Source organism: Gymnodraco acuticeps, unplaced genomic scaffold (assembly GCF_902827175.1).
Source record: "Gymnodraco acuticeps unplaced genomic scaffold, fGymAcu1.1, whole genome shotgun sequence".
Lineage (NCBI taxonomy): Eukaryota > Metazoa > Chordata > Actinopteri > Perciformes > Bathydraconidae > Gymnodraco > Gymnodraco acuticeps.
In genome coordinates this window covers 1596-289953 of record NW_022990165.1, presented here as the reverse complement: position 1 = coordinate 289953, position 288358 = coordinate 1596, and the positions used below count along the sequence as shown (strand labels likewise).

Sequence of the window (288358 nt, the reverse complement as noted above, 5' to 3'; positions counted from 1 at the left end):
ACAGCACTTAAGTAAAGTTTGATCTATAGTATTTAACAAGAGTTGTTAAAAATGCTATTTTTGAGTGCTAGCTTTTGAGTGTTTCCCTTCCCGAGGGAGTTTCTCTCACACAACCCCTCTTGCCTGAAACGCCTCCATTGGACTCATTTGTTTACTTCCATGATATAGTAGCATCACCATGTAACACTCCCGCTTCTATTAGCTAGCATTCCAACGCATTGTATGTGAAATGGTAAGGGGAGGGACGTCTCTAAGCAGTTGACCAATCACAACAGAGCTGGACAGCTAATCAATCAGAGCAGACTGGGCTCTGGTTTCAGACAGAGGGTGAAAAGAGGTGCTGCAGCACAGGCAGTATGAGAGAAATAAAGAGCTTTTTGAACATTAAGCATGTCACAGTAGATACAGATATGAACCAAAACATTTGCATAATATGTCATCTTAAATAAATGTATTATGTTAATATAAATAAACCACTCTTGGAACATCCACGTTTTTTTATTTGACTTTTAAGATATACTTGGTGCTCACAAGAGAGCAAGACTATAAACATATGATGATCTAATAGAATATGAGACATTGCTGAATAATATACTACCCAATAAAAGGGTTTATAAAGGATTGAAATTAGCGAAGTAAAATGCAACGTACACATACAGGAGATGCAACCTGGGAAAATGAGCAGAAGAGATTATGGAGATAGATTTCACTGAATTATCGATATCTCCATATTGATTTGCGCTGGGAACCGTGAATTCCTTCTGTCTGTCCTTTGTGTACAGTTCATCTGGTTATTGGCTTGTGCCATGGATATTACCCCATGCACGCAACAGGAGGAGACACAATGTTCTTGTACGCATTCTTGGACCCTGAATAGATATGATATTGTTTTAATGATACAGAAGAGTCTATTAGTCTTTCGAAACAATGACTTCTTTAACAACACCCAATGCTAGCTGGGAATGTTTTATGTTGAAAAAAAGAAACAAAGGCATCATAAAACGCTGCATATGCAGTCAAGAGACTAGAGAGTGCATTTGTTTTTTTAAGCAGAAAGAACAGCGGATTCAAGTGGCAACATAAAAAGGTATATATAACAATATAAGAGTGACGGGCTATTTAAACATTGTGAAGCGATGGGGCTTTCTTTTCTACTTGTGCTGAAATTGATCCTGAACCGGTCATTGTCGTTCATGTCCTTACCAGGAAAAGCTTATAACACTAAATAATATTTCAGAAATACAATACATAACCGTTACAGACTATACCATTTACAATCACAGCATAAGTATTGGAAAATAAAACTCAATTCATCATATCCTAGATGATATAGGGTCAACCAGCTCAGTCAAAGCATCTGCACCTGATGTACATTCCTCCAATTTCAAGCTATTTTTCCAAACACTCTAGGAAGCCATCTCCTCTCAGCTAAAATCAATCAATCTGGGACAATTGCAAGCCGCAGAAGGAGCATACCTTAAAGCCCTCTTTCCCATTTCAAGACGGACATTGGCAACAAATAGCAAGAGAATCTCTTGAGGAAATGTCACAGAAAAAGGGACATTTACACATGGAGAGAGCAAGTTAGAAATGGCTTTATAAATGAGGATATGCCAGTGATTAGGGATGTAAAATCAAGTACAACCAACCCAAGCATATAGGAGCAATGTTGACTTAGGGCCTTAACATTTTTATCTTACAATGTTTAATTGCTGGTAATGTGCCATTAAAAGCGAGGTGGATTTGTGTGACACCAACTAAAAGTAATTGTTCTTGTTTTTAGAAGTATCCGCTTTGACCTCCAGTGCTGATTCCAGTTACTACCATCTTCTGACGTGGTGTTCTGCCTTTTTATTTTCCTCTCTCATCGCTTTGATCTTCCATCGTTATTAGAGCTTCTTTGAGGCCATGGTGGTTAGAAAGGAGGCACTTTAGTTATTCCACGGAAATAGGATATTTTGAGGTGTTTCACTTTCATGTTGCTTTGTGCTCATTAACTCCTGGAAGAGCACTGTACCGCTCTTCTCGCTAAAGTAAGACAGAAGAAAGCGTTTCAATTCAGCCAGAGTCATGGCATCTTTATTGATACGCATACCTTTGAACGGTCTCGGCTTTATTATGCAGAAGACTCCTTGGATGATTTCAGATCCCTTCAAGAGAACATGCTATTAGCGTTACCATGTGAGTGAGTGTGTGTCTTACTGTTCTGGCCTGTGATAGACGGTGGTTGGTCAGGTGTAGTGGTTAAAGATGTGTTTAGCGTGCTATAAGCTTCTTGACTAACTTTTCATAACTTAAAATAAACTCTGGTATTAAAGTGTTTGCATTTTAGTTTAAGAGCTACAGCAGCTAGGTCTGCATTTCTTGGTGTCAAGTTGATTTGTATCTTGACCTGCCATGTTGTGGGAGTCCGTGTTGGCAGAATAAGTTCAACCCCAGGATTTACAGGTTAGTTGTGATGATATATGACCATACCTGCAGTTAATTCTCAAACATATGTTCCTAACTAACCTAAGACCTGGTACAGAGCGTACCAGGTCTTAGGTTAGTTAGGAACATATGTTTGAGAATTAACCTGTAAATCCTGGGGTTGAAGTTATTCTGCCAACACGGACTCCCACAACATGGCCTATTGGAGGTCCGTAAGCCTAATACCTCATTAGGCAATGCAACCTATTGAGCTCAAGAGCTGATGAGCACAAGCCCTGAAGACAGTGAAACACCTCCACAGCCTCTTTCACAGGGTAACTGGACTGAAGCATCAAGTGAAGTTTGCAATCTGACACACTATGACTGATATTGAGTATAACCTCCACATTTCTTTTTTGGAGGTTATACTCAAAATAAGTTGAAATGAACTTTAGCACTATTGATCAGTGCAAGTTATGTCACACACCACATTAGAAAATGTCTCAACAGGAATATGCATACAGCAGGAGGTCAAATAAAATACGACTTCTTAAAAAAAACGAAAATAGGACTACCTTAAGTGGGAGTTACATTTCTTTAAGTAGTCATTATAATACAGTATTAATGTTAAAGTAGGTAGTTTTGGAGAAACCAGCTCGAGTGCGCTAGAATTTGAAAATACACCGCCGGAAAAAATCTGCCACTTCCTTACAGAGCCCCTCCTCCAACACACACGAACGCGCACATGACCAATGAGGGCACGAGATAAGTTTGTGCACAGATGGAAGGCTGACAGGCAGGTAGACCATCCAGTTACTTTAGCCCGGCCGGCTCAGATGATTGGTCGTGCTTTTTACAGTAGGCCTACTACGGCTTCCACAGATGACTTTTTTATGGATTTTTTGTCAAAGCACTTCAGATATTCATTGCTATCGGGATGTTAAGAGCATTCCATGGAATATAACAAGTGTATCTCGAGCCGGTTTCTCAAACGTACCTACCCCACCTTTAAGTTGACAAGGCATTAAAACCTGACTTTGAATGAAAGAGTTAAGTACAACAACATTGATCTATCCCCACAATTCGTTCGCAGCATTTCACATTTTAAAATATATAACATAAATGTGTTCACTTGATTGAAACTTGGAGAACTGGCAGAACAATATGACCTTTATTCAACCACACTGTGTTGTATTGATTTTGTGTTCGTAATGTATTTAAATAGTTTGACTTGATCATTCTGACACACGCTTAATGAATTAATGGATGTAGCTAGTGTTCTAATGGCTTGGCAGGCACTACTCAACATTAATACTGTATTATAGTGACTACTTAAGGTAGTCCTATTTTTGTAGAAGTCGTATTTGATTTGAAGATTCATGTTGAGCACTTAGGACTTTCTGACGTCTTCTAACGTGGTGTGTGACATAACTTGAACTGAGAAATAGTGCTTCAGTTCATTTCTGACTGTACTTTACTTTTCGGCCAGGCCCTGGTGGACGGTACTCAGGAAGACAGTCAGAATGCAAACTTCACTTGTTGCTTCAGTCCAGTTACCCTGTGAAAGAGGCTGTGGAGGTGTTTCACTGTCTTCAGGGCAAGTGCTCATCAGCTCTTGAGCTCTATGGGCTGCATTGCTTAAGGAGGTATTTGACTTAAGGACCTCCAACAGGCCATGTTGTGGGAGTCCGTGTTGGCAGAATAACTTCAACCCCAGGATTTACAGGTTAGTCGTGAATATATAGTGATGTCACTATGTCGTGGAAGTAAACAAAGCAACAATCGAGGTGTTTCGGGCAGGGGGGGAGTCTGTGGGAGAAAAACTCCCTTTAGCGTGAACTTTGGGATATTAGCCTTTGCAGACCATTGACATGCAAAAAAAGAAGATAAAACACCCCCCAAAAGCATAACAGGGCCTCTTTAAAGCTAACCCCGGATGTGTTTGTTCTCCTTGCCTGCACTTGCAAGATAGCAAGTTGTTTTCTTACTGTGTGTCTGCTAGAAACAAGCAAGGTCCTCTGTTAGTTTGTTTGTGTAGGTTAAACACAAAGACTGCGATGTTGTAAATACAAAGCAGCTTCTCTTCAGTCACTGAAGTAAAGACCTACATAAGTCCTCCTCTCCTCTGGTCTGCGAAATACAATGATGCAGCATGAAGGATACAAACAGATACTCAGTAGCCTACTTTCTCTCAGTCTTGCTCAGAAGCCTATACTTGTCAGTTGTCACTCTCTCTGATGCTAGCTGTATTTCTGCTAGGCCTACATATTTATTGAAAATCTATGCGCCGTGCCGCGGCCCGGCTGCAAACACAACGATTTTTTTCTCTCACATAAAAATATTATTTTCGATCCTCTGAGTCAATCTGCCAGCGGTTTGTTACTTAGTTATTTTCCAACTGTTGACAATATGTCTGACTCTGCTGGTTTCTTTCTTTCTTTGTCAATGTATTTCCCTCAATAGAAGCTGATTGCGAACATTTTCACACATAACACTGTGGGGGCATTCTCAGAGTGTGAGCAGATATTTTTAGGGGCACCAGAGGGAGTTAAGGCAGTCAAGTAACAAATGACAAGCAAGTGGGTAACCTGGATTTTCTGAGACACAAAAATAACCCTGCAAATCCCCCGGGAGTATAAAGATTCCTGGCCCATAACGGACTTTCTACTTATTTTTGGAAACAGGATATCACACAGACAAGGTCCTTTCTGATGTCTATATTCCTCTCTTTTTTACTATAACTCTACTCTAGAGTCCCGCTGTCACACAGACGTAGCTGCTCACTTCAACACACATTAAGACGTTCTGTTTCGTACTACTCTACGCTGTGCCTCCACTATCGGCACGGTGCCTTGCGTGGGCACCCTATGGTGGGCACAGAGAGTGAGTGGTCACATTACACTGCGGTTACATCACATTCCTTCAGTCTCCTAAGCAACCAGGTACTGTAACAACAAAAGCAACACAACTACGTCCCCGTTATGTCATCCTCCGGTTGTCACGCAATTTTCAAGGTTCCACACGACACAGGCTGTGCATAGACGTGGATGTGTTTGGTGCAGTCAGTGCTCTTACTCTGGAACAATGAAAACAGCAGAGACAGGGCAGTGGGAGGTGTGAGGTTGTTGCTTCTGAGAGCAAACAAATATGAGTTTGGAAAGAGGTGTGTCTTGTTTTTCCCTGAAAGAATATGTCAAAGTGACTAAGCTTAAGCCCAAACTCTGATAGAAAAAAAGAGCCTTGATGCAGGTGGGCAGCCCATTGCTTTTTTCCAGAAGCACAAGAAAAGAGAGTGGTCACTGCCTTGGCCCACAGATATTATGCTACAGTTATGTAAAAAAAAAACATGGAGAGAAAAGAAGAAAGGAGACAAACCCAATGAAGAGGGTGTGATGTTTATGATGAATGACTATCACAGAAACATTTCCACTTAGTCCTTTTCAGTGTGTTCAGGCAGACAAAAGCATGCCTTGATTATTTAAAGTCAATGTCAATGTGCTAAGTCAATACAGTGTTTTTTTTAAACTGTTGCCTAGCAGTAGTTTTCATCTTTAAAGATATTTTATCCAGGGTTATACCAATGTTTAAACACAGCTAGCTAGCATGTCCATTGCTAGCTAGCTTACAGTTTATGCTGTACAGTTGGAACATTAGCAGGTTTGGTTGAATCATCAGACTACACAGCCAGTTCATTGGTGAGAGGTTGACTTTTTTCTTCTTAGTGTTGCCCATGAACACATCATTTTAATCATATTTCCTTGGTCATTACAACGTAAACCTTTTTAAAGTATTTCTGGTATATTACAATTTGTGATTATTTTTTAGATTTAGCTGCCATACCGTTCTACTTTAGTCCATACCACAGTGGGTCTGACCTATCAGCATCCTCTACAGGTGTGTGTGTGACGCGACAGGGAGAGCAGCATTAAAGAGGTTAACGTAGATGCTGCAATAGCATCAGTTATATCAGAATCTTCTTTGAACAAAGAGCAAAGAATGGCACTGAAGTATTTTCTCGTTGGAAAATATGAATGTTTGCTCTTCTCCCAACGACTTCTGTATTAGTTTAATTTACAGATGGATCATCCAATCACCTGCAAACTATTTATTTGAAAGTGAAATTTGTAATGACGGCTTCTCAAGATGGTCAAAAAACGTCCATCTGGAGCGTTAGATTAATCATGCTTATCAGTTATGATAATATAGTTCACACTGACAGCATGAAATATGAGCAGTCGGGTGATGACCAGATTATCTAACACTTTAATCCTAGGTGAAACTGAAAGTGTAAGCACTATCATCAATGATGCATTATTAAGTTTGTTTAGCCTTCGTGTTTATTTGTTATTAAAATCAGGTCTTCTTTTGACACATTTGACTTATCTTCGTTGATGATGCCATGTTCTCAGATCTTAACAGATACAACTATGCGAGCACTACTGTATGTTACGGCCAACAGAAAAAAGGGGTTGGTTGTTTCCTGGAATTATAAAGGCTTGGATTTGTCACACAAACGTCCTTCAGGTGTAACCATTGGCAGCATTTTGCACAGTGCCATAAAACTGATTAGTACAAATCTGGCTCGTGCTTGATGGACATTACCTCCATGCCCTACGGAGCTGCCTGTCCGTCACTGCCAACACTTTTTTCCTCTTGTTTTGGATTACATTTGAAAGATTGACATTCTGTGCTCTGGAGAAAAAATACTATTAACAGACACACAACAGCCTCTCATAGCTTTTTTTACGCCACCAAGCCTAAGGACATATTATTGTTAATTGGATTCGGTACTTGCTGTGTTGAAAACAATTTACACATAGTCACCAATGGTGACTGTTTAGCATCATTTGGAAATAGTCATTATCTTCTGTCTTTGCCCAGAATAATGATTGTTGGCAAAACTCACATTTTGCAGACATCAAACAAAGAATCTTGCTGCACCGAGTTTTAAAACAAATCATCTTACACGTTATTCAAGAGCTGGGTCTAAATGTAAAATCTGATTTAAAATAGAGACAGGAGCACAGCAGCGCTTCATTTCCTCTTTGTTCTCGTTGTCCCCTCTTCCTTTAACCCTGGTGACTCTTTAAAGCCATCGATGAATATTCCAGCCGCCAGCAGGGCCTCTTCATTTGGTGATTCAGCCTGTAAGTAGCTTATATAAAAGTCCAATATTTATGTATATGTACATAATCATAGTGCAAGTGACAGACAGAGCAGACCCAGGAGCAGGAAACATTGAAAATGAGTATGAAAAGTAGCAGAGGCAATGGAATATGTTTTACATAAATTAACACCCTGTGAATTATGTCAGCATTGTATCTGGGCAGGACTGTTCTTCTGTGTGTGGTGTGTGTGTGTGTGTGTGTGTGTGTGTGTGTGTGTGTGTGTGTGTGTGTGTGTGTGTGTGTGTGTGTGTGTGTGTGTGTGTGTGTGTGTGTGTGTTGCCCACCAGTGATAATACTGCAGAGTAAGATAAATGACCTCATATTTTCATGTCTCTCCGGTGCTCAGTCGAAACAACAGAATCATCATCTATAAAGATATAAATGCAATATGTACTGAACAATGTATTGTAAGTGCTGTTAACCTCATTGTGATGTTACAATAATGTTTTATTTTACGGGCAAATGTAATAACTTTAAGCAGGAAACACACAAGTAAAATCAGACATTATAAACATGCAGATATTTTTTGAAAACTAGTCCTTCTAGTCGAGGATCCCAAGGGAATTATTGGAAACAATCCTGGGGTGAACATGCATTTGTGTACCAAATTTCATGGTAATCAGCCCAATAGTTGTCGAGATATTGTACTCAAAACTACAAATATTAACCTCATGGTGGAGCTAGAAGAAAAGTTAGGGGATCCCCAAAGTCAGTAGAATGTATCGTCCAGGGATGGTGATCTGTACCAAATAGCAATCCATATTGCAGAAAATAAGCTCTGTGGAAAAAACATGTTCAAGATATTTACATATTTTGTTTAACACGACAGTCTCGACATGTTAACACTACTTTTATAACACTTGAAGGAGAAATAATAAAGGTAAATATCTACCGTAATGCTATGAACTACAGCTAAGCTAAGCTAACTTAAAGGCTGACTCGTGTTCTGCATGATGATGTCAAGTAGTCTCCTTTACTCACTTAACTAGTTAGCAACTGCCATTATTGAGACGCCAAAAACCTTCAGACCAGTGGGATACAGACGTGTTTTATGTGGTAGAACAAAAAATGAGACATGTATAAACCACAGACATTATTCTCGGAATCCAACAAAAAAGACTTAGAGTCGAGGGAACCAGGAAGTGCTTAAATGCTAACTAATTTGTAGGTTTAGGACTCATTCCTGGTCAACTCTATAGCTGTTGAAATACTAAATACTTAGCTAAAGTTGTGAAGGACCAATCATGAGACAGAATTGCCATCCTTAGAGCCATGTATGCAAGAATAAATAACAAGGAAAAGTCCAGAACCCACATTGAAAATAGATTCTAAGGTGTTGATCATAAACACTCTCACCCACGGGCCTGTGCGATGATCCCCATTTAGAACACTTTGACATGATTCATAACTGAATCATCTGAGGTTTATTCATTTATGCTAAACCCGCCCCTTTGTGAAATTGGTGAGAACAATCATTAACAGTGTCAACGTGAGAACACCTGACACACACTGTGCAACCATCAAGATCAAGGAAACAGTAAAGCCCTAAATGAATGTGCCGTCCTCATGCAGCTGATAAACAAAGAAAGGAAAGGAAATAAAGCATGGTATTCTGTGCCGTTTCAAATCCAATCCTGCTTTGAAGGCCAGCTTGAAAACATAGCCTTTAAATCAAGCAGCTATTCACCTTTTGAGGTAAAAACCAATGCCATGGTTTCACAACAGTGAAAATATCCGGCATATTTCTATCGCAGGAATCCTTTTCATCCTTTATATGGAAGAGCGAAACATCTGGTTGATTTGTTTTATGGTCTGTTCTTTTGTCGGCTGATTGGCAGAGCTGCTTTTAAAAGGAACGTGTTAGTGAAAGAATATTGTGTTTTGTAAAGGGTGTTGTATTCAGTGTTGGTAAATGGGATTGCTTTTAAAATCTGTAATTCTAAGATTCTGTCAAAGAGGATGCTCAGACCCAAAGAAAAGCACAGAGTGTACATGACCCGACTACAAAGGCATTAATCTGATTCATAGACTGTCCTCACAACATTAATAAATAGTTTGCTAAAATGCTTAAACAAAGACCTTTTGTGAATTTACGCAACTTCTGTAACCTGCTCCTAATATCTGCTTGAGAATAGTATTAGGGATGGCCTGATTCAAATTTTCAAAATTCCCAAAACTACAAAATTGGTTTGCTGCCGATACCAATCCAATATATATATTTTTTTTTCTCTACAGAAAATGAAAAGTATGAATGCACTTTTTTTAACCTATCTAGGTTAAAAAAAGTGCATTCATACTTTTCATTTTCTTTTTTTGTATTTAAATAATATATGTTTCATATTTTGTGCTCAAAATATGAAACATATATTATTTAAATACAAATCCAACAACCTGAATCGTTATGCGATACGGCTGCTTCTTTAAAGATATATATATATATATATATATATATTTCCGCATAGACACTTTTAACAGTATTTTTGCTTAGTCAGCACCTTTGAAATATTCAAAATGACACTGAAGTGCAATTTTGTTGTTTAATTCAGAGATTTTCAAAGAATATCCATACATATACTTAGTTTTCGATCAGTAAATCAGCAACTAGCATTATATTGTGGGTAATGTAGGTACCAACTTTTTACATGGAGGAATAAACAAGACTACATTTCTTGTTCTCCTGCATTTATTTGACACTTTTTTGATAACTTTCCAACAATAAAAAAGGAGTGCAATGCTAGGCAGTGAGTACTCTTTCAACCATCTACTTTAAAAAAGAAAAAGCACCACTGACAGATCAAAAACAGTCATATGAATCAATTGGAGTGGCTTTGGTAGGCAGTGAAAGGCAATGCAATGTGCTATTATGTTTGGAGAACTTTCTACTCACATCCCAGGAGACTCTTTCTTACTGGCTATTATCTGTGCTGAGAGATGACGGTTAGAAACATCTGTAATGAAGCTTTATTATACAGCATTTACATATAAATAGTCAGAAACATTTTTTTTAAAGATATACTTAATAATCAGCTCCTTTTCTTGAAATTGCAAATCTGAGGCAACACTTTGCAAATGCATCTTTTTTGTGTAAAAGGTTTTAGTGACATTATAATAACTGTGTTGCATTGAGTGTCTACAGTGCAATGTTGTTCTTTGAAACCAGATCTGCATGGAGTAATGCACGGGTATGATTCCCCAGATTCAACAGGATTATTCACAACGTTGAACAAGTGTTACTAACAGCCACAGTTTCAGCTGCGAGTCCCCTTTTGCTTCTGCAAGTTAATTCATTCAAGAGAGAAAAACACTTCCTCTGTTCAATCGAATGCTACCAATGTTCTCGGTCTGATTGCGTCAGTGACAGCCCCCCCCCCCCTCCCACCTCCAGCACAAACGTATACACACACCCTTTCTTCTGACACGTTGCGGGAGTTATTCCAGAACTGTCCTCAAGGTCAGTTGGAACTAAGCAAACTCTAATTCAATGAAAAGTACACTTAACGGTTGTGTGTTAGGAATCATCCATGATGACGGTTGAAGCTCGTTGGACCTGTGATGCGTTCAATGAAACAAAAAGTATAAGGTCTAATATATTGGCCAGTGAGTGTCCAACTAAATAAAACAAATGGGCCATTTCCTCGACAGAATATAGTCCCTGGCATACTCACTTAACAGTGCATCGTGTTTCAGGAAAAGAGCAGCGCTCATCAGTGAGTGGACAATAAAATACAATAGCTCTAAGCATCAGGAGCTCGCTGGGATCCAATTTAAAGGTGTGGAGGGGGACATGATTAATCACGGCAAAAATGCAGAAAAACAAACCCAGACCCAGAAGACACTGTACAAGAACAGCGGCTATGTGTTTGATGATTAGCACGTAGGCTACCCCATGATTGACTTTCTTAAATTAGCTCTTTTGGACATACGGACACATTTGGAGATAAAGTCAGAAAACCAGTAAGATCAATGTGACCTATTGATCCTTCCCATATGCTTCAGCAGAGACAGTGGCTGACAGACTTTAGCATGGAGCTCATTATCATCAGGCTTGTCTGAGAAATAATGACTTGGATCAGAGATCTGAATGACAACAGCATGAGTCAGTATTCAGCATCGACCTTCGTGTTTCATGGCTACAAGTTATCAGCCTTCCCTGTTTTGCTCAGCTGTGAAAGACCAGAGGATAAACCCGTCTGCTTTTCAGTACCACGTCGCTGTCCACTCCTAATCCACTCCAGGCTTTCTTTAAGGACAATAACAAGCCTGACTTCATACAACAATTGTGATAAAAGCATGATTTGACACTCCTTATTTCTAATAAAAGGAGAAAGGAGAGAATTATCCTCTATTTTCTTCCCCCAGTTGAATTATCTATCCTTAGTCTCAAGTGTTTGTAGCTCCAACAGAGTAATATTGCCCTCACATTATTATTATTTTTAATCACACAAGTGATGTGGAGGTGGAATGGCAGTGGTCCACCGCTGTGCTGCAGTCTGTAATATCTCATCTGGGTAAATAAGTTGGAAATTCTGCACAGAAAGTAATTCTCCCTTACAGGATCAATTATAAACAGCTTATGTGAGCCCTAGTTTTCCCAGTAGTGCCACCAGCAGGTTGACATTATGTTTTCCTGCAACTTTTATACATTTGTAACGGATTTCCGTGGTCCCCAAAGAATGAGCCTACTGACTAGTGCCTCTAGTCTGGCCAACCCTAGCAACTATTCAACTCAATGTATTCTTAATTATGTTACGGAGGAAATAAAATTCTCCCGGATAACACATAAACCAAAACAAAGCAAAAACACATCATACTTTATGTTAAAGCAACAAAACCTGGTTGGTTAAGATCATGGTTTGGATTTAAATAGGCCAACTCTTATTATGCACGTTTTTTTCTTATGAAATCAATTAGCAAGCCTTGTCTTCCATATTGTTCTACTCCTGCATTTATCTAGCCTGATCAAGGTTTGTATTTTCACGGCAGAAACTCCACTGAAGGGTTCAACAGCTCACAATCACCTTAGATTAGTCGGAAAAAGGATTTTGCAGTAGTCTAGAAGAGTGTTTTTGTATTTCTATTATCAAATTGTCAGGCTTACTATTAATATTATATTAATATTAACATTACATTCAAATGATAGTCAGTGGGAGTGATACACTGCCATTTCAGCTGTGATGTCTTCATTAAACTCTATCCGGAGTGCTCTTACCTCTCCCGTATGCAATCATATAAAAACCTCACCGTTCAGATATTCAGTACTTCTACATTTGATTGTAACCTTTTCTGATATGGAGAAAGGATGAGCAATCTATATTTAGTCTGTTTGTATTTCCAAGACAACATTTTCCAACAGCACTATGAGCACCTCCTTTCCTTCAAATGTGAACCTATTGTTTTACAGGAGGCATTAGATAACCACCAAGTTTCTTTGAAAAAACAATATGTATTGTGCAGTTTATTCCCGTGTTGTTGGTTGCCGGTCAGCTTTGCAACCTTTTGAAGATGGCTATTCTGAGATGTTCTATTATAAGACTGTTTCTTTATTTCTCAGTTGGAACATGCAGTTATTAAACAAGGCCAAAGGAAGACTGGTCGACAGATGTAGGCTACTTTTGCTGACTGCTTCCCCCCAGCACTGAGCTGAAGTTGCAGGCTGCCTGCGGCCATGGCATGGCTCTGTGTGATGCTGATGTTGCCAACGCGCGTCTCCTTTAAGGAGATGTATGCATCATCAGCTGCAAATGAATTGTGCGTACGATAAATAAACACAGCAGATGAGGATTTGTATCAACATTTCTAACATATCTTTGTTCAAAACAATCCTGCGATGAGCAAAACGTGGTTGTTAGACATGCAGTTTGCCCTGTATCTACAGCACACATCGCATTGTATAAGGAGGATAACTCACGTGTTCACGATTATCGATCCATAAATGCCATCGCTTATGAGTGTAGGAGGCGCGCCCCAAAATAAGCTCTGATTCCCGGGTTCCAAAGCTCGGTAATAGCCGCTGCTCCCGCTGGGCTCCGGTGGAAGGGATAAGCACGCCTCCTGTAGCTGCTACTGAGCAGGATTGAGCATCACACCGCACACCGTGGAGCCCCACTACTGTGGGATGGTGATGTCGCGGGAATAGGAGCGTCAGTCTCTCCTTTTAAACGAGAACATACATGGCTCCTGCTTCTTGACTCACCCCGTGTTTTAGAGTCAAGGCAACGCTTTCTCTCAGCAACTTGCAGTAAAGATTATGTAATATTCTGAGTTAGATACACATTCTCTAGGAATTTCAATTTGCCCAGCAGATACAGAGTACTCACACAGTTGTTGTACAGGAGAGGGAATTATAACACACTGGAGGGAGGGTATTCATAGCACAGGCTAAATGGAAACAACAGCTTTAATTTAATGCCACATGGTTGCCTATATTACATGCACACACTTCACACCTTCTGTTGAACATACTGGGAAGAAAAAGTGTCTGTATTTTGCTAATTGGCAAACTTGAAGTGTTAAAGGAGTAGAATATAGACTATTTTTAACTATGCTTACTATATATCTGATTTTTACTGCCTTGCTTGACCCTAATTAGGGCAATGCCAAGAATGAGACAGTGTTTCTTCATTTATAAGTCATAATTCAATAAACTCTTTATTTAATTTGGTTAAAATGTTTGCAAATAGTATTTTCTTTACTGATGGACTCAGAGGGGGATTACGGCGAGTGACACTTCTGGTGTGCCCTGTAGTTTGAAATAAAAGCCACACAAGTGCCCCAGTGATGGAAAAGATGTAATGAAGTGCCCTCTAGACTAGAGGGCCCTTCAATTGAAGAAAATGAGATGCAGTATAATATAGGCTGTCCTGCTGCATATGGAAGAAATACTGTGATGCTCCAAATGCTAGTCAGTCCACTTCTTCATGGGACATTTATTAATGGAGAGGATATTGTCTAAGGGGGATCGTCATATTGAAACAGATACGGGACAAACACAAACTGTTAATAATGACAAAGAGCCCAAAAACATCTTCATTTATAGTCTAAATAAATGTTGCCCACAGAGCAATTGAACATACAATACAGTACATACAGAACAATCTTGGAAATTGTCATTTTAGATGTTTTTTCATGCTAAAATATCAGAAAATGCTGTTTTCAGCCTCTAAAATGTTGAGATGTCCGGCTTTTCTCTGTTTTATATCGTGATGAAGTGAATATCTTTTGGATTTTTGTAAAATCGTGGACTGGGAAGGACACTTCACTGTTTTCTGCCATTTTTTAAACCAAACGATTAGATTAATATATCTCATAAATCAATAATGAAGTAATCCTTTGTTTTAGCCCTACATACAATTGCATTTAACACTGCAGGTTACTGTACTGTTTGTAATCATATTGCACTGATCCCTAGGGCATTTGTTCCACATACTGCTCTACCCAATATGACCTTTATTTCCACTGCCTAGATGGCATAAAATATTATTTCAACCAATAAAGACTATCCCAAAGCCTGCTGGGAAAAGGGGACATTTTGGGCGCAGGATATGAGCTTGGTCAGAGTTACCAGCCTGTCGTAAAAACTCCTGCTCAGCTCATATAATCTTATCTGTCTGCTTAAAAGTACTTAGACTTACAGCTGCACAAGCTGGCCAACTCGGACTGATATACTGAATATTATGATAATCTTAAGGACTGTGCAGCTTCATAAACCTTTATGTGTAAGAAATACCATCTTTACTGAAATTGGGAGTAAAATATCTCAATGTGAGCACCCCAGTGGCGTGCTGTCACTGTTAACTCAGGGGCACTCAGGAGCAGGAGTGATGTCAGCGATAGATTCAAGATGGATACTCACCAAGGGTTTTGCCTTTGGGAGACGGCTCTTATCACACCGTTTCACGACTCTCCCTTTGTAAGGATGTGGTGCTATTCTTGTGCATTAAGCTCCAGATAGCTGCGTCATCTGAGAATTTGATGACACTTCTATCTGGGTTCAAGCTTTTGCAGTTGTGTGTATAGCTCGAGCAGGACAAGGAAGCTAGCACTCTTTTAAATCACATGTATGATGACCATTTTTTATTTAAAGAGGACATATTATACTAATGTTCAACTTTCACATTTTTTTGCCTCTACTGTGACATGTTTCCATTCATGTTGGCAAAGAGGAATAACAAAAGACAACAACAAGGGGGGATGACAAATGACAAAAATTAAAACAATAGGAAAGAAGGTTCCAGCTATGATCTCACAAAAACAGTTTTCAACATTTATTTTCATTTAGTAAACTCGTAAAAGCTGTGAACTGTTCCAAGAAATTCTGACATTTTAGGAAGTTCCCTTATTCTATTTATTGCTTGGTGTGATATGTAAAGATCAATACCAATTTCCTATAAGTACAGAGTTGGAGTCATTAGGAGGTGATTAGTTAAAAGGGCCCATTATACTAATTTACAGGTTCATATATATACACTGAACAAAAATATAAATGCAACACTTTTGTTTTTGCTCCCATTTTTCATGAGATGAACTCAAAGATCTAAAATATTTTCTATATACACAAAATAACCATTTCTCTCAAATATTGTTCTCAAATCTGAAAAAATCTGTGATAGTGAGCACTTCTCCTTTGCCGAGATAATCCATCCCACCTCACAGGTGTGGCATATCAAGATGCTGATTAGACAGCATGATTATTGCACAGGTGTGCCTTAGGCTGGCCACAATAAAAGGCCACTCTGAAACGTGCAGTTTTGCTTTATTGGGGGGGTCTGGGGGGGTCCGAAAACCAGTCAGTATCTGGTGTGACCACCATTTGCCTCACGCAGTGCAACACATCTCCTTCGCATAGAGTTGATCAGGTTGTTGATTGTGGCCTGTGGAATGTTGGTCCACTCCTCTTCAATGGCTGTGCCAAGTTTCTGGATATTGGCAGGAACTGGAACACGCTGTCGTATACGCTGATCCAGAGCATCCCAAACATGCTCAATGGGTGACATGTCCGGTGAGTATGCTGGCCATGCAAGAACTGGGATGTTTTCAGCCTCCAGGAATTGTGTACAGATCCTTGCAACATGGGGCCGTGCATTATCATGCTGCAACATGAGGTGATGGTCGTGGATGAATGGCACAACAATGGGCCTCAGGATCTCGTCACGGTATCTCTGTGCATTCACAATGCCATCAATAAAATGCACCTGTGTTCGTCGTCCATAACATACGCCTGCCCATACCATAACCCCACCACCACCATGGGCCACTCGATTCACAACATTGACATCAGAGAACCGCTCACCCACACGACGCCACACACGCTGTCTGCCATCTGCCCTGAACAGTGAAAACCGGGATTCATCCGTGAAGAGAACACCTCTCCAACGTGCCAGACGCCATCGAATGTGAGCATTTGCCCACTCAAGTCGGTTACGACGACGAACCGGAGTCAGGTCGAGACCCCGATGAGGACGACGAGCATGCAGATGAGCTTCCCTGAGACGGTTTCTGACAGTTTGTGCAGAAATTCTTTGGTTATGCAAACCGATTGTTGCAGCTGCTGTCCGAGTGGCTGATCTCTGGTGTGGTTACACGTGGTCTGCGGTTGTGAGGCCGGTTGGATGTACTGCCAAACGCCTTTGGAGACGGCTTATGGTGGAGAAATGAACATTCAATTCACGGGCAACAGCTCTGGTGGACATTCCTGCTGTCAGCATGCCAATTGCACGCTCCCTCAAAACTTGCGACATCTGTGGCATTGTGCTGTGTGATAAAACTGAACATTTTAGGGTGGCCTTTTATTGTGGCCAGCCTAAGGCACACCTGTGCAATAATCATGCTGTCTAATCTGCATCTTGATATGCCACACCTGTGAGGTGGGATGGATTATCTCGGCAAAGGAGAAGTGCTCACTATCACAGATCTTTTCAGATTTGTGAACAATATTTGAGAGAAATGGTTATTTTGTGTATAGAAAATGTTTTAGATCTTTGAGTTCATCTCATGGAAAATGGGAGCAAAAACAAAAGTGTTGCATTTATATTTTTGTTCAGTGTAGTTTACAATCTAAATTCTTTACCTCGCTGTGCCCAAAGATATTGCAGTCCATAGAGGGTCCTCTTATTATAGGTGGCGATTTCAACTCTGTGACCCTATAGTGCAGTGGTTCTCAAATGGGGGTACGCGGACCCCTAGGGGTACGTTGGAGTACTGCAGGGGGGTACGTGAGATTTATTTTATGTTAATGAAAAAAATAAATAATAATAAATAGATAAATATACCAATTTTAGGAAAAGTAACAAAGTTTGAGCAGTGAGGGTTTTATATTAATAGACTAGAGTTACACATATTTCAAAACACGAAGTGTAATAACTAGGGCCGGGACTTTAACGCGTTAATTAAGATTAATTAATTACACAAAAATTAACGCGTTAAAAAAATTAACGCATTTTAATCGCACTTATTTTTGCACCGCGGAACGTTTCTCACTGGATGAGTTTCAGGCGTACCGATTATACTGGAGCACCAACTAACGTTCATAACTTCAGACAACAACAAACCACAGTGAACAACAGTGGGAAATGTTGTTTTAAAAAACGGACGGATGGAAGCGTCGATAAGAGCACGGTTGTGTGCAAATTATGCAAAACGGAATTCGCATATCACCGCAGCACATCAAGCCTCAAGTCTCACCTCAATGCAAAACATATAGCAGCTAGCGTGGAAGCTAGCATGGACGTTAGCCTCTTTTATCGCGTTCACACCAAAAAGAGCCGGTACTAAAATGAGTTCATGAGAACCTTTTTACCCTCACGAAAGTCCCTGCTAGAGAGCAGAGAGCTGCAAGAGAGCAGGGACTTTCGTACGGCTCTCTTGTGAGAAAAGAGCTATATTTCTGATTGGCTGGGCGGATTGCAAACCACGCCCCGTAAAACTCCCAAAAAGTTTTGTGAAGCCGCCATTTTATTATCCTCGCATTAGCATTATTAGCATTAGCCCAGCGCAGAAACGCAGAGAGACTAACTTATGGCAACACAAAATAAAACATGGGAGTGGTGGAGATGAGGAGGTGTCGGCGTTCTGGCGATTTACTCGGAAGGCTGCTGGGACTCCCAGCAGCTTCTACTGAAGCCAGTCCCCAACTCCGGGGACTTCCGGCCGGGGACTTTGGGCGGCAGTATACGCCGTGAAGTGGTTTGCGGCCTGCCAGTAAACCCAAAGCAGAAGAAGAAGAAGTGACGTCAGTGGCTTCATTTGCCTAATCCTCCCCCAGGTTCAAAGAGTTCTCATGAACTAAGTTCTCATGAACCTTTGTGGGAAAAGTACTGCGGTGTGAATGCGCCTAATGGTATACTAAAATCCATGTGAAAAAAATTGCTTCTCACTGTTCTTAGGTCAAATATTTATATGTGATTAAAAATGCGATTAATTTCGATTAATTAATTACAAAGCCTCTAATTAATTAGATTAATTTTTTTAATCGAGTCCCGGCCCTAGTAATAACTGCAGTTTGCCTCCCTGTCAGAATGACAAAGATCCTCAGTGAAGCACAAGCTCATGTTTCTCACTAAATTGTAAGTACAACTTATTAAAAAGATCAGTTAAATGCAACTAATGTCGTCTTAGTGTTATTGCATGATATTAAAATTGGTTGACCATACATTTAGTGATGGATTGTAAACATTTGAAATGTAGCATTTAAGTGTTTCTCAGTTACAAGGTTATTGTTTTAATAAATCAGACTCTGATGGTGCATGGCGGTACTGTACCTCTTTATATAGGCTTTTTTTCCCTAACAAATTGTTTTTGCGCTGATCAGGGGGTACTTGGCTCAATTTTTTTTTTCAAAGGTGGTACATTATTGAAAAAGGTTTGAGAATCCCTGCTATAGTGGGTCGATCCAGCCACCCTAGGGTTAGGGTTAGGTTTATCCCTTCAGATAAAAACATTTCCGCCGCCTTGAGGGACTTCCAATCCGAGTTCGGTATTACAGATGTGTGGCGCCTAGTGCACCCAGATGCTCGAGAGTACTCTTTCTATTCCGGTGCGCATAACTCCTACTCAAGGATAGATTACATAATGATGTCTTCAAATTTGATCCAGAATGTTATTGAGATCAAAATGCATAGTATATTATTAAGTGATCATGCTGCGGTATCTGTCACATTTTTCCCTCCAACCAACCCTTGCAAATCCAAACAGTGGCGACTTAATACATCTCTACTCAAAAATGAAAAATGTACACTGTTCATTAAAGACCACATTTTAGATTTCTTTGAGATCAATCTAAATTCTGTACCAAGCGTCACCACAGTCTGGGAGGCTTTTAAAGCAACATGCAGGGGCTGGTTAATTAGTTTCTCCAAGGCAGAGAATAAAAAGCGCAGAGAGGTGAAATCCCAATTAAACTTTTAAACTCAAGACTCTAGAAGAGCAGCATATGCTAGACCCATCCAATTTAGATCTAAGGAACTCACTTCTCACCGCTAGGACTAATTTGCAGAAACTTGTACATGAGGAGACAGCTTTTGTTCTTTTCGTTTACGAAGAACATACTTTGAATCCGGAGACAAAGCAGGGAAAATGTTAGCTCGTAGATTGAAACAAATAGAAAACAGACAGATTATTCCAGCGATCAGAGATGAGCATGACAGGATACAGTGTGATGCAGCCAAAGTCAATGAATCTTTCAAGAATTATTATTCTAAATTATATAGCACAAAAAATAACTTGAATGAAGAAGCCTTAGATAGCTTTTTTCGGAGGTTTTAACCTCCCTAGCGTCAGCTTGGCTGACAGATTTGCTATGGAGGCACCTGTTTACCAAAATGAAATAGAAAACGCAATCATGAAGATGGCATTAGGAAAAACTCCAGGGGACGACGGTTTTGAAACAGAGTTCTATAAATGTAGAGAACAGCTTTCACCATATTTACTGTTGTTATTCAATGAAATATTAGAATCTGAAGCCATGCCTCCATCCATGAGCAGGGCCATTATTTCATTGTTGCCTAAACCGGGCAAAGATCCTTCTCTGATGGGTAACCACCGCCCTTTAAGCCTTTTAAACTGTGACTACAAGATTCTAGCCAAGATACTGGCACTCCGTTTGGAGAAGGTGGTTCCATCTATAGTGCATCTAGACCAAGTAGGGTTCATTCCAGGCCGCCAGTCCTCAAATAACATGAGGAGGGTTTTTCAGATTATCCTAGAAACAAGCTCCAGCAATTTGCCAATGATTGCAGCATCACTAGATGCTGAGAAAGCTTTTGACCAAATAGAATGGGCATATCTATTTTACACGCTCAAAAAATGTGGCTTTGGGCCCAAGTTGATTAGCTGGGTAAAGGCTTTGTATAGCGCTCCCTTCTCTTCTGTTAGAACTAATGGATTAATCTCAAAACCTTTCCCCTTACACCGTGGTGTGAGGCAAGGGTGTCCTGTTAGTCCCCTACTTTTTATTATGGCTCTAGAACCATTAGCCTGTACAATTCGCTCTAATGGTGACATACATTGTGTGAACATTCATGGACACGATTTCAAATTAAATATGTACTGTACAGTGCCCTGAGATTTGTTACTAACTGTAAAGCACTTACTCATCACTGTACCCTGTATGCCAAGGCAGGTCTCCCTTCACTAACTGTATGGAGGCTCAGTCATTGGTACATGTTCATTTACAAAGCCATGTTGGGTAAACTACCTTTTTATATCTGCTCTCTGATCTCTCGACGAATTGAAAGTACATATTGCCTGAGATCTCATGATGTTGTTTTATTAAATGTGCCAAGTGCTAGGACTGTCTTAAGAAAGCTTTTAGTTGTGCAGCTCCACTAAATTGGAACAGTCTGCAAACATGTTTAAAACTGAGCACTTTGGTTCCCCTGCATCATTTTAAAACTCAGCTGGGTGACATGCTGTTTGATACTCATGGTACCTGTCTCTGTAAATAGAGTTTGTAAACTGTACCCTGTACATTATGTTGTATGTCATCCTTATTGTTGTTCTGTTGTTTTTATGTTACATGTGTAACTAATGTCCTGCAGGTCACCCTTGAAAAGAGATCTTTTGATCTCAAGGGGCTTTCACCTGGTTAAATAAAGGCTACAAACTCTGACGATATACTTCTTACTTTGAGCAAGCCAGCACTCTCTATACCCGCAGTTCTTGATATGATACATTTATTTGGCAGCTTCTCTGGATATAAGATAAATTGGAACAAGAGTGAAGCAATCCCACTTAACTCATATACATATAAGCACAACCTAATGAACACCCCCTTTATTTGGAAAACAAATGGAATGAAGTATTTGGGAATTAACATCGTCTCTCCTATCTCTAAAATCTTTAGCCTTAACAGCCCTGCTATTTTCCAGTCCATTAAGGAGGACATCAACAGATGGATGGCCATACCACTTTCTCTATGGGGCAGAGCAGAAACCTTGAAAATGAATGTTCTCCCAAGGCTTTCTCATATTATCTCCTCTATCCCTCTTGAATTCCCACTAAAATGGTTTAAAGATATCAAATCCCTATTCACTCAGAATCGCACATAATAAGTTGATCATTCCAAGATCAATGGGAGGTTTGGGAGTCCCGAATGTATTCCAGTATTATCTGTCCTTCAACGCAAAGTATCCATTGTCGTGGACGAACAAAAGTGCCTCTCCGGTAGGCAGTTGGCAATGGCTGGAGCAATCCATCATGTCTGTAAACCAAAACATATCTCTGGCATCAATGTGGTACTGCCCAAAACCACCACCCTCAATGGATAATACCATCATCCGCTTTTCATGCTCTATTATAAAGCAACTGCACAGGAGACTCAACATAGAGGGGCTCTCTTTACCATCTTGCCCCATTTGGAGTAACCCCAGTCTTTCTGCAGGAGGAGGCACTTTAAGTAATAATATCTGGCAGAAGGCTGGTATTACTACAATTGGACAGATATATAGAGACCAAACCCTTCCATTTCAACAACTCAAAAATCAGTATGGTCTCTCAGACTCATCTTTTCTATCATATGCACAAATAGCATCTATTATTATTACAAAATGTAAGGAGGGAGCCATGCCTGCTTCATGTATGGAAGAGGACCAGCGCCTCAAGAAAGCAATCATATCATCAGGTGTGGTCTCTAATATTTATAAATTATTATCTAGGGCTGCCCCGAATACCTATTCTCCTATCCAACTGTCCTGGGAGCATGCCTTGAATATCTCTCTGTCTGCTTTGCAATGGAACTCCATTTGGAGGTCAGCTATGTTCTCTTCTAAATGTGTAAGATTCAGGATCATACAGTTCAAAATTCTCAATAGAGCTTACATCACCCCTGTTACAAAATCCAAGATGGACAATAAACACAGAGACTTATGCTGGCATGAATATGGCAAGCGAGGTGCATTGTTGCACCTACTCTGGGAATGCCCAGCGGTAAAAAAACGTTGGTCAGAAGTAATATCCTTAATGTCTGAATCTTTAAAAGTTAATTTCCCTGCATGTCCCACTGCATGCCTACTGGGTCTCAAGCCAGATGGCAATGTTGCAAGGACTGCCGATCGGCTCTGGACATTGGGCTGTTTAGCCACAAAAAGACTCATCCTACTAAACTGGAAGGAACGCAAACCAGCCTGCTTTACTAGGGACTCATGGCTGAGGGAGTATCTGGACCTACTGAATATGGAGCGTGCAGCTTCTCTGCTAGGGGATTTTGAGGGGATACAGGAGGATTGCGGTTCACTGTCCGCAGCTCTCCTATCTGACCCTGTCAATATGGCATCTCCTGTGTAATGTATAATGTGTTGTGTATGTAATGTCCTGTGTATGTCACAATCAGCTGTCTTAGGAAGTCATTCCTTCATCCTTCAACAGCTGACACTAGCCACGTCGCCACAACACTATGAAAAAAACAAACAGACGCAACACAAGGGGAAACGCCACTTAAGCCTAGCGGGGAAATCTCTTTACAAAAGCGTAACAAGCAGCAACATTTTACCTTCTGATTGGCACACAAAACCTGACGACACTAAAGCTTCCTGAAACCCAAAGAACATGATGTGTCCCCCAAATAGCAGCGCCAAGCCAGCACACAGCTGGACCACATCAACTAATCAGCTGCTCAAATGACGCCATGTGCTCTGAGCACTACACAAACTTTTAAAAATAACCTGTAGGACGAGCCCCCATTTGTTGCGACCTGGCTCAGAAGGCCACAACAAAAAGGAGACACAACTAGTGATGTTACGTATTGCGCCGAGGCTTCGGAGCGTGTGTCGAGTAATCCCTGAAGCTTTTTGTGAGCCTTGTATCGAGGCTTGTAACGTTTTGGGCCAGTGACGTCACCGATGACAAACGAATCCTCGCTGCCTGTCGATACCACGATGCTTCAGAAAGCGATTCAGATCGGTTGAACCGTTGAACCACAACGCTCATATTACCCATGGATGTATAATAAGAACGATATTACCCCTCCTGTACCCGGGCCCGGTGCTAACACGATGTAATTAAGAGAGCTCAGACCGTCACTTATATAGAGGTCGGAACATGTCAAAAGTATAAATAAATAAAAGCATAAATAAATGTAGGAATAAAAAAATGTATAAATACAGGACTAAATATATTGCAGTGTTTTCAGAAAGGTTTAGCGTGTGTGCTGTGGCTCAGTCTGAAAGCAGTTGACTCATGACCGCAGGGTTCCTGTTTCAACGACTGGCCAATACATCTTTTTTGTTGTTTATAAAAGCTACAGCTAAATGAGATAATGTAGTTAATAAATGTATTCTTTGATATGGTTTAGCCTTTCTCAGGCTACAACATGGTTAAGTTTATGAATATTATTAAGGAATATAAATCCCTCTTTGAAATGTTTAGCAGCCTCCTTAGGCTTTTCAATCACAATCATTAAACTGGAATAAATACAATATTGTTAACATGAAAATATGATTTTATGTTCGTTGTTTAGAGTTATTCTAAAGCTTTACTCAATGGGAACTCGGTATGAGATAGAGCACACTGCTGAGATGTCCAATCTGCCTGTTTTACACACTTTGACCAACAGGGGGGTTTGTGTTCAAATGAAGCCCATGATGAAGCCTCATGAGATGAACCCTTTTGCGAACCAATTGGCTGGAAAGCTTCAAAGCTTCATAAGGCTTCATCTCGCCATCACTAGACACAACATGTCAACGGGTAGACAAATGTGTTTATTTGCACAAACAAGTCAAATTAAATACTGTGTATACTCATCAGAGCCGGGTGCCTGCAGGAGAAAGCAGAGAGAGCACATGGAGCAGAGAGGCTCTAAATAGCTGCAGGACACCAGACCCAGGTGCCCTGAGTCACTGCAATCAATGCAATCACTGGAGCCAATGCAGCACATACAGAACAGCCACACCCTCTCGATGCACCCACAGGGGCATCACAGTCACATATGCAATTGAAGTAAGTACTAATAGTTTTTATGCAGAATCGCACCTTTCAGATCGTTTATATGTTAGATTGATATATTCATTAGTAAAGTGACTGTTAAAATGTGGCTCATAGGCTAAAACATTTCACTTGTATTGATAACATGTTGTTGTTTGGGGATGTCAGTTTAACTGAATACCGATGCTTTCATATTTAGTGCAATGACATACTGACTGCGCAAAAACGCTATATGCTGCTCTGGAAATGTCAAGAATTAGCATTATATTAAGAAATTGCTTCTTTTAGAGCATATGTGCAGCTTTCTGTTGCTCCCAGATTAAAATGTGATGCAAAGACATTTACCTGGTTTAGTTTGAAAATCCAGAGAGTCCTGAATATAAATGATTCAGCTTACGAGAATCTCAATGAATACTCGTCTGTCATCCATTAAATAACATTCTTGTGGGTGTTCCTTATATAACATAACCTACATTTTTTATGTTGGGATTTCTTCACTGCATTTCATTCATTCTCCCATGAGGGACTGACATCAATCCTGCACACAGTGGGCAGAAGAGAAGGTAAAACACGTTTTTAAAACATCGTTTTGAGCTTATGGTTAAAAACAAAATAGCAAACAAGGATCTTCAGGTTAACAAATATTTGACAGGTGAAAGCAATTGGTATAGATTTAAGCCTGAACTAAATATGTTTTATTTATTGTAATGTTCGATTGTTGATTTTTTTTTCAACCATAATAAGCGGTTATGAGAAGTAAATTATTAATAATGGATAACTCCGCTGCAGCCTGTTTTTTTTGTATGCAATGCAACCCCACATTAGTTTAATCTTAAATAGATTGAATTTGAAAATAACCATTTATGTTAAGGGAAATAACATTTCAATCTTATTAATGCAGAAGTATGGCATGTTGATGCAAGTTTATAGCTGAATACCAACCTTTCATCTTTTTGGAAAAATATACAACATTTTTATTTTCTGGTCCTTGACATGTGTTTTCATACAGTACGGCCAATATCCATAATTAAATATCAGGAAGCATGCCCTCTTAAATGTCTTATATGTGACATATTTAAACATAACACATTACTTTTAAATCTCTGGCAATCATTGAAGAAACATGTTGTGTTCATTTTAAATAAGAACTTCTCTTGTTAAGCCCGAGCCTGTTTTTCAGGTCTCAGGCTCGAAAATGACATTCCCAGAACAAATGACCATATCTTCCCTTCTAAAAAGGGTTAAATTAATAATCTTTTTTCTCAAAGCAAGGTTACATCTGTGAGTTGGATGTAGAAGTGTCAGAATCAATATAGATGTTTATATTTTAAAGTAAATTCAGATTGAACACAGTAAAAAAATGTAAATGATTGTGTCCGTCCAAAAAAAAAAATTACTTATAGTGAAAACCACCCTTGAATGATGGGATGGTAGACTAAAAGCTTTAGGAATCCAAACTACAACATATAATAAGTACCCTGTATTAAGATTGAAATTTGACCTTTTTAGAGAGATTTAGCAAAAAAAAACACTTCTGGGGTGGATTTTCCATTTCTCTGGCCTCCCTTGCTCGATTTTGCTGATTGACATCTCTTTCTAACCATCAGAGCCAATGGAATCGAGGGGAACTCCCACATACTCCTTATTTGGTGTGTGTGTGTGTGTGTGTGTGTGTGTGTGTGTGTGTGTGTGTGTGTGTGTGTGTGTGTGTGTGTGTGTGTGTGTGTGTGTGTGTGTGTGTGTGTGTGTGTGTGTGTGTGTGTGTGTGTGTGTGTGTGTGTGTGTGTGTGTGTGTGTGTGTGTGTGTGTGTGTGTGTGTGTGTGTGTGTGTGTGTGTGTGTGTGTGTGTGTGTGTGTGTGTGTGTGTGTGTGTGTGTGTGTGTGTGTGTGTGTGTGTGTGTGTGGTGTGTGTGTGTGTGTGTGTGTGTGTGTGTGTGTGTGTGTGTGTGTGTGTGTGTGTGTGTGTGTGTGTGTGTGTGTGGTGTGTGTGTGTGTGTGTGTGTGTGTGTGTGTGTGTGTGTGTGTGTGTGTGTGTGTGTGCATGCGTGCGTGCATGCAGGGGCGGATCTAGACAAATATTCATGGTGTGGCAAGAGGGTGGCAGGAGAATTTCAGGGGTGGCATCCCCTGGCAGAAGTATATGCTGATTTAATCGCAGACATATCAATCAATGTTAACTTGGAAAGCCACAATATTAATATGTTAACTCAATAACATTAGGTGACATTATTGTGGCACATCAGTAAAGCCTTACATATAAATATAAGGTGGCACACATCATTTAATGAATTTTAAATGAACAATACCAGGGGTACCAAATGTATGCAGACTGCTGCAATAAGTACATTAATTAACTGTCTCATCGATGTTTGTCTGTATGAATATGATAATATTAACAATCATATTATTCCTATCAGCTGTCAATCACTGTTATAATTCACATATTCAGTGTTATTATTAAATAAACTATATTTTTTGGAGGAGATAATGATGAATGTTCCTCAAGATGCTTGCTCACCCTCCTTCAAATTTGAAAGACAAGTAATTACTATCATATATCAAAAGAATCAAAAGAACAGTTCAGCGCCCCACAACTTCATTGCAAACAGTTACAACCTTGACTTTACATCAGAAAGAACAAACATTAAAGAAGTGACTAACTGCATCAAAACGTGTATTCAGCTAAAACATAAACATCGCTGCAGTTATTATCCAGTGGAAAGTCCTTACCTACTGGCCTAGTTAAATCAAAGTGGTTACTTTTTTTTGGCTGGGCAGTGTAGTTTTACACATCGTCTTATTTTTGGGGGCAGAACCCCACAAAGAAGAAAAATATTATACACAAGTAAGGTCATCATCTTAACAGTTTATTATTCTCATCGACTCATCCGTGAGCAGAGCATCAAGTTGGCATGCCTATAACAGCTGAATGTGGCGATTACCATCTTGTTCAGCAAAACGCCTCACAAACTTATTAAGATTTAAAGCTATGGTGCGTTTTGATTCAATGCTGAGTACAGCCAAACTTGACAGACTCTTCTCTGTCATTGTAGACCGCAAACAGTGGCGGCTCCAGAGTATTTGTGTTGGGTAATCTATGGTAGGGCTAACCCATACAGTGGTGGGGCTCAAGTCAGTATTTGCAATGTAATTACATACACGCTCCCCTTGACTATGAAACGCCACGCGTGAGGTTTAGATTATTTCCCTGTCTCAATCCAAATTGAACTGTATGAAATAAAAAGGCACATTTGTCTTAAATAAAAAGTGCGACCTGGAGCCAATCCTGCAATTTCCCCACAGGTGAAAGAGTTGACATGCTGAAAACCCAACCCCTGCAGGGGGGGTCTGGGGGGATACTCCCCCAGGAGATTTTTTGAAATACTAACATAAAATACACATTCTGGTACTCTTTTGAGAAAAAAAAAAAAAAAATCTATTACTAAACGACATATTTAAAAAAATGAATGGTATTTTAGTTTTTTGTTACTTTGTTCTGAAAGCTGAACCTGCTGCTCCTCACAGAGAGAAGAGGGAAGAGGCTGTGTGAATTACTTTACATTGTGGATAAGGGTGGATAGCCCCCATTGTTCTGTGTGTCAAAATGAAAGACAGCACACACACCTATCAATCATCAAACCGTGGGGTCTTATTTCATTACGTGTTGATTTCTATCAACACGTAATGTTGCATCGATGTATCGGGACTTCCTGCAACAAAACCACGCCGTTATCGTGATTCTGATTGGCCAGAAGACATTATCAAAGATGTTCTATTGAGAAGACGATCACTATGTGACAAAAGTTTTCAAAACCGTTTCTAGTCTTCGGTATTTCCAGACAAGTGGCTACTGAAATCAATCTTACTAACTGCTGTCTGTGCAATTTACACTGACCGCAAATACCTCATTCCTTCCGTCTACTTGGATCCAAAATGCTTCTCGTTTTGCGCTGTCCCCCATTCAAATGAAATCGCCACCAATCAAATTTCCACGCTCGTTCCAGGGCCGGGGGAGGGGTTACAAGGCTCGCGTCTTGTGCTGCATCTTGTGCATCTTGTGCTGCACTCGGACATTAGAGATTTTCCCTCATAAATGTCCGATGAGCCACAACTTTTTTTTCAAAACAAAGCTGCCAACTGGGGTGGCAGCTGGGATGGCAAGGCATTTTTCTGAGGTGGCAGCTGCCACCCTGTGCCCCCCTGTAGAACCGCCACTGTGTGTGAGACTGACGCATAGCCAAAACCGGAAGCTGCGATAACTCTGGTGGCTACCATTAGCAGCTAATTTTTACTCTCCGATTTTTACATAAAAATGGAATTATGGATTATAAATAATTTTTTTCAAATCCACAGAAACATTATCAACCTATGGATTAACCGATTCAGCCGCGTTTTTTCTCGTTTTAATGCCATTGAACAAGTATTTTGATCAGATTGACAGCTACGGTGAGACGATCTCCCGTAAAAGCTCCGCAAAGGTACGTGTTGTGATGTCTGTGTTTGCTTCCCCTGTCGCGAGTTCGGATCACTCAGTGATGATACCCTACCTAAATAATCTGTGGAACCTCAGCTTTAATCGGATATCTTGTATGTGCAGCTATGATAAGTAATAAGGGTATCTTTATCTAGAGTTCTGTGCCAAAGGGCGTTAGCATTTTTTGCTCAGGGGTCATTTAGATGCTTCTTATGAGACTTGTGTTTTGTTTTGGTAAAAATGGTTTGTATTGTCAGTTAGCTGAGATTCTTCCCGTTAATCTGGTACAACACATTAATAGGTTCTTAAATATTAAGATGCCCTGAGACACAGTGTCGTGAAAAAAATAAAGCCCCCGCCGATGGGGGCTTTGGGGCTTAACAGGTTAACCAGGTCAGGACACATGTAATGTCCATATTTGCATAGTTTTGCATCCTCACAGTAAAGGTGCAAAGTCTTCTTTTAGATGTTCTTTCACTCATAATTAAATATTAATCCGATGTCAAATCCTTCACATCACCTAGGTCCTAGGCGACCTCAATGCTCCTCAATGTGTGACACACTAAGGTGCTGTTTACACGAGAACGCAAACGGTTGTATCCGCTACTTTTCTCTATATAGCCCGTTCGTTCACACGAGGCCGTAACGGAAACGCGGAAACGGACCCCGCAAACGATAACGGGTCCCAAGGTGGATAGATCTGCAACCAGAACGCTCTGAGGGGCAAAATGGCTCCGTGTGTACGCCCTGACAATCATTTCCTGATAATGATGAAGCCATAGCCCCACCTTTGCAAACCTCTGCTGCTCACTGCTATAGCATGGTCAGTAGCTACTGTCAGCGCTACTGCTACTGACCATGCGTTACGGCTGCTGCCTTCCGGGTCGTCTTAACTGTGTTGATCTGTGTGATCTGTAAATGAGCTGTGCGGTTGCCCTGACGTCATTGGCTGCCATCTACTGGTCCGCCCCCTGAAGATTGTGATTGGAGCACGGCGGGCCCGACGCACTCCAATCGCAGCGCACAGCCGGCGCGCACCTGCTGGAGATGACTACAAAGCCTGGACAATTATCACTCTGGAGGCTCTGTTGAGTGAACAGACGCCTCTCGCTACTTGCTCTTCGTTCTGTGGTTGTGTGGTCTGTGTTTGGTAGTGTGATATGATTAGATGTGACTAAATGTGACGAGAGCATCTTAGCCTCTACGTTGACTGTAGTTGTTTAGTTTAGCTGTGTTTTCTTACAGTCTCCTTTTCTTTAGTTTGTACCACTGCAATAGTGAGGGTTCTCCTGTTTAGTTATGTATATACCTTTGTGTTTAATGCCCCGGCCACACAAGGACGAAAACGGCTAAACGCATAGGATTAACGCAAACGCAATCGCAAAAAAGCTTCCGTCCACACGCAATAGTCATCCGTATAGTGTCTGTCCACACGAGACAGCTCCGTTTAGCTCCAACCGCTGGAGAAGCTGCAGTACATATGCAGGAGCCTCTACGTGGCGCTGTAACTTCCTCCACAAAAGCAGCGAAGAAGCATGGTTGTCATGGTTGCCCTTCTGTTTATTCTCCGCGGTGGGGGCCGAGGGAACCTGGCAGAGTTTTTCGCCAGTCAACGTGTATTAAAGTTTAAATCTTCCGACAAAATTATAAAAGTGCCGGTCAAAGGTCTTATTTGTTATTTATTGAGCTTTAAAACAAATGAATAACGACTCTATATAATATAATAATAATATACACGGAGCCTCTCTTTTTCCTCCCTCTCTTCGGACAGCGCCAGTGTCTGTTTCATGCAGCAGCTGATCCAGTAATGAGTGACCCGGCCGACAGTAAAAATAAACATATTGTAGCGACCCTGCATAGGATGTCCAGGGTGTCACTCAGGCATCCCCCGTCTCTCTGCCAATCATAGAGCTGCACAGTGATGCTGGTTGAGGTGCGGGGCTGTGGTTGGGGGAGCGGACGGGGGAGGGCGGGGAGTTGTGACGTAGACACTGCTATATATATATGTGTAGGGGTAGGAGTTAGGTTAGTGTGAGGTAGAACCCACAAAGTGTACATGTACCTGTGATCATCTGTAAAGAACAAGAGTTATTAAAGCCTAATAACGAGAAGCCTGTTTCCGACTCACCTTGTGAACATGGACCTCCGCAGCGGGTATTACCAAGTCCCTCTTGCCCCAGAGGCCAGACCAAAAACTGTTTTCTGCACCGGCCGGGGACTATGGCAGTTCAAGGTCCTCAGTTTTGGGCTGTGTAATGCCCCGGCCACCTTTGTGCGATTGATGGACAGGGTGCTGTCTGGGATTCCCCGCCTGGTTTACCTGGACGACATCCTGGTGCATGGCAGCTCGTTTGAGGCGGCCCTGGGATCTCTGAGAGTGGTGCTGGAGAGGATCAGAGCCGCTGGTTTGAAGCTACATCCAGATAAGTGTCATTTCCTGCAGAGAGAGGTCACTTTCCTGGGCCACAAAGTGGGGGGGGAGGGCATCGGCACCCTGCACGAGAAAGTGCAGGCGGTCACAGGCTGGCCAAATCCTCGCAACCAGAAACAGCTGAAGAGTTTCCTGGGCCTGGCCTCGTACTACAGGAAGTTTGTATGGGGTTTTGCTTGCACTGCCGCACCCCTGTTCCAGCTGCTGCAGAAGGACAGGGATTTCCTGTGGTCTGAGCAATGTCAAGCAGCGTTTGACGGCCTTCGGCGTGCCTTGAGTGAATCCCCGGTTCTCGCCCCAGCCAACCCCAGGCTGCCGTTCACCCTGGACACAGACGCTAGCGGCGTTGGGGTAGGCGGCGTGCTCTCCCAGACTACACCAGAGGGGGAGCGGGTGGTGGCATACTTCAACCGGGCGTTCAACAAAGCGGAGCGACGATACTGCGTCACCCGCAGGGAACTTTTGGCAGTGGTGCTGTCCATCAGGCACTTTAAGTACTACCTGTGCGGGCAGGCGTTCACGGTGAGGACGGATCACTCTGCATTGCAGTGGCTCATGACGTTCAAAGAGCCAGAAGGGCAGGTCGCCAGGTGGCTAGAAGAGCTCCAAGCTTTCGACTTCAGGGTGGAGCACCGGGCTGGGGTGCGCCACGCAAATGCAGACGCTCTCTCCCGCCGCCCGTGTGCCGCCGGCGGATGCCACTACTGCGAGAAGAGAGAGACTTGTGAAAAGGAGCTGCTGGAGGAGGACATCGTCTGTGCGGCAGCGCAGCAAGTGGAAGAGGTTATCTGCCGGGAGCTCCAGACAGTGGATGTGACAGAGTGGAAGCAACAGCAAGAGCGGGACGCCGTTCTACAGCCTGTACTGCAGTGGGTTGAGTCGCAGCAGCGGCCACCGTGGGAGGAAGTGGCAGTGCTCTCCAAAGCAACCAAGGGGCTGTGGTCTCAGTTTGAGACTCTACGTCTGTGTCAGGGCGTACTACAGCGGGCGTGGAAGGAGCCAGCAACGGGGGAGAAGAGGTGGCAAGTGGTGGTCCCGAGGGGTCTGCAAGAGGTCGTACTCAAGGCCATGCATGGAACGGCAGGCTCTGGGCACTTTGGCGTCACTAAGACTCTCCGGCGCCTTCGTCAGGGCTGCTACTGGGGGCAGTGCAGGAGGGATGTCGAAGACTTCTGTTGCCGCTGTGATCCGTGTATGGCGCGGAAGGGCACCCCTGGTCGTTCCCATGCTCCGCTGCAACAGTTTCCCGTCGGGGCCCTGATGGAGAGAGTAGCGGTTGATGTGGTGGGGCCTCTACCCTTGTCAAACAGGGGTAACCGCTACGTTCTCACGGCCATAGACTACTTCACAAAGTGGCCGGAGGCGTATGCTCTCCCTGATCAAGAAGCAGAGACAGTCGCAGATGCCTTGGTGGCCGGCATATTCAGCCGTTTTGGAGTGCCGGAGACCCTGCACAGTGACCAGGGGAGAAATTTCGAGTCCCGGGTGTTCGCCTCCATGTGCTCACAACTGGGCATGCACAAAACACGCACCTCCCCCTTGCGACCACAGAGCGACGGACTAGTCGAGAGATTCCATCGCACCATGGGACAGCAGCTGGCCATCCTCACGTCTCAGCATCAGCGCGACTGGGACGAGCATCTGCCCCTTGTGCTCATGGCATGTCGGTCTGCAGTCCAGGAGTCCTCAGCCTGTTCGCCTGCCCTCCTCATGTTGGAGAGAGAGCTTCGAACCCCTGCTGTGTTGGCGTTTGGTCGGCCACCAGATTCCCTAGACACGCCTCCAGGTCCTGAGTACGCCAGGAGACTTAAGGACCGCCTTGATTCCGCTCACGCCTTTGCCCGCGATCAGCAGAAAAGTGCTGCGGTGAGACAGAAGCGGAACTACGACACCAGGACCAGAGGGCAGCATTTCCGGGCCGGGGAGCTGGTTTGGGTCTACAGCCCACAACGAAAGAAAGGCCGGTGCCCAAAACTGGACAGTCAGTGGGTTGGTCCCTGCAGAGTACTGGAGAGGGTGGGGGAAGTGGTCTACAGGGTGCAGCTGCCACCAAAGGGGAGAAAAGTGGTGCTCCACAGAGACAGGTTGGCTCCGTACAGAGGAGTCGCTTCCCCACAAACCCAAGGAACATCGGGGCCCACAGCCGTCCCCTCGACATCCCCACTCAGGCCCCCCGGCGAACAGAGCAGCAGTCCCCCATCAGGGACTGAGAGTCCCCCCATTTTTTCACCGCCTGGGCCAGATCCGGCAACCCCGGTCCTCCTGACCCCAGTTCCCCTGCCGAGAAGGCAGACACGACCCCCGGGTCGCTTCAGAGACTTTGTGTGGTAGTACAGTTATAGTGAGACCCCTCAGTTCCTGTAGAGGGCAAGAAAGCGCCCTGGTCTCACTGGAAGGGATGGTAGTCCACCCAGACCTTCCTAGTCAAAGTACAGTGTGTAGATGTAGTGTTGTGCTGTGTTTATTTGTTCCTCGTGGGCGAGGAACTTTGTAGTGGGGGGGTAGTGTAGCGACCCTGCATAGGATGTCCAGGGTGTCACTCAGGCATCCCCCGTCTCTCTGCCAATCATAGAGCTGCACAGTGATGCTGGTTGAGGTGCGGGCCTGTGGTTGGGGGAGCGGACGGGGGAGGGCGGGGAGTTGTGACGTAGACACTGCTATATATATATGTGTAGGGGTAGGGGTTAGGTTAGTGTGAGGTAGAACCCACAAAGTGTACATGTACCTGTGATCATCTGTAAAGAACAAGAGTTATTAAAGCCTAATAACGAGAAGCCTGTTTCCGACTCACCTTGTGAACGTTACAATATTTATAACTAGTTTAGGTAGTTTGAGAGGTGTCTCCGTCCTGTCAGATTATACTTCACTCGCGTTTATGTCCATATCGAGAGAAAGATCAATAATCTGAATTCAGTGTGCAGTTTACTTTGACGCAGGGGTGAGCAGCAGAGGTGGGGAGAGGCGGGGCTATTGCCTCATCATTATCAGAAAATGATCGTATAGGGCGTACACACGGAGCCGTTGGACCCCCCAGAGCGTTGCGTATGCCGTTCTATCCAACTTGGGACCCGTTATCGTTTCCGCAGTCGTTTAGTGCCGTATTCGGTCGTCCTCATGTGGCCGAACGGTCTATATGACACTAAACAGTAACGCAAACGACCGTTTTCGTCCTCGTGTGGCCGGGGCATAAGTAGGCTCACTTATTAGAGTCCTCCCTTTGTTTGGTTGCCCATTTAAACTTGCGCGCTTGTGGCCACTTTTGGTTGTTATTTAAACCGGTGTTTTGTGGCACTTTGTTTGTTTCAGCCTGCTTGTCTGCCATTTTGTCTACCTGTTATACATTAAAACTATTTATAATTATACCAATTCCAACTGGTGTGTGTTGCAATTCCTCATCCCTGGTGAGGACGTAACACCATGCTACAGATGTTAGTGCAAAATCTACAGCTCCTCTACCACAACCATCAGCAACAAGTGGACATGGAGAATTACATGAACTACATGTTGCTAAATCCACCGCGGGGCATAAACAGAAGGGCAATCATGCTCGGGGGTCTTCTTCGCTGCTTTTGGTGTATTTTGTGGCGAAAGTACAGCGCCACTTACAGGCCCGGCATATGTACTACAGCGTCTCCAGCGCTCCCGAGCGGTCTCGTATGAACGGAAGACTTTGATATCTTATTCGTTTTGTTTGCGTTTCGTATGCATTTGCGTTTGCAAAGTGCTTTGAATGCCTTAAAATAAACTTTAAAACTATTTAATCAGGCTTATGAGAGGACACTTGGTAAGAGTGGATTTTGTAAAACAAAATCGTCTTTGTCATTAATTGTTTTGCAGATATTTTCTGGAATTTATCCACCAAAAATCTCCTTTTAGTTTTTTTAATGTTTGCACTCAAGTGAATATAAATCAAGCTAGTGTTGAATTACTCATTATAAGAATGGCTTTTATCTGTTTCTGGAAATGAATTCTTCTATTATTTCCTTATTTTGGTAATAAATACTTAAAGAGCAACTTGCAGATTAGACACACCAGTGAATACATGTGTAGGAAAATTATGTACACACTACATTTTCCAAAAAATATACAGAAATATACACTACAGTGACATCTGGCGTCGTTTTTGTAAGACATTTTTACTTCCGCATAAAAATAGCCTCCCCCACGTGACCTCCCGTGTGTGACGTAACATGGGGAGAGCGGCCGGTCTAACGTATGAATAAACATGGATCACAATGCTAGTTTTGACACAGAAGAGGTTGAAAATACATATTCGAATGCATATGATTATAATTATGAGCCTGCGGCGTCCAAGAGACCAGGAGCAGCCAAGGATTAGAAGAAATAACGGCCATCAGCGAGAAATGGAGCTCTGTTGTGAGGAGAACCAGTGGAGAACAGGACAGCTGTCTTGGTGAGTGACCGGTGTTTCGGATTAACTGGTTTCCCGATCAACTGGTTTACAGAGGTGGGGCACAGTTTAACTTGGCTGGATCACGGTTTAACCTGGGCGGATCCCATTTTTCCCTGGGCGGATCGCAGTTTACCTGAGAGGATCACAGTTTACCACAGCTGAAGACTTCTCCACGCTGCTTTCAAACTGTGAGTAAACAACGTACGCTTCACTTGGAGGCTGTCTGAAGGTGAACACAGGTCTCAGATGGACTTGGTATCACATTAAGAACGATATTCAGTAATTAGTCTGGCAACAATAGCTGGTTTAAATGATTTATTGGAGTTCGCAATGTTTTGAACAGACATCCTGTTACGATTATTGTGTTATGTCACGTTTTCTATGTCTTGGTTTGGGTGTTTTGCTGTTCTCCCTGTCATGTTTTCCTCTGGGTATATTGTCTGGTCCTTTTCCTTGTGTTTTTCCTCCCGTCGTTAGTTTCCCTGGTGTGTCTAGTTGTCTGATTGTTTTCACCTGTGGCCCTTGTGTTTCTCCTCCCCTGCCCGGCTGTGTCTCGTCTTGTGATTACCCCTCCCTGTATTTAGTCTTGTCTCTTCCTGTGTTCAGTGTCGGTTCGTCTTGTGATTTGGCTTGTCCTCGGTGAGTGTTGTGTTCTGTCTTTGTTAGTATAGCCTTGAAATAAAGGAATTTTCACGTTAATCTGCATTTGGGTCCTACCTGCTTCACACATCGTAACATTACGAACCGACCACGATATGGGCCCAGCAGATCCGTTTGAGCAGGAACTAGTGGATTATACCTTTTCTTTGTCTGACTGTGCTCAGCGATGGATAGGAGCGGTCAGGGTTCAGCAGCGAGATGCTGCTCTGGCAGATGCAGTCCACCTTACGCTGAGGAATCAAGATTTGGTTAAATTCTTACCGGCCTGGCTTTTGGATTACCTCACGGTTTGTTTTCCCGATCCTGATAGACCCAGGTCTCCAGATTCCCTTTTTGATACCACACGCATCGGGGTGTGGTCCGTCTGGCGTCAGCCCCTGCTTCTCACCCAGTGTTTGCTACAGTCCAGGAGCCATTCGCTGGTACTCGTCTGGCTTTTGGAGGTCCACGGAGCCTCCAAACGGCTCCTAAGAGGAGTCGCAAGGCCAGGTTAGCAGCACGAGCCCAAAAGGCCATGGTTCCAGAACCAGTTCAGCCCCCAGCAGCCATGGTTACAGATCCAGTTCTGGCCCCAGCAGCCATGGTCCTTGCTCCAGAACCGGTCCCGGCAGCCATGGATTCGGCTCCAGAGCCGGCCCATACAGCCATGTTTCCGGCTCCAGAACCGGACCTTACAGCCATGTTTCCGGCTCCAGAACCGGACCTTACAGCCATGTTTCCGGCTTCAGAACCGGACCTTACAGCCATGATTCTGGCTTCAATTCCGGCTCCAGAGCCGGCCCATTTAGCCATGTTTCCGGCTCCAGAACCGGACCTTACAGCCATATTTCCGGCTCCAGAACCGGACCATTCAGCCATGTTTCCGGCTCCAGAACCGGACCTTACAGCCATGTTTCCGGCTCCAGAACCGGACCTTACAGCCATGATTCTGGCTTCAATTCCGGCCCCCGCAGCCATGGTTCGAGACCCAGCTCTGGCCCCAGCTGCCACAGTCCCATCTCAAGTTTCCTCTCGAGTCCCCTCTCCAGTTTCTTCTCAAGTCCCCTCTCCAGTTCCCTCCCGAGTCCCCTCTCCAGTTTCCTCTCAAGTTCCTTCTCAAGTCCCCTCTCCAGTTTCCTCTTAAGTTCCTTCTCGAGTCTCCTCTCGAGTCACCTCTCAAGTCCCCTCTCGAGTCACCTCTCGAGTTCCATCTCTAGTCCCTTCTCGAGTCACCTCTCGAGTTCCATCTCTAGTCCCTTCTCGAGTCACCTCTCGAGTTCCATCTCTAGTCCCTTCTCAAGTCCCTCCTCTAGTCACTTCTCTAGTCCCCTCTCTGGTCCCTTCCCGAGTCCCTTCTCTAGTCCCATCTCTAGTCCCTACTCAAGTCCCTCCTCTAGTCAATTCCCTAGTCCCTCCTCTAGTCACTTCTTGAGTCCCCTCTCCAGTTCCCTCTCGAGTTCCCTCTCAAGGTCCCTCCTCTAGTCCCTCCTTTAGTCCCTCCTCTAGTCCCTCCTCTAGTCCCTCCTTTAGTCCCTGCTCTAGTCCCTCCTTTAGTCCCTCCTCTAGTCCCTCCTCGAGTCCCCTCTCTAGTTCCCCTCTCGAGTCCCCTCTCTAGTTCCCCTCTCGAGTCCCCGCTCTAGTTCCCCTCTCGAGTCTCCTCTTGAGTCCCCTCTCGAGTTCCCCCTTGGTTCCCCTCTCGAGTCTCCTCTCGAGTCACGTCTCAAATCCCTACCCAATGTCCTGGTCCGTTGGAGGTTCCGCTGGGGGTCCTGCCAACTCCATGTCCTGTCCCGTTGGAGGCCCCGTCGACTACTCCTCTGCCGGGGGTCCTACCAATCGTATGTCTGTCCCGTTGGAGGTCCCGCCGTCTACTCTCCTGCCGGGGGTCCTGCCAGCTCCTTGTCCTGTCTTGTTGGAGGTCCCGCCGTCTACACTCCTGCCGGGGGTCCTGCCAACCCTTTGTCCTGTGCCGTTGGAGGCCCCGCCGACTACTCTCCTGCCGGGGGTCCTGCCAACCCTTTGTCCTGTCCCCTTGGAGGTCCTGCCGTCTACTCTCCTGCCGGGGGTCCTGCCAGCTCCTTGTCCTGTCTCGTTGGAGGTCCCGCCGTCTACTCTCCTGCCAGGGGTCCTGCCAACCCTATGTGCTGTCCCGTTGGAGGCCCCGCCGACTGCTCTCCTGCCGGGGGTCCTGCCAATCCCGTGTCCTGGTCCTCTTCCGTGGGGGATCCTGCAGAGGCCTGTCCCACCAGCTCCGACACCGGGTTCTGCCCGGCCTCCGGCGCTGTCCCGTCAGCGCCTTCCTGCCCGGCCTCCGGAGCTGTCTGGTCTTCGCCCTCGAGCCCGGCCCTCTGAGAGCCCGGCCCTCTGAGAGCCGCAGTCTTCACCCTCGATCCCGGCCCCCTGAGAGCCATGGCCTTCGCCCTCGAGCCCGGCCCCCTGACTTTCCCGGCCGCGGCCCTCGCCCTCATGCTCGGCCCCCTGAGTTCGCCCGTGGTGGCCTTCGCCCCTCCATAACCCCCACCTTGGACTCTGTCTTGCCCCCGGGCAGTCCGCCCGAGTCCCCCTTCTCGGCTTCTGCCTTGCCCCCAGGCCGTCCGCCCGAGATCCCTTCCGGGTCCTCCGCGGTGCTCTTGGGTTGTCAGCCCAGACCCGTCCTCCGGACCCCCCTCCACCCACCCTGGTGGCCCTAGTTTTGTGGTCAACTGGTACATAAATCTTTTGGTATATTTGACCGATTAAAGGTTCTGGACAAATGTTTTGAACCAGATGAAGAGGAGATTGAACCAGAATTAGAGGACGATGTCTCAGAAATGGAAGACAACAGCGATCCAGACTATGAGCCTGACCAACAGTCAACAGACCAGGAAGAGTACCAATCCTTATGGTGATAAAATGGTTTGATTGTTCACTCCAAAGTTTTCTTTCCTATGTTATTTTTTCACAGTCAGCAGTTCCCTTCAATATGACTATAATTACCCTCTAAATGCTCCATTCAAATGCTTGATTAGAGGAACGTTTTCTCTCATTTGCATTCTTGTAGCGCTGCCTTTATTAGTTGTTTCATGAATAGGAACTAAACATATTCTGAATGCTGCAATGATTACACTCTATAAAAAGTGTGCTTGTTTTGAACTTTAATCAGGCGAAATCTTTTGTGATGATGAATTTTCCCCCTGTGAAGTGACTCATTTGTATTTAAATGAAGTTTCTAACTGAAGTGACCCCAGTTCTGCCTAACAGGCCATCAGCAACCCACACCCCCCCCCCGGAAATTTCCACTGGAGTTGTTGTCTAGTTTCTCACTCTTCTAAGAATACGCCACTGACGGACATTAGAATGCCTAACATTAAGCATGATACGCCCTGCTGTTTGTTGACAGTGGGGAATAGGAGCTGACTAATGGCAGGAATGCATGATGGAGAGCGGAAAAGTACCGGAGGCCGCAGACAACTGCCCCCACTACACCCCTCCCCCCTGCTGACCAGTTAAGCACTCTCCACTATATGTGTCTCCAGGGTCAGTTTTATACAAGGCCAGCCTCAGTTTCAGGCTACCACTGAATAACATGTAACGTTTAACTGGAAAGGGTTATTATCTGTCATAGATTCATAATGGGACTTCATATTTGGGGGGGATTGCATTTACTGTTATTCATCAAGGATAACATTCAAAACTTTTTCTTTCCAAATTCAAGAATATTTGATATACAAATGGCCCTTTGGGGGTTGAACGTATCAAAAGTGAAAGTGCTCATTATACAATGCTGAAAATGGCCCTTGGGACTGATATTTAGGAACGCATCACTGAGTCTTATTCTCTCCCGAAAGAAGCTCTGATATCAAAACTCAGGGAATCTGCTGATCCTGGGTATACATTTGATAGCATTTTTCCTTTTTCCCTTTTTTAATGCTTCTGAATACCTCACTGCTGAAATAAATGAGGTCAGGGATTACTGTGGTGCAAAGAAGTGAATCAATGGGCAGCCCAACCTCGCTTAATGAAGAAATGGATGCAATGACTTTTAAAAAGTTACAGAAGAATGCTTGATGGAGAGCGGAAAAGTACCGGGGGCCGCCGACAACTGCCCCCACTACACCCCTCCCCCCCCTGCTGACCAGTTGAGCACTCTCCACTAGATGTGTCTCAAATAAAGAAAAGCCATGTTTTCTGATTTTCTTTACTTTACTGCCCTCAATTTCCTGTGGACCAACACAGCTTAATCCAGGTAATAACTCTAGTGATGACTAAGGCCTCTACCAGCAGGAGCTCCTTTATTTGACTGACACATGTTGGCCTCTTGTTCTCTTTCAGAGGACACATCTGCTCGAGGGAAGACATGTTTTTCTGTGCTGAGACAAATTATTCAGTTGCAGACTCAAATGTATTAAAATCTGGTCTGGTAGCACCTGGATATAAAAGATGCTGATATTTTGTGCAGGTGTCCAGCTCTAAATACGGTGAGTTTAAACAGAACATGTTGTAGCTGATATATTACAACATTACTAAAAAGCCAAACACCTGACATTTGAAAACAATATGACTAATAATTGTTTTGATATTGTAGCGGGCATCAGGATATTATCTGCTATGAGCTGGCAAAAACTGAAATTAACTGTGGTATTTTGAGGTGCAGATTCACTCAATATTGCTTCCAGTTTGTTATTGCCTCCCACATGCAAGAACAAAAGGTGTAAACTCCTGTTTTGATGGAGAGGCAGGATAGGCTGGCTTTATAAGGACAATCCGCACTGTACTGCCGCTGCTGCTTATGTAACGGGAGATTTGACCCGGACACTGTGTTCCCTGACAAAGGCATTTCTATTCAAAAACCTGAGGTGGCACGCTTCCAGCGAAACATTCACTGAGGGGGAACTTCTGCCCATCAGGAGAGGAGACAGTAAACAAGGAGCAGAGGGCACTTGGCTGTTATAACCAGTGTTGTGCTAGTTACTGAAAACCAGTAACTAGTTACCATTATTAGTTACTTCATTTCAAAAGTAACTCCGTTACTTTACTAGTTACTTACGCCAAAAAGTAATGCGTTAGTGTGAAAAGTAACGTTTTAGTTACTTAAAAAAATTGCTCCCATTAATGCCCTTATAGCCTTCCTTTCAGTACTGTTATTGCATTGGAGAATAATACAATCTGTTGATCAACTTGACATGCCTTATATGCAATCTGGATTGCATCGATATTAGCTGGCTTTCCATTTCTGTATATTCTTTCTCCAGGTAGTTGGAAAAAGTGTTCCGTCCCATATGCCGTGTGCGGCCCGGACATGCTATCATGCTAACTAGCTCCCTGAAAACTGCGGTCAAGCCAGCCGTCTTTCACTTTTGCGTGGTCAAACCAGCCGCCCCTGTATTTCGAGTGCGCGATTAGTTACAGGTTTACGGTAATGCAATAAAACAACCCTGGGAAGCTGGACGTTTCGTATGTGCAGGAACACTTCCGGTGAGGATTTCAAAGTAAAGGATGGCATGTGGGTCATTTATATTATCTGCGATTGAGGAACAGGGTAATTTATGAGAATAATGTTAGGACTTATTGCTTCATACACTTGTTGCACAAATACTATGAACTACTTTTACTGTGTACTTCTTGAGAATGGCAAAAGTCCCTCCAGAGAACAAGAATGAGCATTTTTGTCAACTTTAATGTGGTCTAAAAAACATTTATTCCATAAGTAGTTTATGAAACTGCCATGTTCGTACTTAATACTTCTAGGACTACTTGCACAAATAATATGAACTACTTTTACTGTGTACTTTTTGAGTAATTTGAGTTTCAAAGTCCTCTCCAGAGAACAAGAATGAGCATTTGTGTCAAATTTAATGTGGGATAAAACACATTTCTTCCATGAGTAGTTTATGAAACTGCCATGTTTGTACTTAGTACTTTTAGGACTACTTGCAAAAATAATATGAACTAATTTTACTGTGTACTTTTTGAGTAATTTGAGTTTCAAAGTCCTCTCCAGAGAACAAGAATGAGCATTTTTGTCAACTTTAATGTGGTCTAAAAAACATTTCTTCCATAAGTAGTTTATGAAACTGCCATGTTTGTACTTAATACTTTTAGGACTACTTGCACAAATAATATGAACTACTTTTACTGTGTATTTTTGGAGTAATTTGAGTTTCAAAGTCCTCTCCAGAGAACAAGAATGAGCATTTGTGTCAATTTTAATGTGGGATAAAACACATTTCTTCCATAAGTAGTTTATGAAACTGCCATGTTTGTACTTAATACTTCTAGGACTACTTGCAAAAATAATATGAACTACTTTTACTGTGTACTTTTTGAGTAATTTGAGTTTCAAAGTCCTCTCCAGAGAACAAGAATGAGCATTTTTGTCAACTTTAATGTGGTCTAAAAAACATTTCTTCCATAAGTAGTTTATGAAACTGCCATGTTTGTACTTAATACTTCTAGGACTACTTGCACAAATAATATGAACTAATTTTACTGTGTACTTTTTCAGTAATTTGAGTTTCAAAGTCCCCTCCAGAGAACAAGAATGAGCATTTGTGTCAACTTTAATGTGGTCTAAAAACATTTCTTCCATAGACATATGACACTGCCATGTTCTTCTGCCCTAGTTGCAATTCCAATTGCTTGCCCTGGCTTCTTGGAGTTGGTCCTGATTCATCCCCAGGCACTGCTCATGGAACCATCTTTCACAGGTGTCACACTGTATCTGTAAAATGAAATGAGTGACCATCAAATCTGATACATCTTGTCATCGGAAATGATGAAGTATTGAAGTGCAATAGAGAATAATTTTGACAAAATTAGATTCATGTCAACTTTATTACATGTATCTATAGTCTGTAGCATACTCACCTCAAACACCAGTTTAATATCTGAAAATAACTATATTATGTCTACATTTTCAGTTTTTCAAATAAAAATGTTTTTTAGGTAGTTATAGGTAGAAGATTTATAGTTCTGGGAAAACCCCATGTTGCATCACTATAATGTAGTTACCTTTTGGTATTCTTAATTGGTCAGTTACTGTATGTATTGCATACGAGCTGCTTCTCCCTGCTTCCCATATTTTGATAGTGACTTACAGGATGTTGGTGTGTGAAAGAGGACAACAGCAGATAACACACACAAACCTCTTTCCAAGTGGTCCGTTTTACATTAGGAGTGTTGCCTCAAGGTATAACTTGGTTTTCAGGCCTGATCTGGTGGACATGTACCGTCAGTCTCCCAGCAGCGTAGAGTGAGGTGGAGGAACCGCGGGGTGCGCTAATTCAGTGCCCCATATTGCTATTTTCCAAGCTAATGTAGCTTTGTCATATTTGTCAACGCTGCATTGAGGCTATTGTCATCATGTGGGTGGACTTAGACTCAAACCTGGGGTGAAGTTACACTTTAATTGAATATGTTGCTATTAGACATGATTAGAATTGTCAGTATCCCTATTCCACTACTCATCACATTTTATATTCTCTCTGTTCATTATATGTGTAAACAATGTATATACATTACCATTTATCTGAGAGAAGTTGTCTTGACTGTTTTGTTAGTAAATCAATTTATATCGGTTCCACAGTCATTTTGAATAAAGTTAATGTGTGTGGGCTGCAGCTGGGGCGACGCACGAGGTTGCCGTAAAAAAATTATTCGGCATGCGCCGAAAAGTAGAAATCGAAGCATGGCCCTGCAGCGTTTTCGCTGGACTGCCTGATCTGGATAGACCCAGTGACTCAACAGTTTTATAAATACATCTAATATCATAAATTGAATTTGATTAGAATATGATGAAGCCCTATTATAACTACACTACGACAAATACTCACCCAATCTGTAGTGGGAGGCCCAGATCCTGGGGGCTTTGAGGCAGAGCACATTGCACAGTTGTTCTCCATGTGAAACACTGCAGGAAAAGAAAATATGTTATTTAGACATACTGTATATGTATACAGTTAACAGTTGATTGGCAGCAGAAGTGCAGTCAAATTCTATGCAGCTGTTCAGCTGTAAATTATAGCTTATGAACTCTAAATGGATCATGAATGGGATCATTAACACAGGTTTAATATGTTTTTAAGGATGGATGTTTTAAAAAGAAGACTATGTACACAGTGTGAACAGAACAACATATAAGCAGACATACATAAACAATCCGTAATATTCTAAACATTACTAGGCAATGACCTGTATGCAACACATTTAAAAATGCAGGAATTTATATTTGTCACTGTTTCACTCTAAGCCCTGTTTTGTGTTCCATATTTCACCCATGCCTCCTGCCACTCTGCCTGTAAGCTTTCAATAAACCACCTATAAACTGTTCCTGGATGCCTGGTACAATCTATTCGTTTCCTCTTCCCTGCTCTCCTGACACAAACCGTGACAGTTTAAGTGTCAGTATTTACATTCCTTATTGCAGCAGGAAAAAAATTATTCTTCAACTGTTAATGTCTCAATGGAGTGTGTGTGAGAGAAATATAAGTTATGGGTTCAACTGAGATATGTATGGAATATTTGGTTTGGGCCCTGTGCTTAAAATCAATGATGCTGTCGGCTATAAATGCTGTAGTGTGTGGACTCAAAGGCAATTTTACAGGCTGTAGTTATTGTAGATTTGTTTGATTGCATTGGATTAATAGAAGTTCATCATTTCCATAACAACTAACTAAGAACCATAACATAAAGCAGGACAAATGACTTACAAACCTGAACCATTGAGTATTGAAAGTGCAAACTTTCTCCTCTCACAAGCCATCTCCTTTTTGGATGTCCCAAAGGACATAATTGGTAATGCAGGAAAGGCCTCCATCACTGCTCTTGCCATCTACACACCAACACACAGAATCACACTTCTCATCTGCGCTACATTGTTTTTGCCAGTAAAATTACAACATTGAATTGATATTTCAATAAAAATGATCAAACTATTAATAACTAATAGTTGTAATGAGGTAATTAACACAACTTGAAGAATGTACATGACAAACTACATGGGTTGTGTCAACAACCAGCCCTCTTATCACTTTTACACAATTCCCCTAAAAAATAAACTGAAAATTGATAATTCAGAAACTAATGACTTATTTTTTAACATCATTGACTATTTTATACTTTAAACTTGTATAATAATCAAGACACTGAAATAAATATAAGAATATATATGTAGCAGAAGCATACATATTACATATAGTAGTTAAAGTAAAAAACTACGTTACCATGGTAACAATGACCCCACAGCTACTGCCATCACGTTGAACTGGATGGTGCATGGTTGCTCCTCTCCATTTGACAGTCCCCCAGTCCTCCTTGCCATAGCAGGTCCTCCTCATCTTGAAGTATTCCCTTTGTAAAACACATTGTGGAATAGTCTCTAATGTAACTCCCAACAGACACATGTAGAATACAAATCTTTAAATATTGTGTAAAATAAAAACACTCCATCCCAACAGTATGGACACTGGAAAATATTGTAGGTTACCTTGCTTACTGAGCTACTTCATTTAGAATTGTGTACACAGATACTAAGGGCGGGATAAGGAAATATCATTTAAAAAACAGCTGAGACCACCGCTTCAGTGGTGTGGGTTTGGGAACTTCTGTTAACATACTTATGTTTACTTAAACACAAAGCACTAAATATAATTCTAAGATCACTTTATATCTAATTTGCTGACTTACCGTACTCTTTTCGCAGCATTTTCCGAGTCTGCTTTCTCTTTGGAATTTGCCGCTGGATCCACCAAAAATACTGATCTTATAGCAGGAAATAAGTACTAAAAAAAAGGGATGTTATTTCAAAACAGCATTAAACATATATACATATTTAAATGAAAGGGATTTCTGAATGAAAACAATCACTAACCAGCAACTTCCAGTGTGTTCTTTCAATATTTACAAAGGCGATCACGGCTTGATAATCATTAAAGTGGATCTATAACAGCAATAAAAATACTTTTTTTTAAGTTTTCGTAGGAATATGATGCCTTATTTTATTAAAAATAAATCATGGTGTTTGAATTTGTATATTAAATTACAAAATAGAAAACCCAAAGTACTATAACACAGCCTCGCCTACTGATTTCAAATGTGTGCTCTAAAATCATATTTATAAATGACTATTATCATTATTATAAGCAAGACAATAAATGGCAAAGATATGTAGAAAATAAACGTATTTGAGATACGTTCATAAGAAACGTAACGTGGGAGAAAATATGTTGCTAGAAGATATGTAGAAAGTAAACGTATTTGAGATACGTTGATAGGCAAGGCAAGGCAAGTTTATTTATATAGCACTTTTCAACACAAGGCAATTCAAAGTGCTTTACAAAAATGAAAGACATTAAGAAAATGGCATTAAAAATCAGTCATTTAAAAGAAAAGCTAATACAATAAACATTAAAAGAAAAAATACATGGATAAAAGTTACAGTGCAGTTTAAGATATGAATAGTTCAATTAAAAGCAGCGACAAAAAGAAAAGTCTTCAGCCTGGATTTAAAAGTAGTCAGAGTTGCAGCGGACCTGCAGGTTTCTGGGAGTTTGTTCCAGATATTTGGAGCATAATAACAGAACGCTGCTTTACCGTGTTTAGTTCTGACTCTGGGGACAGAAAGCTGAAGATATTCAATAGAAACGTAACGTGGGAGAAAATGTGTTTCTAGAAGATATTTAGAAAATAAACGTATTTGAGATACGTTCACAACGAACGTAACGTGGGAGAAAATACGTTTCTAGCTAAACGTAATTGAGAATGCAGTTTAGTTCTGTGGGAACGTACTTTTTAGGAGACAGGGTTGAGCAGTCAAACATGGTGGTGGAAATAATACATTCTCTAGGAGTGACTTTGCCATTGGATTACTGAAAAAAATTACAGTAAAAGTAGTTCATATTATTTTTGCAAGTAGTCCTAGAAGTATTAAGTACAAACATGGCAGTTTCATAAACTACTTATGGAAGAAATGTTTTTTAGACCACATTAAAGTTGACACAAATGCTCATTCTTGTTCTCTGGAGAGGACTTTGAAACTCAAATTACTCAAAAAGTACACAGTAAAAGTAGTTCATATTATTTTTGCAAGTAGTCCTAGAAGTATTAAGTACAAACATGGCAGTTTCATAAACTACTTATGGAAGAAATGTGTTTTATCCCACATTAAAGTTGACACAAATGCTCATTCTTGTTCTCTGGAGAGGACTTTGAATCTCATATTACTCAAAAAGTACACAGTAAAAGTAGTTCATATTATTTTTGCAAGTAGTCCTAGAAGTATTAAGTACAAACATGGCAGTTTCATAAACTACTTATGGAAGAAATGTTTTTTAGACCACATTAAAGTTGACACAAATGCTCATGCTTGTTCTCTGGAGAGGACTTTGAAACTCAAATTACTCAAAAAGTACACAGTAAAAGTAGTTCATATTATTTTTGCAAGTAGTCCTAGAAGTATTAAGTACAAACATGGCAGTTTCATAAACTACTTATGGAAGAAATGTGTTTTATCCCACATTAAAGTTGACACAAATGCTCATTCTTGTTCTCTGGAGAGGACTTTGAATCTCATATTACTCAAAAAGTACACAGTAAAAGTAGTTCATATTATTTTTGCAAGTAGTCCTAGAAGTATTAAGTACAAACATGGCAGTTTCATAAACTACTTATGGAAGAAATGTTTTTTAGACCACATTAAAGTTGACACAAATGCTCATGCTTGTTCTCTGGAGAGGACTTTGAAACTCAAATTACTCAAAAAGTACACAGTAAAAGTAGTTCATATTATTTTTGCAAGTAGTACTAGAAGTACTAAGTACAAACATGGCAGTTTCATAAACTACTTATGGAAGAAATGTTTTTTAGACCACATTCAATTTGACGAAAATGCTCATTCTTGTTCTCTGGAGAAAACTTTTGCCATTCTCAAAAAGTACACAGTAAAAGTAGTTCATAGTATTTGTGCAACAAGTTTATGAAGCAATAAGTCCTAAAATTATTCTCATAAATTACCCTGTTCCTCAATCGCAAATAATATAAATGAACCACATGCCATCCTTTACTTTGAAATCCTCACCGGAAGTGTTCCTCGGTGGGATTTTCTGTAGCTTTAAAGTGGTCGAATATATAATACTGCCCATACGAAACGTCCAGCTTCCCAGGGTTGTTTTTATTGCATTACCGTAAACCTGTAACTAATCGCGCACTCGAAATACAGGGGCGGCTGGTTTGACCACGCAAAAGTGAAAGACGGCTGGCTTGACCGCAGTCCCTGAAAGCGGGTGACTCCACTGTAGCAATAGCCTGCATGTGTTCTACAACATACCGTGCAATGGCTTTATCGACCCTGGCTAGCAGTCCCTTGGTTAAAATCCAGCCGCTGTTGCTTAGGTGGAGATGGAGTGGCGTTGGATGAGTCTGGGTCTGTGCCGGTCTTAGTTACTAGCTTCGTCCCAGCATGTTGTTTTTGCAGATGTTTTAAGAGATTTGAATTACTGGTTTGGGCAGTAGATAGGATCTTTGACCCGCCAAGACACAACTTACATTTAACTAAAACGTTATTTTCTTTGTGCTCGACAAAAGTGAAATAGTGAGAATATCTCCAGGTGGAGAAACTAGACTTGAGCTCCGCCGCCGCCATGATAGTCTTGTTAGTAAACAACACAAACACGCCCACAGCCCGTCTCCGCATGTGACACAGGAAGTATCTAAGTACATTTACTCACTCATCTCTGTTCGCCTGGCTGTTGACTATATACAAAAAAATAACGGAGTAACGCACCATGTAGTAACGGTAACTGAGTTACTGAATTAAAAAAGTAATGCGTTAGAGTACTAGTTACCAGTGTTGTGCTAGTTACTGAAAATCAGTACTAGTTACCATTACTAGTTACTTCATGTCAAAAGTAACTCAGTTACTTTAGTAGTTACTTACACCCAAAAGTAATGCGTTACTGTGAAAGGTAACGTTTTCGTTACTTGCAAAAAGGGCTCCCATTAATGCCCTTATAGCCTTCATTTCAGTACTGTTATTGCATTGGAGAATAATACAATCTGTTGATCAACTTGACATGCCTTATATACAATCTGGATTGCATCGATATTAGCTGGCTTTCCATTTGTGTATATTCTTTCTCCAGGTAGTTGGAAAAAGTTTTCCGTCCCATATGCCGTGTGCTGCCCGGACATGCTATCATGCTAACTAGCTCCCTGAAAGCGGGTGACTCCACTGTAGCAATAGCCTGCATGTGTTCTACAACATACCGTGCAATGGCTTTATCGACTTTTCCCTGGATAACAGTCCAGTCCAGTTTAACCAAAGGGTTAAAATCAAGCCGCTGTTGCTTAGGTGGAGGTGGAGTGGCGTCGGCTGAGTCTCTGTGGTCTTAGCTACTAGCTTCGTCCCAGCATGTTGTTTTTGCAGATGTTTTAAGAGATTTGAATTGCTGGTTTGGGCAGTAGATAGGCTCTTTGACCCGCCAAGACACAACTTACATTTAACTAAAACGTTCTTTTATTTGTGCTCGACAAAAGTGAAATAGTGAGAATATCTCCAGGTGGAGAAACTATACTTGAGCTCCGCCGCCGCCATGATAGTCTTGTTAGTAAACAACACAAACACGCCCACAGCCCGTCTCCGCATATGACACAAGAAGTATCTAAGTACATTTACTCAAGTACTGTACTTAAGTACAGTTCTCATCTCTGTTCGCCTGGCTGTTGACTATATAAAAAAACTAACACAGTAACGGAGTAACGCACCATGTAGTAACGGTAACTGAGTTACTGAATTTAAAAAGTAATGCGTTAGAGTACTAGTTACTGCCAAAAATACAGTTACAGTAACGCGTTACTTTGTACCGCGTTAGTCCTAACACTGGTTATAACACCCTCATAGGGATGGAAGTTTATAATCAACTTTAAACAGGATTACCTGCTAAATCTGTTAGCCAAAGTGACTCCTGAATAAGCCCATTACAACTTTATTCAATTGAATGAGGATCTTCAAAAGGCCTTTACAAACTTTATTTGAACAGCAGAAGTCGCTCCATTGATTGATAGCAAATTGACCTATTCAGTCTAGATTTGATAATCCATTCATGAATTAATCTAAACTTAGTATCAAATGCAATGTAAGTAAATAAAAGAGAAAATAAATATCAATAAGTGTCGTATGTAAGTCAATGGAACAATGTGAACTTAGAAGAAGAAGAAACCAAGATATTTAGTATCAAAACATATTTTATTTATAGGAAAACCTGCCCTTCATTAAGCATATTCAGGCAATGAAAACACATACTGTAGTTTAAAAAAGCAGAAATAAAGTCTGAGCTAACAGAAGATGCTCCGTTTTGGTTTATTTTAATACAGTTAAGCTCACACACACTATTTTATGAATATAGGTTCACCTACTGAATTTAAAAAGAACAAATTAACCAAAGACAGTGAGAACCATAAAGCAGGTTCAGGCATAGGCGTTTAGACTCACACAAAGTGTTAGCCTACAGAAAGTTCAGTTTACAAAGAAGAAATACAATCTGCTCCTTTAACAACAAACACAGATGCTCTTTTAGTTTCTAGTAACATTGTAATACTTCTACTCAAACTGCAATTTATTGTGTGGGCCCTTAAGGGAGTACATTTTTCCTAGTTTGGTGTTAAAGAAAATTATCTGTGAGTATTGAGTAAACAGGAACATATTGTATTGTGTGATGTGACATTCATTGAGCTGGTTATTTTTTACTCCAAGTAGAAACGGAAAGAGTTTCCCGTGATCACCCCCTGCACTTCCTATTGGCCAGTGTGGAACGTAAATAACCAAGCCCGCACTCCTATTGGCTGGAGCTCCTGGAGCTCCTCCTCTGTTTTTGATAAGAGGTCCGCGGCGGTCAGTGTGTTAGCATAACATCGACGTTGTGGACACTTTATAGCAACAAGAGTTTGGACCATTCAAAGCAATAATGAAGTTCGTAAGGTTTATAATGAAAAACGCCGCCTTGGCCAGTGTGCCCAAACACATCGAGCATTTCTCTAAATTCTCTCCTTCACCGCTCTCTATGAAGCAGTTTCTGGATTTCGGTGAGTATTGATAAGCGATCAGTTGTGGGATATAGCCTAACTGACAAGGGGGAGCAGTGGGCAAAGGGGTTGCTCTATTTAACATGATCAGAAATGTGCTGGGATTCAGATACAGACTATAATGCATGTTTGTGTGAACTAGCATCTGCAGCAGCACAGTGCTCATAGTGCTGAGTGTTTCATCAGATCTGTAGCCAGCCCTGGCACCACTGTTTGGGCCCTGTTAGGGACATTCCTGCTAATTATTACTAACCTTTATATATACAGTCTATGTTACTAACATACATATTTAAAAAAAAACTTCAGCAGATTGCAAAATAACTATCATTAACATTTTGCAGAGAAATTAAGTACTATACCTTACAATACAAATTGCATCAAAATCCCTATAAGCATCCTAAATATTTATTTTAATGTATTCACTTCTGTCAAGTCAGTGTTATTTGAAAAGTCGGATTAAATCATCACTATATTAGGAAACTAATGATCTTTTTTTTTTTAAAAGTGCATATTTTTCATATAGTCAATGAAATGTCAGAATATTGTGAAAAAGGACCAATCAAGAGCAAAAACATATCATTTTTAAATGTATTACCATATGTGTTAAACAAAAGCATAAGCAGCTGGAAAGGGGATTTTTGGCACATAAATTATTCAAATAGTTATTCATTCAGTGTTCTGCCATCAACTATTTAGAAAATGGTGTCAGCTCTTAAAATTGTTCACTCTACTTTGCTTCAGGTTCCATCAACGCATGTGAGAAGACTTCCTTTGTGTTTTTGAGGCAGGAGCTCCCTGTAAGACTCTCAAACATCATGAAGGAAATTAACCTGTTGCCTGACAGACTGCTCACAACTCCATCTGTACAGACAGTGCAGAGCTGGTAAGTCAAACTAGGAAAACTGCTTCTTGTGTTTTTATGATCCAAGTTACGCAACCCTTCAACTGTGACACTTATTATTCCAAAACAAAGGAATAACATGAGACTCTTTCTGCATCTTTTGTAACTCTTTAAAACTTTATTTGCTACCAGAAGTCCCCCCCCTGACTTGTGAGACGTTTACAGTCACAGCTGTTGACCGTTAATGTCTAAATAGTTGAACAGTTTGCCAACTTGAAGTCCTTCCAACTGTGTACAGAGGGAAGGCTCTCAGCTGTGAACTTTACCCTACTCTCTCCTCACATGTCACGTGACTTTGTTTTCAGGTTCTGCTTTTCTTCCCTCTGAAAGGAGTCAGCTAAGGCGAAAACAGACTTGCCTTTTTAACTATGAGCTAATAAGATTCCAGCAGACTCACTCAACTGTTTTAAAACATATGCTTATGTGTGTGTGTGAACATCTTTATTTATTATTTTTTCCCAGGTACATCCAGAGTTTATTAGAAATCCTTGAATTTCTAGACAAGAGTCCTGATGACCACAAAGTTCTTGGAGAGTAAGTTCCTAAAAAAAATTCTTGAATTGTGTTCCAGTGACTAGTCAACATATCAATAAATTAATAATCTGCCACTATTTTGTATATTCTATTAATAATCTAGGTATTTTATTATTATTTATCTTGAAAATGTCACAAAATTGCTGTTTTTCGCCTTCAAATATGGAGATATTCTGCTGTTTTTCTGTTTTATATTATTAAAGTTAGTATTTTGGGTGTTTTGACTGACAAAACATGCCAATCAAAGTCAAACTTTATTTAATATCTGACCTCTTATAGACCTATAATTACTTGAGGCAATAATCAGTAGAATTTTCTAAAGTGAAACAAATGTTATAGAATAATTCATTTTAAAATGTTTATTAATTAAGATGAAATGCTTATTAACTATGCACATATCCAGTTTGCATAATTGTTTTTAGGGCTTGAGCTAATTGTAATTTTAATTATTTATTGACATTTTATAGACCAATAATACATCGAAACAATAATTTACAGAGTTATCGATAATATAAATAATCATAAATTGCAGCCCTTATCTGATCCTTCGCTTTTTTTGTATTAATAAAGCCATACGTTATTGAAGTTATTTTAGGATGCTTGTTTATGTCAAAAATGTTAAAAATACAATTGTGATTTTTTTTTTAATGATCTTATTACGCGTATTTCCCACTCACTTCTTTGTTGTGCTTCCTCCCCAGGTTTGTTGACACCTTGGTCTCCATCAGGAACAGGCACAACGACGTGGTGCCCACCATGGCTCAGGGGATCCTAGAGTACAAAGAGGCCTTCTCCCATGACACAGTCACCAACTTGAACACTGAATACTTCCTGGACCGCTTCTACATGAGCCGCATCTCCATCCGCATGCTCATCAACCAGCACAGTGAGTAGGCTTTCACATTTCCCAGGATTTTGAAAACTTAATCTAATTTGTTTTTATACCAGTTTTGTGTCTGAAATTTATATTTTAGTACCAGTGTGAGGTTACTATAAAACTCACTGTGAGCTCTGTCACTCTCTTGACAGTCAGAGGGAAAAATAAGTCTTTACCCTGAAAAAACATGCAGTCCGCTTTATTGCTACGCTAAAGCTTACAGATTTCCCTTCAGTCACTAATAACAATTTTAAAAAAAAATTATTGTAGTGATTCCCATTTTTTTTATTCATATCAATAAATCATATCATCATAAAGGACTCCTTTTACAGCAGATTGCCCGCTCCAGAATGATGACAATATGTTTGTTTTTGCGAGTCCTGTGGAATAAAGATTGCTGAGGGATATCATGTTCTGATAGTGTAATCTCTCTCAACACCAGCTACACGCAGGGGAAACCATGAAGCTTTAATGAATCTACTGTAGAGGCTCATATCGGTTTTATGAGTTGTTTTGGTTTTATTACTTACTTAGTATTTATTGTGTTATCACATGACCTTTAAAAATGTTGGGTATGATCTGTAATGGGACGCAAATACCACAATTCCGATCAAAAGTCTGGTTTGTTTTGTTGATTTAAATGTAGGAAAATGTTTTTCTATAAAGAGTTTCAAACACAAGGATTTTAGTATATAACATATTATATTCCAAGGGATCTATTTTAAAAGGATTAAAGAAATGGAATATAATGTAATTTCTGCTTTATGTCTTTAACTTGTTTTTCTTTCCTGCAGCTCTTATTTTTGATGGTACCCTCAACCCTATCCACCCAACTACCATTGGGTGCATCGACCCTCACTGTGAAGTCGGAGATGTAGTCCAGGGTAATTATGCCTTAATATTGGAAAACACATTTGAAAAAATCCATCGATTTTATATTGTTATAACAATTTCTAAATGTATCATCATCCCTTTTTTCAGATGCATTCCATAGTGCCAAGATGCTGTGTGAGCAGTACTACCTCCGCTCCCCCGACCTGATCCTGCAGGAGATGTGCAGTAAGCTTACATTAATTACATCTGGCAGTTTCACTACAAACCAAGATCCACTCTTAATGCAGACACCTCAAAGGCCACAAGTCCTTGTTCTTAAAGAGATTTAAAGAAAGAACAAATAGAGCCGTGTCCTCTGTTTGTACACACAGACTGAGTGTTTGTTGGCAAATGAATATACGGCCTGATGGACCTGAGAGGCCCCTCATTATAGCATGGAAGCTAAAGTAAAGGCTAAATGAGCCCCGGCTCACTGCATCAGACAATATTGACACACGGTCCCTTTTTGTCATTATCTTCTTGAAAAGATAATAGCTTGGCAGAATAGTTGCCACAAATGGAAAACATTGAGAGGATAATGGATTTTAAATGAAGTGGGAAGACTTATAAACACTTTTTTGTTTGTTTTCCGTGCAGGCAAGAAGAAGAACCATCCGACGAGCATCGTATACGTGCCCTCTCACCTTTATCACATGCTGTTTGAGCTCTTTAAGGTGCGACACACTCTTAGATAAGAATGATATCCAATGGGAAGTTGATTTGAATACCACTTTAAGATATATGTTATAAAATTTCCTTTTTGTAGAATGCCATGAGAGCCACTATTGAGACCCATGACGACAGCAACAACCTCCCACCCATCAAAGTCCTGGTGTCCCTTGGAGACGAGGACATGTCAATCAAGGTAGGGTTGCAAATTACAATACAGCTTCTAATATACTGTCTTCTATGTGTGAAATGTTCATATCATTCCTGATAGCAGGTGGATTGTAAGTCGCTTTGGATAAAAGCGTCAGCTAAATGCAATGTAATGTAATGTAATGTAATGTAATGTAATGTAATGTAATGATTAGAACTTTACATTTGTCTTGGGTGTGTTGTTATGTTTGTAAGCTCTGTGTGAACCAGCACATTTTTAACAAGTTAAATTGAGCCTGTTAAGATGAAAAGCTCTCACTAAGCTAATCAGTTAAATATTACATTAATATATATAATAATAATAATTAATTAAACAGCTTCTTGAAAAAATAATTGTTTGCTGTTTTTGTATGGAAAATTACTTTGTAATAATAGTTGGAGTTTATAATTTTGGAGATTATTTTATTGATTGCTTAACTAATCGCTGCCGTTTTAATCTCCATTTTAATTTGATTTTACACACTTTTTACAAAGTTCTTTGAGGGTTAAACAGGAGGGATAAAGCATGCATTTGTTTGGTTCGCAATCTCCTTTCAATGCACCCTTATTGTCTGCACTCAGATTTCTATTCTATACTTTCTCCAATGTGCCTCCTCTAGCTGTGACCTCTTGCACATTTACCATGATGATATGTGCAGTGGACGAACAGAAGGCCACTTAGCTTCAAGTGTTAAGTGGAGGGCATGTGTTGGTGGCAGGCGGGCCCTCGTCTGCCGCATCACCTATCTTTAAAATGTCTCCGTCAGCTCTGTTCAAGGACCTCATGTCACCCTGTCCCTCCTTTATCTGCCTGTCTCATCACTCTGTATCTGCCCCCCCACTCTGTATCTGCCCCCGTCTGCAGGTCAGCGACAAGGGTGGCGGTGTCCCCTTTCGCAAGATGGAGAACCTTTTTAGCTACATGTACTCCACCGCTCCTGCTCCACAGATAGGAGAGCGCACACGGCCCCCACTGGTAAGGAGATAATAGAGATATATTGACTCAATTACACTCCTACATTTATTGGAAAACACTTCTTTTTTTTTTATGGTTGTTGGGTTCTTTAATCATCCCATTCTCTCTTATTAAAGGTGGGGTAGGTAAGTTTGAGAAACCGGCTCGAGATACACTTTTTGTTATATTCCATGGAATGCTCTTAACATCTTTGACAAAAAATCCATAAAAATGTTTTCATCTGTGGAAGCCATGGCGCTGTAAAAAGCACGACCAATCATCTGAGCCGGCCCGGCTAAAGTAACTGGATGGCCTACCTGCCTGTCAGCCTTCCACCTGTGCACAAACTTATCTCGTGCCCTCATTGGTCATGTGCGCGTCCGTGTGTGTTGGAGGAGGGGCTCTGTAAGGAAGTGGCAGATTTTTTCCGGTTGTGTATTTTCAAATTCTAGCACTCGAGCTGGTTTCTCCAAAAATACCTACATCACCTTTAATGTCTAGTGGGAATTTCTTCAAATTTGGCAAAAATCAGATTCACTTGGACTCAATGATGAACTGGATGAATTTGGTGGATGAAGGACAAAGTCAATTTGACCTTGCAAATCATATATTATGACAATTATACTCAAGATAATAGTAGGAGGAAATGATGTAATATCATTTTGTACAGGCATATAATGAACTGCAACTTGAGGCATTTATTCCTTTCTAAATACTTTTACAGGTGTAAAGTTGCTGCTTATGCACCAAAAAGCCTACACACATTGAAATGCTCATTTGGCCTTTTCTTTAAACTCTCTTCCCTATTTAAAGATTGAAATCCTGGCATCATTTTGATTCTCCCAAACCGAGTGACTTCTAAAGCAAACTTGACAAAAGACCCGTTTGTTCTGCAGTGATAGAAGGATGCTGCTGCTTGCACTGTGACAGGGAACAAATCCTTCTCAAACCCTTCATCCCCCTCCTCTCTCTCTCTCTGTCTGTGTGCAGGCTGGCTTTGGCTACGGTCTGCCCATCTCTCGTCTCTACGCCAAGTACTTCCAGGGGGACCTGCAGCTCTACTCCATGGAGGGCCACGGCACGGAGGCTGTCATCTACTTGAAGGTGAGCCAGACGCGGTGATCATGCATGAAACTGCGACAGGACGTCAACAGTGTGAAAGTCTGCAGCACAGAGACAAAAACTGCCCTGTGGCACAAGCGCCAAACTCTGCAGACCTGTCGAGCCAGGTATGACAGGATATTTGTAATTACATGTTGTCTTCCTGTCCCTCCAGGCGCTGTCCACTGACTCCATCGAGAGGCTGCCGGTGTACAACAAAACCGCTCTGAAGAACTACAAAGTGAGCCAGGAGGCGGACGACTGGTGCATACCCAGTAAAGAGCCTCTAGATCTGAGCAGATTTAAAGTTCCCAAGTGAAAATGTCCCTCAAGCTCACATGTAGTACCATGAAGCCTTCTTCATATTCCCATGGCAACATTTTCCTGCTAAGAGGGTCCTCGCCAGACTAAAGGCGGCAGACTACCCTTTTATCTTTGGTTTTTGAAGTAGCATGACATCCTGAAATGATGTCATTTTTTTGGGTTCATAGGAAAATATAAACCAATGCATCATAGATCAGGTGCAGGTAGAGACATAAGAAGCACTTGTGACTAAAAACTGTTGGAATAAAAGTGGAGCGACGTAAAGGAGGCTTCAAATATTCCAGTTTAGGACAAAACAAGTGCTGCATGTTTATCACAGCAGGTGTTCGAGGAGCAAGATAAGGAAGTTAAACAGGGCGGACCTGTTGTTGAACAATGTAAGAGATCTATATCCTGTAGGAAATGTCACCCATGCCTTAAAGTAGCTATTTCACCCAAAGGTTCATTTTATTTAAATAACTTAAGTATTTAAAATAATACTTATGCCGCACCGTGGTACATTTATCGTAATAGAGAGAGTCTGTAGATTTGACAAAATGTATGACTCTGAAAGTGTTTATTCTGCTTATGCACGTGTATTTGTTTGGAGCTTTTGACCTGTAAAGGTTAAGTGACAGTTTTGCGTTAACTGATAAGATACACGGTTATCTTACCATCAGTTTTCTGGACCAGACCAACTCTCTTCTGTGCAATAATTAACATGTTTTACATATGAGAAAGTACAGCACTATAGGGCCCAAGTTCTATTTAATATAGCTTTTACCGCAGACTTGCTTTTTGTTTGGAGTTGTAATGCTTTTAGCTGAGTTCCATAGAGGCTGGTGTTATTAAACCCCAGAAGGCAATGCATGGGCTCTCTACCAGTCTGTGTTCCAATAACGCAAGGCTAGTCTCAGATTGTTCATCACACTGTGCCATGTGAGGAAAGAAATGTGTTTTGAAAATATGTTATTTTGTATTAAATGAATCCTAATTATACTATAATTTAAAGGTTATTATATTTTATTATAGGCTACACGACTGAAATGATTGTACATAGTGTGAATAAGTCCAGATAATAAAAAGACAACTTAAATACAACATGCTTCTCCTGTGTTATTCAATACTGCATACTGAGTGTGAGACTAGACTGTTAATTAGCTCTAAAGAGGGGATTGATTGTATCAGTCAGTGGAGTCCCTGTGGTCTTCTCTCGCAGCTGTGTTAGAAGAAAGGGAGAGCAAAGTGTGGAGTAAGGCTGTGAATCTGGTGATAAAGAAGGTATACAGGGGTTATTAAAATGTCTTATATTGTAAGCAAAGTGATATGTTGGAATTTTTGTAATCAAATTTGAGCAGAACATGTAATATGGATAACACACCGGCATGTGCATATCATATAAGTTAACTTAGCCTTTGAATTATGTTCACTTTTTGGACACTTCTGTTCAGGTCAAATTGATCCAGGACGATTGCTTTTTTCTGCTTTCATTACAGTGGGACGTTCATTTAGTTGAGTCTTAACATCTGACAATATAGCACTAATTGTGTGCAATCTAAGGATATCATTTATATTTGCCTGTCAGTATAAACAATTTGATTCCTTGCAAGATTCTTAAGGTAAAATAAATGAAGTGAATATTTCTTTTTTGTGCTTTTATAAGTACTCAAAGACACCTTGCAATGAAAACAACGTTTCAAACAAACATACATATATACATGAAAACACATGCTTTATTAATTGATAATTCATGATTTTATTCATATTTACAAGCAAGTCTCAAAGGGGGTATCCTGTTAAAAGAATATTTTAATGTGAGTTTCAGTATTTTAACAGGTAATACATCTAGGGAAATTTGGGATGCAGTGGTTGTGGTTGTTTTCTTGTCTTTTTTATATTTTCACATAAGTATAGTTTCAGAATCCTTCCACCACTGACCAATGGCATGTACTTAAAGGGAATAATCAAATTTAACATGAGAAGGATCAGCAATAAACTGTATTTGGTTTAAACTTTTAGTTAACTGTTTCATTTATACTTCTTAAATTTAGTGCCCTTTTCCACCCAAACATTTGAGAGTTATATACACACACTATTTCAAGTAGTTTTGACTAGAGCATACCAATGACATACTCAATTTCTCTGGGGATACCCTTCTGTTTTTGTTGATTAATAAAATATCCGTCATGTGGCACGTGTACGTCAAGTGAGGATAATTTTACAGTCAGTCTTATGTTTTTACAGGCCAATAAGCTGTCAACAACTGCTCTAAATACAGCCGTACATGTTAACCTCTATGCTACTACAGCTACATCGAGGAGTGGAAAGAATCCAGCAGTGCCCTTCTCCGTATCTCATACAAATAAAAAAGGCTGATTACCTCTCCATAGCAACAGGAACAACTACTACAGTACAGTGACAGGAACATCATGTTCAAATCTGCATGTTCGTGTGAACTGTACAAAAATATGTTTCATACACAAGGTGGGCAAAGGAACAAATTCAAAGCAATGTTGGTGTCACATCAGTCAGATATCTGGGGGATACTTGTGGAAAATAAAAGTTATGATTTAATATAAAAATCAGTCAGATGTTATGGACAAACTAGGTGTTAAGCAAGCGCACAAAGAAGTTGAGACGGGTTGGCTCAAACAAACTAATAAATGGTTACATTTAGGATCAGTTTAAATAGTGGCTATAGGCTAATGAATTAACAAATACAAAATAGGCTAAATTTAAAGGATTATTAGCAAATGGTACTGGATAAGCAGGTGAAAAGGTTATCTAACGTTGTTGAGTTAACAGTAGAAATAGTTATCTAACTATAACAGATAATTAGCTTAAAATATAAGATGAACAGTTCAAAAAGTTAGGTAAAAGTGTGGGATTAACGCTAAAATGATTAGCTTACAGTGTTAGAAAAACAGTTCAAATAGTTGGCTAAAGGTAAAGGACCAACAGTTGATATTCTAAGCTAGACAGTTAACATGTACTGTATAGAAACACATTTGAAATATACTTCTAAGCTTAATTGATAAATGGTTGAAGAAGCTAAAAGCAATGCATTGTATTATTTGTAATGTAACAAAATGTTGAAATCTCCTAAAAAGTTTCTGTTATCCAGAGACCTTATTTCAGGTATTTAACCTCCCAAAATAAAATGGGATCAGTTAACATTGCTAGCCCATTTGCTGAGATGTGGGACTAAGTAGTAGCCTAGTAGCAGGTCACCAATGGAAGCTTGACCACATGTCTGTAAATTGATAGTTCAATTGTGAAATGTAATTTCCATAGAAGACATTTGAACATAACGGGGTGGTGTCGATAAGACGTTCTAACATTTATGTAAGGAGCAGTGGGTGTAGGCCTACGTTGGACAAAACATCTTGGAAACCACCACAATTCAAATAAGAACAGCCAACAGGTTACCTACTCTGATGTATGAGGACAGACAGCTCAGTGGAATCCCTTAAAGGTGGTGAAGAGTTTATCGCCGGCCACTAGAGGGCAGCGTCTCACTGCTGTCGCTGACCGGATATGCCGTGCTCTGACCCGGTAGTGCCGAGAGGCCATTTTAGTTCGAACATTGTTCCTTCACTCCACCTCGAGTTGAGACGTTCATCCACTCATTCATGTAGGATTGTTTCCACCATTGTTTGGTGTGTCTATACTTTGTGTCGTTGTATATATATGTGTTGTGTTGGTGATGACATGCATGGATGTAGTACTTTGTCAGCTTATCTTGCTGCATTGCTCTGTTTCAGGGTGTCGTCATCCTTGTCAATAAACTATCGAAACTGACATTAAGGAGTGTGTTTCTTCATGACGACACCATGGTCGTTGTTGGATGCCCTGCCCCCGGCTGTGAGTTTGAATCCGATGACTTGTCTGAAGCACTCGTCATTGCTCTATTGACGATTCATGGATTTAGCCACCAGCACGCAGCGCCTGTCATGGCCGCGCCAGCCCAGGCCCCAGCCCCTCACGGCCCGAGACTCGATCGGCCCAAAGTTGATGTGGGCATGTCGATAGAGGTATGGAACGTGTTAATCCGCCGTTGGAACGTATTCCACGCCGGCTCAGGCATAGGGAATGCCCAGGCCCCCTTCCAGCTGTACTCGTCAGCTAAATGCAATGTAATGTAATGTAATGTTTCAGTGCGTTGGGCCTGTACTTGGAGACAGCCTGTTGAAAGCCGTCCCCGACGCCGCTTCCGGACCCTTGCCAGACCTAATCACCGTCATGCGTTCCCTAGCTGTCATCCCAGTCACTACATGCGTCCTGCGCACCGAGCTACTTCAGTTACGCCAGGAACGTGACGAGACATTCCGCGCATTCGCTGCCAGAGTGCGGGGTAAAGCAGAGACATGCGCATATAATGCGGTATGCGAGTGTGGTAAGGACGTGGACTATACCCACCACATTATCCGTGATGTTCTGCTCAATGGCATTTATGACTCGGACATACGCCGCGAGACGCTGGGGACACCTGACGTCCTGGTCAAGCCAGTTAACGACGTAATTGCACTCGTCGAGAACAAAGAGATGGCCCGTAACGCTCTCCCGTCGTCCTCCCTATCAGCCATGTCGTCAATCCGGCGCCTGAAGACGACTCAACAGACAAGCCCCGCCCCGAGCCCTGTTGACGGGGCTAAACGTGCCTCGTGCCCGGAATGTAAGAGCGTCTTTAACGTCTTCACGGAGGGGCCTCGCGGGTGGAATCCTAAGCCTCACCAGGTGTGCATCGGCTGCTACAGGGCCCGCCGACGACAGAGGCGTCAACAGCCGTCATCCGACAGTCAACAGGCCGCCATGGGGTCGGAGCTGGTCTCCCAGGTCTTGTCGGTGCGAGCTGGAAACCGCCCTGGCCGACGTCACGGGAGCCTGCACCTATCAGACTCGAGCACCACATCTTCTCCAAGGGCGAATGGAGACGAGCCAGGCTGAGAGACCACCCCCGAGCATTAATCACCATCTCGATGGACATGCCAGTCGGGGCTGAGGGATGGCACCAGCAACCGGGGCTCGGCCGACGGAGCTCGGATATCCGCCGTCGCGAACACTGGCGCGCAGTCGGACCTTTGGTCTCTGCAGGAGTTCCTGGCCTGCGGTTTGGCGCGGGACAACCTGCGACCCGTCAGCCTCAGCCTGTTGGCCGCCAACCGCTCTCCTATAGCCATCGAGGGAGCGTTCTTCGCTAGGCTATCGACGACCTGCAGCGGGGGGTGTGTTACATCCTGCCGTTCCATGGTATACGTGAGCACCTAAATCCGGGCCATGTACCTCTCCTACGAGTCGTTGCTCAACCTCGGCCTCTTGCCCGTGAACTTCCCGTCGGACGACGTTGCAGGGGGGCCCAAGGACAGGCGTAGCCCTGACACGGCTGACACGCCAGACCAGCCCTGTCGTTGTATATATTTGTGTTGTGTTGGTGATGACATGCATGGATGTAGTACTTTGTCAGCTTATCTTGCTGCATTGTTCTGTTTCAGGGTGTCATCATCCTTGTCAATAAACTACCGAAACTGACATTGAGGAGTGTGTTTCTTCAGGTGGGGTATTTAATTTTGGAGAAGCCAGCCCGAGTGCGCTAGAATTTGAAAGTACACAACCGGAAAAAATCTGCCTCTTCCTTCAGACTTCCTTACAGAGCCCCTCCTCCAACACACACAAACGTGCACATGACCAATGAGGGCACGCAATAAGTTTGTGCACAGATGGAAGGCTGACAGGCAGGTAGGCCATCCAGTTATTTTAGCCGGGCCGGCTAAAATGATTGGTCGTGCTTTTTACAGCGCCATGGCTTCCACAGATGAAATTATTTTATGTATTTATTGTTAAAGCATTTAATATATTCATTGCTATCGGGATGTTAAGAGCATTCCATGGAATATAACAAAAAGTGTTTCTGAAATAAATTACATACCCCACCTTTAATGACCTATGGCCTGGTGCCCCTTGTTACTGATACCAAATATCACAACCTACCAACAAACTAACTGCCATGCCAAGAATCTTCAAGAAGAGTTGGTTATGATTTCACAAATTATACTGAGTGTTTAATTTTGCTGCAAATATCTGTATTGAAGCATGTGTTTGATTTCCCCTTTACTCCTATTTCTATCAGTCTTCCTGTCTTGAAATCTTTGCTGAAGCTCTGAATAACTATCTTATTCTTTTTAAAGTAAAGAGAACTAGATCATTTTAATGACTTTGGTCAAGTTGGTTTGCGGTAACCTTATTAAAGTGGTCTACTTGGCAGAGAGAACCACTTTTCTAGGTGGACTAATGAGGGAAATTTTCTGTTTATGAGCTGTGTGGGTGCATATAAGGTAAGACGGAAATAGCATTTGGATTTAAAAGCATACTGTGTGATAAGAATTCAGAGATCAAAGGAAAGATCATTAAAAGTAAATATTGTTAGTCTCATACCGAATGTAAAATCAGACTTTTGCATAATTCTAAAGACAATACACATGTTACTAGCAACTTTGACCACTTTGAGCTGACCATACAGAATAAAAACTGCCAACGCCGTTTTAATTTCATGTCTTTATTTGCAACTTGTCCAACAAAAGTAACACCTAAACTAAGTGAGAAAGATGCTGTTAAACGAAAGTATGCAAATTCCCCTGTCTGTGCTTTTACTGAATTTAAGGCTGAGTTCTCATCATGCTGATAAGTAACTACTAACTATGAAGATTATGTTATGAGTCAAATTTTTGCTAACATTTGCATATGATAAAATACTTGGAAGATGTCCAGTATTTAACGAGGCTAGTCAACCAAAATGCATCATTTAAATAATGTATTAGCACTTTCACAGTCTATACCCTGTGAGCTGCTCTACACATGCCCTGGTTAGAACAGGCTGTCAGATAAATTCAAGGTTAGGGGATGATTAGCTAAATGTAATACTGCGGAGAGAAACCTAATATATACCCCGAATGTAGGCCACAGATTATCCAGGACTAAATGAAAAAAAAGACGTCAGTTCTTTTCATGTAGTTGCTCTTTTTCACATGGCCTGGCTGCTGAAAATGAGGATGTAATGTTATAATATATTTATAATTTCACTGTCTTGTTATCTATATATTCATGTTGTCCTATTTGATAATTTTTTCTTGCTATCTTGTTATTCCTTCTACGCATGTTGGAGGAGCCATCTAGTGGTCACACTTTGCATTTGCCACTGGTGAGTTTATTGCTTTTTTGTTCAGATGGTTGCTATTAACATGTGTTTGCTATCCCCTTGTGTCAACAAAAGGGGAAACAGGGAAGGCTGTTAGTGTAGCTACACATGGGTTGTAAGCTCAGCTCTATTTAAACGTGTATAAACAGTCTATGTTTTTAACATTGTACTATGAAATAGCTGTTTAAATGTATGTTTTTTACTGTCAGAAAAGTGCTTTAGATCTTTCTTCTTTTCTAAAGTGTTTATCTTATCCTAACTCATCCGTTCCTCTGAGCACTCCTTTAATTGTGTTGTATTTTTTTTCACCAGGCATTGTAACATAAATGACAAATAATCATCGAAACATGCAGATATTAAAACACAATTGTTCTGTGATTATACAATGAGTAAGCACAAACTATTGTGCAACTGTGTTTTCCTCCCAGATGGTTGTCTTAGCTGTGGCTGTGTTTGTAGCCTTGTCATCTTGTGCAATTGTCTGCTCGGGGAACACACATTCAGTGAGCATGAGCAGCTTTGTTCACGGGCTAGAAGGCAGATGGAACTTAAAACTCATACATTATGCAACAACCTGTTCTTATTATTTTTTCCCAGTTGTTATTTAGCACAGACATAACTGTGCTGAGCTTTTGTCATACTGAACTTTCATAAAGAGAATAGAACATTACATTATATTTAGGGCTGTCAGTCGATTACAAATATTTAATCGCGATTAATCGCATGATTGTCCATAGTTAATCGCGATTAATCGCACATTTTTGATCTGTTCTAAATGTACCTTAGAGGAATATTTTGTAATACTCTTATCAACATATGAGTGGACAAATATGCTTTATGCTAATGTTTATTATCATTTGAACAATGACAAATATTCTCATGAATATTAAACACAACAACCTCTGAACATTACAAATATTCGCCTCAATTCAACCTGGAACCTCTCTCATACAATAATACAATACAAATGGTGTGTGTGTGTGTGTGTGTGTGTGTGCGCGTGTGTATGTATGTATGTGTGTGTGTGTGTGTGTGTGTTTGTGTGTGTGTGTGTGTGTGTGTGTGTGTGTGTGTGTGTGTGTGTGTGTGTGTGTGTGTGTGTGTGTGTGTGTGTGTGTGTGTGTGTGTGTGTGTGTGTGTGTGTGTGTGTGTGTGTTGGATCGTTGGAGCTATGTGCAACTCAAGGCATATGCTCGAACGGGAGCTGCCTGGACGCTGCAATTATGTTGCGCACACTATCCGTGCTGAGTGTGCTGACTTTTCGTACAACGTATGGAGTCAGATTTGGGTCAATATTCTCGCGCGTAAAACAAGCTACTCACGAGCGGAAAATGTGCTTTTACACGCGCATAAAATGACCCTCGTGCGCAGATTAAACCCCCGCGAGCGGCTCTGCGCTCGCTCGCGAGAGAGATAGCCCTCTTGCTTGCTCGCGGGAGTGTCAGCCTCGCGGAGTCTGTCTACGCGCGCGTGAAAGGTTTCTGGCACTTTGGGGCGGAGCCACTGGACTTTGATTGACAGCTGCCAGGAAACCCGGGGTTGCCAGGTTTGATAAATGCCTGAACTACCAAGAGCCGAGCAGTGACGGCAGCAAAATCTAGGTGCGTACAGCAGACAGTAGCTAGCAGTTTTCGACGGACACAGACCACTGAAAAATATATTGTTTTATATCAAATTAATGTATATTACATTGCATTTAGCTGACGCTTGTATCCAAAGCGACTTACAATAAGTACATTCGACCAGGAAGACACAACCTTGAAGAAAACAGAATCATATATATATATATATGTATATATATATATATATATATATATATATATTAGCTGTACACTTTACGAATATAATAGTTTTTTATGGACAACTTTACCATTCAATCTCGTCCAACTGATTTTGCTGCCGTCACTGCTCGGCTCTTGGCAGTTCAGGCATTTATCAAACCTGGCGCAGTTGTGGCAAAATGTTTTCATTTAAACAGCTCCTTGTATCCGTTAGCGCAGCTAGTAACAATGCACGTAAGGTCTCTCTCTCGCTCGCTCGGGCCACACATACACACACCCTCCCGGTCCTCCCAATAGCCAGTCGGTGCCTGCCGGTGAGCGTGGAAGTGTGGTCTGCCACAAGCGGGCAGCAGGAGCGGGGCTGTCAGCATCAGCTTGTAGATGGTATTTTAAACTCGATGCGCTCTGAAACTACGGGGCGGCCGAGGAAAAAAAATACACATGCGTTAATCGCGTTAAAATAATTAGTGGCGTTAAAAAATGTTTGCGTTATTAACGCGTTAAATTGACAGCCCTAATTATATTATATTAAAGCCGTGTGCACAAAGTCAGTGACAGACATTTTTTCACACAGAGTTCTATTTTTTTTTTAATCCAAACTGAGCTGCAGTTTTGGAGCATGGCAATCAACCCATGGCTGTTCAACTGTGTTCAAGGTAATATGATATAGTCCGTTTAAATAGGGATTAACCCTCCTATTACTTTGGTGTTCGCGGTCAAATTTGACCGGTCCTGTTTTAACTGCTGTTACATTAACACAAAAACCATTAATCAACACCAAATTTCATTTAACACCCTTTCAAACTGTAAATATTGTATCAGACTACTGGTATACATGAAAAACTGCAGTAAATATACAAAGAATAGACACTGAACATGTATTGCGTGTGCCAGGTGTGATCCATGTGGGAGGATGGGCACATAAGAGCGGGAAATGTGGAAATTGTTCTGTGTGTGTGTGTGTGTTTGTGTGTGCCAGACGATTCACATGGGGGGATTGGGCACATAAGGGGGGGGACACATCTAGAGTATGTGTGTGTGTGTGGGGGGGGTGTGTTTGTGTGTGTGTGAGTGTGTGTGTGTGTGTGTGTGTGTGTGTGTGTGTGTGTGTGTGTGTGTGTGTGTGTGTGTGTGTGTGTGTGTGTGTGTGTGTGTGTGTGTGTGTGTGTGTGGCCTAGCATTACTATACTTATGGGGACCTAAATCTGTTTACACAGTCACGTGTGGGGACTCGCCTCCCTTATGGGGACAAATTGGAGGTCCCCATGAGGGGAATCATTAATTTTAGGGTGAAGACTTGGTTAGGTTTAGGTTTAGGTTTAGGTTTAGGATTAGGGTTAGGGTAAGGGTTAGGGTTAGGCATGTGTTGGTTATGGTTAAGGTTAGGATAAGTCTCCAGGAAATGCATGTAAGTCAATGTAATGTCCCCTGAAGTGATGTATACATGGTATGCGTGTGTGTGTGTGTGTGCCAAGTGTGATTCACATGGGGGGGATTGGGCACATAAGGGGGGGAACACATCTAGAGTATGTGTGTGTGTGTGTGTGTGTGTGTGTGTGTGTGTGTGTGTGTGTGTGTGTGTGTGTGTGTATGTGTGTTTTATCTGATCTGGATGGTTACTAATTGCTTTTCTTTATGACCGGGAACACCATGGGTGTTACAAAGTTGACTAAGTCATCCAAAATTCAATGAAAGTGGTGATCAGCAAATGTATATGTTCAAATGTCTACTGTGAAGGATATCATAAAGCCTTAATGCAATTGAATCTAAAACTAAAAAGCTATGATTGATGAAAGTAGTAAATCAGTCAGATTTGACCCGAAGACAACAGGAGGGTTAATCAACCTGCAGAAATTAAATAAAACCTTTTGGTAATTAGGTAATCTTTCAAGGTCCTTTTTAGGAAATTAAATAAAAAAATATATTGTGTCTTGTGTGCCAGAACACTTAAGACATTTTTGCATATTTTAGATAACTGGGATTGGTAATTTATTGGCGAAACATTTCCGAAACGATTGCATGAATAGAGAAAACAATTGTCCAATTTGGCAATAATAGACATTGTTGTTGCAAAGTTGAGTGGATGGATGATTTGCAAATGTAATTGATTTATGAGGCACATTAGGCTTCACACTTACACAACACCTCGGGCCCAGGGCTATAGCAAAAACTATGAAAATTCTGTAAACAAATAGACCAAAAGTGTTTGAAAAGTCACTAAGAAAATCAATTTTTCCATTTAATATGATTCATTTTTATACTGTATATGCTTGCCAAGGTTATTTCTAGACATTATGTCCTTTTAAAGATTATTATAATAAATATATTATACTTCTAAAGCAATGAAAACACACTTTTTAAAGAAACCTGTCAGTTATAGACTTTACAGTATAAGCTGCACCATCTGAATCACTCATTGTTATGTTAATTTTAAAATATTAAAAGTGTGCCAGAATGTGCTGACTTTTTTAATGACGTTGCAAAATGTAAATCTTTGCTAAAATTACACGCAGAAATGGAGAATGTAATTTGTGAAGAAACAACATTTCAGAAGCAGCAGCAGCAGCAGAATGCTCTGACTCAGGTAGCCTCTTTATATTCATTACTCACTGTCTATCTCCATACGCACATCATCTACTGAATGTCTAATTTTATTCAATCACAGATACAAAACATAGCTCAGGAAGACGATCAGTCAATAAAATAACGTTCTTTAGATAAAAATAATGATTTGTACGGCAACCTGCTGTATTCATTCCGTCAGAGTTACAGTCAATACAATCTAAACTTACTATAAGCTAAAATCTCTTCTTTACATTACATTACATTACATTGCATTGCATTTAGCTGACGCTTTTATCCAAAGCGACTTACAATAAGTACATTCGACCAGGAAGACACAACCTTGAAGAAAACAGAATCATATAAGTACATCAGGTTTCATAGAGCCAAACATTTCAAGTGCTACTCAACTGGCTTTAGGTAAGCCAGTCCTTTATTAGTATAAAAGTGCTTCGTTAATAGTTCTAACGCTCGAAGTGGAGTCGAAAGAGATGAGTTTTCAGTTTGCGCCGGAAGATGTGCAAGCTATCTGCCGTCCTGATGTCAATGGGGAGCTCATTCCACCATCTTGGAGCCAGGACAGCAAACCCACGTGTTTTCGCCGATGGGAACTTGGGTCCCCCTCGCAGCGAGGACGCAACGAGTCGTTTGGCTGATGCAGAGCGTAGTGCACGCGCTGGGGTGTACGGTTTAACCATGTCCTGGATGTAGGAAGGGCCAGATCCACTCGCAGCATGGTAAGCAAGTACCAGTGTCTTGAAGTGGATTCTAGCAGTTACCGGAAGCCAGTGAAGGGAGCGGAGGAGCGGAGTGGTGTGGGAGAATTTAGGAAGGTTGAAGACCAGACGAGCCGCTGCATTCTGGATGAGCTGCAGAGGTCGGATGGCACATGCAGGTAGACCAGCCAGGAGGGAGTTGCAGTAGTCTAGGCGTGAGATGACGAGAGCCTGGACCAGAACCTGAGTCGCTTTCTGAGTCAGCTGGGGACGTATCTTCCTGATGTTGTAAAGCGTGTATCTGCAGCAACGGGTTGTAGCAGCGATGTTTGCAGTGAAGGACAGGTTGTTATCTAGGGTCACACCCAGATTCCTTGCAGTCTGAGTCGGGGAAACAACTGAGGTGCCGATGTTGATTGTTAGGTCAAGAGTGGGACAATCTTTTCCCGGGAGGAAGAGCAGCTCAGTCTTGTCAAGGTTGAGCTTGAGGTGGTGAGCAGACATCCACTGAGAGATGTCAGCTAGACAAGCAGAGATGCGTGCAACGACCTGGGTCTCTGAGCGGGGAAAGGACAGAATTAATTGGGTGTCATCAGCGTAGCAGTGGTAAGAGAAACCATGCGGGCTAATGACTGATCCGAGCGAGTTTGTGTACAGGGAGAAGAGGAGGGGACCAAGAACAGAGCCCTGAGGCACCCCCGTAGTTAATTGACAAGGGTCGGACTCAGACCCTCTCCAAGTCACCCTGTAGGGCAGGGGTGGCCAACCCGCGGCTCTCGAGCCGCATGCGGCTCTTTGCCTAGTTTCATGCGGCTCTTCAGTTCATATCGAATTTTATATGTGTGAATTTGGGGGAGAGACACTGACTCCTGACTAGTGTTGCACGGTGTACCGATACTTGAAAGGTACCGCGATACCCTGCCGTTAAAAACGTTACGATTCCTCCGTTTCATTAGTATCGGTACTTTAAGAATGACGGGGGAAAGTACTCCGGTGAGAAAGCGCCGTTTTAATAAGAGCCGTGTGTGTTCAACGCTCTGCTTCCACTCCCTGCACTGCAGCCGTGCCTGCAGTCCCGCCCCTCTCAAGCACGCTCTAAGTCCCTCCCCTCTCTCAAGCACGCTCTAAGTGCCTCCCCTCTCTCGTGCACGCGCTAGCTGCCAGAGCATGTGAGAAAACGAGAAGCATGGTTGCAAGTGGGAGTGCAACTGCCGCTGCGCCTCGGCTTGTTGACAAAAAAGACGCCAGAAGCAAAATGTGGAAGTATTTTAGCTATATCTCTGACAGTGAGGGCAAGCCTACGGACACCACGAGGCCTGTCTGTAAGACATTTATTAATTTTATTTAATACGAATTCTTGTCATTTATTTTATTTATTGTTCTCATTGTTTAAAATTTTGTGTTATGGTTCTGGTGTGAAATAAAGCACAATAATTACATTTAAGACTGTTTCCCTTTTTTTAAGAAAAGTATCGAAAAAGAATCGGAATCGCAATTCTTGACTTGGTATCGAAACCAAAATGTTGGTATCGTGACAACACTACTCCTGACAGTTAAACCTGATATTTAGTAGGTCTGTTAAGTATTGAATGCTGATAATTCTGACGTAATTTGGCCGGTCAAAGTTGTTTAGGCTCGGATAAAATCGCTCCGTTACTTTCGTCCCGTGTTATGTATGTTGATGACAGCGCGTATAATTTTGATGTGGCCCAAGAGCCAATCACAGTAATACCTGCGATGCAGTGAACCAATCACCTTTGAGGGGGGGGAAACCTATCGTTGATTAAACATTATCCAGTGTTTCCCCTACCATTGTTTTGGAGGGGCGCTGCGCCCCGCCAACGGAGCCCCGCCTCCCCCCCTGATATTCAAGGTGTTTTAAAAAATATATATATATCATTTTATTTTTAAATATATATATAGCACCAAATTGCAAATAATCTATAACTACTGTCACTTTTCACATTGAACATGTGCTCTTTTATTAAATAAACTAAACGCTTTCATTTTAAGTTGTGAGTTTAGTGTTTTTGACCCTAAGAAACACTGATGCATTAATCAATAACAATAATCCACAGCTCCTCTCTCTGCTCCAGAGGATTTAAAAAATATATATCCCAATGCCACAAAAACGCATCAGTGACGTGGTTGAAATCTTGTCTCCAGAAAACAAAAAACGGAAACAAGCGGTATCAGTGACTGTGTGTTTGATGTGGCTCTTTGCAGTAACATAGAAAAAATGTGGCTCTTAACCTCTGACTGGTTGGCCACCCCTGCTGTAGGGTCTTTCAGGTATGAGGTGAGGAGGGAAAGTGCAGAGCCTGAAACTCCAAGTTTTTGGAGAGTGCGAAGGAGGATCTGATGATTCACCGTGTCGAATGCAGCAGACAGGTCCAACAGGATGATGACAGAGGAGAGGGATGCAGTTTTGGCAGTGTGCAGTTCCTCCGTGACAGCAATGAGAGCAGTTTCTGTGGAGTGACCTGCCTTGAAACCAGACTGGTGCGGATCCAGAAGGTTTTCAAGCTGGAACAAACGTCTTACTTATTATTGAAGTGATGACGACAAAGGCAACCTGCCTTTCTCTTAGGAAGACCTGACCCCTGCTTCCTATACACAGTCCTGAACCAGGCCTGTTGTGCCACCAACACCACCAACAAGAACAAGATGTGTGAATGCCAAGTCAAATGTAGAGGTAGCTAGATTGTCTGTATAGCTACATTTATAACGTTCTTATTTCCTTCCAATGGCTGGTACTTCTTCTTTCCCAAAGGTAAGAGTCCCCAGTTGTCTTGGCACCCACTCCCCACTGTGGCATGCAGGGTTTCAGCCAAACAGAAGGGTCGCTGGAAGAACTGCTGCACTTTCCGTTCCACTATAAGATAAGATAAGGTAAGATAAGAACTACATTATTGATTCCAATTTGGGAAATGTTTGCGTTGCAGCAGCATAAAAAGACAAGGCAGAGAAATTAAAAGAGTAGAAATAAAGGGAGGTATGTCCATATGTTCCTTTTTGTCAGGACAAAAACATATACATACAACATATTCAAGTCGGAATGTTGTACTCATTTTTCTCCAAATTATATTCTATGTAGGATCCAGATAAAATATAAATGCAAATGCTTTTAAATAAGCAAATTACAAGCCCACACCTAACCAAATTCATTTTCAGAAAATACCTTTATATGCCAGCCATGCCCCTGATAAATATACAAATGCAAAATCAATCCATCAAACCATCCAAGTTATTCAACCCTATATTTTTAGAGAAGGCATGTGCAGTGCCTGTGTTTTACACAAGGTGGCACACTGACATCAGTGTAAGCCTGATGGCAGTGTGTTAATGGTGTTCAGCTTCTTGTACAGTTGTTTTAAAAGAGGAGAACAGGCCTCATCAGAGTGAACATGGGCAGGTCAAATGAACTGATCCCTGAAAGTGTAATTGTTAGTAGTTAGCAGGCTATTTTGCTGCAGTTTCACTGTATCTAATCCATACCTTTCATTCATATCACACTGATGAGACCTTATTTTTCCTTTTATGGTAACAGAGGGAATCCTAAAAGTGAGGCCAAAACATTACGTATTTTTCTCCCTGTGTTTTACAACTTAGAGGTGGCGCGTCATCGCTGAAATATGTATCAGAAACAGTGGGGCTGTTGTCTTTAGAAATATTTCACCAGTCTGACCAACACCTCTCCACAGGAGGGGCGTGGTTAGGAAGAGGCGGCTGCAATCCTATTGGTGGATGGTCGGCCGGGACGACAGGAGAGAAACTCCAGGAAAACGGACGGAGCTCGCGCACGATGTAACGGGAAAGGTTACATGTTTTAGTTAAGAGGAAACTTTGCATGGACATAAGGAATATTTCGGAATAACTTGTTATTTCTAACAGAAAAGCTGGGTCTATAAGGAAATATCCAGCATTTTATTCCTCTATTTGAAGCGACAGGGTATTTTTTAAATAGTTTTTGACCTTACTAAAACATGACTGAATTACAATTTGACGAATGAAAATGCGAATTGAGCACACAGCTGTCCACTGAGGAGAGGAGGGGCTCAGAGAAGCTCGCCAATGCATACCTCTTGTCGGCACTTCAAAGCAAGTTATTAAAACGTTTTTCTTTCGCGAGCTTCAATTCGAAAATAAGGTATCAACATGGCAGAGCACGAGAGCCTGGAGTTTGGAAAAGCAGATTTTGTGCTTTTGGACAACGTGTCTCTGGAAGAATTCATGACTAACTTAAAACTCAGGTAAGCAAACCGCACTGCGGTCATTAACCTTTGTAAATCCACACATGCCGAGGAAAATAGTTTGAACTAAAGAAAACACGTTCAGGTGAGGACAAACATAGCTTGTAGCGTAATTTTAGCCCAACATGTGTCTAGTTGTTACATTATAGCCGCTCAACAGGTGCAACTTGGCTCATTCAGAGTGTAGTATTCTCTTATATTGTTCGGCATAATATATATGACTGAACACATCCTGACAAACAAGCTAGCCTGCCATTTATGCTAATGTTGTTGTCACTGCACCTGTCACGATACTGCAGTCTTTTGCATTACAATCGTTGGAGTAATGCCACTGCATTCATTTGATGTCTTCTTTCGATCAAACCGGTAATATTCTTGCTGTGTGAGGCTCCACCCAAACAACAACAACACACACACACACACACACACACACACACACACACACACACACACACACACACACACACACACACACACACACACACACACACACACACACACGCACACACGCACACACACACACACACGCACACACACAGGTTTCCATCAGCTGTGTTGTCAGTGGCTCAGTGTCAGGTATGCATTGTGAATGAAGAGAGCTGTTGTGGGTTAACATGGACTGTGGCTTCACTTTCACCATCTCGGTTCCTCACCTCTGCCATCTGTAATGAAAGTGCAAAAATGATCCCTGATGGCAGTTTGAGAGAGCCTAGAATGGTTGTGTGGAAAGTCGTGGTACAGTAGATGTCCAAAAGAACATTATAAGTGTAGCTTTCCACAATAGGAAACACATTTGCAATGAGAGAACGTTTTGTCTTTCTGTTTGACAGCAAAGTAAAATGTGATTTAAAAGTAACTAGTTAATGTGTGATATTAACATCAATAAAAGAAAGGTATTGTACACATTTGGCAGAAGATATCCTGTCAAAAACACATTTACGGAGATGCGTAGAAAACTAACCTGAATCTTATTACATCTCTCTAATCTAGGAGCCAAAGATATTTTAGGAATTGAGCTGCTTTGCGGGAATTGAGTACTATTTTTCTCTGAGCTATGTGGTGAGTTTATAATTACATGGCTTCACCCCAAAATATTCTGGTATATAGATCATCACAAATTGGAATGGTTGATATATTTTTGATATGTTTTAGTTTGCTAAACTTGTCTCAAAAGCCTGGAAAAGGGCAGGATGGACTATTGACTAAATCATCTTTTTTATATTTTCAAGCTACTTTATCAGTATATCTATTAGATGAAATCAGACTTGATTCCTGGAGGGGAAATGAACATGTAACCACAGTACAAGAAAGAGTGATAAGACACAGATAAAGAGCTATAATAAATGACATTCAAGAGCTATGTACATGACAATACCAAGGCCTTAACAGGACTTGAACAGTGTGTGTGGAGCTTAGAAGTTGTGGTATGAATCTTATTGTGGACATGATGTTATTCTTTATTATATTTGTATTAGATCTGCTATAGCTTTTTGGTGCAGTGTATTGTGAGCCAATGCAGGCTGGGCATACTGTAGGTGAATGCATGACACACTTAGTTGATAACATGGATTTTGAAGCCAGTCCCAGTACAACATTCTCGACCCACTGCCAGCAGTGACTTGTAGAATAAATATTTATAGGATTTTAAGGATGCAGGTTTCTCTTTATTGGTTTGTATACTGAATGGTTTCCCTTCTATGGCCAATACAGTGAGCCACAAGGCTTACATCACTTTTCAAGAAGGATCTCCACACCAACATTTTTGTGATTCTCTTTCTGCCATCAGGGTGATAAATGTAGACGCTATCCATCACCTTGTTTCAAGCCAGTTCCTTCTGCACTGTGGTCATTGCAAGTCTTTTCTTGATACCCTTTAGTTGCAGCCCCGGTGTTTCTCCTGGCTCCAGATAGTTTCTGTCCTCTTTTCAAAAATGGTCATACTTTATTTGCATCAAGCTTGTTCGTCATAGTCCCTTTGCTAATGTTTGAGTGTTTAATTAATGCTTAGTAATGTAGAACATCTAGGTCAACAGCAAGGTCTGCCCGTAGGGACATTTGGAAGAGTATATTATGTCCTAAAATGCCAATACACAACAGAAAGGAGGGCTAAGTGTGAATTGGTTCTTGTTTTTGTAAGAACAGATAGTACTTTGTTGACAGTAGGGCTGCTTGTCTTACAGTACAATACATGACATATATTTTGTGTTTTGGATTGTTGATTAGAAAAAAATACATTTTATTAATAAAATAAATAGATAGCCCATTTTCAATCCATCAATATATAGAAAGTTATCAGAAGATTATTTGATAATACAAATGATATTAAGTTGTTCCCCTACACTTCTATGCACACATCTATTTAAATGCAGTGTTTCCCCATTAGCGGCGGCACAGCTAAAAATCATTAATTTAAACATTTTTTCAATTAAAATAATAATAAGTAATAAGTCCATTTTAGATTGTTTGTTATGTGGATTTGTGTTACTGTATGTTCAATAAAGGTGTATTTTGCTAAATCTTGAGACATTGCCACTGTATGTACTAGGCCTCAAGAGCCTTTCTTGTGCTGGCAGACGCGTAGAAACATATTGGCGGGGCGCACTTTGCACGCGCACACACTAAAGAATTCAACGCGCTCCACGCTCACATTTTGCTGGGTGCCTTAGCACCGCTGCTATGACTCCATCCTAGGGGGAACACTGAACTGTATCAATATGAAGCAGAACATGTCTAAGAGAAAAGAGTTCCAGGTGTGTCTATGTGTCATAGAGGATAAGGCAGTTCTGGTTAACAGTGTTTTTGAGAAAAAAGAGATGAGTTTCTGTGGTGGGCACGGGAGCTCTGGCAGCCAAGCAAGAAGACCTGAGACCTAGCAGACAGCATGAGGCCCCTTCTCCCATCTCTCTCCCATTTTCTGCATGTTTGTTTTTCTCTTCAGCTAGACAGCTCTGTGCGGACATGGCGTGTGCAGATGCAGTTGAGGGTGTGACCAGCCAGGAGTGCTTCCTGTTTGCTCCTTTGTGGGAGTGGGCCACTTGAAGGAGAGGTCCACAGAGCATGAGGCATCTAATGGTCTCCATTTGTCCTGGTGCAGTTATACAAAACAAGTGAGCTGGCTGGAGCACATCTGCACATCTCTCCTGGGTGTATTTTACGCTAAATGGGGGAACTGAGCCTTACAGTTAACTACCTGGCCTAATTAAAGAGACTTTTTACACACAAAAGTTCTGCTTAACAATATAAATGTATATGATTTGTTTACATTACCGAAGGAGTGGCAGACCGGGGTGGTGGTTCCCCTTTTTAAAAAGGGGGATCAGAGGGTGTGTGCCAATTACAGAGGCATCACACTACTCAGCCTCCCCGGGAAAGTTTACTCTAAGGTACTCGAAAGGAGGGTCAGGCCGATTGTCGAACCTCAGATTGAGGAGGAACAATGCGGATTCCGTCCTGGTCGTGGAACGACGGATCAGCTTTTTACTCTCGCAAGGATCCTGTAGGGGGCCTGGGAGTACGCTTATCCGGTCTACATGTGTTTTGTAGACTTGGAGAAGGCGTATGACCGAGTTCCCAGGGAGTTACTGTGGGAGGTGCTGCGGGAGTATGGGGTGAGGGGGTCTCTACTCAGGGCCATCCAATCTCTGTACTCCCAAAGCGAGAGCTGTGTCCGGGTCCTCGGCAGTAAGTCGGACCCATTTCCTGTTTGTAATATACATGGCTCGGATTTCGAGGCGTAGTCGTGGGGGAGGGGGTCTGCAGTTCGGTGGACTAAGGATTGCACCACTGCTTTTTGCAGATGATGTGGTTCTAATGGCTTCATCGGTCTGCGACCTTCAGCACTCACTGGATCGGTTCGCAACCGAGTGTGAAGCGGCTGGGATGAGGATCAGCACCTCCAAATCTGAGGCCATGGTTCTCAGCAGGAAACCGATGGACTGTCCACTCCAAGTAGGGAATGAGTCCTTACCCCAAGTGAAGGAGTTCAAGTATCTCGGGGTCTTGTTCTCGAGTGAGGGAACAATGGAGCGTGAGATGGGCCGGAGAATCGGAGCAGCGGGAGCGGTACTGCAGTCGCTTTACCGCACCGTTGTGACGAAAAGGGAGCTGAGCCAGAAGGCAAAGCTCTCTATCTACCGGGCCATTTTCGTTCCTACCCTCACCTATGGTCATGAAGGATGGGTCATGACCGAAAGAACGAGATCGTGGATACAAGTGGCCGAGATGGGTTTTCTCCGCAGGGTGGCTGGTGTCTCCCTTAGGGATAAGGTGAGAAGTTCGGTCATCAGGGAGGGACTCGGAGTTGAGCCGCTCCTCCTTCACGTCGAAAAGAGCCAGTTGAGGTGGTTCGGGCACCTAGTTAGGATGCCACCTGGGCACCTCCCTAGGGAGGTGTTCCAGGCACGTCCAGCTGGGAAGAGACCAAGGGGTAGACCTAGGACCAGGTGGAGGGATTATATCTCTTCACTGGCCTGGGAGCGCCTTGGGATCCCCCAGTCAGAGCTGGTTGATGTCGCCAGGTAAAAGAAAGTTTGGGGCTCTCTGCTGGAACTGCTACCCCCGCAACCCGACCACTGATACGCGGGAGAAGATGGATGGATGGATGGATGATTTGTTTAACAAGTATAATAGATAAATAATAAACCCTCATTGGATTTGGATATTGAAAAGCAGAACTTCCAAAGTAAAGTATTTTCATTTGATGTGGATCAAAGGCTGAGCTTTGGTTAGCAGCTATTCATCATGTAGTGACTCCCATTGCCTGAGTTTGATTAGCAACCGACTAAATGATATTGTTGTGCAGGGGATTTCTACTTGTGCCATTAAGTGCTTGCCACGTTGAGAATGTAATCAAGTTCCCAAATGGAGCATGGTTTGGAAAGGTTTGCTGGTTTCCCTAGTTAACATTGACTTTGTTTGACTTGAGGTTGAACTGTGTGGCCTGTTCCCTGCAATGTAGCCTCCCAATCTCTAAATAGAGCCCAGCCGATGCCCAGTCTCTTTATAAAGATGTCTGGTAGGATAAAAGTTCAAGCCACATTCCTGTAGGGTCTTGGGAATTTGCCTGAATTGACCAGTCGCAGATAATAATGTTTGGGCTGAAACGGTGCAGAACAGTCCATTGAACCAAAGAGTATTTATGGAGGGCAATAAGGTGATTCAAAATGACGGGAATGGTTTAGAGACTGAAGTCAATTATAGTATCAAAATTCATGTTTTAAAGGTGATTGCTCTCTTGGTTCTCTAAATTGATTTGTAATTGATTCCCAGGGGGATGCCACAAGCCAGACATGGCATCAGAGGAGTTTCGCTAAAAATAGTTCTTGCAGGATGGATGCAAAGAGGGCTTCAGCCACGATCTCCTAATACTAACGGCCCGTCCACACTACAACTTAAAAAAAAGCTTGGAGCTGGGCGTGTCTGAAGCTCGACCAACAACCAATCACATGAATCTCCCGCCCCTGACACACAAGCAGCGGTTTGATTGGCTAGAGCTTGTACTGGCATATGATTTGATTGGTTGACGCTTCCACCGAAAGCTTCAGAAGCTTCAAAAGTTGAACATTGCTCAACTTTTGCAGCCTGAAACGCCAGGAAAGCTCCGCTCTGCTTCCCACAATGCAGTTCGGCGAAAAGTGACGTCACCCCATTCAAAGTGAATGGGCAGACGCGTTGGAAACCGTTTTTGAAGCTGTCGAAGCTGTAGTGTGGATGAGCCGTAACAGCAGTGAGTGAAGGAAGCTCTCTGCTAACTGTATGTGTGATGGTACACCAAGCTTACAGTATGTGTGCCAGGCACAGTTTAAGGCACAGCTAAATGTCTCCATAAGGCAGCGTTGTTTTGACTGTCCCTTGGAATCCAGAATTCCTAATGAACGTCTAATATTCCTGAAAAAACTGACAAGCACTAGACAACATTTTGACATGTTAAAGTGAAGATGAATAAGAATTGGTAAACACATAAATGTTGAGGGTCTGAGCTTCACAGGTCTGGATGTTTGTTTCAGTCTTGTTGACATATATGATGGGAGGGGCTACTGTCCCATAGCAAAAGACAATAACATCCCAAATATGTGCACTATTTGAAAATTATTTTAGCACACAACAAAGTCTGAATTGCCCAGATGTAGTAAGCACCATTATAAAAAATATTCAACCAGAGGCTAAGAATTATTTGCTCAGGCACCCTCTTGTTTTTCCAGTGAGCTACAGATAGAGATTTCAAGATGAATATCTATAGAATATCATGTTTGAATAAGTGATAACATATTCTGAAAGCTCCTGTTTGTTTGACTGTATGAACTGCGCAGAGTGATTTGACCTTTGAACCCATCTATGGGGAGTTAAAGAGGACTTTGAACAGGAAGTCTCCAATAATATGGAGCAGACCAACGGAGCAGGAAAGCTGGCATTTCCCCTCGCCTTTGCTCCTCACATTTCATTGTTTCCTGCCACTGCTCTTCATACAGTAGGCGAGTTGGGAACCCTATGGGCAGACATGTTCTTCAGAGTTATATAACTCACAATTCAGGCCTTCAGATGTAAAGTTGTCACTCTATTTCTGGTGTTTCCTGGATTTGGCGATCAAATTACAGTCATTATTCTCATCTGCGGTTTTAGGGAACAATGGTTCTCCTGTTTTAACTGGTTAACTTGAAGAGGTGTGGTACAGAAACTCTTTTCCCTCTTTTTCCTGCAGTATAATCAGAGGGATCAAAGTACCCATGTGGCTCAGGTAGAGCTTGTCAGGCAGAGAAACCAAAGGTCAAGGGTCAGACTTTGTACTCTGAGATAGGGCTGCTCAATTATGGCAAAAATCATAATCTCGATTATTTGGGTCAATAATTTATATCACGATTATTAAAAACGATTATCCATTTACTTTGAAAACATCCATAACAAACAGTTAATTACCCTGAACTTTAAGTATAATTCAACTGAAAAACCAATAAAAAAAGAAAATATATATATAGGCTAATAAAAAAAATAAAATAGTTTTAATAAGATTACGTTGTTTTCGTCATCGTTGCAAGCCAACATCGTAATTGCGATTAAATTACAATGAATTGAGCAGCCCTACTCTGAGATATGGCTCAATCGATAAGTCATGTCTTTCTTTTCTGTTTAGTACATTTGGTACTAAACACTTTTATGTCATAGGATCCTTTTAAAGTTTTAGCATTTGCCATCAAAGCCTTTTTTGCCTAGGGTTCTCTCCTTAGTTTCATCTCACATACTGTATTTGTATCTATCTGTTCATTCCTCACCGATAAAACCATGGGGAGAAGTTCTGAAATACTCTTACCCTGCAGCAAAGATGGAAATGGGTGATACTGTGCAGCAAATGCCTCTAAGAATATTTAATCCCAACCCGCTTATTAAAGTTTTTTCCTCTTAGCGGTGGTCAGGACTGGAAGAGAAATATTTATAGATGATCACTAAGATAGACAGTGTTCACTCTAAGCTTCCTGCTCATTTGCCCAGTAGCTCTTTTTCTTGGATAGCAGAGTATAATATCAATTACAATCATAGGCTTAGGGACAGCATCTGGCCAATTGTGCAAGTAAAATATGCTTCTTTCATAACGTACTACTCGAAACTTCAAGAGAACTCTTTATGCTAGTGTTTCTTCAGTTCCTTAATCTGTCACTCCCAGGAGATTCTGTGCTTATCACAGAAAAAGAGTCTCCCCTGAACTGGCGGATTCATAGAAGGCTTTTTGAGAAATGCCTTGTGGGCGCGCTCCCCTGCAATCCACCAGTGAAAAGTCCAGTCTCGCCACAAGAATTTCCACACAACCGTCTGTAATCTGAAACACATTACCATCCTTACATAAACAGAGGTTGTGCTTGTGTAGCTTCAATACCCTCTAAAATAAGTCCGGCAGCTCCCATAGACGTCTCATTAGTGGACTGCCTGAGCTGGCAGGCAGTGTCAGGACCAAGCCGTTTAGCAGAAACTCCAGTTATTCTTCTTCTTTTGGTGCCTTTGTGTTTCTTGACTTTTTATTTTGGCTCATATTAATTTGAGCAGATTACTGAATTGTATTCCTGCTTCCCCATATTAGTTTAAGAGCACATACACAATGTGTTAATGGACCTTGTGATGAGACTGTACCTTTGCTAATTCAATATTTGTTTATTTAGGCTAAATTCTTATACATCTGATTTTGTTAAGACAACATAGATTGTTGCAAGTTTGCCATATTTTATTAAAGGCTTAGTGCCCTGATAATACACATCAACATCTGCGTACAGGTGTTGTGTAGTATCACTGCATTTGTGCAATAATCCTATGTAAGTCTTTTTATGGTTCCAGAAATATCAGTTAACTGTGGTTTGGGATGAAGTTGAAGTTTTGAAATCAAAATAAATCTGATGGTGTGGCGTTATGGAACTGAGTTCACCGGAACACTGCTGCAGACTAGGGGCTCCAGGCCCAAAGTGGATTCATCTTCACCCATGCTGTTGTTACTGTGTCCATAGAACATTTAGTACTGTTAGGTGACACATGTAAAGCTGTCTCATGATTTAACAAGAAACCGCATTCTTTGTTTGCGACATTACCCCAGACACAACTTCCCAGGAGCATTGTTCTCCTGCACACACACGCACACACACACACACACACACACACACACACACACACACACACACACACACACACACACACACACACACACACACACACACACACACACACACACACACACACACACACACACACACACACACACACACACACACACACACACGCGCACACGCACAATATGTTCATGTGGCACTCATATCTCCTAGCAATGAGTGTTTCGTTTTTAGTCCGCCTGCATGAAATCATGTGTGGGAATACCTCATGACGCATGGGACTCAGAAGGCTGACAAGTGTGCGAGAGCAAAGGGATGTTTTCTTTGTGTATCCTGGGCTGTGATGTCACTGCTTGCTCCAGTGTTGCATTGTGCTCTTGTCCACCTGTTGGAACTGTGCCCTGAGCCGCGGTGGGGGTGGAGCAGCTTACTCACTTTCACAGCCAGCGCCTTACATCACTACGCACACGCACACACACTGGGCTATATCATTCACTGACACCATCAGGAGCACCATTGTTCCCTTTTAACCATCTTCAGGCATGGGCAAAAGTAACTAAGTGCAATTACAATTTGTAGGTACTTCTACTTTACTTACCTTATTTCAATTTCATGCTTCTTTATACTTCTACTCTACCACATTTCTGAGATAAATGTTGTACTTTCCACTCCATTACGTTTACCTGACAGCTAAAGTTAGCTTATTTTGTTATTATTTGTACTTAAAAAAATTATAATCTTATACAATCCTTCACAAAACCCCTTACAAATAAAGTGTTTTCTTTCAGTTTGATAAATTGTTAGCGGTTCCAGCGTAGGGTGGTCTTAATATAAATATATATATATATATATATATATTTTATATATTCCTCCTTCAGGTGTTCAAATCAAAGTGTCTTAAATTGCCAGTGTAAGCCTATGTAAAATAGCATTTCCTGCATATTAAAAATCTTATATATGATAATTGACTTACTTTACCCAAAATAGCTATTTACTGTTACCTAATTTGACCTATGGGTATTAAAACATCCCGTTGTTTTCTATCCCTTTCCACTCTGTGTTCCATTCTTTGTCCATCTGTCTGTTTTTCTCTTCTTCCCTGCCCTTCTTTTAGCCCTGATTAAAAACATAGTGCCTTCCTGAAATAGCATGTTGAGTAATGTTCCTTTGGATAGGTTTGTCTTTATTTCTCTCTCGCTCTCTGTTTCTCCAGTTATTCCCTTTTTACATGAGCCACTGCTGGTCCGTGTGTAAAAGCGTAAACAAGTTCTGCTTCAGGCTATCAGCCAGGCCTCAAAACCCCACCACTCCTCCCTTCCTTCAACCAGAGAGATATTTTTATTGAATTTTGGAAATGTAATCAGATCGAAATTGTCTCTGGAAATGCGTGTTTCAGTAACAGCTTGGTGGCAGCACTGTCTGTGTGTCTGTGTGTAAAGGGGTGGGGTGGAAGACTGCCATCCCAGTTAGCAAAGAAAGGAGGGTCAGCCACCTGATCTGCAGCCAGGCTGTTTACACATGGCTCTCATTTCCCATAAGTACCTAGACCGGCCATCCTCATGGGAACATCCTGTAGTGTGAATGGTGAACACATGCTGCTCAGTTCTATTCAAGCATGGACTTGTGACTAAGTCTTTGAGTGTGCTTGCTGCAGAGGATTGCTGCACAGTGCAAGTGCAGATGTAACCTTAGCTTTTCTTTCACCATTAATGGCTGCAATCTTTTTTTTAAACCATATAGATGAAGGATACATCTCCCCTTCCTCACACCATACAAAAGTGATGCCTAACTATTCCAGGTCTCAGAAGTTTTTTTTTTTACAAAGCTATCTCTGCAAGGATGAATCATAATTAAGACGTTTTCAAGTTCTGGTTAGATATTAAAATGAACAAACACACTATGGTTCAAATAATAATTAGTGACAACACCATTAGTTATTAGACAATAGAGGATTATTCATGTCTCTGTAATCAGGAAATAACATATTCAGAATTGTTTTAACTTTAGTGTGAGCACAGCAATATGTCTTACATCATGTTACATAATCTGCCTCCATGCTCCATCCTCAGTGCAGAGCAGCTGTGTCGGTAGCAGGGAAACTACCCCTTCTGATTTTGGAAGGAGATTGATGTGGGCCTGAGGGAGGGTGGATGTGTTGACGGGCTGCGTCTCCTACGAACAGTCTGGGAGCTGCTGTTTAGCACTAAGCAGGCTTTACAAAGCAGCGGAAAATCCCCCAATGCAGAGCCCAGATGTCTGATGGCTGCAGACCGTGAAGGAGGCCTCTGTCACACTGTACAGTGCATACATGAGTGGAGGAGAGCAACCGTTTTGACTTATTTCTGGTGGGGCCTCAAAATAGAAACAAGAGTGATATGTCGACGACAAAAGCCCAGAGGGATGTTAAACCTCAGCTTTGTTCATACAGCATCGTTACTAGCCTCTCAGGAGCAATAGTGGTCATAAAGAGTTGAAGAATGGATGCAATGACAAGCCAAGTTTACCCATTATTCAGCAAGACTTCATCTTAATGTCCTTCATGACGAGCGTGTCACAGCTGCTACTGCTCACCTTCACAGGCAAATCAGTGGGCTTCACTAGAATAACTAACTTCTCGTTGTTTTAAGAATATCTGCATACGAAATACGCCAAAGTTTCTCTACTTCAGGCACCTAGAATGTATTTATATAAAACAATCTAACAAGAAAATCATTTATGATTAAACTGTTCACAAGTCATACATCATGTAATGACATTTTTAGGAACCTCGGATTTAAGACAATAGTGAGCTTCTAGTATTGTGTCAACAGTCTGTGTGTTTCCCTTTCCTGTGGTCTGAACATAACAATGCCCCCCTGCCTGCACAAGGTGAGTTACATGAGGGAAGGTCCCAGTTTGGAGCTGAAGAGTTTCACTGGCCTGCAAAGAGCTCTGACCTCAACCCCATCCAGCTTAATGATAAAACACAACATTGACTGTCTTCTCTGATATTTTTTTGTCAGAATGGGAGAAAATCCCTGCCGATCAATACAATTATATATATATATATATATATATATATATATGGGTGTTATGTACACAGAGGCGTGTGGTGCAGTGGGTTGTGTGTTGGTGTTCGGATCAGGGGGTCGGGTAGGGCTGCTCAATTAAAATATATATATTTCTTTGATTTGTTTTTCGATTGAATTATACTTAAAGTTCAGGGTAATCAACTGTTAAAAACATACTACATGTTTTTTTTTCAATAAATTGATGTTTTCAAAGTAAATGGATAATCGTTTTTAATAATCGTGATATCAATTATTGACCCAAATAATCAAGATTATGATTTTTGCCATAATCGAGCAGCCCTAGTCACAGGTTCAAACCCCACTGCAGTCAGCATGTCGTTGTGTCCCTGAGACACTTCACCCCTAAGTGCTCCTGTGGGGGTTGCCCTCAGTACTGAGTATGTTAGTCGCTTTGGATAAAAGCGTCTAACAAGTGACATGTAATGTCATTTTTGGTTTGGCTATGTTATATAGGCCATAATGTTTTTTAGACTTCGTTAACAGCCATGTTCAGTGTGCTTTGGCACTGTGTATTCCAATTGTCTGACTTTTAGAATTTTAAAACGTATTATTGCATCTGCCAAAATACCTAATCCAGTATTTTCTGGCTTCTACTAATCTTTCCCATCCTCAGTGAGTTTATTTGCTGTGACTATAAACTCTTAATCCCTTTAGGATAGAGTGGTGAATAATTAAATTACTCCAGAAAGATGGGTTAAAAAGACAAGTTATTCATTATAAAATAATCTTTCATCTGCTGCAAGGCGTGTAATGCACAGTATTTCCTTCAAATGTTATTATAACATTAGAAAAAGAATAAAGCATATTTCAGTCCTGCAGATGAGATGAATAAAAGCACAGAAAAAAATGGCATCTAATTAATCTGCTAGTTATTAGATATATGTTTTGTCTTTAAAATACCATAGAATTGCTATAAAAACACATTTAGTTATTCTGGACGCCTAGGTGGAGTCATGTTTATTTGACCACCTCTCAGAAATCAAATAATGCTTTTTTTCATATATTTTGAAGACAAGTTAAAAATGCTCCCATATCTAAAGTCGAAAGCAGTCAATATTTTGCTTTAAAAGTTAATATAACTACATTTGAAATAATAAAAATGCTTAATGATCTGCTTGCTATGTTGCAGCACTAAAACATTTTTTGTAAATGTTTCATGAGCTTTTCAAAACAACACTTAAGAAAGACTACAGATGAGATGTCCTTTACCCAGCAGCAGCAGCCATGTGGATAAGCCCTCCTGCACATTGCTGTCAATCTCAACAAGAGCAGTGATGGTAATAAACTCTGAGATAAAAGTAGAACAGACACAGATTAACTCCCTTTATAATTCCTACATTGACCCTAAAGTTGAAACCTATAAAGATGAAAACACGTGCCGGCTGGATACGGGCCACATATTGCTCCATATAACACATACTGATACACAGCTTGTATGGGACTGTGTTTAAGTCCAGATACACTTTCTCTGTTGCCATGAATTTCTGCTTTGAATTCAACTTTACTAGCAGAAGCTAACATGTGTCGTATGTTTTTACGAGGGTTCATCGAGCAGCACTTCACTTCATTTAGAATTGCTCAGCATAAGTAAGTGAAACATTTTGGTGTTAGAGACAGACAATTATGTTAAATGTCGTAATTACACCAGCGTGTCCAGCCTCAGGGTAGAGATGTTGTGAGCATTATTTGAATCACACTTACCTCTATTCTTTTCTGAAGTTTATTTTCAGTCGGGTATAGGGGAGAGATTGTTGGTGAGAAAATGTCATAAATGGCTCCCGCTCCTCCCTCAGTTAACCATAAAAAAGACCCACCCAAACAAGATTGGAGACAGTGGTTGTGCTCGGCTTTGCTCTGTAATTCACTTCTATGGGGAGTGTGTTGTGTGTGCGTGTGTGTGCGTGTGTGTGCGTGTGTGTGGCATTAGCGTTCCTCTGGTGTTTTTGGGGCAGAAAAAGTTCCTTGGTAAAACCTTTTTCCACTGTGTTTTTGTGTATGGCAAGTCTTTGGAGTCACTTTTGAACATGTTTGCACGGTCAGAGGTTGGTCGAGATAATAACAGCACTGACAACTTTTAGGAATATAAACAACTCAAGAGTATCAAGAAAAAACAAACAAATCTTAGAGTATAATACTTAAAAGCGTTATTCCCAAACATGGACACAGCTCCCCAGACTCCATTAGCAGCTTCATTTCGATACACTGCAACTAGTTCCTATTGGTCAGTCACACCAGGAGCAGATAAGCAGGCTAGTTGTCTGTCATGCTCAAATCTCCCATGAGCAAGTATGCTAACATTAGCTGGTTGACCTGATGTATTTGATGCTCTTATGTTGGCTTTTTAACTATTGCAAAATATAAAAGTGCAAACTTTGTTCAGTTTCTAAAGGCTTACATGTAGGCAGCTCTGAGCATAGACTTGAGTCATTAAAAGATCACAAACAATCAAACTCAATCCTCAGTTTAACAACAAATAAACTGAGTATGAATGATCAACCATGTGCAGGATTTTCTGTTTTGTTTTCAGAGCCAGAAGTTCTGGAAAACATGAATGGGTTCATTTTTGGGAAATTCCAGTGGACTGTCTTAAACCTCAAACAACGAACAAGCTTTGTTTCTGTTGTAGTATGCCAAGTGCAGAATCTAACAAGCTGCACATAAATAGTCTCATGATCATTTCACACCAGCAGGTCCCTCAGTGGGAGTCAGACTATACATAACATCAATCAATATCTGATGTTTCTCTCCCCTTGTCTCTACACGCCTCCTCTCTCTGTTTCTGTCTCGTTTCCTGGCATCTTTTGGGATGGGTCCTTTCGGAAATAGATCACTGGGCTGCCGGTCAGATCAGTTCGGACCCACCCCTCCCCTCACAGCTGGACAGACAGAAAGATGAAGGAGGGGGGGGTGATGAAGTAAGAGTTGTGCTGTTATACCTCAAAGGATTAATAGACTGGTAAACCTTCCCTCTAGTTTGATGTACTTTCAAACTGAAATGTACTTCTCAATCTTCATCTAACATGAAGCTTCAAATTACCCAATTTATTCTGAAGGTCAAAAAAGAACCAAAAGTGTTACTACATTGAAATCTGATTCAGTCTCCATGCAACTATAAATAGTGTTTTCTAGGAGACTGCTATGACCCATACAGTCCTCTAATCCTGCGTCTATTAAATCCGCTAAATGAGAGTGGAGCAGATGGATCAGCCAACGCTCAATCTCAGTTGACACGCACAAACTGATTGATTTGTCTCTTTTCTCCTCGACGTGGAACCATTTTAGTCTCAAAAATGATGCGATTGTAAATGTAGAGGTGGGGGTAAAACTCCCGGGCACCTCTAGATCTAGATTGTCAGTGATTTGATGATTTAATGTCTGCCTGTGTTTTTCTAAGCTGTGCAGCTTCACAGAGAATCCACACTGTGGTATAGTCTGATGTGGTTTGTTTGTCTAGTGTGTAATGTTTTGTTATTGGGTGGAAAAAATGAAAATTACAATACCAGACTGACACTCCCAAGGATAATATTTGTTCAAAAAACCCTTGACGTGTATTTGAATGATGTAATGTTCCTGAACTTCTTGTCCTTTTTGAAACAATTTAGCAACATTGCCTAACTTCAAATAAGTGATAGTTTTTGCACATTTGTGATAGGCTAAGGCTAATCCATAGAAATGAGTCTCTACCTGTCACCTTGTTCAGGGGTGTTTATTAAATCAGCGTGCATGAATTAAAATGTTTACTTTACTTTTTGAACTCATGGGGCTGCAGAGTTTGACATCAAATGCAAGCCTTAACATAAATAAACATATTTTAAACACACAGATTTTGTACAAGGGCAACAATACTCCCTTGAGACTGGTTTGCTTTATAATGGTATATTAACGTTGTTAGACATTTTATACCGGTAATGTACAGATAAGAAGAGTTCAACCAATGTCACTTGTCATTATTCATCAATAAAGATCCGGATATACAGATGGGTGACACATCTCAATCAAATCCCACAATGGTGAAATACAATCACATATTTGGTATTAACAGTATAGCGGAATGTTTACGTCTCCTTTTATCGCTAAACATGAGTGGATTATTTTAATATCTTGCATTTAAACAATATTATTAGGTGTTTATGAGCTTTCCTTTCGTCTGGTTTGGAACCATATCAATTCCCAAGATGAAAAATACCTCCAGATGTTTTCATTTTGTACAGACGCCATCTATACATACAGTACGCAGCTCGGACTCCACATACACCCCCCTCCCTTTATCTCAACCATTGTTGAAGATCCCCCAGCAGCTATTGTACGTTGAGTGGGCAGCTCTCCGTGTTGGCCCATGCAGGGGGCGACGTCTGAGACAAAGACCTCCGATTGACATTTGAACAATGGAGCGAGCACACAGCAGCCTCTTGACTGGGGGGGGGGGGCACAATGGCTTTTTCTGTGGCATCAGGATCCGAAGAGCCAGCTAGTTAGCTTAGCTTTTACATTTTCATTATCAATGAATCCAACAAATCTTTTCAGAGACAAGTAAGAACTGTCCATCCCAGTACGACAAAATCCAAGTGAATGTCTTCTTTAGTCAGTCCTTAACCCAAAGCTTTTTAGGATGATACGATATAAAACGGAGTAAATCAGGAGAACGGCATTTTCAGTTTCTTTTGCTTGCAAATTGACTGACGTTTTTTTTGTTGAATATTATTATTTCTCTGTCGATAACAGAAAGTGGCATTATTTACACAAAAGCCTCTTATTCTGCATCTTTATTCTACCGTCTTCATATCAGGTCATTGTCAGCCAGCCGTGCCAGTTTGTGCATGGCCTGACATACAGTAAGATTACTGACATGCAGTATGAACACATAAGGATGAGCTAATGCAGCATGTGTAGTGTGGTAAAGCATTGTTGTACCTAGCTGCAACATGAGTCGTGTTATCCCACCCTATAGCGTTGCTCAGTATTTCACTTGTAAATTCGATGACAATATTGAGCACTAATTTATTTGACGTTGCCATGCTCAACAATTGGTTACTGTTTTTTTGTTCCCACTAAAATGCACTATTAACATACCTTTTTAAAAGTTCAGTGCGGATATGATTTATACAAAATGATTGAAAAATGCAAGGTTTAGAAACACTGATAAACAAGAAGAATGTCATGGACATCCATCAACAGCCAGTTGGATGTATGTTAAGGTTAAAAGCTGAGTAATAATGTTCTCATCATTCAGCGCTTGATTTGTAATTCTACCAGTGACTCAGCAATTTCATTCAAATATATGGTAACTCAATATCTGGCAAATCGTTTTAGCAATTATGAGCTTGATTGATTTTTCATCTGGCAATCGCTTCAAACCCACAATCACAAACACTTTGCGTGGGCCTGTTAGGACCGTTTTGGAATAATCTGCGTTTGGCTCTGTTTGCAAGGCAGCGGCAGAGGTTTGGCAGCTGTGAAGAAAGAGGCCATTCTTCTGTTGAGAGTAACTGGGCTCCTAGTTCTCTTTGGAGAGGAAGGAAGTCAGGCAGGCGGGCCTGAGGCTGGGGGAGAGAGACAGAGATCAAAAGATTGTGTGATTTAGAGAGATGGGCACAGAAAGTGAGATAGAGCTACTCTGTACCTTTTTGAAAAAGATGTCCATGTCAGAAAAATACAACCATATCAATAGTTGTAATGACTATGGAAGTTTATTTATATAGCCCTCGTCACACAAACCAACCTGCATTCTGCACACATGCAGGCAGGGGTCATTTGTTATAGCATCCTTAACAATAGGCATTCATCTGCTGCTGTAATAAACGACACTCCTCTGGTTACAGTCTTTGCACAATATATTGGAACCTGGCTGCAGGGTTTATCCTCCATTCAGTCGTCATCAGGTCCAGCACTGCTGTTTGGTAATCAGGTGTTGCTCACAGTTTAAAATGCATCTTAGCAATGTTGGATTGGGTTGAAGTCCAAACAGGAAAACACGTCTTATAGAACTGGCTTTGTGCATGGAGGACATTGTCATTTGAAACCGGAAAGGGACAACAAACTCATTCTGTTGACATAAAGTTGGAAGCTCACTATTGTTTAGATCTCATTGTATGTTGCAGCACTAACACAATTGAAGGAGGAAGAGTTCAGGAGCAGAGAGTTGATGTTGTCCCTCAATACAGCATCGGTGTCAGATATATTGACTCCCTTATTGACGGTGTTAGAGGTTTTGAAAAAGGCTTTGAGCTTGTAACATGCAAACTGTCAGATTGTAACATGCAAACTGAAAGATTGTAACATGCAAACTGAAAGATTGTAACATGCAAACTGAAAGATTGTAACATGCAAACTGAAAGATTGTAACATGCAAACTGAAAGATTGTAACATGCAAACTGAAAGATTGTAACATGCAAAATTGTGCCGTTGGACAGATTGAAAACATCAACTCACAATATATATGGCTTATTTACCGATGTAAATGTCAGATACATTTATTTAAAGTGGCAAATGTTAAGCTGGTTATACAGTTATTGAAATACAATTTGACTTGTGATTCAATTCCTTTTAGGAAGTTGCTGCATAATGAGTGTCATTGTGAGTTGAAGTGACGGGCCGTCCCAGTCAGCGTGATGTTGCTTTGTATCGGAATGATTTTTAATGCAATTGACATTTTTTATTAGAATTTCCTTTTTTCAAATAGTTTCTGGTAATTGCTTGATGCTGGATTCTACAAAAGTATTGACTGATGCTAAACGTTTTAAAGCAGTAGTTTTGTAAATAAAAAGCATTTTATTCCTTCTCTGGCAGAGTTTGATTATAAATTCATCCCAAAATAGAAATGCTTATAAATGAAGACGGTAAACTCAATGGGTAAATTCGCCTGCTTAAACACAAACACAAGACAAGTAGAAGGACATTGAACATTTGATAAAACCACTAAAAAGCCCCGTTGTGTTCCCTCAGGTTTGAGAAGGGGAGGATCTACACCTACATCGGGGAGGTGGTGGTGTCCGTCAACCCTTACCGTGCCATGAACATCTACGGCCGCGACATGGTGGAGCAGTATAAGGGCCGCGAGCTGTACGAGAGGCCCCCCCACCTGTTCGCCATCGCTGACGCTGCTTACAAGGCCATGAAGAGGAGGAACAAAGACACTTGTATTGTCATCTCAGGTAACACAGAAAGCCCCCCTGCATGGGCCACACCAAGAGAACAAAGATGTTTTACTCTCTCTACATTTCACAAGAAACGACAAGTCAGGGAACGCATTTCTTCTGAGAACTTTATTTTACAAAATATAAAAAACCACTGTAATCCTCCTTTATTTCCTCTTATACTCCGGTGTTATCTCTCCTGACCGATGTTCTGGAGCAAATGTCCTGAACATATTCATATAACCTCTGACCTTTGTTAAGTTAATAAAAGTAATGAATACAAAAGATGTTCTTATGTGGATATAAGCTGTGCTGGAGAAGCCATGCAGAGGATGAAGCACCACTTAGTGGTCAGAAGGGGGAACTGAGCATCTTAAAACCATAGTGTCATGAATCCATACCCAGACAAAAATATAGTTTGGTCTATTAACTCACTTGAAAATAAAAGTGGTGTTGTATACTGAAACATGTTTGTGCAACACAGTATCGTTTTTAAAGTATGACACAACAAATCAGGCTTTGGGCATGGGTCTTTTCAGGTTTATTATTCATTCATTTATAAAGCAAACTGCCTAAAAATGACTACTGAAATAAAAATGGATGCTTTTAAAGACACACTGCACTGTGTATTGTTTTCATTGCAGGGGAAAGTGGAGCCGGAAAGACAGAAGCCAGCAAGTACATAATGCAATACATTGCTGCTATCACCAATCCCAATCAGAGGGCTGAAGTTGAAAGGTGAGTTGCTGCTGCTATTGACCCGGTTAAGTCGCACTGAAAAGACCGTACACAGGCTTGGTTTGTGGAATGGGGAGTGGGTACGGAGGAGTTTTTCTTTGAATTCTTCAAATGGAGTTGTTATGCATGGTTAACCACACAAACAGTCATACAAATCAAAGAATACATTGGATAATACATTGGATAATAACAAATAAAAAGTCATTTCAAACCTGTCTCAAAATCCACCAAAGAATGTTCAGCAATAATCCTCTTCCTCAAATTAGAGTTTCTAGCTGCAGCAAAAGGTCTATTTTAGTACGTACATAGAAAGAGCTTCATATCTCATTCTTAATTATCTATATTCTAGGTCACATTTCTTATCTTGAATGTATGGTTGATAGAAGCAAGTCATATTCCACAAATGATTACTGCCACATATCAAAGTCTCAGCTATTAAACCATATGATCCATAACTGACAGCCCACACAAAGTTAAGGTCAGGCATAAAGTGTCATCTGGGTATCATTTGGGTCACAGGCCAGCCAGTCTTTATGTGACAGGAGCAATATGTGTTATGTTATGTATGTTTTTATTCTTAACAGTATTGCAATATCCATTTCACTGTATAATATATTTTAAACAATAAAAAACCTCTATTAAATGTTCTATACTCTTACCAGCTAAGTCTAAACTTTACAGCTATTCGGACAAAAGCAATACAGTGTTATCGAGGTTCAAGAGAGTTTTTAGATTAGATCATATAGTTTCAATGGTATCATTAGCCTTCAACCTGGTAAATAAAAAGCCAGACATTTCTGAGCAAAAAATGCCTCTTTGAAAAGAGGTTTTTAACAAAATGACAGATTTTAGATATTCGTTTGAAATGATGAATTGATTCTCCTGCAAGAATGTAGCACCGGGTCAAGTCCTACATTGTGTACATGGAGGCAGATCAATCAGTCTTTCTAACTTCTACTGACTATAGGGTTGCCAACCGTCCCGTATTAGCCGGGACGCCCCGTATTTGAGCCCAAAGGGGCGTGTCCCGTATGGGACTTTGTTTGTCCCGGACTCCCGTGTAAAGGGAAAAATAAAAAATATGTTTCTATTTGCGCGCAATGCAGTGTGTCTGGCTGCGTGCCTGTGTGTTTGTGTGCTTTATGCAAAGGACCGCTCAGTTGACAGGGCAGGCACTGTGTGTGTGTGTGTGTGTGTGTGTGTGTGTGTGTGTGTGTGTGTGTGTGTGTGTGTGTGTGTGTGTGTGTGTGTGTGTGTGTGTGTGTGTGTGTGTGTGTGTGTGTTGTGTGTGTGTGTGTGGTGTGTGTGTGTGTGTGTGTGTGTGTGTGTGTGTGTGTGTGTGTGTGTGTGTGTGTGTGTGTGTGTGTGTGTGTGTGTGTGTGTGTGTGTGTGTGTGTGTGTGTGTGTGTGTGTGTGTGTGTGTGTGTGTTGTGTGTGTGTGTGTGTGTGGTGTGTGTGTGTGTGTGTGTGTGTGTGTGTGTGTGTGTGTGTGTGTGTGTGTGTGTGTGTGTGTGTGTGTCAGCTGATTGATGGGATAATGGTTGGTTGAAGGATAACATGAAGTCTAATAATGATGTACCGTGCATGTTCACATCATGTATACTTTGCATTACTTAATACCATTTTTCAAATATTTATTTTTTAACATTTTGGACAAAATAGCCAATTGTACATCGAGGTGCCCAGATGTCCCTAGTGCCCACCTATCTGATTTGAACATGCTGATGTACAATGTGATGTAGTAGCCTAATGCAGGTGTAAGACCATTGTGTTTGTGTTATAGGTATGCATAGTTTTCTATGCATTTTGAGGGTTTTGGGGGGTTTGACCCCCCAAAACATTTTCGAACCCTAGGGGCTGGCTCCCCCAAAAGAATTAAATAACATAACCCTAACCTGACCCTAACCCTAAAACCGAAATAAAGTAACAAAAAAAAGTAACTAAATCCGCCAGAAACCCGAAAATCTTCGCGCGCGCGTTTTTCCATTTCTGGAAGTTGGCAACCCTAACTGACTACTCCCAGTGTATTGTTATCTTTGTGAGTTAGCTATCAGCTAAGATTGTTGCTCGTCCCTCTCAGTTATTAGTGGGTCTCAGGGGAAAGCTTTTCCACGGTTTGCTAGTGGAAACACATTTAAAAACTCTAGCTGCACCTGGTCAAATATCACATACTGACACATCTGTCTGAATTTATACATGTAGTTTTCTGTTTTAATAACTCTGTACATGGTGATATATTTGTAACCTGCATTATTCTATTTGTTGTCCACTTGAGGGCAGCAGAACCAGCTATTAACACAACAATGGCACATCATTCACACTTATCACTTTATTGTCCACCAATTACATGAAATGGAAATGTGTCTTTGGCCCTGGCATATAAGGCCACACATACCATAAACAAACACACAGTAGGGAACATACAAAGTGCAACACAATTATGCATTTCAAAAGTGGAGGTGACCATGTGGCAGTTATGCAATTAAGTCACATTAGTGCCTATGCTTTCCAGCAATATTTAAAAATAAATGAGTAAATGTACATGACAAAATGATGGTCTTGGTTTTCGTAAATGTGCTTAGGGATAGGTTTCGATCAGATGTGAATGTGGAAGGATCATCATGTTATAAAGTTGATATTGTTAACAAGCTGTTTCCTATTAACTTATCTTAGATGTACTAAGAAGGTTTAAAGTAAAAGGCTGTAATGAAACATGTGGGTTCGCTCATTTATCCCCAGCCGACGTCTTAACCTGTTCTATCGTCCTGCCTTACACAGGGTGAAAAACATGCTGCTTAAATCCAACTGTGTCTTGGAGGCCTTCGGGAACGCCAAGACCAGCCGCAACGACAACTCCAGCCGCTTCGGCAAATACATGGACATCAACTTCGACTTCAAGGGAGACCCCATCGGAGGCCACATCAACAACTACCTTCTGGAAAAGGTATTGGAGTAGACATAGCTCTAATTGAAAGTGTCATAATCCCAACAAATGGGAATAACTGGCTTGTGTGATGCTCCGGGTGGCTTTAAAACGGCTGTTATGTAATGCTCCACTTTTTCCACAGTCCAGGGTCATTTTCCAACAGGAAGGAGAGAGGAGCTTTCATTCATTCTACCAGGTACATATGTAAAGAGCATTTGTACAGTACTGTATGTGTGTTAGTCATGCAACTGAACTCACAACCAGGAATATGAATCCATGAGTCATCAAGGGGCCTTTTGTACCTACATGTAGGAGCTCAATGAATTGAAAATGAATAAGCCATATTTATTGGATGTACAGTCATTACATTCAAATAACATGGACATGCCAATGACTTTAATAAATAATATTTGAGTTAAAATGTCATAAATGACAGTTGGTAGAAGTTTGCATAATGGCCGTTCAATGATTCAGAAACTCAAGAAGGGGGCTGTGTGTATGTTGTCAGTAATAATGTATGTTTTGTCCCCCCCCCTAGCTGCTCAAAGGAGCTCCAGATTCCCTGTTACGTTCTATTCACATCAAAAAGGACGCGACAGCCTACAACTACATCAAAGTTGGAGGCCAAATCAAGGTACTTCTTAAAGTTGAACTTACATTCTAACAAAAGTACAAGTAGCAAAGAATGAAAACCAGAGAACAAAAGTCTGAGAGCGTCAGTGTGAGTTAGTTTTCAGTGATATGGATGCAATCAAACACACCACTTACTGTACACACAGATGTGTTTCCTCACCACAGTTTACAGATTGTATTAAACAAAACAGTACAAAAGTCATGTATTGCATGTAAAGAGAGCATTGCCGTAATCACTGTTACTGTACAGAGGAGTGTTTTTGATGTAGACCTCAGCTTCGTGCCACAGTCTTTGCATGAGTTAATGAGTTGGAACAAATCCACTTGACAGCAACAAAACAACAGCCTGACGCAATGGAATACAACTCAACCAAACAGCTGAGGTAGCGGTTTATACACTGTGTGCCTCAGCGGCTCCTATTTTATAGCCAAACATCACAGCGGAGCAGCAGTTTCTAATGTCATTAACTGTGGGGAAATGACATCCCTGCTAGTTTGAAAGGGACAGGAACAGACTGGCTCCGGGACAAAACACTTTGATCCATGTTTATATTTGTTTAAGCAAATACATTTTTTAAAAGACAAAATGTTCTTAATTTGAAATCTTACTTGACATTACAATGATAAATCCAATCAACTTTAACACTGTTTACTTTCAGTATTTTGTTTGAATCCAACATTTCCCGTTCTCTCTCTCTAGTCTTCTATCAATGATGGCGCTGATTTCAAAGCTGTGGCTGATGCCATGAAAGTGATCGGTTTCACAGGGGATGAGATTCAGACTGTTTACAAGATCCTGGCCACCATCCTACATCTGGTAATACCCGATAATATCAAAATCCCCGCTCAAGTCTCACGCCAGCTGAGTCCCAATATGGGAGATACTGTGTATAGATTTGAGAGAAATGAGAGCCATATTGGCAAAGTGGGCCAGTATGCTTACCAGGATAGTAAGTGTATGGATTTGAAATAGCACACATTTGTTTACTCTTTTGTTTGTTTTTGACACTGGGTACTATTTCCAATGCAAAAGCAGCTCATTAAAAAAAAAGAAGATACATATATACGGTCTATAAGGGTCTATAATTTCCTGAGAATTTCCTAGGCTATTTCTGGTATACAGCTATATTATTTCGTACTGGAAACTAGAAGGAAACTATTGGAGTATTATTAGTCATTTTGACTTTATAAACAGTTTTCAAAGGAATTCATTTGAATAAGTGATATGTAGAAAACAGTGAACAGACATTATTTGTTCAATTGATTTGCCTGCAGTAAAAAAAATGCAGCAGCTAAACAGGTGTTCACTGTATAAAATACTCTCTTGTTTACTTTAGTTTTTATAATTTATTTGCAATTTTAACTATCTAAAGAATTTCCGCCGTTATCCTTTTCCAGGAACCTTCCTTTTTGTGAAATGTCCCTATTCTCTTGTTTTGCCTTGAGAAGATGGATACCCCTCTTGTATCTGTATCTTTTCTAAACTGGAACAGAAGCACCTAGCCTGACATCATTTGTACACAGACAACAATGTCAAAGTTACACATCTGCTATTATGGAGATTCACAAATGGCTACAGCCAGTCATGCCGTTTCCCAGCTACATGCTAAGCTTAGCTAATCACTGCCTCATATTTAGTGACATACATTAAACTGGTATCAATCTGTTCATCAAACTCTGTGGCAAGAACGCACATTTGTGTTTTCCACAATGATGAACTATACCTTATGCACTGCCGAATAATCCATGCATTGTGTCTTCTCTTCTAGGGCAACCTGACATTCGGGGTGGACGGAGATGTGACTTTGATAGAGAACACAAAGCTGGTGGCTGTGTTTAGCGACCTGCTGTCCACCAAAGAAGAAAACGTGGAGAAGGCCATGCTCTACCGTACCGTGGCCACGGGCCGGGACGTCATTGAGAAGCAGCACACGATGCAGGAGGCCAGCTACGGACGGGACGCTTTAGCCAAGGTAACTGTTTGATAGTTAATTACATGTTGTTGGTCTGTTGTCCAGCAGTACTGCACACAACACTTTCTCTGTATTTGGCCGTACACAAAGAGGGAAAAACACAACCAGCTGATGGCGAGGGGTTGTGACATTTCACCAAGCGCTTGGCGATAGTTTCATTGCAATTCACACTAATTCACACAAGCGTGAGTCACAATGTTGTGACTCCAGACAGAGGCTGGAGACTGTGGAGGAGGAAATGTATGTAGGCAGTTTCTAAACCAGCACTGTGGGCTGTGAACAAAAGTCTGACTCACATTATGACACACTCAATGACCCATCTGTGCTGTAATCCTCTCTGCCCTTGAGCAATGCACTTGTTCACCAGCCAATTAGTCTAATGACCCTGTTTTCATATTGTGTCGTCTTTAGGCCATGTACGAGCGACTGTTCTGCTGGATAGTGGGACGAATCAATGACATCATCGAGGTGAAAAACTACGACGCCAGAGTCCACGGGAAGAACACCGTCATCGGGGTGCTGGACATCTACGGGTTTGAGATTTTCCAGAACAACAGGTTAGCATGAGACACACTATTCCACCAAAACAATAAGAATCAAAACATCTGCATCCTTTCTCACAGAATGTTACGTTTGTCTGTATTTATTAGATTTTCTTGGTTGTAACAAAGACAACAAAGATCGCGTTTCTCCATATATAATTAGAAATGTATTCTGATGCATGCATAACATTCAATCCCCTCTATTTCTTTAGCTTTGAACAGTTCTGCATCAACTACTGTAATGAAAAGCTGCAGCAACTGTTCATCCAGCTGGTGCTAAAGCAGGAACAGGAAGAGTATCAACGAGAAGGCATCCCATGGAAACATGTAAGGGGGATTTTTCTTTTTCTTTTGTTATGCTTAGTTGCATCATTTTGCATTTCCAATGCCAAATATTTAAAGGACACAGAGCGGTGGAGTGGAGGGACATTTTGTTAGCCGACCTGGACATTTGCTTCACAAGGGCTTCCTCATCAAAAAGCAATGGGATTTTTTCATTGGATTGAAGAATATTTCAGAAGATCAGAACATTTGTGAGCGGTGTTTTACTGATAGCTTGTGTTTATCAAATGTATTAAACAGGCGTTTAACCCTAACATGTTAACAAAACTGTTGACCTCAAGACGAGATAAACCGATGAGGTAAAATGCTAACTCATTTTTGGGTTTTAGGAATCCTTCCTTCACCACTTTATTGTCTTATTCTTTCCAAAAAGCTTTGACTTCAGGAGATTAGTTTCACTGCTTCTTTTATTACCTTGTCAAAGTGTACAGCCTGCAGTATATTTCTGTCACTTTGACACAGTGTGACTTTTATTCTCCTGTCTTCTGTTGTCAGATTGATTACTTCAATAATCAGATCATAGTGGACTTGGTGGAGCAGCAGCATAAGGGCATCTTCTCTGTGCTGGACGAGGCCTGTATGAATGTGGGCAAAGTCACAGACGAGGTTTTCCTCCAGGGACTCAACGGCAAGCTGGCCAAACACGCCCACTACACCAGCCGCAAGGTAGGAATCACTACAACATGACCTATCCTTTAGATATACTAATAGAGAGGACTTGACTTGAGCTAAACAGTCTCTGATGCTTAGCTAAAGCTCAAATGCTTCTTAGCCTTCTTACCTTGTTATAATGGGTTTTTAAATGTTTTCTTTATTTGTATCTGCATCACACAACATATTCATTTCTTCATATTCCCTTTAACATTCACCATGTACACTTAACCACTTTACAATACTTCTGACACTGAAGACAGACACATCTAGAAAACCCCAGTGTTTCAATTGGAGCTGCAGCAATATGTCAATTCATTTGTCCTTTGGTGGAAAATAAATGAGGAACTATGTCAGTAATAAATCAGCCGTTTAGTAATTTACTATCCAAATAACCCAAATAAGGTTTTAGTTCCTCAGATGTGAGAATTAATTTAATTCTTGACAACAATATAAACACATTTCATCTGAAACATCACCCATCTATTTTATTTGCAGCCCTAGTCGCACATATCATATTTGTTAAGTCTCTTACAGTCAAAGTTGTGATTCACAGTTGAATTTATCACACATTCATGGCCATCATTTGCAAATATAATGAAACAAGCAAAACAATAAAATGAACAAAAGCCTTATTACAGACTTCAATCAGTATATCATATTCTGCTGGTGCAGGATGTGTCTGTAGTCATTTGAGAACACCAGAGGGCAGATTACAACGTGCAGTAAGTAACCATTAGAGCCTGAACATGATCCTGTTAGTTTAATAATCAGGAAGGCTTACAGTCTAATTCACTCTAATAAGTAAGCTAGACAAAACATAAGCCAATTTACTCTACCCAGCTTCTGTCTGGGATCAGATGCCTCGGATAAGGGGAAAGTCACCGATCTGGGGTCAGTGTATTTCAGTCTCTCGGCAGATGTTAAACATGTAAATAGGTCATAAGTAGACTTTAAAACCCAAGTTTTAAAATGACTGCTGTTTCCTGTACAACCACAAGGGGGCATCATCTGTCAGAGAGAGAGAGAGTGAGTCTGACTCGACACTTTGCGATGATGTGATGTCACTTCCAGCCAATGGGAGTGTGTGGAGCTGCTGTGTTTATAACGGACGTTGTAGTGAGAAAGGGAATGTATTTACTCATTTACGAGGATAACCAAGCAGAGAGCTGGGGAAAAGAGAAGGAGATGGTATGCAGTGAAAAGTTACAAATACTTAAAGCAACAGGCCACAGAGTGAGGCTTCCAGGAAAAGTACACGATCCCATGCAAAATTAAAGAGGCCCTATTATGCTTTTTGGGGTATCCCTTTCCTGTAGTGTGTTATTTAGGTTGTTGTGCATGTAAATGGTCTGCAAAGGCTCAAATCCCCAAATCCCCCCCGCCTGCCTGAAACACCTTAATTGGACTCCTTTGTTTACTTCTGCAACATAGTGACATCACTATGTAACAATCGCACTTCTATTGGATAATACTCCAACACATTGTAGAAAAAAGCAGCCTGGGCTCTGGTTTCAGACAGAGGGTGAAAAGAGGTGCTGCAGCACAGGCAGTATGAGAAAAGTAAAGGGCTTTTTGAACATTAAAGCATGGAGACATGTCAGTAGATGCACACAAAAAAAGAGTTTGCTCAATGACAATGAACCTGTGAATAAAGCAAGTTTGAGTGGAGAGGAGGAAGACAGATTGTAAATGTGCTGCAGGGTTTATTGATCCATAAGGTTCCCTTTCACTTCTATCATCTGCGTGCCGTTATGTTCCTTGCAGCCCCCCCCCCCCCCCCCCAATCTGCCCTGCTCCCCTTGAGTCTAAAACACTTCTGGCTTTTAGCTTGAAACTTACAGTGTTCCAGCTGCTACTTCCTGAAACCAATATCAGTTTGAATCAATATTAACCCAAGACCCTTTTTCCCTGTACTGTCTGGAGTCCTGTTGCCAGGCAACATTAACATAATGGACTTTTTTGTCAAGAAGTAGTGTGGATTATTGGGGGCTTTAGTGGATCTCCAGGGTTTTTTGGGGGGTGGAACAGACGGTGTATTACCATTTTAAATAAACAGTCAGGGTTAATTGCGCTGAAGCTTAAGTGCAACGTTTACGTTGTCATTGTTTCAACAGACAGAGAAATCTCTTATAGGCACTCAATAAAGGTAATACAGGGTTTATAACACAGTCATGTGGTTGTAAGCAGCTATAAGAACATCTTTTAACATAAAATGATGCACAGTATTTGTCCGCCTTTCGACCTTCTCCGAAGTCACAAACAATTTGGATAACCTTTCTACAATATCATTATTTGTGGTTTTACTTACACTAGTTTTTATTACAAAATACTAAAAGTAATAAAATATGTGTTGCATGAGAGAAACTATTATTTATGTGTTTTGTTATGAACTACAGGGGAACTGAGTTTTTCAGAAAACCTGAAACGATACTGTTGACTTTCATCATGAGAAACAGAGTTACAGCTAACAATGCAGAGTATACATGATCATATCATACATACATATCATCCCATCATTTGCTTTCCTTATTTGATTGGAATATAAAGAATCCTATCATCAGTGGCACACTGGATTCAAACCATTAACACAAAGGAGCCACATGGGTTGAATGAAACCTTCGACTTGAGCTTTTTTCTTTTTCTTTATTTCTTTATTTTCTCCTTCAACTCCTTTTTTTGTCTGAAGACCTTTGAATATTGTATTGAGATATTGATTGATATTAAGGTAATTCATTTAGATTGAAACAGTGTAGCAAGAGGACCGTCTTGTCTAATTAGACATCGTGTTATCAACAACACCTAGTGGTCATCATATTATCTGCAGTCGTTTTACCTACCCTATCATTTTATTTGTGTGCGCTCCTCTTGAGATCTAATGAAGGATCTCATTTGTGTAACTTGGTTTCGTTTTTAATCATATATTCTATATATTTTGATAGGACTTCTTTCATTTCAGGAGTGCATTGAAGCCTTGAGATTTTGTGAAGTACTTTCAGCCAAGGCCAAAAAAATGTTAGTCACAATGAATTGCTACGGCAACAAGAAACCTGTAACCTGTCAAGTATAGGCTAGCTCAAATGAACGTTAACTGGGTCCCTTCTGCCTCAAAGATTTGTCTTTAGAGAACATCATTAAGACCACTATAACACAGTAACAGTATAAAGCGTCTGTAATCCGCATTTTTATATTGACAGTCAAACAAAGTACGATTATATGCAATGGGGTCGCTGGTAATCTCATCAGAGTTAATTATCAGCTGATAATTGTGTCTTTTAGCTCTTTGTTTTGGTTTCACGTCACGTAGCTTAACTGTTTTGGTTCTTTCTTGCTGCTCTGAACAGCAACACAATTCCAGATATCATCTGTTCTATTTACAGCTTGTTTTGGCTGCCCTTAAGGGGGCAACATATTCATATAAATATAAAAGATTCTTGTAGGACCTAGTAAGCTAGGGATTGGCAGAGAAGGGAAGGGAGATTAAAAAAGTATTGAGTGATGGAATCACTTTTTTTAATGGGATTTGTTTATTTTGCAGTATATCAGTCTTATCCTTTAATCGAAGATTAGCCGTAGCATCAACGTATGTTCGAGCTGACTGTAAAATCTTAAAAATAAATGATTAGATGGTTGTAATGTATTTGCTCATGTTCTTTTTATTTGACTCTGCCTTCCTGGCGTCCGTCATCCCGAACACTCTTCATGTTTATATTGCTTTATTCAATATTGCAGATGGGCTTTAAACTTTATTTGTGATCATTTAATGACACAGAAGTTTCTTTTATATCAGCAATCTCAGCAGCTTCATTTCCTGCCCTTTATTTCTCTCTCTTAAGATGTTCCTGTTTCACATACCCTGCCTAGTAGCTCTCTGTTATCTTTGCCTCCTTTTTCCACTTTGTATCTGACTCCAAATAAACGTTTCTAAAGCGTCTAAGCATGTGGCATGTACAGGTGCAGAATTAGAAAGTCTGTGCTCGTGTTCGCTCAGCCTCCTGCCACACATGCTGCATGTAGGGGGGTTTGCACTCAGTGGTTAAGCTTTTAAGAGCTGTGTGTTGGCAATGCTAATTACCAACATATTCTGTTCATTAAATCCTGGAAGGCACGAGGTCAGCAGTAGCAGCAAAGCCTGGAAGGAGGCAGTAGATAAAGGCCAAAGCAGTAACGTGCTAAGATGGATAAGTGTTATGTTAGTTTTACTCCTAAGCAATGGCTAAATGTAATGTGTTATTAACCCAATGTACTGTACTTAAAGGGGCCCTGTTATACATGTTGGGGGTTCCCCTCTCCTGTAGTGTGTTGCATGTAAATGGTCTGCAAAGGCTAAAGTCCTCCAGAGGGAGTTTATCTCTTTTTACAACTTGTTATTGCTGCTTTTACTTTAAGTAAATCTCTGAGTACTTCGTCCACCAATGCCCATACAATAAGGGTGTAGCTCGATATTTAGTGTGTTAATATCCTGACAGCTGCCTCTTTGTGAATCCATCTCCTCATCTGTCGCCTGGATTGTTCCTGTGGTAACTGCTGTGATTCTGATTCTGGTTATGAGACTGTCAGACGCTGCTCATCAGGAGGTCTGGCTCTAGCCCTCAGGCTGTAGATGGCTGTTTACTCCAGGGAATGGGGAGCAGGAGGGCACAGGTGACAAACAGGGTTTTTGGAGAAGCGATTACAGAGTCAGATATATGTTGGAGTGTCTAAATAATACAATATACAACCATTTGATCCACCAGTGAGAAGTCTACAAAGTAACATGTTTGGTTCTGTCTGGAGGGACAGCTGAAGTGTCAGAGACAGTTTTGTGTGTCCTGTAAAGCTGTCTTCACACATTGGAAATTAGAATTTGAGTGGTACACTAAACAGTCAAATACAAGGCCTAGTTCATGGTGTAATAAAGCGATGCAGGGAAGATATATTTTGTTAGGCTAGTCCGTACATTTGCTTCACGGTGATTCTCTTAAAGAAGACATATTAAGCTCATTTTCAGGTCGATATTTATGTTTTGTGCCTCTACTGTGAAATGTTTACATGCTTCAATGTTCAGTGCTTTATTGTTTATCATACTCCAAGTGATGCAGCACCTCTTTTCACCCTCTGTCTGAAACCAGAGCCCAGTCTGCTCTGATTGGTTAGCTGGCCAGCCCTGTGATTGGTCAACCCCTTAGAGATCAGATAAGCGAGTTGGAACGCTAGCTAATAGAAGCGCTAGCTAGAACATTTAAGAGCAAAGAAACCAATACAACACAATACAGGAAAGCCCAAAGAACACAATAGGGCCTCTTTAATGAAAAGCCGATGGGACTTTTCAGATAGATTTTGGATTATTGTAGAAAATGTGACAAACAAGACATTTTGTTCAGCAATATAATGTTCACAAATCAACACTTCTGTTGTGATTTTTTAAAAGAACTACACCATTGTTCTAGTTTTTCAGTTGAGAAACCCTCTAGACAAAATAACCAGATAGATTTTTCCCTAATCCAATACATAAATGACCTAACAAATGATTCTTTTTTTTAAAGATTTATTTGGGCAACCAGTGCTTTTATTGTGGAGACAGAATTGAAACGGAGAGACAGAGAGGACGACATGCGGCACATGATCCCAGGCTGGATTCAAACCTAGGTCCTCTGCTTGGGCCCCAAGCCCCAGTACATGGGCCCCAAGCCCCAGTACATGGGCCCCAAGCCCCAGTACATGGGCCCCAAGCCCCAGTACATGGGCCGCCAGCTCATCCAATTTCTTCAGAAATGTTTTTAGAGATTTGGCGGTTTCAATGCAAACAACCTCCACAATTGCTAATATGAAGTGTTCCTGTCCCCTGGTTTCTGTGCTCTCTTTGCTGGTGTTAATATTCAGACAACTATTGTTAAAAAACGTCAGACCACTGTACAGCTTCCAGTGGACTGATCCGCTGATCCCCTCACCTCAATTTCAGAATCTCGCAAGTTTACCTTTGAATCCCATCATATCTACTTTTTATTCAGATATTTGTTCTTTAAACATTTGAATCAGGATGTTCATACGGTATTTGAAGTGGAGGTTACACCTGGCTGCCACTGTCGTGTTCTGCTTCTCAGCCAACAAAGGCGATTTGACATTGAACTGTGGGTATTTTAGCCTTCAGTTACTTACAAATGTTTGAAGGTTTTTGATTCAATAAGTGAGTTGTGTACTTGGCCACTGCTGCAGCTTTTGTAGAACTTCATGGCCACACATGTCCTGAACACGCAGCTATTGCTTGAACAAAAGAATAATCAAAGCAGAGTGTGTCCTGTGCTTCAATTATAGTAAAAGTGGCTGTGGAAGCCTGTTTTTTATCTGCAAATGTCATCTTAAGACAGGTCACAGTACTGAAAACTGAAGGTGAAAATGCACAGAAGTATGTTATCATCACCTCTTGTCACTTTAACACCGGGTGCTGCTACACTGTGTACCTGAGACAGTCAGCTCATCATGTTCCTGTTCATTTCTCTCTTCAGTCTCTCGCCTTCTCACCTCTCTTCTCCCTCTCTTCACAATTTTCTTCCCGATTGTTCTGTGCAAATCTCTAAATCATATGTTCCTATCTCCATCCTACCTGCTCGGTCTTGCCTTTGTCTTTATTATATTCATTAAAACTAACACCCTTGCCCTTGTTTTGTAACTACATATTCTACTCAAGCCAATTCCCTTTTTCCAAATGTGTCACCTTACCCTTTTTCTGACTTAGTCTAGTGTCAGTGTGTCATTGTGCCTTAAATGTATTTCTACTTCCTTAATTATTCTGTTGATTTGACTTTCAGTAATGTGAAGCTATGAAAATAGTCCAACTGAGTTTTTCAAAGTCAACGATGATGTCTTGTTTGTCAGCCATAAAATATAGGATATTCAGTAGGGCTGTCCCGAATACCATTTTTCGGGCTCCGGATATTCGGTAGTAATCAGCAGCGAATATTCGAATATTCGGTGCGGAGAGATTTTTTTTTTTTTTTTAATACATTTTTTGCGGAGAGATTTTTTTTTTTTTTTTTAATACATTTAATAAAAAAATTTCAAAAAAATGTCATAACACGCTCCGAGACACCTGACAACACGCTGTTAAGCAGAAGCGCAGAAAGAGCATACTATTACGATTTATATTTATTTATTGTCTCAGTACTCGCATACATTAAAACTAAATGTGTCCTCTGCATGTAACCCAGCCGCAGTGCAGCGCCTGGGGACCAAATCTGGTTCCAAATTCCGTCTATAACGTTTTACAACCTGAAGATACAAAACACATATTTCTGTTAACAACAATACTTTTAATAACATAGCCGTAACAGTAGGCCTAACAGTGTAATACTTGTTACCGATACAGTAAACAGTATTTAAATAAATGAATAACGAAAAATAAATGAACGAACTGTATGCGAATAATTGCCTTAGCCCCAGATGTTCCCACATTGCTCCTATTATTTTCACTATTCGGATCAAATTGAAAAACTAATATAAAAAAACAATTCGGTTGCTTGCTTGCAACTATTTTCCAAGCAAAGTAAGTGCACGATTTTATCATGTGTAACGTTACTGTTTAAACGGCGGATAAAGCAGCTTCATCATTGCAACTTGACAACAGCTAAGCTAAGCTAGGCTAGTACTTACAGCATCCGGTGACTTTTCAGAGTTATATCCGAATATCCGAATAATGAAATTGAAACCCGAATAGTTGGCCAACGAACGAATATTCGAATAGTCGAATATTCGGGTACAGCCCTAATATTCAGTTAAATATGATATTAAACAGAGAAGAGCAGGACATCTCCAAGTATGACTAAGAAAGGCATTTACTGCCATATTTCTTGAATGATTAGTTGAAAATGTAATCGATTATCTATCTATCTATCTATCTATCTATCTATCTATCTATCTATCTATCTATCTATCTATCTATCTATCTATCTATCTATCTATCTATAGGATTTAAGAGAGTCTAAAACATTACTTGATTTGTCCACCAAACAGCCAGAAACCAAGAGATATTTAATAACAATGATTAAAAAAACTGAAAAAGCAACTTATTTAAGAGGCTGGTTACAAATCAAGTTCTGGCTTGTTTAAATTAATAAAGAACATGTTTATTGACATTCTTTTTAGGGCCGGGACTCGATTAAAAAAATTAATCTAATTAATTAGAGGCTTTGTAATTAATTAATCGAAATTAATCGCATTTTTAATCGCATATAAATATTTGACCTAAGAACAGTGAGAAGCAATTTTTTTCACATGGATTTTAGTATACCATTAGGCGCATTCACACCGCAGTACTTTTCCCACAAAGGTTCATGAGAACTTAGTTCATGAGAACAAATGAAGCCGCTGACGTCACTTCTTCTTCTTCTGCTTTGGGTTTACTGGCAGGCCGCAAACCACTTCACGGCGTATACTGCCGCCCAAAGTCCCCGGCCGGAAGTCCCCGGAGTTGGGGACTGGCTTCAGTAGAAGCTGCTGGGAGTCCCAGCAGCCTTCCGAGTAAATCGCCAGAACGCCGACACCTCCTCATCTCCACCGCTCCCATGTTTTATTTTGTGTTGCCATAAGTTAGTCTCTCTGCGTTTCTGCGCTGGGCTAATGCTAATAATGCTAATGCGAGGATAATAAAATGGCGGCTTCACCAAACTTTTTGGGAGTTTTACGGGGCGTGGTTTGCAATCCGCCCAGCCAATCAGAAATATAGCTCTTTTCTCACAAGAGAGCCGTACGAAAGTCCCTGCTCTCTAGCAGCTCTCTGCTCTCTAGCAGGGACTTTCGTGGGGGTAAAAAGGTTCTCATGAACTCATTTTAGTACCGGCTCTTTTTGGTGTGAACGCGATAAAAGAGGCTAACGTCCACGCTAGCTTCCACGCTAGCTGCTATATGTTTTGCATTGAGGTGATACTTGAGGCTTGATGTGCTGCGGTGATATGCGAATTCCTTTTTGCATAATTTGCACACAACCGTGCTCTTATCGACGCTTCCATCCGTCCGTTTTTTAAAACAACATTTCCCACTGTTGTTCACTGTGGTTTGTTGTTGTCTGAAGTCATGAACGTTAGTTGGTGCTCCAGTATAATCGGTACGCCTGAAACTCATCCAGTGAGAAACGTTCCGCGGTGCAAAAATAAGTGCGATTAAAATGCGTCAATTTTTTTAACGCGTTAATTTTTGTGTAATTAATTAATCTTAATTAACGCGTTAAAGTCCCGGCCCTAATTCTTTTACATTTCTGAGATTAATAAACATGAACCAGTCAAATCTGGAATACATGTGTCCATGCTGTGTACTATAATATCTGTGAGGAATACATTCTCTCATATAAATAAGCTTGATAAATATTGGTATACGTTTATCGATCAATTATTGATCCTGAATTGTATTGCAATTGTCGTACAAGTGTCTCTGTCTGTTGGCACATCCTTATTTCCCTCCCTTTCTCATTCATTCTGACCTTGTTCTGTTTCTATTAGTGTGCCCTCCCTCCACACATTCACACACCAACACGCACACACACACACCACTATCTCTATCACACCCTTGGACTTAACACTAGGCTGAATCCCAAACACAGAGGAGGTGCTAACATTAAAGCTGCCAAGATGTGTGTGTGTGTGTGTGTGTGTGTGTGTGTGTGTGTGTGTGTGTGTGTGTGTGTGTGTGTGTGTGTGTGTGTGTGTGTGTGTGTGTGTGTGTGTGTGTGTGTGTGTGTGTGTGTGGTGTGTGTGTGTGTGTGTGTGTGTGTGTGTGTGTGTGTGTGTGTGTGTGTGTGTGTGTGTGTGTGTGTGTGTGTGTGTGTGTGTGTGTGTGTGTGTGTGTGTGTGTGTGTGTGTGACTGATTGATTGTGATGGAGGAGGGTCTGTGTGGCTTCCAGCAGATGCAGGCTGTCTGTCTGACGGTACATCTGTTTGTCTCGCTCTGTGTGTGTTTGTGTGCATTCATGTATTTGTTTTGCTGCAAGTGAGTCATAGTTATCCTCTGAAAATGTGATTGTGTTCTTAATTTCCACTTTAGTTATCTCCCTAATCTTGCCACAGTCAGATCTCCATACAGGCTGGAAATACAAATCTTGAGTATTGAGACATTATCCCTATCATTATCTCTAAAGCTAAATTATAACATTATTAATAATCTCACAAATAACATTTTCTCGTTATGTTTGCACATATCTGATGGCAAAACGTCAGGGAATATTACTGTAAGCACTTCAATGCTTCAGTAGGTTTCTAGACTTCCAGAAAGGAACTTATTTATTTGTATGTATTCTCTTGGATCTGCCACAGATTTACTTAGGGGCCCGGTGTGGTTTGGAATGGATCCAGGCTTTGGATCTGAATCAAGGCTGACTGATTGATTTAGCTCTCCGATGTAAATCTGTCTGTTTCTAGGAGGCTTTTATTATGTTTGCCATATTTCCTCTTATGCAGAATTGTTCCTTCTGTCACTCTGTTTGTCTTAGAGTCCTCCGATGAGTCACTCAATATTTCAACCAAAAGAGAGAGCAAACGTACTGTGATGGCTGATGGAAATGGCATTTAGGTGGAGAGGAATGTTGCTGTTAAAGTTTTGATTATTGGCTTTTTTTTTCTTTCTTCTCAACAGTTTTTCAGGTTGATGCAATACTCTGTGGCCAAATGTATGTGGACACCAACACATTTCAACATTATGTTATTGTAGTAACGTCTTGTTCTAAAACCTTGATCATTATTCTGCTGTAATTCTGGCCTCCAAATATCTAGGAAGACTGTTCATGAGGTTTTCTTAAATGTAGCCAAACAAAATATATTAGGGTGTTATCCAAAGGATGTTGGATGGGTTTAAGGTCAGGATTTCTTATTGTAGCTATGGTATTGTCATGGTTGAAACAAGAACAAATCCAAACAAACTGTTGCAAAAGTCGTATGGTCACTATTGTCTGCTGTAGCATTGGAGAAATCATTCTGAAAATGTTTGTTCAAGCTTGGAGTTAAAGACAAGACGTGGGGAGACTAGCTTAGCATTTCACTTGAGACTAGGGAAACACTAGCCTAGCTTTGTTTTAAAGTAAAAAAACCTGACCCTACCAGCACCTCTTAACAGCCTCACAGCATTACAGGTCTGTTTCGTTGCACTGAGGTTGCCAGGTTTGATGTCACTCTGTCTGTTCAGAGACAAAACCTTCGTATAGCTTTCTGTGCTATAGCTGGCTCAGAAATGATGACCGGATGGACAAATTGTTGTTCATCAGGAAACAATTTCAATTATGTTTACCAACTAGATACACTATGTTAAATTGTCAAGTTAGTAGCTAGACAAATCTAGGCTAGCTGTTTGCCACCACTTCCAGTCTCTATGCTAATTATGTTGAACCACTCCTTTATCTGTATTACCCTTCGGACATCAGTCTTTTTCTCCTCCTTGTTAAAATGAGTTTTATCTTGCTGCTGCCCTCTGCTATGATAGGCTAATCACGTCTCTCTCATTGGGATTGTTATGAGAGTACTGGATCCCCTTTACACTTCTGTCTCCCTCTAATAATACAGTATCTGATGTCTGTATAATTCATTTAGTGAAACACACACACTAGGGATGGGAACGATTAATCGAATATTCAAAATTATTCAGGCATTCGAAAAATTATTCATGTATTCGAATATGAGTTATGAATATTTGTATTCATTTGTTATATATATATTTTTTTTGGGAGTGATGCCTAAGTTGATTACATATTATCAAATGTAATCATTCAATGTATATATACGACAGTGCCATAGCTAAATGTGTTAGTTGACGTCTAAAGGTGTGTTTTGCTCCGCTCACCGGTCCCTCACAGCCAGGGCCGCCTTAATGCACGGGCGGACCTGGGCTGAAGCCCAGGGGCCTACGGAGATCAGGGGCCTATCATGAGCCAAAAAAAAAAAAATGTAAATATTTGTTTTTATTTCGGATGTTTTTTTAAAATTTTAAATAAACAAAGTCTTGGCTTTCAGAATATGAAACTTTTATTTCCAAAATCACACGATAAATACATTTTTGAAGCTTGTAAAGGGAAGAAGACAGCTCTCCCATAGCCACTGCTGAAATTATGAATGTAAGGCATATAGTAATCATAGATAACACGGCAGGGTCCGTTCCAGTTTGTTTTCATCTGGTTTCAAATAAACAAAGTCTTGGCTTTTAGAATATTAAACTTGTTTCAGCAAATTCAGATGATAAATAAAACTTTGCAGCTTGTAACGGCATAATTACAAGCGGAGAACAGAGTAACTTGACGTCACAGCAGGCATAACAACAGCCGGTGTTTCTCGTGAGTGTTTTCCCCGGGAAACAAACACAATACACACAAACGCAAAAATACACAAACACACACACACGTATACACACACACACACACACACACACACACACACACACACACACACACACACACACACACACACACACACACACACACACTTGCTTCCCCAAGACCAGTAATCCAAACGAAAATATCTTCCCTCTGTAGTATTTTGATCATTTGTTCCGCTAATCAATCAGATCGATGGATTCCAGAGATTTCTCAAAAATGATGACTCCGTAACAGTCAGTGGGCACCACTTAACAGCCAATCAGAATGAGAATATGTTTCACATGTGACTTATTCAAATTGCGAGTGATTGAGTAACAGATGAAGGTTGTTTAGGAGAAAATGTCGGAGAAGAAAAAGTTTGAGAGTGTCGCTCGGAAAAGGCAATTGTTGAGGAAAAAGGAGTTTCGAGACAAGCAGCTATTACAAAACATGCCGAAGCTTAAAGGTTATTTTAAACCTGTAGGCCAGGATGAGGAGGAAGGACAGCTGAGTTCTGTACCGGGGGGCCTCGGAGCCAAATAGGCCATCTGGTTCTGATAGCGATGGAGTAGCGGGAGAGGAAAAACAGACAGGAGGGATGTTGGAGGAGATGGAGAGGACGACGAGGACTTGCTACGTGGAGGGGAGCCAACGGCAACTGGACAAATACATTAGGGAGGCCCGATACGTCACTCATCTGGAGGAAAGGACCGGGCGCGCGTAGAGCAGAGTGGAGAAGTACGATCACAGAGCCTGCCGAGGCTATAAATGACTTTGATTTGTTGTTTAAATAGGGGGCCTACAAAACCTATCAGCCCCAGGGCCTGATGGCAGGTTAAGGCGGGCTTGCTCACAGCGGGCAGAGCTGCAGGTGCTGATCTCTCTCTCGCGTCCGGTTATACTTCACTCGTGTTTATGTCCAAATCCATCAGATCTAGCTAGTTCTAGCCAATGATATGGCTGCTGCCCCTCCCTACATGCAGATCACACAGACTCAAACCTCATCTTAGGCCCAAATGTGGCGCAAATGCGCTCCGCAGCCGTTGCGAGGTTCCGGCGCTAACAGTTCATGAGCGTGCTCCCCCCACCCCCTGTCAACACTCGCGACACATGAGTGGCCAGCCTAAACAACAATAAGCGCTGCTTGGCAACCGTATGTGGCGGCAAAGTACATAGACATTTTGACTGGAGAGATTTAGTTTTGCCGGTATTCAACATATTTTACCAGTCCGGTAATTATTTACACTCTAAGAAGAGTAATACACAACAGACATGGCGTCAAAAAGGAGTAATGTGTGGAAATATTTCGACCAGGTTAGTGAGTGCGGTGTAGAGTGCAAACTATGCCAAATTAAACTTATATATAGCCTACATGCTATACCTTGCTTTACGCAACCGCCATTCCAGCTGAGAGGGTCGAATATACATTTGCTTTCAAATTCCCATCCCTCACACACACACACACACACACACACACACACACACACACACACACACACACACACACACACTTTACGACGCTGCACAACACGTCACAAACGTACTTGTCATTGGCAGGTTTGAAGATGTGGATGCTCATGAGAACCTGTGATCAGGTTTCTTTTTCATTCATGCTTCTCCCCTCCCAGTGCTCCTGCTAACTGACCTACATACGGGGATCACTGTCCCACACACACACACACGCTCTTTATCTGTTAATGTCTCTTCCCATCACAATTAATTCATCTCTCTTCCCTTTTACTCAGTCCTCGTCTCCTTCTTGATTTTTTTGTTCATCTCCTTTTGCATGTTCCTTCCTCTTTTGCTCTCCCTCGTCGCTTCATCTCTTCTGTGATACTTTATCCACCCTGACAGTGTGTTCTGCCCCACTGCATCTGGCCTGCAGTTGCCCTTGCAGTTTTGCAAATCATGAACCAGGATAGAGAAATGAAAAATGGATGCTTAAGAATCTGGATTGTTTGTTTGCGTTCCATATTTTAACATACTTTTTTCAGAAGGACAATTCACCCAATCTATCCAAGCAAGACGATTCTGAAACTTATGACAGTTCCTTCCAAATAGTAATAACAACACAGTTAAAGCTACATTGGTTACTGACTACAAGGTCATGCTTTTCCTCCTCTACTACAGTGTAGCGGTCCTATTGTCACATTTGTTTAGAAACTATTACCTATTCTTGATCAAACACCATTATTGCTAGAACTGAAAACTTTTTCCAGATGAGCTATCATCTTTGAATGTCAACATAAGAAAAGATAAAACCTTAAATACAGCCAAATTACAAATATTTTACAAATCATTTTTCTTAGTTTAATATATCCATCTCTTCTGGCTGAATTGCACATATCGTTGCTTTTGCATTATAATCATTGTTTGTACAGTCATTTTACTTGCTAAACAGCTGCTAATGAAGACATTAAAGGGGACATATCATGCTATATTTGAACAATATATTGTAGGGCCATACCTATACAAAGTATATAAATATAGTTTTTTTTTCAAAATACCAAACAGATCCTGCATTTTAGCCATGCCTCATTTAGCTCTATTTGCCCTTTCCAGCGCTGTTTTTGCAGGGGGCTGATTCTGTGAGCTGCAGAGGGGGAGAAAAAGAGATCTCCGTCCACCGTGTTTTATTCTTATAGAAGTAAGAAGAGAAGTAATGGGGCAGAAACCCTCCTTTTTACGCAGCGGTCCAGACATAGACATCAAACGGCGACACATATTCAATTGCCAGTTACTTTGGCATTAGGGCAGGGATATCTAGATACTTTCCAAGGTTTGACTTAATGAATTGTGCTACTTTTAAAGCAAGCAACGATGTTTTCAAATCTGTAATCAAAAAGCTCCTCAAAAACGCTATCGAAGCAGTTCCTGCCGTTGCTACGTTAGTTCAAACAGTAACAACGGACTATTTTTCTTAGCGGATGCATGTCAATTTAAATCAATACATACAACCAGGGGCGTCGCCTGGACCTGAAAACATTCAGGGCTTAGCCCACAGGGCGCTACAGTGGAATTTTCTACTGCAACACTCCCCACACGCACACACAGTACACCCGCGACTGTTACAATGAAGGCTCGATAATCAGCTCACGGCATATAGGCAGGGGTAAAGTGCTATTTTTTATGAGTGGGGGGCGGACCTCACCTCCTCTAGGGGGGTCCGGGGGGATGTTCCCCCGGGAAGATTTTTTTTAAATATTGAAGTTAAAAGCATCAATCTGGTGCACTTTGAGAGCAACATTAAGAGATCTATGGATACATCTCTCAACACCCATATGACACAGAACTGTAAACAGATTTTCTTTTTCTTTAGTGATATTACAAATCACTCCCCTTTTAAACTCTATTCTTGTTTTACTGCCGTATAGACTATAATGATCATATGAAGGTGTGCCGCGGAAATAATCTTTTGAATAATTTGTGACCAAACCGTTTGAGACCCACTGAGATAACGGCGCATTCACACCAGCCTTTTATAGTCCGGTTGAATCTAACCCTGGTGCGTTTAGCCGCTTGGTGCGGTTCATTTGGGTCGGTGTGAACAGGGGCGCCACCAGGGATTTTGGGCCCCTTGAAAATATATCACATTGGGCCCCACCACCAGGCACAGGCCACACCTACCAAGCACAATTGCTGTAACCACACCTCCAGAACCCAACCCACTCATTTATGCTTTAAATAACTCTACCTGTACAGGCTTGCATCTATCTTGTAGTCCAATACTAACTGCACAATATTTACTGACACTGAGCGGTGAACATATAACACTGTGCAGACTGCAAATTCTACTGCAACATTCTGCTGCAGTAGAATTCACTATTTGATATAACACTAACATTCCTGACAATAGATCTCAATAGTCATCTTTTATGGTGTACATGCCTTTTTAAAGGGCCCATGTCATGGCCATTTCCACTGATCATAATTCCATTGTTGAGGTCTACTAGAATAGATTTATATTGTGCAATTTTCCAAAATCACATTGGTTTCTCATACAGCATCTCTGTAAACTACATGTATTCACTGAATTTCACTCTGCCTTTAACGGCTCGTTGTAGCTCCAATAGCTCCAGCCCCCACCCTCCCTGTGAGCACAGTGTGCACTGATTGGTCGGGACGTTGTGAATCGCGCTGAGCTCCGTGGAGCTGTGGTTTCCTTGTTTAGCGACAGCGAAACACAGCCAAACTCATCCTGAGCACACACAAAGTCACAGCCGAAGTAAAAACAATAAGTGTGGCTTGATATTGAGTAAGAAAAAGGTTGATAAACGCTGTGAGAATGGGTCTGCAGAGAGAATTTCGCCGCGATCCCAACTGTCTGTTATCAGCCTGTAGCCCGGGAGGAGAAATCAGCAGAGCTGCCTGCACTGAAGAGGTTTCTCAATACTCAAATTTCCCCTCCTCGACTCCCCTCCTCGAGACTTGGTGCCGCCCACAGGAGATGCGAGCGGAGGACTTAAGAGGGGAACCGAGGAGAGAGGAGTGGAAGCAGCAGGCGGTCAGAGAAATGAGAACTCCTCTCCTCTGAGCGGTCATTTTAAAGAGACGTCCATTAATGATGACAGGAGGCACAGCAGCCCTCTGTCTGATGGACAGATGTGTTCATGACGACTTATATATTTACTTTGATTCATTCACAGTGCGGTATAATGAGACAATAACAGGCTACAGATGCGGACATATACACACACATATATTTATATAAATATATACAATTTCAGAATCAAACAAGTATGAGAGCACTCTCATAATAACGTAACACAATCAGAGACTGGATATATCCCCCCCCCCCCCTCTCTCTGGTCGCTGAAATGGGGAATTGAAATTACGGGCCAAAAGTTGTACAAGTATTAAAAGTAAGCATATGACACCAAACCAACTGAGACCCGTCTGTCCGCCGCATCTACGCACTGTACAACACACACACCTACACACTGTACAGCACACACACCTACACACTGTACCACACACACCTACAGCTCCTAAAGCATAATCAGGCTACAGCCGTTGTGTATTTTATTATGTGAAGCACTAAATGGTCTTAGAAAAATATCGACTCTTTGTTTGTAGATATCTACTAAACTACAGCATACAAATACAGAAAGTAATGTAGGTCTGTTATACTGAGTGATATATATTTTACACACTGCTCTGCTTTCTGCACGGACCTCACAGCTGTTCTCACTGTAAACATCGCGTTGCGATGAAAGCAGTTACTAATATAATATCCAAGGGATGCATGCAGAGCTGTCATTGGCTGAGATAAGTCCGGCCGTGCGTCACGCCTCCACCGTTCCCGGAAATAATAATAATAATATATAATAATAGATTTAATTTGTTAGAGCTTTTACAGGTGCTCAAAGACGCTTTACAGATATAGTGAAGGGAAAAGAAAAGGAAGGAACAACAAATAAATATATAGTTAAAGTTAAAGTCAAATAATACAAAAACAATCACACATTAAAAGCCAGATTGAAGAGGTGAGTTTTTGTGAGTTTTTTGAAGGTGGTGAGGTCAGTGCAGTCTCTGATGGGTTGGGGGAGTGAGTTCCAGAGGGAGGGGGCAGCGACGGAGAAGGCTCTGTCCCCCCAGGTCCGGTTATTGGTGCGGGTGGGGATGGATAGGAGGTTGGCTTCTGATGAGCGGAGGCAGCGGGAAGGGGCGTGGTGGTGCAGCAGGTCTGTGAGGTAGGGGGGGGCCTGATTGTTAAGGGCTTTGTGAGTAATGAGGAGGACTTTGAAGTTGATTCTTTGACGGACGGGGAGCCAGTGGAGGTTCTGGAGGACGGGAGTGATGTGGTCTCGGGAGCGGGTGTGGGTGAGGAGGCGGGCAGCAGAGTTCTGGATATGTTGGAGTTTATTGATTAGGTTGGATGGTATGCCGTAGAGCAGGGGTAGGCAAGTAAGTTTGGCCGTGGGCCAATTTTTTGCTGAGCCGCTAGATGGCGGGCCAGAACATAATCAAAGCCTAATTCAAGGAATTGATTTTGGTAAGAGGGCGCAGCGCCCCTGTTCCCCGGTTCAGAAACAACTCTGATATCGCTGATAAGCCTCCCCATCAACACTCTGATGCGCAGTCAGATCCGCTGATTGGTTCACTGATGATATAGGCGCCCAATCCAGAGCCTGTGGCTAGACCCGCCCAAAGGGAGGCTCGTCCTCTCAAGCCCCATTTCAGTCCCAAAGCCAGGGCTATTATCTGTATTTTAACAGACTTATCTTGAGGTGTATTTATTGTTCTCTTCAAAGTTTATTTTTCTCTGAAATTGTAGGGAGGATGGTCCTCCCTTTCCTCAATGGACGAGCCTCCACTGAGTAAAGTAACTAGCAGTGTTATTTAACATGCTTTTATTCTGATAAGTATTGTCAAGTTCTCTGGGTTTTTGGCATTTATTTGAGTGTTTGCCCACATTTGAGAGGCTTGAGGGACAACTGGAATCATTTTTCCTTTTCTTTATTTCAACTTTTCAAGGACACATTAGGATTCTTTCAGGTTGAAAACCTTTAAAAAATACCAAAGGACAAAATAAATCAATTACAGCAGTTTTGCTTTGCAATTTCATATATTATAACCTAAATTAATCAATAACCAAGTATTTTACTCAAACTCAATGTATTTCATAGTTAAATAAGTACTTTAATTGACCTGGTTCCCCACAACCACACATTTGCCATATGTGACCCGCTCTATCGAAATCAGTTGAAAGTCGCAACGGCTCATTTAAAAATAAACGTGGATTTGCGTAAAAAAATAGTTTTTCGGGGTTCGGGTGTTTTGTTTGATTTTAAATAAACAAAGTCTTGGCTTTCAGAATATGACATTTTTATTTCCAAAATCACACGATAAATACATGTTTGAAGCTTGTAAAGGGAAGATGACAGCTCTCACTCGCCACTCTGCTCTTCCACAGCGCCGCTTCCCCTCCCTCCGCTGACATTATGAATGTAAGCGGATATGTCGGGACAGAATTTATTTTACCGGACAAATTTGAAACTTGAAACTTGAAATTTGAAACTTGAAATGTTTCAATAATAATAATAAGAATTGTGTAGCAGAGTTTCCGTTAGCAGGTAATCACCGGACTAGGACCGGATATGCTGATGTTTGAAACTCAGTTAATGGGGCTCATTTTTATATTGCTTCAGTTTATAATCGTTACAGATCAAAAAGTTCAGATTCATTTTTCAATAAATGATTCCACAAACATAATTATTACATTCAAACAAACTACTTGTTGTAGATGAAGTACACTATTCAAAAGTTTACAATAACTTTGAATAATAACACGGGAGAAACGGATCCTCTCTTTTCCCCTCTCCCTCCCTCTCTCTCCTGACAGCCTGTCAGTTTCTCATGCAGCTCGCTAAACAGTGGGCGGGGCTTCAGGTGATCATGCAGAGCTGCGTGTCTCCATCAGACTCAGCAGCTGATCTGATCTCTCTCTCGGGTCCGGTTACACTTCACTCGCGTTTATGTCCATATCGATCAGATCCAGCTCTCCTGATCGGCCTTTATAGAGAGCACCGATCAAACTATTAAGAGTGAATATCGGCCGATAATGACCGGTGGCCGATCGATCGGCGGCTAACGGAAACCCTGATGTGCGACTGTCGGTCCAATGTTGTAAAAAAAAAAAAATCAAAATAATATTTTATTTTTGATTCTCAAAATTACGGGCCAAATATTATTGCTGGCGGGCCAGCAATGGCCCGCGAGCCGCCTGTTGCCGACCCATGCCGTAGAGGATGCTATTGCAGTAGTCGAGTCCTGAAGTGATGAATGCATGAATCAGGGTTTCAGCAGCAGAGGAGGAGAGTGATGGGCGGAGACGGGCAATGTTTTTGAGGTGGAAAAAGGCGGTCCTGGTAATGTGATTTATGTGGTGGTTGAATTTGAGCTGACTGTCGAAGATGACTCCGAGGTTGCGGATGTGAGGGGGGGAGATAGAGTGTGGCTGTCAATGGTGAAGTTACAATTCTGGATGTCTTTGATACGTGGATGGGGGGCCGATGATGATGATGTCTGATTTGGCACTGTTCAGTTGGAGATAGTTTGTTTGCATCCATGCTTTTATTTCTGAGAGACAGTTGGTGAGAGTGGAGTGTGTTGTGGGGGTGATGGTTTTTGTTGAGATGTAAAGTTGGATGTCATCGGTGTAGCAGTGAAATTGAAGGTTGTGGAAATGCATCCGTGGAGGAGCCGTGGAGGATGCATCAGTGTCTCCTCGGTTATAGCTCCTCCAGAGAGCCTCCTCGATGCTCGGTCCTCGAAGTGCATTTAGAGAAATGAGATGTCCTTCAACATGGCGCGCTGAAATTCATTTCCGGGTCACTACCGGAGGACCGAGGAGTCGAGGAGGGGAAATTTGAGTATTGAGAAACCTCTTGAGTGTGTGTGTCTGAGGAAGTCCGTCGATTGGTCAATGTGGACCAATCAGCGGGGGCTTACCCTAACGGCTCCACGGATTGGTCCATTGGTTCCGGGTACCGCATGACCGTATCGCGTCATAGGTCTGGGCGAGGCTACTGGCCATTCCTACGTCACGATACCCAGGAAGTAAACAATGGACAATGACGTATCTCCAACGAGGCGTTTTGGGGAGGTATTTTCTGTGTTAGAGTTTTACTCGCTTCAGGGTGTACTTTGAGGGTTGTGACTCTGCACACCGTTTACATGCATAAAAACCTTCATAACACACAAGGGGACGGGTAATAACCGGAAAAGCATGACATGGGACCTTTAATATAATTTTTGAATGGAACATTCATAAATCAAAATAAATATAACTTAAATAGGTATACATGACCTCTTAAATAAAAATAAAGTGAACATTAACACCAATATTATCATTTATAAAATGCTATAACGAAAAAAATAACATAAGCAGCAGATTTTTTAATTAAATATACATACCAACTACAAAATAAGCGGGTATTAAAGTGTATGGACAACAAAACGGAAATTGAAGTGAAAAGGCCTGATGGTGGTGCTAAATCAGAGCCTATTACCTGTTCTCAGTCTTTTTCTTATCATGCATCTTGTGTGTAGTGATCCAATATCGTTACCATAGCCTTGCCCTTTAACAGTTATTACGAGGCCTGGCTCAGCCTTACTCACCAAGAGCCCAGCGCCTAGCCTTCTTACAGGCAAAGTCACTGATCAAGTCCTTGAAGTCCAGCTTTCTAGCCAACTGGCTTTCAATGGACAGCATGGCAATACTGCAAAGCATTATGGGGGGACAGGGCTGCTGAGCCTAGAGATGGATCTGTTGGTCCTGGCACCGGTGGAAGGGACAACTGATTTAGTATGAATAGCTGCTAAAAATGTACCTGCATTTATTAAATGCCAGCTAAAAGAGGAGTGAAATGAAAAACCTCAGCATTTTCTGTGAAGATATTAACAGTAGTTAATGTCAGCAAAACATTACAATTATTATTTACAATGGACTAAGCTTAGCTAACAGACTAATTTCCACCACTCATGGACCACACCCACCTTTTCTTTTGAAAAACTGGGTGACATACTCTCGCCCTTTAGTCCCTCTCTCTTGTCTTTCTCTCCTTTCTTTTCTTTTTTGAAAGCCTGACTTTGTTAGTCAACATCGTACACACGTACACTGAACAAAAATATAAATGCAACACTTTTGTTTTTGCTCCATTTTTCATGAGATGAACTCAAAGATCTAAAACACTTTCTATATACACAAAATAACCATTTATCTCAAATATTGTTCACAAATCTGAAAAGATCTGTGATAGTGAGCACTTCTCCTTTGCCGAGATAATCCATCCCACCTCACAGGTGTGGCATATCAAGATGCTGATTAGACAGCATGATTATTGCACAGGTGTGCCTTAGGCTGGCCACAATAAAAGGCCACTCTGAAATGTTCAGTTTTATCACACAGCACAATGCCACAGATGTCGCAAGTTTTGAGGGAGCGTGCAATTGGCATGCTGACAGCAGGAATGTCCACCAGAGCTGTTGCCCGTGAATTGAATGTTCATTTCTCTACCATAAGCCGTCTCCAAAGGCGTTTCAGAGAATTTGGCAGTACATCCAACCGGCCTCACAACCGCAGACCACGTGTAACCACACCAGCCCAGGACCTCCACATCCAGCATGTTCACCTCCAAGATCGTCTGAGACCAGCCACTCGGACAGCTGCTGCAACAATCGGTTTGCATAACCAAAGAATTTCTGCACAAACTGTCAGAAACCGTCTCAGGGAAGCTCATCTGCATGCTCGTCGTCCTCATCGGGGTCTCGACCTGACTCTGGTTCGTCGTCGTAACCGACTTGAGTGGGCAAATGCTCACATTCGATGGCGTCTGGCACGTTGGAGAGGTGTTCTCTTCACGGATGAATCCCGGTTTTCACTGTTCAGGGCAGATGGCAGACAGCGTGTGTGGCGTCGTGTGGGTGAGCGGTTCTCTGATGTCAATGTTGTGAATCGAGTGGCCCATGGTGGTGGTGGGGTTATGGTACGGGCAGGCGTATGTTATGGACGACGAACACAGGTGCATTTTATTGATGGCATTGTGAATGCACAGAGATACCGTGACGAGATCCTGAGGCCCATTGTTGTGCCATTCATCCACGACCATCACCTCATGTTGCAGCATGATAATGCACGGCCCCATGTTGCAAGGATCTGTACACAATTCCTGGAGGCTGAAAACATCCCAGTTCTTGCATGGCCAGCATACTCACCGGACATGTCACCCATTGAGCATGTTTGGGATGCTCTGGATCGGCGTATACGACAGCGTGTTCCAGTTCCTGCCAATATCCAGCAACTTGGCACAGCCATTGAAGAGGAGTGGACCAACATTCCACAGGCCACAATCAACAACCTGATCAACTCTATGCGAAGGAGATGTGTTGCACTGCGTGAGGCAAATGGTGGTCACACCAGATACTGACTGGTTTTCGGACCAGTGAAATGAATCATAGGTTTAGTGATTACATTATCAATGTAACGTTATATTAATGTTAATTGTTGATGATTGATGAAAGGTTACTTGAATTTTTTTTCTTAATGTTCTTAAAATGTTTGGGGCCCCTGTCAGTCACGGGCCCTTAGAATCGTCCTAACTTTTCACCCCCTTACGGCGCCCCTGGGTGTGAACGCAGTCCGAGACCTCTGAAGTGAACTAAACAACCGGACTCTGGGCAGTTCACACCTTCATGCCGATCCAGATCCCTTCGCTTCGCGTCGGGCTCCTGATCAGCCTGTCGGTGTTCTTTTCCCCATAATGACCGCGTCGCTGCACATTATCCCTTACATATGATTTATATAGAGTCATTATTCATTTGTTTTAAAGCAGGAGGCGCAAACGCTTGCCTCGGGGAGGGAGAAAAAGAGCCACAGCGGAGAATAAACAGAAGGGCAACCATGGCAACCATGCGCGGAAGTCTTCTTCGCTGCTTTTGTGGCAGAGTACAGCGCCCCTTACAGGCCTGGCATATGTACTACAGCGTCTCCAGCGCTTTCGAGCGGCAATGGCCGGCCATGGCCCAACCTCTCATAGGTGGAGAATTGACCACTAAGCGGAGCACCCCTTTTGTCACGTAGAAAATAATTCAAATCTTGATCAGTCTGTATCAGATCCGTTACAGCCCCTTTTTTTTTGTTGGAGATTTGGGCAGTGGCGATTGGCGAACCATCAGGGCCTTCAAGGTATTCAGAGAATACCCTGGAACACTCAGATAAAACAAACAAAAAATCGATTTAATTATATAAATAAAATGTAATAAAATGTATATTAAATGAGAATCGTATCTGTGTTGTTGATCTGTAATATTACAGTGTTACATTGATTTGTTTGTCCTTCTCAGACCATGCTCTACGTATTTCAGTAGTTTTGTGTTAGAAAAGAAAGCAACCAATCAGATCTTGTTCTGGGTCTCTGGATAGAATATCCTTCAACCAAGGCAGCGCCATATAGATAGCTATTATATTGCTCTGAACCAAGGTATTCTACATCCTTGATAGAATGCCCTGGCCGTTGCACTGAATGAGAGCGTACGTTTGGACTGACAGTTTGATCAACCAATCATATATTGATTTGTAGCCAATGGGCGTATTCTTTCCGAGTTTCCCTCGGTTCCAGGGTATTCTAGAAGGCCCGCTAGTTAACTGGCTCGAGACAGAGGATCAGATAAATGCGACGAAGCAATTCATGCCGTTTTATTGTTTTTTAAGTTGAAATGACAAGTGCAACAGGTGAAGATGATGTTGTTGCGGAATTGTTGTGAGTACCCTTTTCAAGACGACAATTCAGTGAAAAGACGGACATTATAATGCCGCGGCGGGGTGTGTGTGTGTGTCTACAGAAGGTCCAGTTGTGATAGACACAGTTCGTCACTGGATTTGGGTATGGAGGAAAAGAGAGAGGGTTGTGTTTTCTGACACTTGCTGAGTTCCCTGGAACACCGTGACCGGGGACACATATTCATGTATAAAAGATGTACAAGAGTGCATTTTGCATGATAGGTCCCCTTTAAATAAGATGTTATGCATAATCATGACATTCATACAAGAAAGCTCAAAACAGCATGCGCAGGCTCTAAGGTAATACTTTGGAAACTTGTGTAAATTATTCATAGATCTGTCTAAGTATGGAAGTACCTTTTTATCTACAGCACATAAACAATACTATTGACGTAACTTTAATGGTCAACATTTAGAAACCAGATGTAGTTTCTCGTCCTTTATTAATCATACAGTAAAAGGAAGTTTGCTGGAAGATGCGTCATATTTATATGTATTTATTTATTATAAATTACATTCATGGTTGGACATTATTCAGTTCGAAGTGATCAGTACAAGACAACATCAGGCAAAGGAGGAACGTTTTTGAAAAAGCAGAACAAGTGAAAAAAATGTGTTGTTAAGTATACAGTATCTCTTTGCTCTTTTCATACTTTATTCTGAGATGCTTTATAATAGCTAACTCACTCTCTTTGTCTGTCTCTTTGCAGCTCTCACCCACGGACAAGAGTCTGGAGTTTGACCGCGACTTCCGCATCCGCCATTACGCAGGAGATGTGGTGTAAGTGTCTCTCAGTTTGATCTATTCCGTAAAAGCTTTTAACTGTGATCCATGCTCTTTTCCTACATCCATACCCCTTTGAATTTCTCCACGAACTGCCTACTGAAATCACAGTCATGTAATTTGGCAGCAGAGAGCACATGGGAGTTTGGCTTCCTAATTCAACTTGATGTTTTTTTGGGGATGTGGGAGAACCACTCATTCACAAAAATATTTGTTTTCAAAAGGATGGTTTTGAAAAAACTCTTTACCCTCAGTATACCGTGACTTCATCGTTTGCTGTAGTTACAGTTGCATTATAGCACAAGTAAGTAGTAAGACACACTTTTGGTGGAACACGGTTTTTCCAACAGATGTTTTAAAAATTGTGTTTTAAAATGCTTACTTGAAGTCTGAAGTAGTATATACTGAATACATTCTATCAAAGCATCAACATTTTAGAAGCAAACCATTTCTGCCATAGGTATAAACAACATCAAAACTCCTACTTCCCTCATGGTAAGAGTTTTACAAAAGCATGGGTCGGTGTGTGGATGATGTTTCTATAATTGATTTATGTTGTATTTTTAGGGCTGTCAGTCGATTAAAATATTTAATCGCGATTAATCGCATGATTGTCCATAGTTAATCGCGATTAATCGCAAATTAATCGCACATTTTTTATCTGTTCTAAATGTAGCTTAGAGGAATATTTTTCAAGTTTTTAATACTCTTATCAACATATGAGTGGACAAATATGCTTTATGCTAATGTTTATTATCATTTGAACAATGACAAATATTCTCATGAATATTAAACACAACAACCTCTGAACATTACAAATATTCGCCTCAATTCAACCTGGAACCTCTCGTACAATAATACAATACTGTGTGTGTGTGTGTGTGTGTGTGTGTGTGTGTGTGTGTGTGTGTGTGTGTGTGTGTGTGTGTGTGTGTGTGTGTGTGTGTGTGTGTGTGTGTGTGTGTGTGTGTGTGTGTGTGTGTGTGTGTGTGTGTGTGTGTGTGGTGTGTGTGTGTGTGTGTGTGTGTGTGTGTGTGTGTGTGTGTGTGTGTGTGTGTGTGTGTGTGTGTGTGTGTGTGTGTGTGTGTGTGTGTGTGTGTGTGAATATGTGTGTGTGTGTGTGTGTTGTGTGTGTGTGTGTGTGTGTGTGTGTGTGTGTGTTTGGAACCTCTGTGCACATTCAAGGCATCTGCTCGACCGGGAGCCTGCCTGGACGCTGCAATCATGTTGCGCACTATCCGAGCTGAGTGTGCTGACTTTTCGTACAATGTCCCACTGTCTGGCTTCCTGCCATAAAGTCAAGTGCTCGGCGCAGTTGTGGCGAAATGTCGCTCCTCTGTTTTCATTTAAACAGCTCCTTATATCCGTTAGCGCAGCTAGCTAGCACCAGATGCTAACAACAACAATGCACGTAAGGTCTCTCTCTCGCTCGCTCGGGCCACACATACACACACTCTCCCGGTCCTCCCAATAGCCAGTCGGTGCCTGCCGGTGAGCGTGGAAGCAGGAGCGGGGCTGTCAGCATCAGCTTGAAGATGGTATTTTAAACTCGATGCGTTCTGAAACTACGGGGCGGCCGAGGAAAAAAAATACACATCGCGTTAAAATAATTAGTGCCGTTAATTTTTTTTTTGCGTTAACGCGTTATTAACGCCCTAATTTATGTATATATTTATTTTATTTTTGTTTGAAAGAAATGAAACTTTGTAACATGTTGAAATGCTTAATGTAGAGTCATCCTAGTGCACACACATGTGACAAAAATAGGTTGGCATTTTATTCTGAACAGTAGCAATAAAACACAATTGAATTTCATTCAAATGACCACCATCAATGCCAACAATTGGCCCCCACTTAATATTCACAACTGGAGCACACATGCAAACATTTTAACATCATCTTCATAGCAGGCTGTCTCCCAAAATGACAGCACCACTTCCCAATGCCCCAAAGTACTTGGGTACCATTCAAATGAATAAATAACACACGATAAGCCTCCAAAAAGGGCTCTGGGAAACGTGTTGAGCCCATTTGTGAGGGCCAGTGTCTGCTGCCCAGGGGAGGACTCAGCCAGAGGAGCCTGACTGGCAGCGTGATTAATCCCTGAGCTACTTATAGCAGGCAGAGGGCTGCTCACAACACACAGCATGGGCTGCTGCAGCTCTGCTTTTATAGCTTAACAGCACACATTAACGTTTACAGGAGGCTGTAAGGTCCAACTTATATTTAGATTCACGGAAACCACAATTTACACATCCAGTGGCCACTTTATTAGGTGTAGTTGCACCTGGACAAGAAGTGCACTTGTTAATGCCAGACGTCAGAATCTACTGTAATACCACATTTTCAATAGATGGTACGGCATGCAGCTATACTGAACTTGATTCTTTTTTAAAATCTTTTTCGACATGCAAAAGTTAAGGAAAGCACATGATATTGTATGTTTTGTTCCACCTCAGTGGAAGTTCCAAGCGAGTTTAGACAGTATTAGGGGGTGAAGTTAAAACACTGCAGACCAATTATTGGTCAGAGAAATGCACCAATGCAACACAGGACAATACGTTCCTTTGTAACGCAGCGTGTTACCAGTTGTAGATGGTGTCACAACATTTCATGCCTCATCACCCTGGTAGGGTACTGCATTGAAAAACAATAAATAAATACCTCTTCCTCAAAATGAGTCGTGCAAAGCAGAGCCTTACCATGAAGTGGAAACACAGCTTAAGTCACTTTGACTTTGCAAGGATTTTTGGTAGGGTTTGAGTGTCTCAGAAACTCTTCCGAGATGTCCTCGGATTTTCACGTACAACGGTCTTCAGAGGAGAAATCAGGGGAGAATAGCCTGACCAGACCCGTTTAAGTTGACCGGAAGGCGACGGTAACTCAAAAAGCATGGCAGCAGTACAACATCTGTGAACACACAACACATTAAACCTGGAAGTGATGGACTACAGCCGCTGAAGACCACCACCAGTTCCTCTCCTTTCAAATAAGAAAAGCAATGCTACAGTCTGAACTAACTGGAAACAATTGTTGCCTTGTTTGGTGAATTTCAAAATGTTCTTTATTGGTCTTATGGTGAAGAAGAAATGTTCTTGGCACACCCTTAATACCAATCAAGCCTTATTTTAAAATGCACAGCCTACCCTGAGTTTTGTTGCTTGCCATGTGCACCCCTTTAATGGACATTTTACAACAGTCGTAATGCACCACGCAGTGAATAACGTCTCACAGGTACATCTTATCTCAATCTGATTCCACCACTGAGTTCAAGGTACTCCAATGGCCTCCATAGCCACTAGATCTCAATATGATAAGGCAGCACTTTTAGTTGTGTTGCAGGAGATTCACAGCATGAATGAGCAGCCGTCAAATCTCCAGCAGATGTGTAATGCTATCACCTCAGTACGGACAAAATAAACATTTACGGTTGTTCTGGTAGCAGGATTGGAAAAATGTACCTAAAAAGTGGCCAAGTGTAAATAAAAAGATAATCTATAGATAGAATAAGGTCAAAATAATCATAATAGTAATGCTGTTACTTGTCGGAACAATAAGCAAGACATGTGTTTTTGCGAACATTTATTCACCTGCCTCCCTCTCTCCACAGGTACTCAGTGGTGGGCTTCATTGATAAGAACAAAGACACTCTGTTCCAGGATTTCAAGAGGCTGCTGTACAACAGGTGACACACTCAAAAAACACACACAGAGTAATACACGCCTCTTCAATCACCTCTGCACACTTTATTCTCTGTATTCCTGGCAGCACTGTACATGACTATGCTCTGGAACGAACAGTGCAGCACAAGTACAACTAATCTCCTTTCAGCAGGCTTATATCCTGCTCCTCTCCCTGGTGTTTTTCCTCCGCTGAATATAAATGTGAGGTCTAGTAACTGACCTGACCTGTCTAATGTGCATTTTATGATACTCTTTACTCCTAAGGAGACAATGTGGATAGCAGCCAAAAATGTTTTAACGTGGGTGCTAATAGCCTAATGGGAACACCTACAGTATTTGGGTTGGTGCTGTATTAAGAGTCTACATTTTTAAAACCAAGGGAATATATTATATTAATGAACTATTGCAGTGCTAGTTTTACGTTAACAATACACTCACATTTTGTCTCCATTTTTGGCGATGTATCTCCTTCTTGCATGTTGTTGTCTGACATAAACTCGTCACTTAGAACACAATTTTTGTCCGACTTTAGGATACACATTTTAATCTTAATAGGTTTTAACCACATTGATAATAATCAGAGAAACAATCTTAGTGGCAGCGTACATCAGTAGAGAAACACTGATTATTTCTTTATTTTGTTGCTCAATGCTCATTAAAGTGTTTTAATATCTACTTATACAACTCTTCCTTTCATGTTCACAGTTCTAACCCAGTACTGAAGGGCATGTGGCCTGAAGGCAAACTGAGAATCAATGAGGTCACCAAACGGCCACTAACTGCTGCAACGCTCTTCAAAAACTCCATGATCATGTTGGTGGAGAACCTGGCCTGCAAGGTGAGCAGTCTGGATGATTAATCACATTTTAAAATAGCATGCCTGAGAGTTTCAGCACAAAGTCTTGAATGATGGATCAGAAATAAAACATGTTCAGTTAGTTATTAACACCATTTCCCACTCTAGGAACCCTACTATGTGCGCTGCATCAAGCCCAACGAGGTGAAGTCGCCGCTCCTGTTCGAGCAGGAGCGCTGCCGCCACCAGGTGGAGTACCTCGGGCTGCTGGAGAACGTCAGAGTGCGGCGTGCCGGCTTCGCCTACAGACAGACCTACCCTCGCTTCCTACAGAGGTACCTGCCACATATTAATCACTCTTAGCACCTTGGACATGTGATAAACCTTGTTTCTGTGATATATAACATGCTTTTATTTTTGTTATAACTTGACAAGCTGCAACTGCAAATCATTTATTCATCGGTTGATCTGCTGATTCTTTTTTTTTTTTTATTAATTTGTCAATAAAACGTTGAGAAACGACCATTTAAAATCACCAGAGCCCATACTGACATCTTCAAATTCCTCGATTACTGCATTCAACCTGACAGTACAAAACCCAAATTGATTAACATTACTATCATAAATGACAGAGAAAAGACAAATCCTCACATTTTGGAGTTCATTTCAAAAAGTGTTTGACATTTTCCTTGAAAGATTACCTTGTTTTGTAAAACTTTTACCCAGGACTTGCCTTGCTGTCAGGCCTTTGAGGAAAAGCTACAAATGATTCACATATTTCATAATGTTAGGGTTGTGATTTGAAGTTTGAATGGGTGCTCTGGGACTAAGTTTGAAATGTGGGGAGAAGACGTGACTGAGTAACACCTCTTCCCTCACCACACACACTCTGATCAGACATGCTGAATCCCTGAAGCTGTCCACTCTGCCGCCGTGAAGGATTCCATCTGACAGTTCCTAACTGTGGGGTGTAACATGTGTTGTGTAACTCCAATCAGCTCGCATCCAATCTAATCTCACAGCTAATCAGTTAAATCTCCAGCAGCCATCATAAAAAGACCTTTTTAGTAGTTTGTCAGCTTGCTACAAGCATAATATGACTGTCCTCTGACCTTGAATTAAAAGCTGTCTGCACTCTAATTACTAGGAAAATACTTTGCTGTGAAATATTTTCAATGTGCTGCAAAAATTACCCTGATTTAATGTGTTGTCGCAAACCCCTAGTAGTCAATGACTTGCGTCAACATCTCATGTTTTATTCAGAAAGACGCCTGACATGAAAAGTCTGTTTGCATAGCAATTAGCACTAATTTGGTTGCAAGCCGAGTGCTGAGAATGGAGTTCTTAGGTCAATGCCAATATTGATATTTAGGAGTTACAAAAATCAGGGCCAATATTTTAAATGTTGTCACTGAAACACGTAATATAAACAGGGTTCCTTCCTTTTGAAAGATGAACTGGACGTGACATTAAAACATACCAGAAAAACAACAGCAAACATAACATTAAACAGAATGATTAATAACCAATTAGATGAGTTGATATTAACAGATGAGACTTGAATTTATAAAACTTTAAAAAAGTTAAATAATTTCATAATATAACACATTTTTATAAATAAAGGCAATTCAAGGTGCTTTAGATAATGCACTAGAACAAACAGGAAATACAGCATTTAACAGGCAGACACCATATGAGTATATACAAGTTAGCTCAACGGGTATCTGTACTGAATTACTTTGAAATGTACTTATTTAATATACTTTTCATGTTCAAGAAGTTTTTCATCCAACTAATCATTTATTGGTTGTTCATTCAAAGGGTCCTTTTTATGCTCTTTTTCGGGTTCATATATGTATTTTGTGCCTCGAAATGTTATTCTAATACAATATTTAATGGAGGATTGCTCTTGTGTTAGAGTACTGTAACAGTGTGGTTATTGTACTTTTAATTAAAGTATCTGATACACTTCATCCCAAACTGATATTCTGGGAGCTTTCCCAGCCCCGGGATGCAAAACTCCATGCTGCACGTGTTGTCTCGTTTAGACTCTAATCTTCACATTTGGAAAATAAATCCCCCTCTTGATATCTTCAATTGTGAACCTGTAGTTTTGCACACAATATGTTTCATAGGACATTCTGTCTCGATAGAGGCTAATATAAAAGGGAAGCAGAAGTTAAAGAGTGAGGACAGATGTCAAACAGATCAGGGTTAGGCTTTAGAGACTATAAATGAACAGACAAAATGTCACCTCATGTCTCCCTGCAGAGGATGAGTGGCAGTGACTCTGATGTCAATGCACGAGTTTTGTAAAATGTAGTGAGTGGAGCTTTCCAGGTCTATTATATTAGACCTGGAAAGCTCCACTCACTACATTTGACAAAACTCATCACTCTCTCCATGTTCCTATGCCCTCGTAGTGAGGGTGGTTGTGGATGCAGGATTAGGCAATGAGTCTTTTGCATCAAATGCTAACAAGCTAATACATTCGTAAATAAAACGTTTTCCTCTTGAGATGTTTACTGTCAAAACAACTCACACAAATGACAGAAACCTTGCTTTTGTTTAATGCATACTAATAAAGAAGGGATTTTGATTGCAACTTTGTGCTGTTTTGAAAAATGCATTTTATAATTCATCAGTGTATAATTGAATTTAGACCAAATGCTTCCACAGGACCTTACAATCCAAACTCTGATCGTTCAAAGAAGGTATATGAAGTCTCATATTTCCATCCAATTATAGCAGTGAAAAGAGCGTAATTTGACTCTTACCCCATGTAGGTACACTATACAGTAATTACTCCCCTTGTTCATGTCTTGGAGCAGCTGTGGCATCCAGCCACAGTTTCACGCTCACATAGCCATTAAGAAGATCTGTACAGCTTCAGCTTTCTTTCTTGAGATATAATATGATGTGAGGGGAAATAAAACACAGAGGACAAACACAAAATATTCAATTACAAAGAATCTGCGCAGTGTCTAGATTTTAAATGGTACTGTATCAGTATCATTTCTTCCTCGCTGACAGTGTTTGTATGTTTTTATTTTGTATTAACAGAGTAAAAAGCAATACAAGTTTATTAGTGCAACTATTGCTCTGTGAGGTAAATGATAGCATTAGCACAAATACAATGTTGACATGCTGATGTTAGCATGCTAACATCTTCTAATTAGCACTAAGCACAAAGTAGCTAAATGCTAATGCTGATGTTAATATCATCAGTTTTGCAGGTCATATACCAAAGACACATTTGATCTGTGGATGGTGCTGGATGATAATTGAAGGGATGAACACTTTTCTGACAATTTATCATAAGGGGAACATGAATGTGATTACCAAATGTTATTGTCATCTAACTAATATTTGTTGAGATATTCTATTAAAAAAGAAAAAGTTAACTTCAGGGTAACATCAAGTAAAATCAGGATCCCCAAGGTCTGGAGGTTGGGGAACATTTATATATGTGTACTGTTTGCAGAGTGGTAACAAGATGATTGAGTGTAGAAGGATCTACGCAATCGAAATAACCATTTATTTTTTCTTTTGTTGAGCGATACACTTCTGACACGACCTCTGTGTCCCTCCTCCAGATACAAGATGATCTCAGAGTTTACGTGGCCAAACCATGACTTGCCCTCCGACAAAGAGGCCGTGAAGAAGCTCATGCAGGGGTGTGGATTCGACCACGACGCGGCCTACGGCAAAACCAAGGTCTTCATCCGCACTCCACGTACGCTCTTCAGCCTGGAGGAGCAGCGTGTGGAAATGGTCCAGAGGATCGTCCTCTTCCTCCAGAAGGTGAGACCACCTCATATTCTCTTATGAAGCCCGATACTGATATGACAGCTTCAAACTGCAAATGACTGATGCAGTATCGCTCTGAGCTCATGGGAAATGCAGAATTTAGGAAATGTGTTTCTACTTATATATCAAAAGCATTAAGAAGCTTCTGATTCATTAAATGTCTCCCTTTTTTTAAAACATGGTTATCCTCTCCCTGATTTTCCCTTCAATTTAAACCAGGGAACCAAATTAACAACATCCTTTTTTATAGCTCTCATTGAAATTCACCAGCCCTGGCTATGCATATGAATAACCTTGGAGACTAGAACAACTCTACTCAACTCTTTACACAAGTTTTACAGGCGCTGAGGTATTTTTGGAGCTGATATAATCCTGTATTATTATCGGTGGAATGTTATATCTCTCATGGCGAATGTCTCTGCCTCTCCTTCTTTCTGATTTTCTCCCACGCAGCTCCTGTAAAGTTGTTATGTAGGATAAGTTGAATTTAAATAAGAAAATGCTCTTTGTAAGTGATTTAAAAAGCTGCAGAGTAATCCTAACATCATCATCCCAAATCAGTTGATGTCCTTGGTTTGACGCCCATTAGGTTAAGCACTCAGACTTCACCTGTTGTGAAAGGATTGTAAATATGAATGGACTAGATAACCTGAGCATATTTTCATTTAAACTAGTAACTGTCAGTGTGGTTAAAGTACAGCAGGACTGTGTTTATTGTATTAATTAGAACAACTGACTAATTCTGATGAAATGTATATATTTGTTTACATGACATCACTTACAGTAAATATGGCTACTGACTTCTATCCAACGTGACTTAAGATAAGCACATTTAACCTTTTTTAGGGAGAACTTAATGTTTACCATTTCATCTTCTCTTCTCATGCTCCGCGAGACTTGCATTTATGAATATCGAATCAGATTTCTTGTCCAGCCATTTGTAAACTGCTTTTTGGTTTAGAAGCACCAACATCCTGTTCAGCAAAACAGCAAGAATTTGAAAGAATGTGTTTAGGCCACGGAATAAACAACGAAGATCTTAAATGATCTGCATTTTCATATTTCAACATTATATAAATATAATATGTATTTGTTGACAGTCCCCTTTGTGCCTGCTTGCATACTGCCCCCTCCCTTTTGTCTTTGCTCTCCAAAAATAGCTTTTTTTTAAAAGTGTAATCATCAAGTGTCCCAGTAAGGTGTTTAGGTTCTCAACTTTGGTGATTTGGAATCATGATCTTTTTTAATTTTGGTGGGATTTCTGGAAATGTTTACGAATCATACAAAGAATGATTTTTGAGATGATGGTACTTTTTCCTCTGAGCTAATATTGTGTTGGCTTGGGTGTGGCCACGTGCTGTGCATTTTCATACGAGTCCCCCGCTGGATGCTTGTTCTGCTATGAATATCTATCACTCTTTGTGTGTCTCTGTCTTCAGTATTTGGTAACCCCATCATGCATCAGTGGTACGACGACACCTTCAGGTGACAATGTCAGTGTCTCGGTGTGATTATGGTGCATGCTCTGAGATGTGTTGTACTGGCGTGCAGCGCAGACTTGTGTTACTTTGAATAGATGGAGAGAGTGGTTTGTAAACACAGTGTACGCTGTGCCTGCCTGTCACATTTGAAATGCAACACGCCTGGAAGCTTTAAAATGGCTGACTGACATGCAGTTTTTTCAAAAACATCAACGCTTGTGCATACATCATCTGCTGCGGCTCCTGAGCACTATATTCTACCCCCAGGACCCATAGGATTGACACTTTTTTAAACCATTATTATTTTAGAATCATGTTTGCACATTCCTCCACACTAAGTCTACCTTTTTCAGGGAGTATCTCCCAGCTCTCAGACATGAAAGGGTTTTCCAGCCAAATGAACTCCTGCAGCAGATTGATTGCTCCACCTTTGTATTGATCTGTGTGACCCGTTGCGGGCTCTTCACACGGACATGTTCCCCCACCTCTCCCTCAGGAGAATCCTATCTTGCATCTACCAGAATGAGCAGGCATCAATAACCAAGGGAAAGCCCAGAGGAATTTGCTGCTTTTCCACCAAAACAAACATCACAGCAGCAGCATGGTCTCAGGAGGCAGCGTGTTTAAGGCCAAACACAAAGTATAGCTTCTCACACATGCCATACTGTATATGCACTCACTGACCTGCATTCTTGCAAATGTCCAACAGGGGGCTTCTCCCCTGATGTAAACATTCAAATGTTTAACTGTTCTGTTGTGTTCAAAAGCTGTTACCGTTCATGGTGTTCGCGGGTACATTTTGACCCATGATTTATCTCAGTCCGAAACACTCAAAAATAATGACTATCATCCAATATTGTTTTAGCTACATCATAACTAACTTATTATGCATTCATAACCATACAATCCTGTTGTAATTTTATTTTATGGCCCCAAAACACATCACACCACCTATTTAAGTAAAACATGTGATTGAATTCACTCATTATATTTGCTATAGTGAAGACAGTGAATCATTACGTTATCTGACTATAATAGAATAATATTATACAATCTCCTCAAAAAAAGTTTTAAATGATTGTTACAGTGGATGAAGGAGGTGGGGTGTCTAAAGTCAAAGGTGAATCTTGATTGTGCCAAATTTGATCCCGAGTCACCCCCGACAATGCTGCAGGGTCTTCCCAGACCCAAACACCAAATGATACACTTTTTTAGAGACCTTCAGACTTGGCTAAAATTGTCTAAATAAGTTGTTCATTGTTTATATAGCTGTTGTGGAGGATATCATGAAGCCTTGTTCCGTTAAAAAAAACTAGAGCATGTTATTATATCATTTGAACTTGAAACGGGTCACGGGAGACCCGAATACAACATAAGGGTTAAGTCTACCAACAATTGACCCTACTTCTCAGTGGAATCATTTCCACAGTTTACATTCTTCTAAGGATTTTAAGGTCTCAATCGCTAGTTCCAAGTATTCTTCCATGTTTGTAAATTATGATCTTGTGATTGACAAGTTGCTTCCATGGTTTTGACAAGTGTGGGTGCCTTGTTTTAGTTTTCTGTTTCCCTTTTCATAGTGCATTACACCTCATGAAAGGCAATTGTGGTTGCCTAAACATTTCTTGTTTATGGCTCAGTTATACTTTACTCCACGCTATAGTCGCTTCTGGTTCCAAAAAGAGGCTTCAAAACTGTGTCAGTGACTCTGTCTACTTGCTAAATACTGCCTTTAGGTCCCTGACCCACAACATTAAATAGTGGTGTTACGGTAACACTGACTCCTATATCTATGTCTGAGTTGCTACGCCAAGCAATCCCCTTACCAGCACCTGGCACACCACACAGCCTTATGCCAGTTTGGGACCTGCAGTGCCAGGACTGTCAGCCTGTGACTGAAGCTCAGACACACTTCTTGACCCTCCGTCTGCCTCATGGATTAATAATAATACCACTTAGTTTGCCCCATCAAACAACAACAAAACCAGATTGAGAATGCACTCCCTTCCATAAAGACACATGGAGTTGCCCTTGTAGTGCCACTGTCCACTGCTTGTCTAAAAATAAAACACTGTCCTATTCAACCCGTTTATATTACCATAACCTCTCCTCCTTTGAGAAGGGGTGGAGTAGCTGGGGGCATGAGTGGATGAGTGTCCTTCACAGCTCCATTTAATTCTGCCATTCTCTCCTTCCTTCAATCACTTCTTCATGTTTATTCCTGATGCGCTATAGCCACGTTCAAATCTCTTAAAGCTCTCTAAATCATTGCCCCTTAAAGAACATATCAACAGGAAGAATGGCTGAAAAAAGGCACACAATCCAACATAAATACAGATGTTATAAATTATACATAAGCCACCCCCACCTTCGTTCTGTGTTCAAATGAATATTTCATAAATCCAAGCTCAGCCATCCACATCACGAGAAGTGTCGGCGCTTGTCAAAGTAGGTACGATGACGAGAAGATAACCCTCCCCCCCTCTCTCGCGTATTCTGAGCCGCCACCTTAATTGCTTTCCAAAGCTTTACATAGTCTCCCTGTAGCGGTGCGTTTAATATACATGGCGAGTGTCCTTTCACAGCGTGGCCACGTGGGGTTTTGTCTTAAAGGATAAAGAGCATTATTGTTTTTTGTGTTGTGTGTTTTTTGTAGAGTCTGACTGAAGTGCAAAGGGTGTATTCTGTGGGTATCTGCAGCCTTTTTGTGAGTAGCAGGATACTTAATGCGAGGCCAGCAGTGCTCTTTGCTGCTTAATGGTCCAGGACTGATCTGTCTCCGGCTACACCTCAGCAGAAACGTGATCTGTAATCCTCTGATCCCCCTCTGAACCTGCAGAGTTTAAGCTATCATCTCCTCCAAAGAACTTCAGTAAGAACACGGCCGCAGATCAGAGAGCGGCTTCACTTCTTTGTAACAATTATGCCACTGGATTTGAACAGAGGAAATGTGCTTCCTCTGTTCTGAGAGAAACTTGTGATGTGATGTTGAAACTAATATATATCTTTTTTAAATAATTAAATGAATAAATGTAAAAAATATATTTAAAAGAAAACATCATTATTGGGATGGCTCAGTGGTTAGAGCGGTAACTGCTTCCTAGTAGGCCGGTTCGAATCCATACCCGGCCGAACGATCAGGCAATGTCCTCTCCTCTGTCTCCACTTTTCAACTCTAAGAATCTCTTATAAAGGCCTTCTCTGGCCCAAAAAGACCTTAGGAAATGAACTAAAACATAATTCTAGTCATTTAAAGGGAGGAAACGTATGATTCTTTTAACGAACGATAAATCTGCTTGTTGGTGATAAAACCTTACACCTGAATGAATAATAAACAACACGGAGGATGAATAAATCCAGCAAGTATTCACAAATGAAGAAGCTGGACCTTTTTTTCATGATTAGCTATTCAAATAGTTACAGTTTGTTGGGTTCATATAGGGGTACTGAACACAGGTAGTGCTCTTCAGCAATGTTTAAAAGACTGGGTCCCTGGTTTGAATGGTATCCTGCAACATTTTAAAAGGTTTTCTTTCTTTTAATGCACATGTTCTACGAGGTACGAAATGCCTCAAGTGTACACACAATGCACTGTTGTCTAAAACTCAGAGTATAAATGTTCAGCCCTTCATTTTCTGTCTATCACCTTATCAATGAATCGACTGTTTCAGCTCATTTCTTAGTCATTCTTATTCTTAGTCATTAGGTAAAGCAGGACACTCAATACAGTGAATCATGTATAGACTGTATTGTGCAGCACTAATAATAATCTATAAACTAGCTATGCTGATATTTAGAAGCTTATATTGCATGTACATAATACTATGCGCAAGAGCTATACAGATTCTGCAATGACTACAGTAGCTCTTTTACTTTACGGATTTATAGGTGGGATAGTATTCTGTATTCATGCTTTACTTCCCCGTTGATGTTATTGTGCCATTCAAACATGTTTGTTTAGTGTTACTTCCAGCATGTACTGCTTACGATCGCACATTTTCCTCCAATCTATTTTGTCCAGTCTCCTCTAATTGATGGATGGGCGTCGAGAGCGTCGAGTCATCCAATGTCCCGTTCAATACTGTGCCTTCTCATTGCTGTTGATTGTTCAAGACCATTTTAAGCACATTCGTTTAACATTATTGAGAGTATTAGCCCAGCGCTAAGATTTTAAAGTGACATAACACCAGGCGTTATGATTAAAATACTCTTTGTATAGTGGGGCTAGTGTTACTGGTGAGTGTGCTTGGACTTTATTGATTTATGATAATGACTGCTGGCCCGTGCCTGGGCCCAATGTCTCCCTATGACAGGCTGTGGTCAGAGCACGTTGCAGCCTCGCTAATTTGTGTCCCATGCTCTGGATTCGACCCCCCCCCCCCCCCCCCTCTGCCCACCGCGTGCATCGAGCATGTCACTGGAAAAGCAGCTCAATATCCCCAGAGGATGTGGAAACTCAGCGGGCTGCAGTCGAGTGTGTCCACGCTGCAGACCGGCCTATCTGTCACTTCATGGAGGAATTATGTCATGCCTCCACCCCCAACTCCCTATAGGTGACATCAAGGTGAAGGATTGTTTTAGTGTTACAAGGCTCAACAATAATGCCTTCCTGGGGCGAGTAAAATTCCACGAGTAAATCCACCCTTTATCCCATCGTACACACGTCATTTCTTTCAAGATGATATTTATGCAGTTAGGAGCAAGTATGAGAGCAGGGCAGATACATCATGACCATGTCTTTTTTATAATAATAACTTATAAATAAAACAATTACCATAGGGGCAAGTTTACTTTGTGAAAAGCAGATTTCTAATGTTATCCAGATAAGAATGAACCCTATAAGAACTTTGAAATTGCCAACACTGCAGTTCAGGTAATGGCCTTTAATTAGACATGCAGTCCCAATACTTTTCAGATTCCAAAGATAGCCAGTAATAGGACTTTCTCTCTTTCTCTGCTCTGCTGAACATCCCAACCAACCCAGCTATCACCAGTTGTCCTGGCTCCGGTAATATATGAATGCTTTTACTCAGTGTGCATTTCAAAACCAGCCCCAGCAATCTGTCCCGCTTTATTGCGACAAAGGATTCCCGATCTGGATTTGATGAGCTTGTAAATCCCGGGGCCAGGGCGAGGGCAGGCTCCATGATGGCAGAGTCTCTAAAAGGATGATCAGATGGCTTTATTGGCCAGGAGAGTGAGGGGGCAGACCGTCAGGGGCCCTGTATTTGGCTTGATTTACGCCCATTCCCCCGAGTGTCGTCTTCATCAGCTCACCAGCGTCATCGCAGTCTGCTCCACTGGTTGAGAAGCACAAACTGTGTTTATGGTGTGTTTATGCGCCTGTGTGGGCGGCTGGATGGCTAACCTCTCCACCTGTCACACATCTTAATGAGGCTCCAAAGACAGCCGAGACATTTTATATCTGCTCTCATTGTTGCTTTATGGTCTTTTTATTTTTGTGCTCCAGCCCCAGTAGTTCACAGTGTAATTAGTGATGTGTTGCTTAGATCAACACAGTTGTTGATCTGGCAAAGGCCTGTGCACCATGTGGGTATGATCCTGGCAGCATCTTAACAAAGCTCTCACTGAAAATCCAATTTGGCTTCTTTTTGCTTTGTGTATCATATAAGCACATATGGGTTGGGACATTATGTCTGTGTGTGAATGGGATGAGTGTGGCAGAGGGAAGAGGAGTCATTCACTGCTTCAGATACACAGGAATTGGATGCATGTTTAAAACGGAACTTGTGACATGTTATGAGTTTTTTACAGATAAGATCTTTGGGAAAGACAGGTCTGGATTCTCATGCTTCACGGATGGTACTATTTCCCGAATTAGGAAGTCTATTTTCCGGCGCGCAGTGTGCGAACAACATGGAATATATATGTTGTATTGTATTAGTGCTAAACATTGATTGCTGTTTCTAAGTTGTTTTGACTTTCGAGAAGTCGAGAAGCACATTTTTCAGATTAATTCAGCAAAATGAGGGCAGCCCGGAAGGCCTACAGTATATCACAATGTTAACGAAAGGGAAACAAACATTTTGTTTCTGCCCTGTGATTCGTCGAAGGCTCTTCCTTACACCACGTTTCATAAAAGTTGGGCCTCCAGTTTTTTCGTAATCCTGCTAAAAATCAGACAAACCGAAAACATTAAACTCTTGTAGGTGATGAGACAAAAATCGATAGAATGCAAATAAGCAATTTCTTCAACAAGTTGAAATGGAGGTCAGGGATGCAAAAATACAAATCATACACAATTGCAAATCCATCGACATTGTAACCTGCTCAGCTCAACCTCTGCTTTCTATCACAATAAAGAAATAATGTAAACATGAACAATTCAGCTACTGACATAATGAAGATAAACACAAATCCTGTGGGCTTCACTTTGTAATTATAGCAAGATTCAGCCGAATAATACGACTCTCACATCTCTGTTATTATGCTAGTGCTAAATTGATTGCTAATACTATTCACGTCCTCCTGTGACACACGAACCCTGTTCCTCCTCATCAACTTACCAACTATCCATAACTTTAAATGTCCGCTCAGCATTATACAAATTGGATTTATTTCGGTGTCTGACTTCCCCACACAAATCACATTTTATTCAAGGTTTGCTACAGCTATATTTGTGTTGCATTACATTATACACTGTAGGTTATCAGCTATCCACTTTTGTTTTCAGTCACGCCTTAAAACAGGAAATTAGTTTTGAAAGTATGTGAGAAGAATCCTGGATGAAAGTGTAATAAAAAAGCCCAATATAAAAACAAGTTAAGTAAGGAGGAGCTCAAACACATAAAAGAGACAGTATGTTCACTCAAAAATAAAATGATGTATAAATCAGAATGGATGGATATTTCTACAACATGTCTATCTACTAACTTTAAATTGTTTTAATCCCAATGTAAATGCTCTCAAAGTCCAGCATTTACACCAGGGCCATGTTGACAGTTATATTGGAACCCGCCTGCTCTTGAAGCTCTGCCTAATTTGCCGTAACACTCTGAATTCTGTCTGGATTTAAATGAAAGTAGCTGTTAACCTCGCTCACAGAGAAAACTGATTTAGCTGAAGCCTGGGCTGACGGTAAAGCCCATTTATTCCTCTCATCATGTGGGAGAGTCAGCTCAGGGGTCGATTAGTGATGAATATGTAGTTGCTCCTTCCTTCTCACTGTCATCCATGAAGTATTAAAGAGAGAGCAGTGTGGGGGAAACGTCGCATAACGTCCTTTCTTTTCACAGGCACATCAAAAAGAACACAGTATTAGACAAGCTTATTTTGTTTCTGAATGGATGTCGGTTGCTTTGCATAAAAACAAAGAAATCAAAAAGAGCGTGTAGATATAAATGCAGTATGTGCTTTTGTTTGTAGGACGGAGCGCGATAAATAGAAAAAGGTGATATTAAAGCATGAACTAAAAGAACAGCCCTTTTATCAGCTGTAAGACAGTGTATGCTAAAATGTGTTTTTAAATAGATGTTTAGCTTTCGGAGTGGCTGAATATCCTCAAGGAGATGCTTCATCCTTAAGAATTGTGTGAAATTGAGTTGGAGCATATTTTTCAAGTGATAAATGAGGCAGAAAATGCAAACAGTGGGACTTTGGAAAAGGATAGAGCTATGCTATTACTGTCTTTTGTTGAATGATCTTTTTTTAACCCTTAGATGCACGAGTGACTGGACCCTACACTCTTCCATAAGTGGGTCTAAAAGGACCCGTATTAGAATAATATGTGTTTTTTGTCATTTTGGTTACGAAAAATCACGTTTTGAACATATTCCCAAAGATCTCCGCTATTCTGAGACCCTCACAGTATTCCAGTCCCTTTTCAAAACTCATCTCTTCTCCTCTTGTCTACTCATAGCCCCCCCCCAATCAATCCATGCCGGTTGATCAAGTGTGATAGACCTATACCCCCCACCCTAACCTTCCCTTATATTGTAAAGCAATTTTGACTCCTTGAAAAGCCCTATAAAAATATAATTTATTATTATTATTATTATACTGACAGGTATCAGATCTTGCTGTGTCAAATAATCTTCCTGAGAGGTGTCACTTGTGATGTAGTCTGTGTGGTCCACAGTGAATGTATTCCTGTCAGAATCAAAGGTTCCCAGAGGATGCCAGAGGAAATGCATGCGGGTCTTTTTTGACCCACTTATGGAAGCTTGGGGTAGTAATACAAAAACTACAATTTCTTAAGATGTCAATTTAAAATGTGAATGGCATGATATCCAAAACATGTTTTTTGGGAATAGCTGGAATATGAAATGATAAAAAATGTAATTACAAAGATACTTCAAGAAAACCACCTCACCGGGTCCAAAAAGACCCACTTATGCATCTAAGGGTTAAGGTCTCTTCTTAAAAATGATGCGCATATTATTCTCAGAAGAGTAGAGATGATTTATACCAGATTTAGCAATTAGCTAATTTCTCGCAGTCTAATCTGCAGTCCCTGTAAAGGCACATGCTTTAAACACTTTCCTTTACACAATTGTTAACACGGTTCAAAACATGGATCAAAATACTGTATAAATACCAGTACATTTATCAACTTTAGAAGTACAATTAATGTCCAATAAAACACTTAAATCACTGTCAAAATAATGTTGGCAATACTTTTTCTGTGACCGTTTAGGTTTAACGTCTCAAGGTCTCAAAGCATATTCCAATGCTTTTAGCTGTAAATGAAAAATCCGTTTGTGCAAACACAGACATGTTTAAGTCTGTGCTTAATGCAGATCATCTAATTCTACTCTTATAGTAAAATAACGTTTACTTTCTCTTATACAACATTTTCTGTCAATAAAGTTTAAAATAACAATATCTAAAATAATAAGAAATCATTTATAAAAAATGCCGTAAAGGGATGTCTTAGATAAATGGTCTTAGAACATGATTAAAAAAAGTTTAGGGTTTAAAAAGAATCCAGATTAAACTGTCTTTATCTGAGTGACACGGTGACACGCCTGGCAAGAAGATGAAATGGCTGACTGGCCTTCTTGCTTTGATCTCAGTGTGATTCGGCTGTCCTCGTTCATGTTCAGAATAAATGCTGTCGAATCAGTTCTTTGGGAAGCATTCAGTTATGTCTCCAGTGTACTCCATATCAAATTTCTTTAGTTAAAAAGTGACGCTTCAAGTTATAACAGAATGCCATAGTGCAACTTGCAGACACGTGTGCGGCTGAAATGGTTGCATCATCTTAAAGGATATGAATACAAATGCTGCTTCCATATCCCAGCAGTGCATGACTTATCTCCTTATTTGCCAATTATTACTGCAGCAGTCTCATCAGGTGAACCCGCCTCCTCCACAGTTTTATTATGCAAATGCAGGAAATCCTTTTCTGTGTCTTGGGCCACCCCCACACTTTGAAGGATTACATATGCATGATCTCCATTATTACTTTGTATTACACTTCTATTATATTTGGGAGTGAGCCTATTTTGCAGTACTGCCTTTCATTTGGGACTGTGATGCTCAAACACTAATTATTGAGGATTATTTAGGTTCCATGTAGGAAAACAAATGTAAACATAGTGGAGGAGTTGTGGGAATGTGTGTGTAAGAAAGGGAGAGAACATACAGCAATAGGGGAGCATATGGTGGTGACTGTAGTGAGGGGGAATCAGGAGTTATGGTTCCCTGGGGACCCACTTACATCTATTATTCATGTTTTAAAGGGTCGGATAGCCTCTCAACCTATGTTTAGTTACAGCCAGGCTTGGGGGTCCTTATTTAAGCCCTTGTTTACGTCTGAACCCATGTTTATTCAAACAGTGAATTACAAAAAAACATGTAGGAATAAATAAGTTCTAATTATGAGCGAAGAAAGAACAATTTATTTGTGCATTTCTAAGTTAAGACACTGGCAGTATGACGGGTTGACGCACATTCATATATTAGCTTTAACAGCATAATCTATATTTAGATTTTAATGCACAGGTCGTACTTTTTTATGATGAGCTTTTCACCACCGGAGCAGAAGAGCTTTAAATAGACCAAGTATTGGATATTCTAGATTCAGCACTTCTAAATGTCCCCTCATAATATATGTATTAGTTAAGATCATCCAGTACTAAAGGGGATATTTCTTTGGCACATTAAGGTCAGTTTAAGGAATTGTGTGTAGAAGTGTAAGCCTTCTTATTAACTGTAAGTTCATATGCTGATTTTCTTTCAGTCAGAATACCTCCAAGCATTGCAGGTACACAACGACTTACGTTAACAAAAAACATGGCTGTGTCAAACTGATTTTTTCATGCAAATGTACACACAACTCTTAGCAGAGCAGTTTCCGTTCATAAATAATTTAAACAGTGGAAGGAGAAGACGCATGAGGTAAAGGCTCCATTACCACATTTAATTTTTAATGCACAATATTTTTGAAGTTGTAGTTAAATAGATTGTCATGATGTTAATCTGTGTCTCCAGGTGTGGAGGGGCACCATAGCCAGGATGCGGTACCGGCGAATGAGAGCGGCCCTCGTCATCCTGCGGGCGTACCGACGCTACAAGGTGAAGTCGTACATCCGTGAGGTCAACCGGCGCTTCAAAAATGTCCGATCCATGAAGGATCATGGCAGGCACGTGAAGTGGCCAACGCCCCCCAAAGTCCTGCGCAAGTTTGAAGAGGCCCTTAGGAGCATCTATAACAGGTACACTTCTTACATAAGATTACTTCCTCTATTCTGTATATCTGCTGCCTTTTCAAGATTCTAGAAAAAGGTTATTACTTATATTTGTTGCTAATTTGTATCTTTTACAGAACTCATGTAAACAGTTTGCAATACAAGAGAATTGACCCTAAACATAAAGTAAATCTGTAGTTAAATGTTTAAAAATGCATCCATACTGAATGATGTTCTTCAAAACAAAGGCAGATAATGAACCCTATATATATTGCTTCCTTTTGAAGAAAACCGTTTTCTTGAATAGCCTCAACAAAAACTGGATTTGACCCTAACTGCAGGAGAGAGCGCATGGCCTCCAGTGCTTTCTCCCATCCAGATGAGACCGTTTGAAGCAACTTACACATGTTTCCTTCTGCTTTGGGCTCACACTGGGCATTGATTTTCTTCCTCCATCAAACACACATCACTGCCTTCATCTCAATGTCTGTTGGTTTGCTTTTTTCAATTGAAGCAAGGCACAGTATAGAGAATGATGTTGCCTGTCAGTATGTGTGAGTGAAAGGCCAATAACTGGACTACAGCTGGGGTCTGCTGCAGTCCTGCCCCATCGCCCCGCTGACCCACATATCAAGGCCCAGTGCTGCAGTCGCAACGAAGAGAGTCGATATTTCTCTGCTCTTACTTCTCTCTGTGTGTGTTTGGATGTGTTTACCTCCAGGTGGTGGGCATGGACCCTGATCAAAGGCCTTTCTCCAGAAGAGACCCTGCAGGTGAGGGCTAAGGTAGCCAGTCTGGAGGCCCTGAAGGGACACAGGGCCGACCTGGGGCTACAGAGAGCCTGGGAAGGAAACTACCTGGTGAGTAGGTGGGAGGAAGTACAGTTATGTACAGTTGTAATATGTTTAAAGAAGAAAACTAAACACAAGAACAGAGAAAGCTTGAGAGAATAAACCATGACAACACATGAAAGGCTGCAACAAGCTCAATGCTGAATTCACATACGGACTATCCCATTCCTGAGTTGGGAAGCTGTTATCCAGACTTTGGTTTGTTTATGAGCTGTAATATGGAAACAACATATACACTACAAAGAACATGTTGATTTGATATCCGAGTTGTTGTTTCAACCTAAGGGAGATTTGATCAGTGAGTTAAGTGAATCCTATTTGGGACCTAATACATTTCATGAATGCAGTACAAATGCCCTATCTTTCAATGCAAATGAAAGTGAATCATCATTTCCAAGTAGTTTTTCTGTAGTCTGAGTCAGTCAGACAAATAAATGCAGCCGAGATTTGCTTATGCGTGTTTGTTTTTTAATGTAGGCTTGTGTTTCGTGTTACTGTGTAGCATGCATGGGCTGTTACTCACTGGTATTGTGCTTTTAAAATCTATATTAGGGCTGCGTGTCAAACATCAATAAGTCTTTGGTAACTCGTGAAATGTTGTCATCAAATATCTGCTATTAAAACCATTTGTTACCAGTTGCCAGGCAACCAGTGGAGAGTCCAGGAAGTCACTGCTCCTAGCCAACAAATAGTCTGCGACATAGACCAAAGTAAATGAGCAAATTGTCCCACTGCAGTTTGTTCAGGTTAAACAAACAAGGTGCAATAATAGATGAAGGATTATTTTTGTATTTAGACAGAGCCTAGCATGTAGTTCCCCATGTTCCAGCCTTATTGCTCAGCCAAACAAACCTGCTTCATATTTACTATACTTCCAAAAAGCATATTCCCCATAATATTGCATTTTTTAAGTTGCATGGGATTCGAAAAATGTATAAATTGAAAAAGTTTGGTAGAAGATATTAGATTTATAGCTGCGCTGTTCAGCTGAAACACAACGGCAACGTCAGTGTAGTAGAGCCGCCTGCTGAGTGCAGCTTTACAGTCTGTATAAAAAAGGATAAATGTCCCAACAACCTCATTTCATTTGATGAATACTATACTGTCTTCGAATACTTTAAGATTAGACGAGTGTTCTAACAAGTTTTCTGTGTCTTTCTTGTCCGACAGAAGCGAGACAGCCCTGACATCGCCTCATCCTTCACACTGGTTTCAAGCGAGCTGCAGCGGAAAGACAAATTCATGAGAGTGTTGTTCTCCTGCAACGTGCGCAAGGTAGGAGCCTTTAGAGTATTTATCCTCTAGTAACCACATGCACACACAGTCCCAACATGCATCTGTCTGTACAAACAAACAAACCCAACGGCTCGGGGTTGGAGCCATCGCCCTGCAGGGTGTTTGTATGTGCGCTCTCATCCTGTGGGGTGACTAATGAGATGCTTTGTGTTTCTCAGATCAACCGTTTCCACAAGGCGGAGGACCGGGCTGTGCTCCTCACTGACCGCCACCTGTACAAGATGGACCCCCTGAAGCAGTACAAGCCCATGAAGAGCATCCCCCTCTACAACGTACGGCACACTCCACTCCTTAATCAGCACCCTTTATCACAAACACATTAGACACAGGCGTAATAGGATTTAGGTGCAGATTACAAAAGAAGATTAATATAATGGCTGAATACAAGAGATATCTTCTAGGTGCAATTCAATAAAGCATATCGTTTACATTTATAAGTTCAGGATGAGAATGGCTAATGCTGAATTTGTTTTGATTTTAATTATATTACATGTTACACACTTGAAATTCAAATGGCTCAAATCCTATTTCCTCAACATCCTTTAACCAAACATAGTCTTGTTGTGATTCACCTAAAATGTAACCTTATTCGTATATGTATCCCTATACGAATAAGAAAGACATGAATAATGTGAATGAAGTACAAAAAACATAATTGTTTATATCACACTTTTGGAAACACAGTCCACTCCTTTTTAATGAAACGTTACAATTATCTGATTTTGAAACAATGAGGAATTGCAGGCCTTCTTTAGACTTCTTGTTAGACAGTCATTTTATACAACAGCATAACATGAACGATATGGTATTCTTGCTCTGCTGTATATACTGCTGCCTGGGATAGCAGCTTTGGCAGAGGTGACCGTATTATCTCGGATTCACACATCTCTCCAGTCCTATTGCAACATGTCAATATGTAAAAATCTCATCCAGCTCCACAATTGGCTGCTTTAACTCGTGTTCCCACTGTGATAAGCCCATTAAGGCTGCTCAATGCACACAGCTCATGCAGCTGTTTCCATGGCAAGTGTGACCTTTGTTTGGCTATGTGTTTACTTCATGCTACTTGTTTGCTTCAAGCATTGACACACATTGATTCATCTTACTGTAGGTTGCATTTTTTTTCCATTTCTCGCTCAAATGTATGTTATTTGTTGTCAACCTTTCTCTGCGACCTGCTCAGAAGAACACAGTTTTGGGAAATGTGCTTTTTATTTGGCTGTCATCAAAGACTTCAGGACGTCAACAATGCTAACAATTGATCACCTTTCGTTATGGTACACATTAAACAAACATACCGATAACCTACGATTCAGATGGGCAAAGACTAAAATCCTTTGTTGACATAAAATGTATATAATGACAACCAAGTTCCAAAAAAGGCATTGTGAAAATATGGCTAAAAAGTCTATAAATAACAGCTTCTATCAAAGAGGATATGTTGCCATTACAGGTGACCAAATAAGCATTTCCTTATTCAAAGTTTCTTATTTCTCGTGGTTTGAAAAAACGTATAAGAAAACGACTTGACAATATCTATAACATAGGTCTATCCTAATTCCGACATTTTAATTCATAAATATTACAAATGATGCATTAAAATGTGTAAAAGTCATAAATATCCTCAACAATATCATGCACCAACATATTTATGCAGTTGAAGAAACATTTACTATTCAGGAAAACAAAAAGAGAATAGAAAACAGCATAACACTGAATGCGTGGACAGATTACTCCTGATATTTCTGAGTTAACCTCCTCTCCTTGTGCTATTGAGCTATGATACATGCATTGTATTGGACGTGGGGCAGAAACGATACAGGAAGTGAAGGTGTTATGCATTCATCTCTGAGGCGCATACACCCCCGGCATCTAGTGAAATGAGTGAGATATGAGGCATACGGTGTGCAGTGACAATTGTGATGAGACACCCCAGTGTTCAATCTGACAAAGTGACAAGAGGGAATTAGAGAGCTGGAGATGGACAACTGGAGCCTGTATCGCTGCACCTGGGGGTGAAATGTGGAGATGGATTTGAGGCAGATGGTGGCAGAGGAAGAGCAGCATGAGTTAAGGAGGTTTTTAGTTATTGTTCAGTCAGAGAGAGTGAGACACACACACACACACAAATTGAGCTGATGAGATGAAGCTCAGTCTCATAAACATGGCATATGGAGGGCCTTCAGCGTTGTAGAAGGACATGGAGGGGAGGTACTATGGTTTGCAGCTTTCACACATTGGAAGTGACAGAACAAGAGTCCTACAGCACACACACATTATAGCCAAATGTGTACTTGAGGCAAGATTCATTAACAGCTTTGCATCCCCTCTTTTTAGCCACAAAACCATATGTTTGTTCCTGCTTTTGTTTTATAAATTAGGAATGTGTTGAATTCTAAAAGTAAAGGTCTGGTTCTATTTTTGTTATTTGCAACAAATCCGTTAGAAACTCCTAAAAACAACAGGGAATTAATCCTACCAACATCCTTGTGTATATCCAAAGCCTGATATAAAACCATTACAATCACATAAATTCAACACCTTCATTACCATGAAAACAAAAACTCTGTAGTTTGGACCCGCAACCATCAGTCAATGAAATTATAAAATGATTGGCATTGAAATAAAAGCCTAGTATTTAATTAACTGTTAGAAAAATATCTCTCGTCACTGGCTTGAGCTTCAATATCAGGATACATGTATTTATTATTCTCTCAAGAATGGAAGTAGTCATCACATACAGAGCATTTGGTACGACTAGTTCCTGAACAGTGTCCTTCACATGCTTATACAAGAGAGGGTTACAGTCACAAGATGCAGAATACCGGTTCAAAGCAGTATTCAATGTTTAGTTTAGATCAGCTAAGACCCACGCCAGAAAGGATCATGCTAGTCATATGTCCATCTCCATAGAGGCTGAATCATCATGTTAATCGTTGTCACATAGCTATCATACGCCTAAAACAGTATGTCCTGATGCTCTTCTAGGTAATCATACATCCTGTTACGTACACAGCTACGTAGGGCCTTTGTTATCATGTGCTACTCTGATATCGGAAGAGTACATTTAGTATTTTCCCAACATTAACCAATTAATATTAGTTTCATGCAAAAATGATTTTTTTTCAGCCTTTTAAAGGAGACCTATCATGCAAAATGCACTTTTGTATGTCTTTTATACATGAATATGTGTCCCCAGTTAAGTGTGTCAGGGAACTCACCAAGTGTCAGAAAACACAACCCTCTCTCTTTTCCTCCATACCCAAATCTCTAAAAACGGGGCTGCAACGGAGCTGATTATTATTTGAATTTTTCTGACGTCAGAAAAGGGGTGCTCCGCCTATATGGGCAACTCTCCACCTATCAGGGGAATGAGAGACCGCTCGAAAGCGCTGGAGACGCTGTAGTAGATATGCCAGGCCTGTAGGTGGCGCTGTAGTCTGCCACAAAAGCAGAATCAGCCCTTGCAAAAACAGGGCTGGAATAGAGCAAATAGAGCGAAATGAGGCATGACTAAAATGCATGATCTGTTTGGTATTTTGAAAAAAAAACTTCACAGACATGTTTTATATAGGTATGGCCCGACAATATATTATTCAAATATAGCATGATAGGTCCACTTTAAACATGGAAAATTCCATATTTGGTTACCATCATATTTTATAAATATCTTTAGGTTTTGGACTGATAAGACATGTAAAGGCTTTGAAACTGGGGCCCTTTTTTCAGACATTATATAGACTAAGCGATAAATTAAGAAAATAATCGGCATAATAACATCTTAAAATGCAGCCATACTGTTGTTTCTTTCTCAATCCCACATACTGTAAATATGCAGTAAAAACGCAATAGAGCTTAAAATGTGTGTTTATCCACAAAATAACCCATGTTTGAGTTACATTTTCTATACAGGAAAGTGCTTTTGGTTTAGTTATTTCACTGGATCTATTAACTGTGAGAAGTATAGGAAATGGCCGGCCTTATCGTTTAACATCATTTAGTCGTCAGCCCCAAGGTGCCATTCAATCTTCTAGTCACCATCCCTTCAGTGATTAGAACCACTCCCCTGCTGTATCCATTACCCTGGGCCATTTTAAATGTCAAGTATGTGGGTGAGTGAATTGGTCAAGGTGAAAAGTTGTTAAGGCAGGTGAGAAGAAGTGTAAAGAGAGAAATGGGGGTGAGAAGGGTGAGATAGAGATGTATAGTAGCCCACGGCAGCATGACGCGGAGCTATCGATCTGAGAAGGTCAAACGGAGGGGAAAGCAGTTAGCTCGTTGTTGATTAGCACTGATAAGCTAACACCGCTGCATCCCCTCTGGCTACCCTGTTATTTACTGCTCCTCCTGCAGGGCAGCATAACAGCTGATAGATGGTTACAGTGAAGGGCCAACTACTGTCTACCAAATGACTTAAAAGCTAATTAATCCCTGTGCAGCAAAAGTTAGATCATTAAACAAATTCTGGTGAAGAAATGGTGAAAAATCCATTCTGCATCAGTGACTCATCCCACCATCTTTCACTTCCTATTCTTTTCCTACACCCACCCACCCCCACCTCACCCCTCTCCCTATCTAGTGCTGTCTTTCCCCTCTCCCCTCTCTCTTCTCTCCACTTCTCTCCTCCCGCGGTTGTCATGCCAACTTCCCAGGAGACAGCGTTGTCATGGATACCGAGCGGCAGGGCAGATCAGCTGATGTCTGGTGTCGTTCAGGCATGTGCACGAATCGCTCTCCTGCATGTGCGCTCTTTTCCTCCCCTGTTTCCCTGTTTGTGATCCCTGCAGCTCTCCATTTCCTCGCACTCTTTCTCGCCTCGTGGGCTGGTTATTTTCATTCATCCGTTGATCCCTTTCACTTCAGCCTGGTTTTTCAGCACCTACAAACCCCACAATGCAGTGTGGTTGTATAGACTTTGTTTATAAAGACAATATTATGTCATTCTTAGGCATATGCTACAAAAATGTAGGTGTCTGTTGTCTGTAATAAACAGTCAAATAATGCAAAACATAACAAGATCACAGAGATAACATGGTGAGGCATAATCCTGTTAATAAGTTCATACAGAGGCAGGGGGGACAATATGTCTAGGGCTGCAACAAAAATGTCTTCATTATCGATCAATGTACAGATTATTTTTCTCGATTAATAGATTAAAGGGCTCAATTATGCTCATTTTCATGTTTGTATTTGTATTTTGTGCCTCTACTGTGACATGTTTCCATGCTTTAAAAAGGCACAAAAACCTATATAACACACTACAGGAAAGGGGAAACCCCTAAAAGCATAATAGGTCCTTTTTTAATCACTTCATTACAATGTTCATCCCAGTTTCTCAAGGGCTCAAGTAATGTCTTTAAATGTCGTTTTGTCCGTCCTACAGCAAAATATATCTAATTAAATTAAAACATCGAAATGCAGGACATATTCATATTTTAGTGGCCCTTTTTTAATCAAATTAGTTTCAAGAGTAATAGATGGCTGCAGCTCTGCAGTTGACTCGTAAACATCCCTTGCTGATGCCCTCATAGCCTTACAACATGAATAGCTACAGACACTGAAGCTTATTTTCTTATTTTAATTTAATGAAAGAGCTCCCACCCTTTGTACCTGCTGCTTTTATCTTTACAGTACTGTTGGGATGTGTTATATAACCAATAAGCTCTTCCCATAGTAAGTATGCACTGGAAGAACCTGCCATTTATATGATGTCTTCAGAGCACTTCACTAAAACATTGTGGTCCAGTCCGCACATTGACAACTCACTTCGCTCATAAGTGCTTTCACTTAAACACACCCACAGGTGTTGCTGTTTGGGAACATGACATTTATTAATGCAAACGAGACATTAGCAAACTATTTAGTGAAGTCCTCCTGTGTAACACAAACGTGTCCCTTTGTAATAGCCCCCGTTAGCCATTCAGTGTGATTCAAAGAAAGAGCTAGGATAGGATATGCATAGTATTTCCAGATTTTTCATAAATATTTAGAAGTGTAAAAGACTCGTAAATCTGAAAACATGTTGCTTTACAATTTTAGAGCATATGACACTTTTTGTCTTAAGAGCCGTGATTTAAGGAGGGAAAACTCTCCAAATGTTTTTAAACTAAATAAAGTGCACTAAAGTAATAGGTTGCTAACATACTGTATGGAGTATACGGATCACAGATGACGTAAAGTAAATTAACCATACAACCTCCTTTCCATCATGTAGACCTTGAAAGATAAGGAGAGATAAAAGATCCAAATCTAATCTACTCATCCAAAGAATAAACAAATAAAATCATTGAGGCTTCTTTCCTGATATCTAGTAGTATCTCTAAAAGCCCTTTATAAACTATATTAGGCAAGGCAAGGCAATTTTATTTATATAGCACTTTTCAGCACGTGGCGATTCAAAGTGCTTTACAGATTAAAAGCAAACGACATTTAAGAACAAATACATTATTAAAAAGGCATTTAAAAACAGGCATAATAAGCAAAGGTAATGAAATAAATTAAATAAATAAACACAGCAGGTATATACATGACTGAAAAGGCATACTGTCGTGGCTTCCTTCCTTGTTTTTCCACCAAGCCACTAGACGCCTTAAACAGACAGTTCTAACTCGTTTCTTTCCTTAAAGTACTGACAGTTTGAAGTGTTGCTTGGCCTCCGATGGTTTAGAAGATGTTGCGATGTATTTGCTCAAAATAAAATAACAAACCTTTGCACATGCAACAAAGAAAAATAGGCCTTTACAATATTCAAAAGAAATAGGCAAAACTCAAATAAAACAACACAATGTAGGTATTCTTTCTTTCTTGATAACTTCACAACTTAAAGGGTACTTGTACGGTTTGTATGTACGGTTACGAGTACGATTGAGTACGGTTAAAAACTGTTCCTCGACGGCGTCTCTCAACAGGTTGCCCATCACTGTGGCGTCAGCACAGGCGCCGTGGGAATTGTAGTCCTTTATAGTGCGTTGACTACAGACGTCACAATTAGGTGGCCTTTCTTATCAAATCAAAATACTGGCTCTAACATACCGGCCCCTATTGTTATGGGCATCTTTAATAACAATAAACAAAAATTCAAAAAGAGCCAGACAAAGTCAGTCTTCATATTCTATTTGAGATAGACAGGGTGTCTTAATTGTCCATCTTCTGCTGATGAAACGTCTGCAGGCATTAATGCATGAATCTGTATCTAACGAATGAGCTACTTCCAAGTGCACCGCTCTGGTTGTTAGACAGGTAAAGATAACTCCATATCGTTTCACAATGCTTCGTCCTCTTTTCACTTCCAGTGGGCCAAAGTAATCCACTCCAACATATGTGAATGGTGGTAGGTCTGGTGTAATTCTGTCTTTTGGCAGATCTGACATTTTTTGTTCTCCTGCATTTCCATGCATGCGTCTGCACACGGTACATTCAGATATTATTTTTCTGGCTAATGCATTGGCACATGGTATCCAGTATTTTTGTCTTAACCTGGATAACATATGATTCCTTCCACTGTGACCAACTTGTTGATGAATATCTCGAAGTATGGTTTTAGAGACATGTTGGTGTTTTCCAAGAATGGTTGGGTGCTTTGCTTCCTCAGGCATTGCCATTTTATTTAGCCTTCCTCCAACCTTTATCAATTAATTCTCGTACATTGGATCCAATTTATACAGTGTGCTACTTCCTTTGATAGGTTTTCCCCTTTTCAAAGTTTCCACTTCCTCTGGAAAAGACTGTTTTTGACAGAAACACAACAATGCTGCTTCAGCCTTATCCAAGTTATCCTTAGAGAGTGTGAGACCTCTCATAGAGTCTTGAAACACTCATCTCCTTCTCAATCAGCTTTATTCGATTTGGTTCTTTTGCTTGAGTAGAAGTAACTTCCTTCCTCTTCTTACTTGAAAGCAGCAAGAGATGTTTTACTTGAAGGAACCATGCAACTGCTCTTTTCAGTTTCCTCCAATCAGAGTAGTGATGCACTAGCTTGCTTGTGCCACTTAGGTCAGTTGCAATGTGCAAATATGTGCGTCCGGAAACTCAGGCCATTTGTCCTCAGGTTTTTTCAGAAACAATGGACCATTTATCCAAGTCTCACATTTCAAGAACGATTCTGCTGCCAATCCCCGAGATGCATCATCTGCTGGATTCAGTTTAGTGTTGATGTATTTCCACTGTGATGTTGCTGTTGCTTCTCTGATCAGACTTATTCTGTTGGCTACAAATGTCTGAAACCTTAGCGTTTCATTCATGATGTATCTCAGAACAGATGTACTGTCAGTCCAGAAGACAGATTTGCATAATGGGATTTGCAGCTCGGTTCTGATCATCTTGTCCATGCGTACTGCCAGTACTGCTGCTGTGAGCTCCAATCTTGGGACAGTGACTTTTTTCAGAGGCACGACACGTGACTTTCCTGACATGAAGGATATGTGAACATCTTCATTTGTCATATTAAGGTAGGTGACAACACCGTATCCAATCTCGCTTGCATCACTGAAATGGTGCAATTGTGCAGATTTAATTTGTCCATAATTCTTTGGTTTCAGACATCGATCAAGCTTGAAGCTTTCTATCTGCTTTAATCCCATGAGCCATCTTTGCCACCGTTTCTTGAGAGCCTCCGGGATTTCTTCGTCCCACCCACAATTGAGTTTGCACAACTCTTGTAAGACATGCTTTGCAGTGAAGATAAATGGTGAAAGAAATCCAAGTGGGTCATACACAGAGCAGACTGTTGAAAGGATGCCTCTCCTTGTGGCTGGTTGAGATTTTAAGCAGACTTGAAACTTGAAAACATCTTCCTCCACATGCCACTGTATCCCTAGGGCTCTTTCTATTGGAAGATTGTCTTGGGTCTCTAAGTCCAGGTTTTTTACCTCTTTGGGTTTTTTACTCTTTAGGATGGATGCCAGCACAGTTTTACTGTTGCTTGTCCACTTTGTCAGATTAAATCCTCCCTTTGCACAAAGATCCTTGAGTTCTTCACATAACTTCACAGCTTGATCAGCAGAAGCGACAGATTTTAAGCAGTCATCAACATAGAAATTTCTTCCGACAGTGTCAACAGCTTCTGCAGAGAAATCATCTTTGTTGTCTTCAGCGGTTTTAGTGAGAGCATAGGTTGCACAACTTGCTGATGAAGTGGCACCAAATACATGTCATCCTGTACTCGGCGAGAGGTAAACTGACATCTCCTCCTGGCCACCAAAGAAAGCGAAGATAATCTTGATCGGCAGGAGCCACCTTGACCTGATGGTACATCCCCTCCACATCAGCCATGAAAGCTATCTGTTCTTGTCTGAATCGAATGAGCACACCAAGTAGCGTGTTGGTAAGATTGGGACCCTGAATAAGCTTGTCATTTAATGAATATCCTTGATAAGATGCGGCACAATCGAACACTACACGAATCTGGCCCTTCTTTGGGTGATGAACCCCATGATGTGGTATGTACCACACCTTTCCACTCTCAGGTTTGAGCTGCTCTTGGGGCAGTAGCTGAGCGTGACCTTTTGCTATCACAGCCTCCAAGAACATTTTATATTCATCATGGAAAACTTTGTTCCTTTTGAATTTCCTTTTGAATGATTCTGCTCTCTGCTCTGCAAGTTTGCGATTGTTTGGCATCATGATATTCTTCTGTTTGAATGGAAGTTCAAGCTGATAATGTCCATCTTTGATTTGAGCTGAATCTGACATGATCTTTAAAAATGGCTTGTCTTCAACTGACATCTCTTTCTTCTCATCACAACCTTTCTCTGGAAAGTCATGATTGTATTGCTGCACCAGCAGCTCACCTAAATCTGTCACTGATATCCGATTAACAACGGCACATGAAGTATTCTCAGATTCAGTGGTTTCCTGATTCAGTCCATTTACAACCCAACCTCGGACTGTCTTAACAGCAAAAGGTCCTCCATTTTGACTGTTTATTATTTTCCACGGCTCCATTGGCTTTGGTGCATTTGTTCCGATAAGCAACCCGATTTCACAATCCAATTCAGGCAACTTAATCTCTCTTAGATATTTTCATTTATTTATGGTCTCTTGAGTGGGAATGTGCTCTTTTCCAGCAGGAATTTCCTCTTGTGTGTAGACTTTAGGCAGCTGATAAAAATCATTGCCTTCGATGCAACTCACTTCAAAAACCTTTGACAAAGGAAGTGTCAATCATTTTCTCCTGACCCATTGTTTTTAAGAGGATTTTTGTTCTCTTGGCTTTGGCATGCAAATCTTGTTGAAGGGCTTCAGTACAGAAACTTGCAGTGCTTCCCTGATCCATACATGTGTAAGTCTGCACAGTCTGGTTCGAGTTTGACAACTTGATTTGAACTGGGATAATGGGTAGGGTTTGTTGACCACCGGCCCCAGTGTGGTTTCTGCCATTGAAAGAGACTAATGCACTGCTTACAGAAGCTGCTTGGGTGTATTTATCAGAGTTGTCTTTTTGTTCAATCCTTTTCTTGTAGATGTGCAATATTGTTGGATGTTTCATTGAACAAACTTCACATTTCATCCTTTTCAGCCATTGTTATGCTTTATTGTCATTAAACATCCACTTGTAAACAGCTGTCCTTATTTTAATGTTGCGCTTTGTTATTGTGCGGCTTGGATCCGCGGCAGTAAGCCAGATAGACAAACTTATTAAATCGCTTTTCAAGATGCGCTCCTTGAGTTACGTTCCACACTTTATTCATAAGCGAATTTATTCCACTTCCAGCATTCGATTATACTGTATTGCAACATCCACAACATGCGGCACAAGCCTTTTTCCACAGAAATTCACGTTGTCACAATCCAGAAAGTCAATGCGGTCCTTCCTTGTTCACTATAAAGTCCTGTAAACTCACTCGTATCCATTCATTTCCAAGAGTATTTCATTCATTATAATAATATGGTGGCAACCATTTAATTCCACACGGATTTGTCCGTCCCGAGAGTTTTTAACAATGTCGTGGCTTCCTTCCTTGTTTTTCCACCAAGCCACTAGACGTCTTAAACAGACAGTTCTAACTCGTTTCTTTCCTTAAAGTACTCACAGTTTGAAGTGTTGCTTGGCCTCCGATGGTTTAGAAGATGTTGCGATGTATTTGCTCAAAATAAAATAACAAACCTTTGCACATGCAACAAAGAAAAATAGGCCTTTACAATATTCAAAAGAAATAGGCAAAACTCAAATAAAACAACACAACGTAGGTATTCTTTCTTTCTTGATAACTTGTACGGTTTGTATGTACGGTTACGAGTACGATTGAGTACGGTTAAAAATTGTTCCTCGACGGCGTCTCTCAACAGGTTGCCCATCACTGTGGCGTTAGCACCGGCGCCGTGGGAATTGTAGTCCTTTATAGTGCGTTGACTACAGACGTCACAATTAGGTGGCCTTTCTTATCAAATCAAAATACTGGCTCTAACATATACTGTAGTGTGAGTATGGGCAGCTCAATTAAAAGCAGCGGCAAATAGGTGCGTTTTTAGTCGGGATTTAAAAATAGGAAGTGTTTCGGCGGACGTGCACGATTTAGGCAGTTTGTTCCAAATTGTTGGGGCATAATAACTAAAAGCTGCTTTTCCATGTTTAGTGGTTATTCTCGGAACAGAGAGCAGACCCGACCCAGAAGACCTGAGACTCCTGGATGCTTCATAGTGATGGAGTAGGTCGTCTATATACCTCGGTCCTAAGCCATTTAGTGATTTAAAAACTAGCAGTAGTATTTTAAAATCAATGATTTGGCAGACTGGAAGCCAGTGTAATGATCTCAGAACCGGAGTGATGTGATCCACTTTTCTAGTGTCAGTGAGGACTCGAGCAGCAGCGTTCTGAATCAGCTGCAGCTTTCTGATAGATTTTTTAGTGAGCCCTGTGAAGACACCATTGCAGTAGTCGAGTCTACTGAAAATAAAAGCATGGACAAGTTTTTCTAAATCCTGTTGTGACATTAGTTTTTTAATCCTTGATATATTCTTCAGCTGGTAGTATGCAGACCTAATAACTTGTAATGTGACTGTTAAAATTCAGGTCTGAGTCCATCACTACACCCAGATGTCTTGCTTTGTGAGTTACTTTGTAGTCTGCCGACTGAAGCTCTGTGATTACTTTTAATCGGTCCTTCTTTGCTCCAAAAACAATGATCTCAGTTTTGTGTTTGTTTAATTGGAGAAAGTTCTGAGTCATCCAGTCAGTGATGTGCTCAATGCACTTGCTCAGTGTTCTAATCGGAGAATAGTCTCCCGGTGTAATTTTAAAATAAATCTGGGTGTCGTCTGCATAGATGTGATAGCTTAGATCGCTCTTTTTAATAATTTTAGCCAGAGGTAGCATACAAATATTAAAAAGCAAAGGTCCTAAGATGGAGCCTTGAGGAGCCTGCATGACATATTTATCAGGGTCTATTTGTAATTGCCTATTGAGACAACGTTTGTTCTGTCCTTCAAGTAGGAGCTAAACCAGTTTAGAGATGTTGCTGAAACTCCCACCCAGTTTTCAAGACGGTCTAACAATATGTTGTGGTCAACAGCATCAAAGGCAGCGCTGAGATCTAATAATACTAACACTGATATTCTGCCACTGTCTGTGTTCAAATGGATGTCATTTAAGACCTTAACAAGTGAAGTCTCAGTGCTGTGGTTAGGTCTAAAACCCGACTGAAACACATCAAAACCGTCGAAATTACTCAACTGTTGAAAAACTGCTTTTTCAATCAATTTGCTTAAAAAGGGAAGGTTTGATATTGGCCTGTAATTATTCATTATGGTTTTGTCTAGGTTATGCTTTTTTAGGAGCGGTTTAATTATTGCAGTTTTCAGGGCCTGTGGAAATACACCTGATTGAAGAGACTTGTTTACTATGTGTAGTATATCTGAGGCCAAGCAAGGAAAAACTGTTTTAAAAAATCCTGTCGGGATGATGTGGAGGCTACAGGAGGAGGATTTCAGATGTTGGATAATGTCTTCCAGGTCTTTAGCATTTTACAATAAAATGTTCCACCGAAAAAAGGCCTCAAATTTGATATAGTATCGAAAAACACATATTGGCACCAAGATGTCCTATTACCCATGTTGCTCAGAGTTGCATGCAATAGGGCTGCAAGATCCCTATTACCTCAGTGTAGGAGCCTTTAGTTATCAACACAAATGACCCCTTCAGTAATGAGGGGTAATTTGGGCTGCAGTAATGAAAAGTGTCTTCCTGAAGTTTTCTCATATTGTGGGTCGGATAGACGCTTGAGCAGATGGCCTGGCAGATAAATGCCTCCAACACGTCTCATACTCAGAGTAAAACTGATTTGGTGAAACAAGACCAAAAATTAGACAAGGAAACGCATCTGAATGTATCATTACCCAACTAATTAACGCTGACTGTGGTTCCAATAAATTAAGCCTTTAATATAAATGTAAATGTGATCGGCTCCATGTAATTAACTGCGGGTGGATTGCTAGACAGAGAGGCATGGCTTTTGGCTTTAATTCATGATGATTGCGTGAAGTGTTTGTTTCCGAAGTCACATGCTTCACGTCGGAGCTAAATCAGCTAGCTTGTTGTTTAGCCGCAGGAAGCATCCTGTCCTCCCCTGATGGAGGAATTTGTCTCAGCTTTGCAGTCTGCTGAGTGGATATTAATGCACCTGACTGGCTGCCCTGCGGCTGTTTCCTCAACATGCCTTGGCTTAGAAAGACAAATTAAGAGAGAAATAAATGGCTGGAAATCTAAGGCAGGGGATGATAAAAGACATGGAGGAAATCTAGGGGAAAAGGAAGCGAGATAATAGTATAACAGGGAAAGGAATGGGGGTTTAATGAGCTCCACTTTCTCGTGAGATGCGTTTACCTGTGAGGATATTGGTTTCTTCCTGTTGTGTTTGAAGACCTGTAAAGGTAAACAATCCAACCGCAAAACTGAGCTCATGAGCCCGGCTGCTTTCCATTCGTACGACATTTGGGGGTCTGAGTGGGAAAATTCGATTGGACCTTTGGGATTCTGATCAATACATCTTTACTGCAAGTGCTGATTTAAGCCTTGAGTGGGAGACACCGACAGACACCAGATACTGAGAACACCTCAGCAGTCTTTGCTTCGGTACAGTTTTTGCAAGAGCTTCACAAGCTCTTAACACAAAACGGTATACTGAGACTTAATGAAGCATGCAAATTAGAAACAAATGCATCCTTAAGTAGGTAATCCATGATACGTTAAGTTAAGTTAAAAGTTGTTGTTAGATTTGAATATTGTGGGTGGGTTTTAAAAGGCTTTTATACTGTATGAGATCTATGTTGTTTTGTTTGTGATTTTAACGCCCCTTATAGTGAATGACCCAGTGCTGTCAACCAATCTTATATCTAAATATATCTAAATTACTTTAAAACGAGGTACGCAATGGTCCTTTTTTTAAAGGATGTACTAAAACAACATGAACTTATACATAATGCACACATAAATATGTACAATTCAATCTTTACTGTTGATATCAAACTGTAAAGTCTTACTAACTTGTACTTGCCTATTTTAAGTTGAAATGTATCTGTATCCATTATAAAACAAACAAAAATATTTGGCTATATTTAATATGGAAAATTAAGTCTATTGTATTGCTTATGGCAGGGGTCGGCAACCCCTGGCCTGTGCCACTGGTTACGGTGCCGCGTGCCACCACTGGCATGCGGCACCGTAACCAGTGGCACTCTAGGAATAAGTGTGCAAAAATATTTAGATTTTATTTTGGGATCCTGAAGGAGACCGCCGCCAGAGCGCGTCTCCCCGTTACCTGCAGAAGGAAGCCATGCACGCAATGCAGCCCCGCTCTCTTTAACTCCAGGCGACTTTCTGCCGCTTTCCTCCGTGGTGCAGTGCTGATCGTTTCACCACAGAGGAAAGCACTTCACAAATTGCAGTACCCATAAGGAGCTGTACAAATGCCGCAGTTTTTGCGTGGCTGTGTCTTTAGTTGAAAGCCCAGTGGTGATCTGCTCATCTCTCATTGAAATATCTGGGGAGAGCATTGCAAAACTGGCCCCGGTAATGGTACAAATCTCAACCTGTCGTTCAATGGACAGCTTCCCCCCCCCCCCCCCCCCCCCTCTCTCTCTTAAAGGGACAGCGATCTCATCTCACTCTGCATGACCTTAATATCATAACATGTGTGTTCTGGAGAATCACAGAACGGACGATCGTCCTTATTATTATGCCGTTTAAACCAATTATTTAAATGTGTTTGTTAAATTCGGCGTCATGTAAGTTGCGCTGACAGGTCCACACACTGCTTCCCCGCAGCGAGGCTCCCCCCGCCCTCCTGTTGATAATTCACGATCGTCACACGCTGATAACAATTTTTTTTTGTAATGGCACTTCATATCGAAAAGGTTGCCGACCCCTGGCTTATGGTAATAAAACGGTAAACCGCAGTTTACATTAATTAACTTTAGCTTAAAAGCCTTTATGGAAAATGTAAGAATTCATAAACAATGTCCATCAAGTTTAACATAACCACACTGCACCGCATTTCTTTTGAAAAGAAAATGACTATCAGTACCTTTTCATCATGAAGGTTTTTCTTCTCAAACTAAAACGAGATGTGCTGAATACTGAAGTTCAGGTTCTCCCTTTAGTCCCAGTAGAGGTTAAATGTGATGAATTATAGCCTTGTTCTTCCTCCCCAGTGAATTCACGTCCTCTGGGGTGCGCCAACTTTAATTCCATGATGTGCATCTGCGTCTGTATATGCTCTTCATTTGTGTTTATAGTACAGATGGTTATGTGATCTGTTTCTCGACACACATCGCTGCCTTTTCACATGTTTGTGTTCCTCTGTACAGTATGTACATGTTTATCTGTGTTTAATTGTATGTCCTCTGCCTCTCTTTGTCCCAGGTGACCGGGGTGAGCGTGTCCCCTGGGAAGGACCAGCTGGTGGTGTTCCACACTAAGGACAGCAGGGACCTGGTGGTGTGCCTGCAGGGCATGGTGCCCTCCAATGAGAGCCGCATCGGGGAGCTGGTTGGCACCCTACTTAGCCACTTCAAGAGGTAAGTGCCGGGACAGCAAAGGGCAACAAGCGGTTAAAGGAGCTACATCGGTAGTTTATCTAGATATTTGTAACTGCTGAAATGATGCTCAAGGTCTTAAATAGCTGGTTAAAGTTGAGGTTAACACAACCTTTTGTTTTTCTAGTTTTTGCTCAGATAACCACTTTGACTTAGTAATCATTTTATTTCTCAACTTAAACCAATGCGCTGTATTTAGTTCAGCCTCCAGCAGTATTGCAGATCAAAGGTAGTCTAAAATAACAATGACTTATTTCTGAAGGTAACAGCGCTAGGGATTAAGATAAGATAAGATAATAATTATTGATCCCAATTTGGGAAATGTTTGCGTTGCAGCAGCATATTACACATATTACATTATGTCGCTAATTGACTGAATGATTTTCTTTTCTTTTTTTTCTACATCGCTATTAGGGCACTTTCAACTACATTGCTATAATAAACAATATGTTATTTAGCTCTCCAGAATTATTTAGAGATGGTTGACGTGAAGTGGTATGTCCGCGAACCTTCTCTTTTCTATAATTCTAACATCACGCATCTCCATTATCCCGCCTTTTGCAGCAGGATTAGTCTTGAGAGTCTTTTAAGGACAGGTCATTGTGAAGACTACTGGTCATTATGTTCTCCACCTCTTCAGCAGAGAAAATCATAAATATAGATTCAATCCTTCATCGTACTGGCACCTTCTCTTACGGTCTGATTCACTGAGGTTCACTTCAGGACTGTCCCTTTTCATATTGCTCTCAGAACTACAAAACATGATGCACAAAGTAAATCCACTGTTAAAAACCTTTTGGAAATCAAAGAATGGACACAAATAACAATCTTTAAAAATCATTCAGATGAACATTAGGTGTGTGAAAAAAGTATTGCATCGTGAACACGAGGCACCATCTCAGTATCTCCTCCTTTGTTTATTGAATTTGAGCTCAGTTCACATGAGGTCTTTCTTACTGCAGCAAATCTACTTGTCCTCACCACTTACATCAGAACAAAATCAAGCACGCACCATCTTCCTTTAACACCAGACTTGTTGTCCTCACTTCACTCTTTTTTGTACATTTTACAAAATGAACCACTCGTCAAGTAAACGTTTAAGCTTTTGTTTATGTTATAAAATGAGTAGCTGTCACGTGTTATTAATTGTGTAGCATTACAATCTTCAGCCAATGTTAACAAGCACTCCATCCCTGTCATTACAAGCTCCTTACACATGGTTAAGTATCACATCAGCAGGGAACTCTTTACTCCTTGAGCTGCTTCTTATTTCAAGCTCCAGCAAAACAATTCTGAATAAAATACATTGAATTCATTCCCACTTTCAACCTGTAGTTTAATCCCAGGAGAGGTTGACACTGTCACCTTAGTTTACATTGATGTACACACACAGAAATGGAGGAAAAAGGAAATGAAAATACTGCTGAAATGTTAGAAAACCCTCACATCAGGAGGCATTTACATTACATTACATGTCACTTCTTAGACGCTTTTATCCAAAGCGACTTACATACTCAAAACTCAATCATTTAAAAGCTATGGGGCTGGCTGATGTATTGTAGAGAACTGCATCGGTCCTTCAGGGTCATGTTTGTTGGCAGACATGTCCTGTGTGGAGGTCAGACAAGTCTAGATGTTTTTCTCCATTTACTGCATAGAGAACATCTGCAAGTCCAACCTTTTGTCCCTAGTTTAGCCCAGAGCACTTTGTTTTAATCATTGGAATGTATTGGTCATTCAATCAATCTCTACTGCTAGAAATAGCTCCATGTTGTTGGGATTTCTCCTCATTGCCCTCTTGGTTTGTTCTGTGAGCAATACAAGATTTTATTTAGGTCTGTCTAGTGTATTAGTTGGTGCAAAATGTGTTTGCACCAAGCAGGAATCACCATAGTTGAATATCAAAATCAATGCTTAAGCTGAAGTTCCTCTAATGACTGATAGATGCTCTGATCACCAGGGGTGACTAATGTTCATTTGAAATAGTCATTTGAAAGTAAAGACAGTAAGTTGGGGCAAAGAGGCTATTTCCATCACTGCTTGTGGGATTCAATTACTAGATGGTGTATAGTTATGGTGTGTTGAAGTGGCTAAATCAATGACGTAGCAAATGTTTTGGGTTTTTTCCACACAAGACATTATAGTTTTTATAGCCAATTGCAATGACTTCTAATGTGGATTGTTGTTCTTTCTAGAATACAGTATATTAACAGAGGCTGTCCTTCACACATTAGCATGCTAACATGCTGATGTTGCATGCTCACCATCTTAGTACCTAGTACTATCTAGCGTGCTAAATATTTGCTAATTATGACTAAACAGAAAGGTGCATTTGGTTTTTGGTATTTAAATACAATGTTGATCAAATTGTTGTACTGGATGAAAAGTCAGGAACCGCAGTGGTAGAATGTACCCTTAGGGGATCATCAATATATATAACAGTTTGTGACAATTCATCCAACAGTTGTTTAAACTCATAATGTCACCTTCATGGTAACGTTAGAAGCAAAGACAGGGGACCACTAAAGTTAATTCATCCTCTGGGGAGCATGAAACATTTCATTGTAATCCATCTCACAGTTGTTGAGAGATACTACCCATCTTTGCCAAAATACAGATTTCTGGCTCCTATAGAACAGCACCCATTTCTAAACATCCCTTTAAAAAGAAAATGTCAACAACAAAATTCGAAATGCAAAATAAGTGTTTAATTATACCAAAACAAAATCAAAGAGTAAAACACATTGTAGTCCTTTCAGATATTTTGATGACTACATCTGCTGTGATTGCTGTTTTGATGAAGCTTTTCACTGATTATTCAATTGACTTCTCCACGATAGTCTGGCACATGTATTGAGTCACGTGTTCATGTTTACCTCTCTTTGTGTGTATAATTATGTGAGAGAGACAGATGGGGCGTGTGCATGCAGACAGATGTGTGTATGCGCGTGCTGCGGTCTGTGTGTAGGGGAGTTGTGCCTCTGCTCCATCATTGCCCGTCTGTGATGCTATCTTGTTCCATTGTGGAGCCCATTTTCTCTGTAGGTGTCTGGCTTTGAAAGGCCCCCTGTAATGACCCTCCATGTGTTCCGCATGCCGACTCATCCATCACTCTACAACACCGGCAGAACAAAGAGCACAGGAGCAAAAATGTGTGTGTTATCCTGATTGGTGAATGTTTGTGTGCATTGGGAGGAATTCCTGCAGGGCTCTCTGCACTCATACAACTGTGTTTGTGCATCTTGAGCATGCAGCGTCCGCGCCGCTGCAGCTCCCTGCAGATCCCTGCAGATGAGGCTTTAACCTTTATCTCCCCTTCAGCATGCTGCAGAGTGCACAATATGCACAACAGGCGAGCAGGGAGAAGGGCAGCTTACAGCAGCAACAAAGCAACACGTTATCCTCCTCAAAGTGACAGCGAGGCCAACGCAGAGTGACACCGCTGCTGGGAATAAACCCTTAGCTTTGTGCAGAAACCTCACATTTCTGTGAGGCTGGATTTGTTTTTGACAGTTTCTAAATCCGTATGGCATTAATCTGTTATTTTTGTATGTTATTCTGAATTTTGAGAGTTAGACCAGGCTGTTTGAAGGCAGTAACTTATCAATACCTCAACAAGTTGCCTCATTCTGAAGTGATTCATAGATTTTGGTGACACATACATAAGAAGATAACCTCCTTATGGACCATGACGCTTCAGTTGTCTGAAGAAATCCAGAAATACTTCTTCTTATTTTGCATAAAAGAGTGGGGGGGATTAGATTCCCATGCCTTCAGCTTCCCTCCTCCACACTCCATCCTTCCTTCTCTCCTTTGTGCCTTTTTCCTATTTTAGACTACATCCCTTTTGTACTGATCTCAGTCTCAAGAACCCCTCGCAGCCCCCCCTCTCCTCTCTCTCCTCTCTCTCCTCTCTCTCAATCTCCCCCTTCTTCTCCCCTGGCTCCCCCTTCTTCATTTCTGGAGAGGAGAGGAGGCAATGAAATATTTAAGGCTGTGCTGCTGTTGAGGTCCTATATTTAGATGAGACAGAGCTACCCTCTCTGTCTCTCGTGTGTGTGTGTGTGTGTGTGTGTGTGTGTGTGTGTGTGTGTGTGTGTGTGTGTGTGTGTGTGTGTGTGTGTGTGTGTGTGTGTGTGTGTGTGTGTGTGTGTGTGTGTGTGTGTGTGTGTGTGGTGTGTGTGTGTGTGTGTGTGTGTGTGTGTGTGTGTGTGTGTGTGTGTGTGTGTGTGTGTGTGTGTGTGTGTGTGTGTGTGTGTGTGTGTGTGTGTGTGTGTGTGTGTGTGTGTGTGTGTGTGTGTGTGTTGGTGCATCGAGTAGCTTGATGGTTTTAAAGCTTTAATGGTTAATTGATTCATTGATGGTCAGAAAACAACAATTTTGAAGGTTGAAACATGTTGACTGTGGCAAAATAAAACTTGACGTTAAACACCTTGTTTTGAGAAATGGTATAAACCTTTTCTTTTCATATACCCAAAAAAAAGCAAAAGACAGAAATTGCAGATTTGTTCATTAATAGACACATTTGAGTCATTACCAAAAGCATACAGAGGGTCAGGACCCATCTTTGATTTTGATGTCAAGATGTCCGTTCAGTTCCCTGTTGTCCCACTGGAGGGAATGTAGCTGCAGCAGAGCTCAGATAAACAATAACAGTACGGACACACAACAAAGGACCACAAGAAGCTCCATATAAAGTTGTAAACAATGTTGAATATATGTTAAATACAATGGACTTTTTTCCTGGTTTCATTACCTTTTAAAGAAAATATTGGATATTAACAGAATATTAACAAATGACTAAGTTGTGAGCCGTAACAATCAACAAGAGATTTCTCTCCATACTTTGTGGCCCTGGAGTTGTAAAACTATGAGGAAACAAAAGTGAGTCTCCAGTCATGTTAGCACTCTGTGAGGCTATACAGTACGAAGGCACAGTGGTGTAGGAGAAGGTGTAAGGTTTACTTTACTCACCTGCATGTAAGCATGCTAATAGTACATAAAGAGTTATTTTTTGAAAATTGCCTGAGATAAAAAGTCAGGGGATTGTCAAAATATTTACAATTCCTCCATGAGGGCAATATGAATGCCTCTTTAAAATGTTATGGAAATGTATCTAAAACGTATTGAGGTATTACAGCTTGGAATAAAAGGGTGGACTGATGGACAGATACTGCCATTTAAAACAAACCGTATAATTCTTTGGAGCATTTCTCCTTTTTGAGAATTGTGTTAATTAGAGCATCTTTTTCTGATCATCAGTCTTTTTTCAATTGATTCCAATGAAAACATTCTGTCCCATCCGGCCGTCTTGAGGAGTAGCGGCCCCGCCCAGCGTCTTTTTACGGACTATCTGAAGGCGGTGAGTGTGTGACTTTTATTTGATCGTCCTCCTCCCTCACTCTATGGCTGTCAGACTGAGTGGAGAAGCTCATTCATAAAAAGTGTGAGTGCAAGAATGTTCTGGGTGGTGCACAGTGAAAAAACACTGTCAAGCAAATATATAGTAGCACAAACAGATGATCAAATCCAAGGAGGTGATGATGCTTGTCTGTCTCACTAAAGCAATGTTGTGGAAATATCGTTGTCATAGAAACATTAAAAAAGGTCTAGGAGCACTTTTCTCATGAAACACTGGGAGGAAACGAGTCATCATTTTGCAACCCCTTACATTCATTTTGTGACCTTGTCGATCATGCCAACCCCAAGTTTGTGGACCGCTGCATTAATCGATTGGTTTTTTCTACCCTCCTGGTGCTTGAGGCCTTCAGTGAGCACATCCTCCCCTTAGCTTCCTTCCTCTTTGTAAACTGTCCACACCTGTCTCTGTGACACACAATGTACCTCATATCCATCTTCAAGGATGGCTACATCCATTCTTTCTCTCTCTTACTCTCGCTAACCTCCATCATCGCCTTTTGTCCTTTCCTGCCTCCCTCCCACTCACTCCTTCTGTCCTTGTCCTTCAGCGCCCCCCTCCTCACCCTCCCTACAGTATGAGTCAGCAGGAGTGTGTGCGGTACACAGTCCTTCATTGATCTGTCAGAGTGATGCACTCATATTCTGTTGATGCCTCCTGCCCCTCTTTCCCTTAAGACCTGAGCGTTTAGCCTCCCCTGCCTGCTCCTGACACTGCAGAAGGGATTTGGGGGAGCGCTAAGCCACACTGCTTCAGGGGATCAACAAATTGGAGGAAAAAGTGTTAGTGAGTGTGTGTCAGGACTAATGACTAATGTGTGTAAGAGGGGGGAGGTGAGATCAGAGTGGAAGGACAATACTGTAAAACATGCAAACATTGAGAAGGACATCGAGATGTAGAAGGTGTTGTGTTTAGAAAAGGTACTCTTCAGTCAAATGTGATTTAATTGTGATTCCATAGTCACAGTAGTTGACTCACTGCAGACATGTTTGCGTCAGTATGCTCTGCTCACTATCTTCCTTTCAGTTAGTGTTTGACTAAGATGGATGTTTAGTCACATTGTCTGCGTATGTCTTCATCATCTCCTTCCAAAGATGTATTAAAGCACCAGTGTTAGCTTAACTGATGACTGAATGATCGGTTGGTATGTGTGGTATAATTACAAATTATAGAGATGATTTGGTGTTCTTTCTTCTTTCGGTCCTCCCATGAATATGCAACAAAAAGCACAACAACTCAAATGTGTGATTCCAGTCTGCTCTCAACCGCTTAGAGATGTCCCGAGTGTACAATCATGTACAATAGGTTGGAGCACTAGCCAATAGAAGCGACAGTGTTACATAGTGATGTCAGTTTGTTACTGAAGTAAATCGAGGCGTTTCAGGTTAGTGTGTGGGAGACAAACTCTCTCTGGAGGGAACTTTTATATTTGAGCCTTTGCAGACCATTTACATGCATAAAAACCTATATAACTAACTACAGGAAAAGGAAAACCCAAAAGAAAACAATAGGGCCCCTTTAATTTAAAATATGTTTGCTTTGATGGGTGAAACAAATTGGAATAATTGTATTTTAGGATGGCAGGGACAACTGTGGAACCCATCATGACACATTGGTCACTTATTGATTGGTGGTTACCTAATCCTATTTGAAAGGTGTATTGGCATTGGTCCAGTGTATCAGATACCTGGAAATGTGGTTTAAAAAACATGTTTCTTGTGGAAAATGGTGATAAGCATGTATTCAACAGGCGTGGTGGTGGCGAAGTCCATAGGGACTTGGCTTGGCAACTGGAAGGTCACCAGTTCAAGTCCCGGAAAGACCAAGTGCTACCGAGGTATCCCTGAGCAAGGCACCGTTCCCTACACTGCTCCCCGGGTTCCGTACATAATGGCAGCCCACTGCTCCTAACACTAGGATGGGTCAAATGCAGAGAAACCGTGTTGTTACATAGTACCTGTACTACGTACTACTTCTTCTTAAAAAAAAAACATTAGTATGGTATTTAATCAAAATAAGCTCATTTATTCATGTCGTTGTTCTTTTCAAAAAGTTAACATCTGTTGCTGAATATTTCTTAACCACAGAGAGGTGTGAATATTTAATAACAAAAACATTTATTAAATGTGTCAAAGTGTATTTTCTGGTAATAGCTGGAGGTGGCACTAACATCATTTAAAGCAGTGGGATAAGAGGAGCATACAAAAGGGAGAAGAGAAAGCCATGCTGCCTTTGTCTTCCTCTCCAAGGTCACCTTTTCTGCTGAATCAAATGTTTCCCACTGATAGAAGTGGGCTCCTCTCTTCTCCTCTTTCCCTCCATCCCTCATTCTCTGTTTCGTCTTTCTCCATGAATCACCCTCCCCTCTGCAGCCCCCTCCCCCACTTGTTTTTCACTTTATACATTCCTCCTCTCCTCATCCTCCTCCCTCCCTCTCTCTCTGCCTCCCTCCTTTCTGGGGCGCTGCGGATGCAGTTCCCATAGCAACCATGTTTGTCTGATACGAATGCGATCCATTAATAACCCTGCTGGCTGGAGATGATAGTGGTACATCTCATCCCAGACCGCAGACACAAGAACAAAAGCTAACAGTGTAGAAGAGAGACAATGTGAGAGGAATATGAAGATTAGAGAGGAAGAACAGAAGAGGAAGGATGGAATGTGTGTTAGGGAAAATCAACAACAAGCTTTTCTTAAAGCTTACTGTAGAAAGAAAGACAAAGAGCCAGATATCAGTCCTCTAAACAGGACTATACATATCTTTTTGTTATTGACTGAAATGCGTTTACAGCATTAAAAACCAAATTGTCTGTAGTTATTTCACATTAAAAACCTCAATTGAGGTTTTTGAATAAAGCTTCAAATGTCATATTTTGATATCAGAACCTTAAGAACTATCCTCAAACAAAACCTTCTATTTTAAATAAAGTATTATTTTGTTATTAAATCAACTTTCTTTAATGAATATAACTTGTCTCTGCGTGCCTCCCTTTGCGTGGGAATCTAGAAAGAAAAAAAACGTTTTGATCACAAAGAAAATTATGTTTTTGAAAGACTAAACATCAACTAGACCAGGGGTGGCCAACCAGTCAGAGGTTAAGAGCCACATTTTTTCTATGTTACTGCAAAGAGCCACATCAAACACACAGTCACTGATACCGCTTGTTTCAGTTTTTTGTTTTCTGGAGACAAGATTTCAACCACGTCACTGGTGCATTTTTGTGGCATTGGGATATATATTTTTTAAATCCTCTGGAGCAGAGAGAGGAGCTGTGGATTATTGTTATTGATTAATGCATCAGTGTTTCTTAGGGTCAAAAACACTAAACTCACAACTTCAAATGAAAGCGTTTAGTTTATTTAATAAAAGAGCACATGTTCAATGTGAAAAGTGACAGTAGTTATAGATTATTTGCAATTTGGTGCGATATATTTAAAAAAAAATTATATATATTTTTTAAACACCTTGAATTTCAGGGGGGGGCGCGGGGCTCCGTTGGCGGGGTGCAGCGCCCTTCCAAGACAATGGTAGGGGAAACACTGGATAGTAGTGTTTAATCATAGGTTTTCCCCCACTCAAAAAGTGATTGGTTCACTGCATCGCAGGTATTATTGTGATTGGCTCTTGGGCCACATCAAAATTAGACGCGCTGTCATCCTCTCATACTGACACCACACATACACACGTAGGGAGAGCCGGGACGAAAGTAACACGGGACGAAAGTAACACGGAACGAAAGTAACACGGAACGAAAGTAACGGAGCAATTTTATCCGAGCCCAAACAACTTTGACCGGCCAAATTACGTCAGAATTATCAGCATTCAATACTTAACAGACCTACTAAATATCAGGTTTAACTGTCAGGAGTAGCTAGTGTTGTCACGATACCAACATTTTGGTTTCGATACCAAGTCAAGAATTGCGATTCCGATTATTTTTCGATACTTTTCTTAAAAAAAGGGAAACAGTCTTAAATGTAATTATTGTGCTTTATTTCACACCAGAACCATAACACAAACTTTTAAACAATGAGAACAATAAATACAATAAATGACAAGAATTCGTATTAAATAAAATTAATACATTTCTTACAGACAGGCCTCGTGGTGTCCGTAGGCTTGCCCTCACTGTCAGAGATATAGCTAAAATACTTCCACATTTCGCTTCTGGCGTCTTTTTTGTCAACAAGCCGAGGGGCAGCGGCAGTTGCACTCCCACTTGCAGCCATGCTTCTCGTTTTCTCACATGCTCTGGCAGCTAGCGCGTGCACGAGAGCGGGGAGGCACTTGAGCGTGCTTTAGAGGGGCGGGACTGTAGGCACGGCTGCAGAGCAGGGAGTGGAAGCAGAGCGCTGAACACACACGGCTCTTATTTAAACGGCGCTTTCTCACCGGAGTACTTTCCGCCGTCATTCTTAAACGGAGGAATCGTAACGTTTTTAACGGCAGGGTATCGCGGTATACCTTTCAAGTATCGGTACACCGTGCACCACTAGTCAGGAGTCAGTGTCTCTCCCCCAAACTCACACATATAACATTCAATATGAACTGAAGAGCCGCATGAAACTAGGCAAAGAGCCGCATGCGGCTCGAGAGCCGCAGGTTGGCCACCCCTGAACTAGACAATGCAATTCCTGATGAAATTGCTAGTGGGAATGCTTTATGCTGAAAATCTGACGCTAAACTGCTATGCTGAAATGTAATGTGTAAGAAGAAAGTGAAGAATTTAGATTGAAATGATACATGACCACAGGGGGCTTGAATGTGTGATGAGAGAAGAAAAGAAAGTAAAAAGGCTTGGAAAAGCAGCAGATTTTGAACTGCAAACTTTTGAACTAACTTGATGGTGAATAATCTGTCGCCATGCCAACGGCATTTGATGACATCCCATAATACGCTTAGATGCGTTGATGGCTGCATCGTTACCAAAACGTTGAAGTTTTGGGCCATTTGGAGCATTTTCACTGAAGTTATGAGAAAACCGTGTTTCATGGCGGGCATTGTGTTGCCATGGCAACGGCATGTCCAGTAGATGTCTTCACGGCTGGACTGTTAGCACACATGTGAAGTTTGAGCACTTTTTGAACATTTTCATAGGAGTTATTGCGACATCGTCTTTTATTTTATTTATTTTTATTTTACCTTTATTTAACCAGGATAGGTCTCATTGAGATTAAGAGAGTCCTGGCCCAATAATGGTAACCGCACAGTTTCAGACAGTTTTACAGTTACAAACAATTAAAAAACACACAATCACAACACAGTCATACACCAAATGTAGCCAAAGCATTTACAGACACAGCGGCCTGCTTCAAGGTCAGTTAAAGTTGCTTTTGAGTGTTTCTAATGAGACCAGCTCTCTGAGTTTCAGCTCAGTTTGAAGAAGGTTCCAAGCTTGAGGGGCAGCGTAACTGAACGCCCTTTTCCCAAGTTCAGTACGGACCTTTGGTACAGTTAAAAGGAAAAAGTTCTCGGAGCGAAGGGATGGCGAGGGATGCGTTTCCATGGAAATGGCATATGGAGAGATCTCAGATTTGGCGTAGAGCTGTTGAGGCATGGACCGGTGATATACAAGTGAAGATTGGGGGACGATCGGACCGTGACCATTGGACTTACAGCAACATCGTGTTTCATGGCGAGTGATCTGTCGCCATGGCAACGGCATTTGATGACACCCCATAATACGCGTAGATGTGTGGATGGCTGCATCGTTACCAAACCTGTGAAGTTTTGGGCTGTTTCGAGCATTTTCACTGAAGTTATGAGAAAACCGTGTTTCATTGCGAGCCTTGTGTTGTCATGGCAACGGCATATGATGACACCCCATAATTGACGTAGAGCTGTTGAGGGCAGGACCATTAACCATTATCTGAAGTCTGCTGCTCTGAGCATGTCAGTTGGTGTTTATATTTGAGCTAACGAGGTGTGCAGAGATCACAGGTTTCCATTGTTCTGAATGAGAGATAAACCTCTTACATGTGAACGTTTTGTCGAAGAACCGTAACAGATATCTGTGAAATTTCTAAATGTGAAGCATCTCAAGGAAGTTGAGTATCTGAAGTGTAATTTTTGTGTACTTTCGGGTTAACAATGTGGCCTTTTTGTGTACTTTCGGGTTAACAATGTGGCCTTTTTGGCAGTTTAACTAAAGGTGTCTGGCTGCTACCGTGAGGAAATATCAGCCTGAAATTACAATGGGCTTTAATGGAGGCATGTTCATGCCCTCAACAGGCATTTTGTTTAATTATTTTTTGCTTAATTATTTATCATTTTTCAAGCTACTAGATGTTTTCCTACGTTTGTCATGAAAAATGATGTCTCAGGGATGTAGGGTTTGGGAATTATGGCAGTTTTAAAAAAAAATATGAAGGCAAATTTCAAGATTTCCTTCATAGCTGTGACATCACGCACTCTAGTTAATGTTAGCATCTGAAGAAAGCCTCTTTACCAAGGTCTGAACAATGTTTAATATCTCTAAGAATCAGATTTTAAAGTTGTGTTACACGAATAATATCAGAAAGATGTGTAACATTTTAAAGTTGGAATGAGGTTTCTGAGTGAAAGTATGAATGAACAGTTAGCAGTTGAAGTCGCATGAAGATTTGTTGAAGTGTGAAGAATTTCTCCATTGACTTCCATGTTAAACATTTGATGAATTATGGGATGTATCTCTGGAATTATGAAAGTTATGAATGAGAAAAGTAATAGCCATCGATTCCCGACCGAGCTGAACGTTTTGATGTTTGAACGGAGTTTCTGTGATGTTCAATGCGGGAGGAGAAGAGGGCCAAAATAACAGGCGGAATAATAAAGAATTTTGTGCGTAGAAGAACAGATAGTTGGAATGCTGTTAACAGCATTCCAACTAAATAAAAGAAGTGGAATATTTCCATGGATGAAAACATATGAATTTTTGAAATTATGACATCAATCTTTTTGATAAATGTTGACTTTTCGACAAGAATACATTTGCATCACACAAGTCAAAACAATCGTACACAGCCACCATGGAATTGAATTCTACAAATAGTATAATACCTATAACATCAGTGTGGCGTAATTTTCCACTTTATCTGGAACAGAGCAGATTTATTACCAGCAAAATACATTACATTTTCAATAAAGCTTTAAAGGTTTGTTAGATTTAGCATTAAGGACTTAGCTTTTTTGTTTTATGTATATTTTTGGCATAAAATAATAAGTATTGTCTCGGCAAAAGTAATTTATCTTCTTTGTGTAAAACTTGTGCTGCCTTTTGTTTAGTCACCAAAGTGTCTTAAAGGATAATCTAATTGCTTTGTTGTTATATAACTTCCAATTTGGAAAGTCAAATTGTAATTTAAGTTCACAAATTCTCTCACATGCATGAAAGGGACTCACAGTCATTGTTATGTGGGCCAGCAGGGAGTCCTGCTCCACTCTCTGGCACGCTGCTGCAGCCTGAGGGGGGAGGCTGGTCGGTGGAGGGATGGAGGGATGGAGGGAGAGGGGCCCGGCCAGTGTGTGTGACAGTGAGGATGTGTTTTCAAACACTAGAGATAAAGGCGTGAAAACGTGCAGAGTGCGTCAGAGGCTTTGTATGAATGAAACAGTGTGAATGTGTGACTTGGTCTGACCTAATTTTCCTCAGTAGCCAGCCCTGATCACTGCCAAACAACCTTGTCCAACAATTTCTCTCACACTCAGTAAAGTGTGTAAACCATGCTAATAGTTGTCTTTATTAGTCTATTGACAATTTTGTATTGATTCATCCTTTAAGTCATTGAGAAAGCCAACTTCTGCTTCTGTGATGAAAATGCTAATGCAATTTCACTCTGGGACATAGTGACTAGTGTTATTTTCTTCAGCTATTTTTTTATTTAGTTTTAGTCTTAGTCCTGTGTTAAATTTCCTTTTTAGTTTTAGTCATATTTAGTCACCTTCATCCTGTTTTTATTTAGTCAAGTTTTAGTCGACTAAAAGTCTGAGCATTTTAGTCTTATTTTAGTCGACTAAAACAGTAAACATTTTAGTCAAGATTTAGTCGACTAAAAGTCTGAGCATTTTAGTCTTATTTTAGTCAAAGAAAACTAATTATTTTATTCTACTTTTTGTCAATGAAAACTGTTGAGTCTTTTTTTAGTCATCAGATTATATAGAACATTTCAGTCAAACTGGTCTAGCCAAAACCAATAATTTGTCATTTTAGTCAAACGTATTTCACAATAAGATTATATCTTGTCCTTATTTGATGAAAAACACAGGTTGAATGATTAAGAAGCTTTGCAGAGAGTATCAGGTTTGTGGTGTTTTTACCTGTGTTATGGCCACATTGCTTAAAACAATGCATTCGCTTTTTTTCTCCGCCTCATTGTAGCGAAAATGGGCCCAAATATCACATTGTTTCTTTCTCCCAAGCAGTGGTAGCTTTAAACTTGTTCGTTGTCAGTCATTTTGACGGACAGGATCGTAACATTTCCGTAATAATCCATTATTATCTGTCGAGTGCACAATTTATCAATCACTCGCGCTGACGGGGGGGTATTCGGTTAACGCGAGTGCGACCACTGCTCCCAAGCCCTGTTGTTGCCATTTTATTTTCTGTTCAATAAGGTTAGTTAGACCAGTGGTTCTCAAACTTTTTTCAATAATGTACCCCCTTTGAAAAAAAAAATGCAGCCAAGTACCCCCTGATCAGCGCAAAAACAATTTGTTAGGGGGAAAAAGCCTATATAAAGAGGTACAGTACAGCGCTGCACCATCAAATCAAATCAAATCAAATTTTATTTGTAGAGCACATTTAAAAACGATTTTGGTCGAGCCAAAGTGCTGTACATGTAATTTAAACACATAAAAACACATGACATCACAATAAAAGACAATAAATCACAACAGATAAAAACAACACATGGAACAGTCAGGAGTCATGACCCCACTCTAACTAGAAGGCCAGAGAGAAGTAGTGTGTCTTCAGTGTGGATTTAAAAGCCCCTAGGGTCTGGGCCGACCTCACATGGAGGGGAAGAGTGTTCTGATCAGTGTCTGATTTATTAAAACAACAACCTTGTAACTGAGAAACACTTAAATGCTACATTTCAAATGTTTACAATCCATCACCAACCAATTTTAATATCATGCAATAACACTGAGACAACATTAGTTGCTTTGAACTGATCTTTTGAATAAGTTATACTTACAATTTAGTGAGAAACATGGGCTCGTGCTTCACTGAGGATCTTTGTCATTCTGGCAGGGAGGCAACTGCAGTTATTACACTTCACGTTTTGAAATATGTGTAACTAGTCTATGAATATAAAACCCACGCTGCTCAAACTTCGTTAATTTTCCTAAAATTGGTATATTTATCTATTTTTTTTTTCTTCATTAACATAAAATAAATCTCACATACTCCAACGTACTCCAACGTACCCCTAGGGGTCCGCGTACCCCCATTTGAGAACCACTGAGTTAGACCATGAGTTAGACCCGAGTCTTCCTGACAGTTCATATTTTGCCGCTGCCCGGTGTAATTCAAATCTACCGCTGCGTGCACCACAGACACACAGCTGCTGCCCTGCCGCAGCACCGGAAATGGAACTGCTGGGAGAAAAACTGACTATCAGAGATGTAACGTTATCTTTGATAATATTTCGTCTCCTCATTTTTCGTCAACGAAAGTAAAGACAGATTTTGGCATAGTTTTTATTTAGTAAACTACATTTTTGTCTCATCACTTTTCGTCAACGATATTGCATGATGATTTCGTTACCATTATTGTTTACTGCCGTCGGTGCCGTCTCGTCATCGTCTCGTTTTCGTCGTGGAAAAAAAGGTCGTTGACGAACATATTTCGTCATAGTTTTAGTCAACGAAATTAACACTAATAGTGACATCACTATGTAACACTTGTGCTTCTATTGGCTAGCGCTCCAGCACATTGTACGTGATAGGCTAAGACCCCATTTACACGCAAACGCATACGAAACGCAAACAAACCGAATACGATATCAAAAAAGTCTTCCGTTCACACGAGACCGCTGGGGAGCGCTGGAGACGCTGTAGTACTTATGCCGGACCTGTAAGTGGCGCTGCACTTCTGCACGAGACCGCTGGAGACGCTGTAGTACATATGCCGGGCCTGTAAGTGGCGCTGTACTTTCGCCACAAAATACACCAAAAGCAGCGAAGAAGACCCCCGAGCATGGTTGCCCTTCTGTTTATGCCCCGCGGTGGATTTAGCAACATGTAGTTCATGTAGTTCTCCATGTCCACTTGTTGCTGATGGTTGTGGTAGAGGAATTGTAGATTTTGCTCTAACATCTGTAGCATGGTCAGTAGCATGGTCAGTAGCATGGTCAGTAGCTACTGACCATGCTACTGACCATGCATTTGACGCTATTTTGATAGATAAATTGGAAGTGTTACCAAGAAATTGCGAGTAGTTCTGTAGTATCATCTTTCCAGCTGACTCTTCTGAAGATCATAGCAACCTACAGAAACGCAATAATGCATCCAATCTCATAATACATACGAACAAAATTGCTCTCTTGTAATTAGCTCTCACAAATTGGCATATTCTGCCCTCTGTGAGACCTTTTATTAAGCCTAATTTCAAATGCGTTCTAATAGAAAGAGATAAAACTGGTCCTGGATTTACTAAAGTTCACACTCTTTACGAGGATCAGTTTTGCATGGACACTTCTCTGACTCTGAAGTTTAATTGCAGCCTCTGTCATTATTATAAATATTTGGAAGGCGTTTACTTTTTTAATGAGCATTTCCATTTCAGGATCATTAGGATTTGATTCCTGAGCTTGTTGATCTCAGACAAATCCCATCTGTGAACTTTGCCTTTCAGCCTCTCCCTCAAATGCTCAACGCTTTAAAGCAACAGTCCCAGACGCTGATGGTGTAATTAGTTTACGTCTTAGTAAATCAGACACTAATTACAAACAGATTGTGAGCGCAAATTGAATGAAAGGCTTAGCACAAATCTGCCCTGTGCTTTCAAATCAGAGATTAGGCTTTCCTTGTTGTTGTAACAATTACTTTGAATTGTTTTATATTTTATTTTTGCGTGACTGTTTTAAAATGACTATATAGTGAACGATTGTGTATATTTATATAAAGTAAAGGGTATGTATTGTCTTTTTTATTGATGCAGCTATTTGTGATGGTGTTATTTAGTCTCTTAATTGGTCAACATATTCACAGAGAAATAAATAGTATTGGTTACGTGGGGGAAAGTACTAAGAGCTGAAACAATTAATACAAATGTGCTAATTCTTTGTCACTTTTCAAGCAAAAAAAAATCTGATCACAGTGTGAGGAATGTTAGGATTTTCTAAAAAAAAGTATGTATTATTAGCTACTCCTGAAAAAAATACGTATTTAACACACAGCTCATTGGCTTATTTCAGAACAATATTTATCCAAGTATATATACATATTTAAATTAGAGGTTGAATAAACTGGTAGAATTATCGACCATCTGACGCTGTGAGCTATACTTAATATGCTCCTCACAGCAGGGTAGGTCTATCTACGTTCCCATAGGATCTTCCCGCCTGATGAGTGTGTGTACAGCAGCGACGTGCAGTCAGGGGAGGCAGGGGAGGCAGAGCCTCACCTGTCATACTCATAGACTGGCCATACTACAATGTAACGGAAAAACAACTAAAGAAAAACTAAATAGTAATAATAATAATATGTCTCCACTGATTTGTGTTGTAAATGTGATTTCTGTATGATTCCAATCGCTTTTTATAGTCAAAATCAGCAAATTTGCCGAGCTCCGCTACAACTACATGGGAGCGATGAGGAGTGAGGCAGGGACGAGCTCTGCCTCACGTAAGCCCACAGTAACTTGCTGGAGCGCGGGCACTTATTTTGTGAGCGCGCTCAAGCCAGTTACTGTGTGGTAAGCAGTGTTGTGCTAGTTACTGAAAACCAGTAACTAGTTACCATTACTAGTTACTTCATTTCAAAAGTACTAGAAATATCTCATGAACTTCCCCACTCAATCTATCAAGACCCGAGCAGTTCTACCAGAAGTACACGGTTAAAGGCACAGGCCGGTGCATGCCGCCAATGGAATCCCTTGTCATATGACCTTTGACACCCCAATGTATTAGTGAAGAGACACATGTGCCAGCTCCTTATTAGAATAGTATTTATTCTCTTCTCTGAGAAACAAGGGTACGAAAAGATCAGCCAGAAACAGAGGAAAAGAGGCACAACGAAACTACGTAAATGCACTCTCCTAAATATTAAACGAGTAAGAGATGAAGAAACACAAAGGCAGAAATTGAAATGAACAGGCCTCCTTGTGCTTACCCTAGAATCGGGTGTAGATTATGAAGAGGGGATATGGGATACTAGTGAAGAGGGATAAAAGTAATGCGTTACTGTGAAAAGTAACGTTTTCGTTACTTAAAAAAAGGGCTCCCATTAATGCCCTTATAGCCTTCATTTCAGTAGTGTTATTGCATTAGAGAATAATACAATCTGTTGATCAACTTGACATGCATTATATGCAATCTGGATTGCATCGATATTAGCTGGCTTTCCATTTTTGTATATTCTTTCTCCAGGTAATTGGAAAAAGTTTTCCGTCCCATATGCCGTGTGCCGCCCGGACATGCTATCATGCTAACTAGCTCCCTGAAAGCGGGTGACTCCACTGTAGCAATAGCCTGCATGTGTTCTACAACATACCGTGCAATGGCTTTATCGACTTTTCCCTGGCTAGCAGTCCCTCGGTTAAAATCCAGCCGCTGTTGCTTAGGTGGAGGTGGAGTGGCGTCGGCTGAGTCTCTGTGGTCTTAGCTACTAGCTTCGTCCCAGCATGTTGTTTTTGCAGATGTTTTAAGAGATTTGAATTACTGGTTTGGGCAGTAGATAGGATCTTTGACCCGCCAAGACACAACTTACATTTAACTAAAACGTTCTTTTATTTGTGCTCGACAAAAATGAAATAGTGAGAATATCTCCAGGTGGAGAAACTAGACTTGAGCTCCGCCGCCGCCATGATAGTCTTGTTAGTAAACAACACAAACACGCCCACAGCCCGTCTCCGCATGTGACACAGGAAGTATCTAAGTACATTTACTCAAGTACTGTACTTAAGTACAGTTCTCATCTCTGTTCGCCTGGCTGTTGACTATATAAAAAAAACTAACGGAGTAACGCACCATGTAGTAACGGTAACTGGGTTACTGAATTTAAAAAGTAATGCGGTAGAGCACTAGTTACTGGCAAAAATAACGGCGTTACAGTAACGCGTTACAAATTAACGCGTTAGTCACAACACTGGTGGTAAAGTGAGGCACAGATGAGCTCTGCCTCACCTCAAAATGCGTCACCTCACAGAAACTGGCTGGAAAGCGGGCCCTAAGCGCATGCCTGCACCATCTCACTGTATGTCACCAATGTAATGTTTGTATATCCCTCTATTACATTTATCCTCGCCATCCATAGTCTCTAAATAACTTATTTCACGTATATATGATATTTAGGCTCGCCGTACGACGGCAATGAAAAAAGCACCAGGGGAGGCAGCCATAACCTCTGCCGCACTGAAGGGGGCGCACGTGAGCCCACAGGTCCTTGTTGCTACTGTCATTCTACGCAGAGACGGTATAGACGCGAACAACAAGCTAGACTTTTGAAACTAGAGGAAGATAAGGAGGACTTTTACAAAAAAGTAATAGAGATTGTTGTCCAGAAGGATAGCATGGACTTCATCTTCAAGTCAAGGTAAGACCACATTGGTAATGAAAATGGGATCTTACTAAGAAAGAACAATCCAATATTTAGATTGTGGGTATCCTTTTGTTGAACGGTCTGTTTAAAATGAATCGAAACATCAGACCAAAAAAGCTTTTGAAAATAACAGAATATTTCGATTAAGGTCAGAATATAATATTTGTAAATCTGACTCTGAAAGAGTCAGTGCCTCACCAGCCATGAACCTCACCGCATGTCACTGGTGTACAGTATACAGTATAATGTATGCACTCTCTGTCACTTTAGATAAGGGCTTTAGTTAAGTGCTGTACAGTGAGGTTGATAGGAGCCTTGATATCAGACTGCATCTCTTCAGTAACCTCTACATTCACCCCATAAACCCCCCCCTCCCTCCCCAACACACATGTTCCACCCAGCAACAGCACCACACCATCTCCCGCTGTCAGGCCAATTATATGATTAGCCTCAGCACACTCCCTCCTCCATCTCTCTTCCCTTTCTCCCTCCCCTGGTTTTCTGTCCCTACTTCCTTTCTTCATTTCCCACCTGCTATTAATCTTCACACCTAACGTCTTTTCATCATGCTTTTTTATTCTGCTCCCCGCTCCCCATCCCTTCATCTCCTATACACCCACACTTTAATCTCCTTCACGCCACTCATTCATTACACCTCCTTCCCTGCTTTCTCCCCATATCCTTCCATTCATTAATCCGTCCTTATGTAACGCCCATATCTTAGTCCAATCAACTCTACTGACCAAAGGCGTCTTTTCACAAAGAGATACTTTGATCCAACAAATAGTAAAACCTGTCACTGGACTTCAGACACCATTACAGATTGACTTCAAAGGGACAGTTTATAAATGCCTAAAGGACTTTTAGGAAGGCTACCTTTCTGTCTTCAGGAAAGTAGTAGAGAAATAGAAACAATATTTTAGTTTATGCATACACCTGTTTGGTAGCAGAGTAGAGTCAAACTGATTCACTGTGATTCTGGGTGAAATAAAACGTTATATAAAAGCTATAAATCATGATCAAAAGAGACAATAGCTCAAAAGTACAAACAACACAGTTGAACAGTTGAAATAATATTGCATACAAAGAAATGTTTTGTTTTGAGATTGAGGATAGACCCCTCTGTGAATACTTTGACTGACAATGCCTGAAAAAAGCTGATCTATAGTTACATGTATCATGATAATGTAACTTTGGTTGGTCTTAGCACTGGCTCTGTAAGCTCTACATCTCACCACAGCTGTATCGGAGAATGTAAAAGCATGAATTTGTCATATTTTTATAAAACAGTTTAACAATTGAAACTCGTCAAAACCTAGAACCTCCCAACACAGAAGACGCAGGTCCCTGATGGTGACTCACATCCGAACCTTCCTACCACTGAATAAAAAAGCAGTAAAATGTCAACAGATGAAAATAAATGACCCTTTGATTGACATATTGATTGCCTTTAACAAACAGAATAGGAGGCGCAGCCACTTGAGCAGTAAGCGCAGTCCCTTCCGTAATGAGCAACTAATTGTGGCAGCCTGGCATTGTTTTCTCTTTTGACTCATTGTGCTCCAGCATATTGATTTACCTAATGTGTACTCCATTCAGCCATGAGAGTCCTTCTGAAAGGCCAAATGCACAGCTGATCAGTGAGTAAGGTTTGTCTCACTCGTTACAACACACACACGCTTGTTTAACCCCCCTGCTGTGTGGCCATTATGGCTCTGCAGTGCGAGGTAGCCCCCACCATCTGTGGAGCCCCAGAGGCGGAGGGCTCTGCTTTGTACATTTCCGGTGGTGCTTCATCTCCCACAGATCTCTTAAACAGAGAGGCGTAGAGGTGAGAAGAGTGTCCTTTTGTTTAAGCAGAGCATCTGTCTGCGCTGCACTCCTCAGCGCAGCTTGCATAAGGAGCACTTATTGACCATCATTCACCCTCTGTCCTCTGGGACAAGGGAGAGTTCACCTCCAGATGCCATGCGGACAGACTACCAGTGGTCCGCTCACATGTTGCCGTCCACAGCATCTTCTGCTTTCCTCAAGGGTATTGCAAGGTCACAGGAGGTTAATCTTGGCCAGAACAGTGATGTTGGGTAAAGTGGCCACACTTTGTAGTGTCAGAATCAGAATACCTTTATTAGTCCCACAGAGGGGACATTTACGTTGTTACAGCAGAGAAAGAGCCACAGATGTTACATATGTTACATGCATTAAAAAGTATTAAAGTAAAAAAAAAAGTTTTGATATAATAAATAAATATATATAAGAAAAAAGAAAAAAACGTTACACAATTTACAAAATACACATCCTGTAACAGTTCTTAAAGGAATGGCTTTACCCTATTAATAGTATATATAATATATATTACATCACAAACACCGCAATATGTCTCATGTATTGTTATTTGATCCATTAGAATTTGAAAAGTAAATAAACCATGGCAGTTAATTATGTTATCCCATTGCTCAGATGAAAGCCTTATATACTTGTTTGTGTTATGTGTCTTTTGTGAATATTTATACAGTCAAGTGGCAATCTGTAAGACTTCAGTCCTGGTGGATTTGGGGATTTACTATAGTTGTAACAAGAACGCGATGTTGCTTGGTACTAAAAGGCCAGAAAATACCTGGGGGAGCAAAACTAATTATTGTTGTTTTCAAGAAAATAATGTAATGGTTTCATTTTACCTCGTCCCTGTTGCTCCGTCTACTAGTTAGTGAGACTACAGTAGTTCAAAAATGGTTGATACAAGCAGTGCTGCGAACAAAAAAGTCAAATAAATAAGAACACATTTCATTTTTGTTTTGTTTTTTAAATACTCAAAGAACTTAAAGATGTCACTTTTTTTCCATCAATTGACGGTTGTTCTGTTTAACAAAATCAGGATGAAGTGTTCAATCAGATGACATGCAAGCCAATCTAGGGGCTATACCGTTAGCGCTTTCAGCAACCAACCACAACCTGAGGCTAACATTAGCCTCATTAGCAGCTCGCCATCACAGTGGAGTTACGAGGAAACTGACCTGACGTGAAGCTAGCAGTTTTACCTATTAAGAACTATTGAGCTGCCATGGCTGAGCATGTTTGTTTTCAGTTTGAGAGATTTTAACTAAAACCTTTAAGCTGGGGAATGTAAAATATTATGCTGTCACATTTAAGGATCATAAAATAAATGTAATTCAAAACACCTCAGGGGCCCTCAGAGGCACTTTATAGGCAGCTTCTGCAGCAGCCTGGTTCTTGCTTTCTGTGCATAAAGAAGTGGAAATCCAAGCTAAGCATGGTAACAAAAAGAGCTTGACTGTTCATGTGTGATCCAGCATCAAATGGAGCCTCTTGGGAGTGTAGGAGCCTCATAATATTGTGAAATGGAATGTGTCTTCGGGGGAACATGTTTTAGATGGTGATGAATAAGATGTTTTTCAGTGTTTTCCATGGCTCGGCTCCTGACCTCTTTTTCAGTAGTTTGGGCCTGCAGCAGCATAGATGCTCAGACTCCTATAGCCTCCTTTTGATGTAAGCCTCACTTAGGCAGCTCGACCTCTGACCTCCACTTCTCCATGGATACTAAAGACCGACCTCTCCCTTTTCTTTTGCTCCTTTCTATTCCTTTCAATACACTTTTTAATCAATACCAGTTTTTGCTGTCAACGCATTTTCCCCCCATTCTTTAAAATGACCTACTTAGTAATCCCTCCCGTTGTGAGTACGGCTCTTTCTGCTCTGCAGCCAGAAGAAAAGATAACGACGAGAAAGGGAGCCGACAATTAGAGACGGGGTGAAGCGATATCTATACCCGGATTCACTGCTCGTTCACAGCTTAGTAAATACTGCAAGAAAAAGCTGCCTTTAGGTATAAATGAATGCCGAGTATCTCCTGAAATAGCCAAACACGGCTGCTGCAGAAGGGTTTCAGTGCTGCTCTTCATTTGCTCTTTTGGGGCATTGCCTCGAAACATTTTACCGCTGTCTTGTCGAGCTCTATAACACCGTATAGGACGCCTTTGGGCAAACTATAAAGGGACATTGGAAATATGGAGATAGTAAGTTATTAGAAAAGTGTTTATAATACCCTTTTCCACAAACGTAAGATAATGCAGTCTTTTTAAACATGGGAAAAGCAGCTAACAATAGGTTATGTGAGTTGAGTATAGTCGAGTCAATTACGAATGGTCAGAAGAGACTGAAACGTTTTTAAAAGTTGAACATCGAGAGGAGAAGAGGGCAACATTCAGTATGCAGAAAAGTCAAGACTTGTTAACCGTGACTTTAACTGATATCATCTCTCCACTCTTGAGATCTCCCTCGAGCCCTTTATTAATGCTGAGCTAAAGCACCTGTATCATACCACTTTATCTGTATCTTAACTCGGCAGGCCATCAAAACAGCTTGAGCTCCATTATTCATGCTCCTCATCTGCAGTACTAGCAACACTGTATCATTTAGGGACAGGGATGCTAATTAAAGAACTGCACCCAGACATCCTCTAAGGCAGTGTGCACTCTTTAAACTGGGGCAGATGAGGCCAGTAAAGTTCCATCTATTCAAACTGGTGATGTCACATTGTTTGACAGCCTTTAAAGGCCTGTTCAGATGTTGTGCTCCTCACTGCTCTGTGTGTCTTTCTGCTTCCTCTCCAGTGTGTATGTAGCACACAGGAGCATGTGAGATGTGTGATGCTGCCATGTGAGAGTGGGTGTGACTGTGAGAGGAAGCAGGATGCTGTGTCAGGTCTGGTGTTAAATGCACATTCATGTGGGTGGCTAAGAAGACAGGGAGCAATGCTAGGGGATTAGGAAACATGGCCTTCAAACAACTTCTTCTTTTAGTATTATTTTCATTAAAGTGAGGCACTGATACCGTTTATAAAATGATACGGACCAATGTGATCACATGATAAAGGATGGCAGCAAAAGATCAGTGGCTTATCTAAACTATTCATAACCTTATATCCAAACTAACCTATCGAATGATTCTCTTTACTGAAATAACTAAACATACATTAGCCATTTGATTGAGTACCTTTATCATGTCAAAATGACATTACGGCAGCACGTTGTCTCCCCTGGATGAGCGGGCTTCCCGTGTAGCAGACGGATTGCAACACCCCTATTTCAATGTCTACTTCTAACAAATGATGACATGGAACAAAAGCTGATTAATCGTCACAATCCAAATGAGATGCTTGAAAAACATTTGAATATTGCACAAGCTGCAAGGCATCCTAACAATATGACTCCCCTCACTCTCTTGCAGCACCACTATCTTTTGAATCAACCCAAACCATAGTTAATGATCACCTTTCCGTAAAGAGTGTGTCTCCTCCTGCTGCGTCTGAGGGAATGTGGAGATGCTCTTTTACAATGTGCCCAGGCAGCCTGGAGATAAGCCTGACTCTCCATCAATCATAAAGGCAGCATGGTTCTGTCTGCAGTGCGTGTGCTCCCTCGGTCCTGCCCCATGGTGCCTGACCTTCACACATACTCACACACAGTATACAGGACATGTGTAGATGCCTTCTCCTCTCTCTTTGCATTTGCTTTCTTGATCTCAGTGTGGTCTCACCAACTGAAATATTGATGTGAGGAGACTGTAGTTTGTTGTGTTGTTGTTTGGAGAAAGTGCCATCCCTTGGTCTGGGCTTTGTGTGGAGGCACTGAGGCTCAGACAGATCAACAGCATGGGTCCATATCCTGCCCATCTGCATCAACCTGCAGGATTCTGTGTGGATCTCTTTTGTATACAGCCCATTCCTTCAGAGTGGAAGAGTTGTGTCCTTGTTTACTCCTGACACACAATCTGCTCTATTCTCTTTTATCTGTACAATCTGTGTTTTCCATGCTAATAGCTTCCCTTTTTGATGCATGCATTTACCTCCTACATTAGTCTCCATGAGAACCAATCCTGTAAAAGCGCTATCCAAGAAAAGCCCAATGTCTACAGAGTGATGTCACTATGTTACGGAAGTACACAAAAGAGACCAATGGAGGTGTTTCAGGCAGGGGGGAGTGTGTGGGAGAGAAACTCCCTCTGGAGGGAACTATGGGATTTTAGCCTTTGCAGACATTTGAATGCACAAAACACCTATATGCTACAAGGAAGATAACCCCCCCCCCCAAAACATAATAGAGCCCCATTAATATAAATCAGATTGCACTGCAAGTTTTATTTATTATTTAGAGGCAGGTGTTGGGGAAACTTCTGAAGCAATTGGAGTCAGGACTCAGAGAGACACGAGGAGAGCTGGAGCTTTGATGGCAAACACTGAGAGCTTCGGCCGGAGAATTCACAAGACATGTCACGGGCCACGGTTTGACCACACGGTAGAGATGCCACAATACATTCTGAAGAACACTTGGACCCTGAATCTAACTAGAGCTGTCGTCCATAGAAAAGAATGTGCGCCAGGGAACCTAGGTTCCAGAGAAAAGAAGGGCTTCTAGATGTCCCTGAACAACAAACTATCTCATGGCGGCTTGTGCTCGGTCATAAGCTGGCAACAACAATGCGCCCAGCTGCCCCTCCTTAAGAGAGTTAGCAGCAATACCAAAGGCCGTAGACCTATGCCGTGGGAAAAGAGACAGTGAAGAGAGAAAACGATGAACTGGGTCGAAGGTTGAATACCTAAGCAAATGATTCCCTAACAGCAGGAGTCTCCACTCTCTGTGTTAGCTCCTTCACTTCTAAAACAGCTCTGTCATCAAAGTTAGAGGTGCGGAAAGATCCAACTTTGATCACCTGCTTAAAGTCCTGAGTCTTTATACTGTAGCTCATCAGCTTTGCAGAATCCTCCACCCCTCCTCCCCCTTGAGCACTCATGTTTTTTTAAACGGCAGAGAGCTTGGGGGAGAGCCAGGTACACTATTAGAGGGATGACTCAGAAGTGGGAGAGAAGGTAATCCTGGCTCTCCGATCTCAAAATATCCCTGCTCGTCCTTTTATTTTGCTGCTTTTCTCCACTCTGATACCTCTCGGCACCGCTATGAAGGTTCTTACCTATCAACTTTTATTTGACAGACCCATCTCGCCACTCTCCTGCATTAGCCTCCAAAACATTGTATTGTACCTTATTTTTCACGTAAAGTAAAGAGGGTGTACTTTTGTCAGCCAGTGAGCCTGGGCTAGCATGGCATGAAGGGCAAAGACTCGCGAAGGCAGCTGGGGGTAGGGAGAAGGAGAGAATTGATTTTCCAGAGAAGTCTGCCCTCGGGGCTCCGACTGGCTCCTGATGGAAAAGGCCAGCCAGTGACCTTAAGGCTCCACTGATCCTATTTTCTATCCAGAGATGACGGTTTTTTTATATTGCAAAGCCAGAGTGTTTATTCAGAGGCAAGCTTCAGCACTGCTGGATCAGAAAGGTGTCAAAGACCTGTGTGGTGTACCCGATGGAAGCTTTGTGATGGTGTGTATACTTAGTGTGTGTTGGTGTATTTCTGTGAATGCGAGCGTAACCCTGTTTGCCCTTCACCGAGAGCACAACATCCCCTCTGGCATTTCTGGGAGACGGAGAAGTAACGGGATGAGAGACGCTCGGAAAAACAGACGAATCACAACACACACACACAGTCCCATCGGCTGGCTGGCAGCCATGACAGATGGGGGAGTTCAGTTCGCAGGGGGGGGTTGCCATGGAAACGAGCATCAGTGCTACCCTGAGCCTCTCTGCATAAGCCGAGAGAGATAGAAAGGCTGCAGCGTGGGCAGCCTTTAGCTGCTTGTTTATGACTTATTGTTGTTGCGCAACAAGTCGTCAGGTTCACGACTCATTTCCTAATTTTAGAAGCGAGGGACAGTGATTGGCCGCTTGTGCGAATCCTAGTGTTTGCAGTTTATAGATTTGTTTACGAACGACAGCCATGATCAGTAACTGTGTCAGGGAGAAAGTGTGTCACGCCGAGCGGACAGAGGGATATCTCCTCCCCTCCTCTCTGAGCTGCCACACAGAGGACAGTTATCACATCCATCCTCTCATTCCCCTCTACATTTACATCACTCTGAACAGCAGCTTCACACTTTCTGCCCTTTTTCTCCTCGCTCTTTGATTCCTGTCATCGATCCCGTTTAAGAGCAAACGTTGCAGAGCACCAATCGGCTCAGGAAGGGTCTAACTAGATGTGACAGCCGCTAAAGGCCAATCTAGCCCGACAACGCCATATGGATCCTTACTGCGACGGCCCTCCTGCTCCATTGCTCCTGTTATTTATCCTCATGTGATGAAACATGCACTCAGAGATGATTTTAGAGTATACAGCAGCATAATCATGCACATACACTATTATTCTCTCACACACGCACACCTCTGCCTTGCACAATCAATGTCATAAAACAAACAACTACACTCGAAACAACAACAAAAAATGTCCCTTCAATTATTTTGGCTTCTTGCTTTAAATGTTTCAAACTATGCCACCAAGCAGATACTATACACTATTTTGTTATCAACGAGGCTAATCTGCAACCTACTGATCAATGAAACCGTCATTTGAAAGGAATTGTTCCACTTTTTCGGAATTTAATAATATAACCATATTAGATTTGTTAAAGAATTTCCTATATTTTTGAGTAGGCAACAGTTTATACTGACGGCTCTGTGCAGCTCACTACATGACTAAAAGCATTCATCATAGCTACATTTGCACAATACCATAAAAAAATTGACAAATAAAACAAATAAAGCTTACATTTAAATTCCCCTTTAACTTTGTTTATCAGGGGCTTTGGGGGAGGGAGAAACGATGAATGATTTAGGGAGCGCTGGATTATTTATACTCTATTAGCATCTGTGTATAATTAACATAATGTATTTGTATATGCACATTGACCAATAACGTCTTAAAACAATTCAGATGAATACATACAGTATTTAAAATGGCTTGTGGTGGTTGACTCCAAATGGAAAGTGTAGTCCACTACCTGCTGCTGTTTGATTATCATCAAGCTGAGATTGAATGGCATATGTGTCACTTCTTGACAATCTACACACAGCTCCATCCAAATGAAACTGGACTATAGGTCTAATCAGCCAGGTCTTAATGTGCTTCTAACCTCATGTAGGGATGTGGGCAGCTGAAGGGTTTTAAACATGTATTAGTTGCCACCTAATCACCTTGGTGACCTCTGAGCCAAGAACTATCTCACATCTCAATTTCTCTTCATTCACAAACAAATCATCTCTTACAGTACGTACAATATCTCATGTCTGAAAATACTACTTCAAACAGAGTAATGGCATGCGTGTGTAAGAGTGTGAGAATATGCATGAGTGAAAGAGATTGAGTTTACACGAGAGTGCAGTGTGTGTATGTGGGATCATGATGAAGTATGATGAATGGCCGGAACAGCCTCTCATACCTCCGCCCTCACACACAGGGGTCACTAATGGATCTGCATATTATATTCCTGTACATTAAACTATGTGAGGATGTAATGCGTGGCAAGCATATATATCACTGTTGTAGTAATAACTGAATATGGATTAACCTTGATTGTATTTGTGAGTATTCTTCTCCTGATGTGTGCTTTACCTAATGTATCCTTACACCTGCCAATAACCTAATCCCCTTTTTCCATCTCTTCTTTCCTCTGTCCAGTGAGAAGAGGAAGCTGCAGGTGAACATCACAAGTCCCATCCAGTGCAGCATGAACGGGAGGAAGTGCACGGTCATCGTCGAGCCCAAGATCAACCAATCACAGCCAGACTTCACCAAGAGCAGATCGGGTTACATCCTGGCTGTTCCTGGCAACTAAAACAAATGGGCCAAATGAAAACCGTGACAGCTGATTTCAGAAGCAGGCCATGATGATGATGATGATGATGATGAAGATGATTCAGCTCTGATTCACTTCTTTTGTGTCACCAGCATCTGATTGTGTGACGATTTAGATAGCTCTGTAGGAGGGTTGTGGTAATTAAATCCTCCGTATGCAAAGCCATGCCAAATTTGACCTGTTTCGTAGACTTTTATGCAATGTTACTATGAACAGGAAGTGTGCTTTATGCCTCCATGCAAGATACACAGGTTTTTATAAAATGCACTACAGGATAATCCACCAAAGTGGTGTTCTTTCTTTTTGAAAATCCAAATTTCATATGATTTGCTTTGTGCAATATTTACTTTATCGTAGTAGTTAAGATGAGAGGAGATGAGTGGGGGGGAAATCGAAAAAGGCTCTACAGGAATGTATACTTGGGGCAGCTCCCTGGGTAGTACAAATCTAAACCGGAAGTAAGATGATATTTATGTATGACTGATTCTTCATGAACTTGATTGATTATGCTAAAGTAGAAGAAAAAACCCTTTTTGTGGTATTCTAGGGAATATTAATGAAGACTTACCTACCTGCTAAATGAAAGGAAATGCAGCGTCCACTTTGAGTTATGAAATGTTTACAATCACGTGAGAACAGCGACGTGTGGTTCAGTGGTTCAGTCCGTGTCTGAGGCACCGACTCTAAACTCATCGTAGACGCTGAGCAGGATGTGTTGAGCATGTCCTGATTAACCTGCTATGCAAAGTGTTAAAAAATCTATTAATTTAAATCCTGCTTTGTATACTCTCTACTGCAATATGTACTTTTATAATCCTCTAATACTGCTTATATATTAAAGATAGAATATACCTTTTGTGACGGCACTTAAACTGCATTAATAGATACTAGATATCCAAAGCATTATACTTTCCAAAGTATATTCAATTCCTAGACTTACGTTTAGTAACAGAGTGTTGCTGGCCAGTACTGTATAATCCCACGTGAACTCCAGCCCCTGAACGTAGTCTGTCTTTGTGGTGGGTGAATAGCCTAATGAACTGTAATGTTCCTTCATCCTGTGGAACAGACACATCTCCCACTCACCAGAGAGAGAGTGTGTGTGTGTGTGTGTGTGTGTGTGTGTGTGTGTGTGTGTGTGTGTGTGTGTGTGGTGTGTGTGTGTGTGTGTGTGTGTGTGTGTGTGTGTGTGTGTGTGTGTGTGTGTGTGTGTGTGTGTGTGTGTGTGTGTGTGTGTGTGTGTGTGTGTGTGTGTGTGTGTGTGTGTGTGTGTGTGTGTGTGTGTGGTGTGGTGTGTGTGTTCATTAGCTCCTTTTAGCTCTCCTCTGCTCTTGGCTGTGAGTGAATGTCCAAAGTGAAGGAGTGAAGTCTGGCCTGCTTTCCCTCCCTGTCTAATAATGGGTGAGACATGTTGTGACTATTTGGAGATATTGGCTGTGGACAAAGTCTAGTTAGGAAGGTTCCTTACTAAATGATCTATAACATAGACTCCTCCAACATCTATCATTTCTGATTATTGCCTCTTTACACAGGAAATCCTCATTGTCAAATTTAGAAGGAATGGATTAGTTTGTCTTCATTTCTCCATGCTTTATGTTCAGGTCTTCATGATGACTTGACAGTAACTTGTTGGGATGAGAAAAGCAGAGATGTATCATCTCTACCCTCAGAGACAAAGAGAAGAGAGACAGGGCTCTGCCCCCCTCTCTGTGTCTGGCCCAGTTGGCGAGGCAGAGGCACTCCTGTCGTCTTTACTTCAACAGGAAGGAAAAACTTGTTAACAATCACTTGTTAGCCACGGCGCTCTAATTGTTCCCGAGCATTGTGCAGTCCAGTCATTTATCTTAATTAGTTTGCAAGTGTCCGTGTCTTTTGGTTTGGAGAAGCAAATCTCCTTCCTTTGTACTGGAGAGGCTGACCTTGACCCGACACTTTGATGCAGAAGATAATTGTTTGGGGATACGGGTGCATTCATTGTGTGGAGTAAGGAAGTGACATTGGTAGCATTAATGGTGTGTGTGTGTGTGTGTGTGTGTGTGTGTGTGTGTGTGTGTGTGTGTGTGTGTGTGTGTGTGTGTGTGTGTGTGTGTGTGTGTGTGTGTGTGTGTGTGTGTGTGTGTGTGTGTGTGTGGACTCTAACACTGCAGCTCTCCATCTCCTCTTCTCCTCCTCTACTAGCCGCTCATCATTAGGATGGACTCCGTGCCACTTCTCACTTCAGCGATTCTCTTTCCTTTTCTTTAGGCAAAAAGGGGGGTGGGTGAACAAAGCCTCGCTTGGCTTCCTCTTCTTCTCCACTTCCTTTCTTTTCCCCTCCCTCCCTGCCACACTCTTCTTCCTCTGTCAGATCAATTCTCTTCTCGCCCAGTAGGGCTGTCTGTACTGTGTTTTTGTATTCTTTCCGTCCTATGCCCAGGAGGCGTGGAAATAAAGAGGCGAAATACACCAGCAACAACACTTCGCAAACAATAGGAGTATTTTGCAGCTATGAAAATGAGAAAAACAAAATGTTTATAAAACAAATGAAATGGAAAAGCTGTGGTTCCAAAACCTGTTAAAGGATTAGGATAGTCATTTTCTATTTGAGTTATTATCAAATCCCATGAAAACAAACAACGTGGTATCTGTCTCTCATTACTTTGTGACGTCCTAAATCTTCAAAAACAGCTGACGATATGTATCTTTCAATACATTGAAGCTGTTTCTTATAGTAAATGAGTTACTACTTGTTAGGGACTATTTTTAGTAGCGGATGAATCCACATGTTGTGTTCTTGATAATGAAGGAAAGTGTTAGCCAGGGAAACAGTCTGCCAGACTGCTGAGTGATTTGATTTTTTTTAATTTTTTTTTTTTGTGTTGAGTTCCAATCAGTCAAGATTACATTGTATTCATTATCAGCTTTACCGCAGGTGTAAAAATCACTTTTCCTAATAACGCTTTATAATACTGTAAACGAATGTCAAATATGAATGTTGACACTATGAGATTGTGCCATGTGTTTGTCTCTTGTTCTATAGTGGGATCTTTTCCTCTAGCTTAACTACAACACTAATACCAAGCCTATCCATGTTAGCCAAAGAGTAAAACATTCCAATTTATTTCCCATAATTTATTCCATACTCTGTATACATCATTCAGTATGTGCCTCATTTGATTAAGTTTGTATTTTGCATATTCGTGATTACATACCGTAAATATTCTGTCATATCCAGACCAAGTCTAAAGGGACCTTCCCCGTTGTAATATTTTTTTTGCAAATGAACTCCGTATAAATGCAGATTCCATGATGTTCCATAATTAAAAATATTTCATTAATCATTTTATTAATAAATGTATTTGCATCAATGGCTGCTGTCATTTTCTTCCTAGTGTGTGTGTGGTCAGATAAACTGTTGTAATGATGTTATTCTGTCTCTAATGTTTCCCGAGGCCATACTGTGAGGCTGGAGCTCATCGTTAATCCGCCGACAAACAGCTGTTTCAGCGGGTGACGTGGAAACAGCTAAAACCCCTGCAGTCGGCATGACAACATTGCTTCCCACTGCCACTGTGAGCCATCAGCAGCCTCCTCAGCAGGGTGTATAATCCACTGATGGATGACTATCTGCAGAGTGGGACGACTCTGTTTCCCCTCAGGGAGGTGACTGAGTCAGACAGGACTCACTGACCTGGTGGTTAAATAAATGGGAGTTAATGGAGAGAGAGCGATATGCAAAGAAAACACTGACCCAGACTGATCTGCATGTGTGAGGAGATACACACTGATTCACAGGGAGATGCTTCTTGGAAGATTCTTGTCGCTATGGAAATAATACATTGATTTTTAAAGATTATTTCCATAGTTGTGTTTTGGACATAAACACGGTTAATTTGATTGACATGTGTATGATGAACACTGGCAGAAAGTTAGAATATTTCTGTTTCTATTAATTGTATTTATTTTTAAAGGTGAGACTTCCTGAACCTTCTCGGAAATGAAACTTAATTTTGTTGTGTTTTACATGTTTAAACTAAATATTAGGGCCCGGACTTTAACGCGTTAATTAAGATTAATTAATTACACAAACATTAACGCGTTAAAAAAATTAACGCATTTTAATCGCACTTATTTTTGCACCGCGGAACGTTTCTCACTGGATGAGTTTCAGGCGTACCGATTATACTGGAGCACCAACTAACGTTCATGACTTCAGACAACAACAAACCACAGTGAACAACAGTGGGAAATGTTGTTTTAAAAAACGGACGGATGGAAGCGTCGATAAGAGCACGGTTGTGTGCAAATTATGCAAAAAGGAATTCGCATATCACCGCAGCACATCAAGCCTCAAGTATCACCTCAATGCAAAACATATAGCAGCTAGCGTGGACGTTAGCCTCTTTTATCGCGTTCACACCAAAAAGAGCCGGTACTAAAATTAGTTCACCCCACGAAAGTCCCTGCTAGAGAGCAGAGACTTTCGTACGGCTCTCTTGTGAGAAGAGAGCTATATGTCTGATTGGCTGGGCGGATTGCAAACCACGCCCCGTAAAACTCCCAAAAAGTGTTGTGAAGCATTGTCGCCATATCCTCGCATTAGCATTATTAGCATTAGCCCAGCGCAGAAACGCAGAGAGACTAACTTATGGCAACACAAAATAAAACATGGGAGCGGTGGAGATGAGGAGGTGTCGGCGTTCTGGCGATTTACTCGGAAGGCTGCTGGGACTCCCAGCAGCTTCTACTGAAGCCAGTCCCCAACTCCGGGGACTTCCGGCCGGGGACTTTGGGCGGCAGTATACGCCGTGAAGTGGTTTGCGGCCTGCCAGTAAATCCAAAGCAGAAGAAGAAGAAGTGACGTCAGCGGCTTCATTTGCCTAATCCTCCTCCAGGTTCAAAGAGTTCTCATGAACCTTTGTGGGAAAAGTACTGCGGTGTGAATGCGCCTAAAATCCATGTGAAAAAAATTGCTTCTCACTGTTCTCAGGTCAAATATTTATATGTGATTAAAAATGCGATTAATTTCGATTAATTAATTACAAAGCCTCTAATTAATTAGATTAATTTTTTTAATCGAGTCCCGGCCCTACTAAATATCTAAATGTAAACACACAAATAGGAATACAGACTGATACAGTATGAGGCTGATTTTCCGGACCCTCCTCCCATCAGGATGTCATTTGTAAATGTTAAGCAGCTTCTTTGATTGAGAAGGCATAAACACTTAAAAGCAAGGGAGCGTGAAGAAAAGTCCGTAAATATATTTTGTAAAACGATCGAAATAATTGTGCAATATATGGTTGGCAAAATCAGTTCGTACCACTTCAGGTGTCTGTTGTACAAATAATAACACGCCCAAGATCCTTCTTCTATCCCTCTTAAAGGGACAGTTCACCCCAAAACACAAAATATACTTACGTGTAGTTGACCAAACTGCACCCAACAACCGTACAACTGCCTAGAATGAAAGCGTGCATGAACTCATGGAAGAGTGACTCAGGCTTGTGACAGCGAGAAATGTAAACAATAATGACATCCTCCTCAGCTGAGCTGTAACGTGAGCTAACTTTGTCAAAGCATGTTTGTTTTCACACATTGATACGGTTGGTGGGTGTACTTCAGTAGATAGAAAGAATAGGGAGAAAAATAGTTCCTGCTCACCAAAAGGTCCGTGGATGATCTCAAGTAAACAGGTCATGATTTCTGGAAAGAGACATTGCTGTTAACTTTTACAAATGTGCTTTTTGTTCAACACAAGCCAAGTGCCATTTAGGTCCATTATATTGGAAATAAGTCAGTCACTCTACATCCGATATCTCCAACACTCAACTCACACTGAGGCAATCGAGACGGATAAATAGCACTACAGGTAAGAAGAAATCATTGTATTAATATTTTGGTGAATAGGGTTCCTTTGAGGCTTTTCCCTATCAAAATTGAGCCTACAATACTAGAGTGTTATACTGCAAAGTGCAGATCTAAACATGAGTGCTAATCAGTCAACAGCTGGAGGTAGAAAAACACAAATGGCCACCTTCAACGATCAGTGCATTTTATTTTTCCATCACAGTACAAAAATAAATGAAAATAAGCAGAAACCAACCGAAAAAAAGGTTCAATTACAGTAACAGCTTTTTTGTCTTTTTCAAAAAGAACATTTTTATTGAACAGCATGGACACCCCTCCCTCACCCCCACTGAGGGAAACTGAAATCCTAGTAGCAGTGTGGTTGGTGTATGCTTCATGTCCATAAGAAAAACAACATGTCACACATTCTTCTGTACAAATAAAACGCTGCCACTCACTCACACATGCACACACACATTCACGCACACATGCGGCCATCGAATGCCTCCCTTTCTGAAGTTCTTCATCACTGTTTCGTTATTTTTTATCTACAAAGTATGCAACAAGATACAGAAAAAGAATTTGACTTTAACTATCACTTGAGTCTTTTTTCATATTTTATAAGCGTTGTGAAAGTATTTTCTCAAACAAGTACTCAATGATGCAAAGTGGAGAAAAAAATGGCACATTTCGAGTGAATCGGGGGGGAAAGTGGACAGAAAGAAAACCAATGGGGGTGTATTCATGAGGCCCTTAACCCCGAAAGCCCTGCTTTTATTCTGCCTGAGCAGAATCCCATCCAAAGTGCGTGCCAGTACAAACACTCCAAATGAACTTCCTCCACACAGCAGAGGAGGCTGCTCAGTACCTCTGATTCACACAGGAGCGAAAAGCCTTCAATCCTCTGGGAACACATTTAAAACATGACGGAGGCATTTTGTTGGCACTACCATTATGCTTGTTTGACAGCTTATTTAGGATTTCTTAGATCGAAATCCTGTAGATTCTCCAGTGATTGTAGTTTTTATATACATAGAAACTGTTTCCTGTGTAACATACAAATCGAATTGTTCCTGTTATGGTTCTCATGTGGTTGCCATTGCAGCCTGTCAGTGTTATTCTGGTGGTTTCTATGATTGAAAGTGTGATTATTCCTATAGAGGTCATCTCCCGCAGCCTCTTGATGAATGTGATGTCAACCTGCATTTGATTTACGCTGATGGAAAATCCTCAAGGGGCTTTTCTGCAGTGAGTGCCTTCAATATAAGGAGAAGTGTGATATGTGGGACAGCAGTTTGCAGAGTAGATGTTTTTAAGGGCAGTTTCTCAGGTAAACAGATGTGTTTCTGTCAAGGTGTCCTTGATGATGTCACTTTGGTAATGGTCAGATTTGACATTGTTTTTTTTCTAATTAGGTGTTCATCGATAAATTCCTGCAACATTCATTTGCATTAACCAGATCAATCTTCATTCCCACCAAAGATAAGCAGGACCCCTCCTCACATCCTTCCCCTTCTCAAAGTCTCTCATCCCGATCCTTCTTTAACATTAGATGTGCCTAAATAAATACGTAAATGGCAATAAATTATGTGTCAGTAAGTAGTTAGAAAAACCCATACCATCTTTCAACAGTTGGATATAGAGTACAGAGTGTTCTCAGATCTGTGGGGTTTTCATCAAAGATATGGCACTGTTATTTAAACATGTTCTATGCTGAATCGTAAGCACGAAATTAAACATCATTCCAAAAATTGAAGAAAGTACAAAAAGAATTTCCCTGGTAAACAAAAATCCTATTTTAGCAAGCAGGGCTAAATAAACTAGTGTCACTTTGTTCACAGCATTCTCTAATGCAGATGCAGTTGGTTTACAAATCAAGTAAAAAGAAGAATATTGTTCCTAGCCTCTGTAAATCTCTGTAAAATTGCATGGCACACGTGCAAAACATTACATTTCTAAGTAAAAAATAATAGAAATCAAAGAAAACTTGTTTCAGAAAAGCAATAAATAAGCCTCCATAGGTGTACGCCTGTGGGGAGTAAAACATCCATTATTTTTTTCTAGATGAAAGTAAGTTAGGTCTTTCTGACTGACTCATCAAAAGTCCTCTGGCTGTTGTCAAAAAAAGTCCCACAATGCAATGTTTGCTTATTGTCAATCCATCTGTTTCCTCTTGTCCAGTGTACAGCCACAAACAGAAAGCCACAAAAATATGGATCCAGCATCGATGGCCCCTGCTGTTCTCTCAGATATGCATCGCAGCAAAAGATGTCCACTCGTATCCGTGTTAATGGAGGGGACGAGGTGTTGGCAAGAGCCACAGCCACAGTTTGCAGCCGAGTGGGAGTGGGGGGGGGGGGGGGGGTGGCTGTTCATCCGTGATGCAGGAAGAAAGCCAGGCAGGCGATGGCCCTCGCCCTCCTGCAGTAGGCAGCACATCACATGGTCAAACAGTCAGAAGGTCACTGGTAGGCTGCCGCAGCATTCGTCCTCTCCACATTCATTGCTGTAGATGTTCCTCTTCTAGTTTTGTCTGCATTGTCTTTTTAAGATTTTCAGTGTTTCATATAGATATATATATCTGTACGTTAGCAAAGGATTCACCCCAGGTCTGGCATTTGTCTTTTACTATACATCATCCTCGAAAAAAACGCTTTCATTCTCGGGTTTACGAAAATCCATCTATTGCTTGTTTGAAAAAACATTTTGGCGTTGTCAAATGGATGTCATCAAGTGGCAAAACCCCATTTTTAGGTGACAAAAATGCAAACGTTTGTAATCTCTCCCCCTCCAGAGTGAAAGATTCAGTCATACTAGTTACAAAGTTGTTATAAATGTTCCTAATTGGCCTAGTCCTACTTCAATTTGGACGATAATAAATAAATAAATAGCATCACAAACCATCTTTCTTTCAAAATGCCAGACTGGTGTTTAACCCCCCCTTCCCTCCCCCCCAGCATCCCCTCACCGGTCCAGGCCGATGAGTAGGCGGCTCCTCTCCTCCTCCTTCTGGCTCTCGTTCTTCAGGTCGGCGAACACCTGGGTGAAGTAGTGCGGGTCGGAGTTGATCTGCAGCATCTTGGCGCTCATCAGGTTGATGATGGACAGGCAGCGGTCCCAAAACGTCTCCTTGGAGCTCTCCACCAGGAAGGGCTTCAGGGGGTAGGAGATCTCGTTGCCCATGTAAGAGTAGGACAGGTAGAGGCAGGTGAGCAGCACGGCCTGCAGCTCGTGCTCCGTGGCCACCTCGGAGGAGACCACGTCGCGGCACAGCATGTAGACGAAGACCACGTTGGCGGGGGTGATGAAGCCCTGGTCCTGCCAGCCCTGCAGCAGCAGAGAGCGGTCCACGCTGCGCAGCCACAGCACCGGGTCCGTGGGGGACAGGTGTTTGAGCCGGTAGCAGCGCCGGCACAGGAACTCCCCTAGGCAGCGCAGGAGCTCGCTGGTGGAGGCCTGGACTATCACCCTCTTCGGGGTCCCGGGGGCCACGTTGGAGGTGGTGAGAGGGGCCTTCTTCACAGAGGCCACTGTGTTGTTGGAGGCCTTGGTGAGAGCTGGAGTGCTCTGATCCTGGGCGAATGAGGACAGGTTGGCGCATGACTGGGACTTCTTCAGGTTCTCGTTGTTGAGCTGGGTGACGTTGTTCTGGTAGTTCCCGTTGGGCTGCACCTTCTTGGAGCCTTTCTTCTTGGCCGACACCGCCACGATGCGCTTCCACGGGAGCACGTTGATGAGCGAGTGGCGCTTCAGGTTCTTGTCTTTGGCGTTCTTGCTGTTCTGGACGGCCGTGTAGTGGCCCACCGTGGCCGGCCCATCCTCAAAGAGGGCCGCCTTTCGGTAGCTAGGGGACAAAGACAGCACGGTTCCCATGGTGACTGTAGGGGGGCTTCCAGGGGCTTGAGCCGCACTGGGTCAGAAGAGGGTCTGCCAGGGGAGATCGTGAGGGGCTCAGAGCCGCTATGCTGCTGGGAGCTGCAAGTCCCGGGCTAGAGGCTGCCGCTGGGCATCTAAGGCCTGGGAGGATGAGATCCTGCAGCTTTTTGAGAGGAAGAAAATCTCCTCCACTCTGCTGGATTTCAGCTGTCTGTCTGCGTCTCCTGATGGCCACTGCAGGAAGCAGAAAACATCAATATTTAGAAGAATAGCTGGCGAAGGATCAATGACTCTTAGATTATCCATAGGATCTTCAAAAAGCAAATACAATGTATCCAAGCTCAGATCAATTCTAGATGATTCAGCTTGCATGTGGTAATATCAGGGTTATCAGTTCTGTAATGTTCTCATGAATGTGTGCTTGAGTGCTTTATCTGACTGCACCTCAGGCTTATTAGCAGTATTGATTTGACTCAGTAATTGGTGGGATGGATCAGTAAAGCTTATGCTAATTAATTCAACAAAAATATAGAACCCTGCTGTTGCATGATCAATGTAATAAGCATCCTGAATGTACAAACATGTCGGTGTGATGCTGCAGCTGAAATGCATAATCTGCAATGAGCATATGAATGGTGATAATACTATGGGAGATCAAAGATGGGAAGGAATTAGTCCACATTTGATGAAAATGAGTATGATGAATGAACATATTATAATGAGAGAGACATATTGTATGGGCAATGGCCGACGAGCCACCATGCGCCACCCCCTCACTAAAATGGAAGACTGTAAACGTAAACACCTTAATAGGTGAAGGTCACCTGCTGCATATACAGTAGCATATTAAAACACAAATCCAAGGTCATTCCACCTCTATTAAAACTAGATAAGCAAACAGATGTATGATTCTGTCTTTGCACAACATGTTTTCCTCCTCGCTGCAGTATCTACTGTATGCATACGTCTCTCGATGATCGACTTTGATCGCTTGCGCAGGATCCGAGCCTCCATCTTTCATTCCATCACCCTGTTATCAATCTGATCCATCAAAAATTCCGAAACATCAGCGTTAAATGTCAATTCACTGGGTTTAAAGAGCATGTATCGGGCTTCTTGTTGTGTACATCGGGTACTCTCCATGGTGCTGAAACTGAGTGTCTGCGTCGAAATAAAAATGATGGCCGTGATAGGCGGTGGCTAAGAGATTAAGAGAACACTCTTATTTTCCTCCAATCTGTAAACATCTTACATATGGTGCTGCATTTAGCTGCCTATCTAATTTATTTCAATTTATTTCAATTTAGTTCCCTATTTCCCTATTTATATAGCCGCACATCCTCTGTGTTATGCACCAAATATATTTACAATGTGAACGCATGCAACAATATGTACCAAAATGAAAATAAACTCACCAAATGTCCTTCTCAATGAGGATATGTCGCTGTAACGACGATGCTCCGCGTCCCGAGCCTGTTTTCCTCACAAGACGCGTTAAAAGCGTAAAACCATCTCCAAGAAAAGCAATGAACCCAAGAAAATAATCCGAGTCGAGGCGAAAAATAAAAAAAGACCCAGCGGTGGAGGAACACGCCTGGTGTCGGCGATGCGCAGACGATGGGAGGCAGTTGTGGAATGGATGCTTAGATGAAGATGTGCTCCTGGTCCTCCTCGGCCGTGAGATGCGGATGCTGCGAGGGCTGATGTTGTGTTGTGTCACTGGCTCAGTGAGGAGGACTGTCGGAAAGGCGGTGGTGGGGCGCCGCCCTGCGCTCTGTGCGCGCTGCTGCCTCTGCTGGATACCACTCCGCCTATAGAAGAAGCACAGCATGCAAACTGAACCCGCTGAACTCACAGGATGTTTTTCTTCCTGACACCATTATCACCAATAACCCAATTAACAGCATCCACATAAGCACCAGTTGATAGGCAAGATCGATCGAAGCATACTGAGTAGTACTTTGCAGGCGATTGTGCGATTTTAATCCCCGGATTGTATCTCATCATATAGGCTACTGTATTGATATGTTCCTACAGTCCTCAGTGGGGGCGTGCCTGTATCTGTGCCACTCCAATATGAGATAGCTTATCAGACCAATGCATCATTTAATTGTCAGATTGTGTTTCTTTATTCAATTTGTAATAATATCCTCATATAGACCCCAGATAAATATATACATATTAAAATTGTTGTTAAATTGTTCCGTCTTGGGGAATCACCGTTGTGGATTCGTCGGATGCTGAAGTTTTATCATAATGTATGGCTATATGGTTTCAGAGGAGTATTGCATCTCGCTTTAGATGACTCAATTCTTAAATAAAAACTGAAAACGTGAAATTGTGTCACATTATCAAGAAAACTATTGAATTGTGGCTTTTGGTAAGCATTTGGGCACGTAGGCCTATCTTTTAAAAATGATAGGTCCCTGTTTTGTAACCCAAATGATTTTTGATATTTTCTGATATTCACCTTGTTGGCCTTTTTTAAAGTGTTCAGAAATGTATACGCTAATACAGTCTATCTATATGCCAATTATTGGTTTGTTCTTTTTAAAAGGTTTTTAAAAGCACATAGCTTACCTAAGGAATTACATGTGTCGATACTAGCAGGCACATCCATGTTTTAGGCTATAGCCTACATCCTCTGCGATGAGTAACATTAGGCTACATGAAATAATTCCACCGGGTTTATATTGTCCAACTAAATCAGGAAATATGACTCCTAAAAAGGATAATCGACAACAAATTACATATACCGTTATATATAGGCTACACGCTTTGTGGAATTACAGTTTTTCATTGTGACTACATTTCCCGTTTGCCTTTATATCCCAACATGCACGATGTCGTCACACACACACGTAAGGTAACGTAGTCCCCTCACGTAATTTTCATTCAGGCAGCATTTGAATAAGGAAGATGGCGGCTGCAGCAGTGGTTGAGTTTCAGAGAGCCCAGTCTCTCATTAGCACGGACCGCAACGCCTCTATCGACATTCTCCACTCAATAGGTAAGTGTTCGTCCGAGGTTTGAGATGGACACGTTTGATACCGAAATAATGTCTCGGTCAGTGTTCAGGCGGCCCGGTTAACATGCTAGCTAGTGGCGTTGAATAGCAAGAGCCGGTGGTGTGCCTTGCTGACTCACTGTTGAACGCTGGGTAACGGCAAATGCTAGTGGATTTTAGCTAGTTAGCGCGTTAGCACCTATGCTAACTCTAGGCCTGGGCGTGAAATGTGTTAGTAGTTTTCACAAATGTTACATTTTTTGACTGTGTAATTGGGTATTGTGTTGCTGCGTCATTGACCACAGTTTCTAATATAACTATCATTAGCTCAACTTAAGACTGTCATGTTAGCATGATTGCTGTTCAGGCTAACGTCTTTAGCTTGTTGTCAAAAGCCTTTAAACCATTTCGTCAACACAGTGAAAAGAAGCTTTCTAATTCAGTACAATAACCACTACCATTTTTTTATTTAATGGTTGCTAAATGGCCATGGTTTGTTTGTGTTATTTGTGGCGCATACACGATCTTATGGAAATTGCACAATAATGTAAGTTACTGTAAACAGGTCTTACATTTCCTACAGGCATCACTGTCCTCAAATTGCCTTGTCACTTCTGTCCATTAGCTGTCAAACTATCCGGCTACATCTATTAATCCGCTCACATAATTATGTCGTGACAAAGCATTGATTTTGTTCTCAGTAGTTTAGTTAATCATTTATAAGTAATTTGAGTACTTACAATTTTATATATAAGTTGTTCTTTCTAGCATAAAGCCAGACATTTGCTCATTCCACCTTTTTATTGGTACAATTGTATTCAAGCCATGGAATACTCAGGATATAAAAAAGTAAAACAATATACAGATGTAACGTTAAGGATTTGTCAACATGAAAGTTGGAGGTCATACTGGGAGACATTCATACAGAAATGTGTATTAAAGTTTGATTCCTTTTTTATGTCCTGATAAAGCAGCTGTCTAAAATGAAGATTTGTAACTGTAAAATATGTGGGTTCTGGACTGATGTTCAGACATGGAAAGCTATTTAAAGAAAAAGGAATTGGGTTAGGGTGACTAATGTAAAATGTGCCTACAATGAGTTGTTATTTTCATCATCCATAATTGTCATAATAGTAAGGAGACCCAACATTAAGTTATATTGAGGTAATGCAAATAAAACAGATTTTATAGGATTACAAACAGTATCAAAACAGAAGTGAGTAAGATCATGTTTAAAAGTCTCTCACTGATTAAATGAGTGTATCGCTGTGGCACCCACACCGTTTAAAATGTACACATTGCATTAGGTTAGGATAGAATAAGTAAATTGGTTTCTGTTGTCAACTGGTTGTCTTTCTTTATCAGTGAGGAGAGATATCCAGGAGAACGATGAGGAAGCTGTCAGGGTTAAAGAGCAGAGCATCCTGGAGCTGGGGACGCTGCTGGCCAAGACGGGACAGGCTGCCGGTAAGGATCAACTTTGATTTCCATTCTGTGTCTGTCTCTACTTAACCCAGAAACCTAATGGAACTTATTCTATGTTATGTATGCAATCTCTGAAATGTGTCTCTCTTTTTGTCTACAGAACTAGGTGGGCTGCTGAAATTTGTGAGGCCTTTCCTGATTTCCATCAGCAAGGCGAAGGCGGCCCGGCTGGTCCGCTCTCTGCTGGATCTCTTTCTGGACATGGAGGCAGCGACAGGACAGGAGGTGGAGCTGTGTCTTGAGTGCATTGAATGGGCCAAGACAGAGAAGAGAACCTTCCTACGACAGGCTCTGGAGGTAAAGAGGTCTAGAAAAACCTTGTGGGTGCTTTCTAATGGAATATATGAAGCTTAATAAGCCATATGATGTTCTCCATCATTAATGTGTAGACCTCAAAGCTAGACTCTGACAATAGGGATGTTTTTCCTTCTGTCAACCATCAACACCCATATAATTGGATATCACTAAAATATTATAAGGGTTTCGCAACAACTTATGTGCACCAATTAGGCTCTAAAGTGTTTATTATTTGCCTTATCTTTGAGACCTTGATTGCTGATGAGGCAGAAAATGGGAAACAACCCCAGCTAATATATCCGTCCTCTCTCCTTACCGTGATTAGCGCCAACACACGACACCTTTAATGATTAATGATAGTATAAACAAAAGCGATATCCCCAAACATGAATAGCAGCTGTGAGAGGAATCACATTTGAACATTTCCTGACTCAGGGAGTGGGAGACGCTTTGATTTCAAACATATTATGGTGGAGGAACTTGCTAAATGTGATAAAGCTTGTGACGAGTTGTAAACTTTGCATTACGAAAGTAAAAAACAAAAGATGCCAACATAGCTACTACACACTGCCATATACGATGACGTCACCTTGCTTCATAGCAAAATGACTGCCAGCACACTCACAGCCAGGAATATCTGGAGCTTTTGGCTCAACAACATCTTTTATTACTTTTATGTATGTATAAAACTATGTAATGAAAGTGCCATGTGTGAGTAAGTGAAATCTGAGACGAGGGACGCTCTTAAGACAAGCCACGAGGACAAACATAAGTTATGTGATGGGAGTAATAAAAGAAAAAGTTGAATAGCACTGTGAATACCATTCAGGAGTCCTCTTGTGATGTACTTGGATAAGATTCAGCTTAAAATAGTTAAACACTGTCCTTCAACAGTAGCCTCAGCAGACAGCAATGTAATGCCGCTTCACAATTTTGCATAGATCTAGCTACCGCCAGTCCTTTAGCACTTTCCCAAACTGCTTTAGATTTTTAAAAGGCCAGTATCTAAAACGTGCCTTTTCCATCATGTGGGCCAAAATGCCAGTAATATCATTTAGTGTGTAGAGCATGATCAACGACCAAACATCAGGTTCATGTTGGTTTCTACCTGAACAGGGGCTTCAAATGAAAATGAGCTCTCAGCTTAATCTATATATGTATGGGATTTATGTTATTTAGTTTTGTTCCTGGCATTACATGTCATTAATTTGTAATGCTTGTTGCAATCTCGGTTTATATCAAGACACTGTGAATGTGTGGGAGTAGAGTTATAGGGTTGAATGGGAAAACAAGCAAGATGTGTGGAATTTGAAGCCCATTAGGCTGCTCTTCCTAGGCCTTTACAAATATTCTGTAAAGATGAATAATTGCAATTATAATAGGTTTTACATTTTTAAGGAATTATATAAAAAAAAACGATTATCACAAACCAAGTTCAGACTTCTAAATGCCGAGTAGGTCAAAGTTATTTTTGGTGTAACATATATCCTAGAAGTGTGTTTGGTCTTGCTGGTCCATGCTGCATGTTGTGCCTTTAATATGCTCGTCTAATGGCACACCTTGTTCTTTCAGGCTCGACTGATCGCACTCTATTTTGACACCAAAAGATACCCGGAGGCCTTGGCACTTGGTGAGTGTTTATGGAGACAAACCCTGTTTCCCCCTTTGCTCTAAAGGAAGCATAGTTCTCTGCTCCAGACACTGGATGGAAAGGCATGCATTGCCATAATGTGAAAAATCACCCAGAGGAACAAAAACTAAAAAGATATCCTCTCTAGTTGCAATTTTATTGTATTGAGTGTTAAAAAGTTGTGGTCCTTCTTGGAACATATGTGGTATATTATGTTTTAATAATAATGCATTACATTTTTTTATTAGAGCGCTTTTACAGGTGCTCAAAGCGCTTTACAAGTACACATATTAGACAGGTAAGAGCCATTACTGTGGACATGACCCACAGGAGCAAATGCGGTGTCTTGCCCAAGGACACAACGGCCTGACGCTATGGCGGCCGAGGCGGGTTTCGAACTGGAGTTCACCAACGCCCCTTGATCTGATGATCAACCTACCGTAACCGTTTTAACTTAAAATGAGAGGAGAAAGAACAGCACATATCAGACTACTATTGTAGACTTACCCCCCAGCTGTTTACCGAGTTGTTGCAACAGTTAATGTTCATCACATTAACTTTGGTTTATTGTACTACCCACAGGCACCCAGTTGCTCCTGGAGCTGAAGAAGATGGATGACAAAGCTCTGCTGGTGGAGGTGCAGCTGCTGGAGAGTAAGACGTACCATGCTCTCAGTAACCTGCCCAAGGCCCGCGCTGCCCTCACCTCAGCCAGGACCACTGCCAACGGCATCTACTGCCCCCCCAAGCTCCAGGCCGCTCTGGACATGCAGTCAGGTCAGACCTGTTCAATATGCTCACTTAATATGATTACCTGGGCTAAGGTCTTCCAGTTTCAGTGTGTCTGTATGGGGAAACATATATCAAATAAGAATTGTATTTTCTTGTGATATTTCTGAATGCTAAATTACACAAATCAATTCCACAATAGGCAACCCTTGTTGACTGATCATTAAGCATTACAAAACAAGATGTGTGCCTTGTATGCAGGAGTGGTCTTAAAATAAATTGTTAAATGTTGATAACATTTTAATAGAGAAATTGTGGAATGTTTTTGCACAGGTGTATTCAACTATTTAGTTCTTATTTAGCATGTTTTCATTATTATGGGGCCATAAGGTTTGTAGCAAGATGAGACAAACCCTTTCTCTTCTCTGGTAATCCCACTAGGGGGTGCCAGACAAGTCTGTAATATAATATTACATTATACAGCTCTGAAAAACAATTAAGAGACCACTGCAGCATTATCAGTTTCTCTGGTTTTTACTATTTATAGTTATGTGTTTTTAGTTTATTCTATAAACTACTGACAACATTTATCTCTGTTGTAATTCAACAGACACTGGAAAGGAGTGGCTGCCATGCATGTACAGATTGAGATTTAATACAAATTAGGAGTGGTCTCTTAATTTTTTCCAGCGCTCGATCTCATTCAGCCTACTGTATCCATGGTACTAGCGTACACTTAATTATGGTAGACATTCCTACAGGAGCAATTTTGGTAGACGCCCATTTAACCCCTGCACGAGTTCAAATTTTAAACAATGTTATTATTTCCAAAATACTTTAAATGGGTTAATATATTATAATTGGTACGATACAAAACCTTCTATGAAGTTCTTTACAGCTGCTAGAAAAATGTATATCCCTGTTCTAGAGTGATTGAGTGTTCTTTTATGCTAATAACCATCTCAAAGTCACAGAGTTGTGACAGTGTTTAACAGTGAACGCAGACAAGCTGGGATAATATCATAGTTATTTATGACTGTATAACCAGGGGTGCACATAACTTGTTTGCCCTGGTTCTCAAAGGAGCACCTGGAGATGTTGCTTGGTGCTCATCCTTAAAATGAAATAAATAAACCGGTCTTTATTTGTCAGACACACGGCACAGAACACACAGAGGTGAACACAGAACACACATGCAGAGGTGAATACAAGACAACATTAGCGTGACCAGTAATCCTACAAGCTGTCGTCACTACCCTCCTGACTGTTCTCCTCACTGTCTTCCTCTCTGTCAGACATGGTAGCTGATGATGTAGGCCTACTACTTTCTCTCTGGTTGAGTCTGATTAGCTGCTTGCATCCACAAGTCAACAGCTGGGTTTGGGTCGAAAGCCCAGTTTTAAAAGGATATGTTTGGTTACTGTCCTATAGTATACATTGGAATGATTTCAAACCTGTTTTATCCCAATAATTATAAAGGAGTGCCTTGAAAATATGTTTATATAAATTGTGACCAAACCGTTTGAACTTAGACTAAAGTGAACTATCTAAACACTCAGAGTCTTTACCTCACTGAGCTGTAGTATCAGCCTCTCAGTCTGACTGGAGAGGACTCTCCCTCCACATCATTGTAGAAACATCTTCTTCTTATATCCGTTAGAGCAGCTAGCACCAGATTCTAATAACAACAGCGCCGGTACCGGGCGGTGCGCCCTTCTCTCTCTCTCCCTCACTCACTCGCATTTTGGCTGTGAGCTGCGGGCGCCAGATAAGCCAACATCCCCCATTTTCATCACTTACAGCGCCCATCGTACAGGGCAAATGAAAGGTGGAACCGGGGTGAAAAGGGTGTTCCATTTACTTAATTATGAATATTGTTACATCAAGGCCGAAAATTAGGATGAGCACCAACGGTCAAAAATGTTTTTTTCCCTCCCAGAACTACCAGCGCAGCGCCTCCACAGATCTGGCGCCCTAGGCGAAAATCAACGCCAGTGCGACGGGCCGGCCCTGAGTTCATATGCAACTCTCAAATATCTTTCTCTCTCCTCTCTTCTCTTTCCCTCTCTCTCAATGTTGGTACGCAAATGCGCCTTTTTTCAAATGACCCGGTGCTCTTTTTTTGGCCGAGGTGCGCACTTGCGCACCAGTTATGTGCAGCCCTGTGTATAACACACAGTGAACAGGAAGGAGAGGCAGCTTGCAGCTAATTGTTTTGGAATATCCAACATTATTTATTGCGATCTTGTCTGGTCAAAACCCAGTGAAAGCCAGCACACAGTGGTTCTATTTCGTCCCTACTGACCGCCAGAGGCGGTGCTTTAAGCACTGGATATGTCCATCGCGTGCATGCGCAGCTCGAGTACCAATAACAACAAAGTCACCTGTGACCCACGTATCAGCCGGTGTCATCAGAGGATCGGTTCCTTTCATCTTCTGGCTGCGCGAGAGTACCATGGCTACATTTTTGTAGCCTACAGCGTTCAGGTTTGAACGTTTGATCTGAGGGATTGCGCTGCAAGCAGCTGGCCGCGTGCAGCTTCGCGACTGACAAGTCGGAGCTACGGGTTGTTAACGCGTCCTCCAGGAGCTGTGGCCGGCTGTGCGCTGTGCAGAGCCTCGACGGACAGGTTTGTATCAACTTGTTGCTGGTGATGGCTGTGTCCCGCACCCTCTCCCAGCCAAGTTGTCCTGATTGCCGTCTTATTTTTTGTTTGGCTTAGACTTTCTGGTGACAACAGTGTTCCCGCTTCCTCTCCCATAAAGTTGCCCTTATGCTCTTTTGAAAGTTCTGCTTGTGGAGTTGTGCCCGAGCTATCATTAGCATTTGAGTCCCAGCTTTGGCTGTGTCCCTCATTCAATTTAGTATGGAAAGCCCAGAGTGTCATATTTTAAACTCGTTTTTCGTTTAGATGCAGAGAGTAAGGTAAGTACTTTCTATTTCTTAGAAGCTATTATCTGGTCTTAACATTGTGTTCTGACTTGGTTGCTTGATTGTTAGCAGCAGCCGCTTGGCTAACACCTTGCATGTACTGTTAAGCTTCATTATTTAACTCAGCCGGTGAGGGCAGTGCTCTCGCTCCCGCTCCCGGTAAACGCGTGGTATGGTTGCAGTAGCGCTATATCGTTGTATTTACTGCTCCTAGTACTAGACTCCTAGCACTAGGACGATATGCAGAGAACAATCTTCACTGTGTGCTGTGTGCTCTGCATGTGTGGCCATTAAGGAGGATTTCATCCTCCCAATATTATGTTATCTAGTGGGCAGCCGTTTGGCTGACACTTTTAGGCACCGGCCACAGTTACTACTGTAACTAAGGTTCTAAGCCGTAAGTACTGGCCATAATTACTACGGTTCCAAGCCGTGTAAGTACTGGCCATAGTCAATACCGTAACTACGGCTCTATGCTGTGTAAGTACTGGCCATAGTTACTACTGTAACTACGGTTTTAAGCCGTAAGTACTGGCCATAGTTACTACTGTAACTACGGTTTCAAGCCGTGCAAGTACTGGCCATAGTCAATACCGTAACTATGGCTCTATGCTGTGTAAGTACTGGCCATAGTTACTACTGTAACTACGGTTCTAAGCCATGTAGGTTAAGCCATAGTTAACAACTGTAACTACGGTTCCAAGCCGTGCAAGTACTGGCCAGAGTTACTACTGTAACTACGGCTCTATGCTGTGTGAGCACTGGCCATGGTTACTGCAGTAACTACGGCTCTGTGCTGTTCTCTTCTCTCCCAGTTATCTGGTCTTAAACATGTGTGTTATTTGACTTGATCTCGCTTGATCGTTAGCAGCAGCCGCTCGGCTAATGTCTTGCGTGTACTGTTAAGCTTCTTTATTTTACCCAGCTAGGTAAAGGCAGTGCTCTCGCTCCCTCTAATGCGGATGTAGCTACATCCCTTTTTTCTGTTCGGCGAGTAGCAGCACCGCTCTACTCTTCCCGTTCAGCAGGTAGCTGGTGAAGGCTGTGTTCCCGCACCCGCTCCCGGTTACGCTGCATCTGGCATTCGTCTCTAACTCAACCAGTGAAGGCAGTGTTCTCGCCCCCGCTCCTGGTAGGTGCTGAACTGCCTTGTCTTTCCGTTAAGCAGGTAGCTGGTGAAGGCTGTGTTCCCGCACCCGCTCCCGGTTACGCTGCATCTGGCATTCGTCTCTAACTCAGCCGGCAGTGTTCTCGCCCCCGCTCCTGGTAGACGCTGAACGGCCGTGTTTATTAATCCAGCCAGGTGAAGGCAGTGCTCTCGCTCCCGCTCTGCCGGTAACGTGGGTGTAATTACATCCCTCTTTCTGTTCGGCGAGAAGCAGCAACGCTCTACTCTTTCCATTAAGCAGGTAGCTGGTGAAGGCCGTGGTCTCGCACCCGCTCCCGGCTACGCTGCATCTGGCTACCTACAGAATGGCTCATTCATGTAGCGCCTGTATGGCTTCTCTTGAGCCCGAGGACGGCCACGACCGCTGCCCCTCCTGCCTCGGCCGCCTCTGGCGGTCAGTGGGGACGAAATTCGAGCATATGAGGGAGGTTCTCACTGTAAACGCCTGCATGAGCTGTAGCTGCATGCATCGGGCGCTCAGAGTGGCTAGAATCACTGAGGTGGAACGTCTGGCAGCAGCCAACAGACACCTCTCCTTGTCACAGCGGCTATGTGTGCTCCCCCCAATAGAAGGACTAGAAACAGGCTGTCCTCTAAAGTGGATCGGCTAGCTGCCGATAGGGGCATGATGAAGTCGCTTCTTGGCCCTTCAGCCTGGGCCCGGTGTAGGGGCTGCTAGCGGGCCGCCTGTCGTCCCCCCCCCCCCCCCCCCCGAGAGAAGATTCTGGGAACAGATCCTCTGACGACACCGGCTGATATAGCCGGTGTCACGTGGGTCACAGGTGACTTTGTTGTTATTGGTACTCGAGCTGCGCATGCGCGCGATGGACATATCCAGTGCTTAAAGCATCGCCTCTGGCGGTCATCCGGGACTCATAGAACCGTAGTTACAGCCGTAACTATCGTTTTAATGTGTGTAATCGTACATACCAGCTACTAGGGTTGCCAGAAACTGACCATGATCAACATCGATTATTCGGCAGCCCTGGCGAATAATAATCGATTAATCGACCGACCCCCCCCCTCCCCCGCGGGACAAAAAAAAAAAACTCAGACAAAAGGAACTCCGTTGTTTTCTTTACTGGAACATGTTTAACAGTACAAACAAAATAAACGACAAATAAACCCACATCAACATGATGTGGGTTTATTTTTTGTTATTTTCTAAAGTGCCTGCCATTGCCTTTATTTGGAGATGCGCTATGCGCGCACAATGTATTTATTGCAATGCTGCCATTATTAAATACAGGCTACAGCTTGTATTAATAATAGCAGCATTGCAATAAATATTATTATAGCAATTTATTTATTGCAATGCTATTATTAATACAGGCTGTAGCCTGTATTATTAATAATAGCAGCATTGCAATAAATAAATTGTGCGCGCATCTTCAAATAAAGGCAATGGCAGGCACTTTAGACAATAACAAAAAATAAACCACCATCATGTAGCCTGTATTAATAATAGCAGCATTGAAATACATTCAATAATTAGCCTATTGTTCCACGAGGAGGAACTCTTTTTACCTGCCGCTTTGTTCATCTTTAGTCGCACGTGTGAGGGAGGGTGGGGGCGGTGTGTAGCGTGCTGCAGCAGCAGTCTGCTCTGCACGCAGGCTTCCTCCAAGTTTACAGTAAAACAAACTGGTGGTGTGACCAATGGCCATTTACAATTGTTAATACTATTACTATTATTAGCATTAGTCTATATTTTGGTTGAAACTAAGCCAGAAAAAAAAAAAAAAACATAAATAATAATAAAAATATATATAAATAAAATCGATTTTTAAAAATAATAATCGATTATGGAGACTGTAACGAATAATCGCTGGCATCCCTACCAGCTACCCCCAGCGAGTTTCTCCAGATTTGTTGGTATTTCACATTTCACGGTGTCGGTTGTTTTGTTGTGACTACAGACGGTAACTCACTGTCATGCTGTGTCCTCTGTGTTGCAGGGATCATCCACGCAGCTGAGGAGAAGGACTGGAAGACTGCTTACTCCTACTTCTTTGAGGCCTTCGAGGGCTACGACTCCATCAACAGCCCCAGAGCCGTCATATCACTCAAATACATGCTTCTGTGCAAAATTGTCCTCCAAGCGTAAGTAGATCTTGAAAAGTGAATGAATTTCCATTACTTGCACACCCTCTTAGTAACTTTGAGTTATTACATTACTGACTTTTATTTCAATATGTTTATTTATCTGTTTCAGCCCAGAGGAGGTTCCAGCTCTGATCAGTGGTAAACTGGGCCTGCGATATACCGGCCGACAGGCAAGTGCTCACCTTTCTACTCATAGCAGATTGGGCTAAGCAGCAATGTCACTTTGTTCAACCTTAAATTAAAAGTAGGATTAAGAATAAATGTGATGATATATACTTTTGGGGAAAAAAGGAAATATAAGCTGCTTTTTTTCTGTTGCCTCTTTCATTCAAACAATTCTGTTTTATGTGTCTTGCAATGGAGCTTTTTGAAGTTACGTCTGGCTCTGTCTTGGTCTCCCTAAAATAAACTTGTTTAGTTCCCAGATATCTAGTTTTGTGGATGTAAATGTAATAATTTAATTACTTTCTGTTAGGGCTGTGCGATTATGGCAAAAATCATAATCACGATTATTTGGGTCAATAATTGATATCACGATTATTTTGACGATTATTCATTGACCATTTATTGAACTTTAAAACAAATAATATTTTACCAATAAACAAGATCAACAAATATGTTGGAGCGCACTTCCAAAACCATACTAAACATATATTAATATGATAAATAAAAATAAATTAGACCAAAATAAATTAAATCAAATATGTTGCAGTGCACTGTCACAACCTACTGAAAACTCCTTAACATATAGCCAACATTTTGGTAAAACATATTCAACATATTCCACTCAGTTAAACGTTGAAGGCTGGCCAACCGTCATGGTCCAGAAGTAACAGGAAATAAATGTTGAACTACAATTTAAGACCAAATAAAAATGTTTAGGCCACCATGGCAAATGCTGGTAGGGCTGCTCATGTCATCTCTTAAAGATTGTTCGCAAGAAACACCAGCCTGTTTACATGGTCTGGTTTCAGAGATGAGCGCAGGCAGGTGACGATATTGCCACCTGTACTGAAGACCCTCAGCCACGCCCCGACACATGGGGTGACGCCGGCCAATCACAAAGCTTTGATGCGTTCAAGTGCATTATTCTGGCACAGGAAGATTATGTTATAGGACATTAACGATAAAACAGAATATTGTTGTTCTATTTTTAGACACATCTCGCGATCGACTGGTTGGGCCTCCCTGGGCTAGACCATAGGTCCGTTGTGGTAGCAAAGTAGTCAGCTGAAGCCACATCTCTCTCAACTTCCCCACGGCATTTGTCACATAGCGCAGGCAGCGCAGACCTGCTGAAATAATACCGAGACGGCATCGCGTAACGCTTGTCCAACGTGTTGACAAGTTGCTTAAAGCCCTGGTTGCTAACAGTGCTAACTGGGCACATATCTTTAGCGATGTGAAATGTAATGGCAAAGTACTTGCAAATAGTGGAAATAGTTTGACCCTTCTTTTTAACGAGTTGCTGCTCTTGTTCTGACATCTTCGCTCGCGCTGAACACTCACAACACATGTCACTCCCACGTGGCCGAGTGGGCTTTTAGGGAGGGGTGAAAGCGCACCCAGCAAAATCATCGTATTTTGTCAATTATGCTGTTTTCATAATCGTCGCAAGCCGTAATCGCGATTGAAATACGATTAATTGCACAGCCCTACTTTCTGTAGAATAACATGTATCTTTTGTCTTTCCTCTTTTAGACGGATGCACTGAAGTGTGTGGCCCAGGCCTGCAAGAACAGATCATTAGCAGACTTTGAAAAGGTAAGAACTCTTTCAGTCCTACCATAACTGTGTTAAAGGTCCCATGTCATGCTTTTCTGATTATTACCCGTCCCCTTGTGTGTTATGAAGGTTTTTCTGCATGTAAACGGTCTGCAGAGTCACAAACCCTCAAAGTACACCCTGTAGCGAGTAAAACTCTAACACAGAAAAGACCCGTCTGTGCTGCCCCAGAACGCCTCGTTGGACATTTCTCTTTTTTCATTTGTTTCTTCCTGGTCATAGTGACGTAACGAAGTCCAAATGGACCAATCCGCGGAGCTCCGTACACACTCACTCAGCCTTATCTTATCGCTGTCTCGCAGACCCCACGCAGCAACCAGGAAACAACACCAGTAATACAGATCACACTGTCTGCTCCTCGAGCCCCAAAGGGCGGAGCAGCGAGCCACGCAACGTCCCGCCAACACGGCACCCAGAGCCCACGCAGCATTCTCATCTGTTTGTCATTACTGGTGTCATTTCCTGGTTGCTAACAAATGCCATTGTAACACATAATCACTGATGTTCCACTGTAAGGTGGTGGACTCATCAGAACAGAGTGGGCGAGCTGACCAATCGGAGCACACTGGGCTCATAGGGGGAGGGGGGCAGGAGCTCCAACAAGCCGTTTAGGACAGAGTGAATACACATACTATACAGAGACGCTGTATGAGAAACCAATGTGAGTTTGGAACATTGAACAATGTGAATCTATTCTAGTAGACCTCACAATGGAATTCTGATCAGTAGAAATGGCCATGACATGGGACCTTTTTAACGGATGCAGATGGGGCATGAACATCTTCATTTAGCTTTCTGCTCTCGTTTCCTTTTAAGATACTGGTCCTTTTGCTTTTTGTCCCTCACTGTTAATTTGGATGATAATACCTGCTGATAATATAATGGCCAATTGAAGTTGTTGTTAAACTGAATGGTGTGCATGTTGCAGGCCCTCACAGAGTACAGAGCCGAGCTGAGGGACGACCCCATCATCACCACTCACCTGGCCACGCTGTACGACAACCTGCTGGAGCAGAACCTCATCCGAGTCATTGAACCCTTCTCCAGAGTACAGGTAAGTCCCTGCTAGGCTTATACACTTGAGCCGTTGCTGCATTTGTTACCAATTCCTACATTTGAACTTGTTCCTGTATATCATAAAGTTGCATTCTTTCCATATTATGGGCTGACTGTGGGAATTTAATCTACCACTGTACTTATTCCTCATCATTGTTTAATGATTTGATTCTCTCCTTCTGTTTTCAGATAGAACACATATCCGGTCTTATCAAACTGTCTAAGGTATGTATATGTGCAGTTAAGAAATGTTTCCTGAGAGTTACAATCATCATTTACAGCTCGTTGAAATGAGGGTTTCATTATTCCTTTCTCTTTTTTTTAATAGGGGGATGTTGAGAGGAAATTATCGCAGATGATTCTGGATACAAAGTTTCACGGTAATAAAAATTGCCGGGTATAAAACATGTACACCTAAAGAATGGAGCAATAGTATATTCAGTGTAGTGTCTAATGTTTTTGTGACATATCTTTGCGCAGGAATCCTGGACCAAGGAGAAGGGGTCTTGATCATTTTCGACGAGCCCCCTGTGGACAAAACATACGGAGCGGCATTGGAAACAATTCAGAACATGAGCAAAGTTGTGGATTCACTTTACAACAAAGCCAAGAAGTTGACATAGGTAAAGAAATAAATCTCATTTTGAAAAAAAAATCATTGTTTTCGAGCTCGTTCTTTAGTCTTAACAATACACTTGTCTTTCATCCTCAGAGCAGATAGCCACGGCAGTGCGATGGAGGGACAGTGTGTGTTTGACCAGCGTGTGTAACATTTTAAGAAGGGGGACAAGGGAGCGCGACAAAAGGGTCCCACAAACTGCATCAAACAGGATTCCCCCATCAAACTCCCCCTTCCTCTCCCCTCAATGGACAATTTCATCACTTCTCTTGTTTGTTTTCTTCCTCTTTAATTTTGATATCTCTTCAGGATTCTGTATAACACTCAGCGGCCAAATCAGGCCATCAGGGAATATTGTACAACCACAATAAAAAGATAAAAAAGGTTTAAGAATACTATACGTTTATATCTGCTTTAAGGTCGGGCTAACTAGCCTTAAGCTGACTCCACTGCAGCCTCCAAGATGCATCGCTGACCTCTGCGGCTCAGACTCTGCTAACAACTGAAAACCAGTCTTTCTTCTTCTTCTCCAGTACTTTCAGAAGCACACTGCTCAGATTTTAAAAGGTTGGGATACTCCTTGGAATACTGAATTTTGGTCGAAGAGCGCCCCCTCATTTATTACTTTTTCCTTTCCATATCAATGCCAACAGTTAAGTCACCACTGTATTTCAGATATGTATTAAACTCACTTTATTTGTTTTCCGTGTTTTTGTTTTAAGAAAAAAATAATTTGGATAGTTGCCACATGCCCGCTCACCCTGGTTATGTTAGTCTTAAGATCAGACAGGATGCCATTTCACCACCAGTGCCACTTTCTGGGCGCTTCTGTTTTGCCTCAGTGTTTGGGTGCAATCTGAAGAGGTGGAGATGTATTCATTGCCTCTGAGTTCCCCCTGAGTGAGCAATTCTCCATTATTAGTTCCTAGCACTAGTGTGGAATGCTAGTAACCAAACAATTTGTATGGGTTTGATTTGAATTTTTTTTTTTTTATGTTTAACTCTTATAAAGACATTTTCAAAATAAATATTTTGTATTTAAGGTTTTTTGTCTGGTCTTTTGCAAAAATAATATGCTGATGCTAATTTGACTCTTAACTATCAGCGGCCACTCAGCGATGGTATTTATTTTACGGTATGAAGATGAGAAGACTGGGGGTTTGCATGTTGGAGAGAGTCTCTGAAATGTGCTCAATAGGGGCCGGGATTAGGTTAGTTTAACCAGAGGACAATTCACAGGGAAGGACAAACAATTCATCAAGAATTCATAAAATACAGAAGATACTTTCTCCAGCTGCTATTTGTCAGTATTTTGAAAAAGTAACTTTACATGAAGGGCATTAAATAAATTAAACTGAGTTTCTGGATTGTTTTTTTACACCAACAGGATGATTTCTCCAACCCATTTTGTCAAACATGGCTTCAGACCTTTTCTTTTTATAACACTTTAAAACCAAGTTAGTCACAAGAGATAAAGGAACATCACCAATAAAATACAAATCTATTTATCAAAACGGATAGAAGTTTTTATTTCAACACAGTTGCAACTATTGCCACAAAATGCAGGATATGTTTATTTACCTCTGAAGACATTCATATTAACGCACAAGCATTGAGAAAAATACTTCCATCATAAGGACATTTTTTGTACAGGTTTCACTCTTAAATACATTTGCAAAATATAAATACGAAATGTATCTCAAAAAGATATATAAACAATGACAATTTGGCAAAACAGGTGCGAAACGTTCTGATTATTAATCACTAAGAGCATTTTCTATTTATTTTATTTCCTTGCATGTAGTGCTTTTCAAGGTAATTAGTATGAATAATGTTGATGGGACACCTCCTTAATCCTATTCTCTTTTAGATATTCATGAGGAAGCACCTACACCTCTTTCCGCTATACATAATTAACAAGGTGAAATTAAATATGAAATGAAGACAACATCCCTTTAAAAAGGTCACATATCGCTCTATTGTGTTGTGTATGTAGAGAGAAGTATTTTCCTACTTCAGAGTCAGCTGAGGAAAGAGGTGAAGTGCGCATCTACTCATCTGACTTCCCTACGTTTCCTGTGCGTGATGACATCATCTGCGTCACCAGGTCCCGCCTCTCCCCACGTGACTTTCTCAGTTGTGCAGTTGTTCTGTCAGCGTAAGGTTTCTGCTGAATTGCACTTGAACCGGAGTTTAAAAAAAAAAAAGCACAAAGATGACCGACCGGGTGAGTTTCTTTGAAGCAAATATGACCATTTCAACACAACACGAACAGAAACAAGTGAATACTTAACCTAACGTGGACTTGAGGAACGAGAAGCTTTTTTTGTACACGTAAAGTGAGCCAGCACAGCACTTAGCCAGTGTGGCAGAGTCAGATGTCATTCAAAACTTCGTAGCCCGGAAGTGGAACGGAGTATCTTGTGACCACTGCTAGCATGTAGTGCTATCACTGTTGTTGTTCTAGATAGCCTATAACTTCATATACGTATCAGCCACAAAGCTGCTAGTCCCGCAAAATGTATGGTCAATATGTACTTTGATGGAAACAAATGATGCAGTTAATACAGCTCCGTATGAAAGACTAAACCAACGATTGCATGAAGGAAGTGTTGACTGTATTTAATGGGTAAAAGGAACCAGAAGTGCAGTAAGATTAATCGAATTTGTGTTGAATAGTCAACTTACTACCTATAGCAGTGGCCATTTTTAAAGTAACTGCAGTGTACAGAAAGTCGCAGTGTTTTTAGAATGACTCTATGCAGCAGTCTACGCATACGTTTCAGTTTATTAGCTGCAGACCCAGTGGTGTAAAGTAACTAAGTACATTTACTCAAGTAATGTACTTGAGCTACTTGTACATTACTTGAGTATTTCCATTGTATGCTACTTTTGTACCTCTACTCCACTACAATTCAGAGATAGATAGTGTACTTTTACTCCACAACATTAACGTAGTACCTTTAGTTACTTTGCTGTTAACGATAACAAATATGATCAGTACTTAAATAACACTTTAGTTACATCTAGATTAAATTCACAAGCTACCCAGCATTAAATTAAGTATTTCAAGTTAGTTGCTCCTTTACCAGCTGTGATAATTATAATAAAAACATGTCATATATATGATTCTGAAATGGGTCAATATGCATATGAGAAGTATTACTTTTGGTACTTTAAGTATATTTATATGCCAATACTGTTACTTTTACTTGAGTAACATTTTTAATGCAGGAATTTTACTTATTCCTACACTCTGGTACTTCTACTTTTACTCAAGATCTAAGTAAATCTCCCACGTCTGTGTACACCTAGTTGAAAGTGAAATTGTTGCAGTTGTTGCAGTCTATTACCTGCATGGATATTTCTAGATGTTCTCGCTTGCATAACATAATACAGTATATATTTAAGTGTTTAGGACTGACACAACAAGATATTAAAAGACTTCACCTTGGACTGTAAGGAAATAGGATGGAGAGGTTAACAGATGATATAGCAAATAATCACCAGAATGTTCAACAATTTAAATCATATTTTTAGTTCAGCCAACAGTCTAAAATCCCCCCAAACAATCAGTTTGATATCACAGAAGGCTAATAAAAACAAGTAGTATTAATGTAAGAGAAGCTAGAGCCATTACATTCTTGACACCTGTGTGTAATAGAAGTAACAGAAACAATTTATTGACAATTAAAATGAGTGGGGTTTAGATGGGGTTGAAACTGGTTTAGATAGTTTGAGAACAAATAGTCCACTAGCTTCTTGTTCAGAGCTGTGAACTGCATCTCACTTGCCAAGTGGTGGTTAGTGGACGTCAATTCATTTCCTTTTCACTTGGAAGAATGAATTTCATTTCAATTGTTGAGGATGTTTCAATTCAACATTTCATCATACTGAAATGTGTTTAAAATGTTTAATCCTTCAAATTTATAACAATATAGTTAGTCTAAATTAGGGTTGCATGATTTGGGGAAATAATCTAATTGCGATTTTCTGACAGATATTGCGATTTGATTTGCGATTTTGTTTTTAAGCGACCCAACGGAAGTGTATTGTAAAATGCGGCCATATCTCCGGCTAGGAAGGTCGTATCAACGTACTCCAGTCTCTAGCACCCCCGCAGCCCGAGCTACGAGTGAAAGAACTAAACTTACATGAAACTTCCGTTGGGTTGCTTTAAAGTCAAGCTTCACTTTAAGATTCCCCCTGTAATAGAAACATGTGATGGAGCATTACTAACCTGACCCAGATGGTTTGTTTCACCAAACCATCGAGGAGAGCTCCATTGGAAGCCATTTGGAAATAGTATTTCAAAAAGACTTGGCAGGTGATTGGATCAATCTGTCTATCACCTTCTATCATGGGCCACTTCTGATTGGTTAACAATGGCTGGTACATGTGGAGCACAGCACTTCTGATTGGTGTGGATCGCTTTGCGATTTTGAATTGCATCATTTCAAATCGATTAATCGTTCAGCCCTCTAAATAAGACATACTACAGAAAACCACCATAAACTACTGCCCTCTATAAATAAGGGGCAACAAAAAAGGAACATTATAACAACAGACCTTAAATCCCTAAGGTCTGTTGTATAAGAATGCTTTTGTTTTGGCTAAATGTACCGAATAAACTGGTATCATAATAACCCATTCCGTCTTAATATGTCTTGTCTAAATCAACCTTATTTTCAGCTTACTATAATAAGAGAGTGTTCCTGTTATTTAGATCCTGGGTGTCATTAACACTTTACATCTAAGCTGATTACATGGAAACAATGCAAGGAAGGCTCTTTGCACAATCTCTGGTGCATAGGAAATACTTTCGATCTCTATTAGACTTTGGTTTAAAGGCGCAGTCCATTGGTCCTATTTTCAAGTACCATGTTATGATGTTCAAATGATTAACCGCTGAAATTGAATTCATTGTATATAATATTTCTGTTAGGAAAATAAAACATAGTTCACGCATTAAAGATTCTGATACCAATTATACATTAGAGTTACAGTTGGCATTTTGCATACATTTTTACAATATTCTCAGTCACCACTTAATTCAAGATTCATTTGAATACTTAACCCACCCTTTCTATTTCACTGCTAGCATCATCAATCTGTCATGAGATTACAGGTTGAAAATGAACAATCATTTGTTGTATATTCCTATTAATTCAACTTGTTTATTCAAAACCCACTAGGAAGGTTTTTATGCCACAAACATTTGCTCGTGATTTCATAGTCTATTAATCTTGCTTTATCAAGTGTGGCTGTTTGTAATATAATCTTGGTGCCAAATAAAGGCTCTTCCTAATGCTGCACTTTTAGTAGCTAGACCATCACAGTGGATCTTGAAGGTGCTTGCTTCACCCAGCCAGTAGCTAGCACTGGGTCTGACTGTTATTAGACCATATTGCAACGGTCTCATGATGTAATGCTGCAGTGTGAGGCAATGTTAGAACATCACTCGGGTCTGGCAGAGGCAGAAGAGCTTAAAACGTTGAGGTTGTTTAAACCCAAATTCCCCACAATGTGACGGGATCATATAATCTGCTCAGACGTCCTCTGGCTGTGAAAAGTGCAGTTTACAGTATGAGGATGTTTTTCAAAGATGAATTCTTTATCAAATCCTGCAGGGGTTCACTTTTCAAAAAGAAGTGTGATTGTGTAAAAGTCTATTGAGAAAATGACCCTACCTCCTACATAAATAATTACCACAATCACATGGATAAATGTAAGTCTTTTTTTGATACGGCACATTGCTTATTTAGTTACTTAGCTTCCATGTAGAGTAAAATAGATGATGTATCTTGGTATGCTTTAGGGCAGGTCTACCTAGTGATTGACAAGTCACTTTTAGCTACCTTGGTTTTATAGGGATGGTCATATGATTAACTTGTGCATTACTTTGTACACACTTTCTAAATATATATAAATCACACACATTGCGACTCAGCAAGCCATTCAGATTTCCCCCTGCCTTTATCACAGGAAGGTTCATTAGAATAAACGGCCTCCCATCTTAGAATCTCCCAAAGCTTAAATACTTCCTTTGTAGAAATGCACCACTAAGTGTGTTAGACAGGTATATTCAGACAGACCATATCAGTCAAATCATTTAGATTTATTTGAACATTAAAAGCATTTAATAATGTCCTAGTAGAAACCAAATATGTAAGTATGAACTACAACATTGCATAATATCAATCAATCAATGTTTATTTATATAGCCCAATATCACACATGTTAGGGCTGTGCAATTAATCGTATTTTAATCGCGATTACGATTATGGTTTGCGACGATTATGAAAACAGCATAATTGACAAAATACGATTATTTTTGCTGGGTGCGCTTTCACCCCACCCTAAAAGCCCACTCGGCCACGTGGGAGTGACATGTGTTGTGAGTGTTCAGCGCGAGCGAAGATGTCAGATCAAGAGCAGCAACTCGTTAAAAAGAAGGGTACAACTATTTCCACTATTTGGAAGTACTTTGGCTTTCAGGAGTCCGACGTGGAGCAAAACAAAGTACAGTGCAGGATTTGTTACCAGGTTGTGTTGGCACCACACGCTAACACAACCAATCTCTTTAATCAGCTGAAATACAACCACAAAGTGCAATACGACCGGGCAGTAATACAACAAAAAGCAGATGCCCGCTCGACTTCATCCACCACATCATCACAGTCATCGATTCTGGACACATTGTACAGAGCAACGGCCTACGCGACGAGCTCGCAGAGACACAGAGATATTACAGGTGCCATTACATTTCACATCGCTAAAGATATGTGCCCAGTTAGCACTGTTAGCAACCAGGGCTTTAAGCAACTTGTCAACACGTTGGACAAGCGTTACGCGATGCCGTCTCGGTATTATTTCAGCAGGTCTGCGCTGCCTGCACTATATGACAAATGCCGTGGGGAAGTTGAGAGAGATGTGGCTTCAGCTGACTACTTTGCTACCACAACGGACCTATGGTCTAGCCCAGGGAGGCCCAACCAGTCGCTCGCGAGATGTGTCTAAAAATAGAACAACAATATTCTGTTTTATCGTTAATGTCCTGTAACATAATCTTCCTGTGCCAGAATAATGCACTTGAACGCATCAAAGCTTTGTGATTGGCCGGCGTCACCCCATGTGTCGGGGCGTGGCTGAGGGTCTTCAGTACAGGTGGCAATATCGTCACCTGCCTGCGCTGATCTCTGAAACCAGACCATGTAAACAGGCTGGTGTTTCTTGCAAAAAATCTTTAAGAGATGACACGAGCAGCCCTACTAGCATTTGCCATGGTGGCCTAAACATTTTTATGTGGTCTTAAATTGTAGTTCAACATTTATTTCCTGTTACTTCTGGACCATGACGGTTGGCCAGCCTTCAACGTTTAACTGAGTGGAATATGTTGAATATGTTTTACCAAAATGTTGGCTATATGTTAAGGAGTGTTCAGTAGGTTGTGACAGTGCACTGCAACATGTTTGATTTCATTTATTTTGGTCTAATTTATTTTTATTTATCATATTAATAATATATGTTTAGTATGGTTTTGGAAGTGCGCTCCAACATATTTGTTGATCTTGTTTATTGGTAAAATATTATTTGTTTTAAAGTTCAATAAATGGTCAATGAATAATCGTCAAAATAATCGTGATATCAATTATTGACCCAAATAATCGTGATTATGATTTTTGCCATAATCGCACAGCCCTAACACATGTTACATTTGTCTCAGTGGACTTCACAGTTTGTAGAGAATATCAGTATGACAATACGACACCCTCTGTCCTTAGACCCTCTGTCCTTAGACCCTCTGTCCTTAGACCCTCTGTCCTTAGACCCTCTGTCCTTAGACCCTCACATCGTACAAGGACAAACTTCCAGAGAAAACCCACAGTTTAAAGGAAACATGGGAGAAACCTCAGGGAGGTCATATATCCCCTTATTTGTCTCTGTTGGAAGCAAGATCCAAAAACCCACCTGCAATTTCCCGCTTTATAGCATAATGAAACTGAGAAAAAAGAGGGCACAAAATTAGATATTGCTGAAATGATCATAAGCTGAAAAACATGAATCGCCATAAGCTTGATTGGGTCACTTTCATGCTTGATACAGCTGATAAAACAAGACCATTTAAATTCAATATGTCCACTGTCTGCAGCACATAATGGTTTCCCTACTCGAGCAGGGTTGCATTTCTCAGACCCAACTGTTCCACATTAGGACCATCCCTGCAGTTCATTGAAAAATATATAGGAAAGACAAAAGGAACCTTTTTCTTGTGTGTTTGACAAACATTTATTCACTCTATTCAAGCAAGTACAATGGCTGTAAACCACTTGGACATTACCAATGAAAGCCAGTAGAATACATCAGCAATACACAGAGGAGGCTGAGCGTACACTCCACACAGGCACTTGACATTTAAAAAAAGAACAGAGTAAGAATTTAAGGAGCATCAGACCTCTCTGGAAGTTTCCAGTGTGCTTAAGCTCTCAGGAGGCTTTAGCAGTGTAAAGAGATCACCATAGCAACATGCGTGTAATGGAGGTTTTGCAAGCATGATCTCTGAGCTAGAGGGGACTGGATGCAAAGTCACAAGAGTGTTGAGCTACAAAAGAACCATGCATACCAACTGTAAACACGGTGAATTATTTTCCGTAACAGTCCAACATAGAGTGCTGTAGGGACGGTGTATTTCTGTAGGCCAACCAGGAAGTGAGCATCACCCTGGGTCTATCAACAACAAGTCAATAGGATTATTCCCTTGGATTATTGTGGAAAAAAGCTCTGTTGCATTCATGAGCGGGAAAAAGACGTGGGGCCTTTAATGATGTTGCACGCTTTATATTATTTGGTAAGATATTCTTTACAAATGGACACGGCGTTAATGCAATCGACAGAAGTCTAAAGCTATAAATGAACTACAGTACGCTTGCACCTCTAGTTTATCATCTTTGCGCTGTTGACGTCTAAGGGCCCTGACAACCTCTAGTCTCATTTAGCCACTTGCCTACAGCCTTTTTTCACTTGAATAAATAGTTTGAATTCAGGAGTGGATGTATTTCCTGATGTATTTGATGTGATAGAACAAAACGTGTCATGTCTTGAGCTTGTATGAACCACAGACCTTATTTTAAAGATCTTACCTAATACCTATTAAAATAAATAACTGACTTCAAAACAAGAGAACAGGAAGTGCAAAACATGCTGGCTCATTTCCAGGTTTGACCCCTCAATACTGCAGCACTTTAAACTAGCTTTCATGTATAGCATCACAGATGGTAGCAAATAAAAAAGAAAACTATATTGTACTTCTAACCAAAACGTATTAATCATATGATTGTATCTCTAAATGTCTTATTTTATCCTTACTACATTTTGCTTTCAAAACCTTAAATCATTGAAATACTGTCAACAGAGACTAGAAGTCCAGTCCAGTCACGGTTTACATTGCTCTGCTCTCGTTCCAGTTCATGCAAGCGGCTCGGTGCCCTACGGACGAGCTGTCACTGACCAACTGCGCCGTCATCAATGACAAGGAGCCACAGTTTGAACAGTGAGTAGGAACATCTGGAAAAACAGTAACATCTGGGTTGCTATCTCTACTGTATATCACGTTTAATCCTTTGTTCTGTTTTGATCTCAATACAGACATGTGACTGTGCGCAATGTAGCCCACATGTACGTGTTCACCTTGAGGAAGCATCCCAGTGTTAACGCCGGGACCATCGCCTTCAGCCTGCCACAGGTACGCCTCACTATGTAATGGCAACATGTTACCTGCCACATGGTTACTGTGTTGCCTGAGGCTGGCTGTGCATCGCTGCTGAACTGTATTCTGCAGAATGAATCTAACATATATTGATTATGTGGGGGGAAATAATAACAATGATTAATTTGATATACTGTAGCTAACCATTTATCTCAGTTGCTTGAGGTTACTTGTAGAATAAAATAAATATTCCTATGTTTTCTGTCTAATTTATCATTTGAACTGGGGATGTCCTTAACAAAGCACTGTTCAACACTTGCATGGAGTTGAAAGCTGCTAAATGTATTCAAATATCAGTTTTGCAAACATTATATTATCTTAATCTTGATATCAATATGTGACCTCATATACTCTCTTGTGTGTTTTGCTGTGCGCTCTCTGCTCGGACTTCTCTGTTTGTCTCAATCTGTGTGTTACTGCTTCTTCCTTTTTTGCCTTTCTCTGCCTGCTCTTCCGCCGTCTTTAAGGCAGCCACAACGGCACACAGGTACTACTGTAAGCTCCTCAACACGGTCTTATTTTACCACAATCATTTAATAAACACTATCTATTGGTTGATTGGCCTATCATTTGACATGACTGCCATCATTGGTCCCCATGTCAGAAACCCAGCTTGTGTGAAATGTCAACAGGCGAATAAAGATGTGACAATAAGACCAAGTTGCAGAGGAACGTTACACTGATGTTTTTAAAACATGTCAAGTATAAAGTATAGTTTAAATCTTCTGGAAAATCTAGTTTCCTTGTTTATGGCAAAATGGTAAAAAATTGCCTTTTTTTTTTTTTCTGCAATATTGTGTCTTAATACAAAAAGAAAAAAACGAGACGTGCTCCTAAATTAATCACTTGCTTTTCTTCTAAACAGAGAAAATGGGCCGGCCTATCGATTGGACAAGAGGTTAAAGGTAGGCTTCGTGTTTATAGCATAAAACTGCTACTTTTCTAGATTATTCCAATCCCAAACAAATCACACAAAAAGACCAAAACCAGCAATGAAGCTTTACTGTTAATAAGCCACACTTGCACTGGGTAATGTGTTCCTTTATCACCTGCTTAGACTCCATGCTACATACTACAATCTACTAGTTCATCTACTGCGCTTCTTATAGACTATATTTAAAAAGGTGTTGCTGTTGGTAACAGGGTATCCTTGCCTCACAGACTTCTGATTGTTCCACCACGGCCTTTCAGCCTTTTGTAATGACTGTCATTCATTTGTCATCTTTTGACGAGACGGTCTTTCTCTTTTATCACGAAATATCTTTTGAGTCTCAGACACCTGGCTGCAGTAGAAACATTATATACCAACCCTTGCCCTCAAACTACTTCCATGTGAGTGACTTTAAAGTCTGTGAAACGTCTCACCGTGCTGACTTGTGACGGTCATATCCTTCACATTACTAATTAAGCGTTGGCTTAGGGGTTTGAGCTTTTATTCAGGTGTCATGAGCGGTGGATTGAACATGCTTTACCCAGCGCAGGGAGAGACGGTAGAACAATATGAGCAGGTGGTGTCACGGCACAGCTGGCCAGCATCCAGAGAAAGAGAATATGATGTTCTTTGATGAAGTATTTTCACTCCGCTCCCTTAGGCCAAACGGTGCCCAAAATAATGGGCGCTATTATGATACTGTCTGCATATCAGGAGTGAAAGGGAGGAATGAAAATATAATCCACTGAGTGAAAAAGCCTCATGGTACCTCTTATCTTTTTTAACATGGTCTTAAAAAAAGCCATGGCCCTTTTGTATCATGTGATCAAAGGAACATCCCCTGTCTCTTTCAGTATAAAGCAAGCATATCAGAAATGCATAGAATGTTTATAGCAGTGTCTCCTGCAAGATGATTGAAGCAGTGTTGTAAGGGTTATTTGTCTAAGAAGCTGGCAGCGGTGGATAAATCATACTAAACTAGAGACGAGACAATTACAGTATATCTCATTTTCACAATTTTCACTATGCAGAGAATTTGAATGGGGCTCCACAAATCATGTCAAGAACTGCATGTTGTGTTGCTGATTTTGTTTTATCGCAGTGAAAGGATTAGATTGAATTAGTGTCTAATTGAACATAATCATACCATAAATCTAAAAGAAAATAGTAGATATGTGGGATATTCAGTAGTGATCGGCGATAAAAAAGCTTTCTGAAGCCATGAAGTAAACGTACTGGAAATAATTGTCTGTTTCCATGCATTAACGCAAGTGGCGACATCTGCTGTATACATGTGAAAGGGTTTCAGTCAGAATGTATTTTGTACAGTAAAGCTTGTTATATGAATCACTTTTTTAAGATTCAGTCTGCAGCTCTGTTTTTAAATACTGTGTAAAATGTACTGGAGCAGGAATGAAAGGAACACATCTAGAGACTTAACAAGGTCTCATTTGCTGTTTTAAAGCTGTGTCGAGAAATCTGTTTTCCTTGCAGTTATTATGTTGAATAAAACGTATTTATTTAAAAGCTGCAGATTGTTATATTAGGAAAAACAATTAGATGACACAAGATCTTCAAATGTAAAGCTGCAGTAAATATTGATAACATTCCAAATTGGTGGTTTGTAGAGGCAAACCAACAAATAATAATCTCCCTACTTTGCAGTTTCCTCCAGCTCTTTGATGCGCTTTAGCTTCTTATTGTGCATTGCTTTCCGACCCTTAAACTCTACTCTATGCAACTCATTCCGGCAGGAACAATTCTTCATAATATGTCAGATGTTAGTCCTTCAGCTTATTCCTGAATTTCAATTCGACAGTGGGAGAAAGGAAGATGTATTCTCGTGAAATCCTAAAGGAAAACACGTGTTGTGAATTGGTACCCTCTGAGAGGAATAATTAACCTTCAGTAATATTCTAAATGTGGTTGTTTTATAATACAAAACTCACCATCCATTGTGTTTTTCATCCCTTTATAGTAACAAACTACAAGTTTGACAAGTCCAAACATTGTATAAGCACCATGACGGTGGAAATTGACTTCCTGCAGAAGAAGAGTGTGGACAGCAACCCCTACGACTCTGACAACATGGCCTGCGAGTTCATCCAGCACTTCAACAACCAGGCCTTCAGCGTCGGCCAGCAGGTGCCGGGGGCTTGGAGGGGATAATAATGTGCCATCTGAATATTCATTAAAACCAGAAATGCTCCCATATTTGGGAATTACTGACGACCGTTTTGTCGCTGTCAGAATGACGTTAGGATCATACAAGAATGAACAACAGAATGGGATGTTTGTTATCAGCAAAAACACAAACATGCTTAACAAGACCAGCCAAGTGAAGTGTTTCAAATGCTTGGGTTTTGTTTATTTACTTAATGTCCCAATACAATAGCACAACTTTGTTCTCTTTGTTTGGATTAATTCAAAGTTTTTGTTCTGTCTTTATCTCGTATGGACTCTAAATGTTGTTGTTTTCTCTCTGTTCTTTATCTTCCAGCTGGTGTTTAGTTTCTGTGATAAGCTGTTTGGCTTGCTGATAAAGGATATTGAGGCCATGGACCCCAGCATCCTGAGAGGAGAGAATGTGTCTGGCAAGAAACCAAAGGTATCTGGAGAACAAAGCGTCTTTTCCCCATGATGTTCATGATATTATTTACCATGCCTAAATACATGGTATTACTAATGTACACAATTTAAACCCCATGTAGTTGAATTTATAAGTGTTTCGACTGGATGTGACTCTTTTTTGTGTATATGTATAGGTTACTGCTCATTGTCCTTTTCCCACATGATAATCCTCCTTCTTTTCTCTTCCCCAGATAGAGATAGGTTTGTTGCTAGGAAACAGTCAGGTGATTTTTGAGAAGTCAGAGACCTCATCCATTACCCTGGTTGGTAAGTATCAACAAAATATATTTTAAACACTTGAAATGTTCTTTCATCATCTTCAAGGAAATTGTTTGTGATTGTCCATTATTCTTTTATAATTTGTTCACAGGTTGAATTAATAAATAACATAGAATAAATAGGCAAAACTTAACCAAATAAACAAATACTTTTAAACAATACTCAGAAACTCTCAACAGTCAAATGTATCCATCTTTGAATCTTTAGTGGTTCTAACCTTCATCTTACATCCTGTGCAAATGTTAAATACAGCCACTAAAGCTGACATTAAATTAGAAGATGGTGCCTTTCTGAAATCCCTGCAAACCTCACACTTATTTATGAACTAGAAAAGTGTATTTTTACATTTACTGGCTGTAGGGCGATTTCCCACAATATCACAAGGGGGCGCTCTCTGCTCTTTTTTCCTCTTACATTTTGTCGAAGTGGCTCAATATACAAGTCTACCTGATGGGCAGTTCACCTTCACATCAATGTTTAATATTGAAAAAGGTTCTGTCTTTATAGATATAACAACAATCTATTCAAAGGTATAACCTTGAACTTACCTTGTGTAGAGACAAAGTTCCTAACCTAACCCTATCTCAGCGAACAATCCTTTTTGCACTCAAAACAACAACAGTATCTGTTCATTTAAAGACAACATGCAATTTCAATCAGAGAACATAGGGCTTTCTAGTTGATCATAAGTCTCACATTTTGAGCATTTATTTTCTTTTGTGTCACCCCCTCAGGTAAAGCCAAGACCCGAGGGTCCCGCCAGGCCATCATCAGCCCAGACTGGAACTTTGAGAAGATGGGTATTGGCGGCCTCGACAAAGAGTTTTCTGACATCTTCCGCCGAGCCTTCGCCTCCAGAGTCTTCCCTCCGGACATAGTAGAACAGATGGGTGAGTTTCCCTCGTTCCTCTCTAACCAGCCATCACTTATTTATTTGTTTGTGCCTGTTCTTCCTCATTTCAAAGTCGGGATGGAAGGCAGATGATGATTTTACGAGATTGTCCATTTTAAAATGAATAAAATACAGTAAAATATAATATATTTTATAAGAAGTAAGAATGTGCAATAAAAAGATCAACTTGACAAATTAAAATAATAATAAAAAGGGATGATAATAATTGGGGTTGTGTATTGGCAAAAGTCTGTTGATAGGATAGGTCTTACTATTCAATATATTGCGATACTATAAGCAAGGCAAAATATAGCTATTCAAAACAATTATCTAATTTTAGGAAAGCTGGCATAGTATAAAGAACACACCCCTATATGCATAACATTGGAGTCAAGTTGTTTTCCTTTTTTTGCAATACAGTGGAATCTGTGTTCTGAGTCTCTGCAATACCCAACATAAAAAAACAATGCAAAATCAAACATTATTCATTAAAATCAATACATTATTTTTGAGAATTGATATAGTCTCACAAAACATAATATATATTTCCAAACACCTCAAACAGGTAAGAGGACAAATGTGTATTTATAATTGTGTGGGTGACCTTTCACGTACAAAACTAATGTATAATTGATATGGCTATTACCTCATCATGCTTTTTTGAACAGCTGCAAGGAGCAGAAAACCACACAATAGTTAAGTTGTGAGAAACACTGGTGTCTCTTCTCTGTCTCTCAGCATTCACAAGATTAGTTATACCTGCCAACAAAATAATCACTGTTTTCAGTTATTATATTTAGCTTGTGGTTAATCCTTACACCAATATTATGACAAACCAAACTATGAATCTTTACCCGAATCAGTGAAACTCAACAATCGACAATAGGCAGATTGTTGTGACTCGACCATAAATAAAACCCTGCCGGTGATCCCTGCTCATACTCATTAATAGATCTTTGACAGCTGTCAGATTACCGCGGTGATTCACTTTGCAAAGTCCATCAGGTAGTCTTCTTTGTGACTCATACACACACAAAAAAACCTCCTTTCCCACACATACAATCACATCTGTTCTAATCCTCACTCCTAAGGTCTTGTGAAAACCTGTTGTAAAGACCTCTGAGCTTGGCAAACACACACACTACTTAAATCTGGTGCACATACGCACAGTGCCCGGGGCCTGTGGCAGCGTCCAGCAGTGTGTGAGCTGACCTTTAGCCGCCCGCTTGTGTGCAGCAGTCGGCCTTTGGCTGTGGCCAGCTGGCTGCTGTAATGAGATGGCATGCCCTGATAGAGCGTCCAGCTAAAGGTAAAGCTGTAATTGGCGGGCGGAGGGGAGCGGGTGCTGACGGAGAGGTGGCGTGCGTGTGTGTGTACGCTGCACATTTTGCGTGTGTGGCGAAGCAAACGTTTTGAGAGTTTCACCTTGTCTCCCCTTTGCTCCCCAGAGAGGTGAAGCAGACAGACAGAAGCTTCAGTGCTTTCTCTCCCAAACACAACCACATAACTTTTACCCCACCTCCACCCCCACCTGTCTGTCAGCCTGCCTGCTTCTCCTTCAGCAGGCCCAAATGGCAGCTCAGATGGTTATCTGGGGCCTCGCAATTAGTCTGGGCTAAATGTCATTAATGCAGGTGCAAAAGACCATTACAAGACCTACACTGTGAAGTTTGAGTGGAGAGTTTGCAGTCTCCATACTTGATCTTTATGGAGGTTGAATTAAAAAAATAAGTCAGTGGTGATGAGAATGACTGGAGTAACTCTCCAGATTATGCTACCTTGTATTAAAATCATGGTCTGGACTCTTAATGTGACAACTCTTTATTAGGGCCAAGTAATCTTCAACTACAATTTGGCTTCCACTAAAGCCAATGCAAAATGTGGATTTAAATGTTTTAGTTTCTTTATTTTATGATTTAAGTGGTTCTCATCACTCACGGCTGAAGGGGGTATGGATTGGTTACGGTGGATAATGCAAATATTTCTTTGGTCATGTCCATTTGTCAACCCATGGAAAGGACAGGGGCATTTAGTCTCTGAGATTCTGGATGTTAAATCTAAAAAAAAATGACTTTATTGAACCTTGAACATTTTCAATAAAGTGATCGATCAAAGCGACACATCACTTTTTGAAGATTTTAATAGCAACAATTAAAAAAAGAGAAAATAAATATAGAGGAAGCCACATAATCAATTATTTCGCCTCAATGTAGGAAGTGATTTCCATTGTAGTACTTCAAAAGGCGAAGGGGATACATACTGGGGAAAATTAGATTGTTATAATCATCTAGACTTTTAACAATTTCTCCTAGTTTTTACGTCCAAACTGTACCTGTGACTTTCTTTTTATCCCTTCGTGCTGTTATGTTCCAGCACTCACCTGTTCGTAAATAAAAGTTAGTATATACAAATAATCTGATTGGGCTTGACCTACAGTAGCAAAGGTTTGAGCTATATAGCTAGTAGAAACATGTTCTGTGTAAGTATAACAAAATGAACAGCTTGTTCTCAGTTTGACTTCCATTCCTCTCTCCCTCGTTGTGTGTGTGTCTCCAGGCTGTAAGCATGTGAAGGGTATCCTGCTGTACGGACCCCCAGGCTGCGGCAAAACCCTGATGGCACGACAGATTGGCAACATGCTTAAGGCCCGGGAGCCGAAGATTGTCAACGGCCCCGAGATCCTCAACAAGTACGTTGGAGAGTCTGAAGCCAACGTCAGGAAGCTGTTTGCAGACGCAGAGGACGAACAGAAGAGGGTGAGGAGGAGGACACATTATAGTATATATACTCTCATGCACAAAATAATAGATGAACCCAAATGGCAAAAAACTACAATGTGATGAAGTTTTAATCCAAAGCAATTTACAATAAGCTCAGCTTTCAATTAGCCAACCCACCTTAGATGCTACTGCACTGGCTTCATACAAGTCAAATCTTTCAAACTGTTACATACAGAAATAAAAAGTGTATTTATTTATTTAACCAAGTGCATTCGAAACAGCCGGGTTTCTTCGTCTGCAGTAGTAGATTTTACATTCTGCAGTCCTAATATCAAACATGAGCTTTTTCTAGCATTTTCAAGCCAGGATAGCAAAGAAGTAATGTTTACACCTCCAGGATATGTTAGCCAGACAAGCTCAGCTGGCTTTGACCACATTTGTTGTCAGACTTCGGAAAAGACAGAATTAGTTTGAGTGTACAGAGACAAAACAATGTGGGCCCAGGAATGAGCCCTGTTGTAGGACAAGCCATGAGAGCGAATTAGTGTACAGAGACAAGAAGAAGCAGACCCAGGATGGAGCCCTGAGGCACCCCAGTAATGAGTTTGACACATACCCTTGGAACAGTATTCTCTCTTCATACTTATGAAACACAGATCTCTAAGCGTCTTTGGGTTCAAGAAAAGCGCTATAGAAATATTATTTATTATTATTATTATTAGATCTGCATTGCTATCTAAACAAAAAAAACTAATTTCTCCAGGAGTGGAAAGATCTGCCCTTTAGCCAGACATAGTTGTAATAACTTTGGTAAAATTCTTGTGTGTTTCTGTGTGTGTGTTTTGTAAAGAGGGGTGGCAGTTTTGTACTGAAACACAGCAGTGACGGGGAGACACTCACTCCTCACCACTTAATGAGGGGCTGGGCTGTCTTTGACCCCCTATTAGACCTAGCTACAGACACAGACAGACAGACAGACACACACACTCACACACACCATCCAGTGTGTAATAAGGACAGCTCCACACCTGCTTTAAATGCTACGGCTGAGACTGACAGGTCTGTAGATGGAGGGATAACCCCCCACCCTGCTGCGCTCTCAATTCTTCCATATGTCTCTCTGCTGAGGGTCACTGTGGATTCTCAGGTCAGGATGCAAGATACCAAACCAAAGCTAGTCATTGAAAAAGTTGCCTGTTTAAAAAAACATATCTGCATTTGTAAGGAGAGCCAGTAGATGGTTTTATGTGTTTTCTGTTTCTGTTATTCTACCTTTGCTTTAGTTGAATTGTAATTAATCACTTAAATGTTGCCTAATTGAATTGCCTAAATGTTTTTGGAATTCAATGGATTTTTACTAACACAGAAGTAATTGTCACATTACTCAAATTCTCAGAATTTATTGTAATACTATTATAATAACTTCACAAGGTCATGTGAAATCTCCTTTTCAAAATATGTTTTAGCTACCAAATTGTCTAGTTAAATGTAAGGACACTGCTGTGGTACTAAACTCTCAGACTCACCTACTTTCGAAAAACGGAAATGTATTTCTTTATATATATCTTTAAATATTTTCTAATATATATTCTTCTTTTTCTGTATCTTTCAACTCCTTTATTGTTATGCACCAAAGCACCATGCCATTCTCCTAGCATGTGTAAACCTACTAGGAAATAACACTTCTTGATTTGGAAATTATTTAAAAATATAATTTGTCAGAATATTAGGCAAACACACCAATTATGACCTTGAAAAGCAAAACTAAAATCATTTTCACTCCTCTCTTTGCTGCACAGCTCGGAGCGAACAGTGGCCTTCACATCATCATATTTGATGAGATTGATGCAATCTGCAAACAGCGTGGCAGCATGGCAGGCAGCACAGGCGTCCACGACACCGTGGTCAACCAGCTGCTTTCTAAGATAGACGGAGTGGAGCAGCTCAACAACATCCTGGTCATAGGTGCTCACACACAAATAAACACACAAGTTCTCAACTCCTCTTCTACAAATTAACACACTTATAGACTCACAGGTGTCATTTCTGAACATCTGCACTCTATTCATCTCACTCATTTATCAGTTTCTTCTGCTTTCCCACATTTCCACTAACTGTCCATCTGTTCCTCCCTCAGGTATGACCAACAGGCCTGACCTGATAGATGACGCCTTGTTGAGACCTGGAAGACTGGAGGTGAAGATGGAGATTGGTAAGAAGTGAAGAGAGCACTGATAAGGTTTCACTCTTTGATGTTTAATCCATTCTTAGCAGACTTGAAACGGGAATAAAAAAGTATTAATGACAACATAAACGTTTTTACAACGGCACATCAGGGCCAATCGTTGCTAATAATAATATGGAGCTCGGGTTTGGGATACATTTTTAAGATTAAACTTGTATATTTATACAAAAGATTAAATTAGTGGAAAATGCAGAAAGAATTACCAACTTCTCTGTTTTTCTGGGTTAAGGTATCACATCTTTTTATTCCTTCACACAGCGCTTCACTTTGCAAAGCGTGATAAACCTCATCACACCACAGATGCCACTGTTTGCTGTGTATTATGCCTGCAATGGATGATCTAGTCATAGAATACTTTGCAATTGTATTTAACAATAAGCAAATACTCATGATTTATGTCCAATCAGTTTGAGTTGACACATAATAAGTCTGTTTGTTGTTGTTGAAGCTGTAAGTCCCATGTAAGTCCCTGTCTCTTCTTCCAGGATTACCTGATGAAAAGGGCCGCGTTCAGATCCTCCAAATCCACACGGCAAGGATGCGTCAGAATGATCTGCTGTCCGCTGATGTTGACGTTAAGGAGCTGGCGGTGGAGACCAAGAACTACAGCGGTGCCGAGCTGGAGGGCCTGGTCCGGGCCGCACAGTCCACGGCCATGAACAGACACATCAAGGTCAGAGTCCTCCGGGGACATTAAGTACTTTACTGCACACAGTTATTCTCTATTTATTTGTGAGTCCATGTCCATTAACTTTCAATGATGGATAGCCAGTGCCACAGAACAGTTATATGGGTAAGTGTACTATCAATTACTATGGCTGTCTGTATTTTATTTTATAAGAAATATTTTTAAGATATCTGAAAAAAGTCAAGAAAATGCCCATCAGAAGATATTCATATTTAACCATAGGAGCAGCATATCTTTGAGTTTCAGAAGCCACAGGCACTGAATAGGAATAATAATAAAACATTTTAAGTAACACCATTCCTAAAGGGGGTTAACAGAAGAACAAAGGGAATTGATTAAAATAAGTGCATATACTGTGAATTCAAATCATATCATAAGAGGCAGCAAATAGCAAGAACAGGTAGGCAAGGAAGAGCAGAATATGTACAAGATATAAAGAAAGAAAGAAAAAGTAATAGTAAGTTACAGGAAATGCTAAATAAATACATTTAAGAATGTCTGCAAAGCTTGAGTTAGAAAAGGCTGAGCTGTCATGATAAACTGCTCGGAATATTGTTGAAAGCAATCAGAGGAGTAATGCCATGTGTGTTTGTAAGGTGCAGGAATGGTAAACTGTTGTATAGTGCCAGTATAACTAGCCACCCAGGTATGTGTATGTCTGTGTCCTCACTTAAGTGTTTTATCAGGTGCATAGGCTCAAATCTACACAGATAAGGTGAATTTCTCATCTGTTAAGTGTTCCTCCCTCCACACAAACACACGGGGCAGCAGATATTAGGGGGTGTTGATAAATGACAGACAAGGGCCTTACACATGTCTGAAGGCCGTGACGCTTCTCTTCACTCCTCCAAACACTTTTTCTTCCCTCCCTCCTCCTCTCGCTCTGACCTTTCTGCTCTGAGGGAGTACATTGTCTCCTGACACATTGTGCAATCTAAATGTGCAATGCTTCATGTAATGGATTTCATTAGCGAGGGCCGTGGAGTTCATCCAGGAATGAAAGTAACTCATTATCAGCTGTCGCTCAACTTGTGTGTGTTATGTTTTTGTGTTTGTGTGGTTTGTTGCAGGCCAGTGCCACAGTGGAGGTGAACCTGGAGACAGCAGAGAAGCTGCAGGTCAGCAGATCGGACTTCCTGGGCTCTCTGAATAACGACATCAAACCTGTAAGTTGCTTTGCATCCCTATCTCGATTTCTTTCAAATACGTTTGATAAAAAAGAGAAGGATAAACAATATAATCTACATCCTAATGATATATATAACCCAATATACAAAACAATTAACTATCCCAACATTTTCCCATCCTCCCTCTGTCCTAGGGACAAACATTTTAAATGAATCTTGATTTTGAGGGCATTCAAGAACTTTGTGAGAGTTTTATACAAGCGGGTAATAAAATAAAAAAAACACATATTCATCCGGACACCCTGCCTGAAAACACTCCTCTTAAAAGAACGCGGTACTTTGTGAAACTGCACAGAAAGGTATTTTCATTGGACTCCAAAAAAAGTGATTGGCTTTATTATCCACCCGTTCTAAGTCATTTGGCTAAATGTTACCATGACGTTTCAAATTCAGCCTCAACTCTTGTTCAATAAAGATGTTGAGTATTTCACTGATTATCTGATCAGCAAAACAAAAACATAATGGATTTTAAATATTTAAAATAACATTATGAGTACAGTTAGTCTGGCTCTATTTCCTGTGTTAAAGACCTTCCTATTGGACTTTAATAGAAGGTGAAGGAAAATAAATGTCCTTTTTATTTAACCTCAGACACTCAAAGAAAAGCTCCATCTTTCTCTTCCCCTGTCCAGGCGTTTGGTACCAATCAAGAGGACTACGCCAGCTACATCATGAACGGAATCATCCGATGGGGCGACCCGGTGTCAGCGGTGCTGGAGGACGGGGAGCTGCTTGTGCAGCAGACCAAGAACAGCGAGCGCACTCCGCTGGTGTCTGTGCTGCTGGAGGGTAGGGCTCCAAGTGATGACCTCATGTATACAGTATCCAACAGAGAACACATCATTAACTCTCTTAAAGGCTGTTATATTTCAAGTTTAGCCACTTTGTGTGTTACCATAAACAGCTGATGTTTGATTGATGCTCGCCCTCAGGCCCGCCTAACAGTGGGAAAACAGCGCTGGCTGCTAAGATCGCTGAAGAATCCCAGTTCCCCTTCATCAAGATCTGCTCCCCCGACACAATGATCGGACACTCTGAGATCGCCAAATGCCAGGCCATCAAAAAGGTAGAAATTGGCAATTTAAAACATTTAATAAGAAGCATTTTAATATAGAAAACACAAGACAAATTGCAACAAAGTCTGGATGCCTATTCTGATTAACATTGATAATATACTCAATGTAACAAACTGGGATTCATGTTGAAGCCGTTTGTTGTTTGTCTCTTCTTTTGTTTTCTCCGTGCGATCTAGCTGTGTGTAATTTATTAATTCTGCTTTGATCTTAAAGGTGGGGTAGGTCATTCACTTCAGAAACACTTTTTGTTATATTCCATGGAATGCTCTTAACATCCCGATAGCAATGAATACATGAAATGCTTTGACAATAAATACATAGAGAAATGTCATCTCTGGAAGCCGTAGCGCTGTAAAAAGCACGACCAATCATCTGAGCCGGCCCGGCTAAAGTAACTGGATGGCCTACCTGCCTGTCAGCCTTCCATCTGTGCACAAACTTATCTCGTGCCCTCATTGGTCATGTGCGCGTTCGTGTGTGTTGGAGGAGGTGCTCTGTAAGGAAGTCTGAAGGAAGGGGCAGATTTTTTTTCGGCTGCGTACTTTCAAATTCTAGCGCACTCGAGCTGGTTTCTCCATTCTTACCTACGTACCTTTAACCTGTTTTCAATTTGTATTCCCTTTGATAGATATTTGAAGATGCCTACAAGTCCCAGCTGAGCTGTGTGGTTGTGGATGACATTGAGCGTTTGTTGGGTAAGACACCAATCAGAGAGTCACTGTACAACAAGGCAACGCACACCAAACGTTTTTTATTTGGATCGATACTTAACTGTGAATCTAACATGTCTCATCATTGTCTTTAGACTACGTCCCAATTGGCCCTCGTTTCTCCAACCTGGTGTTACAAGCTCTACTGGTGCTGCTGAAGAAAACTCCCCCAAAGGTAACACACTCCTTGTTGTGATATTTATTTGTTGCATGCTCACTGTTAGATGCTAGACCTGAGGTGGCAGAGAGAGGGCAGCAGATCTTCTGGATGCCAGCGCAGAGTGTTGAGAGGAATTGTTGGAGGTCTTTGGCTGCGACTGACATGTGTGTGAGCGCCTGTGTGTGTGAGTGTACGGTTATTAAGCGAGTGTTTTGCTCGGGGCCTGTTGTGCTCACAGTGAATGGTGGTGGTAGAGACCCATTTCTCATAGTTCCTTTGCTTGTAGTTAGTGTCTGTTGTTGATGGGTTTGTGAATGAGAGTATAGCCCACTATATGGCTGCATGTGCATGAGAAGTGGCGCGGGGCCGGCTGCTGAATGCTGGCTGCAGTGCTCCTCTGGGGTTGTAAAGCCCTGAGCCCAGCGGGGTGCCTGGGGCCGGGGGAGGCCAGGGGGACAGGGAGGAGAAAGGGCTCTGTGAGAGAGCCAGGACCTGGCAGCACCGCCGCCTGTGTGGCACCTCATCTGCATGCAGCATCACAACCCCCCACGCCATGGGGGGGCAGCCGGCAGCCATAATCCCCCTGTCTACTCGCCACTGCTCTGCCTCTCGTCCCTCGCCGTCTTCCCCTGGTCCTTCTCCAACTTGTCGGCTTAGTGGAGCCACATTTTCCGTCGCTACTCTTCTTTCTTCGCCGCTCTACTGTTGTCTCCCGTTGTGTTTGTGCTCTGTCCTCTCCTGTCTCATGTTATTTTCTATTCTCTGTGCTCTTGTTGTGGCTTAAGGCCATGTACACTGTCAACCTTCATCCCCAAATCAGTAACCTGATGCTGTAGATGGTTTGTTACACAGAACCATCTGAGGAGCCTTCATAGGGAACTATCCAAACCTTTGGAAAAGAGCAGAGTATATCAAAAACAATGCTTGGTGATTGGATGAACCCTCCGTCAATCAAACCCTTGGAGCCACAAACATAATTCAACAATAACCTTTTTCCAAATTAAGAACTATTCTAGGGTTCTGGTTTAACCGCACCAAAGCTAATCTTTTGAGCAGAAGCCATATTTTTTTATTTAGAAGAGCCAAATACCCATAATTCTTGCTTTTATTACAGACTATTAAGAAGAGCGCAGGTCTGATCTGAACAGTTGAACGACTGAATAACAGTCTGAGCTCCTGTCTGCTTCTCTTTCAGGGCCGTAAGCTGCTGATCATCGGCACCACAAGTCGGAAAGACGTCCTGCAGGAAATGGAGATGTTGAATGCTTTCAGCACCACCATCCACATTCCCAACATCTCGAGGGGGGAGCAGCTGGTCGAAGCCCTGGAGGTAACACACATACACTCCGAAACTGAAAAACACACACTGAATGCATGTATTGCCTCCTTTAAACTCCAGACTATTTATAACACTGGACATTTACTTTGAGTAAAGGCTTTAATCGCGTTTGTTCAGATCCTATAATGTGCATTACTTCCATGTTGACTCCCTATTGATGATGTTTTAAGTTCTGTAGTGTGACAATTTTTCTCAGAATTCCTAAAATAGTTTACCAATAGAAATGAATGAACCTCCATGCTCTTCTTTCTTCGTCTCCTCTTCAGCTGCTGGGCAGTTTTCAGGATGCGGAGCGGGCCGACATAGCCAAACGGGTGAAGGACAAAACTCTGTGGATCGGCGTCAAAAAGCTGCTCATGCTGATTGAAATGTCCATACAGGTGAGAAAGAAATAATATAGTTTGCTTTTATGTTTCTTAGCCGCGCAGAAGCAGAATGACCATACTGATGTCGATGTCATTCTAACGGTCTGTCCACCACTTTGATCCAGAAGGAAACTTCTCAACTACTATTTGTTTTATTGTCCACAGTATTGAGTATGTAAATCGCTTTGGATAAAAGCGTCTAACAAGTAACATGTAATGTAATGTACTATTTCATGGATTGTCATGAAATGTTGTAACATTGTTGTGTTCATAGTTTCCAAAAGATTGATTCGGATCAATTTCACCTAAAGCACTACGAATTAAGTAGTACACTTTTTTCATAACTACTGAATGGATTACTTTGAAAGTTACATGTGTGTATATACATTCATGTCTCCTTCAGGATGAGCTGTATAACTTTGATTTATGAACAAATACCTGCTAAATAATAACACTCCATGAGCCTCAGCTGTACTCAATGTTTTGTGCTGATAAGCGACTGTTTAGGGGCTAAACTAAGATGGTGGACAGGGTTAACGTTATGCCATATTAGCATTTCGGTAACATTTTACTGGCTAAAAGATGTTCTTATAGTTATTGTTATGCTGTCCCCGCTTCATCTCCACAGGTGGGGTTAAATGATAGCAAGGTCAAGTGGACTGCTCAGTGTAAGAAAACGTTTTCAGAGAGTACTTGTCCATGGACAAGTGAGTTTGGCAATTTACTTGTCCGAATACATTGTTCACTTGTCCAATCTGGACAAGTGAACAATTTGGGCCACTGGAATCTTCTTCTTCGGCATCGTATTTTACATTTTCCCACGGTTTTATGACACCGCTAACGTAAGTGAGCGGTAAGATTTTACTGCCTTACACATAGGGTTGGGTATCGTTTGGATTTTAACGATTCAGGTTCTGATTCCGGTTCTGCTTTTCGATTCCGGTTCTTGATTCCGGTTCTTTGAGAGGGTAAAAATAAGTACCATGCCAATTTCATTGAGAGAAAAATATATTTATGAAAGCATTAAATCAAATCTGTATTCCTATTTACAAATCACTTCATGCTGTTTAATTTTGTTACGGTTATTAAATAAAATTCTATTAAAATAATCTCTGCATTGTTTAGTTAGTTCTAAGTGGTGCAGTTTGAGAATGTACAATTGGCCCAGTCTCCTCTGAAGTTACACTGCAACCTGCCTGTGAGACAGTCCAACCACACAGTCTGTGTCCAACACATGTCCTGCAATACACATGCTGCAGCTGCCCAGCTGCTCATAGTTTGTAAAAGTAAATAAATAGTATTTTCATTTCAATAATGTACTTTCTATACCCTGCTTCATAAACAATACTGACATCCCTGTGCTCCTCCGAGTCTGTCTCATAGTCCATAGTCTCATAGATCAGCTGATCCGGAGCATAGAGAGAGAGCGCTGCAGTACGCGGGGCTCGGCCTCCGCCTCCTGTCCTCACAACTCTTATTAATCCCGGGACCGGACAATTGTTATTTGTTCTTACTCTGAACCTAGTTTTGCATTTCCTTAGGAATCGACAAGCATAACCGAAACTAACATTTATGGGCGAAAAACGTCACTTGTCCATCGGACAAGTCAATGGAAAGATGTACTTGTCCGATATTGTAAATAACACGTCCCGGGCGATCGGACGTGTGCTTTTTCGCACACTGCTGCTGTAAAGGCAAGGTATCCTTGTGTTTCTGCTTACATTTTTCTTATTTCGAAGCAGAAACAACATTGCCTCCTATCTTATTGTTTTGGTAATCATATGTTGTGAGCTCGTGCAGCCTGTCCCTCCTCTTCCTCCACATCTGGCCGGCACTCTCAACAGGGAACAGAATCTGCCTCCGTCACGATAAACTGTCATCCAAAAGGAGAATCTGTGTGGCTTTCCTGATGATTTGTTGAGCAGAAGGATCCAGTACTTCTCTAGTTCACAAAACCCTTCTCCAAACTTGAGGTCCAATACATTCATTGTTAATGAAACCATGTTCTGCTCAGCCTTCCAAGTTACATGCACATGTTCTGAATCAGAGGGAAGCTACTCATGAGAACAATCATACTCACCCCGTGGTTTTAGTAACAGTAACAGTCATCCGACACATATGGCAGGTATATTAAATCCAACTGTGGAAGCGCAGAAAAACCTTAAAACCACCAACTCACAGCAGAGTCTTGGCTTCCTGTCAACACATCAGTTGTACCTATGTAGATGAGAGCAGTTGGTATAACTTTACTAAACCTTTGAAGTTGTCTTTAGGGGTTTTGTGGTTTGGCCTCAGAGTTATGTTTGCATGTTTCTTAGAACTGTTGACATTGCTTAAGTTCTTTCAGTGTTCCCAGTACCTGAATGATTTACTTGCAAATCCTTGTTGAAGGCCCTGACCCTGTCATGTAAAACATAATCAATACAATTGGTTCTGAGAAAGTTAGCCATACATAACTCCCTGAGAGGCAGCATTCTCCAGACACGTGTTGTTTCTTTTGCTTGAAAAAAGCTGCCTTTTTAGCTTTAACAACACAACTATGCGCTTTCTTTAAAAGTAACAATATAGCATTTTACATAAATCACCTTCACCTAAACACACCAACACAACCTGTATTCTTTTCACCTTTGATGGTGAGTGGAATTCATTACGGGAACATAGATGGTTTTGGTTTTACATGTAAAAGTCAGTTTACTGCAAAATGATACGGTGTTAGAAGCTCAGTGACGTTGGAAGTTATCGCAGGGCTTTTTAGTAAACACGTGTTGCTTAACATGGTTTAATCGACAAGATTAAATATTTGTTGATGGTATTAAGCTCTGTGATCCATCTTTAGTTGAGTGATTCCATTGAAATAAATATATTGTTTAACGTGCCTTAAAAGCTGGGATAGGCAGAATATTTTCGGGGGGCATTGAGCAAGATTTCCTTATAACCTTTCGAGATATTATCATTCAAGGGTTCCTAGAGAAAAGTAGACTTCTGCAACTCCGAATTGCTCTGTTTTCAGACTCTGTCCTGTGACCGGGGACTTGGCTCAATCTGCAGGTTTTTGGAGAACCTACTTTGTGGTACAACTTTGATAACAACAAACTGAAGGCTTTTATGGATTTATGGACCAGTGAAGACATAAGCATACTGCATACGCCTGCTTTTAGGTGTAGAGTGTCTATGTGCCTACTCTCTCAGCTGATACAAATCTGAGAAACTAACCTTGATAAAGTCACAGTGATGTCATAGGGACCATGTCTGCTCAGGCAGGGAGACTTCCCATGATAACAGAAAGTCTGGGGCATAGAGCACAAACTGGGCAATAGAGTTTACAAGATATGGGCCCGTCGGTGACAATCTAACACAAAATGCCACACAGTTTTTGTGGGAGTTGTTGGATTTAATGATATTCGGTATTATCAGGGACTAAAAGTTAGATGTTTTGGACATTTCATGCATAGATTTAAAACGCTTTCTTTTAATTAATTTAAAAGGTTTTCCTTAAAGCTTAAAAACAATTTATTTAGTTTGATCTTGAGCAGACATAAAAACATGAACAGTTACATCAAATTCCAACTGCATGATCCAAAGATGCTGTGTGTCTTCTGCAATGCTCCCAAGAAAATAATATTGGGTCAGATGTTGCCATTTCATCTTAAAAAATCAACACAAAACAGGTAGCAGACATGCAGCAGCAGAAAGTGACTTCAATCTCCCTGGTGTTAATTTATGGGCTCAGAACAGTCTCATAATACACACATGCACACAGAAGGAGTCACACTTGTATTTCAGGATCCACACTTGTGTTTTTCAATGCACACACAAATGTGTTCCGTTTCATATACATGTAAATACAATCCAAATACAGAAACAAGTTTTACATATGTATTTTTGATCCTCACATATTTGTTTTCCGTTTAAAACCTCTGCACCTGCAAACACAAACCGCTTTCTGTGCACGGATCGCTGTGCATTCGTGTGTGGGTTTTTTGAGACTCCCCTGACGGTCAGCCGATTCGTACTTGTAATTTTTTCTATCTATAGCCAATCAGATGTCTCCTTCATTCTAAGCCAATCACATGAGCGCGCCCCCACGAGGGTAGATTTCTTGCGTTCATGACGTAGCGCTTCATGTACGCATTTTGCGCTGTCCGAGCTGACAGGTCAATGGAGCCTGCCTGCAGGCGCTAATCTCAGGACACCTCCACTCTCAGTACAGCGCCACTTTCCGAACAGGAAATGCACGCAAATACAATCTTTTATATTATTAAGGTACAGCGCCACTTTCTGAACCATTGATGAATGCTTGTGTACACACAAACGGCAGGCAAAACCGTTTTAAATGTGTGTTTCCTGTATGGCGAATACAGCTGCTTTATTTATGTCTGTATGAAGTTGTTGTGAGTGTGGAGGGAGCAGCTACAGGTTAGCTTAGCCTAATCGATCAGTGCACTACGAAGCCAGTGCTAGACAGTGAACTGTCAATGGGGGGGAGCCCCGCCGGTCATTATTGGCCGATATTCTCTCTTAATAGTTTGATCGGTGCTCTCTATAAAGGCCGATCAGGAGAGCTGGATCTGATCGATATGGACATAAACGTGAGTTAAGTATAACCGGACGCGAGAGAGAGATCAGATCAGCTGCTGAGTCTGACGGAGACACGCAGCTCTGCATGATCACCTGATGCTCCGCCCTCTCTTTAGCGAGCTGACCGGACTGCGCACAATGCGTATATGAAGTGTCATGAACGCAATAAATCATACCCTCGTGGGGGCGCGCTCATGTGATTGGCTTAGAATGAAGGAAACATCTGATTGGCTATAGATAGAAAAAATTACAAGTACGAATCGGCTGACCGTCAGGGGAGTCTCAAAAAACCCACACACGAATGCACAGCGATCCGTGCACAGAAAGCGGTTTGTGTTTGCAGGTGCAGAGGATTTAAACGGAAAACAAATATGTGAGGATCAAAAATACATATGTAAAACTTTTTTCTGTATTTGTATTGTATTTACATGTATATGAAACGGAACACATTTGTGTGTGCATTGAAAAACACAAGTGTGGATCCGGAAATACAAGTGTGACTCCTTTTGCGGATCATGAAATACAAGTGTGAATCCTTCTGTGTGCATGTGTGTATTATGAGACTGTTCTGAGCCCATATTAATTCTCCTCCTGACTGTGTGTCTGTGGTATGTTGATGATGTGTACCGCCTGTTTGTTGAGGCTGGATGCTGTGTAATTGCTGTGGTATGCACAAATGCAGCCATCTTCTGCAAACCCCCCCCCCCCCACACCCCACCATGAGCCTGAAGAAGTATGAACCTGTGTTTGCCGAGACATGCAGCAAACACACACACACAAAGTCGGTCTTCTCTATCTTTTTTCCTCTCATTCCGATGTTCCTGACTGCTCTCATGTCTTAACTCTAGTAGCTACAGGCGATTCCAGACGTACTGTTAGTTATTGCATAGGTTGCCATTAATTTTACTTCCTCTCCCCCTCCCCTTCTCCACGATCCCGTCAGCGTGAACTCCAGGACCTGCACACTCATGTTTCAACACCTTGCTTCTGAATTCTCAATCAAACGGATGCTTGTTAGCAAATGCACCTTTATGAAATTAAATGAATAAGAAGTAATGTTTTTCAGGTGGATTCTGGCTTCAGAGTGAACAAGTTCATGAGTCTACTGAAGGAAGAAGGAGCGTAAGTATTCTTCTCCTGTTTCCATGTGGACTACTTTGAGTAAATCCGATTGTCGGTGACACTGAACACTCACACCGCGCACACATCTGTCACTTTTGCTACTCAAATGTAGCAGACATGGGAAAAATGGAAGCACAAAATATTTACATTTTGTAGCAAGTGTGATTAATTATAGACATTTTGTCCCTTTTCCCTGCAGACTGGATTCTGATATGTTAATGGCAATCTAGACTCAGCGGAGCCACATAGTGAGAAAGAGGCATCCTTCAACGGTAAGACTGCAGGGCCGGCATCAGGCGACACGCTCATTTCCTGTCCAGTGTGAAGAGAGCTAGCGTAAAAATCTGTCAACTGGGGGTTCTGTTTAGTAGTGTATTCCCTTAACGTTTGATTTCTTGCATCAAATCAACTGTTTACAAGTTGTGTTAAGCAGAAATCAAAGAGTAATGAAGGCTGTAAGCCTCATTACAATGTGTTAGCTCTTGTTGTCGCTGCACTGTGTATATAAATCTCACTTTTATGGGTAATTGTGCGAGTAATCTACTTAGAAAAATGTTTTTGATGTCGTTTTGTAATGAAGATTCCATTATAAGATGTTGTTTTATTGCATTGTATACATAAAAGTAGTATTTATGTCACACGTTCAAATCACTGAAATGCCTTAATAGATCAACATGTGTGTAGATACACTTATTTGCTTTCTTGCTCAGTGTTGGATGAGAAGGTCAATGCCATATTTATGGTAAATGCAAAGTTAGAGCTAACATGTTAGCTTAGTTTAGCACCTGAACAGCTTAGCATACAAAAGTTAAAGAATAAAAACAGGCAGGTGTGTATATTGTGGGGAGCTACTGGCACATTCTAACTGCTACGGCTCTACTCGAATGGACTCGGCTCTTTTGAGTTGTTTTGCTTGCGATAGCACCTTGTACCTGGTCCATGTTTCAGTATCACCTCAGCCTGGTTCCAAGCCACCAATAATAAAACACTGATGCAAAAACACTGCATACCACTGATTGGTAGGCGACATCCTACACAAATCTATCCTTTTTTCTTTTTTTTTTTAAATCAAACTACCATCAATGGTGTTTGTAATTTTTATATTTCACGTAACAAAGATTACAAATATATGGCAGTTGGCAAAAATATGCCTTACATTTGTGGAAGTGCAGACAATCCAGTGTTTACCAATGAAAGGATTGAGCAAGTCTCCTGTTTACGCCCATTGGCGTTGTTACAGCGAACAGCTGATCGCCCCGCCTACACTTTGTCATATTATCCGCAGTGGAAAACTAAATTCTGTGAGTCATACCCAGTTTAATCGAGTCGTATCCTGCGGTTAAAATACTCCAGCAGTCGTTTCTACACTTCTATTTGAGTATGGATTAAACACATTTAATTATCAAACAGTATTCATGCTAAGCTAAGCTAACCAGCTGCAAACTATTGGCACCAAAGTAAATGTTTCTCAAATTATTGTTTGACTGTTTTATTTTGCTGATGTCTCTTGGTAGCCATAGACTGAAGTAAAGATATGTTAACTCTATTTTCAATGACGACTTTTTATTCACATAAAACAATGAGTATTAGCGCATTCTGCAGCACTGTCATGGGGATTTTCACAAAATAGGATTAGAACTTTTTTTAGATAACTGTAAAAATGTTCCTATTTCTGCATGTTGAAAATGGCAGAAGAAATGTTCTCTTTCTTAAATTATCTGGCTTTAGCTAATCCTGCCTTGTTAGATTCAGCCTGAGGAGGATGAAGAACAAAAACTTGAACACCTTTTCAACTTGCAAGCCTACACGTTGCTTCTCACTGCCTTTTGACTTATGGTATAGCTAGCGCGCGGCGTCGTGTCTAAAAATAGGTGGCCCAGACAGGTGCTCTCCTGTGGCAGCATGCCTGTCTCTACTCACTTTTATTTGTCTCTGATCACTCAGTTGCTGAGGAACAGCGCCTGAGAGGGGCTGGCAGGAGGAAGCAGGCAGGAGATAGTTTCCATCTCTCTCTCTGCATCCTTCCCTCCTATCCCTGAAGCTCTTCTCTCCTCTGCACTGCAGCAGCATCCTCCTCTTCTTCAGCGCTATGTGAGCATGTGAAATAAGAGAAATGAGCTGTGTTTGTTGTGTCTGTGTATATTGCATTTGCAGACAAACTAATGCTGTAATCTCCATGTCATGCCTCACACTCCATCAGGATTTGATAAGTAAAAGAGTCCACGCAGAAGATATGTCTCTATGGCAAGTGCATGCACAAACACTACTCAGATTGATCATTCCAGGATATCCATGACTTAAAGATCTCACTTTATTCTTATCATGTTATGTATCTGCTTGTGTGTGACCTTTATATTTTATGAATAAATTAATTATATTACTAACGAGATACTGTAGTATTTGGCATTAATGAGGGAATGAATGTGCACCAAATGTTAAAAATGAAGTTACTTTACAACAGGGGGCTAAAAAGAAAAGAGCTGCAACCCGTAATCTATTGACAGAAAAATACGTTTTTAAAGGAGCCCTATTATGCTTTTGGGGGTTTCCCCTGTTCTGTAGTGTGTTATAAAGGTTTGTGTGCATGTAAATGGTCTGCAAAGGATAACATTCCAAATGTCACACCAGAGGGAGTTTCTCTCCTACACACTCCCTTTCTGAAACGTCTCCATTGGACTCCTGTATTTATTTCTGTGACATAGTGACATCACGACGTAACATTACATTACATTACATTACATGTCACTTGTTAGACGCTTTTATCCAAAGCGACTTACATACTCAATACTGTGGACAATCCCCACAGGAGCAATTTTGGGTGAAGTGTCTTGCCCAGGGACACAACGACATGCTGACTGCAGTGGGGTTTGAACCTGTGACCCCCTGATCCGAACGCCTACGGACAACCCACTACGCCACACGCCCCCTCATGCTTCTATTGGCTAACGCTCCAACACACTGAACATGGTACTCTAAGGGGTGGGACATCTTTAAGTGGTTGACCAATCACAACAGAGCTCGCCAGCTAACCAATCAGAGCAGACTGGGCTCTGGTTTCAGACAGAGGGTGAAAAGAGGTGCTGCAGCACAGGCAGTATGAGAAAAATAAAGAGCTTTTTGAACATTAAAGCAGGAGACATGTCACAGTGGAGGCACAAGATACAAATATGGACCTGAAAATGAGCATAAAATCATGTTTTCAGACCCTTTTTAAAACGGAAAGGTCTTGTTTTACTCTGTTTTATATAATTGTAAAGATAATATCTTTAATATTATATAAAAAGTTTGACAAAACAAGAAATGTAAACATATTATCTTGATCTACGAGACACTTGGATGGTTATTTTCACTATGTTCTGGCAATTTTTAAACCAAATGATTGATAGATTAATTAAAAAAATTATCTGTAGATTAAATGATAATTAAAATAATCATTACGCCTTCTTCAAAACTTTTCTCAATTTACCAGTCATTATGTAAACCCTTGGGCCACACAAGAAGAAAGACAACAATGTACCACCAGTTGTTTTAATTATCATGATGATATCATAAAGAGCTCTTTATAATCATGATCCGTCATAATTATCATTTAATTGTGAGAAATGTGACATCTCGTAACGAGTTGAACCTTCTCAGACATTCGCGGTTAACCTCCACAGCGTCGATGTTGTGCAATTACTGCTCAGCGCAACAAGTAAACACAGTTAACCGTTTACACAGTAGCTACTGCAGCAGGTCTGTACGCTGCAGTGGATGTAGGTTTTCTAGGCAAAGGACTATTTAACAAATCCCACAAAAAGACCAATACGATGTGTCACTTCAATAAAAGTTTTTTTTTAAAGGCTTAGTTATTTCCTTAAACACCTGGCCACAGTAATCTTTGTGTCAAAAGTGAATTAAAACATTTGTTTGGTTGATTTTCCCATATTAGGGCCCATATTATGCTCTTTTTCAGGTTCATATTGTGTGCCTCTACTGGGACATGTCTCCATGCTTTAACTTTGAAAAAGCTCTTTATTTTTCTCATACTGCCTGTGCTGCAGCACCTCTTTTCACCCTCTGTCTGAAACCAGAGTGCAGTCTGCTCTGATTGGTTATCTGGTCAGCTCTGTTGTGATTGGTCAACAGCTTAGAGATGTCCCGCTCCTTAGCCTATATGTACAATGTGTTGGAGCGCTAGCCAATAGATACATACATACACTGAACAAAAATATAAATGCAACACTTTTGTTTTTGCTCCCATTTTTCATGAGATGAACTCAAAGATCTAAAACACTTTCTATATACACAAAATAACCATTTATCTCAAATATTGTTCACAAATCTGAAAAGATCTGTGATAGTGAGCACTTCTCCGATAATCCATCCCACCTCACAGGTGTGGCATATCAAGATGCTGATTAGACAGCATGATTATTGCACAGGTGTGCCTTAGGCTGGCCACAATAAAAGGCCACTCTGAAATGTTCAGTTTTATCACACAGCACAATGCCACAGATGTCGCAAGTTTTGAGGGAGCGTGCAATTGGCATGCTGACAGCAGGAATGTCCACCAGATCTGTTGCCCGTGAATTGAATGTTCATTTCTCTACCATAAGCCGTCTCCAAAAGCGTTTCAGAGAATTTGGCAGTACATCCAACCGGCCTCACAACCGCAGACCACGTGTAACCACACCAGCCCAGGACCTCCACATCCAGCATGTTCACCTCCAAGATCGTCTGAGACCAGCCACTCGGACAGCTGCTGCAACAATCGGTTTGCATAACCACAGAATTTCTGCACAAACTGTCAGAAACCGTCTCAGGGAAGATCATCTGCATGCTCGTCGTCCTCATCGGGGTCTCGACCTGACTCCGGTTCGTCGTCGTAACCGACTTGAGTGGGCAAATGCTCACATTCGATGGCGTCTGGCACGTTGGAGAGGTCTTCTCTTCACGGATGAATCCCGGTTTTCACTGTTCAGGGCAGATGGCAGACAGCGTGTGGCGTCGTGTGGGTGAGCGGTTCTCTGATGTCAATGTTGTGAATCGAGTGGCCCATTGTGGTGGTGGGGTTATGGTACGGGCAGGCGTATGTTATGGACGACGAACACAGGTGCATTTTATTGATGGCATTGTGAATGCACAGAGATACCGTGACGAGATCCTGAGGCCCATTGCTGTGCCATTCATCCACGACCATCACCTCATGTTGCAGCATGATAATGCACGGCCCCATGTTGCAAGGATCTGTACACAATTCCTGGAGGCTGAAAACATCCCAGTTCTTGCATGGCCAGCATACTCACCGGACATGTCACCCATTGAGCATGTTTGGGATGCTCTGGATCGGCGTATACGACAGCGTGTTCCAGTTCCTGCCAATATCCAGCAACTTGGCACAGCCATTGAAGAGGAGTGGACCAACATTCCACAGGCCACAATCAACAACCTGATCAACTCTATGCGAAGGAGATGTGTTGCACTGCGTGAGGCAAATGGTAAGACTAGTTTATATACTTATGCTACTGAAACAGTTGTTGATGACTTGCCGCCCAAACTGGCTGTTTAAAAGGAAGCTATAACGCAATGAAAAAGAACATGACACAGATTTGTTGTTCAAATATATAATCTTAGTTCAGTCATACAGATATATACATTGTATAATAAATAATATTTATAAAAACATAACATTTACGATTATAAAATAAAAAGGGAATTATTCACTTTAAAACATTTGTACAAAACTTTGGATATAGCGGGGGAAGGGTGGGGGGGGGGTACTGAACATAGGAAGGTAGGCCCAGGTAGGCAGGGCTGTGTAGAACATGACACAAATGCTAAGCTATGTCGCAAAGAGAGTACAGTCTACACACTACTGGGTATGTTTGTTGAATATAATTAATAGGAAGCAGGTGGGACTGTCAGAACATGTTGTGTGGAACTGGAAACTTCTCACAGTGTGAATCCTGCCATCCATCCGTCTTTTTTCCATTCACCACTGTCACAGGCAGCCGTCATTCACACACACATCCACATCTTGCAGACATAAATCATCTTCTCATGAAGTTTCCCAACGCTCTTTTGCTTTAGGGAATGTTCACACCAAAACCAAAAATACAATTTCTCCCTCTACATTGTTTTGGTGTTAGTACTGAAATGGAAGTATTGACCACCTTCTCTACAACTAGGTGGCATTTTAAAAAACTCAGCAGTGATTTTTCTAAAGAACCACATCACCACACAAAATGACATGTGCATCCTCTCATGTAGTTCGGTAGAAATAGTCCCCCAGCTTTGATCACTGTACGAGTGCCATCTAGTTGAATTATATTTTAAAGAAGATAAACATCTCTGTGGCCAACAATATCTCCAACACTTACTACCGAACCTAAACAATTTATGTTGATTAAAAGTACCACTGGTACGAGTGTAAAATATGTATTTCTGATTTTGGAGTGAACTGTCCCTTTAGTGTCTTGAAGTATTTTCTTTCGACCAAAAAATCACACCTAGTCACCTCAAAAAGATCAAATAATAACTCAACTAGGCCGATGCCTCTCAATAAGCAGTGTTAGATTAAATAATAGTATTTTCTTCCAATATCTCCATTTCCAAATCTTTGAGGCAGGTGTGTTTTTGGGGTCTTCTGACAATAGTAAAAACCTCAACGTAGAGAAAACTCATAGAGAAGGAAGGCCGGGTGTAAAAGCCAATCAGAACCCACTCTAGGCTCCACATGTCGTCACATATCCCCCTTCTCCATTTTTACAGTGAAAAATTTGAGTCGTACAAAAGTCTCTAAGATGGACCTGGTGAATGCAAGAAGAGTTGAATTAATAAGATCTCCCAATAATCACTTTGCTCATAAGACCAGAATTAATAATAAAAAGCATGCTGAAACTTGACCCACACTTGATGCATACATTTATAAATGAAACAGCCACAAATGATCTTCTACTTGGACATATCATTTGAACCCTGTTAGTTGCCATTCCTTATAATAATTATGTATAACTGCGTTGCATCACATGTGTGGAAATTATGAGCAATTTACAGTATGCAGGAAGAAAGTCATAATTCACAACAACTTGTAACGACTGAGAATTTGCTCGCATAAACAATGCTCACATTTTTCCCACCTGGAGTAGCTGAATAGTGCATAAATATACATGTGTAGGGTTGTTAGTTGGTGGAATGAGCATGCTTGTTCACACACATGCTGCATACCTCCAGTCCCAGCCCAATGGTAATATTTCAGAAATGCAGGGCTATAAAATCAGACTATAGCATATATCTTCCAGGTTGACTGTTGCGGTCGAGTCAGTCAGCGGGGAGAGAAGCGACACTGAGGATTTCATCAGCTCAGTAGTTTACAAAAGACAGGACGGGGGCACTTCCAGCACCTGTTCAGTTCAGTAGTTACAAAGTGATGCTTTCCTGGGGCTGTTCAGTGTCACTTACCGCGGAGTGACGTTGTAGAGGTTGGTTTAGTCTAAAAAAACTAAAAGGTAAACCAGCCAGGATGGCCGGGGAGTGAGGTGTTAGTTAGAAATAGCTTTGTTTCAAAAGCAAAGAGACTTTTTTACTGCATTATTCTCACAGGTAAAAAGTGTTACTGTACATGCCACAGACATTATGTTGGCATGGAGGGGGGAAATAAATAAAGACGAGGGGGAAGGTGGGGGCCGATGCTGCAGGGAAAGGAAGAAGTGGCACAACTCCTTGACCTCAGATTAGAGATCAGCCGGGTCAACACAGGATGCTTTCTGCCTCAGATTTTATGGTAATGTAGTGGTTTGGATTCAAGGAAGGGTTTTTACAAAAAATAAAGGTATAGAAGTATCCATAGCTGATGTGCCATAACCCATTAGGGCCTGAGTGTGTGTGCTGATGAATATGTTTTTGCTTGAGATGCAGAGTCTGTGTTTGGGGATGCGGGGAAAGTCGTGCAGGAAGTGAAAGAGTTGAAGTGTGGATGGGCAGCACTCGTAGTCCAGTTTTCTTCTGAAAGCACTGTCCTCTCACTTGCACGTGTGGACGTCGTAGACGCGCACGCACTCCTGACAGCTGACGTAGCAGCACCAGTGGAAGATGCAGTGGCACTTCTCTTTGCGTTTCTCAGTCCGGGTGTTGTGTCCGCGGCCGCAGCACAGCAGGTCACAGCCCTCGATGCCGTGCGACGACACGTTGCAGGCCCGGTCGCGCGTCCCGAAGGAGCCGGTCTCCTGGTTGGGCTCGCAGAAGTTTGGCGAGCCCTCGTAGTAGACCAGGTCGCGCTCGGTGGGGTGCTTGAAGAAGTTGTACTTGACCCGCAGCGTCTCTACCCAGCCTCTGGACTCGCGGTGTTTCTCCACCACCATCTCCGAGGCGCTGTCGTACTTGTCCTTCAGGTAGTCGCCCAGCATGCGGAAGTCCGGCTGCGCCCACCAGCAGGTCTTCACCTCGCAGCTCCCCGACAGGCCGTGACACTTACAGCGCAGGTGCATGTGGTCCAGGATGGTCTGAGAAACACACAAGACACTTTTATTTTCACCTTGTAGGAATATTTAAAGCTTATATCTGCTCTCCTGGTTTAAACAAATTAGGCCTACAAATTCACCAAGATGACCTTTATGCTACCTTTGTTAGCTAGCAGTAGACTCTTGGAGAATACATGCATGGAAGAAGCCATTGAAAGAAAGTAAACAGTTGACGGACTGTGATGTGATAAAGCTTTTTAAGTATAATAATGGTTAAACTGTACGTTTTAGTATTATCATCCCAGTGCACACCAACTTAAAAATGAACGCTTAAACGTTGACTTCATTGGCCTCCATGTTTACTCCTGTACGACAGCATTTTACATCTTTTCCGCACATGGGTCAGTTCAGGACTATCAAGTTTACACTGGAACCTTCAATTGGCCACCATTTAACAAATAATGTGAACAGCCAAACCCAAAAAACTGGGATCATAGTGATAAGGCCAATATGGCATTGATATCATCCTGGCAAGCATCCAACTTGTAAGCCTTCATAACGCATTTCCTCATGATCCCTTTAAGCAGTTCTCAACAAAAAATATATCTAAAGAGTCAATGCCTGCAGGCTTTAAAGGTGGATCTGAAGCTTGCTCCGTCAGCTTGGATTTACTGTATAGTTACAAGGGAATCCAGAGTCATGACACAAAGATATAGAATATAACTTCTTAAATGCATAAACCACTTCGGCCTTAGCCAAGAAATTCCCTGAATACACCTCTCTTGGCAGAGCTTCTGGAGTGAGGTGGTGATAAGTGTCTATGGAGGTTTTGACATTTGTTTGCTGTGTCTGTTACCACTGGAATCCCCTTAAGCTGCTGTGAATTCAAGCTGACTACGCCCACTATCCTCTGGGACCAAGGCCTACGGGCAGTGAGAATTTGATACTGAAAAGCTAGAATTTTTTATGGTGGAGTATTCCTTTTGAAGTGCAATTAACCAAAAATGTAGTGGTCTTAATTTGATAGGTGACTCAATGCTTGTGGGGCAGGTAAGTCGGTCAACATCAAGCAAGATCTGTTGGAATTTTTATGGTCAGAAATGTGCAGATAATTAGGTAATGCAGACCACTGAAGACTCACAGAGCAGGCCAAGAAAAACAATGTCAATGGCTGCAATTTATGTAAGTGTCATGCAGCTGTGAAGTACAGAGGCTCTTCTGCTGCTGCTAATTCTCTCTGAAGTCACTGGCTCACATCATGAGTGTTTCGCCGCAGGGCTTATTATACCTTTGTGTTTTGATTTTTTTTCTTTTTGTGCTTTAATTCAACAGCTATATTTAGCTGCCGAATTCCCCCAGCTGGGGCGGAAGGCAGGTGGCTGTGGCACCTCTGGCTAAAGTAAGGGAGAGTGGGGCTGAGGAAGGGGAGGGGGGGGCTTGTAGTGACATCATCCTGTGAGCTTGTCATGCCAACATCAAGTCCCAAAGGCCCTTGAGGCTAAATAATGGAGCGTGAGAGGGCCAGGTGGAGAGGAGACTCCTGACAGTGCTGCTGTTCAGCTAGCTCTTGTGGTCTCCCTGCTCCTGTGTGCTCACATCAAAGGGCCCTCTTGTTGCCGTGTGGTCCCTCCATTTGCCCCTCAGCGAGCAGCCGGGGAGCCTATTTTTTTTTCTTAGCGGTGACAGCAGCCAGTGATGTTTTAAGTCTGGGCTGATTTCCTCTCTTTTCCCCTCAACTCACTCGGGTTATTTGACTGTCAGGGAATTTTCTCATTGGGATGCAAGGCAGGAAAGGTGAGGAGGGAGGGAGGGTGCTGCTTGGATGAGTAATTAACCAGTCATTCAAAGTCAAGTGCTCATTTTTAGGTGGAAATTCAGAAATATGCAGACGAGTCAAATACCAAATCCCTGTCAGTCACACGAACAATTAGTAATCCCACACTGTAATGTTGTCGGGGTAAATTCTCTTCTTTAGCAGCACAGTCAGACCGTTGTCCATTGTTGACTGCATCTCCGTGTCTGTTTTCCACTTTTGCTAAAAATCAGTTGTGCAAAGTGTGCTGAGGTTTGCCAACAAGGTTATGTTTTCGGTTCGGTTTGGATGTCTTTCAGAAGGATTAAGAAAAAACTGGAAAGCATAACCATGGACAAAGGAAGAAACCCAAAACATTTGGAGAAGATCAGAATTACAGGGTGGATACGAAAAAAGAAAAATTGGGGCATTTGGCTTTGGCGTAGGTCTACGCTCTCCCAGTGACCTTCCAGTTAATGTGATGTATTACAGTGACTTAAAGTACTATCAAAAAATGTGCTCAACAATGCAACCTTCTTCTCTATTGAGTCAGTTGTACAGTTATTGAACCAGTGCTTTCCAATCACCTTGTGGTAATTGCTTTTGTGTCTGGACAAAAGTATGTGGACTGACCAACTCTGATTAAGCTTGGCTTATTGGTTTATGTGAAAGGACATTTTGATCAGTTCTCAATCCAAACTTATTACAAACAGATGCTTACATTAGAGTTAGTTTAATGCTTGATGCAATTCATGCATATGCAAAATGCTGCTTTGTGAATTGGTATCAGACTGAATAATGGGCTGGAAATGTTAATGCTGCAGCATAGAGCTTCCACAAGTTTGTGTTTGTCCCTTGCCTGTTTCAACATGACAACTCCCAGCTCCATAAGGAAATGGTTTTCCCTGTTTGGTGTGAAAGAACTTGACTAGTCTGACCTGAGCCCTGACCTCAACCCTTTCCAACACCTTCAAGATGACCTGGAATTCTCACAGTGAGCCAGACCTGATCAGCTGTCGTCAGTGTAGTATATCTTGTGGTTAAATCCATTCAATAATACCTTCCCGAAATCTTGTGGTAAGCTTTCCCAGACAATTGAAGGCTGATATAGCAGAAGATGTTTGCTACCATTTGGAACTACCAAATAGGAGTGTGATGTTCAGAAGGGTACATACTTTTGACAAGATGTTAATATGGAATACAGAAACAACAGACATTGGCACATTCCTCATATGTGTCTACATGTATTTACCGAGCGTCCTGCCTCGTTGTTGTGGCGGTTCATCGCCGAGCGAGCGTCTGGGCGATTCTCTCTGGCGTCTGCAAACTCCCTGGACACCAGCACCCCAAACTCTGCATCCTCACTGCAGCCGCCCCACTTCCAGCCCTCCCCGGGGGGTCCCTTGTGGTGGGAGTCACAGCCGCACATGGTGGAGGTGCCCTCGGCGCAGGACCGTGTCACCGCGAACGCCACACCTGCTGAAGCTATGGCGTGGACAAACGCTGACTCTCTGGTTGCTGAGAGAGACGGATGAAGACAGACACAGAGGAGACAGATATAGAGAGTGTGTCAATCTTGTGTTTAACACGGACCCGGCAATCTTTACTGCTGCCAACATCCAGACAGAAGTATTGAAAGGGATACCCCCAGGCAACAACCTTTTAACACAGCATTTCATCTTTGAGAAGGCACATTTATGTACGACTGTGAAAAACAAGAAGCCTTATATGAAGAAAAAAATGATAACCCTCTTTTCTTTTTAACAATATGTAAACATGGTTCAGAGTGTTTACCATATAATCACCATCAGCGCTGAGGAAGGAGAAAAAAAAACAGAGTCCCTGCAGTGACATCAGCCCATTGTGGTTGTGTCAGGAGGGCCTAACGCTCAGTGGGATCTCAGTGACCTCCTGTCATCCCTGAGGTGTGCTGTTTTGCATCTGGATAGTGTTTCAGGAATGTTGTCACCCCCCCCCCCCCCCCCCTCCTCCTACACGTCCCTGTTCAGGGCCCAAGGCCTTCTGGTGAAACCTAGCAGTGTGTCGGCCTGTTTCTTTTTTACACACTGAAGGATGGAGTTACGCCTCCTTTGAAGGCAACAGCTTATTATGTAACCAGACACCATTGTTTCACAATCATAGCACACTTACCGTGGCTCACCCATTACACTCCACTAGCTGTGTAACACACACACACACACACACACACACACATACACACACACACACACAAGTAAGGGAAGGTGTCCTTAAGCAGTGGTTTTACTTCTCAAGAGCATTGAGTGGCCTGAGTTGACACAATTGCGTCATATGAGTTTTTTGAAATGTGTACGGACACGACCAGAAAATTAAACCAGTCGTTTGTAGACCACAGTGGCTTCTAAAGCCAAACATTCCTGACCAGTTTCACTGCCAATGAGGATTTCGAGACCCGTTCAGACTACTTTACAAGCCACAGACAGTTTACTAATGTTTGGCTGGAGGCTAGTCATATTTTCCCACCCTGAAGATATCTACAAGCATAGTTTCAAAAACATGTTAGCTTGTTATGATTCCCCAAGGGACAATATCTGTGCTGTTATGTTTCTTTTTTCAATATATCCGTATTTATGATGCTAATAATTGAGATTACAGATGGTAAGATTATCATCTTTTAGGGTCTTTATGAAATTCTGTAAATCACAGCTTTATTCAAATACATACTCAACCAACATGTTAATAATGTGCTTTTTTAGAATTCCCTTATTAAATCTAACAATGAAAAAGTGACTTTACTCTTGCATCTTTATCTCATCATTCATCCAAAAATGACCATTCACACCTTAATCATGCATGAATGTCACCATGTGGTACAACATAACAGATCATAGCTTTAGGCTTATTGGCATCTGTAGTTTGTTGGCTGGTCAAAACAAAGATACCAGTCTTAAATACTTAATACAATGTTATACATGAAAAAACGTACAAGACATGTACGTTTTTGGGACTTGAGCTTCAATTTTGAGGCAATTAATGATAAGTAGCAAAAAATGGTTGTGTTAAGTTGGTTTTGGATACTGTTTTGATCAATATCCCTATGATCCTTGCATGACTGGATGCCACTCCGTCCTCTGGTTGGGCATCCCTGCTCGCCCTGGCAAGCCGCTCTGGGCCATCCACAACAGGGGCCTGTGAGCCCTGGGCCCCTGGAGCTCTGGCTGTTAGCCATGGCTAGCGCTGCTTCTGCTACCTGCTGGGTCCATCAATCCGCCTTTGTTTCCCTTGTGTCACACTGTATTACCCACACAAAGGGCCCAGCGACTCGCGCCCCCACAGCCTCGCTCTGCCCGGAGCTGGCATTCCCTAAACTCCCTAACCCCCCTCTCTCTCCAGCCACCCCTCCGCCAACACCCTGAGCTGAAATCCCATACACCACCACCCACCACAGGAGCTCAACCCCCCACTTCCCCCATGGCATCCACCAACTGCACCACCATGGCCAACACGCAGCCCGAGGTGGCTGGGGCTGGTGGTTGGTAGCTCTTGCTTCCCTTCCATTTATCATTTCCCAAAGTGAGACGCTACCTTTCCTCCTTCCTTCCTTTCTTTCTTCCTTCACTTCCCTATCCCTGAAGTGTTCAGCCGGGCTAGGTTGGGAGAGATCCCCTTTCAGCCTGTTTTCATGACAGAGTCAAAAGGGCGTGTGAATGGGGTGTCCGTGGGAGCTGGACTGTGTGAGACGCGCACTGGTCTTCATGCACAGTAGGGGTTTTGCGGAGCCCCCCGGTCCTTTTCTATTGCCTGTAATCTCATTTGGTCTCCCCTCTCCCTTTTATTTGACTGAGGAGCTTGGACTGCTCACACTGCCCATTTCTGCCCAGATTCCTTCCCCTCTGACACACAGGGTAATTCATTTCCAATCACGACACACAAACTCCTACCTTTATAATTAGGGGCTGCAGGGCCTTAAGCAGGACACCTGTGCCTATTGTCCTAGGTTTAGCAGGATTGTTTAAAGAACACAGTTAGTGTGGAGACATCTTACAATTAGTATTCTGCGTGTGAAGCGCCTGATGGATGTCTCCAGTATATCAGCCCTACTTGTCAGGCTTTGTTGATGGCGTTACCGAGCTGACCCTCTTTCATGTCTGAGAGTGTAAACACGGTTTGGAAATCCGAAATATAGGTCTGAAGACAAATGTGATGCTGAAGGTAAAGATGGATGGAAGTTGAATAATGTGTCAGTGCTTGTACCTGCGCTCATTTCTCACTGCGGCCGGGAAAGGTGTATATTATTGTAATTGCCATAGTTTGTCAGTAAAGCCCAACAATCAGAAGCCTAAGGGTTTATTAGCTTGCAATAGCCTCTGTCATAGTTTTAACAGTAGCGATGTGTTTGGCACAGATCATTTAAATCAATATTTCTTTTCAGCTCCTTATACATATTTACATTGTTACAAAATGCATGCCTTTTTTCTAAGTCTATGTGCCTCTAGATAATGTACCTTTATCTAGCACAGGGCCGAAGATGGCCAGGTTGTCCTTGATGGTGGTACAGTTCCATCGCCGGCCCCTAAACTGGTGCTGGCACTCCTGGATCCCCAGCTTGACGCCTTCTGCGACGCTGGGCATGATCTCTATGTAGTTGCGACAGAAACGCAGCTGCTTGGGCACCAGGCCGGGGATGGAGCCACACAGGATGGGTTGGGAGCCCAGAGACGAGTACTGCTGCCCAAGGGCCAGGGACCTGCGACATACAGAGAGGATTAACAGAGAACTGCGGGAGATAAACACATCTCTGCATTCTGGTTAAAGGTATGATATGCAACATTTCCCCATTTATATTTCTGAAAACAACTTGGCCTATGTCATATTTTGTTTATGTATTTTGAGTAGTGTACTTGCATTATCCAACGTTTTTTCCAGCTTTTTAAAAATGTATTGGAAACCATTTGGTAGCCTGTAATACTGTTGACATTGGACAACTTTGGACATCCATGACATATATGTCATTGGATGTCTGGATCTAAGTAAATGTTAGCATTTAGCTTGAATCGTATGCATCCTGTGTTTACTGGGTGAACACTGATTTTGACTTTAACATTTTACAGGTATTAAACCCATGTCCTTTTGTTTTGGATTAGGAGGAGACTTCTGCACATAATTTGGCTCTCGTTATATCCTGAATGTTGGAAACTTCCGAAACAAACCGAGAAAAGTTGACTGCAATGACAAACTCCCATGCTACTTTGTAATCCCACCAAACTTTGACTTCTGTCAATCAAAAGATTGAGAATACCCTTAGTGGTTGAAAATTACATATCAAGCATTTAAGCACAATAGCGGACAAGAAATAGAAAGAACTGCATCATGATCAAGGGAGGTGTGTCACAGCAATCACTGCCAAACATAAAACAGGCTCAATTCAGATTACATACAATTGTAACTTTTAAAATGTTTAGAGTACATATTGTACCTCAATATTTCTTTTTTTTATTGGCTGAAATAATTTGAACCAACAACTATCAGGAGGTGAAAGCTGACATTGGGATGTCTGTCGAATTAGTAATCAAAAATAAGGTAAGACAAACTTTCTGTATGCCAAGGGATGTACATTCTTTGTTCAGATAGTTCTTGATTTATATCAACATTTTGCCAATTTTTGAGGATTTTGTTTAGGTTGAAGAGGGAGGACGGCACAGATTTCATCATTCTCTATTTATTTCAACAGCATACTGTAGTGCTGAATCAATTAATCACCTTAATGTTATTTGTTTTAGGGCAAAGTATTGTATTGCTGCTTGTGTTGAGACAACATTTACAATTTGATCATTTTGGCTTTGTTTGTCTTACGAACCTATTTCGTAGGATGTAGCAAGTAAGACTGTCTGCGTCACAGTTCAAGTCTGTGCCTTACTTGAGCTCAGCCCCACAATAGAAACGATTGTTACCTGCCATTGGAGGCTCTTCGTCTGTTTTCATTAATCTGAGGTTTAACTGTAAGCCTAGCTCTGTGACAGTACTGTGATTTATACTGGAGTGCTTTATTGACTTATCTGTTTAATGTAGTTCATACTAAGAGCTCTTGTTTATTTTGTCTTTTTCTCTCCAGCAGGAGAGGGGGGGCTAATAGGCCCACTTCAGGGCAGGGATACAAGCTATTAGCACTGACTTTTCAAAGTGTTCCCACTTGTTAGCATACACAGATCTGCTGATCTAACAGATAACACACAAGAACCTGTCTGCTAAGGTTGGGGAAAACTCCCTGATACATATCAAATATATGAAAACACCTGCCTCTACAGTTCCATTTTAATTTGTGGCTTTCCTTGGTATCTGATTTGATAACAATGACAGCGATTACAGCTTGGCTTGCTGTTGGACAAAAACAGCATATCTGAACATGTGTGCCTCACCAGTAGGCTCGTGCAGATGTGCCTCAGCACCACAACAAGGCGGCCAAGATCAGCTTGTGATGCCAGAAACAATTATAGTTTCACTCTGGTAATTAATTTTAATTGCTTTCTATTTCTCTTGGAATAATAGACAGAGAGACTGAAAATATGTTTGCCATGCCCATGTTTTAACATGCTTTTTGTTATGACAAGCTCAAACAAAACTGTGCGGTGTCTTCCAGAGAGTCATGCATCTACTGTTGGATGTCAGACACAAATGTCTTGTTGATGTATATCCAGGCATACAGTTTATCACCTGAAGAACCATACATATACAGGTCTGCCTTTTTAAAGATTTTGATTTGCCTATCAATTACTCCACCCCTGTTTTCTTGAATTTGAGAAGAACACTTTTTTTGCATGCCTCTTGATCAAATAATTTCAAAGGGTAAGTCTTGAGAAATGCATGAAAATGGTGACAACCATTGTCACAACAGCAAAAACATTCATTTACAAACCCTCGCACAAGTAGTGCAGTATAATCGAAGTCTAATTCATCGTCATATGCTCACTACTTCCAAAACACATGAATTTTAAAACACTGTAATCTACCAGACTCGCATGAAGGAGAATTGCGTCTGTGAAAGCGTGAGACTGCTTATGCCGTCGTGTTTTTCCTGTTGTTAAACGCACCCCCTACTTACTACAAATCCTCAACACTTCTCCGTTTTGTGATTCCTTGTCCACCTTGAAGGCTTGCCATAAAAGGTTTTCTTCAAGAATGTAAGGGTAACACAAATTGATATATAAATTGTCATTTCTGGGGTAATGAATGCAAGAAAAATGTCCTTTGGCTTGACAATAAATGTGTGATTTTGGTGTTTACAGGGTTAGGGATTTGAAGAGCTGTTGCCGACATTTAGAAGAAAAGAGCTTCACCAGTGTCGAGCAGTCTCTCCAGCACTTGGCTGAGTCTGGGAGAACAACGTGACGCTGGAGGCCATGAGAGGATCATGGGGGAACAATTGACGCTGATCAGATCAGAGCGCCACTCAGGATGACCTCAGGACCCCCGCAGGGCGCAACCCAATCACAGCAGCCACTGACTGTGACAGATGAGTGCAGCGCAGTGCCCCACCCCAACACAAAAGTCAAACCATTGAAGTCACTGGGGAAAAATCCCCCCTTAGCTCATGTGCGCTTTTGCTTTCTACATACTGTATGGCTACCACCAAAACCCTGCCCCCACAAAACCTCGCAAACAATGTTTTTGATCTCAGGAGTGCATTGTTGCAAAAGGCTTCCAGGTATCAAGTTGTTTTGCTTTTACAGCTGGTGCAATATAATATATTAAGATTACATAATCAGCTATGAGCCACATGTGTATTTAGCAGCAGCTTCCTGATTGACACTGACAACAAACAATTCTAAATATGAAATCCTGTCCTATCGCAGTTCCTCAAAAAGTAGAATTACGTCAAACTATTTAACTTTCAAACACTGCTATGCACAGGGGAAAAATAAGTGTCTTCTCTTTTATATCCAACTTAATAATTCAAACCTAAAAATGCTGTTTTGCCCCATTTCATGTTCCCATGCTGAAATGTAAGAGTGCTCATCATTCTCATTCATGTTCTTGTCTCAAGTTTACCCAAGCGAAGTTAGCCACATTAGCTCATCTGCCAGTCCCAATCCCTCCAACATCACTGAGTTCAAGTGTTGCTGACTTCACTCTGTCTGGTGACTGAGTGACTAAGGGCCTTAATTACACTGTCTGCTAGCTCGGTTACTGCCCATTAATCTCTTAGTCAAAGGGTGGACCAGAGTGAGTGCTGCCCTGCACGGAGCTTGAATTTGAACCCTGGTGTCACATGCTCCCCAACAACATCAGTAAGAAAACTCAAACTCTCTTTATTGAGACCTCTGTGCCAACCTCTGCTATTTCGGGTTTAATACAGGACAGCTAAACCTCTTGCCCACCACTCTGACATGCAGGCTTAGCAAGTGAGCTTGGGATTTCTGATGGAATCAATTATATAACCGCATGGGACTTTGTGGTGGACATAGCATGTTTAGACTACAGTCTGTGGGTCTGTCAGGCTATTTGTCTTTGTTTGCAAATGATGTGGCTCACTTGATCCATACTGTATGGATAGATGAGATGAAAGGGATATATTTTTTGGCTAGGTGCTAATGAGAGTCTTAACCCTTAGGGGTTATGAGGCGTATTGTGCAAACGGACACACACATAAGATGCATGCATGCAGACCACATGCTGATCCTGCCTGTTCTGCCTCACTTCTCGGAAGCCATGAGCAACGTGTCTCAACCGAGTGAGGGAGCAGCAGACGCAGAGACCTCCACAGAGGCAGAATGCCGGGGGAATCTGCTGCAGGGGACGAGACAAGCAGCAGAGCAGCAGCAGAGCGGCAGGGCTTGGCAGGTGCATGCCCAGGCAGGTCCGTATGGGGCCTCTACTGGCCTGGGGGGGTTTACGGCTTGGTCGGGGGTTTTCTCAGTATCTGAACTGGGCTGATGTGAAAGTATGACGGGCTGCTGGAAACCACACAAATTAAGCAGAGGAAACAAAGGGATTCCACCACACACCTTGCTGAAGAGTGGAAATTCACGCAATCAAGAAGCACTGTAAACGAAAACGTTTGGCTCAACCCCTCCCAATGCAATACAGTATGCACTCTGCTGCTAGGATGGAAAAGTGAAGTGACAGCATCTTATAGTTTTATTTTGTCTTTGAGAAGCAATGTGTTATATGTTTCAGCTGCTATTGTTGGAGGTCTGCATTACAGGGGTCAGTGTGTAGCATATGTCTGTGCACAGATGAGCTTTCTTTGTGTGACAGCCTCATATGTCCAGAGGCACAAATAGTACCAGGTGACCCTCTGAACCTGTTGAGCAGAACATGACATCTGACCTCACTGCCTTAAGCTTGATGGTCTACAGAAACAGTTTGAAGTTCATGACCAGGGCCTGTATACAAGTATTTAAAGACAGGGGTGCTGATCTATGGCTTTGCCTCATTAATCATTAGTTATATTAATTAAGTGCATCCTCATATTCAGATTTTACAGTTGTTAAAACTTGACGTGTCAGAGATGCTGCTTATCTTAAAGTGAGGAAAATCTATATTAACATATCTTTTTGGGCCAACCTGATCTTGGTCCTCTACTTTTGGTTCCTGGTCCTTACCTTGTCGTGAAACATGTTTAATACTGAAAAACTGCCTTAATTTGCACAAAAACAACCTTGCAATGGCTTGTGACCTCCACACATAAGCATGCACTCAAATGAACATTGTACAGGTGATTACATTACTTTAAGGAATCATTTCATGCATTTAATTTTCATTAAAGTTTTGCTTAGCCTCAGTATGTGCCTCATATAATGTTTACATTTTCAATATGGAATTATTAAACTATTTAAATTATTAGGCACAAATATCTAGAATGTGATTGTTTTTTCTATGATTGCATTTTTATTTTAATATTAATTAAATGTTGCTTTTTTGTATTTAAGTCAAACATTGACAATGTGTTGACAATGTAACGATTACAAATGCTCATGGTAGGCCTACATTTAACTACCAAATCATTGTTCATATGTCACTTCCGGCTGCCATCTTTGGTCAGAATGTAGACTACGTTGCTTCTTCATCTTCTCTTTCCTAACCGTTAACTTTTTGGAAAACATCAAAAGACTCTCAGGAATCTGGACATGTCTTCAAAATAGAGGTAAGTGTTCTTGAACAACCTGCTGACTTGTTTAAAGCAACGTTCAAATTATAATGTAGGTATGTGTTTACGTTAGCCTTCAGATGAAAACGGAAGTAGCGCTAGTTTAACAATAGCCCTTCTTCAAATGTAGCGTTATATTTTTAATATCAAATGTAGTTTTTTTATGCATGACGATTTCCTCAAACATTGCTAATATGTCTTTTGAAACATGTTGCGTTTTAATTTCGTATCCTGAATATTATAGCACAATAACTACACATAGTAGCCTACTCCTTAATGCCTCGCGCACCCGGTCCTTCATTAATGACAAGTGACGTGAAATACGCTAAATAATATGTTGTATCGGGCTTCCAACTACTTTGCTAAAGTACATCAGCAAAACCACAACATAGAAACATTTCCATTCAGATACTTCACTAATATATAGAACTCATGGAGGCAAAAAGTCTTCTGCTGTTTTTCTAAGCAGATCACATGCAGTCAAATCTGAGCTTGCGATAATAACTATGCCTTTAGCTGTGACATTGTTATAATGAAGTAAAAAGTACTACGTTTCCTTCTAGAAAATAGGTGTGTAGTGATTGAAGGAAACATACATTGTAAAATCTACTAGTTAAGAATACGGGATCTAGTGACATTTGTTTCCATTAATTTCAGCTGTAATTACTAACCTTGTATACTGGTCAGAAAGGCACACATTGAAATATGCTTTACCTTCAGGGTGTTCTTACTGAGTTTTTTTAGTGGTTTGTAGTTTAGAACAAATTGGAGTGTTAAAGTGGCAACCGAAGTATGAGGGTGAAGCAGGGAGGAAAAGCGAGGGATTGGAGAGCCTGTCACAATCCATCCCTCCATGCATTATTCCTTAGGCACTGTTCACAAACCTATGGAAACCTGCATGCATGTATGAAGGCAGAAAGAGCTACCTGGTTCTGTTGGTACTTGTACATTCCCACTTCCAACAAGGTTATCAATGAGATGATGGCAAGAGGTGGGACGCCTTATTAGTATTGCTCATTCTGGGCAGCCATTGTAATTTAGCACCAGGTTGTTGCTTGTTGCACGACATGCTGAAAACTGCTTGATATAATCCATTATGTTTCATCACAAGCTGGGATACTGGGATGTGTTTTTAGGTGATGTGGAATTAGAGTTTCTATGTTAGTTAACTTTTATTTTAGTAGCAAAGAGCATTATATAAAAAGTATTACTTTGAAAGAATACAGATAAGTAGGAATTTGACATAATTAATTCTTTAGTAGGGCTGCATGTTATGAGAAACACATCTGTTAATGTAAAATTGCAAAGTAATTGCAATAACAATATTAATTGTGATAAATAATCCTATATGAAAGTGATAGTTCTGTCTTTCCGCTGCTTTAAGTATATTGCTTGAATACAAAAAAGTTGTATCCAATATTATTTAATAAACAAAGTGAACATTGAACTAAACACAAAAAACACTAATAAAATAAATGTATTTACAGTTACATAGTGCAGTTTAGGTCTCTTTTAAAAACGTGTGCGATATTGCCATGCGGGTTATTGGGAAAGTTAATATTGTTATGATTGAAAACAGCCCTAGTCTTGAGTAACATATTTGATCCTATTAATAAGAGCTATAACATTCCAATGTATTTGTATTGTGGATGATGGGTGCCAGTCGTTCTCAGCCATGTCTGAACAAGGTAACTTATTTCATTAAAGATACATTAATAATGTGGTTTGTGCCTTAAGCGCTGAGTTCTCCTGAGTGTGTTCTGTGACTTTCTCTGAGAGCCAGGCTCCTGAAAAGGCCTCTGCAGAATATGTTAAATATATGTATATATTAAACTCTAATCTACCTCTAATTTACCTCTATATGTTGACGCTGCAGCTCAACTTGTCAGATTCGCCCCGAGGACATCGTGTTGCTAAAAGAGAGCAGTCAGAAGCGTACATTGAGAACATAGCCATCCCAACTTCATTTATAAATCCCACAACAGCGTCCGCAGAGACATAAAGACACTCGGAAGAGAGTAAGTGGGCCAAGGAAAGTTGCCGGCTTTGCCCGAGGATGGGACTTTTCCTGGTGGAGGATGGAATGCAAAGCTCCTGTCTGTGTTTTGTTGTCTTCTCTCTTTTTTCTGCACACTTTTGATTTGTAGTCCAACAGCTCCTGGCTGATCAGATAAAAAATGACAGGACCCCTGAAAAATGTTCCAACCTGTTCTTTGTTTTTTACCTCTGTTACCTCCCCTTCTTTCCCCTCTCTGCAGACTGTTGCAAAGAGTGTGGAGTTGGGACAAGGAAGCCCTGCAGTCACAAGTATGGAGACGTGAAGAAGGAAGCTTAACAGGGTGTAAACTTGTGAACCTGCCTGTCAGAAAGTGAATGAGAGCAGCAGTAGCTCTGCGGAGAACAAGGCACCGACAAATGAGCGTCAAACTGTAAGCTCTGTGTCTGTAGGTGGACACTACAGAGTCTGATCTGTTGTCTTGAAAGGATGGAGCTGGTTTGAATGAGAGTCTTGAGGGACTGTGTGAATGAACCACACATTCAAACAGTGCATTGTTCCCTGCCACTGCTCATTAGGGCCAGCTTGTTGGCACTGCTGCTTGAATTGTCAGCAGTAATGCATTCTATGCAAATCATAACTCGTGGTGGATTGTCTGGAATCTTCCTTTGTATGTCTGGAATTTCTATGTCGCAATTTCAAACACCACATTGTGTGTTTGATAGTACTTAATTGCTAATTGCTCTTGACTTTCGCACGCTTAGGTAATTTGGAAACATAAAAAAAAGCTGTGGAGTGATTCCATATCGATGGGGTCGAACCCGGTGAAATGAGCTTGCCAGTCAGGCAGCATGTCAAAGAATGAATGACATGCATGCTTTTGCCTCTCCCTTTTATTGCTCTGAATCCCTCTGCAGGGCTGGGTGTTGTGCATCAAAAGATTTTCGGTGCAGGCTGAACTGTACCAAACTTTCCAGTTTCCACAAAGCTTGCTGCAAGGCTAAGCAGATAAGCAATCGTTGTCTCGTAATCAGTGATCTGATTCTGCCTGATTTAAATTAAAAGAAAAGCAAGGTTGCTTGTTCTAAGAAAATAATTATGATTTTGAGATCCAGGCTTTTTTTTCCATATTCTATTTGTAAAAATATAGTTATATTTTCTGACTATTTAAACCTTATTCCCTGTAATTGAGCGACTTTGAATGATGGCCCTGTCTTCCTTTCCTCACTGCACTCTGATTTGTTGTTTGGTTGACCTGGTCAGTGGCCTGAGGGCTTCCACTGAACATAGGCTGTACAGGTGTGAGCAACACATCTCTGTCAGTGACCCGGTGTGTTAGAGACATTGCTTTCTGCTAATAATTAACCTCTGAAACAAGCCATACAGGTGAGATCAGTCAGGTAATGAAGACTTTAAATATTGTGTGTGTGTGTGCCTCCACACGTGTGTGTCCCCTAATGATCTCTTTGCCTCTGGCCGTTGCCGTTTTCCCTTTGAGGAACTGCCCTGGCCTGTGTTTTAGTGCAGCTAATAGCTGTGCACTGGGGGACTTTGTCATTTCCCACAAGAGCCCATTGCGTGTCCTTTGATAGTGTGTGAAGATTAGAACTCACCTTCGCTGCTTTGAAATACCACTCTCCTTTGAACCTCTTGCCTAGCTTGGGTTTGACTGTAATGTCATCCCACATGCTTGTTCAGTGACGACAGTTTTGTTAGTTTGTTTTGTCACGAAACATGTTTGTTGAGAACATGAAGGTAACTCTCACTGACCGTACAGTTAAAGACTGGTGCAGGTTTTAGTGCACAGAGTAAGACAAAGGTAACATTTATTCATGCTGAACTTGCACAAACTCTCAATTCTAGTTGACTTTATGTTATTTTATAACTAACAAATTCAAGTTATACAAAGTAAATGCTTAATGTGACCAATAACATTGTTAGACTGAGGCTCAGTGCCAATCTTAGAATAAAATAAACACTGTAGAACTGGTGTTTTGTTTAATTTGTCGACCAATCAAACAATATTGCATCCCACAACTTTGACTTGGTGTGTAGGAATATTGCCCATCTAGATCTAGCTTCTTTTGTTGAAAGAAACATTTAAAAAAGTTGATCTTTGGGAGTTGTCAATCAAATAAGAATCTAATAAGAGAATACGCTTTCATTTAGCAATATTAATAATAGTATAACTCTCAAAGAAGGTAGGGAACATTTGACTGCACAATGTGTACTTCACTTCCGAAAGGTTTCGAATGCGGGACTTGTGATTATGTTCACAGTAGCACTACTTTACCTACGTAAATAATCTGATTTATTTTATTCTTTCAAGAAATGTCTAAGTCATAAATGTGTTTGAGGAATTGCTTCCATATCTCCTGTGTCCCTGTGGATGTCTCTTTCTGCGGAGACGTTTTTATTTGGCTTTAGCCCAAAATTGCCTTTGACCCTGGCCCTATGGCGGCCCTCAGCCATTCATAATGGAACCCCAAAGTTTCTTATGAATGACATTCTTCTGGACTTTCCTGCTCCTTTCTCTACCTTCCACCGCAATGCTGAGAATAATACCCGAACATCCTTGATCTTTTCACACAAGGCGGCAGACAGAGGATTTTCCCGCAGTAAGAATCATTTAAGTGATCCCTTTTCCAATGGTAGGGGTTTTTGGGGTTGAAGATTGGATTGAAGATTGGAGGCGGGGGGTGTCACAGTCAGATAATGACATTCCTGAGACCCAGAGATGGACTCTAGAGCCCCATTTAAGCCGCTCAGGTTGAACTGGATAGGTCTGTGTATAGACTTGGCAGTTTGGTAAATCTAGATAGCTTTGCGTGAGATTTTCCGAGAGGTATGACAATATTAAGGCTACTCCAAGACGGTGAACACAATGTTAGTCAGGAAACCGTATTTAGGCTTATACGTGCTTCAAATTTTAATTAAAGGATGTTGAAATTGATCCTTGAAAGTAAAAAAAAATGCACAGGGCCTAATTTTACAATAGTATTTACACTGGTAAAATAGTTTTTCTTCAGATTTGGCAAATGGTAAAACTAGATTTTGTCCATGATGTCGAGTTACTTGCGAACAGTTTTGACTTCCTCATATTTCTTGTGTTTCCTACTCAGATTGTCAGACTGGCAATCTTGTTTCTCCTCAGTGAGTGGAAGTAAAACAAAGCCCTGCTGGTGCACTAATCCAAGAAACATTGGTTATCAGGACTGCATCCTTTGCCTATTAAAGCTGACATTATCTCAAAAGAAGACAAAATAGCTTTGTGGTTTAAAACATTGTAAAGCAAATAACCCTTGTGCCATTTTTTTTTTAATCTGCCTTTGTCTTCTTTATCCCTCCCATTAACCGCACTTATGTACATTTTAAGTTTAAGCATTTGAAATATTTGTGAGGAAAATTGATGGCCCTACTTTAAATTGCAAAACAATGTACACCAAGTGTATTATGTCTCTGATTTAACAGTTGTGCTAACAGAGGGTAAAGAGAATAACAGTTATTGGATTTAACCATTTAGTGGCTGTGATATGACAGAGTTAAAGCGATGATCTCTGCCGTTGCTCGATGTTTGGCATCGAAGTAAATTGAGCTGAGGTAATTCCTTGCTGAAAGTGACTGTCATCATTCACTTAACACCGCTGCTGTTTACGCAAAGAACACAAACACACAGCTGGCTGACAGAGTGGCTTAAGCTGCTATGAAAATAGTTTATCAGTTAAGCCACACAGGCTTAATACAATATTAGACGAGACTTTTATAAACAACGCTTATGTCATAGTCCTCAGCAAGTTCTCAGATATTCTTTGATTTTTAAATGCTGGTTAAAAGGTGAATAACAGCAATACGTCCAAAAAACAGATATCTTTTTCATTCCCGAACCAAACAGGCTGTATGGTGTTGTCAGATAATTGGACAGAGACCTGTGGATTATGTAGGGTTCTTTAAGATGTCATAAATTCTCGCAAACTTTGTTGTTTAAAGCTGCCGTTTCCCCAACATTCTTGCATTTCAAGGAGGCAATTTACTGCTCAGTCGCCCCTTTTCCAAACCCACCTCATTAGCTTTCTGTGTCTTTCTACTACACCTCATTTTCCTCCACGCATATGTGCATATCAGCGGAGTTATTTATGCTCTGTTTTGGTTTCAACACCCCATCTTGTAAAAGCAAAGCTGCCAGGCATAAAGCAGTCAAAAGTGCTCTTCCCTCCAACCCGTCCCACCTTGGCTGGAGAATTTATGGCCAAGTCCTCGCCCCTGAGACAGAAGCTGAGAGGAGCCTGCTCGGGCCCTGGCTGGCTGAAACTCGGCACCCTGTTGTTTGACGCAACACGTTATTTTGTCTCTTTTCGGACACCGCAGGGTGACGCCACTGACAGCGCTGTTTGACATCAATTCCTCAGCACCTGCCCAGTCACCTGGAGCTACGGCTACTGCTTTTCATCCCTCCACCCTCACAGTAACCCATTCCATTGCCTACACTTCAAAATGCTCTACCTAAATCAAAGGTGGTGCGCTTTGTTGAGGTTCGAACATTACACCAGTGTCATGTAAGCTCCTTGAACAGAACAGCTGCAGGTAATTCACAGAGAGAGAATCCCAAGCTCTTTGTCACTGTTGTCTGATGGGTCCTGCTGAAGCCAGCAGTGGGTGTAAAGTCCTCTCTGCCATTAACACTTCAGCCCTGTGGCCTGTGTGCTTGGCAGCTGCCTGCTCTGTAAATGAAACCAGAAGATGCTCGTGGTTTGGACAGCACTACGGTGGGACCACATGCTTGTTGGGCTACTAAAAGTGCAGTGGCTCTGACAAGTATTGTGTTGTGAGCCAAAAGAGCTTTGTCATACGCCCTCGCAAATATCTCCAAAATACAAGCTTTATGTTACAAAAGAAGACCAGGAGCTGTGAGGTCAGCTGCATGTAGCTGAATTTGTAATGAGATAAACCTCTACATTTCAGTTACTGGTGCCAAAAGCGATCTGGGATAATTTAACAAAGAATAAAACCCTGCGGCACCTAAACATATTGTCTCCTGGCAAATCCGTAGTGGAGGGGGTGAATTGTGGTGCAATTGAAAAGCAAACTGTAAAGCTTAACTGTTTAAAAAAAAAAAAGGATTAATTTAATTACAGCCGATACCTCATTGCAAATTTGTTGTATTTTTTTTTATTGTGTTCATGTTTATCACTGGAAAAATGTTTGTACAACACATACATCTACCAAAAAAAGGCAAATATAATTCCGATTGAAATTAGTGCAATTTTTGGGAGCCGCCGGCCTGAATGTAGAACAGTGACGCACAATAGCTAACAAAACAAAATGACGCTCATCTTATAAGTCATGATTGTTCTACTCCCTGAGGCTCTCCTGAAATGATATGGTTGGACTTCAAGAAATAAATTGATTATGGTTTAGAAAAAAGAGCCTCTTTTGAGGCTTTGTTGAGTTTTCACGAGCAACAACAGCGTTGTCATCATCGGAGAGCGATATCTACAATTTATGTAAAAATGAATGATCTAATGAGTTATTGTTGTGGCTGAAAATCCTCATAAGTCCTTACAGTGCTGTTGACAATTCATATCAACATGGCAACCTCTTCGCCATGTTGTATTTTTCCTTAAATAAAAAAAACCCTCCATATTTTCAAATAATCTAAAGGCTCACAAACTAAAAAAATCATCCCCTTTGCATCAAAACATACTCCAAAATGATAAATGGACCTGAGTATAGAGGGGGAAAGAACGGAGAGCCTTTTCCGTTGCACTAGAATTTGAGGTTAAGATTCTTTGGACTGGGCCGGAACATTTTTCCACACTAAAAGTGCACATTCTGCCCCCTCAGAAATAATCATTTGACCCAAAAAATACTCTCTCTCTGTATGCGTCTAGGGTCTGATGCTGAAACTGTGGATTTGTACTCACCACCAGATGGGATAGCCTCCAAGCACCCGTGAGCTGGACAACCACACACACATCAAATATCCAATCAGATACAAATCCATGAGGTAAGCCTTGTAGTGTGTGAGAGGGATCAATACATGGAACTTCCAGCAGGCAATGAAGAAGAGTTTCCAGGAAGAGAAGCTTGATTGTTGAATGATGGGAAGATTGAAGTGATATTGAGAAAAAAAGAAATCTTCCTCCTGTTTTCCCCCCTTCTTTGAGTCGGGCCAGGAAAGTGTGTCTGTCTCCTAGTAGTTAAGAGAATAAGTGTCTCTTACACACATGCACACACGCTCCTACCCGTCCTCTCCTTCCCTCCCTCTCTCTGAGGTTCTTCCCTAAGGTAGATATCTTTTTCTCTCTCTCTACTTTTTTCTCCCTGAGGATGCCTCATCCACAGGCCCAATATTAAAGGGGGGGAGAGGCGGGGGGAATGAGGTTTGGAGATGTCAGCTGGCAAGCCAATCACAGGAGATGGCCTTAGGTTACGAAAAAAAAATTATTATTCGTTCCCATCTGTCAATCACACGCCACCCCCTGGTAATGTGGAAAAGAAAGGAAAGAGTGAAAAGAGGGAGGGAGGGAAATGAGAGAGGGAGGGACACATGAAGAAAGGTAGAGCAGAGTTGGTACTCAACTTGTTTCATGTGTGATCATTGGAAAAAAAAAATAGTGGCTGGAGGTGAAGAGATGCAGGCCAGTTTCTCCTTTTCTCTTCCATACAGGGTTTGACGTTCGTTCTGACACATTGATTTTTAGGGGTTGCGTCCTGACTAATTGATTCGGATGCAGACACACACACACACACACACACACACACACACACACATAATCTCTGTCCGACTCACAGGGACATATACAGTGCATTTTCTAAATTGTTGTCCTCCCACCCCAACAGGGGGGGACATAAAAGGGGACACAATAAAGCCATAAACTGTGGTGGTGGCTGGGCCAGGCATGCAGGGTTATATGCTTCAGCGGCCCAAAGGCGACACATTTGACATCAATACTATTGTCATTCTGATGGGCTGCGGGGCGAGCAGCCGTGGGACGGGGGGGAGGAGGGGGGCGAGAGGATAGGGAGGCAGATAGAGTGAAGGAGGAGGGTGGGACACTTGTGATGGACTTAGCCTGAAGTGAGCATGCATTTGATTCACACACAAGGAAACTGATCAGGACGAATACAAACAAGATAGCCGGCAGAGATCAAAGAGAGCCAGACGTAGTGATAACAATCTTGTTGAGAGTTTTGTCTCTAAGGATTAGCACTCATGGAATGAATGACCACTAACAACCACTGCAGGAGACCGTTTGAAGCCAGTAATGAAGGGGTTCATCAGAATGAAGTTCATACATCACAGAACATCACTTTTTATGATCCGTGAGGCTCTGACACTTCTCACATCAGGATTATTCAGATGTATCGGCCAGTTTTCTACTAGTTTGTTTGCCCTTAAGAGACTTATGTCAGGGGTAGCAGAGAACTCTGCTTTTTTTATTTCATTCATTCAATTTGAACTACACTTTAAGGCTTTTTAAACCACATATTTAAAACATGTGACACTCATTGGAAATACATGAACAAGTAAGTAGACCAGATGGACTACCTGACAGATTTGTAGATTAAGTGTGTGCAGCCATGTGGAAGCCAGCCTTTGGGAGATCTGTTTCCAAGTGAGGAAAGTGATGATAAGTTCAATAATAGTAAGAGATGTTTTGTTGGTGTCATCCTGATTTAATATTGTAGCAACAAAAAAAATGAATGAGATTTTATTTGTTGACTTTCAGGAAACATTTCACCCGTACACAATTACAAACATTTGATACCTGTACATCTTTGCAACTGAAGGTTATTTTACTAATTCATCTAGACGTTTGTTTGTTTAATTTATCAAATGGTTTATAGAACGTTACACAATATAAAAAATGTTCCATCCCAGCTTTATAAAGCTGGTCTTTTTGGTCCCTTCTTAACTCTTTAGTTTGGCAGTCATCTCCATTTTAAGGGGCTATAACACTGATTTTTCTGTCATTTTTGTTTGAAAATAGCAAATAGTTAGGTTTTGTTTCTGTCCATAATCTCCTCAATAAGTTGACCATCTTTGCAGATTCAGTTCAGTATGCTGTTAGAGTGACAGGTGACTCAAATATCGCACGTTCACTGTTGTTTTAACTGTTTCAGCAGTATTTATACTTGAAATAAAAAAGATCCCCCTTGTCTGTCCCTCTGTTGTGTGTTGCCTGGGGGCCGCAATCCTTCTGCTGAGGATCTCCAGGGCGTGAGGGAGCCTCGGTGGACTGAGGGGGCTGGAAGGTCGCTCAGCAGGGGCTGGGAGCGTGCACTCTGCAGAGAGGAGGCTGAGTGCCCACCGTGGGGAGAGGGCTCAGTGACCACAGTCTGGAGGTCAGTAGTGGAGGGCCCCCCTTCAACCGCCCCTTCTGTGTTTTATTCCTCCATAACAAAGAAGATAGGGAAACAGGCAGTGAGTGAGCAGCACTCGACCTACCGCCCTGTTTGAGAGGGGAGGGGGGGGGGTCCTCCGAGCCTCTAAATGTGACAATAATTGATCGATATCTTTGTGGAGCTCCTATGAAGCCTGCACTGTTGCCAGTCGTGGTGGGGAGTCTTCTGCATTGTACCAATAAAGATGACTCTGCCTCGAGTCAAGATGTCATCGTGGTGCTGACAATGAGGCAGGTCTGTTTCCCATCATAAACATTGTCATATGTTACAGCATCGCCAGAAATGTGCCGAGCTCAGCTCTGGGATTTGGACGACACTTGCTCTGCAGGAGCTATTGACGGTGCGCAGGGCCAGGGATGGATGGGGGGGGAATGTGACATTGGTCTAATTTATGAGCACAGGCAGAGGAATCAGTCTGCGGTCTACATCGGAGCAACATTGAAACCACGTTTCTCAGGTCGAGGCCACAAGTGCAACACAAACTGTCTGGAAAGTCAACAGCAATTAAAGGGATAGTTCGGATGTTTTTGTGGGGTTGGATGGGATATAATCCATTGATGGTGCTCACAGACAGGTGAACCAGCATTGAAGGAAAGCAATGTACTTTATTGCTGTGGAGGCGAACAGCACCAAAATATATATTACCTTTCTAAAGAAAACCCCACCAACAAAACATCTATACTGGTTTAACTTTACGCCATATTTCTTATATTTTCATCACTTTACCTTGCTGCGACTGTCCTTTCTGATGGGAACTTAAGCAGTTTACTTTGCTCTCTTTAATGCAACCAAACTCAGTTGACACAAACAGTAATTACACAAAACACAGGAGTTGCTGGTCTACTGGTGCCTGGACCAGTTAGTTTGACTGTGACTGGTTTGGGTTTTTCAATGGAATGTGGTGGCTTTGGAAAGTCTGTCTGACAGCGTAATACTGTACAAATATTCAAAATATTGAATGCACTTAACTTTTTTGTCTTTACTGGGCCTTTCTTTTAGGTGTCTAAAATACGCTTGGCTGCGCCCCCCTCCACAGCTGTACATTGTGTGGTAACTCTGCTGACCACTATCTACTGTAGGTAAAACACTGACTATAAGTAACTCATACAACCCACTTAAAAACATCCAAACTATCCCTTTAAGTTGTGAACTCCAGGGACTGATCCTAAAATGAACAGTCCTCAACAACACTTGTTGTGTTTTGTACAAACCTCTGCAAGTGAAGGCCTTGTTCTGTGTGTCTGCATCATTAGGTGTACAGGGGGGGGGGGGCACACTGCGCACCCCTACTGAGCTGGTTTCTACGGTTACCTGAGAAAAGGCCGTAACCAGGTCCGGCTCTTTCTCAGGCCTAATCAGCGTATTACCACAAAGAAGGACATGTGTTTGCCCCCCCCACCACTCTACCCTCCCTACTCAATCCGACCAGCATGGCTGGACACAGGCAGCCAATAAAACCAGGATTAGGAGGGTATCTACACACACTGGGCTGTAGCGAAAAAGTTTCTGAACACGCCCAATCCCGCCCTGCTCCCTTCACAAACTTCTTTTCATTCTTCTCCGTCTCGTTCCCTCCATCTTTCACTTTATTTCACTTGCCTCCATGTTTATATCCTTCCTTTGCCTCTTCCTTTCAGAGCCCTCACCCTGTAAGCTCTTCACACAATAGGGCATCCAGAAATTACTCATTTTGCCGGAGCAGTTTGCAAATTCCCAATGCCTCTCCTATTATTCTCTGGATCCTGTGGGTTTCTTTTTTTGCTGCTATGATAATGAAATGTGCTCCATCACAATGACAAAGCTGTTCATCTGTTTGGCTGCGTTTATGAGTTGCATTTATTTAAATGTACGCTCCTTTACATATTTTTGCATGAATTCCCGCTTCTCTTCACATGTGGCAAATTTAAATCTCCCATTCTAATTGCATGACCACGAACCAGATTTTCATTTGGCTCCATCTGTGAAGTAATTGCCTGATAAATTAATACCAGATAGTCATGACCCAGTGTGCTATGTGCTCCGTCTGCACAGAAAGTGCATCGTGTCTAATGTCATGATTTGTCTGGAGAGAATTTGGAAGTCATGCGGTAGCAGAGGGACTGCTGCCTCACCTCAGCATCCTCGCTAATGTGTCCTGGAAATGGGAGAGTGTTAGGGATAATATCAACGCCTTTGTCAGGACTTTTTAAGACAGGGGACAAAGACGACAAGAGCTGTTCCCCCCCAAATAAACCTTTTTCATTAGAGCAGCAAACACTTCATCCCTGCGCTGTGTGAGGGAAGCTGTATGAGCCGCTCAGCGAGGTCCCACAGGGAAGAGCCTAAAACCCTCAGCGGTCTTCAGCCGGACACTGAGGCGGCCTAATTAAAGGGCACTTAAGCCCCACAATGTGCGGCGGTGCAGGTTGGAGGTGGTGGGGGTCCCCGCCGAGAGGGACAGAATTCATGGCACTCGTAAACAAGGGAGTCCAGGACAGAGGGACAGAAGAGGGCTATGTGCCAGAGACTTTGTTCACACAAGATGAAGAGTCAACAGCCTTCCCCATCCCTCACCCCTCCTTAGCCATCCCCCCTAATAACCACCTTCTTCAGAGGAGTTGCGAACACAATGCCGTCCCACTCCCCTCCTCTTGCTCTCAATCACTGTTGGGACAATGAGGGGGACCCCCCCAACCCCAACCCACCACTATCCTTCTGCCCCTCCCCGACCCCCAAACAGACACTTCTTTTATTGAAATTCTTTGGTGTTCTAATCCTCAGCTTCCTCCAGGGGCAATAATGGACTCCCTGCGTCAGCCTTTTCCAGCGGGGCTATCATCCAAGCCTGCCTGGGTCACAAGTCCACTGTCCTGTTGGAGAGACCTGCCTGGCCCTGTCTCTGCTGTAGCATGCAGCGTATCTGCAGGCCTCACAAGCCCACATGCCCCTGAGCATAAGGAGTCATTTGTTTTAATATCCTTAAAGATTTTTGTATTTTCAAGCAACGTTCTCTGCAGCACTGCCCAATGATAGCTGGTAATCGTTCCCATAATCTGATGCCTTACCCTTTAGATTTACAGAACATGTTGAATTGGGAACATTTCACATTTTCTATGCAGAAATAAAGAATGGCAATATTTAGGTGTTTTTTTTAAAATGTTTGGCATATACAATTTAAGAAAATAGTTTAAAATGTCCATGATAGTTTCTCAAAATCCAATGTGATGTCTATAAATTGAGATGACAGTCCATAATCAGATATATTTACTTAGATATGAGCATGATATAAAACAAAGATAAGCAAGAAATCTAATTTGTATTAGTTTGTCAAAGATCTTTCTGTGGGTTGATTTGTCAGCTCACCATTGTCATGTGGAAAGTGCAGTATATTTTGATAGTTAAACCTGATATCACTTTGTCTAACCTTTTTAATATAGAGGATGTTACCCTCCTGGACATAAATGGGATAAGACAACAGCAGCACAAGATATAGTGATCATAAAGTAGAATCTAATCCTCTTAATCATATTTTCCACAAAGACTGCACATTAACTTTAATATAAGGAGGTGTTGAATGAAGCCAGTACTGTGTATGGCACTCCATCAGAACTGAAGCATTCATTCAGCATTGCAACACATAGGTTAAATATATTTGCTATGGTCTGATTTCGACCATTAACATTCATATATTGATAATTGTGTCATTGTGAATGATGCTGAATTATCCTCATTCGATATGTATATAGAACAAACTGGCACATCTTAATCGTTGACCTTACAGTAATACATGCACTTATATAAATGTACAGGAAAGAAATAGAAAAGAGGAGAGTGAGCTTGACTGAACTATCATACGTTTGAAGTTGACTGCCCCACTGCTTGTGTCTAAGCCACTCACTGGAGGTGTTTGAGTTCAGACTCCAGGATGGCAGCAGTGTGTTGATGCTGACATCTGCTGGTCACCCAGTCAGGAGGTCAAGTACATGTCAAATAAATACCTTATAAACATGGAGCAATGATCTAGTTATGTGGCAAAGCAACTAAATAATAACAAATGTTTGACATTATTTACCAGAATGCAATATGATGTCTACAGAATGTCATATTTGTAGTTGCCAACAGTCAATCAAATCAAGTTTTATTCATATAGCACATTTATAAACTATTTTTGGTGGAGCCAAAGTGCTGTACATATAATAAAAATAGCCTACAGTAGAGACACTTTACAGCTAATACAACAGCACAGATTGTTCAGAATATCAGTATGAGAAAAACGACACCCTCTGTCCTTAGACCCTCACATCGTACAAGGAAAAACTTCCAGAGATAAAACGTATATATAAAAAGCAGCATCTTTTAAATCTTTAATTCATCTTCAAATAATTGGGATATGTTTAATTGTGGCAAATCATTGCAATGTTGCTTTATTTGCCACAACAAAGAACAAGCTGCTTCGAATTTCGAAATATTTGTCATAAAGTAGGTTTTTTATGACTAATGCAAGCTTCATTCAAGTATAGTATATCATATCACTCTAAATAATCTTTTACCACAAGAATATTATAAAGACTAAATGCTTTAATATCATAAACCATTTGCAACAATGAATGGAAGACCAATAAAGCTGGCTCTTTTCAGGGGGATTCAACAAGTAAAAGCAATGTTACAAACTGAAATATTTGCAATATAATACTCTTCTTAAATATGAAATGCTTTTGCAGCAGTGTTATAGCAACCAGTTCATCAAATTCAAAGAAAACAAAGATGAGTATGAAAGTCATGGTTCACGTGTTGGTTTTATTCCTCCCTAAAATGAATGCTTGTTAGGAACAGTATTATGGTTGTAGTAGATAATTAGATACAAGTGTATGGAATAGTCAGATATCCCTTCTAGTCTGAAGTCAAATAACGTTTCTTTGTCTAAGCCACTGATGCCAGAACAAAGTAGAACATGAAATGCATCTGATCATTAAAAGCTTTGATTACTGGCATGAGTCCTTCTAATGGAATCACATTGCTTCTGAAAGGCTTAGCCAGATGACCTGCAGGCATTAGCCAAAGCATCAAGAAATGTAGTCCATATCCAAACGCCTATTAAATGTGTGGTTGTGTGAGAAATGAAGAAGACTGCAGGACTTTGAAGCCTTGATTTTCTGTGGAAGCCAGTTTCTTACAGTAAAAATGTGAAACCCACTCCTGTTGGCTGAGACTAAATATTTGTAAAGATAGGTGCCTGACAAAACATACAAGCAACACTCTGTAAACCAAGGCATTTAAAAAAAAAATGTTTTATTACAAATCATATTCTCCTCAACATTACACAAGTTATAGTTTATTGCAACCTTACAATATTTAAAGTAATTACTGCATAGCATCGTCGTTTTATTCCAAAACTTAGAATATCTTCTGTTCAGCCTCTTTCCTCGTCTCTTCACGTCCTCTTCTTTAACCCTTTCTTCTCTCCTTAATTCTGTAACAAAAAAATAATAATAAAATCTCCAGAAAAAAATGAACAGATGAGTTATCCAACCACATTATTTTAATAAAATATGAAATACATTATTTACTTTTTACATGGGAAAGACTGCCCTTCACATTGCCCTCCACCTCCTCTCCTCTTCCTCTCATTTTCTCCCTCTAAAAACTAAAATAATAATTAAAAACTTAAAAGTCGTACAAATGAACTCAATTTAACGAAACGTGGTGATAACATTAAATGATGCATACCTTTTTTTGTGAGAGGTCAAACTTAATTATTGCCTCCTCCCTTCCTCTCCTCATTTCCTCTCAGGTCTCTAAAAGATAAAAGGAAAACATGTTAAAATCTTCAAATAACACGTGAACAGAACTTGGTGAAATCTAGTATGAGTATTTGACCTTCTTTACATGAGAAGTCATGCCTAGTTTTGCCCCTCCACCTCCTCTCCTACCCTCTCCTCTCTAAAAATAAAAACAAGTGATGTTAGAATCTTCAAAAATAACGTGTGAACCTTTATATATACAGTCTATGGTGTGAACA

General features: G+C 41.3%; 8 protein-coding genes and 3 long non-coding RNA genes across 12 annotated transcripts in view; 6 read left to right on the top strand and 5 right to left on the bottom strand.

Annotated features, from left to right (window-relative positions):
• The window catches only part of tbkbp1 (TBK1 binding protein 1), a 62741-nt gene extending 48855 nt beyond the window's left edge, over positions 1-13886 (bottom strand). Inside the window, 1 exon segment of the mRNA XM_034217552.1 lies at positions 13486-13886. The gene's annotated coding sequence lies outside the window, so the exon portion shown is untranslated.
• Positions 13887-46293: 32407 nt separating this feature from the next.
• LOC117547043 lies at positions 46294-49599 on the bottom strand. Its single transcript, XR_004569110.1, has 3 exons — positions 49249-49599; positions 46795-46863; positions 46294-46705 (listed from the first exon to the last, which is right to left on the bottom strand). It is a non-coding gene; the product is annotated as an uncharacterized LOC117547043 (long non-coding RNA).
• Positions 49600-51479: 1880 nt separating this feature from the next.
• Positions 51480-59504, top strand: pdk2a (pyruvate dehydrogenase kinase 2a). Its single transcript, XM_034217539.1, has 11 exons — positions 51480-52001; positions 52743-52884; positions 53365-53436; positions 54138-54322; positions 55108-55197; positions 55295-55372; positions 55784-55860; positions 55953-56051; positions 56910-57020; positions 57990-58103; positions 58276-59504. Exons 1-11 carry the CDS (start codon positions 51884-51886, stop codon positions 58417-58419), a joined length of 1230 nt encoding a protein of 409 aa, XP_034073430.1. The 5' UTR covers positions 51480-51883; the 3' UTR covers positions 58420-59504.
• A 2484-nt stretch (positions 59505-61988) lies between these two features.
• On the top strand, positions 61989-64052 carry LOC117547103. Its single transcript, XM_034217599.1, has 2 exons — positions 61989-62037; positions 62168-64052. Exon 2 carries the CDS (start codon positions 62553-62555, stop codon positions 63348-63350), a length of 798 nt encoding a protein of 265 aa, XP_034073490.1. The 5' UTR covers positions 61989-62037; positions 62168-62552; the 3' UTR covers positions 63351-64052.
• Positions 64053-74394: 10342 nt separating this feature from the next.
• On the top strand, positions 74395-195247 carry myo1d (myosin 1D). The gene is made up of 22 exons (XM_034217540.1): positions 74395-74907; positions 93504-93712; positions 94339-94432; positions 97211-97376; positions 97501-97554; positions 97897-97992; positions 98692-98808; positions 99761-99964; positions 100376-100521; positions 100719-100833; positions 101344-101514; positions 126798-126868; positions 130482-130556; positions 131260-131392; positions 131519-131685; positions 134947-135154; positions 147097-147320; positions 148015-148153; positions 149315-149419; positions 149599-149712; positions 165297-165451; positions 194214-195247. Exons 1-22 carry the CDS (start codon positions 74813-74815, stop codon positions 194368-194370), a joined length of 3015 nt encoding a protein of 1004 aa, XP_034073431.1. The 5' UTR covers positions 74395-74812; the 3' UTR covers positions 194371-195247.
• A 5157-nt stretch (positions 195248-200404) lies between these two features.
• cdk5r1b (cyclin-dependent kinase 5, regulatory subunit 1b (p35)) lies at positions 200405-206961 on the bottom strand. The gene is made up of 3 exons (XM_034217543.1): positions 206677-206961; positions 205512-205907; positions 200405-204330 (listed from the first exon to the last, which is right to left on the bottom strand). The coding sequence occupies exon 3, from the start codon at positions 204091-204093 to the stop codon at positions 203185-203187; it is 909 nt and encodes a 302-aa protein (XP_034073434.1). The 5' UTR covers positions 204094-204330; positions 205512-205907; positions 206677-206961; the 3' UTR covers positions 200405-203184.
• On the top strand, positions 206950-221952 carry psmd11b (proteasome 26S subunit, non-ATPase 11b). 2 transcript variants are annotated; one of them, XM_034217542.1, is made up of 13 exons: positions 206950-207106; positions 208469-208570; positions 208689-208885; positions 210458-210515; positions 211098-211292; positions 217303-217447; positions 217560-217620; positions 219152-219214; positions 220164-220289; positions 220481-220516; positions 220620-220671; positions 220772-220914; positions 221009-221952. In XM_034217542.1, exons 1-12 carry the CDS (start codon positions 207016-207018, stop codon positions 220912-220914), a joined length of 1269 nt encoding a protein of 422 aa, XP_034073433.1. In that variant the 5' UTR covers positions 206950-207015; the 3' UTR covers positions 221009-221952. The 2 variants fall into 2 exon arrangements, with proteins under 2 accessions (XP_034073433.1, XP_034073432.1); XM_034217541.1 differs by having other exon boundaries at positions 221004-221952.
• A 1021-nt stretch (positions 221953-222973) lies between these two features.
• LOC117547070 (vesicle-fusing ATPase-like) lies at positions 222974-253988 on the top strand. The gene is made up of 22 exons (XM_034217535.1): positions 222974-223137; positions 230375-230460; positions 230556-230652; positions 231542-231581; positions 233586-233752; positions 234108-234215; positions 234430-234505; positions 235252-235407; positions 237966-238165; positions 239929-240094; positions 240267-240341; positions 240860-241047; positions 242133-242228; positions 242882-243038; positions 243182-243315; positions 243954-244020; positions 244131-244210; positions 245391-245525; positions 245801-245914; positions 251544-251599; positions 251799-251871; positions 253544-253988. Exons 1-21 carry the CDS (start codon positions 223126-223128, stop codon positions 251827-251829), a joined length of 2241 nt encoding a protein of 746 aa, XP_034073426.1. The 5' UTR covers positions 222974-223125; the 3' UTR covers positions 251830-251871; positions 253544-253988.
• A 3201-nt stretch (positions 253989-257189) lies between these two features.
• On the bottom strand, positions 257190-280284 carry wnt3 (wingless-type MMTV integration site family, member 3). Its single transcript, XM_034217523.1, has 4 exons — positions 279876-280284; positions 266317-266558; positions 263085-263350; positions 257190-260082 (listed from the first exon to the last, which is right to left on the bottom strand). The coding sequence occupies exons 1-4, from the start codon at positions 279953-279955 to the stop codon at positions 259603-259605; spliced, it is 1068 nt and encodes a 355-aa protein (XP_034073414.1). The 5' UTR covers positions 279956-280284; the 3' UTR covers positions 257190-259602.
• Positions 280285-282238: 1954 nt separating this feature from the next.
• On the top strand, positions 282239-285478 carry LOC117547060. The gene is made up of 2 exons (XR_004569115.1): positions 282239-282300; positions 285121-285478. It is a non-coding gene; the product is annotated as an uncharacterized LOC117547060 (long non-coding RNA).
• A 2555-nt stretch (positions 285479-288033) lies between these two features.
• LOC117547059 overlaps positions 288034-288358 on the bottom strand; it is a 1575-nt gene continuing 1250 nt past the window's right edge. The window contains exons 3-4 of the long non-coding RNA XR_004569114.1: positions 288217-288279; positions 288034-288134 (exon numbers count right to left, since the gene is read on the bottom strand). This is a non-coding gene — a long non-coding RNA (uncharacterized LOC117547059). The remainder of the gene's footprint in view (positions 288135-288216; positions 288280-288358) is intronic.

What these genes read in the sequence shown, in the direction of transcription:
- pdk2a (XM_034217539.1), top strand. Translation starts at nt 51,884, where the DNA reads ATGAAGTTCGTAAGGTTTATAATGAAAAACGCCGCCTTGGCCAGTGTG. An exon ending in GAAGCAGTTTCTGGATTTCG is followed by an intron (nt 52,002 to 52,742) that starts GTGAGTATTGAT and finishes ACTTTGCTTCAG; the next exon opens with GTTCCATCAACGCATGTGAG. An exon ending in GTACAGACAGTGCAGAGCTG is followed by an intron (nt 52,885 to 53,364) that starts GTAAGTCAAACT and finishes ATTTTTTCCCAG; the next exon opens with GTACATCCAGAGTTTATTAG.
- LOC117547103 (XM_034217599.1), top strand. Translation starts at nt 62,553, where the DNA reads ATGTTTCAGTGCGTTGGGCCTGTACTTGGAGACAGCCTGTTGAAAGCC.
- myo1d (XM_034217540.1), top strand. Translation starts at nt 74,813, where the DNA reads ATGGCAGAGCACGAGAGCCTGGAGTTTGGAAAAGCAGATTTTGTGCTT. An exon ending in CATTACGCAGGAGATGTGGT is followed by an intron (nt 126,869 to 130,481) that starts GTAAGTGTCTCT and finishes CTCTCTCCACAG; the next exon opens with GTACTCAGTGGTGGGCTTCA. An exon ending in TCGTCCTCTTCCTCCAGAAG is followed by an intron (nt 135,155 to 147,096) that starts GTGAGACCACCT and finishes CTGTGTCTCCAG; the next exon opens with GTGTGGAGGGGCACCATAGC.
- cdk5r1b (XM_034217543.1), bottom strand. Translation starts at nt 204,093, where the DNA reads ATGGGAACCGTGCTGTCTTTGTCCCCTAGCTACCGAAAGGCGGCCCTC.
- psmd11b (XM_034217542.1), top strand. Translation starts at nt 207,016, where the DNA reads ATGGCGGCTGCAGCAGTGGTTGAGTTTCAGAGAGCCCAGTCTCTCATT. An exon ending in CGCTCTGGACATGCAGTCAG is followed by an intron (nt 211,293 to 217,302) that starts GTCAGACCTGTT and finishes TCTGTGTTGCAG; the next exon opens with GGATCATCCACGCAGCTGAG. An exon ending in AACCCTTCTCCAGAGTACAG is followed by an intron (nt 220,290 to 220,480) that starts GTAAGTCCCTGC and finishes TTCTGTTTTCAG; the next exon opens with ATAGAACACATATCCGGTCT.
- LOC117547070 (XM_034217535.1), top strand. An exon ending in TCGCCTTCAGCCTGCCACAG is followed by an intron (nt 230,653 to 231,541) that starts GTACGCCTCACT and finishes TCTTCTAAACAG; the next exon opens with AGAAAATGGGCCGGCCTATC. An exon ending in TGATTGAAATGTCCATACAG is followed by an intron (nt 245,915 to 251,543) that starts GTGAGAAAGAAA and finishes AATGTTTTTCAG; the next exon opens with GTGGATTCTGGCTTCAGAGT.
- wnt3 (XM_034217523.1), bottom strand. Translation starts at nt 279,955, where the DNA reads ATGGATTTGTATCTGATTGGATATTTGATGTGTGTGTGGTTGTCCAGC. An exon ending in GGAGGCTATCCCATCTGGTG is followed by an intron (nt 266,559 to 279,875) that starts GTGAGTACAAAT and finishes TGTATGTCGCAG; the next exon opens with GTCCCTGGCCCTTGGGCAGC. An exon ending in ACAACGAGGCAGGACGCTCG is followed by an intron (nt 260,083 to 263,084) that starts GTAAATACATGT and finishes TGTGTTTCTCAG; the next exon opens with ACCATCCTGGACCACATGCA.